Source organism: Balearica regulorum, chromosome 7, assembly GCF_011004875.1.
Source record: "Balearica regulorum gibbericeps isolate bBalReg1 chromosome 7, bBalReg1.pri, whole genome shotgun sequence".
NCBI lineage: Eukaryota > Metazoa > Chordata > Aves > Gruiformes > Gruidae > Balearica > Balearica regulorum.
This window is the reverse complement of record NC_046190.1, coordinates 15,573,917-15,829,629: the sequence shown is the minus strand read 5'-3', so window position 1 is coordinate 15,829,629 and position 255,713 is coordinate 15,573,917. Positions and strand designations below refer to the sequence as shown.

Below are 255,713 nucleotides of genomic sequence, written 5' to 3'. Positions count from 1 at the left end.
GGACAACCACAGGAGGGTCGAGTCTGCAGCAGGAGCAGAAGCAGAAAGGTTGAGTGCCTTGAAGAGAAACAGAGGACAACGCCAGCTCCCTTTAGCGACCTCTCAGGAAACAGTCCCTGTGTAGTCGCCAGCCGTGGGCTGCTGCAGCACGTGGCAGAGCCACTCGTGCCGGCCGCGACCAGCAGGACTTACCTGTCGGTGTGCACAGAGGAGAGCCAGGGCATGGCCCTGCCTGGGGAGCTCCAGGTCTGAACTCCCAAACAGGGCTGTCTGCAGCGCCGCGGGGTGCTCCGGCTGGCACGGGGTGACACACAGTGCTGCCAGCCGTCAAGCCTGGGGCCATCCACACGTGCAATGACTCCAAGAAGAGCCAAAGGCAGGCACAACCCGCCTGTGTTAGAGCTCAGGGGATGCATCTGTGCTGTCCTGCTACCATGATAGCTACGCTCACCTCTGCGGCTGCAGCTATGCTCCAAGTGCTTCTCCTTGCCACTGTCCCCTGATCCTCTCCAGACAGCTCCCGCCAGCACCCACGCTTCCAGAGAGCTGGCTGTGCACCGCTTCCCGCTTTCCTGCCTCCTCTTTGCAATGGTGCCTTTGCTGCCGGCTGGGCGGCTGGAAAACACCTTTCTGTAACTCTCACCCCCTCCACAACAGACCTTAAATCAATAACCCCAGAACACAGGGGCAAGTTATTGCTAACGGAAACCATTAAACCGTAACACAGGGGGATAAAGCCAGTCCCTAACACTTGAAAGATTTATAGGACACAACAGCAGGGTGTTAATTCTTTGGCAACACAAACGCTTTCACACCCCCTGCCTTTCCTCACCCGCAGGGGCGAGGAGAGGGGACCATGTGCAGCCCAGCCGCAGGAACACAAGGGACACGGCCATGTTGGTGCTGCAGCCAGCAGCACCTACATTTGGGGTGACACCGCAGTTGGATGGCTGCCTGAATGTGCACACCTGAAGTCCATGGGGTAGCACATCCCCGGGAGGTGTTCCCTGGGACATCCCCCATTCCCAGCTCCCGCCTGCCTCCACAGCTGCAGCAGCGGTTCAAGGAAAGGCTGTAAAGAAACTTTGAGACCAGCTAAAGCAGTTGGAGAAGGCAACCCAGCTTTTGGGCTCACGAGCCTTTCTTCAACCTGAAGGTGTTTTTGCAGGTGAACAGGCGCTCTCCTTGCAATGCTCTTACTTGAATCTACACGCTCTCAGCGTCGCCGTGGCAGCTCACAGAGCAGGGAGCTGCCTGTCAGCACCGCGATTGACCCAGCCGCCCTGGGCAGGAGAGGGGCTGAACAAGTGCTGCAGCAAAAGGGGTTTGCACAGAGTCCCAGAAAGGGCTGCTTGCATCCTCCTCCCACGTCCCTGCACGGGCTTTCGTCTCCTCCAGCCTTGTCCTGCCAAGCCGATGTCTCTGGGAAGAGCTGCATTACTGATTAACAGCCCCCTGCCTGCCTCCCCCTGCTATCCCACTCACACCTTTGCCTGCAGCTTCCTCCTTGGACCCTCCCTTGTGCAAAGTCCAGGGCCAGGCAGGAGAGGACAGGGTGGGAGCTCACCCCCACACACTTGGGCAACTGTGGGGGCCTCCCTGAGCCGAGCTGTGGAGCGGCACGAGTCATCCCACATGCAGGCAGGACCAGAGGCATCCCTCTCCATCCAGGGCAGCAGAGAGGTAACAAGTGAGCTCCAGCCACTGTGCTAATCCCTGCCCGATGAAGTTGCTGCACACCCCAAGCACAGCCCCGAAGGGCCTCAGAGGACTGAGCATGATCCAAGTGGGAGCGTCAGCTTGACTGAAGCCCCTGCCCTGCATCACACCCACTGGACACCCCACCCGAGGTTTATTGCTGCTGTTCCACTCCCCGCTCTCCTACTAGAGGAGTGGGCACCGCCTCCATCAGGCAAGGGAGCTGGGCGACTTTGACCAGCCCTCTCCCACCTCAGGCACTGCAAGGAGCCCTGGGGGGTCCATCCCCTGCCCGTCCCTTCTGTCTGCGCTCCCCCGGCTCTGCAGAGCCCAGTCAGGTGGCTGCAGGATCCCCCACCCCTGGGTGTGCCGGGAGGGGGCCCAGCTGGGCACCACTGCACCCTGCCCAAGTGTGTTCCAGGAGCAGGTTGCAGGACCCCGGCACTGCCAGCTCCGGGAGAGGTGCAGGGAAGATGCTCAGGAGCAGGCAGCTGAACCAAGCACCCTCCCTTAGGGGCTGCCTGGGATCACCCTTCTCTGAGTTGGAGCATGCCGCCGGGGCCTGGACAGGCATCCTGCACCCTCCCCGTCGCTGCCCTTCCTCTGCCAAGCACCATCTCACTGTGCTCTGCCCACTGCGGATGTCTGTAACCTCTCTGCAGCCACACCAACATTTCTCCCTCGGGGGACACCCAGAGATGAGATGTCAGAGATCCCTCTCCTCCTGGCGAGCTGGAGCAAAACCAACCAGCAGGCTCAAAGGGGACAGGCAGACACCGTGGTTGCACACGCTGCCCTCAGAGCGGGCAGACCCCTGCCTGTGCTCCTGCCAAGGGCTTGAGCCCCCTGTACCCCAGCCCGCAGCGGCGGCCGCGGAGGATCTTGTACTGCCCCTCCGTGGCCACCACGGGAGGTGCAGGTGGCCCCGAAACCCAGCCTGGTGCCTCTGGGCTGGGATGCGGGGTCCCCACTCCAGCAGAGCCCAAGAAATGGTCAGAGGGGTCACCCTGTGCCAGGCCACTTGGGGGCTGCCACAGACCCCCCAGAGCAGCTCAGTGACCCCAGTCCTGCCCCACTTCCCCCAGACACCCACTCCTGCACCCAGTCCCCAACCTGCAGAGCCCCCAGAGCAGCCTCATCCCCCAGGGCCCTGAGGGGGCACAGCCTGCACGAAGGAGGAGACAAGGCAGCGCTGCTGTTTGGGCATCCACATTTATTACATGGCTGGGGCAAGCCTGGGGCTGCCACTAGCCTGCGCCCCTCTGGTTGAAGGCAAATGACCCGTCCTCCTTAAATATTGGTTATAAAACAGATTTCTTTTTTTCCTTTTTCTTTTCTTTTTTAAAAAACCCCATCTCTCTTTCTCCATACTTTTTTTGTCTTTTGTATTTGAGTATAAAAGCGGGGGCGGGCACTCCGCCTCGCCTGCCGCTACCTCCGCAGGCTGCGCTGTGCCTGCCGCAGCAGCGTATCGAAGTCCAGGGAGTCAAACTTGCTCTTGACAGGGGCTGGGTCGAAATCTTCCCGGTTTGAGTCTAGAAGACACGGAGAGAGGCTGCCTTGAGCCATGGGGACACTGGCATAGTTCTGGCCATCCCTGCAGCAACTCCTTCCCATCTCACTTCACGTGGCAACCTCCAGATCCAGAGCTAGGCTGAAGGAGGACCGGGCCTGGCCTCCATCATAGCGCTGGAGGGACAAGGAGCCCCCATCCAACCTCCCCTCGGTGCAGGACTATCCCTGGACATGGCCCTGCCCTGCCAAGCCTGACTGACCCCAAGGATGGGGACCCCCGTACTTCTGGGAAGGAGAGAGGACCCAGGGTCCCCCCCACCCCGCAACCTGGGGGCTGCCACGACTCACCCAAGTCGGCATAGTTCCTCCTGCAGAACTGCCGGCGGCCGCCGAAGCACAGGTCGAAGGGCTGCTCATCCGGGCGCCGCAGCTTGTGCCCACTCTCGATAGCGGCAAAGGCCTCCTCGGCATAGCGGTAGGTGACAAAGCCATAGTTGTCCCTGGAGCCGGAGAAGGAGAAGGAAGGAGATCAGCAGCGACACAGTATGTTTGTCTCCCCTCGGTCTGCACCATCCCCTTGAGGAATGGGAAAAGAGGAGCCATCCCTGGGCAGGGGCTGCCCCACGTCCCCGCAGCTCTTACCCCTCGGAGCGGAAGTGCAGGGTGCACTCTTCAATGTCCCCGAACACAGAGAAGCGGTGCCGCAGCTCCGATCGCGTCATCCTGCTGGGGATCTTGCCAATGAACACAACTCGCCGCTCCTCCTGTGGGCAGGGATGTGCCATCCGTGAGATGTGACGGAGGGGACTCAGCGCCTCTGAGCCCTCCTAGTGAGTGGGACCTCTCGCACGGAGCACCCTCCCTGCATCGCCACCCATCAGACCGTGCCCTGGCCAGAGCCTCCCAACAGTGCTGACTGCAAAGCTGTGACCTCACAGCTTTCTGAAGTGATGGAGTGGCTGGGGAGCCCCAAATCCCCAGCTGCAGCTTCCCAGCCCCCCAGCACTCACTATTGCACGTTCCTTCTGGAGGATCCTCTGCCTTTGGTAGTGGTCCTGCGCATCGTAACTGTATCTAGCAAGGCAGAAACCGGACACATGAGCTACAGGGTCATGGGGGTGCCAGAAGAGAGTGATCCTGGACACAAGGGAGATACTGAAGGAGTGGGTCCACTCCTGCCCAGGTCACAGGAGGCCAGGAGATGGGTGCAGGGGAGCTCACCCCTGCAGGGTGGCCACGCTCACCTTCTCCGCCTGTTACTCCTCCTGCGAGGCGAGGGGGAGCGGGAGCGGGACCGGGACTGGCTGCAGGACGTGGACCTGGATGAGTAGGACGACGTTGATGATGAGGATGAGGATCTGTCCCGGGACCTGCCACATGACCCACAGCTGGAGCGGGAGGAGGAGCTGTGGGAACATCTTGAGCGGTACCTGGGGGATGGAGAGACACAGCTCAGTGCTGAGCCCTCCCCTGCCCAGCACCACGAGGCTCCAGAGAAGAAGAAAACCTCCATCTTCCCCAAGGCACCCAGCACCTCACTCAGACAGGACCCATCCGCAGGGTGAGCTGGGCTATGGAAACCTCTCCCTGAGTTTGCCAGGAGCAGTAACGACACTACAGAGATGTTGCTCCACTAGGCTCCAAACACCGCAGTGAAAAAGGAGCAGGATCACACCAGGCACAGCCTCTGAAGAGCAAGAAATAGTCATGGGGGCACACGGCTGCGGCTGGGCAAGGACTCAGGAGGGGCCAGGGCTGCCGTGCCGAGCCCCACATAGCGCACAGGATGACGCTGGAGCCATCACATCGACGTTGCACTCAACAGCCGTACGAATGGAGACACATGTGCCTCCGGCCACATCGAGGGAGGCGGCATGCACTGGGACAGGGCTGGGCTGTGTGCCCACAGCCTCCTGCCTGCAAGAGCTTCTCTGGCAGGGCCAGGCAAAAATTAAGAGCAGCAGGACTGAAACTGCCCTGGAATCAAGCTGTGCTGCCTCCAGCCAGCAACAGGCTCTCTCTCTAAACATGCTGCCCACGGGTAGTCCCTGCCATAGGCAAACCCAGGCCCCAAGCTGCCTGGAACTGCCACATATTCTCCTGGAGGACAGCAGGTCAGGATGGCACAGTCCGTGCGGACGTTTCCCAGCACAGGGCCAGCTGCATTTGCTGGAAAGCCAAGCCAGACAGGTCAGGTCCCTGAGGTGCACATCCCTGGGACATGGCACTATATACGTCCCTTTCCTGCTACAGCCTCCACGCCTATTGGCCATTGATGGAGAGGCCGTGGTTGGACAAGCCCTTCATGCCTGGTGACCCGGGATGTCTCCAAAACTGGCCGAACACCCAGGGACGAGCAGATGAGGGACTCCACAAGGACTCCAAAAGAAATGCTTCCCACAAAGACCAAGCCACCTCACTTTCCTACACAGCCACCTCCATAAGGAACACAGGGAACCCCTGAGGCAGCCAAGCCAGATGGGTTTTTCCTCTGCTTGCCTCCAGCAGCTCCCTGCTGCCACTGTGGCTCCTCTCATGCCTACACCTAGGGCTGTACCAGCCCCACCTGCATTAATACTCCATAAAAAGCATCCAAAAGCCAAGGTGCAGCCAAGGACCATACCATGGTGCTCCAGAAGTAAGAAAGCCTGGCTCAGCAGTGGCTTTGCAGGCACAGATATGGGGTTCTGACAGACACCCACTGCCCTGGCAGGTGTTCCAGCAGGTCCTCCTGTTTCCCAGCCAGGGACTCCTTCAGGGGGACCATGAGGAGAAGAAAATCAAACACAGACATCAAGTAGGTCTGTAAAGAGGTGTCCAGGCACCTTCACAAAAGACTGGCCACCAGGCAATTGCCCAGAGCAAGCAAGACAGATGCTCCACTGCTTACCTTCGCCACCGCTTGGGTGGTGGGGAGAATGACCGTGACCGGGATCGGGAGGATGAGGATGAAGATGAGGACTCGGTAGCTCCATCCGAACTGGAGCTGAAAGAGCGGCTGGTACGGCTCCGGCCAGCCCTCCAGCTGCTGGCAGAGGGGCTGGGAGAGTCCTGGGGTCTCCGGTAGCAGCGCAGGGACTTCTTGGCAGCAGCATGGCTGGGCTGGGCACTGGGAGTCCGCATCTCCTGGTCCCGGCACGGGGACGCAGCTGGAGACAGGAGCACCGAAGTGGGGGGGCTGCTGCACCTGGCGGTGGCCTTGTTAGGGATGCTAGTCCGATAATCCAGGGGGGCTAGACAGGCCGTCCCCAGGGGCTCCTGGCTGGGCCCCACGGTGGTGGTGGGGGGGGCTGGTGGGGTGGGCTTGGGCTGGTCCAGCGTCCGTTTGGTTAAGGAGGAGATGGGTTTGATAGTGATGTCCCGGTGGTGTTTGACATTCCAGCGGGAGCCACCCTCGGTGGGGGGCTGCGTGCTGGGGCTGCCGTTGGTCTCTGGCCGCGCCGCACCCAGGATGCAGTAGTCGTGGTCTCCCGAGCAGACGTGGCTGGGGGCTGAGCTGGCAGGGGCCAGCACTGGGCTCTTCCCCTGGAGCTTGCTTGGGGGCAGCGGCTTGGCTTTCATCAGCTTGGCCGTCTTCTGGGGCCCCTCCTGGGGTGCGGACCCAGACGACTTGGCCTTGGCCAGCAGCGAGACAGCGGGCAATGGCTTCCAGAGCTGGTGGGGGGGCGTCGCGGGGGGGGTGAGGCCTGCGAGAGCACCAGACAGCTTTCAAGAGTAGCCCCTTGCTGCAACCTGCCCAGCTGGGGCTCCCTCCCAGCCCACCTCCCCTCAAGCCCTGAGGTCTCCCCCAGCCCCATGACAGTCCCTGCCCGGACACGGTGGGCTCCCTCACCTCACCCCGGGCATTACCTGCCACGTTGGCCAGCTCAGAGGCCTGCAGGTTGTCCGGGGGCTTCCTGTCCTGCTGGGTCTCAGGCCTGAGAAGGGGAAAAGGAGCTTTGTCAAACACAGTGGCCAAAGGCCAGCCCCACTCCCCACACTTGGGGCATCTGCCTGAGCTGCCCCCCTGCCCAGACAGGGGGAACAGAGGATCCAAGAGAGCTGTATGGACGGACCTTACACAGCCCGGTCATGCCCATCACTGTTTCCCCCAATTTTTCCCCCTCGGTGCCAGCTCTGGTTCCCAGCCCAGCAAGGGGCTCAGCTTCTCCCAGGCCAGAGATGCAGACGCTGGCACAGTTTGGACCCTGCCAGAACCAAGAGCTGCCCCATGCCCCTGCTGAAGGCAGGGCTCAGCCCTCTGCCAGGCTGGGACACTGCCTGCGGTGGTCTCGGTACTCACCTGGAGCTCCCCGCTGGCCGCCTGTCCTCGGGGGGCTGCACGGGAGCCTCCTCCTTCTTGGCTGAAAAGAGAGCAGGTGGGTGAGGGTGGTGAGAGGCTGGGGCAGGGGGGCAGGGGACGGACCCTGCATACAGGGAGGGGACAGAGCACCCCAAGTGCAGCCAGGGAGAGGTTTCACAGTGCCCCAACCCAGGTCCTTGCAGAGAACTGCTACAAGTCCCTTTTCCTTCCCAGGTTCTTCACCACCCCCTTGGCTGCCCCAGGGATCCCCAGCCGCTTTCACAGGCCAGAAAAGAGATGGGGGCAGAGACGCCCCCAGGACAAGGCACCCAGGCAGGGTGACTCCAGCCCACAGGCAGCAGTGTCCCAGCCCTCCCACTCCCACCCTGCTGAGAGAGCGCGGGCAGCCCAGGGAGGCCAGCGTGGCATGGAGGGAGCCCCGCAGGGGATGGCACAGCACGACGCAACTGCACCTTCAGACTTCTCAAACTGCTCCAGCAGGCTGGACAGGTCGGTGGCTTCGATCCCTGGGCCAGGAAGAGAACACAGCCAGTCAGGTCAGCCAAAACCCTCCTGGCACCACGGGGATGCACCTCAGCTCTGTCCTCCCCCTGCATCAGCCTCCGTGGGTGACAGGGCGAGCACTGGCAAGGAGAAGCAGTGGCAGAGCCTGCAGCAGCTCCGCATCTCCTGCAGCGAGGACGAGAGCACCTGGCTCTGCAGCCCCAGGAGGGACCGGTTTGGGCACAGCCAGCCCAGACCATCCACTGGAGGCAATGTCCTGGCAGAGCACTGGGAAGAGACTGCGAGCCCACGGGCACAGTTTTGCCACCCTTGCCCCTAGAAGTGCCAGGAATTGGTCCCACTACCCGCAGCTGCCGACAGCACCGCAGCCTCACCCAGTGCCCCGTAGCCCTCCTGCTCACCAATCTCGCTGATGAACGCTTGTACGATATCCTTGCTGCTGTCGCTGGGATGCGCCAGGCTGAGAAGTGGCTGGTGCCTCCATGGCCGTGTGGCAGGTGCCTTGGTGGGCAGGCTGCACCCTTGACCCACTTTTGGTGGTGGTGGTGGTGCTGCAACCTGGGAGACGGATTTGTGGCCGGGTGGCTCCTGCCCAACAGCCACCTTGGGCTCCAGCGGGGCTTTCTGCAGTGCCCCCTTGCCTGTCCCTGCAGACTCCTCGATGGGGTGGATGCCAGGGGACTCCTCAGCAGGGCCAGCAGCAGGGGACACCTCCGCAGGGCAGCTGATGGCAGCTGGGGAAGCCTTTGGGAGCTGGGTGGGGGCTGCAGTCAGGGGCTCCTCCGGAAGCTGGGTGGGGGCAGCTTGGGGCGCTGCCATGTGCTGGGCTGGTGCTGCAGGAGGGACCTTGCCAGGCTGGGCAGCAGCAGGCGATGGGGCTGCCTGGGGCTGGGCAGGTGCCAGGGCCGGAGGGGCCTTAGGGAGAGAGCTCTCCCCCGCCAGCCGTGCCTGCCTCCTGGGGTCCGATACCCTGCTGGTCGCCAGCCTGGCTGGGGCATCTGCAGCCCCCATCTCGCTGGCCGGATTGGCGAGCGGCAGGGTGGGGAAGGCCGGCGGCTCCGGGCAGCCGAGTGCCGGGGCAGCAGCAGGCTGCCCGTGCAGGATGGCCGCGCTGGGGTGGCCACCGGCCGGGAAGGCAGCAGTGCCCTGCAGCGCCGCTCTGGGGTCCCCGTACGCCAGGGGAGGCACCGGAGGCGGCACAGGGATTCCTGGCCAGTAGGATGGTGGTGCCCACCCTACCGGGGCATAGGGGCCCCCGGGGCCAAAGGGAGCCGGGGGCGGCACAGCTGGCGGGGGCCAGGCCATGGCTGGAGGTGGGAGGCCAGGCACCATGTGAAAAGTACTGGGGGAGCCAGCGCTGGGCGGCGGGGGCAAACCATGGCAGCCCACGGGCTGTGGGCCGAAGCAGGGCCAGGAAGGCACTGGTGGGTAAAGGGCGTAAGCACCGGCAGAGGTTGGCGGCATCCCAGCAGGGGCTGCCCCAGCAGCTGGGGGCATGTTTGGCGCAACAAAAGGCATCGGTGTTGTTGGGGGTGGTGGAGCCGTGGCAGGTGCCGGAGCCGTGGCGGGTGCCGGAGTTGAAGCCGGAGCAGCAGGAGCTTTGCTGGTAGAAGAGACAGCAGCAGGGCTGGCGGGTTTCTCGGGGCTCTTCTGAGTGCCGGCCGCTTCGGTGGCATTGCACACGGATGACACCAGGCAGGGGATCTCAGCCAGTTCTGTCGGAGGCTCGGGGACGCTGGGCCACTTGCTGGCCGCTTGTTTCTCTCCGTCTTTCTTGCCGCCCGGGCTGGGCTGGCGGTGCAGCATGCGGATGCGGTATTCCCGCAGGCTCAGGGCCTTGGGCTTGGCTTCCCTGGGGAGGCCCTCGCTTGGCTCTGCTGCCAGCAGGCTCTGGGGAGGCTCCAGCCCCACACCTTGCTCTGGGAGCGAAGAGGCAGCCTCTGAGACTCCACTGCCCTCTCTGGCAGCCAGCTGTGCATCCCCCTCACCCTCAGCCAGGTCCACCAGGTCGGGATGCACCGCTGCTGGCCACTCCTCCGCATTTGGTGTGGTCTTCTCCGGAGGCACCACGATCTCAGCCTTCTCTGGGACCATGCTCACCATTTCTGGCACAGACTCCTTCTGTGGCTCCTGCTGCGCTTTCGCAGGCAGGGAGGCCCCTGCCGTGCTCCGGGGCCTGCCCCGGGGCCGCGGCGCCCGCTCCGCACGCAGCTCCATCTGCCCCTCCTTCCGGGCTTGCTCCAGCTGCCGGGCCAGGAAGTCCGAGACCTGGACAGAGGGACGTGCTGCTCGCCGCCGGCTGGCAGGCGGCTGGCCCAGGGGCTGCCCAGAGCCAGCAGAGCGGAGGCGGTGGGCCACGCAGTCCCTGCCCGGCCTGGCCTGCTCATTTTGGTCCTCCTCTGCTTTCTTTTTCCGACTCTTCCTTGCTCTCTCCCGGCCGCGTCCCTTCTCGGAACCCTCACGTTTGCCACGCGCTGGGGTCTCTGTGCTGCACTGGGAGCTGCTGTCAGGGCTCCAGGCTCTGGGCACTGCTGTCTCTGGTGGGGAAGTGCTCTCTGGGGTAGTGCAGGAGGGCTCCTTCCCGGGTGGTTTCTCCTCCTCCTCCTCTAGTCTGTTTTCCTGGGCTGGAGCTCCTGGCATCTTCTCTCGATCCTCTGGGATTGACTCCCCAGTACCCTCCTCTGCTCCCAGGAGCTGGGGCTCCAGGTCAGGGAAGCTGGGGGCCAATGGCTCCAGGACGACAGGGATCTCCACGCTCTCCCCCTCGCCAGGCACAATTTCCAGCAAGACGGGACCATTCAGGAGCTCCTTGGCCATGGGCTCGGTCTCGGGGTCCAGGCACACAGTGAAGGTGGGCAGGCAGTATGGGTGCATGGACTTCACCAGCTCACTCAGGGACACATCGCCTGTGTTGATGATGCAGGGGTCTTCACGCTCCTCCAGCGCCACCCCAGCCCCGCTCACGCAAAAATCCCCAGCCTCCATGCTGCTGTCTAGCTCCGGACTCAAGGCGGCCTCCTCCTCCTCTTCCTCCCCATCACTACGCTGGGGCAGGGGCTGCTCTCGGGCCCGGTGCCGGCCCAGCTTCCTCTCCACCCTCGGGGTGCTGCATACTTGCTTCTTTGGCAGCGCCGGGTCCTCGAGGCTGTGAGCAGCACGGTCCCAAGCCAGGTCTGTGTCGGTCTGGGAAAGGGAACCAGAGCAAGCGTCAGCTCCTGGGCTTTTACTGGAGCCCCCCTCAGGCACAGCCAACTGTGGGTCTGCTGCAACTCCGCAGCAAAGCCCCTGGCAGATGAAAAGCTGGAACACGTTTGACCCTCCCAGTAAGACACAACGGAGCTGGAAACCTGCCACCCCTATGGGGACATCTGCAGCACCCCCAGTCCCACAGCACCCACCAGCCCCACAGCACCCACCAGCCCCTGATCCCACTGCTGCCAGTGCCCTGCACAAGCATCGCTTCTGGGAGAGGACGCCCGTGCCAAGCGGGCAGGCAGGGGCTGGGGGGGGGGCAGGAGGGACACAGTTACCCCAGCACCACCCTGATGATGCTCCTTCAGCTTCCCTGGCTCAGCTGCTCACCTTCCCAACCACAGAGATGCTGCTGCTGCTGCTGAGAGGCCTGAGAGCCTTGGGCTGCTCCAGGGCAGGGCTCTCACACTCCAGTGGCGGACGGGATAAGCTGAGAAACTTCTGAAACTGGAGAGAAGACGGACAGAGGGTGAGGTAGTGTCCTGGTTTTTGGCTGGGATAGAGTTAATTTTCACAAAGAGTTGGGAGGGGACACAGCCAGGACAGCTGACCCAAACTAGCCAAAGGGATATTCCATACCATATGATGTCATGCTCAGTATATAAGAGGGGGAGCTGGCTGGGGAGGGGGAATCTCTTCTGGGGGACGGGCTGGGCACCGCGTTCTGGGCAGTGAACAAATTGCACTGTCTATCACTCTCTTTGTATATTCTTTTATTAGTAGCATTCTTATTTCCCTCTTCCTCTGCTGTCGTATTAAACTGTCCTTACCCACCCCACGAGTCTTACCTTTTTCTTCAAATTCTCGTCCCCGTCTCACTGGGGATGGAGGGAAGGAGTGAGCAAGCAGCCACGTGGTACTTAGTTGCCAGCGGGGGCTAAACTGCAACAGGCAGCAGCAAGTTTCTGCTGCTGGAGGGGACAGGCCACCCTGCTGTTGGTTACAGGGACCATCCCAGGGCACTGGGGACCAGGGTTCTACCACCTCAGGGCACCCCCATGCCAGGACCTGGCAGACCCCTGCCTGAGCATCTTCCTGCCTGTTTTAGGGTCAGGCTGCCTCCACCCCTCAACTCACCGAGGGATTCTCCCGCTCCCGAGGCGAGGTCAGCAGCTCCGCGTCCATGATGGTGTCAAAGGGAGACAGGGTCTCATCGTCCGTGCTGTCCAGGATCTCGGTGATGGCAGTCAGCAGGGACAGCTCATTCTGCGCATCCAGGCAGGCCTTGCTCTGCTGCAAAGGCAGGGGTGGTCTCAGAGGGCAGCGGGGCACGGCCATGGGCTCCAGCCATGGGGGATGCTGCTGCCACCCCCATCCACGCCACAGCCAGAGCCAGCCTGGCCACCACTTCCCACGCCCGCCTGTGAGCTCCCACCTCGCTCAGAGAGAAGTCCTCGATGATGGAGATCACAGAAGAGTCAAGATAGTTCTGCATCGTCCCCAGGATTTCTTCAGCCTCCAAGATGGTTTCTGCATCCAGCGACGTTAAGTTCAGGTCATCCTCCTCAAGGGAAAAGCACTGTGGAGGAGCACAGGGAGCCAGGTAAACCTTCCTGCCTTGCTTTTCAGGACAGGTTCTGGCCAGTCCACCCCACTGCACAAAGCCCCGTGCCACTTTCAGCCTGAGACCCTTCCGATTACCAGGGATGCCTCCACAACAAAAAATCCGGTCCAATTTGTTCCACAGCTGCGCGACTGGGAAAGATGAATTGATAAACCCCCAGCAAGTCCCAGGCTCTGCCTGACACTGCGCACCACTCGTGCTGGATGGGGAGCAGCAGGCTCCCCCCACCCCACGGACTGTCACGCGCTCCTCTGACTCCAGCTGTCGGCGCTTTGGATAAGCCCAAAAACGTTACGAAATTCATAACAAAAGCGCAGGAGTCAGCAACAGGGATGCAGCCGGCTGCCACTGCTGGGGCCCGACACCTCTGCTGCAGGCTACAAGAGGACACGGGCTACGCTGACGATCCGGGATCAATCCAGCTTTGTCGCTGTTCTTCCTTCTAATTCCCAGCCTCACATCCTTTGCAGACCCCCAAGTGGCTCCAGGGATGTTTGGGTACCACCCGATAACTTCAGAAAGGTCTTCGCACCACACTCCGCAGTGCCATGCAGCCCAGCGCTGCAAGGTGGCCAAGAAAAGCAAGACACTGGGCAAGGACAGGGGCTGCAGCCCCCGGCCGAGCAGAGCCACTGGACACACAGCCTCTGCCAGGAGCGGAGCGGCAGCGCAGGCGTGTCACCGGCACGAGACAGGACTTGAATTCCTGTTTGCAGATGGGCTTAGGCAGAGATAATGCAAGCAGGGAAGATAAGGGCACCAAGGACAAGCCCTGGGAGAGCACATCTCCCTCCCAAAGCTGGCAGGGAGCAGGCAGCAAGCCGTCCTCCCCCCACAGCAGCACAGGGAGAATTTGGCTGAACCCTGGGGGATGCGCATCTGATGTGGCTCACCTGCATTTCTCACAGGTATCGCAACTTGCACAAGCCTGAGCCCAGGCAGGACAAAATGCTCCGTCCCTGTACAAGACCTGCCTGAACTTTGAAATCCTCTTCCACTAAGAGGGAAGCTGCACCGGAGGGAGAGCAGGCATTTCACTAAATAGGTGATTCCTAAAATATGGCAGCACCAAAGCCACGTGCCCAAACCCCACGTACCTGGGCCTCTTCAGACACTTGTGCCTGTCAGACAGAGCACGCACCTCTGGCCGCAGCACAGCCAGGAGTGAGCCCTGTGCAACCCTGCAGCAGGGGCATTCCAGGACCAGGCTGGAAATGAAAGCCAGGACCCCCACAGCACCACCCCACAGCCACCGGCCCAAACCTCCCCAGCCTGTTACTGCATGCCGACACAGCAGCACCGAAGAGCAGGAGCCTGCAGTGCTCTGGGGCTCGGCAGGCGGTACGGTAGCCCGGGACCCTCTCCCAGGGCTCTCTGTCTGGAAACAGAGTCCATCGGTGACACCGGGGCACTGCGCCACCCCACCGTGGGCTACAGAGCAGTTTTACCACTCAGCATCTCCAGTCCCCTCCCTTGGCCGGCACCAGCTGCCGGTCAGAGCCCAGCACAGAGCCCTGCTGGCAGCTGCCTACGGCGCAGCCTGGCCACGATTCCCAGCCAATCCTCCTGGAGATACCGGGAGGAGCGGGGAAGCGCATCCAGGCTCACACGCCCAGCACCGCCAAGCGCCGCACCGCCAAGCGCCGGCGCACAGCCCTGAGTCAGCAGTGAGCACGGGAGCATCAGCGGCCGAGGGACGCGGCAGTCGGCTCACCCCTGCCTGCTGACGGCATGCCCCCGGGGCTGCATCGCCCTGCCAGTCTTGGCACAGGGCTGGCTCTCCCCGAAGGCAGCGCCTAATAAGAGGTTTCCAGCCGTGACCAGCGCTGGACATTTGGAGGGAGGGAAGGAAAATCCTCCCACTCAAACAGCCTCTTCCCGCAGCTCCTGCCCGCAGCCTGGGAGGGAGGGTGGGCGGGCGATCTCTCAAGCCCTCCTCGACTCCTTTGACTCAGGGCCTTGCAACAAGGAGTCCCACAGCTGTGAGTCACCGCGAATGAGGCTGCGTTCCCCCAGGACTCCCTTTGATCCACCTGGGGCTGGGCACTTCCTTCAGCCCTCGCCTTTGTCGTCGGGGCGGGGGTACAAACCAGCCCAGCCTGCTCCTGTGTCCCTGCCCGCTCTCCTCCCTGCCGGAGACCCCTATCCCCCCGCTCAGGGGGACACCCTCCATGCCCTCCCGGCTCCCTGTGTTTGCTTTACGCTCTGTGGCGCAGCAGGGATAAGACCGCGGGTCACAGGGATGTTCAAGGACAGGCTTGGGCTCGGCCACACCGTGCCCGAGCATCTGGCGCAGCCGGGAAGAAGGGAGGATGCCGGCAGCCCCAGAGAGAGCTCCAGGCACGCAGGGAGCCGGGGTTTGAGCCAAGAGCTCAAGACGGAGCCGGCCTGAGCGCGGCCACCAGCTACTGCGGCACCCAGCCGGAGCAGGGGACACCGTGCTCACTGCTGCGGTACCCAGGAGGCACAACCGAGGCCCCTGTGGGCAGCTGCCCGTCTGAGCCGTGCTGGCAACGCGCGACACGTGCACCCGGCGTGCTGTGCCGGGGCTACGCCCCAAGCAGAGGGAGGCCATCCTCCCCGCGGCGCTCCGGCTGGGCTCCAGCCCTGGGCAGGCTGCCAGGGCGGCTCTCACCTGGCCGGAGCTGCCGGTAAGGGCACGGGGCTGCTGCCCGCCGGGACGCGTGGTGAGCCCGGCATGATCTGAAGATTTCTCAGCTGGTTTTGGGAAGCGTCAGGCAGGAACGCACCTCTCTTCCCTACACGCAGACGGGTCTGCCCGTGTCAGGGAGAGGCAGGATGGGCTCAGCGTCCCCCTGCCCGGGCTCAGGGTCTCCCCCGGGGCAGCCCCCTGGCCAGGCAGAAGCACCCTGAAAGGGGCAGAAGCGTGGGGCTCCCCGAAATCTCAGCGACTGCACGGCGCAGGTGCCCCCAGGTCCTGTCCAGGGGTGCTGCACCCCCCCGCTCCCCGTCCAGACAGCGGCGCACCCGCACCCAGCACCCAGCCCAGCCCCGGCGGGGTCCTACCGGGGCCGGTGACACCGGCGGTGGCAGGGACGCTGCACAGGGACGGCTGCACCGCGCCCCAGACCTGCCCCGGAGCGGGAGACGCTTCCCCCGGGATAAGCCCCCGGTGCAGCTCGGGGAAGCTCCCCCACTCCGGCGCGGGCCGGAGCACCCCACGTCCTCCGCCCGGAGCTCCTGCCACCGAAACCGGCGGGTGTCCGTGTCCGAAACTGTGCGTGTGTGTCCCCCCCCCCGCGGCCGCAGGTGGCGGAGTGCGCCGCCGGGATGGAAGGACCGCACGGGGGGGGGGGGGGACCCGGCCGGCCCCTCCTGGTCCCCACTCCCCAGGGACTGGCTGTCACCCCCCACGGGGGACACCGACACCCTCGCCCCGCTGGGTCCCGGGGCCGTGCCGCGACCCCCCCCCCCCCCCCCGCCCCGGGGGCTCCCCGAGCCGGTGCCGCCGCAGCCGCCACCCCACCCAGGCGGGAGAGCACCGGGCGCCCCACTTCGCCTACGGAAGGGGCGCCCCGGGCTCAGGCAGGGCCCCCCGCCCGCCGCTGGCGCGGCAGGCCCGCTCCCGGCACACGTGGTGCCGCCGCCGCGGGAGCCGCCCCGGCCTCCACGTGTCACGGCGCGGCCCACCGCGCCTCGCCGCCGCCTACCTGCAGGGGACTGCCGGCGCGGAGGGGCGGCTCGCGCGGGGCTCCGCCACCCGCCAGCCCTCGCGGAGCGGCCGCAGCGCCGCCGATCCCGGCCCCGACCGCGGCGGGCACCGCTCCGCCCCGCAGCGCCGCCATCTTGGCGCCTCGGCTCCCAGCGCGGCCACTGCCAGGCGCAGCACGTGACCGCCGCCCGCCCCGCACTACAGCTCCCGGCGGCCACCGCGCCGCCCCGCCCCGCGCGGGGCACGCCGGGAGCGCACCCCTTCGCCGCCGGCGGCGCGACAAGCGGCGGGTACCGGCCGGTGGGGGCGCCCGGCCGCGGAGTGGCGGGCGGCCATCTCGAGGACGGGCAGCCCTCGAGCTTCGCCGCCATCTTTGCGGCGGGCGAGGGCGAGGAGGGTCGGCCCCGCCCTGCGGCGCGCCGTGGGCGGGGCGGCGCTGGCGTCACTGGCGGGAAGCGCCCAATCGGGGCGGGGCGGCCGCGCGTTTTCCCGCGGCGCCGGCGGGTTCCGCCCCGCCGCCGGCTCTGCCGTACACGTGGGCGCGGCGGCCTCCGGTGTCCCGGCAGGGGTCGTGGAGGCCCCGCGTGTGCCCTGGGCTCCCGGGTAGGCGGGGTCAGAGCCGCTGCGGGAGCAGCGCCCGGCCGGGGCTCGCTGTCCCCCGGCTGCGAGCCTGCCCTGCGGCGGGGGGGGGGGCCTTTTCGGCAGCGCGAATGGTGTTTCATCGAGTCAAAGGGACGGGGGGAAACCAAACCCGGCTCGTTTGAAACAGCCGCGGTCCAGCGCGGCTCCCCCGGGAGGGGCAGGGGACGCTGGTGTGCGTGGCTCCGGTCTGGTACCCCCTGCTCAGTGAGCCCAGAGTCCCTTTGGGTACTGTCACCTCCTGTGGCTCTTCCCTCGCCGCCCTGACAGCAGGATGGTGGTGTGGGGTGCAGAGATGTGCTCACAGCAGCGCAAGCGCAGCATGGACATGTGGGTAGGAGCTCTGCACTGCAGGATTCACTCAGGGGAGAAGAATTGTCCTGGCCTCTCCGTCTGTCCCTGCGGGCACAGACCTGATTCCCTCGGGGATGCGTGGGATAGAGCTGCTTTATCCAGCCTTGTGTGCCTGGTCCCTGAGCTGCGGCATGTCTGACATGTGGAGCCTCATCCTGCTGCTCTCCTTCCTTCCACCCCTGCCACTAGGGACTTTCTTCTGTGCTTGCTGGTCTCACGTCACCTCCTGCCTCGCAGAGGCTGCTCCTCCCTAGCAACAAACAGGCTTTCGGCTAGAGGAGCTGCTCCTCTCCTCCAACAAGCCCATGGCACCTTCCAAAGCCTCTCACTGATGCTCTTGTCTGGCCAAAATGCCAGCCGAGCACAGCCAGGCAGTTGAGTCCTCTTCCAGGGCCGGGGACCCACGCAGGAGCATGGGAGAGCACCCGCTGAGTTGTGCACATGTGGGTGTTGGTAAGGGGGGATGCGAGCACACGCCTTGGGTGCCGTGTGTAGGAGGTTGTGTTGGCTGTAACAGGCTCCTCGGGCCAGCACTCACCCCCGGCACTGCAGAGGAAGCAGGGAAGCCTGGGGAAGTGCTCCAGGCTCCATCTATGACCCAGGAGTGGTTGCTCCTCCCTCAGGAGGACACTTTGTTCCTCCTGAGCTCAACGTGTCTAAAGCAAGGAACAAGTCACTTTGGAAAAGCCCGTGTCTTTCCACCAGCCCGAGGAAAAGCTGGCTGTGATCTGGCGCCCAGGGACCCACCGACAGGGATGTGGAACGATGTTGACTCCGGAGCCCCACAGCTTTCCTCCTGCTCTGAACCCTCGGCTCCCTCCACGTCCTCTCCTTGGAGCACATCCGGGGCGTGCAGTGACCTGCCTAATCACTCCGTCCCTGCAGCGTTGTGAGGCCAACGCTCCACAGAGCAAGCCTAGCCTGATGTGAGCCCTGCACTGGGGCCATATCCCCTGCATGTGGGGTCCCTGGGGCGTGATCAGAGCAAAAGCCACGTGCAGGTGTGCAGGTACCTCCCTCCCACAGTACAACCCACAGCAGGGGTGCTCTCCCAGCTCTGGGGCAGCACCAGGCTCTCCTGCTGATTTACACAGAAAAAAACAACAGGCAGAAAGGAAAATGTGCATACTGCATCCCAGCTCCTCTCCCTCCAGGTGCAGTGATGGTGTCCCCGGCCCCTCCCGGGGGGGGCGGGGGGGGAAGCTGTGAACAGCCCATCACGATGCTGCCCGGTGACACTCAGGCTGTGCAGCACCCAGAGCAGACAGCTGGCTCGGGGCTAAGGGGAACAGACTGCACAGGAGAGCTCAAACCCATGTGATGCTTACAGGACACTCAGCAAAGAGGAATGTGAATCCCACCCAGGCAGGGCAGGAGCAGATGGGCTGGCATCAGCCCTTCAGTGGGGAGAGGGGGCCCAGGCTCCCCTGGGGTGGTTTGCTCTGCCCAGGCTGCTCCTCCCACCACGGGGCTTGGGTTGCATCTTCGCACGGCAGCAGAGGGACATCACCTGTGTTTTTGGGGAGCTGTTCCCTGCCAGCAGTGGGCATGCAGGGTCCTGCAGAGCTGTGCGTCCGTGGGGCCGGAGGAGGATCCCTTGCAGGGCTCCTCTTGCAGAGGTGATGTTTGTAGGGCAGATGTCCTCAGGGAGGCCTTGGAGGGATAGCCATATCCCTGGGTGGCGCAAGGTGCAGCACAGATCCGAGCAGTTCCCCTGCCTCCTCCCTGGCAGCACCTGCCATCTCTGCAGAAGGTGCAGCAAGCACCAGCCATGACCTCCCCGACCATGCAATGTGCTGCTGCAAACCCTCTTCCTTCCTGCCCCCCAGCTCTGTGGCTGCCTGGCCCCTTCCCTCCCGCTCGCCCTCCTCCTCCGGTGCCCCAGGCTGGGGGACTGGCAAGGTCCCAAACTGCAGCAGCCTCACGCAGCGCCATGCTGCACAGCCACGGCACCCTGCTCTCCTTCCCCCGGGTGGCAATCGCCATTAGCTGCCCTGGGATCTGGGCTCAGACGGGCGGGTTCACCCGCTCCCCTGGCCACGGGTGCCTACGCACTCGTCCCTCCGTCTTCTCCCGGGTTCTGCCTCCGCCTCGGGGGAAGGGCAGCCTGGGCCGGGAGGCTGCTGGCCTCCTGCCGGGAGCTGCAGCCCGGGGCCTCGGCAGGGCCCTGGGGAGAGGCGCCGAGCTCCCCGGTGCCGGAGGGAGCCGGGAGAAGAGGCTCAGCTCCGCACCACCTCCGCGGGGAGGAGAAGCCCCCAGGAGCTGCACAGCTCCCGGCCTGAGAGCCCTCAGCCGCGGGTGTTTTGGGGGCAGCGCTCCCCCCCGTGGGGTCCCGTCCTCCAGCGGCTGCAGTCAAGGCCCGGGCGCCTCCTCGGGGCTGAGGGGCCCTTGGCCCGTCCCCCCCCGGGCCCTGGGGGCGCCCAGCACGGCCCTCGGCCCGGGAAGGGAGAGGACGAGACCCCCGAGCCGGGGGCGGGCGGCAGCGCCTGACATGGCGGCGCCCACCCACCCTCGGGCTGACGCGGGGGGGGGGGATGTGAGAGAGCGCGCGCGTGCGCGGCGACGGGCGGGGGGCGCGCACGCACGCACGCAGCACGCACGCGCCCGCGGGGGGGGGGCGTCCCGCGCACGCGCAGAGGCGCGCCCGCCCGCCCGCCGCCGCCGCCGCCGGCGCAGCCGCCCCCGCTCCCGCTCCGCCGCCGCGGCCCCCGCCCCGCCCGCCCCCGCCGCCGCCGCCGGTCCGCGGCGCGCCTGCCCGCCCCTGGCCGTGGCCGTGCCCGCGGCCGCGCGGGGCTGCCCGCCGCCCGCCGCGCCGGATCCCGCGGCGCGCCGCCCATGCGAGACCCCCGCGGCCCGGGCAGCGCGCAGCGACCCCCGGCCGGGCCAGGCATGTGAAGATGTCAGTGGGCTGTGCATGCCCTGGTGAGTGCCGCGGCGGCGGGGGGCCGGGGGCGTGGGGGCTGCCTGTGGGGCTGGGGGTCCCCGCGGCATTGGGGCTGGCGGTGGGGCTGGGACCGGTTATGGGGGTGCGGGCCCCGGTGGTATCGATGCTGGGGGCTGGAGATGGGGTTGGCGTCCCCACGGCGTTGGCGTCTGGTTATGGGGTTGGGGTCCCCACTGTGTTGATGCTGGTGTCTGGCTGTGGGGCTGGGTCCCCACGGCATTGGTGCTGGGGGCTGGCTGTGGTGCTGGGACCCCATTGGTGTGGCTGCTGGGTCTAGCTATGGTGCCAGGGTCCCCGTGGCATGGCTGCTGGGAGCCGGCTGTGGGGCTGGGGTCCTCATGGCATTGGTGCTGGGGTCTAACTATGGGGCTGGGTCCCCGGGGTATGGCTTCCGGGAGCTGGCTATGGAGCTGGGGTCTCCTCAACATGGGTGTAGCAGTTTGGCTGTGGGGCTGGGGTTTCCATGGCATTGGTGCTGGGGTCCAGCTATGGAGCGAGGGTCAGCAAAGTGTGGGATTTGGGATCCTGGCACCGTGGCATGGTCGTTGGGTCCAGCCATGGAGATGGGGTCCCCATGGTATGGCTGCTCTGGTCCATCTGGCGTCCCCAGGGCATGACGCTGGTGTCTAGGTATGGGGCTGGGACCCCACAACATGTGTGCTGGGGTCTGGCTGTGGAGCTGGGGTCCTCATGGAGTGGAGCTGAGGTCTGCTCCTGGGACTGGATCTCATGGCATGGGTGCTGGTGCCAGCCCCGGGGCTGGGACCTCACGGGCAGGGTTCCGCAGGGGCACTGGGCAGGCACGTGGGTGGCACTGCGAGGGGGTTGGCCCCAAAGCAGCCCCCGTGGCCGGGGCAGTAGCTTTGTGGGGTGACCCTGCTCCCCATGTGGGTGTGGGGCACGGGGTCCCTGGAGGGGCTTGGCTGTACAGCTGGTGGGTGCAAGTATTGGGTGCCCTTCCCCCGGCCACTGCGGGGGAGCTACTTGGGGGCTCTTTCTCCATCCCAGCCCCTGCAGGCTGGCAGGGCTGCCGGGGTACCCCAGGGGGTGTGACAAGTTGGCAAGGTCTCAGTGTCTGGCAGGGTGCTTCCGCAGGGATGCTCGCTGGGATGCCCTGGGTCTGGGGCAGGTTTGGGGCAGCTGGCCTGGCCGCGTCACCGGCTGCTGGGTGCGGGACGTCTCTGTGCCGGGAGCAAGGCAGGGCAGAGGTCCCGGAGGGCTGCTGGAGCCTGTTCTGGCACCGGGTGGCGGAAGGGGGGAGCCCTGCTCAGGGGTGCCTGGGGGCCCTGGGGACGGGGTTCTGCCATTTCCCTGGGCAGCTGGCGCTTGGGGTCCCTGTGGGGGCACAGCGAGGATGCTCCTCAGCCCAGCTCCCGCGACAGCTTTCCGGTGCCCTGGTGGTCATGAGGGAGTCTTCCACCGGGCTGGGACCCCCACGCCGGGGGGGGGTGGCGGGACAGCAGCGGGATGCTGTGACAGCACACGGGTCCCTGTGCATCCCCTGGGGCTGGCCCTGCCGAAGGGTTTGCAGTTGGATCCCCGGGGCGGGGAAGGGGGGGGTGCCCCTGCGTGGTGGCCCCCCGCCCCTGTGCTGCCTGCGCCTCTCCGCCGTGTTTCCATGAAGGCAGGCGGCCCCTTCCCCCATCCTCCTCCTCCATCTCCCACTGGAAGCTGCCAGAGCGCTGCTTCCTCAAGCAGAAAGTCACGTGAACCTCCCTGCGAGCCAGGCCAAGCAGCCACAGCACCCGCCCCGGCAGGCACCCCGCACCCGGGGGCTCAACCCCCGCCTCCCCGACACACCCCCGCCTGGCCTTGGTGGGGGTCCCACCTTGGTGGGGGTGAAGGCAGAGCGGCAGCTAACGGCGGGGCCCCGGCACGTCGCCCCTGGGAGCTGGCCCCGTGCCACCGGGAATGTCATCGCCATGTTGGTGGGCGCGAAGCAGGGGTCCTCCCTCGGTGTGGCGGTGGGGGGCCGTGGGGTTGCCCCGCGGCCAGGAGCATCCCTGCGGATGGCTTCATGTGGTGTCGTGTCATGTGTGCGTGTCCCCCCTCCCCCTGCCGCTGCCTGTTCCCCCACGGCAAGGAGGACACGCGGGTGTGTGCAATGTGCGTGCACACACGCGTGTGCCCCCCGCCTCTCCCCCTGCTCCCCCTCTGGGGCTGGGTGGCACATCCAGAGCCTGCGCTCCCTCCCCCCTCCCCTCCCCGGACTGTTTATCGGAATATAGAAAAAACAAGCTCTGCTGCTGGCCTCCCGCCAGCCAGAAACATTTAATGAGCCGCTCTGCCCAGGCTGCTCTTCAGGGCTGCATTAACTTGGAGGAGTTTCCCGCCTGGGAGCTGCTGCCAGGGGGGTCTCAGCCACCCCCCTTAGAAACTGTGCCCTTCTGGGGGGGGTGACGTGCTCCCCACCATCCCCGAGGGAGCATCCTGCCCCGCTGCAGCTTCTCTTGCACACACACACCCCACCCCCCCCGGGGATGTTTCCCTGCTCCTTGCCCCACTCTGCAAGAGTTTTGGGGCATGGGGGTGCTGCTCAGCTGGGAACCTGCTTGAGCCCAAGGATGGTGGAGAGCTGCTGGGGTCGGTGGGGGGCTGGAGGGGCTTCAGCCCCCAGCCCAGAAATGGAGGTGTGAGAAGGGAGAGCATGCCAGGCTCAGAGTGGACCTGGCGGAGGCTGGGGCAGCAGCCGCCTGGTGCCGGTGCTGCCGTCTCCGGGGCCGCTTGGAGCAGGTCTGGCAGCCTGGCCGCTCAGCTCAGCCCGTCGCACCGGGCAGGTCTTGGCATCCAGACCCCAGCGGGGTCCTGACCCTCAGAGGCACCGCTCTCCCAGCGTGCTCTGCACTTTCTTTTTAAATTATTTTTATTATTATCATTATTTTTCCCCCTGTAGTGACGATGTCGGTGCAAAGAGGAGGAGGAGGGGAGCAGAGCTGTGCTCCCTCCCCGTGGGGCTGGCTCAGGCTCCGGCTTCACGGCGGGGAAGCGATGTTCCCGAGGTCAGCAGCTTCCCTGGGTCGCCTTGCGGGGACCCTGCCTCTGCACCCCTCTGGCAGGAGGGAGGACTCCCTGACCCATGCACTTCGGGTCCCAGGATGGACATGCCCGGCTGGGGGACAGTCCGTTGCCGTTTCCTTCCCTTCTGCCGAGCTGGTGCCATGCGTCCCCCGCCGTCACGAGGCCGAGCTGTGCCACGTGCCTCCTGCGACAGATGCGCTGGGAGAGGGACGGCAGGGAGCGGGGAGCCAGCTGAGCACTGCGGTGGGGGGGGGGTGTTGGGCAGCCGACACGCGTGGGCTCCGGCTCCAAAACACCCCCCAGGGCCACCTGGCACCTTGGCAGGGGGTCCTAAGGCCTCCTCTTGCATGGCCATGTGCTCTCACCCAGGCTCTTCTCTTGTTGCTGGCGATGTCCCCCTGTGTGCAGCGAAGTGCCCGCTTGCTAGATGCCATGTGCGCCACGTCGCCTGCCCGTGCCTGGCACGCACTGTTGAAGGCAGGATGGGGGTCATGGCTACCCGGTCCTTGGCAAGGTGGTTCCTCAGGATTTTGGGTGCTGACGTGAGGCTGGACACATGGCAGCACTCCTTGGGGCCGGTGCGAGCTCACCCCGCTGCCAGCTCGGCTTCACCTGGGGAAACGTGAATGGGTTAGTGCCGTACTAGCGGGCTCGGTGCTGAGTGTCTGTGCTGGGCTATGAGTTTACTCCAGAAATGGTGGTGTCTGCTCGACACAAAGCTGCTGTGAATGCTCCTCCCTTGGGGCGTGGGTGAGTGCCGGCCAGTGGGATGGGACCCCGCAACCCAGGAGCACTTGTGGCCAGCAATGCACTAGCCATGTGGCTACGTGCCCCCAGGCAGGACAGGAGCTGCGGTGGCACAGGTGTCTCCTGCCTGCCCCATGGGTGTTCAGCTTGCTCGATTCATGCCACCCTCTCCTCCCCCCTCCGCTGTGGGATTCCCCAGCCACATCCGTGTTGCTTGTACACACGAGGCGCGGGGCTGCGTGGCGTGCAGGGAGCGCGCTGGGAGCACGCGTGCCCATGCACGATGGCTGCCAGTCCATCCTGGGGCGTGCTGCACCGTCGGCACAGCCTGCTAGAGCCCCAGCTGCCTGCGGGGTGATGCGGGGCCACCGTTGTGTGGGAGTGGGTGCACCCTTTGTTTCCCTCGTGCCCGCTGGGGTGGCAGGGCTGGGTGCCCCCTCCCCAGGGTGGTGGTGGGTGCAGGCAGGATGGGGCTGGGTGACCGTTATCGGCCTGCCTGCAGGCTGAGGCTGTGGTTTCCTGCCGGTGCTGGCGGGGAGGGTGCTGGGGAGCCGGCAGGGCTGCCAGGGGGCTGCTGGGCCCCACTTGGAGCGGGAGTGATGTCAGCTGTCTGCCTGGGACCCCCAGGCCCTGCCCTGGGGGCTCTGCTGGGTAGGGATGGAGTGGCCACAGCAGGGCTGACACTGGCGGGTTTTTGGGAGGTTCACTGCAGCGTGCTCAGGGATGTGCAGAAACACGGGCTGTGCACTGACGTGGAGTGTCACCCTTGGACAGGGGTGCTGGCGGGCACCAGGAGAGGCGGGACCCCCCCCCGAACTGTCAGACCAGCCCCCCGTTGCCACTCGCCCCCTTCCCTCCCAGGCAGGTCACTGATCCGGGGCGAACGTTAGACCGGGGTGTAATCTCCTCTGCTGCAGGTGCCTGCCCAGCCCAACCCCACCCTGCCCATGGGGCAGCCGATAACGCCCTGCCTGCACCCCTCTACAGCCACTTTCTCGGGGGACCCTGTGGGGTGCAGCTCTCACTCTCAGGGTCTCGCTCTGCCCCTTGCTTTGCGGGACCCACAGGCAGGTCTCAGAGGTCTTCCTGCACCAGGGTGGCAGTGCCTGCGCCCCAGGACGGCCCCTCGGTGTGGGGACAGCAGGCAGGAGCCAGGGGAATTGGGGGGCCCCCCTACTTTCTGCAGGAGCGGCAGCCCCAGCCCCCCCTCCTACGCGTCGAGGGGCTGGGGCTGGGAGTGCAGCCAGGTTTCTGCAGCGCGACCCAGGTGGAGCTGCTGCCTGAGCTAGGCAGGGATGCCGGCCATGCTGGGGACAGAGCTGCGCAAGGGCTGGCAGGGTCTCAACGCCCCCCCGGGGTGTCAACCCCCCATGATTTGAGCAGCTCCCCACAGTGGGGACAGCTCCCGTGCCCCCCTGCTCTGCAGCAGCCGGTGGCGCCAACTTCTGCTCTGCCACATTCATCCTCCTCCAGCCATGGTCGAGGGGCTCCCCTCAAGGGCAGGGGCTGCCCGCTGCAGGCAGCTGCCCACCCTCCCTCCCCTGCAGGGCGGTGGTGCGAGCTCTTGCCCGCCCCGGCTCCTGCCTCCCCGCCGGCGGGAGCAGATGGCAGCAGGCTGCGTCGCAGGCACGCAGCTCCGCCGGGCACAGGGCAGGCCCGGGCGCCCCAACCTGCCTGCACCAACCGGCCCGGGGTGAGCCTGGGGCAGCTGTGGGCAGGGGCAGGCAGGAGCAAGGCAGCGGGAGCTCTCTCCCCGCCCGGGACAGTAGCGCTGGTGCGGTGGTGTGGAGCTGCTAGAGGAGTCTGGTGTGGGGCAGCGGTGCCTGGAGTCAGGAGTGGGGGTGCTGCCTGGGCATGGGGGGTACCAGGCTGCCAAAAATCCTTGCGGAGGGGCATTTCCTCACTGAGGCCGGGGAGACGCCATCATGCTCCTCCCAGCTCAGCGGCCCCTGCCAAATCCTCTGTGCAGGCACAGCGTGCCGAGGTGCCCTGCCTGCTGCCAGCGTGTGCACGACAGGAGGCTTGGACCGGCAGCGAGGTCCCCCCCGAACCCCCGGCTGCCCTGAGCGGGGTGGACGGGGCTGGATGTCCGCTCCCGGCAGGCATTGGACCCGGAGCTGTGGGAGCTGCCGTCCCCGTCCCGCGGTGGCCGTGTCCCTGCTTGGCCTAGCTGGAGGGGAGGAGGTGGCCGCTAACAGGAGGGACACACATGTTAGCAACGAAAACACAGCAGCAAGAGGAAGCAGAAGCGATGCATTATTGATGGAGCTATTTGATGCTGCTATATTCGGAGAGTCGCTCCGGAGTGCTCGGCAGCACTGCATGGGGGGTGGCGGGGGGGGGGTGGGCTTTGCCGGTGGAGACTTACCTGCTTCGAGTCAACTGCGTGTGGCCATGGCCCCAGGAGATGTTCCCTGCCTTCAAACACCTGAGGGCATGGTGACATGTGGGTACCAGGGGGGTACCAGCCCTGTGCTTATCCCTGGGAGGTGGGGGTTTGGTGGGTGGCAGCTCCCAACCATGCAGATCTCTGTGGGGATGCTGGGGGTCCTGCTGTGGCTGGGGAGGCAGAGGGAGGGGGCTGGAGGGGAAGCAGCGGGCCTGGGACTAGGGTGCTCTCCCAGCTGGGGTGAGAGTCCCTGGAGCTGTGGGGCTGGGTGTCGAGGGTTCTGCTTTTGTTTTGCTTTTAAGCAGCAGTGCCTGCACCTTTGAGGGAGTGAAAGTCTTTTGGGGGGACAGCGGGCAGATGCAGGGTGCTGGGTCTGTGCAGCCATGCTACGTTACCCCCTCCCCACTGTGGGATCCCAGGCCCAGCTGGGCTGCGGGGACCAGCCCCGGGCCAGGAAAGGGGCTGTAAAATGAACCATTCTTGTAACATGAGAGAATCCACCTGGAGCCTCTGGAGGAGCCTTCCTTAAAACCCTGCGGCTCTGGCAGACGGGCCCCGGGGCTGCTGCCAGAGGGGCCGGGGGCTTGCTGCTGCGGGTCGCCGTGCTGGGACTGAGCTCTTGCAGGACGCGCATCGCGATGTCTCAAGGACAGCATGGGAACACTGCGGGGCAGTTCTCTGGTGCTGGTGCCATGGGGAAACCCCTTGCCAGCAGGACCTGCCAAAGCCTGCCTGCAGACTGTGCCTTCCCCTCGGAGCTTGTGGCCAGCCGGGCAGTGCTGCGGCCAGCCCACCATGCTGGAGCAAAGCCTGATTTGAGGGTGGACACCTCACATGGATCCAGTGTGCTTTGAGGTCCTGCACCCCCTGTAGCCTTTCTTCACCCCCTCGTGTTTTGGAAGGGATGGGCACAGATGCGTGCGCTTGGTTGCTGCTCGTCCAGTGCTTGCGTACTCGGATCTTCTCCTCTGTCCCCTGTGGGATGCTCAAGATGTGACCCCGTAACTTCCCACCCTGCCCCAGCAGCCAGCTTTCCCCCCAGCCCCTGGGCTTTCCTCCTGCCTCAGGGTGTCTGGAAGCAGTTTTGATTTTGAAGGGTTAATTCCAGGAGCCCCCAGGAGCTGCTGCCTGCCCGGCATGACTCACCGTTGAGTTTCCAGCCTCCCCCAAGCCTCTCTCCAGGGGAGAGATGGAGCCGTGCCTTCTCCAGCCAAAAAAGGGGGCCCCTCCTGCCCCAGACACCCCCTTGGTCTGGGTGTATGTTGCTTTAGGGGAGAGAGAAGCCACAGGGAAGCAAAGCATATTTCTGTTTGAAAGGTGGGAGAGTTTGGGGGTGGTGGTGGCTGTTGTCTTGCTGAAAGGGGGGCTCTGGAGTGCATGCCATGCTGCACCTCTGCAGGCTGCATCTGCTGCATCTGTGTGCATCTGCGAGACCCTGGTCTTGCCACGATCTGGACAAGTTCAGGAGGTTTGAAAGTGCCAGATCAGTCCATCCCCCTGTACAGGCTGTGCCATTTGCAGAGCTAGCAGATTTTTATTATTATTATTTTTTATGTAAGCGTGCGTCCGCATCCCTGCTCTACGCCTGCGCCTGCCGGGGCCCGGGCCGGGAGTCAGTGCGAGCGTGCCCTGCCTCTGCTGCCCTGCTCGCCTGGGATCCCTCACACGCTCTCTGCGGGCGCACCGAGCCCTGGCCACGGGGATCAGAGAGACTCTGGCATCCCCTGGCTGCCGTGGTCCCCACTGGGCTCTTCCCATCTGCCTGTCCAGGATGCATCCCTGTGCTCACTCCTGCTCCCGAGCTGCTGCCAGTTCCCTGGCCAAGACTTGCACCGGGTGTCGGGGCAGGGCCGGGCTTTGGGGAGCCCAGGCAGGCGTGGGGCCCTTGCTAGGGGGAGAGTGGAGGCTGGGATCCAGGGGATACAGTGCCCCATCACAAAAACCCGGGGAGCTGGAATCACCCTCCGCTCCCCCCGCACTGCGGGCGCGAGCATGTCGTGAGGAAGGGGCTCCCCCCACCACCGTCGCCACCACACACGCTTCCCAGCTGCATCCCAGCCCTTCTGCTCTCCATCCAGCATCTATTTAATTATTAACTCGGCTATAACCATAAACAGCTGGGGCTGCTGCAGCCACGTGGACCGGTCCAGCACTGTCGTCAGAGCCGAGCAGGGACACGTGAGCAGTCCCGGAGGGCTGCTGAGCCACAGGATAAATTGCTTGGGGGCATGTCTGCCATGGATGTGCCGGGCCATGGAGCCCAGGGACTGATGGGGGCTCCTCTCTGATCCCCCTGGCCGTGGCACCGGCGCTCGGAGTTGCTGGTACAGGGGCAAAGCTTCCCTTTTTGCAGTGTTTTGCAGTATTTTGCAGTAACGGCAGAGTGTTGAGTGCTGGTGGCTGGCTGTGCCTCACGCATCTGTGAGCCCTGGAGCAGGAATGAGGTGAGGGCAGGCTGTATTTAATTGCCTGTCTTGACCAGGAGGGCTGTGCCATCCTGTAGCTGTCACCGGCATTCTGGCCGGCGTGGTTTATTGGCCTAACGATGGTGGGTGGCAGCCTGCCGCAGCCTCATCTCACCTAGTGCCACGCAGATGCGGGCTCGCGGGAGGGGTGGCAGCGGTTGGGCAGCGTCTTGGGGCACTCGCAGCATCCCCCATGCCCAGTTCCCACGGCACCGACAGCGTGGGTACCTCCAGCTGCGTGTGCCTTTCACAAAGTGGGGTTTCACTGAGGTTTTTGGGTTTACAGTGAATTTTTCTCTCTGTTTATCTGGGTTTTACAAAGAGTTTTGCTCTGTTTATCCACGTGACTCTGTAAAGTGGTGTGCACTGCAGGTTACGCTGTAAGGGGAAGGGGAAATTAGGCACGGTGACGTGATGGGAACCAGCGTGAAGATGGAAACTCACTCAGCCGAGGGGTGTGGGGAACAGGAGCGGGGGGATGCTGTTGCAGAGCTGCTCCTGCCTGTCCCTCTTCGGCGCTGGTCCCAGCCGGCAGCATGCTGGGTCGGGGAGCAGAGGACCGCCCCCAGTCCTCAGGTGCAGGGTTTTGGGGTGGGGGTGCACGGGCATGGAGGGGAGGACACCCCCGAAACTTCGTGGCTGAGGTTTTGTGCCCACCATGTGTGCGCCGTTGGGGGGATGAGCGTGCTCAGCGGGACCCGACCAGTTGTGCCTGTGTTACCCTGCGGCTGCTGTTTCAGGGAGGGGATGAGGTGTGGGCCCGGCCGTGCGAGCGAGGGGGCATGGGAAGGTGTGCGTGCCCCAGGCGTGGGCTCACACCCGGCTGGGGGTGTGCTGGGAGGCATTTGGGGAGACGTGCAAGCGCATGCCGGCCCATCAGCGTGCACGCCAGCCCACGTGTGCAGGGTGAGATGCACCAACGTGTGCATGTGTGCGCCTGCGACAGCCCTGTGTGCTGAGCCTGGATCTCTTACCCAGAGCTGGGGGCTGTTGGGGCTCTGGGGTCCCGGCTCATGTCCCCCTGCCCAGCGGGGTTGGAGCATAGGTCTGTGCCAGCCTGATTTGCCAGGGCAGGGAGCGGGAGCTTGCAGGGGGCAGGTGTGGGGGCAAGGGGGGAATGGAAAAAAATGGGGGTTTTTTGTAATGGAAATTTTCATAATAGAAATTCTTTATGAAAATGGCAATTTTTGTAGAAACTCCTAATTGGAAAAGGTTGGAGTTTTGTCAAGGAAAGGATGCCTTTTGGGTCTGCTGGCAGTTGCAAACCAGCACATTTTATTTTTAATACCCCCTCCAAAATGAAACGGTTGGTTTTTGGTTTTCTTTTTTTTTTCTTCCTCTCCAGAAACTGGGGGAAAAGGAAACAAGTTTCAGAAAGAAAAATCCTGAAAAACTTCAAAGAAACCCTAAACCAAACTAGGGAAAAAAGTATATTTTTATTGAAACTTTCTCAGGGGGAGCAAACCCTTCCCTGGCTGGTGCCGAGCTCCTCAGCGGGACCCGGCTCCTGCATCCCGCATCCCGGGAGCGCTGGTACGCGGGGTGTGTGTGGGGGCGGCTCTCCGGGGACACCCCCCCCCGCTTTTGGCCGTCACCCCCGATCCGTGAGCACCCACCTTCCCCCCCTCCCGCCCCCCCCCTCCCCATTCCCGGCAGCGAGGGGTCGGGGCGTTGTTGGGCGGGAGAGGGAGGGTGTCGGTGCGTGTGGGGGGAGCGGTCGCCGCCGCCGCCGCCGCAGCCATTGTGGTCCCGGCCGCGGCGCAGACAAAGGAAGCGCCCCCGCCCCGCCCCGCGCCCCGCCCGCCCCGCCCCGCCCCCGCGGCGGCCCAGCGCCCGCCCGCCCGCCGCCCGCGCCGCCGCCGGACCCCCGCCCGCCGCCGCCGCCGTGAGTCACCCCGCCCCTCCGCGCCCCCCCCCCCCCCCCCCCGCGGAAGTTTCCCGGTCCCGGCCTATGTCTCTCCCCCCCCCCCCGCCCCGGTGGTGGCCCCGCTCGGGCGGTGAAGGGGAGGGCCGGGGTCCCGCCCGCGCCGCCCCCGCGCCTGCGAAGTTGTGCGCGGCCGCACCGCGCCGCCGCTCCCCGCACGGCCCCCCGTACAGCCCGGGATCTCCCCTGCCTGCCTGCCCCCTCAGCTTCCCCCTACCCGCCCGCCCGCCCCTTCTTCCCCCGCTCCAGCTCCATCCCTGTCCCCGGCTCCCCTCTCCCTCCCCAGCTCCCCTCTCCATCCCTACCCGGCTCCTCCGTCCCTCTCCGCTTCCCCAGCTCCCCTGTGCATCCCTGGCCCCCGGGCTTGTTGCCTTCCACCCTTGCCCGTCCATCCCCAGCTCCCCTGCCTGTCCCTCCCGCCCTGCCTGTCCTCCCAGCTCCCCTCTCCATCCCCCGGGTCTCAGCTTTTGGAGAGGCACCCCCAGCCTCGCGGGGTGCTGCCAGCAGCCCCCGTGCCCTGCCGTGCCCTGCTCCATCCCAGCCCGCAGCTCCCTTTGTTCTTCCCCCAGCTCCTTCCCCTGCCCGAGCCCCCTGACAGCTGCCCCGCGCCCTCCCGGTCCCCCCGTGTGTGCTGTCACGGGGCCGTGGGGCCGGTGCCCAGCTCCGGGGGCTGCACACTTGCCTCCCCTCCCTGCTTGCTGCAACTTCATCCTTGCCTGTGGCTCAGAGGGTCCCGCCAGCCTCCCACGGGTGCCTCCAAGGGAATAAAAGGTCCAAGGGGTGCAAACACAGGGGGCCACGCACCTTCTCGCAGGAGCTGCCCTGCCGGGGGGTCCAGGCTTGGAGGGGTGTGGGCAGAGGGGGCTTATCCTCCCCAGCAGACAAAGCACCGGCTCGGCCCGGGGCAGCTGGAGCAGGGGACTGGGCTGGGGGTGGGCGCAGCATCCTCGGGGCCAGGGAGAAAACAGCGCTGCAGCTCCAGCGCAGGAGTCGGCATGCGTGCCGGGGCTGCGGAGGGGTGTCTTATCCGGGGGGGGGGATGTGTGTGTGTGTTTTCCCCTGAACCCATCCCCCAGGAGAGCGTGCTGTGCTGAGCTGCCCTGGATCTTGGGTGACTGGCTGGGCTCTGACCTCCAGCAGTCCCTGCCAGCCCGCCCAGGATGGGTGATAAGATAAGCACCCCAGGCAGCGCTGCTGGGAGCCGGTCCCCATGCTGCGGGGGCTTCCTCGGTTAGGCAGCTCCCCATCCCCCTGTTGCAGCCTCGGCTTCTGCCAAGGCTGGTGCCGCAGCAGGAGCCTGAACAAGAGGTGGTGGCAGGTCCCTGGGTGAGGTGCAAGCAAAGGGCTCGGAGGCTGTGGGGTGACGTGGGGAATCGCCTTTTGGGGCACAGAGCGGTGTGCCCTCCTTGCATCGCAACCCCCCAGCTGCTTCCTTCTCACCAGGAGGGTCTGAGCCCGCTTGTGGGTGCCCGGCGGGTCAGGCAGGTGTGGGAGCAAGCACCCCTTCCTGGGGTCTCCCCACTTTGTTCTCCCCATGCTTTTGATAGCAGTTTGTCTTGGCAGTTTTGCAGCAACTCCTCCAGCACTGGTCAGGTATCGGCTCTTACCACTTCTGTTGTAAGTACGGGCAAATTTGGATCTCCTTATTCCTTCTTTAAAGTTGTTTAAAGTCCTGAAGCTTCTTTAAAGCTTCAGGTTTTGGAGTGTTCTCGTTGTGGGAGAATTGTGCTTTTCACTGAAGGAGAACCAAACATGATCTCTGCCCTCCTGATTTTGTAGAAATCCCAGGTCTGTGATCCGAGCACATCTTAAAGACTGTGTGCCAAGCAGAACAACGTGCAAGCTGCGTGGCTTCAAAAAGGGAAAGAGAAGTTGTGATCCGAGGGGGGACAGGCTGACGCCGGGGGGTTTGGTGATACAGGGGTTTTGCTGTCATTCAATGGGGACTTTTTCTCTTGCCCATAGCAGGTCAGAGCCCATGTAAAATAGGAAGAGGCCAGTCAAAGGCCATAGAAGTTCACTTGTGAGCAAAAGTGCCCCAGGCTGGGGACCTGGAGCTTCTTTCAGATTCATTTTGGAGAGTGGTGAGAGCCAGCAGCCCCAAGCCTCCCCAGCCCCTTGAGATGTGGGAGGAGAGGGCAAGGTGGACCAGCCCAGCCCCAGGCCCCTTCCCTGTCCTGTGGCTGGCAGGGTGGCAGCAGCACTTGTCCCCGAGTGGTCTCTCCCAGCGTGCCGGCCTTCCGCGCGCTTGCAGCTCTGCACTGGTGTGAACTTCAGGTCCGCCTAAAAAATACAAAGCCCAGGCAGCTTCTTCTGGCCCTCTCCTTCAGAAATCTCCCATCCTCCAAGCTACCCGGGGACAGGATGCTCCCGCTGTTGTTTGCACCGCGTGCGTGTGTGTTAGCGGGTTGCAACGCTTGCCACAGTGAGGTTTGCTGTCCCACCAGTTGCTGTTGTTTTGGGCGGACTGGTATTGCGACCGGGAATGCCTGGCCACGAGGGTTTCCCTGGGGCTGTGCTGTGATGGTGGAGACGGTTTCTGCAGCACTTTGCTGCTGGGTCTGGCAGCTTGGGCTGAGTTGCTCGTGCCTCGGGAGCACCAGGCAGGTGTGCTCGGCCGGGCCCTGTCTCTTTGCTCCCTGGGGTTTTGGCCCCATCCTGCGCTGGTTGTCCAAAGCCCTGATGCCAGCGACAGCATGTGCTGCCAGCACAGTGGCACAGTGTGCATCCAGCAACTGGAAGCGCTTGCTCTGTCGCCAGCGCTGCCAGCAGCCCGCCCTGTCCTTCACTCCGCTGCTCCTGCGTTGCCTCTTAAATCCAGTCCTAAAGAGAGAGAAGTTCAGCCTGAGCCAGGGGGGCAGAGGCTTGCCCTGACAGCTCGAAGAAGCGATGGAGGTACTTTGCAAGCTGCAGCGAGCAGGTTCCCACCATGCTTGCACCGTCCCTCCCCTCCATGGGCATCCCGCTGGAGGTGACGGCAAGCGGTCTGGCCCTTGGGGCAAGTGCTGCACCCCAGCGCCGAGGTTTGCCCCCCAGGCACACGCCGCTCCGGTGTGGCCAGCTGGAAGACGCCAGCTCCCACCGCATCCTCACAGCGGGAGTTATCCAGCTTCCCCCCCCCCATCCCCGGAGCAGGCGGCTGGCCAGCTGCCAGGGCTGCGGGGCTCCACCTAGGATGCAACATGGAGCAAGGCGGCTGTCGGCGGCGGGGCCGCCGTCTCCGGAGACTACGCGTCCCAGCGTGCAGCACTCGGCGCTGTTGGCAGCAGCGGGGAGTGAGGTGGAGCATTGCATCCCGGGATCGCGAATCTCCATGCGCCACGTGGGGGCTGACAGCCTCCTGCGCTCCGAGGCAGCGGCTCATGGGGGTCCTGCAGGTTTGGGGGGATCAACCCAGGGATCCCCCTCTGCAGCTGGAGGGACAGACCTCAGCCTCTCGCTGCAGTTTCCCTGCCCTGTGGCTCTCAGGTCCAGCCCTCCCAGGCAGATCCCGACCCTGCAGAGGGCTGCCCCGAGCAGCAGCCCCACAACGCTGGGCAGAGCCGTGTGGTTTTGCTCCAGCACAAGCATGGCAGGCAAGGAGCCGGGAGCAGGAGCGGAGATGCTGGCTCCAGCCGCTGCAGGGCCATTGCCATGGTTGGCTATGGCTGTGAATTTTTCCTTGCTGCTGCAGAGCCTAAAAAACCCGTGAAGATGAAAATCCTAGTTTGTCGGGAGGCTTTTTTTTCACAGGATGCTGACAAGGTGTTTTTTTTCCAGCCCCGTGGTTCCCAGACCGTGTTGTTTGTTTGTTTGTTTGCCGATGCTGCCCCAGTGCATGCTGCAGGAGGGACAGGAGCCCGGCCGTCGCCGGAGCCCCGCAGGGTGGCCGGACCCAAGGTGGAGGGATCTGGGTGAGAGGGAAAGCGGCCGAAAATATGAAAGGTGTGTTCCTGGGGCTGAGACCGGCAGCATTTGATTACGGATCGTCTTTGAGACGGCGAGCTGAAAGGAGTAATTAGGGACAGTGGGATATTTCCCCGAGAGTCGCAGGAAATGACTGCCTCGTGGTAAGTTGATAGTAGTGGAGCTGAAACTGGGTTATCTGTGGGATTGCATCTGGGGCTTGCAGCCTTGGATGTGATTCAATTTTCAGGCTGTTTTGCAATTGGCAGGGCGTGCTCTTCTCCCGTTTTCCCTCCTGGAGAAATCCCCGTCCACGTGTGTGAATCATCTGAGGGCCTGAACGGGAAAGGGGAGACGCCTGCCATCCCTAGCGTTACCGCAGGGTAGCGGGGTCCCCCCGGATCCCCGCTGAGTACCCAGCTCCACAGGGTGCCTTCTTGGAGACCCTGGGCTCCAGCAGAGCCAAGGCTGAGGGACCGCTCTGAGCCTCAACCCCAAATCCACATCCTGGCCTGGGCAGTCCTCACCCCGTGCTTTTCGGATAGCGCCGCCTTGCAGCTTGCATCTAGTTTGTCACTTTGTAATAATTAGCTGCAGCTAATTATGACTTCTCTGGCCATCCCCCTGAGTTTGCAAGCCAGTCGATAGAGGAGCACCTGCTGGTTCGGGGTGCTTTGTGTGCTGCAGTGGGGGGCCTTTGCACTAATGTCGCAGGATGCGACCTGGAGCTGGGGCACGCGTCCCTCCCCACCGCCTTGTGCGCAGGGGGCACCGTGCTGGCCGGGTTTGGTCTCTGGATGCTGCTGGGTCCATGGCATCATCCCACAGTCTCCTCCAGGAGTGATGTCTCCAGGACAGCCTGGCCTTCTGGGAGCTTCAGCTGGGTCAGGTCTGCATTTCCAAAGCAAATAGGAATGTTGCAAATTGAGGTTGTCACGTGTATGTCTCAGGCCATGCCTTAGTGCGTGGTTCCTGGGCTGCTATCAGTTTAATAACAACATTGGGGTTTGCGAGGGGCCTCGCTCCATCCCGTCCGCTCCAAAGAAGAGGTGAAGGCAGGTTTGTGGGGACTGCTCTGCATGCTTCTGTGTGTCCCAGTTGCTCTGGATACTTCTCTGTGTTTATCCTCCAGCCCTGCTGGCTTCCCCAACACCAGGCACCATCACCGGGCAAAGCCACGTGAATTATTCGAGACGCTGCCCTGCACCGGTTCGGGATAGCCCTCTCCTGGGTAGCACCCTCCCGGCAGCCCTGCCAGCCGGGCTGGGCTGGGAAGATGGATTTCCTGCCGCTATCACGGGCTTCCACACCCCAGCGAGGCAGCCCTGCGAAACAATGCCGCTATTTACACTTTAAAGCCTCGTTAGGCAGCCAGGAAGCAGCAGGCATGGTGCATGCCGGGAAGCAGCGACAGCCTTTAGCGAAGGCTAGCCCCTCTTCTTCGCCGCCGGGCTGCTGGGAGGAGCAGGATGCTCCCTGGCTGAGCTGTAACCCTGCGGCCTCTTAAAAGCCCTGTTTCTTCATTTATTTTTATCTTTTTTTTTTTTTTTTTTAGCCTCTGGAGTCCCTGTCTCATTGTTGAGCTTTGCTGCTTGCACAGAAAGTGTTCTGGCTGCCTGGCTGGGGATGGCTCCTCTCTGGGACAGGGAGCACCGATTCCTGCTGGAGGCTGCAGGTGTAGGAGCGAGACATCGGCACTGCTCCGCCTTTGTCCTCAGCAGCTCTGTGCTCTCTGCTGGTGAGATGGAGTGAGGGGAGTGCAGGCAGGGGCTTTTCTCCCTGCCAGACACCAGGGAAGGCTCTGCATGTCCCCTGCCCGGGCAGGCAGCTCCCTGGCTTACAGTGCTGTGCCATCTTCTGGCCGTGCAGGTTCTGCAAGGTGCCCACTGTGCTCTTGGAAACCTGATGTTCCCCAGCTCTAGGGACTTGGTTTGGGTTTTAAACATTCCCACTCCAGCGAACCCTCTGGGCAGTGTATCAGAACAGCTTTCCCCACGGGGGCTGGCAGCTTGCAGGCAGGGACAGCAGAGGAGAAGCAGGCGGAGGGTTGGGCAGCGCCAGGCTGTACGTGAGTCACTGGCAGAGCACCCACCTTCCCTTCCCTGGGTGCCCACCTGCCTGGAGCTGCTTCCTTGCCTGAGCTGTCATGGCAGCTCTGTGCAGTGCCAGCCAGCTCCAACCTGGCCTCGGCAGAGGATGCTGAGCCGGGACATCCCTCCACGGGGTTCCCTTCTCCTGTGCCTCCCTGCCAAGGAGGAGCTGTGGGGCTGGCCATGGGCACTGCACCGTTTGCCAGGACCTGCCTGGGCCGGTGGCTCACCAGTTGCAGTGTCAGCCCAATTTTTTCCCTTGCTGACCATGCATGTGTTTTTGCAGTGCTGAGCGAGCGCCCGGGAACAGCCACGGGAACCCTCTCCCCTTAGCTCGGGGTCTGCAGGGGCATCGCATGCCCAGCTGCCAAGCGGCATCTCTGCTTGCACCGAGTCCGCCCAGATCCTGCCCGGATCCTCCGTGCTCAGAGCAGGAGGCAGAGCAGAGTTGTGGGGAAGACACTGGCTGGGGCCAAGCGCTGGGCTTGGCTCGGGAAGGGCTGCATCCTGTGGATCTGCGTCTCTGCGCCCGGTGGGACAGGGCTTGTAGGGAGCTGGGGCTGCACGAAGGGGAGAGGCAGCAATGGAGGGATCTCCCAGACCGGGCGGCGTGACCCCGGTGTGGGCAAAAGTGGGTGGTAATGCTGCTGCTGTAAAATAATTGCGTTATTTTGTGTAGTGTGAGCATCTACAGTGAATGTAGAATTCGGACAGCCTGTATCAAATCCTAAGGCTATTGTTAACGCTATTTAAAACCACTGAATCCAGTAACATATTTTACGCTGCATTAAAAATAATACTTGGTCAGGAAGCTGGTGCTGCTGAGGCCGCATAACCGGCTCCTCTCCACTCCTCGGGATCCTGAGACAGGCCAGTGAGTGAAGCCCCAAAAGCAGGTTGTGTCCATGTTAATCTGCTTGGGAAGGCTCAGGATGGAAATGGATGCTTGGGTTGGAGTGGCGGGCCAGCTCGTCTGCTGTCCCACCTCCAGGAGCAGGGTGCTGGGGAAGAGGATGAGAAGTGAAGTGGATGTAGAGTGATCTGTCCCCTGGTCACACCACCCCAGGAGACCTTCCTGCACCCCGAGAAGCAAGCTGGAGACCAAGGACAGCAAGAAACCTTGGGGGCTTTTTCCTGCTGTTTCTCGTTGGTGAGTGAAAACAAAGCATTGGCGGATGAGACCTGCTGGATCTGATTTTTTTCTCCCCCTCGAGGACATGGTGACCAGAAACAAGCAGTTCAGCTCCCCATCTCCATCCGTGGCTTCCTCTGCCTAATGAATCAGTTTGTTTTCAACAGAAGATGCGCTTTTGGGAAGTTTCCTATGCATCAAGCACACTTCGGCGTCATGTCATTTAACAGCAGCACGGAGGAAATGGAAATGCTGTGTTTCTAGTGCAATTTCAGTTGAATTACAGTTTCCATTAGGCACCAGTTGACAGGGATTAAAGCAGAAAGCAAAAATTCCCTCGCACCGGCACCAACATCCCTAGCAAAAAAATTTTTATCTATGAAAACATTAGTTAAGAGCAAGGGGCCAGCGTAGTTAGTAGTCGTGTGAGAAATTGTGCCGTGCCCCACTTATCCTCACTGCAGGCGGGCAGGAGCGAGGAGCAGGAGCGATGAGTCCCTGGCAGAGTGGCCAGGCTGGGCTCCAGCCCTGCGGGACGGATGCGTCCTGGTGGGTGCTGGGGAGAGGCTGGGTTTGGCTGCCACGGGGAAACACGGTGAGAAGGTACCAGGGCCCCCAAGAAGACAAAAATCAAGGACTGAAACACAGGTTTCCCCGGGTGTATGTTGGATTTAACGCCTCTATTTTTGACCAGCCCTCACTTGCTCAGCTGGGCATGCAAGCTCTGCGACTGTGGGCTCAGGGTCCCGACCGGCTCGGCAGGAGTGATGGCAATGTCCCGGTCATTTGGTCTTGGCTGACAGGTCACAACAAGCTGGACATCTTGGGTCCCAGTGCTGGTGGCATTGCTTTCCTTAACCCTGATGCTTTTTGCTCCCTTCCTGCATCCGTCACAGCCAGGTGGCTGCTCCAATCCTGTCCCTGCACCTTTCCCTGCAGCCTGGCTGTTCGGCGGTGCCCAGACAGGCAGCACCGTGCCTGGCACTCCCAGACGCTTCCCTCCACCGCTGGGCTTGCTTTCTGCAGCACTGGGTGGCAATACCGGCTGCTCGTGGGCGTCGGGAAGTGCCCAGCCCAGGGCTGTGTGCGGGCAGGCGGCCGACGGGGATCCCGCCTCGGCCCTGGCTGCAGCCGGCAGCCCAGCACGGCCGGATTCGGGGCCCCCACCTGCGGTGCGACGGGGGAAGACGTGCCTGCACGCGGTGGGGCCGGCTGAGCCAGTGGAGCCGGAGCTGCCTGGCAGCCCGCCCGCTGCTGCGCCCCATCCAGGTCAGCCCGTCTGCCCGCCGGGGGGGAGCCGCATGTCTCAGCAGCGCCCGGGCGCAGCGTGCCGGGTCCTGCCAGCCGCGGGGCGTGCCGGGGCTCCCGCGGGGCTCAGGGAGGGGCACTGGCAGCCGCCGCTCCCAGGAACCTGTCCCGGCGGTGGAAGGGGGCCGGCGAGCGTGGGAGCCCCTGGCTGCCCCTCAGGAGCCCTGATGGGGCTGGCCGTTCTGGTGTGGCTGGATCTGATGGGCATCCCTGTCTCCTATCTGTGGGCCCAGAGGGATCCTCAGGTTCATTTCAGGGATAGATGCTGGCTTGCACACGTTGCACGCCCCGTTGCACACCTCATTGCACCCCATGGACCTCCGTGGGTTCCTCATCCTTTGCCCTGGTGCTGCAGAGGGCAGCAAGGCTTTGGGGTGGTTTGATCAGGGCTGGTGCGTGGGATCTCTGCGTCCGCCTGGAGCCGGGTGGCCGCTGGCCTGCCCGAGCAGCAGATGGTGACTGCCTGGGGACCTGCCATCCATCCCTCTGGGCGATTATTCACCCGTCACCATGGCGATAGAAAGGTCAGCAAAAAGATCCCATGTGATTCTCGGTGGGGTCGGTGGGATTAGGAGCAGCATGGGAGGGAGGGCTGGGGGGAGGATAGGGCCCAGCCAGCCCCCCCCGCCCCCGGCTCACCAGCTGGACTGTCCCCCTCAGGCACTGTCCCCTGAGCCCCAGCCAGCTGAGAACTAGCAAACTCTGGGCACCAGTGGGACCCCCGTTGGAGGGAGCTGGGCCCCTCCAGCTGCCAAATGTGAGAGCTCAGCCCTGACCCTGTGGGTCCCATCCTGCACAGGGGATGCCTGGAGCCATGTGTGGGGTGAAGGGGCTGGGCTGGGATCAGGGGGGAGCAGAGGAGGGATGGAGCTGTGCTGATGGCGGCTTGGCTGGTCCTGCGTCCTTCCTCCTCCTCATAGTAGGGTCTCTCTATGTGTGAGGTGTCCCCAGCTGACCCATGTCCCCCCTCTCTCTCTCTCTCCAGGCTGTTCCTCTAAGTCATTCAAGCTGTACTCGCCAAAGGAGCCCCCGAACGGCAACGCCTTCCCCCCCTTCCACCCGGGCACCATGCTGGATCGAGATGTGGGGTGAGCTGGGGCCTGGGGAGGGGTCTGCGAGGTTGGGAGTTCTCTGCAGTCCGCACCCAAGGGTCTCTCTGTTGGGCTCCCCAGCAGCATATGGAGACTGCGGCACACGGAGTTGAGTTAGCACAAGGGGAGAAGGAGGATCGGAGCAGAGGCAGGTGGAGAAAGGGTGACATTTGGGATGAAGGAAGTCCCCTAGCTCTGCGGGGCCAAGCCCCTGGGATGACCCAGGACAGAGACCGCTCCCAGCTCCTGCCAAAACAGCCCCTTCTCCAACCTCTGTCCTGCCTGGCACCAGCTCCAGCTGCAGAGGAGCCAGGCACATCCCTGGAGAGCTGCTGTGGCGGGCAGGGAAGGAGATGCCCACCAGCACTGACCTGCCTGCATCTCTTTCCCCCCACCAGACCTACTCCCATGTACCCACCGACATACCTGGAGCCTGGAATTGGGTAAGCGCAGGGGGCTGGTGGGGACCTTGCTGGGAGGGGAGCTCGTGCCCGCGGTGGGGATGCCTTGGCAGGGCTGGCATACTGCTGGCTGGGGTTTGGGGGGGGGAGTTATTTGGATTCTGCCCAGCCTTGGAGGGGCTGTGCATCCCCCACAGCAGGCTCGGGACCCTCCCCACCCCATGGGTGCCTCCCCCTCTGACTGCTTGCTCTGCTCCCTGGGCAGGAGGCACACGCCGTACGGGAACCAGACCGACTACAGGATATTTGAGCTCAACAAGCGGCTGCAGAACTGGACAGAGGTGGGGAGCTGGGGGAGCGAGGGGTGGCCAGGGGTGGGGGGACACTCCCAGGTGTGCCTGTTGGGGATGGGGTCCTCTGCACTGCCTGCCCTCGCGGGCTGCCTTGGCTCTAGGCAGCGGGGTCCTGTCCTGCTGTGCAGGTCCCCAAGCATCTTGTCCCTCGCTTGGCCGTGGGACGGGGTTCATCATCCCCATCTCTGAGAATGCACCCCTCTGCAGGCTGAGCACATGGCTGCTGTGCCTGGCCACCAGCGTCTGTCTGTCTGTCTGTCTGTCTGTCTGTCTGTCTCCGCTCCCCGTAACCTGGCATCTCTCTGCTGTCCCCAGGAATGTGACAATCTGTGGTGGGATGCCTTCACCACAGAGTTCTTCGAGGATGACGCCATGTTAACAATCACTTTCTGCTTGGAGGATGGACCAAAGAGATACAGTGAGTAGCAGTTTGAGCCCTCCTTGCCCAGGGCATTCCACTCCAGTGGGAGATGCGGGGGGGATGTGGGCAGGGTGTCAGGACTGGGGGGACCCTCTCCATGTGCAGCCCCAAGGCGTGTCTGTGCGAACCAGGTTCACTGACGTTATTTTCCTCCTTCTCCCGCTCCAGCGATCGGCCGGACTCTGATTCCCCGTTACTTCCGCAGCATCTTTGAAGGGGGAGCTACAGAGCTCTACTACGTGCTCAAGCACCCCAAGGAGTCCTTCCACAACAACTTTGTCTCGCTGGACTGTGACCAGTGCACCATGGTCACCCAGCACGGCAAGCCCATGTTCACCCAGGTACTGTCTGCACCCGTGGCTTCTCCTGCCCCTCGTGCCTTGGTCCGGTGTGCCCTTGCAGCGCCTACAGTCCCACGGCGGGAGGGATGCTGATTTCCATGGCTTGTTGAGTACCACACTGTAATTCCATATGCCCCAGCTAGCCCTGCAGCATCCCCTTTTGCAGAGATCCCCTGGCCGTTGTGGGTTTGGCTTGTGCAAAGTCTCATAGCAGTCAGGGACAGGTCACCGGGAGGGTGTCCCAGGGTGCAGCAGTGGGTTCCCAGGGGATCTGGGAAGTGGGGGCAGCCTGTGCCTGACCCTGTGCCCTGCCCAGGTGTGCGTGGAGGGGCGGCTCTATCTGGAGTTCATGTTCGACGACATGATGAGGATAAAGACGTGGCATTTCAGCATCCGCCAGCATCGAGAGCTCATCCCCCGCAGCATCCTTGCCATGCATGTGAGTACCGCTCCAGTAGCTCCCCCGGGGCATGAGTGACACAGGGCTGCTGAGCTCCTCTCCCTGCTGTGCAGGTTGGGGGGGACCTCAACCCTGTCCCCCCATCGCAGGCTAGGGTACAGGAGGTCCATCCCCAGCCTGGATGCAGCTGAGCCATCTGTCCCTCTCGCTTCTAGGCACAGGACCCCCAGATGCTGGACCAGTTATCCAAGAACATCACCCGCTGTGGGCTCTCAAACTCCACACTCAACTACCTCCGAGTAAGCTTGTGGGAAGAGCAGGGGACACAGCTTGGCCATGTCTTGTGCTCTCAGCTGCACAACGCCTGGCTGCCCTGGGGTGCGGGGAGGCAGCGGGGCCGGCTCTGCAAGAGGGATCCTGCAGACGGGCTGCAGAGAGCTGTGGGGCAGTGGGTCCGCTGGAGCCCGCAGGCTCCCAGTGCGACTCGGGTCGGTGCAGCGCAGACGGCTGCACGGCAGAGGGGCTTTTGCTGGGGCCTGGAGCGTCACAGTCTAACCTTGCGTCTGTCTTCTCCCTGCAGCTCTGTGTAATCCTAGAACCAATGCAGGAGCTCATGTCACGACACAAGACCTATAGCCTCAGTCCCCGGGACTGCCTCAAGACTTGCCTCTTCCAGAAGTGGCAGCGGATGGTCGCTCCACCTGGTGAGTCTCACGCTGCCTGCTGTGCTGCCCACGGGTCTCCGAGGCTGCCCGCTCAGGCCCTGCCCTTGGCGCAGGCTTCTCCCAGCCCCAAAGCCTGTCCCTGGCCTCGGCTTGTGAGGCTGGGGTCGGCGAGTCAGGCAGCTGGCTTCCTTCTCTGCTGGCCTGCTGTCCTGCTGTCCCGTCCCACTCAGGGGGTGAGGGTGAGGTTAACTTTTTAATTCTCTGCGTGGTAATCAGAAATAATGACAATTACTTTAGAGGTTCAAACCAATCATAAATTTACTTAAAACTCAGTGGAACTACAAAAGAGAGAGGCTTGGCAAAGGTCATAACAATGCTCAGAATTTAGCAGAACTATGAAAGGTAAGGGTTTAGCAAAACATGTGACGATATTACCCTAATGTGCCGAAAATTAACTTAGAGACAAAGAGAGTGATAGAGAGGAAAAGAAAGAGAGAAAGAAAAGAGAGAGAGAGAGAGAAAAGGTATCACCACCCTTGGATCCAGCGATGTTCTCTGCTCGTAGTTGTAGTCTTCAGGTGATGGGTGCGCACTGAAAACTTATGTTTTCCCTTTTTATAATCCGATGTGCCCGCCCCATAGGCGGGGGCCTGTCATCACTGAGCAGGCGCAGTATGTGCTCAGGAATGTTCAGAAATGTTCTAGAAATGAGTCGGTGGGTTGTGGGGGTCCTGGGGGTCTCACTGCCGCCCTCCCTTCAGGGCTGACCAAGTGAGCGGTGATCTGTCACAGGCACATGGCGCACAGGGCACAGATGGTCTTTGTTTACGTGTTTTAGGAATAGAGGAGTGGTCTCACAAGACGTTATCCTGCCTCCGCAGGCTCCGTTCTTGTTCAACACTCCCTGGTCATCATCAGCCCATCCCTGTCCATGTCAAGACGGGTGTTTGCGACATTCACTTGTTATCAGGGCCTTACACCTGCCTTCCTGCCGGGGCAGAGCAGGGCTGCAGGCCACCAGCGCTCCCTGCCTGGGGGCTGCCGGCTGCTTGTGAGAGAGCAAAGCAGGGACGGAAATCTTCCCTGCACCCTCTCTGGTCCCCTGTGCTGGGGACACAGTAGAGCTGTGGAGGGGAGGAGGGTGGCGATGCTGCTGCGGGGGGGGATGTGGTCCTTGCGCAGAAGGGGCTGGGGGGCACTGGCTCCTTCTCGTCAGGACTGACCACGTCTCCCTCCTCTGCCAGCGGAGCCAGCGCGGCAGCAGCCCAGCAAGCGCCGGAAAAGGAAGATGTCGGGTGGCAGCACCATGAGCTCTGGCGGGGGAAACACCAACAACAGCAACAGCAAGAAGAAGAGCCCGGCCAGCACCTTTGCCCTGTCCAGTCAGGTACCTGTAAGCATCCCGTTTCCATTCTCTCTTCCTCCCCTGGGGTGGAGGGGAGGGCTCCCTACCCCGGCCCCTGGGAGTGGCTAGGGGGACACCCCTGGGGACTGCCTGTCCGAGCCCCCCGGCTCTCTCCGGGTGATGGAGAGAAGAAGGGGTTGTCCCAGCTGCCTTCCCTGAGCTGCTTTGCTTCCCTGCAAGGGGATGAGGATGTGCTGCCCCACGGGGTGCCCGAGCCTTGGGTCCTGTGATGGAGATGAGGAAGTGGCCCCACAGCTGGGGAAAGGGGCTGCAGTGTTGTGGCGGGGTCTGGTGGCCCGGGCTCCCCCCACCTCGATTATGTTTCGGGACCGTCTCCCCTTTCAGGATGTGATGGTGGTAGGCGAGCCCACGCTGATGGGGGGGGAGTTTGGGGACGAGGATGAGCGGCTCATCACCCGGCTGGAGAACACGCAGTTTGACGCCGCCAACGGCATTGACGACGAGGACAGCTTCAACAACTCGCCGGCGCTGGGGGCCAACAGCCCCTGGAACAGCAAACCGCCCTCCAGCCAGGAGAGCAAGTCAGAGAACCCCACGTCGCAGGCGTCGCAGTAACGGCCCCCCCGCCACCCCGTGGACTCAGTCCCAACCGATCTACCTGTACATTTACAACAGAGAGTGACTGGGAAGCGGCGAGGTACCGAGGGCGGATCGGCACCACGCGGCCAACGGGGTGCACGGCCTAGGGTGCGTGCCAGGCGGGCAGCCCCCAGCCCTCTCCCCGGCACCGCCTCCCGTAGCTTCGTTATTCCCTCTTCTCCCTCTTCATCCCTGCATCTTCCCTGGAGAGCTTCTCATCCCCGCCCCGATGTTCCCAGCCCCGTCTGCTGAGCAGGGGGAATTAGGAGGAAGGAGTCGGCAGCGGCTGGTGCGACCGGGAAGCCGTCAGCGTGCAGATGCCCTGCGTTGGGGTCTGGCACAGGCCAGAGACCCTCCTTCTCCTCCTCCTCCTCCTCCCCGGGTCCTACAGCCGGGGTTTGCTGGGCAGCCATCTGCAGAGGGGTTGCACATCCCCAGCCCAACCTGGGGCTGGGTGGGGGGGCCGGTGATGGAAAGCCTTCCCCGTGCCGCCGGCTCTGCCACAGAGCCTCCTCCAGCCGGGTACGGATCCTGCTGCGCTGGGATGGTGTGGAGGGTAGGGCCCCGTCGCATTCCTCTGCTCTCCTGCACCCTCCGCTTCCCCTCGCTCCCCAGGGGCGAGAGAGCAGCAGGGCCACGGGGGGACTCTGTATATAGGAAGTGCGGGGGGGGGGGGGGGGGCTGGGGGGGGTACGGAGGACCCATGGTTCTGCCAGAGCAGCTGGTGCCCTCGCTCCCTGCCCACAGCCCCTGCGTTTCTCCCCACTCCGCGTGAAGTCCGCCTGGGGCCCCTTTGCAACCCCCGGCTCCTGGTACCTCCTACTTTTGTCTTTTTTTAAGAAAAAAAATAATATTATTAAAATTGTAAGTTTAAAAAAAAAAGAAAAAAAAATGGGACAAGATCCGCCCCCCCCCCCCCCAGCCCCTTCGCCGGTTCCCCCCTCCCCACCCTGAGCCCTCTCACCCTGTCCTGACTTTTGTACAGGCTTCTTCTCTTGGGAGTCTCGTTTTATATCCAGTTCGGAGAGCTTCAAACCAAGGAGAGACTTTGCAGACTTCCTTTCTAATCCCTCCAGGGGCCGGGGGGGGCAGCCCCCCGCCTCCCTCCTCAATGTAAATCTTGTGTGCTGTTGTCCCTGCTCCCCCCCCCTCGGGTTCGTGTACCTCGTGCTTGTACATTTCCGCGCTGTAGACAGTGTGTACGATACTGTTCTTTCAATGTGTTATCACTAGAGCAGGTGCCTCCATTGATGTTAGGGGAAATGATGAGAAAAATAATAATTTTTTGGGTTTTTTTGGTTTAAAAAAAAAAAAAAAGGAAAAAAAAAATAATCCCTTCCAAGGCTTCTTCTAAGGAGAAGATGGGAGGTGCTGGGGGATGGTGTTTGTGCTCACCGGCTCACCCCAGCAGCCTCGGAGGGAGGGTTTGGGGGGAGCTGGGGCTCGGGGCTGCCTGTGGGCACCCCCTGGCATGGCCCCGAGATGGGGTTACTGCGGGAGTGGCTGGGGTGGGAGGGGGCTGCCCTGTTGGGGGTTGTGGGGTGTGCAAGAGTGCGTGTGCGAGAGGTTTGTGTGTCTGTCTGTGTGTGTGTAAAGGAGCCCAGGGCAGGCAGAGCAGCCCTGCAGTTTGGGGGAGAGGGGGGTACACCCCACTCTCTCCACCAGACACCCCCCCCCCAGCTCCCTGCCGGGGATTCCACAGCGCATGTCCCGCTGCCCCGTGGGGCTGGGGACTGGCGGGTGTCGCAGAGGGGCCGCCCCCTGCACGGGGTCTCTGGCTGCAACAGGGCGGTTGCCTGCACCCTGCGTCTCACCCGCTTGTGGCTGAGGCTGTGGGGGTGGCTGAGCTGGGGACACACCACATCCCCCCACGTGTCCCCCCTCCTGCTGTCGCTGGGGTCGGGCAGGGAGGCGGGAGCCCCTTGGGTCAGCCCTGGCCTGATCTCAAGCCCAAAATCCCCAGAGAGATGCCTGGGTCAGCTCCTGGGCCCCTCCCCAGGCAGCCCGGAGGCGGAGAGCTCAGCCCCCTGGACCCCCAGCCGCAGGCACGGGGGTCCCCATGGCTCCTTGGCGTGTGGGGGGGGTAGGCTCCCAGGGCGGGAGCACGGTGTGGCGGGGAGGGGGGCTCTGCTTTGCAATTAAGGTACGATTCTCGCCGCCATGCTGCTGGGCTCCCGTGGAGGGTGCGGAGCCCCTCGCTGCCCCCCCCCCTCCCCAGACCCACTGTAATGCCTTTTTGTTTCTTTTTTTTTCTTTTTTTTTTTTTCCCTTCCTCCCCTCCATAGTTTGTGCCATTTATGAGTCATGTATGGTACCAATAAAATGACTTTTCGGTTTGAGGCTGTCCTGAGCGCTTACTTCTGAGCATGGGACCCGGCCAATGTGGGCAAGTCAGCAGGGGGTCCCCTCGTACCCCCACTGCCCTGGCAGGGGGTGTGGGCACAAGGGCTCGCTGTGCTCCCAGGGATGATGCTGGCTCGCCTCGGGCTGCTGGTTCCCAGCCAGGCCCCGGCCGGCTCCCTGCCACGCTATGGAAAGCAGAAACCCCAGCAAGGACGGGGCACAGGGCTGCTGGGAAACGGCCCTGTCCCTGAGCCAGAGCAAACAAGCGGGGCCTGCGCGGACACCAAGGTGATGGGCATGACCCCTGCGGAGCCGTGGGGGCGGCACGGTCCTGCTGTGGGAACAGGGAAGCAGCAACTGAGCAGCTTGGAAGTGTCCTGGGGTGGGGGGAAGAGGTGACTCCCCCAGCTGGGGAGGCACAGCACCAGCTTCCATGGGGGCTAACCTGATCTAGAAGCTGGGGGACCCTGTGCCAGCACTGGTGGAAAGATGCTGGTCCCCATTTCCACCAGACCAGGGCAGATAGCTGACCCCAGAGATGGCATTTTGCCGTCCCCACTGGATGGGGGGTTTGGATGCAGCTGGGTCCAGCACCCAGCCATGGGGACACAGTGAGCTTAAACTGGGGGTGCCTCATCCAGTGCAACCCCCCCCAGCCAAATGTGCAGGGCAAAGAGCCTGCGGCTGTGGGTAATGCTGGGGCAAAGGCAGATCTGGCAGTAATGGGGGAGGAAAAAGGGATGTGGGGGAATCCAGGCTCTGAAAATAGGGCTGATGCAGCTGTGGGTGGGGGCAGGATGGACCCATGTCTTCAGAGCAGGGGCAGGGCTCGGGTTGACATCTGCATCGAGGGATGCCACCTTGCCATCCTTCCCTGGACAGGGCTGGGGTCCGGGAGGCTGCAGGATACCTGTGCCATGGTGGGAGCCCATGGCTGGTGGGATGCACGGTGGCATGGTGGGAGCACGGTGGTCCCAGTGAGCCTGTGGTGTGGTGGCACCCCAGGCTGACAAGTCAACACCCTCGCTCCCAACGTGCACCGAGCTCTAGCAGCCTCAGCGGGATGCCCTGGGCTGAAGGGGGCTTCCTGCAGAAGCAGATCTGATGCAGCCATGCATCATCTGATGATCCATCTGTGAAGGATCCCACAGATGCCTGACCGGATCCTGCCCACACGTGGCTGTGGGAGCTGGGCACACGCTGATTTGGGGGAGTGCAGCACCCCAGGCAGCCAGTCTCCTCCCATGCAGGGTCCCCGATGCCCAGCTCCACGCATGCCCCCTGCCCCTGGGAGCTGGCAGAGTGCCCCGAGGCAAAACTTTGGGATTGAGGTCTGAGCTGGAAAGCCCAAGGATGCCCGTGAAACCCCAAACCTCTCTTCCACATCAGCCCCAGCACTGTGAGAAACTTGCTAGTTCCCACTTTTTATTTTTTTACCTTTTTTGGGGGGATGCATCTGTGTCCTCTGCTGCCCTGCGCCAGTGCCAGTGCAGAGCTGGAGGGTCCCACGCGGTACCCTGGCACCCAGCACAGGCCAGGCCAGGAGGAAACCCCAAGGCAGGGCTGCCTTCCTCCCCGTGCCACCTTTGCCCAAGGTCACGGAGAGCAGCGATGCCTGCTTGTGCCGGTGAAAGGTAAGCAGTAACCTGGGAGGTGGCAGCCAGCAAGCCATCAGCACGGGGGGGGGGGGGGGGGGGGACAGGGAGCCCGGCTGTGCAAAGGGTGTATGGGTACGGCTCACCTGGACTCCCTCGTGGTGTCAAAAGCACGTGGTGCCCCACGCAGGGACACGGGGCTGGGGCCAAGGAACACGCTGGGGGCTCCGGCTGCCCCGGGGAGGGAGGTGTAGGGCATGGCTGAGGGCTGGCATGGGGGCAAGGTGGGCAGCGTGGGGGGCTCTGAGCACGGGGGCTGTGGCAGGGTGGGCTGCTGGAGGGGCCAGCACTGGGTCTCTGTGGGGCTGGGAGGGAGCATCACCTGGGCATGGGGCAGAGGGGCCGGGCTCTGCGGGCAGCCGGCTCTCCCAGGTGGGACAGGGCAGGATGTCAGGGTGGGATGGGGCAGGAGCCGGGGTCCCCCCGGGGCGGGGGGCTCCCTCCCGGCAAAGGCGGGGGCCGGGGCGGCCGCAGGCCCCAGGCAGACCCCGGGGGGGGACGGGGCGGAAGAGGCGGCTCCGTCCGGCCCTGCCCACCCCTCCCGGGGCCGCCCGCGCCGCGGTCTCGGTGCGGAGCTGTGCCGTGGAGCTCCCGCCGCCGCCCGCCGGGACGCGACCCCCGGGGCACCCGCCCCGCGCCCACGGGGTGCGTCCGCGGCACAACCGGGAGAGACTCCTGCCCGCCCCTGCCCCCGGCTGCGGGTCCCGGAGCTCCGGCGGGACCCCGGCGGCGGGGCCGGGGTTAAGGACCACGGGGCGGTGGCAGGGGTAGAGCCACGCGTGGGAGACCTCCTTGGCGGGCGGGGGGGGGAGATGGAGAAGGGCAGCCGCTGGCAGACCTCTAGCCTTGGGGGAAAAACCCCTTCTGGGGGCCCCTGAGGCTGTCCCTCGCTCGGGGGGATCACGGTGTGTGTGGGAAATGCTGGCTGTGCTGCAATGCCCCATTTGGGAAGGTTTTTTAAATGAGAAACCTGGTTCTGCGGCCAGTCCAGTGCACCCCATCCTGAAGGGATGCAGCTGGTGCTGGGGTGGAGCAGGCGGGATGGCTGCCCTGGAGACCACCATGGGTCACCCAGCTCCTGGGTCGGCACAGGAGGAAAGCAGAAGGGGCATGGGAGCTCCGCGGAGGGCAAGGACCGGGGCTTCTCCCTGGTGCCCACACCGGGATGGGTTGGGGGTGACCCTGACTTGGGTATGGAGAGGCGGCCCGGGGTGGCCGGGTGCCAGGAGGTGGCTGGGGCAGGGTGGGGCAACTGCGGCATCCTGGCAAGCAGCTTTTCAGCAATCACAACTGAAACTTAAACAAACTGTAAAGCCCGGGCGCTGTCGCTGTGCGGCCAGGCCCTGCGGCAGACGTGGGCGCAGAGGTGCCAGAGGACAGGGTAAGTGCTTCGTCTCCGCTTCATTCCCCACAGCCCCTCTGGTCCCTCGTGGGCGCCTCCTGCCTGGCCCCTCACCCCACTGCTCCCGGGACTCCCCATCCCTCCTCGGTGCTCTCCTGCAGCTCTTTCCTTCCGGGCAGAAGCTGACAGGTGCCTGATTTTTCTTCCCCACATTTCCTGCTCAGAGGCAGGACAGGCTGGGTGGCCCTGCGCCCCAACAACACTGACAGCCCCTCTCTGTGCCCAGGCGCCCGCTGGACCTGCCACAATGGAGCTGGGGAACATCTCGCAGCCTGTGTACGGCCCCGGCCCCGAGGCGCCGGGGAGCAGCATGCCGGGCCTGGTGGGGATGGCGCATGGCTTCCTGCGGCTGGTGCAGCCCAACGCCCTGCCCATAGGTGGGTGCATGGTAGTGGGGGGCTGGTGATGGGTTCAGGGCTGCTCGGAGCTGCAGGGTCCCAGTTGAGTCTGAGTCCTCTGCACTGGTGACTGTGCATCCAGCATTTAAATGCAGGGGTACTGGGTTAGGAGGGGTATGCGGTAGGGGAAATGGAGTGGGGTCCCTGAGGACTGCCAGCTGTGTCCTGCCCATGTCCTATCACAACTGTGGGGTAGTTTCAGGCGGGCCCCTGGACAGGCTTTGGTGGCAGAGCCACCTTTCAGAGTCCTGCCCCATCCTCCCTCCAGGCATCTTCATCCCAGGTCCCAACAAAAGGTGCAGAGCGGCAAACCCCATGCTACCTGCGAGTTTGCAGGGTCCTTGCCTGGCTTGCAGCTCTCTGTGCTTGCAGGTGACAATGTGTGTTTGGGGCGGCACCCCCTGCGCACTGCCCTGCTTGCCAGCGCTCGCCCTCCCTCCTTCACCTCCAAGGGGATGTGTTGCTGGCACAGCTCTGTCCCAAAGCAGCTACAGGTTGGCACGGGCGATGCCAGCACCCTGCGGCTGTTTGATGCCCCAGGGCAAGTGCTGCCCACCTGGGGACGGGTTTTACCACTCTGCCTGCCGGCACTTGTGCTTCCTCCTTTGCTGGGCTTAGTCCCTGAGCCAGCAACTTGCAGGCAAATGCGTGGCTGGCAAAAAACGCAATGGCTTTGTGGCCTTGTTCGTGTCGCATAGATACCGGGGTACAATCACATAGCACCGTGTGCCGGCATGGCTTGTAATGAGGCCATGGGGCACGGGGTGAGCCCTGGGGATGAAAGAGGCAGTGGGGGAACTTTGCCCCAGCACCCATCCCACACTGGCAGTGCTGGCCAGGCATCTGCCTGGGGCTGGGGTGCACGAGGGCAGCCCAAGGTGGTTGTCGAAGCATCCTCCCCCAAGCTTGCCCCCGGTGCCTGCTGGGGCGAGGACCCCATTGCTTGGTGGACCCCTGAGAGCCTGGGGGCTGGCAGCGCTTTTCCTGGGTGCAAAAGGGCTGTGTGACATGATGGCCGGGGAGGGACAGCTGGAAGGGAGAATCATGCCATGCGCTCACAGCCGCTCTGAGCCACAGTGCTGGAGGTGGTGCCCGGTGCTGGGACCCCCTCTCTGGGGTGAGCAGGGTGTGGGGCACTCCCGGAGAGCCCCCCAGGGCCCAGCACCTACTCACTGCCTTCCCTCCTTGTCCCGCAGAACTGATCACAGAGTTTCAGCAGCCCCAGAGCCAGGACACAGTCAGGGAGCAAGTTCAGGAGGTGAGTGGGCAGCCGGGGCAGGGAGCCGGCAGTCCCAGACCACCATGGGCTGAGGGCTGCTGGCGGGTGCTGCTCTCAGGCTGAGCCCCAGGTGCTGGGCAGCAGCAAGGGGAGATGTGCAAGCCCCTGGGGGGTCCCGTGGGGGTCTGGACAGGACCCTCAGAGCTGGAGAGCCTTCAGGGGCACCAGTGTTACGCTGCCTCTCATTCTTCTTCTCGCAGCTGCTGCTCTACGAACTGGGTTTCCTGGTCTGCGTGGCCAGTGGGCTGCTCTTCATCATCCTCGTGCCTCTGGTGGGATTCTGCTTCTGCTGCTGCCGCTGCTGTGGGAACTGTGGGGGCCGCATGTACCAGAAGCAGCGTCGGTGCATGGGCTGCAAGCGCCGGGCGCTCTGGACCTCTGTCCTGCTGGTCTCTGGTCTCCTCCTGTGAGTGCGCTGGCCGGGAGGCTCCAGGCAGAACCTGAGGGCGGGTGGAAATGCCGGCGCTTGGTGGCCATGCCAGGGAGCTGCCATTGTTCACAGGAGTAGATCCCGGCTTGGCTGGACAAAAGAGAGGAAGCAGCGGCGGTAGGGAGCTGGCCCGGGGGGGGCTGTGCATTGGCACTGCGCAGACCCTTCCCGATGGCTTTGCTGCGGGGAAATGTGGGTGCGCCAGGCACTGGGCTCCCCCGTGCCTCAGTTTCCTGCGTCTGTCACTCCTCTCTGTTCCCTTGGCTGTGTGCAGGGCACTCGCTGGGATGCTCTGGAAGCAGGGCTCAGCGGTGCACTCCTGACCCTGCAGCCTGTGGTCAGTGCGGGTGGATTTGGAGGATCCTGAGTGGGAGCATCAGGCCTGAGCTCCCCGCGTGCTCACCCTGCCACCCTTCCCTTGCAGGGCTGGTGACATCTGCGCCTTCGTCAGCAACACTCGTTTCTCCCAGGCTGTGTGTGGCACCTTCCCCAACGTCAATGACACCCTGGACAACCTCCGCACCTACCTGGCTTCCATCCCCCAGGCACGCCTGGTCCCCTTGTCCTGGCTGGGGTGCCCGGTGGGGGGCAAAGAGCCCCCCTGGGGAAGTGTGACAGTGGAGCTGGAGGTGGGGAAGGGTCCCCACCTGCATTGACACCCCATCTCTGTCCCTCTAGCAAATCAATTTTATCATCGACAGCAGCGACGTCCCGCTGGGCCACGCCAACCGCAGTGTCCAGGGTGAGGGTGTGCGGCAGAGGGGGGGCTGAGGCATCCCGGGGGTGCCTGGGGAGTGGAGGTGGCTCAGGGGTGCTGCAGATGGTTGCTGACCCTCGGAGCCGCTGAGCTGGTTCTCGTGGAGATGTCTAAAGGCAGTAGGTTTGGGGGCTCCTCCAGGCTCCCGCTCCGCTCCAGCTGCTGCTTTTGCCCATTCAGGCCCCTCTCGGGAGGGTGATGCAGGTGGTGGCAGGGTGGAGGTCACCCCTCTGTCCACCTTGCCTGGAGGGTGGGTGTGGGATGGGGTCCCATGAGGGCAACTGTTTTCGGCAGCTCTCCTGCAAGCCCCAGGCTGCTCAGGGCAGCCAGGTCCCGCTGTCGGGGGTCCTGTCATTGACACCGTCTCTCCCATCTCCACAGAAATTGGGCCCAACCTGGGTGGCATGATCGTCTCGGGCATCAGGAGCAGCACGGATGGGGCTCTGGGATCCCTCCAGAGCCTCTTGCAAGGTAGTGGCCCCATCCCTGGGGGGCCAGCAGGACCTTGGAGGGGATTCAGGGGGATGCTGGGGCAGGTGCATGCCTGGGGGGCTTCAGCAGGTTTGGGTAAGCCCCCCTGGGAAGGGGAGTCCATCTGGCCACTGCAACTCCAGCCTGGGGCAAATGCTGGGACTTTGGAGTGGGGTGGAGTGCCCCTGCATTGCATTTTTGGATGGGTCCCCAAGACTCGGCTGGGTGAGGACAAGCCCACGCTGCGCTGGCAGGATGAGGTCACGAGCCCCGCTGTCTCCCCAGGGATGGAGACGCTGGCGGACGCCTTCAGCAACATCACCGGCACTCACTCGCATCTCAAGGAGCTGCAGAGCAACTACAGCCAGCGGCTGGCCAGCCTGCGGGACAGCATCAACCAGACCCTGCAGCGCTGCGACCACCCCTGCGGCAGCGTGTCCCTGGACGGCCTCGCCTTCAGCACCAACTTCAGCATGGTGAGGAGGGGCAGGGTACGGGGCAAGGGGCCCCCCGCAGCCCCCTCCCCAGCCTCCCGCAGCCCCCTCACCCCAGGCTCTTCCCCGCAGATCCCCAGTGTGGAGCAGCAGCTGGAGGCGCTGGGTGATGTGTTTGGCTCCAACATAGCAGACAATTTAGAGAAGGTAAGGGGTTCCCCCCTGCACCCAGGCAGAGGGTTGGGTGCTCCTGGCACTGCTGGGGCTGTGCTAGAGGGGGTGGCTTGGGAAGAGCCCCTCTGGGAGCTGATTGCCGTCACAAGGAGGGAAGGGCTGGCCGGAGGTCTGCCTTGGCCGGAGCCTGCCCACTGTGCCTGCCAGCCCTGGGCGCTGGCATGGTCAGGGCTGGGTGCTGGGGGAGCCTGGCTGTCCTGTGCCACCGGGATCTGGGGATGGAGGGGATGTGCCACTCAGCCCTGGGCTGCGGGCTGGAACGTGAGCTGTACTGTGTCCCCCCCGACACAGGTTAACAGCACGCTGGACACGACTCCTGCCAAGGTGCAAGAGCAGTCCCAGGACGTGGTGACAGGTAAGCAGGGCTTTGTGCCCCGTGTGCCAAATTGCCCTTTTCCCTGGGCTCCATGCTCCGTTCTCATCCCATCCCTGCCTGAGGACCTCCCCTGCTGCCACCCCACTGCCTGCAGCCCTGGCTGTCCCCAGGTGCCCATGTGCTATTAAGCTGATGCCATCTGTGACCAAAGTCATCCCCTTCCCATCCTCTCCCAGTCCCTGCTGCCCCAGGCTCACCTGCCCCAGACGAGCAGGACCCAGGCAGCAGTTCTCAGCACCAACCTGTCCCTATCCCCTGCAGAGACCCAGGACCAGCTGGGCCTTGTCAGACAGCAGATCAGGAGCTTGCAGGAGCAGTTGCCGCTCACGGATGTGGAGGAGAATGTCGGGTCCTTTGTGGGCAACGCCACGTCGGTGCTGGAGGAGTACAGGGAGCCGATCATCGCCTTGGATGGGCTCAGGCAGGCGAGGGGCTGCTCCATCTCCTGGCTCCCTTGTCTGGAGAGGCTCAGGCTCTCGATCCTCTGGTTGCCAGAGCTGGGGGCTTGCTCAACGGTGGGACTGTGGGTGCAGGGTAGCCAGAGCTGCACCTTGCAGCCACCCATGCCCCTTCTCTGCCACATTGCCTGGGGGCTTTTTCCTCCCCAGGCCGGCAGCTGATGGGATGCCAGGCACTGCTCGGGGTGCCAGGTCCTGCTGTTTGACTCCTGTCCCTCCTCTTGCCCCAGGTGGAGCGTGTGTGTCCTCCTGTGCTGCATGGTGCTGCTCGTGGTCCTCTGCAACATCACTGGGCTGCTGCTGGGGCCCCTGGGGCTGAAGGAAAACGTGCTGCCCACGCAGCGCAGCAGCCTCTCCAATGCCGGCGGGAACTTCTTCATGGCGTGAGGCTCCCTCAGCTGCTGAGAACGCCAGTGGGAGCGGTGGGATGGGCGGGCAGGGCTGGCCTGGGGATGCTCTAGCTCCTAAATCATCAAATTATTGTGGCTTAATGGCCTCCGCCATGGCAACTTGCTGTGCAAGTGGTGAACATGAGGGTAAAACACGGTGCTGGTGAAAGGTGTTTGAACGGAGCCTGTTTGCCCCTTGCCAGTGGGGCCCTGGCAGTGTGCGTGTAGTCCACGCGCAGGTGGGTGGTGGCTTGCAAAGCTGGGGGAGATATGCTGGGATCCGAGCCCCAGGGTACAGCACAGCTGTGCTCCGGGGGCCAAAGGCAGAGTGGAGATGTGCTTGTGGGAATGGTGGTGCTTCCTGGCATTGCTGGGGGTGCGATGGGTGAGCAGGGTCTGGGATCTGCGAGCTGGAGGCAATGCTAGCACCAACACTGGACATGGGGCCTCAAGTGCTTATGGCATCTCTGTCCCGCCAGAGGGGTTGGCTTCAGCTTCATCTTCTCCTGGCTGCTGATGCTGCTGGTGCTGATCACCTTTGTGCTGGGGGGGAACATCTACATGCTCATGTGTGAGTCCTGGCGCAGCCAGCAGCTCTTCCAGGTGAGCTCCTTGTGGGGAGACACCCCTGCCCAGAGCCACTGCCACCTTTCTGAGGGCTGCTGGTGGAGCAGAGGCAGCACTGGCTGGTTTGGGATGCTCTTCCCAGGTGTCCCGCCCCACACCATGTGTAGTTTCTCCATCTCTTCCCTTGCCCTCAGCTCCTGGACACCCCCGGCCTGATCCCTGGCTTCAACCTGTCGGAGCTGCTGGGCCAGGAGGGTGGCACAGCAAATTTCTCAGAGATGTACAGGTGGGTCCCAGCCTTGGCACTGTGGGGAGGTGCCCTTGGATGCTCCCTGGGATGGGGGCAGCTTGGCCTACATGCCCGGCTGTAGGCAGGCTCCGATGCCAGCGACAGAGCAAGGTGCGACTTGCCCATGCGGGTGAGGACATGCTTTTGGGAGGGGGTGGTCCTCGTCCACCCCTTTTCAGCCCTGCACCCCCCTCCTGCAGGCAGTGCCAGCAAGATGCTGCCCTGTGGCAGACGCTGCACCTGGACCAGAGCGTGTCCCTGGACGAGCTCTTGAACATCAGCCAGGTGAGTGCAGGGGTGCCAGGGTCCTGGGGGACAGCTGGGGGCGCAGGGCTGGCGCTGGGGGGGGACAGCGAGGGGCTGACATTGTGCACTATCATGGCTCCCCTTGTCCTGGCAGTACACAGGAGAGATCTCCACGGCCTTCGAGAAGATGAGCATCACTCTGAGCCCCATCTTGCTGCTCAACCAGAGCCAGAAAGACTTGCTGAATGCCAGCCGGGCTTGGCAGCCCCCCGACTTCACCCCCACCCTGGAGCAGGTGGGCTGGGGTCAGCCTGGTGTTGGGATGAGGGGTCCGTTGCCCCCTCCCCTTTGCTGCTGTGGGAGTCCCACTGCAGGCTCCCAGGGTGTCCCCTGCCATCCGTGTCACCCCTTGGGGCAGCTGGGCACCTCTTCCACCCAGGAGGCACTGGCTCCACTCTGCCCCACAGGCATGGGGTATGGCCCCCAGCACGAGCCCCATTCCCATCCTCATGGCTCTGTCTCTGCCTTTTCCAGCTGGATCGGAACGTGACCCAGGGAAGCCTCCTGGATCTGGCTGCAGAGCTGGAGCAGCTGGCAGGCAAAGCGGTGAGAGATCATGGCACCCGGGGCCACGGCCACCCTGTCCCCAAAGCCACAGGCTGTGGGGGCTCCTCCGCAGACCTGCCTGGGTGCTGAGGGGAGGCGAGGCCCTTCACCCTCGTCCAGCTCTTTTCTCCAGCCTGGTCCCCCATCAGATGGCTGTGGTGGGGCAGAGACCCCATGCCGGTGGCCACTGCTGACCGCATCTCCTCCAGGGCGCCAGCGTGACAGAGGACCTGAAGGCTGATGCTCGCAACCTGAGGGACCTGGACAAGGAGATGCAGATGAGCTTCTCTGGGCCGCTGGTGAGCAATGCTGGGGTGGGGAAGGTGCTGGAGGGTGCTGGCTTGGGCTTCCCCAGAGCTTGGAGACTGCTGGTGGGGTCTTGGCTGAGCCATGGGGTCTGTGTCTCTGACTCCTCTCTCTCCATCCCCAGCAAAGCCTGAAGAAGAACATCCACTTGGTGCAGAGCAGGGCTGCCCAGCTGGAGGTAAGCTGCACAAGGGGACCTCCTGAGTGCACCCCAGTGTGGGGCACCTTGCAAAGTGCCCTTGAGGTCCTGCAGTGGAGATGGTGGGGGCTAACGTGCAGTCTGGGGGGCTGGTGGCTGTGTGGGACTCCCCAGACATGCACTGTAGGGGCTGCTCATGGGGCAGAGGGAGGGGGCCCACGCCACGGTCACTGCCAAGTGCAGAGTCCCTCCACCCAAGGTACTTGGGCTGTACCGGCGTGTGACTGCTGGGGACACCACAGCTCAGAGATGCTGCACCCCAGGGATTGCTGCCATGCCGGGTGGGGGACATGTGGGGACCCCACTTACCCCATCACACTGCCGAGAGCACCTTTCACCTCAGGCACAGACAAAAGCTGCGGTGGAAAAAGCCAGCGAAACCCAGGAGTTCCTGGACAAGGAGATGGCAAACATCATCAAGAACGTGAGCTTGCCTTGCCCTGCTGCCTGGCCACCCAGGGGGGATATGACTGGACCCCCACACCAAGACCTCCCTCTGCACAGGGATGCCAAGCAATGTCTGGCTGCTTGTCCTTCCCCAGGGGTCCCCTGCACCCCTGGGTGCCCCCTCCCCTTATGGCACACCAGGCAAGGGGCCAGGGCAGGGCTTGCAGCCCCATTGCTGCTGGGTCGAGGTGGTCTGACAGCTCTGATCCTGATATGGAGGGGACATGGGGCATGGAGGGTGCTGGGGGTGCAGTATCTCCACTCTTTGCTTGCCCCCTCCCAGGAGACGTGGGCCTTCCTGGAGGAGCTGTTGGACTTCTTTGAGACCTACATCTCCTGGGCTAAGAGCAGGGTGAGTTGAGCCTTCCTCGGTGGGGTGGAGGAAAGGGAAGGACAGACTGCAGGGTATTGGGGACACTGACATGTCCTGTTCCCACCGTGTCCCCAGCTGACGGGAGATGTGGCACGTTGCAAGCCCATAGCTCAGACCCTGGATAACGTGGAGGTCATCACCTGCGACTACATCCTGGACTCTCTGGTGAGTGGGGCAGCAGTGTGTGGGGTGACGCATGTGTGTGGGGTGTCAGTGAGGTCCCCTTGTCCCCCTCATGTACAGAATGAGGGGTACCCATCTCTGTCCTGAGCAAGCAGGGCTCAGCATCTCTCCGGCGGATTGCTGTGGCTGAGAGCAAAGGCCAGGCTGTGAGAGGGGGTGGGTGGGTGGTCTTTGGGGGGGGCTGGGAGTGGAAGAGGCCCTCCCAGTTGCTGTCCGAGGCCTGATGGCTCTCCCCCTGCACCCAGAACACCTTCTGGTTCAGCCTGGGCTGGTGTACCATCTTCCTGCTGCCCAGCATCATCCTGGCAGTCAGACTCGCCAAGTTTTACCGGCGCATGAACATTGCTGATGTCTACAGGTGAGGAGCTGCCCACCCCCTGCATCCATGCTGAGTCTGGGGTCCCACCCGCACACTGCAAACTGTCCCTTCACGTGTCCCTTGGCAGCGCATGGGGCTGATCCTAAAGTAATGTGGGCTGGCGGAGGCAGGGTGGTGGCTTGGGACCTTCACCCTCCCAGAATGGATATGCTTTGGAGAAGAGCCTGGCTCTGTCTGCTCTGCAACCCTGCTTTGGGCAGTTGAAGGTGCATGCGACCACCTTGGAGGAAGGAGCCCGGCTTGCACAGCATGGGCTGCACCCGTAGCACGGCTTGGGGGTCCACCACTGGACTTGCTCTGGCTTTGCACCATTTTTTGTGCTGGGGCCCCAAAATAGGAGCACAGCTGGATGCCATGCAGATTGCACCCGTGCTGCATGGTCGGCACCGTTGCCACGAGGGTGCAGTGCTGGCTCACACGCCCACGGCTGCTGGCACCCTGGGGCTGCCCCCCAGCCCTCTGGGGCCCTTTCCCCATCCCTCCTGGGCCCTCTGACCTGCAGCCCCACCGCCAGCACAGCTGCCGACCCCTGAGGACAGTGAGCAGTTTCCACTTGGATTTCCAACTGCTGAGGGCTCCAGCTTGGCCCTGCAGTGCAGCCGGTTTCTGGGGGTTCCCCAGACCTGGCCCCCCACCTGCCACCCCTCCGCAGCAACCTGGGGAGCCAGGGTTTGCAGCACTCCCATGCCCAGTGTGGCCCTAGCCAGCCTTCCTCCCTGCCTGTCCCCCGCCTCCTCGCTCCGCGCCCTGGCTCTCCCAGGACCCGTGCTGAGGTTGTACGTGGTGTGTGCAGGATGTGGTGCTGAGCCAGGCTGTGCCTTGCCTGCAGCATGCCCAGGGCTCCCACTGGTGGCCCCGGTGCCTTTCGCTTCCCCCTGCTGCTGAGCTGGCTGGAGACATGGGCTCAGCTGCCAAGGAATCTTGGGGGAACTGAAATCGTGGCGGGGGGAGCTGTGTCCCACTGAGCTGGCGAGTGTGGGGCCCCGCTCTGCCTGCCCGGGGAAGCAGCAGTGATGCTCTGGGGGCAGGAAAGTTCAGGGGGGCTGCAGGAGCCCATGCTCTGTGTCCAGGTGGGGCAGCTGGGATGGAGGGGACCACAGCACCACACAGCCCACCATGTCCTCCTTGTGTGCCCTGGGGGAGACCTTGTCCCACAGGGAGGTGCTGGGCTGTCCCAGGAGGCATCTTTTTGCCCCACTGACACTGACCCCTCTTCTTTCTCCCTTCCAGGAATGAAGCCTTGGAGATGTAAGTAGCAGTGCCAGCTCCCTGTGTGGGGTGGGGGGCAACTTGTGTGGCATGAGGGGGGACAGGGCACAGAGGGAGAGGGGCGAGGAGGGGAACAGGGCAAGTGCAGGCCAAGGAGTTGTGCTGGTACCAGGGGGACGGGGGAGGTGGGACCTCTGCAGCATAGACTGTTCTGGGGTCCTGCCATCATCTTCCCACACTCCTAAATCTGGAGGTGCTGCTGCTCACAGCCTCCCCCAAATGGGTGGGGTGAGGGGTCTCTGTACCCTCTTTCCTGTGGGGCTGGGCGATGGGGGGGGGGGTGACATTTGGCCATCCCTGTGCATCCTGGGCTGTCCCATGCTCCCCTTTCTGGCTGGGGGTGACACAGGTGACTTTTGCTTTTGCAGGCCACCCGCATTCAACTTGTACAAAATCCCCCGTCCATCCACGAGACATTAGCCCCTGTTGCCCATGGCACAGGCATGGAGCAGATGGACACGGCTGTCCCGTCTGCTGCACCTTCTCCTTGGGTGCTGGGGAGCAGCTTGGGATCCCCAGCTGAAACCCCCTCCCCGTTCCCAATAATGATGATGATGCCCAATAATGATGATGTGGGAGGGGGAGCTGCCCCTTGCACTGGCCCAGGTGGGACTTCACCCCCACCCCGCCAGACCCTGTGGGCTTGGGGCAGCTCGCACTGTCCATGCCACTGCAGCCTGTGCTGCTGGCCAACGGGAACCTGCTCACCCAGGCCCCTTGCTTGAAAAATATGACTAATTTATTTTTGCAGGGAGCCTGACTTTTTCCAAGGCTGTGATTTTCTTGGTGTCAAATAATAAATGGGATGTTTGTGTGTGCTGCAGGCATGCGGCTGTGCTCTTCACGTCTGGCTGTGATGGAAAGGCACAAGGGTAGGGGCAGGGAGGGTTCCCCACTGCTGGCACAAGCTGGGGCTGTGCCTGGGACCTCTTGCCGGGATCCCCAAGCGTGCTCTGCCCACAGCCAGCTCTCGGAGTCCTGACCCAGCCCATGGGTTGATGCAGGACCACTGCTCTGTGTCACCAAGGCTGGGTGACGTTCCCCTCACCGGGCAGCCCTTTGCACGTGCGGCTGGGTGGGTGCCAGGTCCCCCCTGGGAAAAGCCATGCAAAAGCCTCCTGTCCATGCCTCCCCCTCCCAGTGCACGGGCACTTCCCTGTGCCCTCTGGCGACCCTGCCATGTGTGGGTTTCCAGTTAGTTTATGGGGTGCCTGCAGCTCACACCTCCCTCCCTCCTTCCACTGGGTATGGTGGCATGGGGACGTTCAGTGTCCACCCCTGCATGTCCCACACTGCTGTGTGGCATGGATGGGCACAGCGAGAGCTGCGTGCACAGGTAAGCCAAGGGCTACTTGGTCTGCACCTGTGGTGGGCTGAGCGTGGACGTTACTTTGTGCTGCTCCTTGGCGCAAGCACAGGGACCATCCCGAAAGCCGAGTCAGGCACGGGGGACGTACGAGAGCAGCTTGACTCATTTCCTTCGTTGCACAGTCCAAGTCTGTCTGGAGCGAGCGGCAGGGTTGAGCCGGCCAGCTCGCCCTCTGCTACATGCATCTGCTTTATCACTTTTTCCATTTGCCTTCAGATCTTCTAATCACTATTTTTTCCTTCAGGCGTTATCTGAAGCTGCACCAGCCTTACCTCCTGCTATCTCCCCCTAGCACCCGTCCTGACCACAAAGAGAGCCCCGTGCTTGCCTATCACCCTGCTGAATCTGTCCTGTGTGGTGGCTCAGCCCCTGCTCCCCCCTGGGATGCCCATCCTTTCTGGTCCTCGGGGCAGGACTTTCCAGCACCAATGGAGAGCATTTAGCTCAGTTTTGGCTCCGCTTGCTCCACTTTTGCTCTCCACCACCCTAAACCCTCAACCTCCCGAGCTGTGACTGTTTTGTGCTTGTCTAGGGGCCCCGTGGAGGTTTTCATCCCCGAGCCCCAGACCGTCCTCACCGCACAGCGTTCCCCGCTTCCTCTTCCCTTGCTGTGCCGCAGGGACTGCTGCTGGCTTCAGTTTCCGCTGGCTGGCTTTGCAGGCACTGCTCCCTCACTGCTCAGCCTCCAGCTGCGGCCTTTCTTCTCTGCAGAGCTAGTGCTGTAAGACGGGGAGCTTGACCCTCCTTGTTTGCTGCATCGCTGTGGCCACCTGCATCCAAACCCAACCCTGGCAATGAAAATCTCCCCCCCCCCCCCATTACTGCACAGCCTTGCAAAGGCATGGGGCTTGCTCTCAGCAGCTCCCCATTCAGTGCTGCCCCAGGGCAGCATCCCCGTCCCTGGGATCCATCCTCCTCCTCCTGAGCAGCTTTGGGAGGTGGGCGGGAGTGGTGTCAGACAGGGCCAGCAGCTGCTCGGGGAAGAGGTGAGGACGGCTCATTGCAAAATGCCCACAGCGGCTGCCGCCGGCTCTCCTTCGTGTCAGGCTGCCTCCTCTCACATGAAGGGCAGCTGCCAGAATCCACTTCCCTGGCGGGGGAGGGAAACTCGCAGTGCCCCACGGCCGCAGCACAAGGACCCACCATAAGGAAGGTCTCATCAATAGCAGCCAGCCTCTAGAGAACCGTTGCAGCAGTTCCTCTTCCCCTTTGCCATACTTTCTTCCACCACAGGGACTTTCTGCAGCCTAGCCCTTGTCTGGGGGAGGCCTTGCCGCATCTTTAAAGTGGTTTCACAAACCAGGATCCCTCCAACAACAGCTCTGCCACTGTGTGCCCAGGGCAGCAGGCTCCTGCTGGGGCCAGCCTGGTGCTCCCTGTTGCTGGTTTTCCAGCCAGGAACAAAGGGATGAGTTACAGCTCTCGAGGAAAAAAATGCTCCTTTCCTCAACCCTATCTTACGTCCAGCCAGTGAGAAGCCCCAATGGCCTTTGGGGGTTGCCTGTGGCACCAAGCAGCTGCAGGGAGGTCGGCAAAGCCCAGGTAGGCCTCCTTGCTCCCAGCAACATGTGGGGCTTGCCTCTGCCAAACCATACACTGCCTGGGATGGCCCTTCTGGGATGGTCACTTGCCTGCCAGGGCAGAGTCCTGCCTCCATGGCTTCCTAGCAGTAAAGGGAAGGGGTTGTCCCAGCACAGCCAGATCTCTGAGCCCAGCACGTACCAGTGGTGAGCCACGCTGGGCAGTACCACGGTGAGTTGAGCTTGGCTGCTTTTCACCAGAAGCAAAATGAAACTGCCCTCTTCCTGAGGGTGTGCATCCTCACAACATCCACCACCCCAGCACTGCTTTAGGAACCTTTATTTTTTAGAAGGAGTCTGTCTTCCACATTTAACCCCACTCTCAGGAGGACAAATGCAGGTGAGTCTCTTTCATCCCATCCCAGCAAGGCTCTGCCAGACCAGCAAAGGCAAGAGACAGCTCCTTCACACCACAGCCCCACGCACAGGGGCAAAGCCACAGCCGGGGTCTCTCTCCCAGAGGAGGGGGCCAGGCAGCGAGCACTGGAGAGACTCTGGAACCTGGATCTTCCCGCACGACTGCTCTCAAGTTACACTGACTTTGCAAACAGAGGCACAATATGAGCCAGACAACCCTGACAAAGCCCCTTTGTGTGCAAAGGGCAAAGGTAGAGGAGATGGGAACAGAGGGCCTGGGCCTCCTGCAGCATAATCTAAGCTTCCACAAAGGAAAGAGAGAGGCAGGGCCAGCCCCAAGCTTGCACAGGCTGCTGCCAGCTTCTCAGCTCAGAAAGAGTTTGGGTACTGCCTGGGATAAAGAGATAAGGGAATTAGGCTGCTCTCTTCAGCTAAGTAGCTGCAATCAGTCACAGCTACAGGACTGATCCCAGAGGAATTGCAGCGAGACAGTGCGCCGAGTGCTGCTGCTGCCAGTGTGTGCTGGGACCCCTGGTACCACAGAGCTGTGCCACGCTGGCATTTAGCATCTGACTGAGCCCAAAGCTGCAGCACTCAGAGACACCACTGCAAGAAACATGCCCAGTTTCTCACAGGCAGAGCGTGGAGCAACCACCCAACCCACTGAGCAGAGAATGGGAGGGAAAGACTGTGCGTGTCCCTGCCCACCGCTCCACCACCACTCTTAAAGGATCAGGGAAGTAAAAGTGAAGTTATAAAGGAGCCACACAAACTGAAAACAAAGTGCTTTGGGCAGGGAGCAGTTCTGTAGTCCTGTAGTGCAGCCAGCGCTTTCATCTGCAAACACACCCGGCATTTGCTCCTCCACTGGAGCACACGCAGTTGCACTTCATAGAAATAGCCAGAAAGCCTGCCCTGGCTTCAGGTGAGATCCCCCAACCCCAACCACCCAACGGACTCTTTGAGATGCTGCTGCAGGGAGGCTTCAGAAAGGAGCAGGCTTCTGTACTGCCAGACAGGGCAGGATTTCCAAGGCTTCCCCCCTTCACACAGTGTCACCCTGTACCAGCACTGAGGGGGAGGAAGTCCTTGCCGTGGGTGGCTGAGGGGCATCATCAGCCGCTGCTTTTGAGGGGATCTTGTGCTCTCGGGGTGGGGTGGGAGGGGGGAAGGTGGGGCTCTGCAAGGCATCCGAGTACATCTCATCCTGCACGCAGGGACGCTGCACAACCCTTTGCAGCAGCGGCTTGAGCAAGCCTACAGTCAGCTGGTTCCCCTTGCTGGAGAAGGGCACCGGGTCCTCCTGGGAGTGAGGGAGGTGCTGCAGGACCACGGCAAGGATGTCTGAGGCGGTGAGGTCAGCAGGGCATAGTGGCCACAGCATGTCCAGATAAGGGTCCAGCTCCCGGTGCTGGGCAAACTCTGCCAGCAGCGTGGTGAATATTTCCTTGTTAAGCAAGGGGCTGAGCTTGGAAAACTTCTCTGCCACCTCCACCACCCGCTGCCACTGCTTCAGGCGGATGAGAAGGTGCAGAGCTTGCAGCACGGCCTTAGGCCTCTTGCTGCAGAGCAGCAGTTCAAGCTCCATCTCATCATCGGCCTCGCTGCGCTTGTTCTTCCTGGCCACTACTCCCAGCGCTCTCTTGTACAGCGGCACCCGGCCCTCTGGGCCCTCCTTGCTGCTGTACGCCCAAGAGATGCTAACGTACTGCTGAGTCAGTTCCACAAAACTGGGCAGCCACTTGGGTTTGAACCTCAGGAAGGAGGCACAGATGAGCTCAAAGAGTGGGACCACCCCATTCTGACCCACCTCCTCCTGCTGCGGCCCTCCCAGGACCTTCTTCCACACCTCTGGGGTGGCCCTGGCTACCAAGAGGCCATCCCCATTCTGCTGCAGCTGCAGGCAGCTCCTTGTGGCCTTCCAGGCAGCCTTGGGGAAAGAGGCAAAGATGGAGTTCAGGTAGGCCAAGTTGTCCTTGTCCATGTCAGAGTGCAGAACGCGGCTAACCTCCTGCTCCACCAGTTCCTCACAGTAGCTTTCTACCTCACTCTGTGGGGCACACACCACGCAGGTCTTGAGGAGCTCCAGGCTCATGTAACTCTGCAGCTCCAGGCTCAATGTGCTCAACAGCTTGGCATAAGTGTCTTGGAGGCCTCGGGCTGGCTTCTGCTTCTGGTGAAGGCTGTGCTGCAAGATGGCAGTGAGGGCCACAGGAGCCTGAAACACACCACCTTTCTTCAACTTCTCCACCGTCAGCTTGGAACTGCTGAGGCTCCTCCTCTGGTAGTATCTGCAGGCCTCCTCAAACACCATCTCCACCAAGCACGGCTCAGGCCTGCTGCTGTCCTCAGGTTTGGAGAAACTAAAGCTGTAGATGCCAGTTTGAGTGAGGAGCTGGATGCTGTCCTCCTCTCCCAGGGAGTCCAGAACATGCACCTCTTTCACGCTCAGGATCTTCTTTTCTATGAGCCTTCCGCTGCTCTGGTCGATGAGGTACAGGACCCCAGCCAGCATGCAGGCCAGGATGCTGCCAAAGGTCTTCAGCTGGACATGACTTCCTTGGGCCAGGGGCCCCCCCTCCAGGTCAAAGATATGCCTCTGTGTCCCATCTGGCTCCACCATGTTCACAGCACCCGTTGTGCTCACCAGCAGCAAACCCCCACTGTTGGACACGGCAGAAGTATGAATATCCAGAGGTGCCAAACCTGAAAGAAGACCCACAGAGCCAAGCAGGAGCTTCCTGAAGTCTGACTCGCTGCTGGAGCGCAGCACCTTGCTGTGGATGAAGCCTGCAGAGGGGGCTGTGATGGTGAGCTTTGCCTTCTCGGGATGCCAGATGAGAAGGAATTTGGAAGTGGTGGCAAAACTTGCAGCGGCAGGCACCAGGAAGATGTGCTGGGGGGAGGCCAGGACCTGGTACTCAGGGCTGTTGTGCAGGACTATCCTTACAGCGCCCAGCCACACGCCTTGATCTCCCATCTCCAGAGCCCGAGTGCAGACACAGAACCTGAAGGCACACTTGCTCATGTCCGAGTGGGCATCCAGGGGAGGCCTCTCCTCACACCACACCAGGTTGGCTCCCTGGCTGCACACAGAGACGATTCGCGCCCGGGCACCCTGGCAGAGCTCCAGCGTCTGCAGCAGCTGCCAGCCCATGGCCACCACAAAGTGCCAGACCTCGGTCCGGCCATGCTCCCACACAAGGGCCAGTGCCCAGGAGCCCAGTGTCACAGGGCTCTGCAGGAAGAGCAGTCCCACAAGAGCTGGCTGGGGCGGCTGCCAGTTCCTCTCCAGGTCGGCTCCACCGATGCCATGACGCTGGAAGGCCACCACCTGGGGTAGGGGGGGCGGCCGGCTCTTCTGCAGGACCAAAAGGTGCTGCCCATCAGGGCTGGACTGGATGTGGCTGGGCTCTTCTCCCTGGCACAGCAGCTCCTGCAGCCAGTGGCCTCGGCTGAAGTCACTGAAGTCGGAGACCTGCCGCAGCATCCCGGCTCGCTTCATCTTGGGGCGCCCACCCTGGTCACCGAGAGCATGTACCAGCACGAGCAGGGGCACGGAGCTCCTGCTGCCACGGCGTGTCCCCCCCCCCCAGCACCCCCCGTTCCCCCGGGTCTCTGGAGACCCTCCGACCCCCAGGGACCCCCCCGAGCACCCTCCTCCCCCGGCGAGCACCAACCCCCCCGAGGTACCTGCCGCACGCCCAGCTCCCCGGACACCCACCTCTGCCCGAGGGGACCCCCCCGCTGCCCCGACTACCCCAGGCACCCGGGGGACCCCCCTCCCGCCGGGACCCCGCGGGGCCTACCTGCCGCGGCGGCTGCCTGCCGGGGCGCCCCTCCGCCGGGGCCGGACCGGTGGCGGCTCAGCTGGGCTCGGCACGAAGCGGCACTGCGCAATCACGAGGCGGCGGGCTTCCGGGCGGAGCCGCGCCGCGCCGGTCCGGGCCGCCCCTCTCCTACTTCCGTCACCGGTGCGGGGAGGGTGGCGGGGCTGCGACCCGGGGGTGGCCTGCGACGCTTCGCAGGCGGAGGGGCCATTTTTTACCGGGGGTTGGGTGTGTCAGTTTCCTCAGGGAGAAGCGAGCTCCGTTCGGCCCTAGGAGGAGTCTCCTCGCTGCTGCCCTTGTCCGCCCCGCCTGCGGCTGCCGCCGGGATCCGGGGCCGCCCGGTGAACCGGTGGGCGGTGAAGCCCGGCCGCTGACAGCGCCCCCTGCCCACCCCGAGTACCGGCGGCGCTAGGACCGCGCGGCGCGGGACCCCTAGAAGCGCATGCGCGGCGCGGCCGGCGGCGCCTGCGCATTGGGAAGGGGAACGGCTCGCCCGCAGGTAAGTTCTGGGGATCGAGGGGGGGGACGCGGCCCCTCCATCCCGCGGGGCCAGGCCACGCCCCCCGCCGCCCCTCCTGAGCGGCCACCCCGGTCCGGGCCTGGGGTGGGCGGCACCGGCCGCTGCGGGCTCTGCCGCCCCGGGGGAATCTCCGCGGGGCGGGGCCGCTGTCCGCCGCGAGGGGCCTCCCCGGGCACCGTTTCCCGGCGAGCGGCGGGGCTCGCAGCTTCGCCTGCCGCTGGCCACGCCGGGGTGCCCCGCAGGTGCCGTTCTCAGGGGCGCTGGGGAGCCTTGCCCCGGCGTTCGGGCAGCCAGTGCTGGCGGCACCATGCCGGGGGCTCGGGGCGGGGGGCGGGCGAAGCCTGCCTTGCCACAGCCCCTCTCGCGGGCCGGTGACCCCGGGCTGTGTGAGGGCCCCTCGCTGCCCACCCCGCCCTGCGTGAGGCCTGGCCGCCACCTGGAAACTTTGGGCGTGGGGAGTAGTTTTACACAAGTGTGTTGCTTAAGAAGTTGCGGGTCCTTTCCCCGCCTGCCTGCAGTGCTGCTGTTACCAGTAATACTGTGTTACCACCGCGCTGGTGCGCTGGGCGCTGCCTTGGCTGAGGAGGCCTCGCAGCCCTCTGGAGTTGCCCAACGCTTTGGCTCTGCTGGTGCGGCTGCTGGTGGGCCGCAGGGTCAGCTGGCTGCTGAAACGGTTTGGGTTCAAGATACCTTCCTAGAAAGAGAATGAGCAGGGCATATCCTTTTGTCATTGATCATTCTAATTATCTGGTTTACCTCACGGTCCTACAAGCGCTTGTATCAGCAGAGCAAAGGGGAGCAATAAACAATGGCAAAGGAGTGGGAACTCGATATGTTTATTATGCTGAAGGCAGAGGCAGCTTGCTACATAAGCAAGCTTGTGGCTTCAGTCAAAACCCTGTTGCGTATGTCACTGTAAGAAAGTTTGCTCTTAAGCAGAGACTGTGATCTGAATATATGATGAGAGCCAATTTGGGCTGAGCAGGTGGGTGGAATATGCAAAGCAATAAGATAATTTGGATCATTGCGATATGTGGTGATTGCAGTTCACCAGCTGTTTGAGCTCTGGTAGGAAGTGTGACAGGAATTTCAGGAGGGGAAAAGGACATCGCTTTCCTTTTTCCAATAATAACAGCGTAATCCTCTGTCTGTGTCACTGAGGGGACTTTTTGCTGTGTGGAAAGAGATTGCAGGCAGGGTATATACAACATAAAAATGTTAAACAGTTATTGTCTAGCATGCACAAAAGAAACGGGCTTTAATGAGCTGCTAGGCTAAGCATTCATCTGCTCACCACCCCTGCTAACACACTGGGCAGCCATGCAGACATCCCTCAGGAGGGGAAGGGTCAGCCTCTGCGGCTCAGAAGTTGCTGAGTTGCTATATTCTGGCTCCTTGTTTTTTGGTGGTGGGTTTTTGGGTTTTTTTTAGGATCTTATACCTTTTTATGTTTGTGTTTTTCTTCCTGAGTGTTTGTGCTGCTAATGGTCCATGTCTCAAAAATGCTACTTCTCTGCAGCTCTACCTTTCTTATCTTGGTGTGGCTCTACTCTGCAGTTTCTCAGAACATAGCAGCTTCCTCAGAAGTCAGAGCCAAGGTCATGCAGCTGTGCTGTATTCAGCATGGGCCTTGAATCCACACCAACAGCTGAAGCCATGGGAAAAGGGCAGGGGCAGGTTACAGGGAGAGTGTTTTTCTTCAGAAGGGAGACATCTGAAAAGGTCTCAAAGTGACATGAGCTTTTAGGTGGGAGTGTAGAGGCAGTGTGGAATATTTCATGGTAAACTAGGTGGGATGGATTCCGAAGAGCTTGAAAAGTGAAACTCCAACTCGACTTTCTGACATGAAAGAGCTGGGCATTGTAGCCAGGAATATGGAAAGGAAGTGTGATGAAATGAAAAAATGAATTTGGAAAAATGGTGCGAACAGATGGAGGTGGAAGCATGTGACGCTTGTCTAGATGGACTTGACAGGAAGAAGCTTAACTAGTTGATGGTGTGAAGTTGATGGATTGGGTGTTATTTTAACTGGACAGATAGAAATGAAAGCAGTTATGGATGAAGTGTTAAAAATGTAGCTTAGATGTTACACTTTTATATCATTGCTGAAGCAGGTGTAGTGGGAGGTAGTCTGTGGCCATATCTGCATTAGGAAGCTGCTTTTCCTGTTTTTCAAGGGGGGAAAAATAGGTCAGTAGTGGTATAACTTTAGATTGTACCATGTAGAAGCACACACACCGCTACTGCTCTGAGTGGGATGGAAGGACTTGATAGAAAAATGCATATACTGGGACTCTGCTGGAGATTAAGTTGTGTGGTACTGCAGAAAAAGAAGTAGGATCTATGGGGGGTTTTGTCATCAGCACACCCTCAGAATATATTTCTCTTTATATACTGCTTGAAGGCACCTGGAAACTTTGCCAGATGGATCCAAGGCTTGTGTGCTGTGTTACTGCTTCCCTTCGTGGTGGGGTTGGGCATCTTACAGTTGTAAAGGAAGGTACAGTCTGAGCAATTTTCATTCCAATAGACAATATACAAACAAGGTTGTAAAGAATGGATGAAATATAAAAGAAGTGTGGATGTACTAGCACAAACCACAACTGAGAATAAACTGCAAAAGGGCTTGTAGCAGGAATTTGGTCATAAAGCCTTGACAAAGTCTAGCCCAATGCATTCCTTCTCTCTCTGCTTTCACTAGTGGACTGCCAGGCCGCTGCTGGGTGGTCCTGGGGCTTTTAATACTGGAGCTTGAACTGGGTCGAGGCACTGTCTGTGCACTGGGGTTTATAAACTCTTGTGCTGAGTGCAGATTGTCTGTTGCTTCCAGTGATGGACGAGTGCTGGAACCTTGTGTTTTAACTGCCTGTTGCTCAGGTCCAGTGTTGACTCTGTAGATTCATCATGTGGATTAAGTGCAAGCTTTTCCTGGAACTTCACTGAAGGGTTTATTGACTACTTATAATGCGTTGCTTTAGAAGCTGTAGGTTAACTTTTAGGCAGAGGTTTATCTCCCTCTCTTGCATGATTGAGATAATTTTTGAACAACTTTCCTTTAGGCTTGAGTGAGATACCAGCAAAATATCTTGAAAGGCAAAGCATGATCACACTGGGTCCCAAGTGCGGGCAGGTGTTGTTGGGGGCAACTACTAGCCTTGAAATATTTAAACTTTCAGGTTTGTTAGCCTAGGCAATTAAATGTAAAATACAGCGCTTGATGGGCTGCATGCAAGATTACAGAAGTTACAAGTTTTGGATGCTGATGTCATTATAGTGTAGATGTGCATTAGTGTCATGTTCTCTACAGTCATGTTTTTGCTGTTATAAGGTGGAATAACAGTAAGTCTGTACAGGAGCTGAGTGACAATGTGGAGCAACCACAGTTTTTAATGTGCACAAGTCTGAGTGCACTTTAATGTGCACAACCTCAGCCTCAAAATGTCAGGTTAATTTTTCCTGTGGATATTCTAACAAAAAGCTGACAGAGATGTGTTCATCAGAATGTCACATGTTTGGTTGGAATCTCTGCTATGAGTTCTGGAATGAAATGGAAAGGAGGTGGATGGTTGGGTGTGCTCATCCCTTTCTTCCTGACTGGATCAGCTGATCCCAGGGTTGATGATAGATAAAGCAAGAGTCTGCTTGAACTTCAGTATGCCATGGCTTTTATCTTGCTGCCTTTGAGCTGCCAAGACTCATGCTCTGTCAAGGTTTCTTTTAGTTCCAGATGAAGCATCTTAGATCTTCTGCTGCACAGCAAAGTACTTGCTGTTCTAAAAATCCATATGCGTGTGCTTCTCTTGGCCCTGAGGGGTAGTTCTCCTGTGCAGTCACTGACTACAGCAGGATTCACTTAGCAGCATGTGTTAATGGGACTGACCTATTGACAGAATAAATTATCCATTTGAACCTATGACATGGAAAATGCCCTGATGCTTTTAAAATGTGATGCGCTTAAAGGATAATTGTTAACTATATTCAATGTCGTTGTTTTCATAAGCTGTCACAGCGTCCTGATAATTTGACACCTCTACAACTTATTTATAAATGTTTTGTGCATTTAACTGTTGTTTTCTGTAGCTGCCTAGAAGGTCCCCATTAGCAAAATACAGTTTCCTGTTTCTGTCTTTATGACATCTAGAAAATGTAATTGGATAAAGTGAAAAGGAAAAGCCATTTGTACAGCCTGATCATCGTAGGTCATGACATAAGCACAGCCTAAAAAAGCGCTGGCATGAAAGGCGACTTTTGCTTTTTTCCCCTTGCTCCTCCGTATGCTCATTTATAGAATAGCAAATTATAAACAAGAACATTATTTAATCCTTGCCTCTAGCAGTCTTCTTTGTATGTGCTCTGTGCAGCTTTGGTTGAGAGAATATGAATCCCAGGTCCCATTTTGACAGAGACTAGAATTTTCACATGATCATGCGATCCCTCTGCTCACCCAGCATCAAGCCTTTGTGTCTTGTGGTAGTTAGATTTTTCTGTCTTTCTGGAAATGTAGGAAAAGTGTTAAAATGCAGCTCTCAAAGTTCAGGGACTAAGCAGAGCGTATTGATCCCTTCCCATTCACGTACGCATTTGATGTGAGAATGCTGACCTAGAAGCACTGAGAGTTAGTTTATTAGTTTTGACATTGGGATTCATTAGCTGTAATTCAATTAGAAGCATGCTGATGGATGTGTTTGTATGCTGGGTCTGGTGGCTGCTTTAGGTTCAGAAACTTAAAATTCTAGCTGGGAAATTGTTTTGTGCAATCTTGGGTGAGATTTGTATTGCTAGGCTAAAAGTGACATCGTTCTTGATTTGGTTTTTAATAGATTTCTCTCTGTTTCCAATTATGTATCTAATTAGAATAATGTCTTATTTCCCATGACAGTTTAAAAATAATGCAGAGTGTGTAAAAGAGAAGTTATCAAGATGATTGAGTAATGTTTTCTTTTTCATTTGTTAGACTGAAACCTTTTTTCATCGTAATTGGATATGTAGACCTTCTAGGCTACAGGACTAATTTGGTGTTTACAGTAGTTGCTAAGCTTTCTTCTGTCAATGTGTCATGGGGCTATTTCCATTCTCACCCCAGCACATGCGCCAGCCCTTATCCAGCCAGCTATGCATATTCCCTTTCTAGTGGGAAGACAACAACATCTCTCTGCCTTTCTATATAGATCTCAGCTTTTCAGGTGTGAGATCTGCAGCTCTTTGTCCTTCCCTCTGCTTTTCCAACCAGGCAAAGCTCCTTCCCTTCACACCTGGGGTAGGGTCTTTTGCAGAAGCATTCTTTCTCCAGGCACAAAGATGTTTTCCTGAGATGTATGGCTCAAAGGCTGGATGTCTGAATAACCAGCTCTGGGAGCCTGAGAGTCCTAGTTGAGAACATAGTTGTAGTTTAAGACAATCAGAAGCTGTCTGCAGTGTGTGTAGAAGAGATCTAGAACTGGCATTCAATAGTTGCTGGCATTTGCTCTTTGAGGGAAGGACAGATCTAAACGTGCTGTGGTTGTGGAAAGGGTTCAGGCAGTCTGGGATGGCGGCTAAATACAAAGCTGTCTCCACAGCTGCCAGCTCGGAAAGCTCTGGGGTCTTAGATGCTGACTGCAGTGAACTTACCTCTCCATGCATAATTTAGCATGGCTGAGTGCAGCTACCACAAGAGCCTGCCCATGTTTTTCTGGAGCATGACTTAAGTCAAGCCTCTGCCTGAGGTATGCTGTTGCCATGTATGTAATTACCTTTGGAGGTATGGGAGAAAGGTCGGGAGCTCAGGGATATGAGAAGGGATGGCATTCCCTTTCTGCTAAGCACCTCTGACAAAGCTGCAGTGATGAAGGTTAGAACAGTGCTAAAGCTGTGAGGCTCACCAGAAAAATCTGTGATTGCAGATAAATACGTATTTGCAAGGTCAGAGTGGTGATGTGCTTTGTAGTATCAGACATAAGGTTGAGAGTACGTGGCAAGTCCTACGTTCTGACTCTCAGCCCCTGGAATGGGTTGACTGTCACAGAAGGTTACAGTTATGGCTGTTACTTTTTGTAACAGCTCATTTTATAATAATGATACTTCCTTTTATTTTTCTTAATAGGATAACCAGTAAGTATGAGACACCAATTAATTATAGTAAATCCTGTTTGTGTTTCTAGAAAACCTGTTGCTGTCAAATGGATCAGGAAATTCATCTGGTTTAAAAAAAAAAAAACGTGCAAAACTTCTCCCTTGTGTTCTTCTGTCCTCCTCCCAAAACTGAACCACATGTGATGCTTTTGAGGCTGGGGTTCTTCTCTGGCTTGATTTGCAGAGCAGCTGGTGCAGCTGACGGATACCAAGGTGCATCTGAGCCAGGGTGGCAGGAGTGCTTTAGGGAGGCTTCGCAGCCAAATGTTTCTTAGTGTTGGATGCCGCCTCAGAGTGCAGAAGCAGAATCTGAAGTGCTTTGATAGGCAGTAAATTAAACAGATAAGAGAAGATTTTTTCAAACAGTTTCAAGACCTTTTTGTCACAAGGTGTCCTTGAGGCTTGACCAGCGTCGAAACAGACTGGGTATCCATTTGATAACAAATATCACAGTTCATGCAATGAGATTAAAAAAATGCATACTTTTCTAGATGTAAACTGCATTGGTCTGGATCAGTTTCTAGCAGAATTAAGAAAATTTATCCGTAAGGAGCTTATTCTGTATCTGCCTGTGTCTGGACTTTTGCGTCTTTCTTTGAAATGGGATATAGGACTAGGTGGGACCTTTGATCTATTTCCTATCTGATATGGTTATTAAAGTCCCTACTTTCAGCTTGTGAGACAATGTTAGTATTTCAGTGCAGTCAAAAAGTCTTTCATGGTTGAGGCAGGCCTTGAAGAAAAGTTCAAGTTCCCTTATGCTTTTCTATCTGTTCTTACCTTCAGGGTATACAGCATGGCCCAAACAGAGAAGAAAGGTGGGCTGCTCCGGAAATCCTCAGCCTCCAAGAAGCCATTGAAGGAGAAAGTTGTTTTGATGTATGATGAGATTTTCACGGTAAGGACTTGAGCATCTCTTCTTTCTAAAGTGTTGTGTTAAATTTTCTTGGTTTAGTTTGTGCTGAGGGCTCTGCATGGTGCATTCTTTTCCCAAGGTGAGGACTGCACAGTGTAGGCACACACTTCAGGCTCTCCTGCTGTGATGCAGAGCTCTATTCTGCTCTCTTCCTTAATGTCACCTTGTCCTGTTTCTACCAGTTTGTGATGTATGGGAAGTCACAACTTTTCAAGTATTTCTCAAAAAATAATCCAGAAAATAAACAGAGGCATCTCAATTGAGAGCTGCTTCAGTTTGTCCTTCTGTTTCTGGGAATCTGTGTAGACAGAATTCTATACTGTGAGACCGCTTGGTCCTCCAGTGGGATTATGCTGACTCTGAGCTACTCATGATAAAGATTTTCTGTAAATTCTGCTTGAATGATTTCTTTTTGTTGGCTCTCATGGCTGTTCCTTTTCCTTTCAGACAGAGGACCCCAGTAAATGCAACCCTAGGTTTTGGGAGGAGCTGTTTCTCATGAAGGTAACAGGAATTGAATGTCCTCTAACTTGCTGCTGCTGTTCTGCCTATGAAGCGGCAGACTGTCCGTGCAAGGACTTGTGTTTCTAAGGTGTCGGTGGTTGTGTAACATGCATGAACTGCTTCTTAATGTGACAGGTCAACTTGGAATATCTAGAAGGCAAGCTGGAGGCTCTGGATGGGGAAGAGTTGATGAAGATAAAAGATAACATCAACTGCTTGTTTCAGCACTGCATCCAGGCACTGGGTGAGGAGCACCCAATCAGAGTGGTCAATGCATTACAGGTACCGCACCAAGACATAGGGAATGCTGTCTTTGCTTCTGATGAGACAATGTATTTGCTGCTGGTATCAAATGTCTTGTGCTCATTTCTTTGCTTCTGAGGAGAAGTGATGTCTACAGAGCAGTTGCTACTTATTGTCTGTGGAGGTTACAAATATTCCTAGTCTCTTTAGTCTGTGAAGAACAATAGCTTGTTTCAGAATTCAAGAGGATCTGGTGATGCAGGGTGAAGCAGATGGCAATGAGCGGGGATAAAAGGGGCTTGTTCACACTGCAGGCTGTCAGTTTGGGGGCTCAAGAGTACTCTGTGTAGCTTTGTATTCTACTTTCTCCTGTTCTCCTTCATTTCAGCTTCCTTTTTGAATTTCCATATGGATAGAAAATGAAATAAAGCTCTGGAGAAGTTAGTGTGAAATTTATACAGGGGACTGTCCCTGCTGGACTCTTCCTAATTGGAAGCTGTGAAGAGTTGTCACCCAGAATTAATAGCTGTTTTCCTGCAGGTTGCTCCTTGCCAAAGCTATGCCATCCTGTGTCTTGTGGGGGAGACGCCCCTCCTCTGTCTTGATGTTTGATGTTATTAGTTCACAGGCTGATTCTTACAGTTCGGTGAATGCATTTGTCTCAACTCCTCTCAGCTGTAATAATACAGGATACAAATTTCAGGTTTGGGGAAGTCACCTGTAGGAGACATTGGACAGGCAGTAAGCTGGGAAAAGTCGTTTTAAAACAGAATATTTACATCTCTGACATACAATTTGGCATTTTATTATCATCATTATTATTATTATGAAGAATTAGTTTGAAAGGATGGTATTAAGTTTTTTCCTTTGTCAAAAAAAAAAAAAGTTTATTGTCAGACATAGCATAGCAGTGTGGTAACCAAATAGAAATGTGTGCTCTCTATAGCAAAAGCATCTGCTGTATGCACAGGTATAATGTGATAAACTGTTGTATGGATGTTGTACATTTTGGCATGCTTGAAATAAGAAATTAATCTGAAAAACTCTAAGGCATATCTATCCATATCTTGGACACTGCTTCTGCCTTGCATTTTCCTCATCAATATTTTTGGCCTTAAAGCCACACTTAGCTATTTTCCAAAGGTCGTAGTCCTGTCTGGTACAAACTGGGTCTGGACAGAACAAGCAGTAAGATTACCTTTCCTCAGAGTGCTGTGAAATGAAGGGGTGAACAAACAGGAAAAATACGGACGAATCTATTCTTTAATTTTTTTGAGTTTTCAGCATCCAAGATCCTCCTTAGAAACAACAGAGGTGGAGGAAAGGTCAGATAAAATGTATGGCTTCCAGGCAGGGGGTACTCATTTAAGTATCTGTGCTTTGCCAGTGCTAGGAGTGGGTCTTAGGGCGGGTTTTGCTATTGAGTTGTAGGTGTTGCCTTACATCTTACCCTCTGATGTTTTCCTTTGCAGACTTTGTGTGCATTGATTCGAGGAGTCCATCAGAAGAACAAATCCACTTCTGGTTTTGACATCATCAACATGCTTGTGGGTTTTGATAAGGCAGAGTTATGCATGAAGGTGAGGCCCTGGCAATGTAGAGAAACAGTTTGTGCCGCAGGCATGTTGCAGGGGCAGAGATTTGTAAACAATGTGTCTACCAGAGGGCAGCTTTTGGGGGAAATATTCCAGCCCCTTTAAAGTTCTTTAATTCTTTCTTCATTCTGAAGTTCTTCACCTGTTAGTGGCACAAAAACACTTGGGGTCCCCATGTTTATTGGTAATATAACAGAGCACTTTTCTTTCTTTTCCTTTAGTTCCATGCTGTGTTGTCACAGTGGTTAAGAAATCTTAAAGTCAGAAAAGGCTGTCACAGGCCCTTAGTACTTAGTATTGAGCCTCACACCTTGTGCTTAATTTTTAGCTGATGTCATATCCTGTGTTCTCACATTTCCATCAGCACATGTACCATTTTAAACTTATTTGATGCTCTTCACTGTAAAGATGTTGAGTTTTGAGAAATGACAAAATAATCAGTGGTAAAGCTGAATTCCTGTTGTATCTTTCATCTCTACAAATAGTAGTAATTTTACATCTCTCTACAAATAGTAGTACATTTGGGGAAAATATGAAGTAGTAACTTGCCTATCAGAACTATATTTTTCCTTTAAGAATAACTGTATTATCTGTAATTTGGAAAGCAATTTATGAATATCTGTCAAACAGCTATATAGTATATATTTTTAATCATAACTAATATATGTACTATTAAATTGGAGGTGTGCTGCTTACAAAAAATCTCACGGTGCCTATAAGTAAAATGGAATATTGAGAAAAGAAAGCACTCATATTACTGTCTTGCAACAAAAAAGGAAGATTGTATTTGTAGAGCTCAGAATTACTTTGTGAAGAAAACTTATTGTTATATGTATATAAGGTATCTAGAGAAAGCTCTTGGAAAATGATCATGATGATATGCCTGTAGTCATTAAAATGTAGTTAACACAAAACAATGTTGAGAACCAATAGTGCAAATATGGCCTGTGTAACAGTAGTAATGGCTCAATTATTGATTCTGGAATAACACAGCTTTATATTGGTACTTTTGTGTTTGAATCTCCCAAAAAGCTTTTTATAACAAACATTTAAAATAATTTAAAATATTGTTTTTAAATAATGTGATTGTTCTTCTTCAGAATCTGATGGAGAGCTTGGACTCGCTCCTCTGTGCAGAAGGTTCTGAAAGCCTCAAAAGCTTGTGTCTGAAGCTACTTCTCTGCTTGGTGACGGTAAATAAATACCAGCTGTATAATAACTTAAAGGCTTATATGAGCCACATCTTGAGGGATGGAACTGTCTCAAAAACTTGAGTAGAATGCTGCAGCATGAAGCTTAAGAAGGGGAAAGAAATGGTGAAAATGAGAACCAGGGTCAGTCCAGAATATGCATCATTGCTCTAACCACAATGTCAATACAGGCTAGCAGACCTTTTTCACCTCATAAGATAGGTGCCAAGTGGGGCAAAAGGGGAGAGACACAGGAGGAAGTGTCAATTGGATTCACTGTTTGTTGAGGTTTTTTTTTTTTTTAGAGAAAACAATATTTAAGAAGTCTCAGATAAATGGAAAGAGAGCAGAGGAGAGGGGTTGAGGAAAGACAGGAAGTGTGGAGTAGACAAGAGAGGTGAGGGTATCGAGAATGAGGAAGTTGAAACAAGTGGCCACTCAGTATCTCTTGGAAATGGTCATCTGTGAACTATTTTGGCTGCGATAAGAGATAGAGTGTGAGAGAGGTCTTCACTGCCCTGTTCTGGGATCCTGTGATGGGAAAGTGCTCAGTGGAGCACATGCACCCTGGTTTTTTGTCCTCTGCCTCCTGTGTAGCAGCCTGCTTTGGCTGCTGATGGCTGTTGTCATGCAGCTATGTAGAGTATCAATCTATAGAGGAAAGGGGGAGCTCGTAGTACGTGGATCGTGCTTCTTGCTGGAGGGAGGGGTGGAAGGCAGGACAGATTTCTTGTACTTCATGTTTAGCTCTACTGCTAGTCACATCTTGACTTGCTGACTAAGTGTGAGATTCTGGATAAATGTGTCCATCTGGTAGTAGAACTCTTCTGTTCCCAGCGCGTGCCGAAGGCAGCTACAGAATCATGGGAGGCTTTGGGTGACAGTTTAAAATTTATGTTTGTCCTCAGGTGACAGATAACATTAGCCAGAACACCATCCTGGAGTATGTGATGATTAACAGCATATTTGAAGCTATTTTACAGGTAAGGGTTCTTCCTTCTACTGCAGGGGCTCTTCTTCCATAGTGAGAGCTTTCAGTGATATATTTGCTTTTCAGCTTTTTTCAGTGCAGCATTGCTGACTGGCACTGTGTGTTGCTTCCATTCATAGCTCAGTCATAGGTTGGTTTTTTTTGTTTTTTTTTAATTCTGTTTCCTCCTTACTCTAGGCTGCTGTTTTTAGTCACTACTGAGTATTTAAAGTATTTTCACTTGAGACATTTGTGCATAGATAGAAGCTGAACAGATTTCTGGGCTAATTTCACAGAGAATTCCTGTATCAGAGGAACTTTTTTCAGAAGGCAGTCTGGATATATTGAGGTTTTTTCTGCTCTTTGATAAATCATACTTTTTAGAAGTGGAACTGGGCTTGGAGAAATGCAAAACGCTTGCATGGATAATGTTGGTGATGCACTGAGATACTGTCCAGTGCTGTTGAGAAATGTATTTGCCCTTTATGCTCAGAAAGCCTATGTGCATGCTCTCTGTAATAAATAAGCTCTGTGTGCAGAACTTCTTGGAAGCACCAACACTCCCTCAACCTTAAATATTCTCTTTGAGTTAGGACATAATTTGCTCTTATGCATACATTTCATGACCATGCTCTGTCTGCAGGCCTGAACAGAACAGTGTGATTATTTATTCCAGATCCTGTCCAGCCCACTTAGTCGCAGGGAACATGGCTATGATGCTGTTGTCCTTCTTGCCTTGCTGGTCAACTACAGAAAGTATGAGGTAGGTATTCTTCTGGATAACAGGAATATCACTTCTCTCTACTTTATTAATTTACACTGGCCACTGGATTATTAAGGCAGCCTACAGTACAGTTTTTAGCAGTACAGACTATAACATTTATCAGGGTGTTGGCACAGAGCTACAAAAGTTTTGCAAGGCAGTCATATTATGCTAACTGTAGCCGTCTCTGACATATGTGTATAATCAAATGTGTATGATATTCATACAGCTCGTTTTGTGCAAGCATGAAAGAAACTACCTAGGGGATTTGCATTTCCCTCATGAAAGTATTCTAAGGAAGGTCCTTTTGGAAGAATTACGGTTGTGCCAAACTTGCATATTTGCCTCTGTGTGTGTGTATGTGCAGTTATACGTGATCTCCAAAGTAAAACGAACTGTCAGTCGTCTTGGGCTTCAGACTGAATTTGTGATTCAGAACCTGACTAGCACCTGAAAGAGCACAGTTCTCAGAAGAGATGGTGAAGCTGTGACCAAAGAATGAACTGAAACATCACAGCTACTATTTCTGAGAGAACTCTGTCTGTCTCTCTTTGACTGATTCCTCTCTGAGAAACTTTATTCATCTTCCTTTTTCTAAACTGGTTGTGCTACTTTGTGGTGTATTCCCATTTTTTCTGTTATTTATCACCTTGAAAAAGAAGCATTTCAAGTGTCAAAAAAACACCTAATATTGGCTTTTTTTTGCATGGGGCAGGATGCTTTAATGATCAATCTTATCTTTTCCCATAATTAGGAATATCTTAATATACTTAGATTGGCAAAAAATGGGAAAGTGCTGGAATACCCCCTCTTCAACAGAATTACTGGGAGGGAGCAGGCTCCAAAACCTGCCTGGTTTTATAGTAGATCTTGTTTTGACTTATGAATTGACGTAGAGAATAGGCAAAGACAGGAGCTATGCTTAGTGTCAAAGTAATCCCTGTTAATTTCTCATTCCTGTGAAAGTTGTCAGAATCCTGAATTACAGATTCTGTTCAGCAGTCTGTGCCCTGGTAGCATGAAACAGGAGCATGGAGTTTGGTTTCAGTATATGGCTGTGAGGGAAAACTGTTGGGAATTATATGGGTAGGGTTACTTAGGAGGGCAGACTGGAAAGACCAGAGGTGTCATTGCAACATTCAGGTCAAAGGGTGGACAGCTGTGTAGTCCCATCCCTGAGCTATGGAATATTATTCAACATATATTCATCAATGCCTTGGATGGGGGACAGAGTGTACCCTCAGCAAGTTTGCTGATGATACAAAACTGGGAGGAGTGACTGACACACTAGAAGGCTGCGCTGCCGTTCAGACAGTTGGACAGACTGGAGAGTTGGGAGGGAGAAACCAAATGAAATTCAACAAGGGCGAGTCTTGCACCTAGGGAGGAATAACCCCAAGCACCAGTACAGGTTAGGGGCTGACCTGCTGGGAAGTAGCTCTCCAGGGAAGGATCTGGGAGTCCTGGTGGACAACAAGCTCTCCATGAGCCAGCAATGTGCCCTCGTGGCCAAGAAGGCCAGTGGTATCCTGGGGGGCATTAAGTAGACCATGGTCAGTGGGTCGAGGGAGGTTATCTTCCCCCTCTACTCTGCCCTGGTGAGACCACATCTGGAGTCCTGTGTCCAGTCCACAGACTGGAACACAGGAAGTTCCATCTGAATGTGGGGAAAAGCTTCTTCACTCTGAGGGTGACCGAGCACCGGAACAGGCTGCCCAGAGAGGTTGTGGAGTCTCCTTCTCTGGAGATATTCAAAACCCACCTGGATGCGATCCTGTGCAACCTGCTCTAGGTGATCCTACTTTAGCAGGGGGGTTGGACTAGGTGATCTCCAGAGGTCCCTTCCAACCCCTACCATTCTGTGTTTCTGTGATCCCTGTGTACTATAGTTCAGGTCCCTAGCAAGGTAGAGTGCTGTGAGTACATGAGACTTGTCCTCTGCTCTTTGCAGTAGCTTTCTGTAGAGTATTGAGTTGGGGTTGAGTGCTTTGGAAAACACTGTCCTAGATGTCTTCAAACTGGGCACCCAAAAGAAATTGTGCTAATGTTGAAAAAGTACAATCCGACCTGAGGCTGACATGTAGCAAGAGGAATTTCAGCTTGAGAAGTTCACCTGGCAAGGTTGAAAGCAACTTGAAGAAAGGTTTTATATGACGGCTGCCTGACTCTGCCCTTTGTAAGCAGTGCTACAAGCAAAGCCTGTAGTAATATAGTCGTAATCTTTGTCCTTAAGTAGAATAGCTGCTTTCATTTCCTGTTCTTTGGCCCTTAGAGACAGTTTGGTTGTTGCCTGATTGTCAGTGTATTGTAGCATATTTCCATGCCTCAAATCCTTTGGAGTTCTCTGTTTAGTTAACTGCTGCAGTTGATACGTTCTCTTTTGTTCGGAACTTCATTGGTTGCTAAATTGTGTTTCCAACTGCTTAAGAAAATCTAATTAGGCTGAAAATTCGTTAGCTGACCATGAGTTTGTGTCTGTCTTTAATGTGAATACCAGTGTGTTTTGCATCAGGATGTTCTTTCTATTTTTGGGATGTGAATTTTGTAGTGTCTCCTCAAATTCCCTGGGGAATATCTGTCCATGTTTTCATTACCAGTGTAGCTGAGATCTTGGCTTGCTTGTTAACTTCTGTTCTAGGAGTAAAAATTATTTACATGTCTTTACATGGAGCCTTTAAAGGGATGTCCCTGATGTGAAACCTAACAATTTTAAAAAGTTGATCCAAGTATATACTTATTCAAGTCTTCAGCTATAGTTCATGTTTGTTTTTTTTTAATCCTAGTCCTGATTTCAGAGAACATATTTTTACCTTCATACTAAGGTAAACATATACTAAAGAGAAACATAAAAGACTAAATAATTAACTGTATCAGGAAATTGGTGAAACTAAATGTACACAAAAGGCTGCCAAACAGAGAAGATGCTGCGAGGAGGAATATTTGATCACTTTCTTAGTGTTTTAAGGGATGGCTGCTAGAATAGCAAGTTAAAACAAAATCAGGTAATGACTTTTAAATAGTCAGATTCCTTGATAACACCTAGGTGGAAGTTTCTTTGCCTTATGGTCAACCTGCTAGAGTCGCGTATCGTGTCTCTTGCTAGGCAGAACTGAAAAAAATTAGTCAAAATGTGGGTTTTCCCCTTTGTGTGTTTGTCTGGCAGCATATAATGTGTCTGACAGCCCTTTGTGTCCAGTTACGTGCACTTGCCTCTCCTTGATATAGTCAGCTACAGATGCTGAAGAGATAGCAACACTGAAGAGTCAGAAAATTATTACTATTTTTTTTAAAAAAAGTCTCACACAACTCAATTTTAAATGAATCTCTGTAACAAAAAGAGTAATTATCCAAGCTCCAATTCCCTGCAAGATGGCTTGCCTGCAGAGGAGATGGCCTCATCAGGGCCGGCAGCAAAGCTGCTTGAATCATCGCTAATGAGTGTTCAGGGAAAAGTCTTGCAAGGGATAATCGAGTGGACTCTGGCCTTCGTTTGTGTTACAGATACGAAGATAAGTTAAGCACCTAACTAGGGATTATGCATGGTTAGCGCTTTTTTTCCCTGCTTTTTTTCCTACAAAAAAAATTGTTTCCCGTATTGTTATTCCCATGTTATATGGTGGAGGTACATTTGGGGCCATGGAGGAGATCTCACTGCCTCGGCCAGACCTGTGTGCTTCTTCATATAGTACTCACTTTGTATGGCATGTCTCACCTGCGGTAACTTTAAAAATTGCCTGGTAATGATCTCCCTGCAGCTTCCACCTTCATTTCTAAGAGATCATTGGCATCCAATGGTGGGTAGTTCATGGAGGACATCTTGAGTATTCCCAGGTACCAGGAATTTGTGTCTATACCTCATCACTGACGAAAAGACCTTAATGCTGTAGTGTTCGTTATGCAATGGCAGCGATAGGGAAAGACCTGTGTTCTCTGAAGAGCTGAGAATCATAGTTTTGAGTTCTTTCTGGAGGCAGGTGGAGGCAGAAGCTATTTCTAAGTTTGTATAACTGCTTCATTGATGTACTTTGAAATTTTCAAAATGCTTATCAACCAATTTTCAAGGCTGTTGCATGTTTCTGCATGTTGTGGAGTGGCAAGCATAACTCAGACTTTTAAAACTTTTGCTGTGATTCCCAGTGAGAGGGGAACTGAACTCTGAAACAGCAGGATTAGAATAGGGAGGCAGGCAGGGAGTATGGGGTCAGCTTAGAGGTGCTTGTACAACTTGCAGGTTGCTGACATTCATCGTAGATGTGCAGACTAATGCTCATAGACAATAACTGGAGCTGTTGGCCCTCTAGGAGGGGCAGGAGCAAACTGCACGCCCTGTGGGCAGCACAAGAAATATTCTCATCGCACTGGTACAGACTTGCACACTGAAAGGTGCTAGAAACTGCCTTGTTGCATATAGAGTAAATACAATGTGTGGATTACACTGGTTAATCATCTGCCTGCTGATTGAGGAGTTGGAGAAGCCTAGAGGAGGCATGGAATGTGTCAGGGGAATAGAATACTTCAGACAGGAATTATTAAACAGACTTCTGCAGATATGGAAATGACAACTGAAAAGATAGAGGCCAGAGATCTGTAGCAGGCTAGGCCAGCTTCGTGACCCAATCAGCCATGTACTGATGCCATCTTGCTGGCAGGAGACATGGAGCATGCATCTTGGAAAGTCAAGGACAACGGGAGCGTGAAGAGTTGTTCATAGGCTGGAGATCACAATGAACCCCCTCACCCTCCCTTTGTGTGATGGGACGGAGTGTATGACCTGGTCTCAGGGCAGCCTGGTAGCGTTGGTCAGTGTAGTATCGCACAGTTTGCTTATTCCCGACATTTGGGAATTGGGATAACCCTGCAGCCTCTAATCCAGCATAGCCCTGCTGCCTATTGCCTGGAAAAGCCTTGTCACTTTAATTGGTCGTGAGTCACAGGCTGGCTTCTCTTCTGTGCATGAGCTGTGGTGTGAGGGATTCTCCTTGTTGTATAAGGAGAGCAAGAGAATGACTGAAATTAGCAAAACTAAGATGTATTTACAAAAATGGATTTTAATCTATATTTAATTACAAATTTGTGAAGCTTGTTTCTGCTTTACTGACACTGACTAAATTTAATTTCTGAAGGGGAGCATGGTTGTACAGAGAGGACCATATATTGTTACTCAGTAGGAGCCTGTACTCCAGCCTTAAGGAAATGTCTTTGCATGCTTTGTGCACAGATGGGTTCTGTGTGAGTCTTCTGTCTTTCTGAGACAGCAGAGGGCTGCGTGCTGCTGGAGCCAGACTGACAGACTGGCTGAGCTTTGGTCTGTTCTGATCAGTTTCTTTTGTGAACCAAAAAGAAAGCCTGAGCCTCCCAAAGCACCAAATAATTGTGAGAGTGGTGTTGTCTGATTACCCTTATTTTTAACTTCCTGTCAAGCTGTGGGCAAATCAGTTGGCTGTGTAACTTGTAGGGCTGCAGCTGATGCATACGTTGTGTTTTATTCTTCCCGTCCACTTTGGACATACTACATAGGTAGAGCCTTTTCTGCTCTGTCCTGGTGCCAAATCAACTTTGTTAGTTTTGGGCTGATGCATATAAACCAGGAAAAACAAATGTACTAATCTAAAGCTAATCTAAAATGCTTCCTAAATTATTAGGCCTTATCTTTATAGATGGAGCCTGTGTGATTTGTTCAAGGAATTTATATTCTGCAGAGACTTCTAGCTCTCAGTGGTGTAACCTGTTAAGAGTGTTGAGCTCTAACCCAGCAGCAATGAGTCTATAACATTGTCATGCCTTCCTGGGTCCTCCTTCCTTGAAGCAATCTTTGCAAGGTGTTGCAGAGGGGAGATACCAGAACGCTAATGTTCAGTCCCAGCTTCGCTGCTTGTTCCTGCTGCATAACAGTGTGTGTGTCAGAGATAACAGGCTTGCAGGACAGCTGCTCCACTTTTGAGACTGACAGATGAGCTAGCAGAGGAGTAGAAACTCCGTCTCTTCTCAGGAAAATCAGGAGACTGCCTGTCTGAGTCAGTAAAGAGAAGGTGTCCCAAGCATAGCAATCTTGGTGCGTGCTATGACTGCTGTTTCTTTGTGTGTATTCTGCTTTGTGGGACAGGAGAGTCTTCCCAGGTGGTTGTGTACACTTGGAAAGATAATAGTATTTTTTTCCTGAAGGCTGAACTTAAAACCAGTTTTCCTTCTTTCTCCCCCCACCCTGAGCAGTCGGTGAATCCCTACATTGTGAAGCTCTCCATTGTAGATGACGAGGCCACACTCAATGTGAGTATTTGACTTGATTCCTCTGCGCTGCTGGGGATGCTCTTTCACGTGTGGGGTTAGTGTAATGAATCCAATCATGGTGGCTGGTAGAAAGAAGGTCTAAGAACAGTGCTACTGTAAAGAACCACTTTATATAGAGTGGGTTTCTGCCCTAATGCACTCTTGCAATAGGTTGGGCAGCTCATGATTTGGACAGTTTGATCACCAGTTAAATGGTGGGGGGTGGTTAGGAACATGCTAAAGTCGATCCATTATACATTTATGAATGAACTATACACTATTTGCTGTCACATGCTAAAGAGGCACAAGATAGCTTATGCCAAAGAAGATCTCATTTACAGTGCTGTATCATCTGATTTTACCAGTCCACAAGTCAATTCTTGTAGCTCAGTGGAAGCTTGTACCTGCCAACAGTCCTGCAACATATTTTGGGTTGTAGCCACCGCCTAAGTTTTGTATCCAGGCCTGGATGGAAAGTGGCAGCATGCCATGAGCTATGTGAGGTCTGGACTTCAAAGCTCTTCTTTAGGCATGAAGTAAAAAGCAAGTTCCATGCTAACTGAAGGATGAGAATGATTATTCTGAGTTAATTAAATTAGCTTGACAGAAAGGATGATCAGTAGCCATGGAATGGTGGAGGCTGTTTGCAAGAAGTGAAAAGATTACCAGTGTTTATGGCCTTTGTTTTGAACTTTTGAACATCTGTCTTCTGACACCAGCTTCCTTCTGAAGTTCTTACTGCTTTATTGAGGCTTCTTGAGTGAGTAAACTCTGTCTGGAGGTCCAAGGAGAGTAAATGTTCTCTGTTGAACATAGTAATTAGATATTCAACTTTAAATTTTTGCATCTTGATTTTTGGATGATATTTTTGTTGTATCATAGCATGTCTTAATAGTTCAAACAGCTTCAGGGGAAATTCTTCATAGCAGAAGAAGAATTCATAGCATAGCTATCTTGGGGGGCGGGGCAGCACTGCTGTGTGTGTTCATTGTGTGATTTCCTGCATTGAGATTTGTAACATAAAGATTTATTTTTTTAATGCTTTTTTCAGGGAATGGGACTTGTAATTGCCCAGGCTTTATCAGAATATAACAGGTAAAACCTAATTGTCTCTTGTTTTTCAGTGCATAATAGTTGCTGTACTTTTCCATAAACTTTTTTTTTTGTGTTAAAGCACGCACTTATCACCTAAGAGCCCTGAGAGGGGCAGGGAATAGTCTTATGCTTTGAGGTACTTGAGCTCAGTTGTTGCTATCCTTGCAAGTCTGAATGCATCTATACCAGCTGTGCTGATGTGCTTCAGGAGAGATCTTGCTGTAGGGGAAGATACCTATTGTATGTTTTTACTATCATGGGTTTTACCTCTGTATGAACCTTGTGTAAAATCTTAGTCCCAAGCGAAAAGATAAATTATTTACTGAGTACTTCTCTGTTTGAAAATTGATTTAAATGAAACACAATCTAAACTAAACAACTGTATCCAGGACTATCCACATGCCAGACCAGAGGTGATTAGGGGATGTGTGCTCTTGCAAATTGTGGAAAGCATTAACTGCTTCTGAAGAAAGGCTGGAAAGTCAGCAGTAGGGGTAGCATGTTCTCAGTCTCTGCTTCATAAGCAACATCATAAAATGTGTAAGTTTTCCTAAGAAGAAAGTGCTTCAGAAAAATTTGGAAACTTAACAGCAATTTCACTTCAGCAACCCAAGACTTTTTTTTTTTGTGCAGTAGGATTCTCAAAGTATCCAGAAAAATGTTTTAATTTCTTTGAAGGTCTGATATTACAGATATGCAGATGACTTGCAGGATCAGCAAATCATGTAAATGTATTTAACAGAGTAAATTATCAGAGAAAAGCAGAAAAACCTCACACACGCAACTTCTTTCATTCTAACAAAAGCTGTTTCAGACTATGGCCTGTTTTGCTTAGCTGTTTCTTTCCCCCTTCCCCCGAAAAATGGAATTGTTTTCTTTGCATGTTGCATTATATGTGACCAGATTCCTGTCTGAAAGACAGGATGAATGACCATGAGAGCTTTGCTAGTCCATTTTAATCCCAAACGAAGCAACTTGGCTTAAATCTGAGGTACCCAAACTATTTGACTTCACTTACTCCAGTTCCAGTCCCTTCACTTACTCCAGAAATGTGGGATCAGGCCACGAACCATAATGTTCCTCATGGTTTCTGCTGCCTGTGGGGTGATTGACTCTGGTTTAGTCTGTAGCAGATGATGATTGAAATGAAACTGTTCTGTGGTTACTGACTGTGTATGTTCGTGTGGTTAGGTACTGCTTTGCCAGTGCAGGACAAAATGTCCTAAGTCACTTGGTCCCTTTCCTTCAGCTTTAGCTCAGACTGGATGTGTCCTCTATAACAGCACAGGCATTGTTCAATCTCATGTCTTTCAGCAACCCCACTTCAACCCTACACAATTGACAAATATTTTCATACCCTTTGCATCTCTTTTTGTGAGTTCTTGAAAGGGGCTTGTGAATGTTGAAGCTTTCTCCATCCTGTATCTTTATCAGATAAGACTGTCTCATAGGAACTTAGATAAAATAATCCTAGTTCCATTTCTAACCCTGAAGCTTCATCCTTATTCCTTTTTGTTCAGGCAATACAAAGATAAGGAAGAGGAGCACCAGAGTGGTTTTTTCTCAGCCCTAACTAATATGGTAAGCAAGGAAGCAGCGTTTTTCTATTCCTAAAATAGATGCCTTCATGGAAGTTCAGCAGAAGGGTGTTTCCAAAAACTGTGAGTTTGGGATGTGGGTTCTGGAGGAGGAGATGCATTGATCCAATCCAAACCAAATACAACTGAAATGGCTGTATTCTGAGGAGTGTAGTGGTGTCTGGGAAAGCTCTTTCAAAGGATGAGAAGCCTATTCTGGCATTGATAATTGAAATTGTTTTCCTTCATTTTCTTCATTCTAGTTGACTTTATTTTAGAAATCACAATTACTTGTTGGACACTTTTAAACAGCTACTTATTTTTAAAAGGAAGTTGCTGCTCTGCTGATGTAGCCTAAAACAGAAAAGCTGAATATTTTTGTGGCAAAGTCTAGTCTGTCACTAACTTTAGAGATCTGTTTCTTTACGGTCTTGTTTCTCAAGCCTGGGTGCGCTGTAGCTATAAGTAAGCTTGGATTCTGCAATGGACAGTGTCTGTGGTTTGGAGGGCAAAGGCAATTGTGAATCTCTTTCTTGTAAAGAATATCTACTGTTGCCCTTGTTCAGTTTGACTTTACTTTAGTGTGAGGTTTAATTGTACTCTGAGATCTAATTGACAGGAAAATTTCCTGTAAGTAAGGATAGTTCAGTGTTGACAGCTGTCTATCAGGAGCGACATGGGCAAAACTGCTTCTGCTTTGGGGCAAGCAGATAGGAAATGATCTCACCTCTCCTGTGGAGACAGGTTGAAAGAGTTGGGGTTGTTCAGCCTGGAGAAGAGATGGCTCGGGGAGACCTTATAGCACCTTGCGAGGCCTACAGGAAAGCTGGAGAGGGACTGTTTACAAGGGCATGGAGTGACAGGACAAGGGGCAATGGCCTTAAGCTGAAGGAGGGTAGATTTCGATTAGATGTTTTGGATGGAGCTTTGAGCAACCTGATCTAGTGGAGGGTGTCCCTGCTCATGGCAGGGGGAGTGGAACTAGATGATCCTTAAGGTCCCTTCCAACCCAAACCATTCTGTGATTCTATCTCTGTTGACCTCTTACAGAATTGCAGACTAATCCAGGTTGGGATTCAAGATACAGTCCTTTTTTTCCTCTTTAGTGATTTGACAGGTGAAGCATTGGTCAGTGACAGTAGTGCAAAATAAAATGTGTTTGTAGATCATAATCCTGTTTTCCATTTGTATTTTACTAGTATTAGAAAGTTGCATGTGTGCCTGTGATGAGAACACCTCTCCCATGGCACTTCTGATTTAGTTAAATCCATGTCTTCTCTCTTCTTGTCTAATACCTTTCACTAATTCCTCCTATGCAATACTCTTTCTTTCCATAGGTGGGCAGCATGTTCATAGCAGATGCTGATGAGAAGATCTCAGTCCAGTAAGTGCACAGATGATAGTTACACAATGAGTGGCAACTCACCACACTGGTCAACATGCTCTGCTCCATCATGGAGCTGTTCTAACATAGCAAAGCAAACTAGAGAGACTACTTCTCTTGTAACTAAAATGGTACCACTCCCATGCAAAGGATGGATTCTCACTTAAGTGAGAGGGTGCAGCAGGAGGAGCCACAGCTGAATTGCTTGTAATGAAGTGTATAAAAAGAACCCCAAACCTGTGGTTTTTATGAGGCAGTTTTAACATATAATGGGCACGTTGGAGGTGGAAGACTGGAAGCGATGGTTCGCGCACTCTTTTTCCCAACAAAATGTTTTCTAAATCAAGGGGGCAAGTGATAAATATGAGGATTTGTGATGTCTGTAGGAATCTCTGCCCTTAAAAGGAAGAACTTTAAAGGGAAAACACTGTTTGAGCAACAAGGGAGACCTTCAGCAAGAAGAGAACAAAGTCTCTAGTTGAGCTCTAAAAATAGCTATCTTTGTGGATTGCTAAGTGCTACTAATAACTGGAAGAACAACTGGATTGCAGAGGCAGAGTTTTTATATAGTTGAAAAAAATTTTCTTCTTTTGGATGGGCCATGCTTCTGAAAAACTTTGCTCTTGGGATTCTCATCTGGTGTTAGCCCTTAACTAACTGTGCTTTTGTCTGTATCTTTTCCACAGAACGAACGAAGCAATCCTTCTGGCCCTCTATGAAGCTGTTCACTTAAACCGGAATTTCATCACAGTTCTGGCACAAGTGAGTTTCAGTGTGATGTTTGCCCGTTTCTTTGTAGTGGATGTCTTTGAAATTGAAGAGTCAGAAATGGAATTGGTGAAAAGATAAGTTTTCTTTTTTCTTTTTTTTTCTTTTTTCCCCTGCATACCTGTCATAGGTGTAGATGAGCATGAAAGATCAGAAGCGGGCCAGGGCCTGGGTTTATTATACGTTGTTTATTATACTTTTAGGAAGTGCTTCCTGCCTTGTCAGAAAATGAGTAGAGTTTTGAGGGCACAGCTCATGTTGGAATTGAGCCATTTCCTCCCCTTAGTGGGAAGGGCTACATGGAGTGCCTTCTGTGCCCTGTTGACACTGCCTTGGGGGCGATGGAGTGAGTGAACTGGTAGTGATAAGATTGCTGCAGCTATCAGAGCAATTCATGCTCTTGTTAAGTTAGGGTTGAGGGAAGGAGGCTGATCCGGCTCCAAAGTTGGATGAATTGTCCGGTCTGGGTGTGCACAGACTGCATGTTGTTGTCTGGGTATACTTTGCTTTGGGACTAATCAATTTGTGGTGACTGTTGTTTCAAATACTATTTTGTGTTCAGACTTCCTTGTAGAGCCCAAAGAGCCCAACCCGTTTTGCTTGGGAGACTGTCGCCAGAGCATAGCAGTCCTCCTTGTGCTGTTTATGGTGGAGAAACAGCTATGGCAGCCTTCTGAGAAGCAGTGGGCTGCTTCATATGTGTGATCACAAACCTCTGGATGCTTTTCTAAACGCTCTGTGAGTTTGCAAAGGTGGTTATTGCTGGGAGACAGATAACGAGTCTGTCTGATCCAGTGATCGTGCTGTGTCTGGCTGGAAGGAGAGCCTGATGTGTTTAGGAAAACCTTCAGGTTTAGTCTTTTAATTTTGGTTTGTAAGTACCACTGGTGATCTGTGAGAAAAATGACATTAACAAAACAGTTAACACCTTTCCCCAGTTATTTCGGGTCCTCGGAGTGCAGCCATACATCACAGGCTAGATGGTTGGCATGACGGAGGAGACCTTTTGGGACTCCTGACAGTAGTGGTGATGGAAGAGGTCTGATAGGCAGATCTACTGCCTCTGAAGAAAGCTTCTGTTCCATGGGTGGTTAATTTGCTGAGGTTCCCTGCCTATTTTTTCCCAGGTTATTCATTCTTACCACTTGTGAGAGATTTCTGCTCTTTCAGGTCTGTGTAGTACCAACTCAGACCTTTCTGTGGTCAAGATATACCTGAGGGAAGAGACACCTCTGGCAGGGAAAAGAGTGGGGCAGTAAAAGCTCTTGAATTAAAAATAAAAGGATAAACTAATTATTTATGAAAATGATAGCTGAAGCAGCCACTGATCAGTGGGTTTAATTGAAGTCGAGTCCTGATGTTCTTGGGTGGATTGTCCGTAATCCTTCATTTAAAAGAGGGCAAGGTAGGTCATATTGTCTTTTGAAAAAAAAAAAAACCCTCATAAAAGCTGGTGAATGCTCTTGTCTAAGTTGGTGTCCATTGCTGGGGACTGCTGCTTTGTGGTCACATAGGAAGAGCAGGGATACAGTTGTGTTGATGCCTCAAGTGTTAAAGTTTTGGTATACTTAGCAGCTTGTTGGTCCTCAGTTTTTTCTGCTAGGTGGCACTATTATCTCTCAACTGACAGTTGGTGTTTGGGGAAAAGAAAGGTAAACACCATAGCAAAAGCTATGGAAGCAAACCTAGTTTATGTAAGATTTTCAATGAAAAATTTTATTTTAAAGTTTAAATCAGTGCTTCCCATAAAATACATGCATTTATAGTTGCTCATAAAATGATATATTCTAAGACAACGTGGAGAATACCCACTTGTGAAAAATTCTACGGAACTAACATCAAATCAGCAGTTCTGTATCCCTTTCATTTACTTCGAAATTGTGATGATATATTAAGGTGGATGATACATTTATGTAAAACTTGCCCTATGAAATGGACGCTTTGCTTGGCAGCCGGACTTAAAATAGCATGGCAAATTGCCTGCAGTCTCACCAGTGAGGATAGATCCGGAAGCTTACAGAGTAAAGTCAAAGCAGTAATTAGACAGGCAACTATTAGAAAAGATGAAATAGGGAGAGTAACCGACTGATGGAAGCTAAGAGGATCGATAATGATAGTGTTATTTATGTTATGCACTCTTTTTCTGCAGTGCCTGGGCTTTATAGTGAGACAGGGAAGTAATAAAATGCCATCATCTATGAATATGAGCAGGTGGAGGGCAGGAGTGAGGAGACTTTGCTTTTAGAAAGAGAAATAAAACGATATTGGAGGAAGACTTCAAATGCACACCCTTAGGTTGTTTAGGGGGAAATTGGAAGATATAATCAGTGTAGGCTTTCTGCATACCTTTTCCCATTCTGTGCTGGGGAAGGGCATGGTATCTGTCTGCTGGGTATAACCATGACTTTCTGATGTATTTTTATGTTTTGTAAAGAAATTGATGTGCGGTTTCATTGTTAGACGTCCAAGGTCAGGAAGCATAGCCTCGCTTTTTGGAGGAGAGGTTGAAATTTCTTGAGACTTCATTAGTCATGTCTATTGTGTGAGAGCGTGGAACAGTACAAGTAGCGATCTGTATGATGAGTGCCTAGGGAAGTTACTGACCTGTGTATGTCTGGACATTCGTGTTTTCTGTTAGAGCCATCCTGAAATGGGGCTGATGACAACACCGACAAGCCCAATTCCGACGACACCTGTCACTCCACTTGGAACCACCCCGCCTTCTTCAGATGGTAAGAAATGTAATGATCTCTTGGGGAAAAACAATTAAAAAAATGTAAAATAACTAGCAAAGCATTTTCTCAAGATGGCAAGTAATGAGGTCTGTCTGTAGTGAACGTAACCTGGTGGTCTCTTCCTGGAGCGACTTGCCTTACTAAACATGAGCAAGACTCTTTGACTTGAATTTATCTCTGTTTTGTCTTGTATATTGCTCAATGAAATTATGCTGATATTCCTTCTGAAAACAGTACTGTCCCAGTATCTGCATGAAGATACACCCAGCCTGTTAGTTATTCTGTGTAGGCTTTTATTATGAATATTTCTAATGTCAGGTTCTTTGCCTGGGATTATTGCTCATTGGAACAAATTTACAGAGAATCACAGAGAATCCTGCTTGTTAATGCACTTGTCCCCATCTTTGAATTAATTGGGGTTTGAATCCAACCTGGGTGTGGAGGTATTCCTCCCTCTTGTTGCCTTTTCTCTGATAGCCTTTGTAAATGACTGCTAGCCCTGAGATCTTTCTTCTAAATGAGACGTTACGTGTCCACGTAAATACACTTTGAAATAATTTCAAATAAAACCCTTTTCATTGAAGGTATGGATAGATGTAGTGTAGTTTAAGAGAAGAAATGAAATTGCTGTTGTCATTTACTTTAATGGCATCCTCTAGATCTGAAGAAAGTGTTTAATGAAGGAACAGAGTCAGTTTGAATAGAGCACAATTTGGAAACATTTCTGGGGAAAAGCAGCCTGGGTTACTCAGTTATATCAGCTATTCAGGTCATTTGATACCCTAGTTAAGGATGATCCTCCTTGTGGATGAATTCTGTCTGGTTACCATGGATATCAAAAGCTTCAGTTAAAAAGCCCCCTATGTCTCAAGTCTCCCTCTGCACGTAACATAAAATGTAGAGGGATGGGCATTTTGTGGGCTTCTGTTCGACATGTTCGTTGCAAATGTATCCACCCACACACCGTATTATACAACTGACAGAATTTATGCTTACCTACATCTACAGCTTGCTTGCACTCCCGTGTTTTAATGTACCAAAAAAACCAAAACAAAAGCTCCATCCTGCTTTCAGCAGAGGCAGTGATCTTGTGAAGCTTGAGGCTTCTTGCTGCTTGTAAGGTTACTAAGTTTAAGGAGAGGAACTGATCTAAATGTGCAGCAATTACATTGGGAAGCATTCTTTATTTCTATTTTCTGTCATCTTACTGATCCCTACTCTCGTTGATAATTTTTTTTTTTTGAGGACCTCAGCCTGATTTAGTTTGGTGCTTTAGTATTGCTGTTATTTTAAAGATATGTCAGAATTTTCCTCATTTTCTAAGGTCTTGCAACTCAGCTGTAAAATTTGCCTGTGGCTGACAGTTCACAAGAGACTTTTTGGCTTTGGAATGAAAAGATTGCTTTCTTCTTTTACGTGCATTTAAAAAAATGCATAGTTGGGCTATTTTCAAGTCTATAGCAACAGGTAGAAATCCATCTATGGGTTTCAGATTTTTTTTTTTTTTTTCCATGGGTTCATATTCTGGTATGAAATTTCTCTGGCTGTTAGCCTATTGTGTGAATTAAGACTTTTTAAAGTTTCAAAATGTGTGTTAAAAAAAAATCAAGGTCTGTAGTGTGAACCAGGATAAGCAGTGATGTATTCTTCAGAGTGATTTCTTCTTTTTTTTAAAAAAGGAGACTTTTGCTAGAAACTGTTGATCCATAATATGTAAATCAAGTGTGCCTGTCACCATAGTTATCTAAATGTCAGTTTGCTTACTGTTGTTAAATATTCATTCACTGCGTTCATTGTAACAGCTCCAGAAGGACCCACTTGGGATATAAATACATTTTTCAGACTTTTAGCTAAATCTTTGAGCTATTCATAATATTGGGGGTGAAAAAGCTTCCAGTCTTATCGCATAGACTTTGCCAACAGACTGGGCACGTTAGTAACATGTCAGGAGCCCCAGAGCTTCAAGATTGAGTGGACTAAACCAGCTTGTGCTTGGGGATGTGCAGCCTTTAGAAGCTAAAAGCTCCATTATTGTTTCTTTGATGTGATTTGAACAGTGAGGTTACATTGATCTATTTGGCCTGTTGTTTCCAAGGGCTACAATTTTGTATTCAAGGTGATTGTATAATCCTGAGCTCCATGAGAACCTCTGCTGTGCTCTGGGCCTCTCAGTGTTCGGTTTAAAGAATCCTGCCTTTTACTGTTGGTTTAACTCTTCCATCCTTCTGTGCTTCGGCTTGCCCCAGTTCTGGGGCAAATAAGCCTCACTTGCCTTGTTACAGGGTTATGACATATAAGGCTTGAATTATGGAAGATGTTGTTTGTTAAAGCAGACTTGTCTCTGAACCAAAGTACAGTTGTGTACAGGATCATATCACTTCCCCTCAGAGCCTCAAACCTAGGCATCCGAAACCCAGATGTGATTCCTCACTTCTTTCAAGGTCCAGTCTCATCATAAATACCTTTTTCTTTCCTCAAGAGTAAGAAAAGCCTTGAGCATTCCTGAGGATAGATGGAAAAGACACCACACAGTTCTTAAAATGTGTGTCCTAATGGTCTGCAGATCTGTTTCCAGTGCAAAGGGACCCCTCTCTTAGCCTATCTTTATGGCTTGAGAAGAGAGAGCGCCTTGCGGCAATTGCAGTTGTAGCCACCTGTGACCTCCTATGTGTGAAAACTTGTGAGTTTGAGCTCCCAGGCAGCCAGAACAGTAGTGTCACTGTCATGTCAGGACAGGCATGTATTGCTTGACTCCTTGAATCTAGTGCCTTGTGTTTGTGGGCACATCATAGAATCCCTTGAACTTATCAAACTCTGTCTTAATTTGTTAAATTTATTTCCCAGTACTTCCTGTTGGGATGCAGTTTCAGCATCTTGTTCCTTGGTTAGAAATCTTCAACTTTCCAACCTGCATTTCTTGTCAGTTTATACCTGTTTATCATCATGTTAACCTCACTTTGGAATACAGGTAGCTCTTTTTCATGTTGGGTTACTTGCCTGTGTATTTTGCTGTCTCATAAGAAAGGCACTCTGTTCTTCTGGTCAGTGTACTAGCCTGTCTCTAAACTTATTCAAGTATGAGTTCATCCTCTCTGAACATGGGATCAGTGTAATTATGCACAGTGTTCGAAACAAGGTCTTGCCAGCACCTTGTGTAGGGCATTACTGTGTTCTTACCTCTGCTGGAAGTGCATTTCTGGATATGTTGTAGGACCACACTTCAATGCTTTGTCTTGGTTGCTTGTCATCTCGTGATCTGATAGTGTACCATGGTATCACAGTGTTTCTTTTACAGCTGATGAGCTCTCGGCTTACCATGGAAATAAATCCCTGAATTCCTGACCTTATGACTTGCACTGTTGAATTTCATCTTGTATTTATTATCTGGTCCTTGTTTTCATCCCGTTCTTTGTGTGCAGTCTGATATTCCTCTGTATTTACATATCCCAAATTTCTGCCATTAGCAGATTCATTAGAAAACAACTGTTTCTTGTGCCTAGCTCACTCACAAAAAAGAGAACTATTCCCTAAACTGACACCTAAGGAATTCAAGTACTAACTTCTTCCCAGACTAATAATTTCTCTAATTGCCAGATCTTTGATATACTTTAAATTTCTGTATTGGTTCTCACGTATCTGCTTCGCTCTTAATTTTTCATACAGAACCATATTAAATGCTTTACTGAAGTTCTCCTAGATTAGCTCTACCAGTTTTGGGTTTTTTTGGTTGTGGGTTTTTGTTTTTTGTTTTTTTGTCTGAGCTAATTTATCTTAAATGATGTCAAACTTATCTGGCAGGATCTGCTGCATTTATCCTACTTATCCTTCCCCGCTTCAGTATTTCTTGTAAAGCGTTTCTGAGTGGGGAGGCTGAGAATGGCCCTTGCGGACAGCTCGGCCTCAGTCATCAGTAAAAATGTGGCTCAGGCACATGATAGATGTTTGACAGCTCATAAACTCGGTGCTTCAGATGGTACATGGGGAGTGAGCAGGAGCACATTGTGCAATTAGCTGAGTAATTGAGATAGCTTCTTGTAAAGTCTAAGGCAGATGATGTCCAGTGTTAAGGTGTCAAAAGCACAGCTGCTGGTAAGGAGGATTGTATCCTAGAGAAATGCCAGTGAGCTGCTGTTCTGCTGCAGGTATGGAAAGTACATTTCTGCTCCCTGCTGTGTTGTGATTTCTCTAGCACAAGCTACGATTGCTTCTGCTTCTTGATTTTTATAAAGCTGCTCTTTTTACGTCTCTTTTCTACCATTTTGGTCATGCAATAATTGTTACAGTACTGTCTTGTGTGTTGCTTCTGCAAGAGGCTGTTGTTGGAACTGAAATTCCAAAATTGCTGAAACTGAGAAGGGTCTTTGCTGGGCACGTTTCTTCCCAAAATGAGAATGGTGTGAATGTTAGTTGTGGTGGTTGTAAGAATTAATTGGATATTGCTGAGAGTATCTTGAGCTCCCTAGGCTGGGAATGTTGATGAGTGCTAAAACAGCAGGCTGATCTCCCTCAGGGGCTGTGGGGCAGGACAGAGGAGGACATCGCTTTGCAGGGTACCACAACCTATACTTAGAGCAGGAGAAAAGGTCTCTGGGGGAGTGGTACCGGTCTTCAAAACAAAATCTTTGCTGGGTGGTCATGAAGGGAGAGGAGGTCAGGCAACCCTGTAAATAAGCTGATCCTATCCTAGATCTGTGCATCTGTGACTTGCTTCTCTGTATAGTTATCTCTTGTATTTGTGGAGGGTAAACGTATCTTATCTGCTTTGTTCCAGTTATAAGCTCTGCAGAGCTGCCTTTGGATGCTGATGTGCAAACTAGCAACCTGCTGATAACCTTCTTGAAGTACAGCTCGATTGTGATGCAGGACACAAAAGGTAAATTCTGTTGATGCAGCTGTGGATGCAGCAAGCAGAGCTTCTTGAAGTCAGGAGTACATAAGAACGTGTCTAGTGACTCCAGAAATAGAAGTTAATTGGCATCCCTTTAGAGGACTAAAGATTCCACCTTTTGAGAAAATGAAATTGTTTCTTATTGCAAGATAGGAGTTATGAGACTAGGAGAGACCTAATGCTTGCAGGAGAGAAGTCAAATATGGAAAGAATGTAATAATAATAATAATAGTACCTAATAACCAAGCCTGTCCTTATGCAGGAGGTGTCGGCATGTCTGATTCTCCGATGCTGTCTGTGAGAGAGGGGAAGTCATGTACCAGCAAACTGTATTTTTAAGAAGATTTAGAAGCTGACACAGGAGGCAAAGCTCAGCATTAGGAGGAAATATTTCCTTAGTCCTTTGGTACTTGCTGGTTAAACAGGCAGCTCTTTAATTATAAAGAGGACAGCAGTGACTTACAGTAATATGCTTGACAATATATACTTCCATATTGAGCTTTTTGTTTCTCCTGGTAGTTTTGTGGGGGTTAACTTCAGTTTGCTGGAGTTGAAGCCTTCCTTCATCTCCTGCTCAAGGTTCCCAAGGGTGCTGTTTTGCCCATGGGCAGGACCATAGCGTGACACAACAAATGATCATTGTATCGTATTTCAGCCCATTACCAACTTTTGCTGTTAAATTAGATATGACAGCTGAACAAAAATAGGGAGACAGCTGCAGAGCTACGACACATCGATTATTGAACTTGAATGCTTGGCACTGTATAGCAGAGCAGGCAGGAGAGTTACCTTGTAGCTGCTAGCTTGCAGTGAAATTGTACCTGGTTGTCTTGTTCTTGTTCAGTATGCAGGCTAGTTGTGGAAAAAGTGGATAATTGAAATTAGGGCCAAAAGGGACTTCACAAGAATATCTAGCACAGCCCTCAAAACCAAGGCAGAATCAGGTTTACCTTTATCTTTTCTCAGAAATGTTGTGAACAGGTTGGATAAAGACACTCTGATAATGGAGTATCATTTTTAGACTATCCATTCCAGTTTTTAACTACCCTTATAGTGAGAAAGCTTCATGTGCATCCTAAATTCTTTGCTGTGATTTAAATTAATTACTAGTTATCTTCTCCAAGATAGATACTGAGAACGACTATTTCTTTCTTCTTCGTGACAGCCCTTATGTATTTGAAGTCTGCTTTCATGTTTCCTCTTGCTTTTGTCTTTAAGCTAAACCACCTCAATCTCTGCTCAGTCATTTCTTATAGATTGGACACATGAGGAGGGCTTACCAGCTCTCTCATCATTCTCATTTGTTTTTCTCAGGGTCTCTCTTGCTGATGCAAGTCTCTGATGGAACAATTTTATGTTTTTCAATTTAACTTCTGCACTTATTAGTCACTGTAATATGGAAAGTCTGTGTAGGGCCTCAGGAACTGCCAAACTGGATTAGTTTCAGATGGAGTGAAATCTGATAGGGGGGATTCCTTACTAAACCAGCCAGCAAGAGATATGTTTATCCTGGTATGAGACAGGACTTGATGTTTCTTTATTTACTTTGGTTCTAGCTTGTATAACATTTGAAATTTGTGTGGCTTATAGACTTAATCTCCTTGCTGCCATGGAAGTATGTGGCAGTGAACTCCACTGACTGTTTAAAAAAAAAGTGTTTATTAATTCTAGTGGGTATATTTTTGTCCTTATATTTTGATAATAGATGAGGCCCTGCCTAACTTTTTTTCTTTCTGTGTAAGACCAAGCATGTGACACCAATATAGCAACAAGAAAAGAAGAATTAATAACTCTAACTTACTCCATGTCTTTAGACAGGAGACACTTAGAAGGGTGACTGGTTTGTTCACATCCAGTACTAGACAGTTGTTTTGGTCCTGTCCCAGAGAGCATAATTTAATAGATTGTGTTTGCTAGATCCTCCTCTTGTTTTCTCTCTTGTGTCAGTCAGAGGCAGCTGCCTTGGGAGAAACAAAAACTCTGCATCATTTTTTTCCTATCTGTAAAACAGGGTTCATACTGTTGTTATACCTCCTCATAAGAAGTGGTCTGCTTTGTTCCTTTAATGAAGGATGCTGTGAAAATACCAAGTGTCCGTACGAGTAACTGACTGCATAGCTGCCCCATAACTGCTGAAAATAGCATGGCGTTCACAGCACATTGGCTGAAGGCAGAGTACTTGGTGTGAGACAGGATCCTTTCCAGCACAATCCCTAGAGAGAGAGGTGGTAGCAGCACCTACAAAAATATACAGGGAGGCCTTACAACAGGAAAATAACAAGGCTCCAGTGTATCACAGTTCTTTGAGGTGATTTCTACTGCTTTGCTGGAGTAGAAAACTTTTCACTTAAACATTTTAGCTGAGGTAAGGAGACATAGGAGAGACTATTAACTCTCCCATTCCGAAATTCCTCTTCATCTTAGATGAAATCAGCACACCTCAGGGCACGTCTTGTTAGTAAATATCTGTCCCTCAGCAGCATAGGAAAGAAAACAAAGGAAGCAAACTAGACGGAACAGCTAGCTAACCCCATTCTATCTATGTTTATAGATTACCATATGCACACTAACTAGCGAAGTGTTTGAAAAAGAGGCAAGAAGTTTGGCTGATGCTGTCCTCAGATTTATATGAAAGTGGTCTGACTGTTTCAGATTTCCCTTTCTTCCAAGTTTAAGTCTAAGGCAGATGCCTGGTATGACATGTTTAGTAGTCTTACGCTTTAGCGAAGCTATTGGAGGTCTCATGAATGTGCAGTTTTCAGCTTCCTCAGAATTTAGTTATAGGTGTGTTGTGGTTGGTTTTTGTTTGTTTGTTTTTTGTGGTTTGGGAGTGTGTGCTGTGAATGGTTTGGTTTTTATAACAAAGATTTTTAAATGAGCTTGACTGGACAATGCCTTGAATGACCTGATCTTAGCTGGCCCTGCTTTGAGCAAGGATTGAACCAGAGGTTTCTTCCATCCTAAATCACTCTATGACTGTATCTTGGTTGTTGGGTTTTGTTTTTGTTTTTTTTTTTCCCCAAGGTTAAAATTGAGAGAAAAGAGTTTTAAATAATCCAAATAAAATTCACATTTTTCTGCCTTAGTACCTCTCTATTTGTGAGTCTCTCAGTCCTCCAATTGTCATTCAGGGAAAAGCTGCTTGAAGTTGTAAGATGAATAACAAGTTGCGGAACATGATCAGGATGGAATTCCTTTGGCTTAAAACGCTAAGTCTTTGCAGACTTCCTTCTTTCATGATTTTGCACCAAGTAAACTAGGTCACGTCTCTCGGTATTGGGGTTAAAACTCAGGACTTTCAGCATAATGTCAGGAGTCATTCTGCTACACTATGCTGTGCCTCTACCAAAGCTTTGCTGCTTGTTTCATAACCTACAGCGAAGGTGATCTTTTTCTTTCCACCTTGTCTGAGAGAGGGAAAAGTGTGTCTCTGCTGTGACAGAAAGACAGGGACTAACCCCAGTATTTAGAATATCTGTGGAAATAAAACCGAATGAGGCAGAAGCCCCACTAATAGTTACAGTGCGGTTGGAGGCTCAAATCAGAAACATTGCTGTTGGTGCAGAGTGGTGAAAAATTGGTGAGCTTTAGTGGTCAGGCTGGAGGATGAGTGCTTAATGATAGTAATTAGACTATTAGCTGTTCAGGGAGGAAGTAGGAGTGTGAAGAATCTCCAAGGCTGGGCTTTTCCCTTGCTGCAACATCTATCTCACTCTTCAGCATTGCTAGGCTTGTGTGGCTCATGCAGGACTTGTTTTTTCTTGCAGATGAGCACCGGCTGCACAGTGGCAAGCTGTGTCTGATTATCCTGACGTGCATAGCAGAGGTAGGTTTCTTGTGTGACACTGTTCAGTAGGTGGTGTGTTACAGGGCTCTATCTGCATGCACATCCCCTGCCAACTGTTGACCAGGAGCTGAAGATGCACAGTGGTACTGAGTAGTGAGGACCTCAGGCACTTAATGTTCTGTTAATAAACCCGATGCAGTACTGTTAAAATTGACTTGAAACTTGAAAATTGGATCATCTTATTTGGGATAGCCAACTTCCAGGGATGAAGAGAGGAAAGAGTGAACCTAAGCCTTTTCTCTCTTAGCTGTTGAGTGACCTTGTGGTGTGGCTTTTAGGTGAGTAATGTGCTAATGGCTTTCAGCTCTGTGCTGTTCATGCTAAACATGGGCAGTGCCATATCCTTCCTGCCTAAGAAGAGTCTGAAAGAAAGCCGCATGGTTGTAGGTCCCTACAAGCAAGACAGGTAGCAAATCTGGTAGTAGGGTGAGAAGGCAGCTCACAGAGCTGTGTCAGCAGTCCTGGCTGAATGCGGCCCTCTCTCCTGGGAAGTATGTACTAATGGCTTGACTGATGTCCTGAATGGTGATTGAGTTTGTGTGGCATTTGCGTTTTTCTTGCTTGCAAGTAAAGACCTTTCAGTCTTAACAAAGAATAAAAAAGGAACGATGTTGATAGCCAATGCAAGGATTCTGAAGTAATGTTTCTTCAGGGTGCAGTCTGAAAGCTAATCATCTGCATTTCAGATATTTGTGATTAAATGGTTTTGGCACTTGAGTTCTTCAGGTGGATGCATAGATAATACAAGATAAGAAATTCTGTTTCTATATAGCAAGGGCATGTTTTGGTTCTGGTATTTATTACTGAACCTGGCTGTGCATTATCTGGAGGAATCACTTGGATTTAAAGCTGGTCTTGGAATGAGCTTTCCTTGAGGGGTGGACAGCTGATAAAGCTACCTGCTAATAGTGCAGTAACTTCTGGCATGATGGGTCCATCAAAATGCCAATATAAAACTTCTGTCCACACAGTCACAGGAACTTGCATGCTGGAGAACCACTTCATGCGTTATACATAACTTGTTAAAATCTTGACACTGTGGTGTGTGCGGTCCAGAGTTTGGATGAGCAAAGGAGGAGAATGGAAAACAAATTGATAACAAAACAAGCAGTAGTGCAGACTTTAGTTAAAGTGGAATTGGGATCAGAAGGGGTTTACTTTTGTGTGACTGGAGACATGGGTGGGGACAAGAGGAGGTGACAGGTGGCTTTCTAACCTTATAGCTCTATGTTGGGAGTTTTACACTGAAGCACAGGTGATTTGAGAGTTAAGTGGAAGGTGTTGGGCACTTGAATGGCTATTCATATGTCCTTCCTTGCTTTTTTTCCATAGGATCAGTATGCTAACGCTTTTCTCCATGATGACAACATGAATTTTCGAGTAAACCTACACAGGATGGTGAGTCTTTTCCTCCAGATGGTCTGTTTTCTCTTTGGGATGAGAACACACAGGATTTGAGTCCCTGTATGTTGAAAACTGTGTCACAGACATCTAACCTAGATTGCCAAGGCATGTGGAAATACTGAGAGAAGTGCAGTTGTGAAATGATTTTGAAATCACTTTCAGAATGTCTCACTCTTTCAAAGAACAAAGAACTGGTTGCCCTATTGGTGAATTCAGAGGCCTGTGTAGCTGGGGAGGAGCTGTGTATTATGATGTCTCTGAGGAAATCAGTGGCAGAGAGAATGTTCTGCCTTAATCTTCAGCAAGCATTAGCCCTTATGTGATCTATTAACAGCCAGCTGCAGTTAGACTGAGTGCTCTGATTTGGCTTATGCTTCATCCTGGGTGGGGTGACTCACCTTCAGGGAGCTTTTTCCTATAGGTGTCTGTGGAGGAAATGTCCTTACCTGGCTCATGAAGCTCTAGTTACAAGTTACTTGAATGGTTATCTTACCTTGATGCGTTCTGTCTTTGTGGTACTGGCAAGTTCCACCTCATCTGACAGTGCAGCAGCACTTGAAAGCGTCACTAGTGCAGGGCAGAAACAAGCATCTGACTTTATAGTGAGCACACTGCAGGGATGCTAGTCATTCCTGCTTAACAACAAACTTGCCATTCAATTAGCCTTTCTGATCTGTTACAATAAAGACCAAAGCCATTTAATACTGCACACGCTGTTAAGAATACAGATCAGACTTCTGTATGAAAATCAATATGTTAACTAAGGGGGAGGAATTTTTTCTTTTTTCTTTTCTTCTTTTTTTTCTTCGCCCTGTGATATAACAGTGCCCTCCGGTTACTCAGCTAGAGAAACAAAAACCCGGTAGTCAGCATGCTGAAAGCGGGCACAATTTTGCTCCATCCACAGCCTTTAGGATTAATATAGGTGAGATAGCAGTTGGAGAAAAAGGCAAAGGGAAGCCTGTGCTGATGGTACGATTTGCATGAAAAATATGGTAATGCACAGAATGTCACTTCAGGCTTCTACTGACTTCTTTTCATCTTTGTGTTTGAAGCCAATGAGACATAGGAAGAAAGCAGCAGACAAGAACCTGCCCTGTCGCCCGCTGGTGTGTGCGGTGCTTGGTGAGTATTGTTAGAGTGTGTGTGTGTGCTTGTGGTTCCCCAAGCTTCTTTTGTTCTGCTATAGAAATACGAGATTTGTGGTTTAAGGGGAGGGGTGGGTGGACTTGAAAGGAGGGTGGCTATGTACTAAAGATATTTCCAGCAAGGGACCATCCATCTCTACCTGGCTGTCTCACAGAGAAATTAAATCCAAGATTGCTGCTCTGTAGCAAGAAATCCTATGTACATTTACAGTAAGTTTTGCAAAAGCCTGTTGGCCCCTTTTACCCGAATAAGTAACAACAGGGAGGGCAGTGGAGTAATAAATTCAGAGTTTTAGGCGAGTGTAGTAAGAGGGGGTCACAGGTACTTTCTAGATGATATGACAAGGGCAAACCTACAAAAAGAACAGGTGTCTCTTGAGGGGAAGGTGTTTGCTGGACATTTAGCCTTTTCTGACAAAAAACCCAACAGGAGTGTCAGTAGCTAGGGTTGGTTTTGCCTGTGGATATGGAGGCACAGTTGAAAGCTTTTCACGCAGCTTATGATTAAATTCTGACACTTGTTACTGTGGAGGCCAAAAGCATAAATGGGTGCAGAAATGGATGGAGCCTGGATCCCTGAGTGACTCTTAAGCCTGATGATATGGAAGCAATCTCAGTCTCCAGCATTTTCAAACAGGTGATTGTTGAAGCCAAGACACAACAGCTGTGTGAAGAATCTTTCTAGACCTATCAGATTTTATGCACTCTTTCCCTAGACTGTTTTTTAGTCCCCATTGAGTCATATTGCTGGGCTATTAGTGCCCTAGGAGGTTACATCTCACAATTGTTACCACTGGCATGGGTTAAGCATTTTGTGCTGAAGTTGTGTTACGCAGAGGACATACGTTCAGTTAGTATTCATTAGCTGAGCCATAGTAACTTATCTCTTTCAATTGTATTTCTATACTATTCACCTCTTATCCTCACACTGGGAGCCCCTTAATGTTAAAGACATTCTCCTTTTTTTATTTTATTTTATTATATTTTTTTCTGAATGAGTTAAGCAGAAGCTTAGCCTGTGTTGAGATCAAACTAGGTTTGATTGCTTCAGAATTTATTTTAGGGAAAAATAGGTGTTCTCTACAATATCTTCCCTTAAAGTAAACATCTAGGTTGTGCATCATTTCTGGTAAGAATGATTTTCTAAAATGTGCTTCTCAATGGAATTTTCCATTAGTGACAAGGCTTGAAACATAAGAGCAATTCTAAGCATCAGAATTCATGGTGAATTCTTTATTTGACTAATAGTGGGAGAAAGCATATGGGGAAGCAGTGCCTGAAAGCAAATTACATTATGTACCCTCAGTTTCCAGCATTTTTTTTTTTTAATTTTTTAATTCCAGAGGACGTCTAATTCTCTTTAAAACAAACAAAAGTGAACTTTCTGTCATTTAAGCAGGACTATTGTCTGGTAGAGGTAGGTAGGTTTGGGGTAGTTTGACTTGTTCATTATTGTCTACTAGAAGTTAACTGTAGCTAGCTCAATACTTACTTTATCATTTTCTTTTCTGCCAGATTTGATGGTGGAATTCATTGTAACACACATGATGAAAGAATTTCCTATGGATCTCTATGTGTAAGTGTCTGTGGGATGACTTGTGACTTCATTTGAAGTTTGAATTTGGGTGGAGTTCTAGTCACAGAGCAATCTTCTGGCTGAAATAACACTTTGTGGCTGGTGGGGAGCAGGATGGCTTTTCATGAACTCTTCCAGCAACAACTTCTATGTCTAAAACGCACTGTGTGCCAGAAAATTGAAAGTGAAATGAATTTCCACCTTTCAGACCAATTTCCTAATCTACTTGATCAAATACAAAGAGCTTTTCAATCTGAAAGAAGTTGCAGAATACACAGTCATTGCAAGAATCCCTGCTTCCAGAAGCTGAATCTTGGACTAGAAACTGAAACGTCAGTTTTGAAAAACCAAGGATGACTGACGCAAGGCCTGGAAGGCAACGTGGAGAGTGGGAGAGAGGTTTAAGCCTGAAATAGCCTGCTAGGCAGTAAGGGGTAAAATTTAGCAATGCAGAAAAAGAGAGGACAGGGCTACACACGAGCACTCCATGTGTCCCAGGAGGCCCCTGGAATGCTTTGTTCTGCTTTAGCCTGGAGGGCAGAAATAGTATTTAGGTAGAGCATTGGCTTTGCTCTGACTGTTTGTACAGTAGTGAATTTCCCCAGGGTTCGAACAGCACAATATTCTGTAGAAGAGATAAAGATACATAGGCTGTTTTCCCTTAAGGTAACTTTTCAGCACGTTCTGATTTTACCTAAATAACCCTGCAACTACAGTGCCTTTGCAAGGGTTGTACAGTTCAATTATGAGTTTGTGAGAAATGTTTTTGTAATGACAATTACAGAATTAGTTGTAATTGGGTGTGGTACACTGGAATTTCACAAGAAAGGTGTGAAATGCTTGGGCTGAAAAATAAGGTCACATCTAGAAACCCGATGAGAGTAAAAATAATGAGCAGTAGCAGCCATCGGTGGACATCTGTATCCATTCATTTTGGCATGTTTGTGCAGTCCTTTCACTACACTCCTGTCTGAAACCATCCCACAGCAGACACAGTTATTGCAGACAAAGTGGGTGTTCTGAATGCACAAATAGTGTCATACTTCTCTGCAATACATTTAAAAGGTGACAACATGAAGCTGCTCAAGGGAGGGCATATTAATATTTAAAAGAGAAATCCAGGTTGCTTTGACCAAGGATGGGTTTTGTCCATTATGTCTACTATGAATCCTCAGCACACAGCTAAAAACCAGACACGCCACCAGAATGGATAACTTCATAACTAAAGCAGTGTAGTTTGGGAGTCTATAGGCCGGTGGCTGGTGCTCTGGCTCCTCAGGCAGGGGTACTAGGACTGTTATGCCCCTCCTCATCCCTTTTCTTCCATGCTTTGATTTCACCCAGAAAGCTGAATGTTACTGTATACGACCACAGAGTTTCAATGCTGAAATATGTCTGCAAAGTATTTTGCATTAACAGCTGTTGTAATTGTAAATGTTTTAGCGGTTGCCAGATTCTCTCTGGTCAGTGTCTTAAATAGTTCTTTTGTAGAGGCCAATTTTAATCTTACAGCCAAGCAAATACGTCAGTGGAAAGGTGCTGGGCATTGTCTGGTACCAGTAACATCAGAAATAGCGGGTCTCTCCCCAGAGCAATGGCTGTTCCTGATCTGAAGACAGCTGTCTGTATCCTAGCAGGTTTGCTTCCTTTTCTTGGTTGAGTTTGTGAGAATCCAATTTGAAATACAGCGCTTAATGTGATGCTCAGCTATTATAAATGGGTTTACCTTTATTACTCTAAAGTTAGTTTCAGTCCTTACTCCATTGTAGTATTTTTGGGATCATTTAAGGGTCTGAAAAGAATAATGTAAACCTTGTGCATGTTATTTCTTAAGGCTTTTTAAAGCCTTATTTTGAACTGTTCACCCCATTTTGAGTAATGTCCATGCAGATTTTTAAAATTTTATTTCTCTGTGTTTCTGATGTGTAGTGTCTTTTCAGAGAGATGTTGATGTTAATGAGATAATGTGGTTTTGAGAAATAAGAATTTGGGGAAAAAAGAATTTTTCCTTTTTTGAAGTTATTTTTCTATTTTTTCTAAATGTCAATAACTAAAAAGAGCTTGGCCTAACAAATTCAGATTTGTATATATTTTCTGTCTTGCCCTTAATGATAGCTAGTGCTAGAGAATTTACTCATTACATTGTGTATTTAGTTCCAAAGTTATTTGTGGAGAATTTTTGTGCATCTAAGAGTTTGTATGAACACTAGATGCTATAGAGACCTACAGGATTTGGAGACTTCACAAGGATACTAGCTGTATGTTGGGCGATTTCAGAGATTGTAGGTGTATTCTTGATCATTCCAAAGCTCGTACTTAAATTATTTAAGGAGACTGGAAAATTTGACAGAAATCTTTCTTTTTATGTAATTTAACTGCATGTCTCAAACTAAAAATCCTGCAGTTTGTTTGACTCTGGCCCAAATGATGAGGCTAAAGGGAATCACAAAGAAACTGAAAAGCTCCATTTTGTCCAGACTTTACAAAACCTGAGTGTGGTATCTCATACATATGGAGCCTGCAAGTTAAGTAACTCCTTTTGTAGAGCTTATGAGGTCCTCAGGTAAGGGCAGCAAAGAGTGGAAAATATTAAATATAAACAGCAAACTTGCATCTGTAGTCGGTCCAATCACTTGCATACAAGTCCCTTTCTCTCATCTGGTCTGGTTCTTTCTTGTGGGTGTTGCTTCCCTTTAGGAGCCCAAAACCACGGGCCCCATCCTCCTCTGATGGGAGGATTTGAGTTTGTCTATTTCCCTGCTGCTCATTCCAGAGACATTTCCAGGTTCGATGTAGAATTGCTGGGAAATGCAATGTAATTAATTCTTTGTCCTCTCTTTTCCAGACGGTGCATTCAGATTGTGCACAAACTGCTGTGCTACCAGAAGAAATGCAGAGTGAGGCTTCATTACACCTGGAGGGAGCTCTGGTCAGGTACTTTGCATCTGCAGAGACGGTCAAATATGAAAAGCCCAATGTGGGTGGCTGTTTGGTGGCTGTGACCGCTTGTTCCATTGCTACAGGGTTAAACAGCAAGCAGCAATTCTGTTAAAGCATCTTTATTTTGCTTCTTAGTTGCTATTTGCAAATTACCTCTTTTTGAAAGCCAGGTCATTATCATAATGGTAGCTAATTTACTTTCTTGTCTGGCCATGATCACCATGGTATCCAAATGTCTTTGTTTTTCTGTTTCATTACCTGAGTCCCTCTTTACCTGATTGGAGAAATGGAGTAATGTTTTATGCAGTAGTGTTTCTCTCTCAGATATTTGTGAGTAGAAAGAAGGTAGGCTCTTGGGTAAAGGGAGGTGGACCTTACTTTTCCTTTTTACTGTAAGAGATGGATACACGTAGAATAGTGTGTGCAGCTCCTTCTGAAGAGAGCAACCTAGAAATGTCAGTGGGAGGGAGGAGAGGCTTTTAACTCTGACCTTTGCGTTGACGGTAGATAGTCTGGTTCATGCCACTGCTATCCTGAGATAGGTAAGTATGATGGGATTTGACTCACAATCTAGTGGACGTAGCTTTGTAGGACTTTTATGATGCAAACATTGTGTGGGAGGGTTGAGGAAGGGAGTAGCAGAATGGATGATGAGACCTAACAGGCTTCTTTCGTGGATATGGTGTGTGCTTCTGTTCTTATCTTGCAAGCAGTGCAGTAGCTCAGCAGGGAAAGTACGGTTAATCCCCTAGCTGTTGTGGCTTAAAGAAGAGGTTTATGAAAATTCAAGGGAACGTGGCCCTAATTGTGTATTCCCAGAGCTGTGCTTGAGGATCAGCAACTTGGCTGGTGTAATGTAACTCCCATCAGTAATTTGAGAGAGGATGACTTTTGAAAAAGGTGGTGATGAGAGGTTTGTGAAGCTGTTCTCAATTAACACTGAGTACTTCCCTTCAGTAGCTTTGCACAGCTGAGTGTAGGTACAGAGAAACGAACCAACAATCTGAGTCACTTTCAGTTACTAAATTTTTGCCTTGTGTGACATGTGGCCCATTCAGACTTTCTAAATTATTCCTGTAGAAGGTGAAGTGGGTGCCCCTAATTAAGGGATTAGCGATTTCTTTTTGCTTGTTTTCTTCAGAACAGAGCCCCTAGAGGCATGGCTTCAGTGTAGTGCCAGTTCAGGAGAAGAGTATGTACAATGTGGCTGTCTATTGTGAATAGAAATTGCATCTGGCAGTGTGTGTGATATCTTCTCAGCAGTTACCGGTGAACCAGATCCATTCCGATTTGACCAGGCTGAGCTGGGTCTTTCCTATACACTGGTGGTATGGAAGTCTCAAATGCAATGCCTTTTGCTTGAAGATACTGTTCCACAGTTCAGAGAACACACTCTTAGGCATCTTTCAATCCTTAACTGTCACTATTTTAGGGGGAAAAAACCCAAAAATCCTTGTTACGCACTGAGATTCAGTATCTTGGGATTCTTGTTAGCTGTCTCTAATTAGCTGGTGTTTGTACAGTGTTTCGGAAACGTAAAGTGCCTCAGAAGAATTAAGTACTGCACATGCTTTGAAAGCAAAGCAGTAAAGTAAAAAGCACTCAGATTGGTCAGGTTTCTGTGAAGGACCTGGAATGTCTGCACATCTGATGTAGCTGAAGAGCTCTGGGCTTACTATAGATTTCTGCGTCTTTAGGGGGATCCTCTCACGCGGGAGTAAATTACAGTAAGAATGCTTTGAATTTTTTTCTTGTAGGACGTTGAGGGGAACAGAGAGATTCCTCAGAAGCTGCCAGGTGATTCATACAGGCTGGAAGGCACTGGGTTGAATGGTATGTGCACCTGTAAAAGAGCACATCCTGGCTGCTCTGGGTGTGTACTTCTAGAGTGCTGTATGTGGCACACTAAATGCTAATTGCCAGCCCTATCTTGATATATATTTCATAATTAACTCTTATCTCTATCAAGGCTGGTCTTTGATTACCCAGAATGCTGCTGTCTTTGATGTGAAAGAATGGCTATTTTTCTGGTCTTGACCTGTCTGACAGATGATTCCAAACCAGAGCACGGGGATTTCTGAATTCATTTCTGTCCTTTATGTGAGCATATTCCCCTTCAGGCTTTTAGTTTGGATTGAAGAATTAGTTATCACTGCTAGATGAACAGCTAAAAGGGAGCAGCTATTCACTCTAAGGCCTGAGATCTCAGGTTGCCCCATCAGGTGTGCTTTACAGAAGGTCTTCAAGCCCACACTTGTCTTCTTGAATGACAAGGTGTATGATGACTGAAGCAATGCCCCTGTTGTGCAGCGTAGATAATAGCAATGGGAAACTCCCCAACAGAGCTTAGTGGAACAAAGAAGCTGGAGGGAATTGGTGTAAGGAAGTATTGAAAGAAAGGGAGAGAATTCTACCTGGCATGTAAAAGGAGGAGAGTTGTTTCAAGCAGAAAATTGAGTGGGAGAAGACAAAGGGAATACTGTGGGGTAGGTAGCCAGTATAGGGTGCAGAGGAACTGAGATAACGGTTGTAGGTGGAAGCAGTAGCAATGTATGGAGCCTTCTGTTCACTTCCCGATTCTAATGTTAGCTAGTCTCTGATTAAGGAAAGCTACTTGTGTGTCATCTAATGGATAGATGCTTTTCCTTTGTGGGTGCTTTGTCTTCAGTATGGAAGGCCAGCAGCACTTTGAGAAATTTTCTGCATTTCCTTTTTTTGATTTTAAGTTGCAGTGATTGCAGAGAAAAGCAGTGGAGCCAGGTGTTTGGCATCTCTCAGGACATATATCAGGTTGTTTGTGCAGTCTGTAATACTTTATAGTTTTTTTGGATACGCCACTATATGGCATATTGCTTACACATGATCTTACTTCTGTTGGACTTCTTTTTTTCAACATCTTGAGGGAGAGCAATATTGTTACTGAGTCTTTGGTTGTGATCCAGCCTTGGCTTCCCTATTAGATGAATTCTTTCATGTTAAGTCAAGGGACCAGGAGTATGGCACTCAATACAGTATAAATGTCTAGCTGTGCTGACCAGACGACCAAGAATGTTTAGCTGACAGAGAATGATGCAGGGGTTTGCATGCTGGAAGCAGGACTAACAGAAAGATCTGTAGGTGACAAAAGTAGTGTATATAAGCTGGCTTTAGCTCAAAGTAGTGTGAAAATAAGTATCAGATCACTAGTGGAGCTAGATTCTGGAATATCCTAAAAAGAGTGCTGGAGAGCAAAAAGCAATTGTAATTTGATTAGCCTATGAAAATGATTACCAAGCACAATTACTGATGTGTGGACCAGACATTCAGATCCAGAGATGCTTGTTGATCTGGGTTCCTCTTTAATAGACGTTTTCAGCAGATCATTGGCTTCAGTTCAATCGTCTGTGGTTAGTATGTGGCTCTTCCCTTTGAGTGCTGAAGAAAATCTTCAGGTTTTTCTTCTGTAACAGTGTGCCATTACTGGTGATTAGCCTGGAAATTTGGTCAAGGTCAGAAACCGTAAGTGGATATGATTGAGTTGTCTGTGAGAGAACAGGTCATTTTGGCCAACTGGAAATCTCCTCGACTGTTATGCCAGGTACCTTATACTCTTTAAACACTGATTTATTGAATGTCAAGTGTAAGGTACTTTATAAAGCTGATAAGGAAACTTTACTCAGTAACAACCAGTTCTCTGCCCTCAGAAATAGCCTGTTATGCCCAATGTTTTTCTTAAGTTCTACTCCTTGTCACATGAAAATGAGGTTGATTTTGCTGGTCATAAAGGTGGGGTTTGGGTTTTGGGTTTTAATTGTTGAACTCTAACTAGTTTATACAGCACTTGAGTAATGGAAGGTGCTATATATGTTGTTGTTGTCAAGCATATATAAGCTATGCCAAAAGAGTTTTCATGAGTCATTTAAGCTTTTTATATAAAAAGACCTCATTTCTTCAACTCCTCCCACCTCAGAATTAGTAATGCTTGAGCAATTCGCTCTGAGCTTAGGGGGTGCAGGTAACTTCTTTGCAGTTGCTATGGTTTGCTTTAAGCAAAAGCCATGTTTAAAGAAACAGAGAAGCAATTCTAATATAGCCTTATAATAGCAAGAGTAGATCATAAAAAAATCTTAAATATAATAATGAATAATGGTGAAATAGCTATTTATTAGGGTAATTGAATGCAAAGTAGGATTAAAAATGAGCTTTGCCATTAGTAAGCATTGAAGATCAGTTTCCACGTTATTGTAACATAAGGGCTACAGTTTCTTGTAGCTTAGTTAATTTGATAGATGCTGAATGCACTGTTGAAATGAAGGTGCTTCAAATGTGTAGCACTATAAAGAAGTTAATTTTTCTCTGTTTTTATTTTAGGATTATCAAAGCAGACTTTTGCAATGCTACTGGACAAAGTACACTTTTTTCCTTTTTGTAGACTCCTTAGATCTTTTTGTTAAGTTCTGTATTTATAACATGAGGATAATATGGCTTTCAAAATCTTTCTGGGTAAATACTAAAGAGGTGAAAGGTGGAACATTTTAAAATAAAGAAGCAATATTTTGGGGGGAGAAACCCCCCCCCCCACTTCCAGTATGTGTAACACACTTGCCCTTATAGAGTGCCTGTTTAAGGTGGTATTGTTTAGTCACTTGTACTTTGCTTTGTTATTTCTGTGGCTGAAATATTGATTACTGATAGTATTTGTTACCTACATCATTTCTGGTTCTCCTACTGTTGATCAGGTCTGCTTCTGCCCTCTGATTTCTGTTGTTGAACAGACTGGAAATCAGGTGATGTTGCGTCTTCCCTTCATCTCTAATCCCTCTATCACTGTCACATTCTGCAGCAGCTACCTGACAATGGAAGCTTGTCTTCTTGCAGCTGTTGTGGAGGTACGATTCTTATACTGGTGTACCAGACAGTCTGGTTCACTGGTAAAATGCCTGATGCCATGAGAGTTTGAAAGACTGCAGAGCTGCTTGGCCAGTTAGCAAATGACTTTAAGATTTTTAGGGAAAAGAATTGGAGACCTAAAATTTGACCTTCTTACAAACTCAAAGAATGTCTTATGTGGCTTTAAAAAATGCTACTTAGGTTCAAGATTCAACAGCACTGTCTTCTGCATGCTTCTGAAGTCTTAAGAGTTCTGAGGAGGCAGCCATGGTCTAGCTGATGGTATAGATAAGGCTGCTCTGGTAATTTCTGTGCAATGAAGATTTCTATAATATGGTAACAAAGAAAGTAATGTCTTTAAGCTTGGAAGGATGTTGCAAGCATAAGAGAGCGGTCTCTTCAGCACAGCATCTTCAGAGGTAACTAATAAAGGTCATGTGTAGGGATAGGTGAGAAGGAACAGGACCTTGTGTGTTAAGTGTAAAATGCTTTCATAAAACAAAATCTAGGGTGAGTACAAAGAAGGTCTGTTTGTTAAAGGGTTCTACTTGAACTTACTGTTTTGGGAAGAAAAAGAAGTCATTGTGTGAGACTTGACCTTTCAAATACCTTCCAGCAGAAATGCTTTTTGACTCCACTGTGCTGCTTGTAAACTCTAAAGAGAACTATAGAACAAATGCTAGAGACCTTTGTAGGTCAAGATACTTTACCTAATGAAGGTTTTACGTGGCGCTTATCCTGTCATTTCTCCATGCCTTTTGCTAGTGGGAGGCTGGCCCAACTTTTCAATGTGCGCATCAGGATCTCTGTGTGACTGAGAGCTCCTATCCATGAGCCATGTGTCATGCTGGAGATTTGGGATCTCATGAGTTGTTTGAGTACAAGGTGATGCTGACTTTTTTTAAAGAAAGTGCTGCCTCACTGAGGAATGAGGCTGGAAGTGGGAAGGATGGGTTCCCTTTGCAGTTCCTAGTGGTAGTTCAGTGGGAGGACCAGGAACTGAGGGAGGAAGACACAAGAACAGTGTCCAGGCTGGTTAAAGGTGAGCTGCTGAGCAGCTGTAACGGGAATCGGAGTTCTGAGTTGATGGTGTGGGTTGGTCTTTGGACTGGAGAGGATCTTGACATGGGAGGATAGAGAGTCTAAGATGAATTGGAGGTAATAGTGTGTTAGGAGGAATAGGAGGCCCTGAGTGTAGAAGGGACTAGGTAGGATGAGGTCTGGGATTAGGGAAGCTGGGAGGTGTGACCGGATAGAAACTTTGGGTTAGAAATCATTGCATGATCTAGAAAGGGAGTTATTCAGCAGTTTTAACTCTCAGGGATGTAACTAAATATCCTTTTCCTATTCTTTTATTTAAATGCATTCCTGGGACCATTTCTTGTGGGAAACTGAGGAATGAGAGCTAGCGTCTAGCTTAGGTGTGTGTCCTGGGTATTTGTTTTCCCCAGTGCTTCTTAATGTATTGTATTCTTGAAAGAGGAACAGATGTTTTCTTCCTAGAATTATGTCTTGACCATGAGCCATGCTCATGACTTCTTTCTGTGCTAAGAAGGACATGGACAGGACTTCACAGGTCTCATATTAGCACCCCAAGGGCAGAAATGCTTAGCTATAGGATTGCAAAAAACAGTGAGGTCCTCTATTGGAATACTAAACTGGGTCATTAAGTTGGAGTTTTGGAATTAGTGTTTATTTTTAAGTGGCTCAGTAAATCAGTATTAAAATTGTGATTAACTTGCATTTTATGCAATGACCTTGTCTATGGCAACTTACCTTGCCTCTACTTGTAGATAGGTGACCGGTGAGCTTTATCTTTGTTCCTTATCTTTGAAATTGAAAGAAAATAGATAATACTGGCCAGCTGTTTAGTAGGAAGCACAACAGGTTGACAGGCACTTGTTGACTCTAGTGAAATTTCTGAGGAGGTGGAATAGTTCTGAAAATCTGTGGAAAGAATATAGTTTCTCACATGAACTAAAGGCTGTCACTGTAACGTGCCATGGAATAGGTAGAGGGAATTGGCAGCCCTTGGAGTTGCCCATTTTCTTTTCTCGTAGGAATGCTGGTGCTTGGCTGGACGCGTGCTGTGTTGGCACAAGCTCGGTACAGGAGTGCAACTGTTAGTCCTGTTAGCTATTTCAGTGAATTTATGAAAGGATTGAAATTGAAAGATAGTTTTATAAAATAAATTTTGTTTGTAGTTGTGATGTATGCTGTGGGTTGATATTCATTGGTTTATTTAATTTGTACTTGTGGTAGCACTCCATATTACCCCAAAGAAAACCTCATTCCCAACTTGAAAGCTCACTTACAGGCAGAAGACATGTGAAGTTCAAAAGGAGGACGGCAAACATCTGCTTGTAGTCTTCTGCTGCCACTCTCAACTAGTGGTCCAATTTCATGTTAACCTTTCCACGTTGCCTCCTTCAACCAAAGCTGAAACAGTTTTGTGGTAAGAGCACACGGCCATTTGGTGAAATGTACTGGTATAAATCCCCTAAAGAAGGTAGTGTAAGAAATGCAAAAACTCAGTGGCCTTCTTGTAAAGGGTGAGGTTCTAAATTCCCTGCATGTGGCCGTTTTAGGAAGCATCTGCTTTTACTTAAATCCTTCTTAGTCTTGTATTGGTTAATTCCAGTTACCTTCACTTTATTTTAACATATTTTCATACTGATGATAAAGCATTTGGCCCCAGTTGCCGATGGAGAGGAAAAGGATAATATGGGATTTGTGGCTGTTCTTGATCACCTGCTAAGATCAGGATGGGAATTCTTCATCAACAGAGCCTTGTTCAGATGAGCACAAAGGGAATTTAGTCATTTAAGTGGACAAAAGTCTAGTAACCTTTTGGTCACCCTGCCTCAGCTTGGCAGGTCTCCTCCAGATATATTGCTCTGTCCTGCAAATTACTTTTTAAATAAAGCTAGTTAACACTGGAGAATTTGATTGTGAATCCCTAACAGGTTGCAGGTCATGGTGGCCTAGTGGAGATAGTGTGATTATTTCTCCTGGGACAGTCCCATTGGTGGCAGAAGTGTTACAGCCAGAGCTGATAACAGCCATTTCTTTGTCTGCATGGAGGGGTTGCAGCATTCAGAATGCAGTGATTTATCCCTGTCCCATTTTTGTTTTCGGTAAGTAGCACACCTGGATCCCTTATTTTGCTGTGTTTCCATGTTCTCACACCATGTTTCTGCCCTTTCTCCAGATGCTCCTCCTTTTCTGTTTTAAAATCCCATGCAAAAATGTGCAGCCTTAACTCCCAAGACTACTATTTAATTAACAGTGTGAACCTGCACTGTCAGACAGAATAGAATTGAGCTCAATACTTCCCTTTCCTCTAAAGCAGAATGAAGGTTGTGGGTGTGCGCTTTTTTATTTTTTATTTTTAAGAAAAAAACTTATTGTTCATCTGAGCTTTAGCTGAAGTTGAAAAATTTGATTTCTTTCTTACCGCTTGCTGGATTGCTATCAAGCAGCATTGCTCTGGCATCAGCAATCAGCATTTCCGTTAAGCTTGCAATTTTCACACCATTGGCAGCGGTTAGGTGGGAACAGTGAGTACCAGGGATGGGGACTATATTAAGAAAGTAAAGGGTTGGAAGTGAAGTGGCCTGCTCGTCTGATCCTGGGAGCAACGGTTATGCCAGCGTGTGCTCCAGCCCTCTGGCAAGCTGTTTTTACTCATTAAGAATACAGGCTGCCTACATGCTTATACCCTGGGAGTCATGGGGAGAAGAGGGAACAGCTGTAGAGTGCCAAGATGCTGGTGATGGGGAGCCTGCCAATAGTCGGTTGCTGTCTGCCACGGAGATTTGGTGGCCGGCAGCAGGAATTCGGTGGCGCCTGTGGCAGCGGTTAGAGGAGCTGTCTAGCCAGGTGAATTGTTACAACTATGAGCGGGGTGCTCCCTCCTTATCAGAGCAGAGGGAAGGAGCTGAAGCATGTTGGATAGTGATGTTGACAGAGCTTTTATTGCTTCCCTTGCTCCCCTGAGAGGGCACTGCAGCAATGGTGCAACAGTCTTGTTTTCTAGCGCTTTGGCTGATTGACGGGAAGCTGCAAGCGCTGTCCCTGAGTAATTGGTTCGCTTGTCCAAGGATGCTGGGATAGTTTGTGCCTCGGGGGGTTCTGGTGCATTAGTTTGTAATAGCAATGTAGCTATTTCTCAGACACGCTTCCTATTCCTACTGCTCTATCTGGAAACTACCTCTGTTGGTTCTTTTCTGTCAAACTCTATCTGTAGATACTCATCTCCTGCTGAGTTTGTTTTGATCACTGTTCTGCTGAGTGTCTGCCCATGCTGAACGGGGCCATATCTGCACCCTCTTAACACTCAGGTCATCTCAGTGTATTGTATTTGAGCCTTTTGCTTCTCTACTTCTGAATTTTTCTTCAGATATAGCATTTATTACAGGTGATTGTTCTGGGGTCCCTCCTCATAGCAGCACAGTGGGATATATGGTTATCCTAGCTTAGTCCTTGTGACTTCCAGTCTGGAATAGGAGAGTGGACCAGTCCGTGATTATGGTGTTGTCATGTTGAGTCTGTTATTTCCACGCTCTGTGCTGTAGTTTCCAGCTGATGTAAGGGCATCATGCTGAATTCTGGAATCTGGAAGACTATTATGAGAAAGTGTTGTTTGACCTATTACTTTTCAACAGGCATTTGATGTTGATCAGTTAGAATACTGAGCATAGGTGGGCCTTTGGTCTGACCAGGTACAGCCAGGGCTGTTCTCATTGCTCTATTTATGCTTCCAGTGCTATTTCAGACAGAATGGTGCTGTTCTGTCTTTTATGTTGGAGGAACTGAAGCACAGAAAGAGGAATTGAAAGCACACAAAGTGCTGCTTCCTAAGGAATTTAATCCAATTTCTTCTTAGTTCCAGTCTAGTGCGCTAATCCTTACCAGATCTGGCTCACCATGTACTACTATGAGTAGTATGGACCTTGCCTTGAGAGTATGTGTATGTGAACAGGCTGGCTGTAAGAGGTCCAGGACGGTTACTGTGCTGCTGAAGCACTCAGAGGAAGAGGATTTCTCTACAGCAAGGAAGTATTGCCCAGATGTCATTATCAGCTGCCCTGTAGTGACATGTGGGTGGGCATCATCTGAAGGGGGCTGTGGGTTGAAACACAGAGAGCAGGACACTGAATATGCTCTTGGTACAACGGTAACTTCCAGAGGGAATGGGAAAATCACTGTTCTTCCCAGTGTGCCCTGAGTTTTGGAGGGCAGAAAATTGGAGGATTTTAATAGACTACAGGATCCTGTTAATTGATGTTACACTGCAGCTTCTGAGGAGCCCTCACATCTCTTTTTCTCCCTTGCCCCTTTATTGAGGGCCATTATATGCACCATTAGAAGATTTTCGACCTGTGAGCGCAGCAGATGCGGTGACAGAGGCCTCCATACCGTGCTCAGCCCATCTAAGCTCTCATTGATGTGTGTCTCAGGGCTGTTCTCTTCCGCGCTGTTGTGCAATAACACATCAGAGGCTTCTGATGCTCTTGGCAGAGTCTGTGCTACATTCTGATTTGCCCAAGGGATGGTACTACTTCCTTTTTTTTTTTTCCCCTTTTCTCTACTTAACCTGCCTCCACGCTCCTCTTGCATTACATGTGATCTAAACACTGAACACTGAGGTGCTAAATAGAACAAAAACTTTATGTGAATCCCAAATGTGCTGGGGCTGAATATACTTCTGTTTGAAACGAGGCTACAGGGAGAGAAGGTAAGTCTGCCTTGGGAGGAGGAATAGGGGAAGGAGGGAGTGAAGGGCATCTGTCCATCACAGGAATTACCTCCTTCCTGGTAGAAAAGGAGATGCTGGCTGCCCACAGTCATCTTACAGAGGACTGGCTTGAAGAAGGGCAGCAAATAACTGAGTAGGAGTGCTCTTGCTCCTCGGCAGACAGACTCGCCACAAGAGCTGATAAGGGAAAGTGTCCGACTGCAAAAGCAGCTGTGTGGCAGAAGAGCTAAGAGCCTCTTTCACTCCAGTCGTTTCAGTTTAAAAAGCAGGGAGGGTATCTGTAAAAGCTGGTGATGTCACTTTTCAGACTTTGGCTATAATAATCCGTGGGAGAGAAAATTACCTAAGAACCAATCTGGATGCTTTACACCACTTACACATACAGCCAATCATATGGCTTCATGTCCAATTTAAGGGTCCACTCAACATGCTTTTCTACTTGCTTTTGAGGCTTTAAATGCAGGTGTTCAAGGCCGTGTTGTCTTCTTGCTGATTTAAGAAGCATAGCCAGTGTGCTCAGGTCACAAAATGGGGAGCTGGCATGCAAATACTGATGGCTGCTAGTTTAGTTTAGTTACAGCCTCCTGCTTTCGTTGCTAAAGAAGTTCTAGTGGCACTATTGAATTGTGAAATTATGGATGCTTTGAGACTTACCGTAGGAGGTGTATTGTGTCCTGGTAAGGGATGTCAAAGACCGGTATCTTTAGAAAAAAAGGCTCTGGGGGCTATTACAAAAATGATGCTGTTTTCCAGTTAATGTTGAAATAGATCTCATGCCCAAACCATCCATCACCGTTAAATCCTGGAGCACAAATTGGGATAATGTGGCTGAGCCCAGGCAAAGGCCACAGTTCTGTCTGCCTGCACGGCTGAGAGATTGAACTGCTCCTCCATTGGGAACAAACATGGATAATTTCCTGGCTAGTGTGAGAGGGCAGCCTGCAGATGGGCTGTGAGAGGGGAAGAGTTGATTGCAGCAGGGAAAAAGTGACACATCTGGTTTGGCTTCAGGTTGCTCAGGAGTAGCAGCAGCAGTTGGAGCTCAAGGGCAGAGGGGCGTTCAGCCAGTTGGACCTTTGCTTTAAGGGTTTATTTCATGTGTGTAATTGTCACTGAAGGGCACTGGGCATATGAAGCTGGGTCTAAAAGTTGTTAATCCTGAAAACTCCAGGGCATAGCTGTCCTCATTTTCAGTGTGGGGTCTGCCTTACAAGCAATCTACGGAAACACAAGTAGCCATAGATTTAAGGGCTTGTTTTCCGCAGTGTTCCTGTTCCTTAGAGCCACTTGAGCAGAGGCTGGTGCAGAATGTGCTAGTGTGGAAAAAGATCGGTTGCTCTTTGAGCATCGATGTAGTGTATATCTTAATTAGGAGCTCTGCAACTTCTTTATGAATGTGTGATTTCCAAACAGTTGGATAAATTTGTTCATGCAGTGCACACAGGGACTGTAAACCTGGTGGATTAGCTCTTCTGACCAGCTCTGAGCCGAGCACTGAGTTTCTTCTTCATTTGACGCACGTCCCTCTCCTTTCTAGTTCGTAGGGAAGGAACAGAATAGATCAGCTGTGAGTGGGCTATGATGCAGTGCAATTCAGGTATAAAGATTGATTTCAAGCAGCGGTAATCTCTTGTCTTCTTTCTAACTGGAACAGGAAAATTAAACATGAGCAAATTCATCACAATGGCTGGAACAAACGTAGGAGCTGTTGTTGGGGTAGAACAGAGCAACAGTTCTCCTTCAAGTGTTGTCACCAATACAGAGCAGCACAAGTGCTTCAGGGAGGTATCTGAGAAGTACTGCAGTGGGCGATTGTGGAGTACTTGCCTCTGTCAGTCGGTGAGTGCTCATGCTCTAGATAATGATGGTTGCTCTCACTCTCCAAAAGATAGTGTCTCCCCACCACGGACAGCTTTCACTGTGTTTAGATGTTCAGTGGCATCTCCTCATGCTGTGCAACCACCCTTGGCCAAAGGCCTTTCAGCAAGATTCTGGTGGGAGAGTGAGAGGCAACAGGATGAATAAGGGGCTTCGCACCACTTGTGATAGAAAATCCAAAGCTCTGCTACTCTGCTTTCAGAAGCTCCCCCTGCTAGTAGTTGAACAGCAGCGCCTGCTCTCAAGATGTGACTATGTGGACTTGTGTGGCCAGAAAGAGGTAAAATCACACTTAGATCTATTAAATGGAGAGAAGGCCAGTAGGCTGCTGTGACAGAAATGCAGGGCAGCTGTCTTCAGTCCAAAGCACTGGCTGCGGGAGATGCTACTTTTTTTGCTGTGGAGGCTCGGTTACCTTGGAAACCTGTTTTTAGCTGGATATCTGCTCTGGTGGAGAGCCCATCTGTACCTGCTACTTCTTTGTTTTGAAAGGGCTGTTTCACAGAAAAATATCTGACAGGAGTATTTCCAGAGCTGGATTATTGTGGAAACCAGACTCTGTTTTTGGTCCCAGGTGTTTGAGTCTGATGATGGTGTGGGGACTTCTGTGGCTGGATTGAAAAGGTATCAGTATATCTGTTTTGTGAGGTGTGCTGCTGTCATGGAAGGGAGAGGTGCTGCTGCTGATTGTTAAATCCTGGAGTAGCTCTGAAAGATAAATCACTTGCATGTCTGGAGTTTGCAGAGAACTTTGTTCTCATTTGCAGTTCAGCATCAAGCCACCAGCTGGTAGATTAAACTGAAGTAGCTTCTGTCTGTGATGAATAAATGCCCTCACTAGGACTGTAGGCTTCCCATTTTGGGGGGGTATATATATAAAGCTTTGATCCTCCTCATGAACTTTTACTATCAGAAGATAGTGGTTGCAGGACTGTATTCAGAATCTGACAATTTTATTTAATTCGAGATATTACCAGTCTCTTTGCATCTGTCTTTTTACTGTAGGTTTTTTGGTTTTACCTTTACTGAATACTCTGTAATCCTGAAGAGGGGAAGGGTATCTAAATTTTGCCCTTACCTCGTTCGGGTTCCCTCTGTTTTATCTACTGTTTTGTAGCCTGTACCTTTGGGCTGAGATGAATGGTCTGTTATGTATTTGCAATGGGGTTCTCCCAAACTAGAGTTGGTTTTCTTGCAGGTTACTGGGTACTGTGTAACAGGGAATAACAGATAAATAAATTCTAGGTGAACCTGTAACAAATCACAGCAATGCCTGGCATTGCTCTGCTAGATGCAGTTATCAATTAGTAGGTAATTAAGAACTTTTTTAAAAAGTCTGTATGGCATTCCAGCTTGACTTTGCAGGCCATCTAATTCAGATGTTTTAAGTCTTGAAATCTGCTAACTTCAGAGCAGAGAATATATTAAGAATCCGTTCTAGACAGGCATCAGCTTTCAGCTCTGAGCAGCTATAATGCAGAAGAAGAAAATAGCTTTCTTTTTTTAAATTTTCAAGAACTAGAAACAACAAGATAAAGAACTTTTCATTTTATTCAAGTGTATGGAATACAATTGTTTATTGTAAAGTCTGTTTGATTAAAGCTCTTTTAGCCAACCTTTTTGTTAATTCCCACTATTGCAAACTGATTTTGGGTGGTTACAGCAGAAGCTTTTGTTGTTTTCTTAAGAGAAGTGTGAACCAGATCTGTAGTTTTTACGGCACAGCCCTAGATAACTGACACAATAAAGTACTATATCCTTCCTTGTATCATTGCAGCAGATTTGACATAGAGCTACAGAAAAAAACTATGCCATGTTTTTTTGTTATTTTTTGTTACTTTTTTTTAACTGCATGTATCAACAAGGGTGACAGTTTGGGGCTGACTACACAGACATCATGTTGGTGATGTGTGAAGCAGAAATGAGACTGTGGGATTCTCCAAGCCCAAGGCTCACTTCAGGATCTGGCAGATAGGAAAATCTCCTGTGAACTAACTAAGCTAACAAGAGACTTACCTTGAGCCTGAGCAGATTTGATTGGGAAGTCAGTGAAGGAGAGTAAATGTGGGACAGTAAAATAGCTGTCACTTACCTGTCCAGCACAGTATTTTAGCCTAAAAAACCCCCAAACAGCTAACCCACATGCAAATTGATATATTCCTGAGAGGTGAGCAGGTGGCATTTAGGTTAGTTTCTACTAGATAATGAAAATGCATCTATATTTAAGTGACTTAATGGCTTTGCTTTTAATTTTATTTAAAAAATACATATTGTTTTCTCCTAGCTTTGATCAACTTGTTGAAGTTCCTCATGTCTAATGAGACTGTGTTGCTGGCCAAGCACAACATCTTCACCCTTGCTCTTATGGTGAGTACAGACAAAGCAAATCCTCATATTTTAAACAACTTAATTAATCTTGAATGAATCTTAGGAAAGAATCCAGGCTTTCTGGCCTGGTAAGGAGATATCAGAACAAGGCCACAAAGCTGAGGAGTATCATTGTGGTTGGTTTTGCTGGATGTTTGGAAAGGGTAGTGGTTGGACTCCCTTGTAGGGTCTGTTCATTCAAATAAACAAGTCTATGTGAGGAAAGGCTTCGTTTAATTTTCCAGATTTGGCAATGCTTTTTCTTGTTCACTGGCGCTTTGTATACAAAATAATAGAAAACTGTTTTCCTGGCACCAGATACATCACATTTAAGCTTCTTGTCTGTCTCTCCTGTACTCTAAGGAAAATAATAGATAAAGCAACGAAATGATGTAATACTGTGTAATGCAAGTGAGAGCTATTTCTTTGAAGGTTTTGGTCACAGTTTATATTGTTTCTGTTGCAGGGTAGATTTTGTGTAAATATTCCTGTTGTAACTTCTTTTCACTTCCTTGTATAGGTTGTGAATCTGTTCAACATGTTCATCACTTACGGAGACACCTTTCTCCCCACCCCCAGCAGCTATGATGAGCTGTATTATGAAATCATTCGGATGCATCAGAATTTTGACAACCTTTATTCTATGGGTGAGTACCTCCTGACTGGTCAGGGCTGCTATTGACTGGAAGTGGGGGTGGTGATGGAGGGATGTTTGTGTCAGGTGTTTTCTGTCCATCTGCTGCTGATGTGCGTTTTGTTTTGTGTACTAGGACATGTTTGGTAAATTGAGAGAGGAATAAACTTGTTAAAGGGATATGTTTTTTTTTTCCTAGTCAGAAAAATACAGGAACAGACCCATTGCCCTTCTAGCAGTCAGTTACTGTGGTTGGAAATACAAATTTGTTGGCACAGCTGGGTGCGTGGTATTTCATACATCTTCGTGTAGTTTGCATCAAGCACATTTGATAGTTACAAGTCAGAAGGTAGGTACATGCTGCAGAATGAGCCAACACAGAGAAATGCTCAATGCAAACAAGAATTTGGAAAAGAATTTGAGAAACTTGTAACAAGAAGCTTGCTGTGCTAGACAAATCACACCTACTACGCTCATTGCCAAAACAAACCAAGAAAACAGCCCTCACAATCCTGCTTGCAATGACAAGCGAATCCCTGGACTGAAGATTGTGCCTACTGGCAAAACAGGGAGAAGCTGCCATCCTTCAAAGAGAGAGAGGCATGCTGGAATGCCACCAAGTGACACCCAGCAGGGAAAAGAGGAACAAAGGAGAGCAAGGAATGCATGGAGGCATAATCAGACAGGGTATACACAGGAGCCTGCAGCCAAAGGTAGCTGCAGCAGCGCTGGTGGAGTTGCCTGCATGCTTGAAGCTGTGAAGAAAAGAATATAACTGTGTTCTTTGTTTGCTTTGGTCTAGAAGGACCTTTCTTCCCTTCACCCCCTGCTCCCTTCTCAGTGTGATCACCCAATGAACATCAGGAGTTAATATAAGCATCTAAAGGGGGTCAAAGGGCAGTGGGAGAGAGACGGTTGACCACGGCACTCTTCTGACATGAGAGAGAACCATCCTCACCTAAAGTAGCCAAATACTCCCTGCAATTGCAAGCAAAAATGAACTGCCCTTTTGTACAAACTTCCTAGTTTTCATACAGTATATAAGGGATCACTTGGTCATTTTTGTGCCCTCTGAGCACATAAGATTTTTTGCTAACCCATTTCCTACTCCCAAGAATTGCAGCTAGGAAGATGAGGTGCTTTTACCAGCGAGTAATTTTTCAAACCCGTCCCCTGTGGGAGCTGAAGGAAAGTGGAATGGAAGAATAACACACTCAAATACTTACTCAGTTGGGCTGCAATAGGCACATCTGACCTGTTGAAACAATTCATTTGTCACATGAATGTTTTCCATCCTGCTATGCAGAGCAAACCCCTTTGAATTAATGTTGTAGATGCTTGAATGGAAACCCTCTCTGAATACATTACTTCAGATATTCAAGTACAGTACTGACTGTTTAACTAAATCATGTTACTCAGAGCAGGCTTTTTTTTTTTTTTTTTTCTACAGATGACATGTAATGGTAGTGCTAGGAAGTGAGAAGGTACCACTGCCTCAAGTTGATGAAAGCCACAGTTTAGTCTGGTGTCCTGACAGCTTCCCTTGGCTTGTCAATCCATCTCCCTGAGACTACAGTCCCCCTTCTGTCCCCTAGCCACAGGACATTTGTTAGCACAGATGGGAAAGCTACTTTATCTTTTAGATACAGAGTTAATGTGGTTGAAACTTTCTGTGTTGGGAGTGGAGGTGGAATCTAGTTGCCTTGGGTTTTATTTATTTTTTTTGTCCTGAATCTGAACTTTATCCAGATCTTCAGGACTGAAAGTTTCTCTCGTGCAATAATAGGCATGAGTATGCTGCCACTGTGCTTATGGATTCACTTGTAGCATCCGTGTTTCTAGATGATCCTAAATGACGTGCTGTTCCTCCACTTCTAAGGCGAAGGTGAACCTTTCCTGTGGAATGTAACCCCCAGAAAACCCTGTTATATGCAAATGAATAGAAAATTCCCTTATTTTCAAGCAATATGGAAAAATAATTTTTAAATGTGCTACAGGATCTGTTATTGTTTTGGTACTTACCAAGAGGTGTGTGGGTAACTGCCACTATAGGAACACTACAGATTCTGACCCAAATACTTTGGGTGCGTTGGCAGAAAAGAATTGGATTCCCTGGAAATTCTTCCTATTGCAGAATGTTTTCAGATCTGCTCCCAAGTCTGTCTGAGACCATCTGTGCAACAGAACAACACCCTTGTTCCTACAGGGAGCATTTTTCCCTAGGCTGATGTGGAATCCCTCTCTGCAATTCCAGATGAACAGGGAGTTAAAGAATCCATCACTACTGGGTTGGGTTTAAATCACAGCATGTAGTCCAGCTCAGATGGAACCTTGCATAAATAGGAGCTGGAGGAGAACAGCAGAATAAAAGGTATCATAGGGCTGGGATGCTGTCCTGTTCCTGGGGGAAATGAATTTTAATATGTGGTGATGAAAGCAGTTAGGAGGACCTAGGCTTTTCTATCCCCTCTGCTTTCTGTCTCCCAGTCATTATCTTGTTCTGCTCACCTCTTCCGTGTTCCTTACGTTTCTTAGATGAGCTTTGAAGGGAACTTCTGCCCTGGGTCCCAGATTGTCTCAAAGATGACCTTTGTTTTGATATGGTTCCAGGACTACCATCTCACCAAAACAGATTTTTTTTTTTTTTTTGACATTTTGGATTAGAAAATTGCCAGTTCTGTGCCAGCACTGTTAACGGTCTTTTTCTTTCAGTTCTAAGGCTTTCTACCAATGCTGGTCAATGGAAAGAGCCTGCAAGCAAGGTGACCCACGCATTAGTCAATATTAGGTAAGGAGTAGCAGTTAAGAAGCACTTTAAAGATTCTTGTGTCCTGTGTGACTGCATTCTTATTGTGACACTTTCACATTTGTTGTATTGAATTTGGTTTTGAGTTTGTTCTCTTTGTTGGGCTAAATTGCTGCTCTAAACAGGGCCCACTGGGATAAAGAGAGGATCGCCAGGGTGTGATTGTCCTCTTTCTAATAATTCTCTCAGCTCTTCTGTAGACTGAGTGCTTTCAAAGCATGGCACAAGCTGTAATGAATTAATCCTCACAGCGTTCTTGGGAGAAGTTATACAGTAGGGAGCAATGCTATGCTGGCAGAGCAATTGTGGACCTAATGGATTTCTGTTGCGTGATTCTATTGCGATTCTGTGAAGCAGTCTATAAGCCAGCTGTAATAAGCAGGTTCGAGGCCTCTTTTAACACTGCAAGATTTTCGTGTGTGTTTAAAACTGATTATTTAAAGACATTCTAGTATTCTCTTAAAACTCTTCTTCCAATTCAAGGGCAGAAGTTATGTTCTACTTGTAAGACTAAGGAATATCTGGGGTGCTTTTGTGCTGTATTGGTTCATGACAGCAATAATTTCTTTTCCTGGCTTCTGAGGCAGTTAGTACTGGGCAAGAGGCTCATGGATCTTATTGATTCGAAAGTGGAAGAATGGTGAGAGAAAGAATTTACTGTTTATCTCTGGCTTGTAAACAAACCATAAAAGATGAATATACTGAAAAAATACCTGTCCCTCAGCTCTCTGGTCACCCCAGCACTAGGTGTCTGTGTGACACTGAGTAGCTCAGTACTGCTACATTGCTAGTACTTGTCGTTTTCCTCACTACAAAAGAAATTGTGTAGGACAAACTCTCTGAGGGCATCTTTCAAGTCAATATACATCTTACATGTCTATAAACCACCTTAAAGGTTCCCTTAGTAAGTCTCTAAGCTTAGTAACATCACTTATGGTTCCAGAAGATTTATTGTGCTACTATCCTTATTTTTATTTTTTGTAAACAGACACAAATGAACGCTTGTGGGCAGATAATGCACTTGGAGTGAAGCAGCAGAACAGATAACTGTTGGCAAATTAATGTCATTTAATGTGACACAAAGTGTCTGCCCTGGGAATTCTCTGTCTACCCAGGGAGAGAAGTCTAAACTGGGAAAAGATAAAACAGGCAAGTGGTCGCAGAGGGTTTGTGCTCACCTCTGGTTTGTGCAACCAAGATTTTGCACTGGCTCATTTCCTGTTGGCTTAACAGCTGCTTTTGTAAAGATCAGCATGCAACTGAAACAAGAGACAACCGAAAAATGGGCACCTTGAAACCCCTTCCTGGACAGCCTGTATCAGACATGTTCAGTCCATGGTGCTGTCTGGAACCAGTGAAACCTCGGACACCTTTCTCTTTTTCTAGACTTTGGTCTTTTACTGCCTTTAGAAGTTTACATGAATGACTTTCATTCCTTTTTCACTCAGTGAAATTAGACAAGGCCTAAATTAGAGATGATTCAAGGCCTATAGAGGGATTAGACTTCAGAGAAGATAGTCTGTTTGACGCATCTCATTTCCTCTTAAAAAAAAAAAAAGTGAGGGAGTGGGTTGACTTGTTTTCTTCTCATGGTAAAAATATTACATTTGAAAGGTTCCTTAACTGTATAGATTTCAGAGCAGCCATTTGTTGGGTGCTGGAAAAATCCAAAGGTACTGTGCTTTCGTGAAGCTGATTGAAACATCACACTGTCAAAGTAGTGACTAGGACTAGATGCCTTTTTTTAAAACAACATGCTTTAGAAAGTTTCAAAAGACTTGTCTCAATACAGGGAAAATGGATGAGGTGAAGGCCTTGTGATAATGTGATACTCCTTTTTGGCCTAAAGACTGAATTTAGGTGTTTGAAAGTTGCAGATCATGCAGTAGAAGGATGAGAGGATAATTCTTTGAGGTATGCCTCGAGTCTTCTAAGGTCTGAAGCTTTCTGCAGTTTATTGGGAAAGACCATTCTGTCCTGGCTGGTTGGCTGTCCTACTTCTGCAGCAAAGTCTGTAGGAAGACCCTTAATACTAGAGTCACATACTTCCTTCTGGTGTAGGACCAGGAGTGCAAACTGGAGCCTTGTGCACACATGCTTGTGGCTCTGTGTTGCACAGAGTCAGGGAGATGTTGCAAGCCCAAATCACCCAAGGGAAACAGGAAGAGAGGATGCTTGAGGAGAATAAACCCTTTAGGGCTGTCAGGTTGATGGCTTTATTAGAGAAACACAGTATGTTAATGAATGATGATATTTTCATAAGATGTAATTATCTTATGCATTGATAAGGACATGCTGGTTTGAACCTGGCTTAGCGCCCCATTGTCTGGATTGCCTGTTTGCTTATGCCCCTTTGGTTTTTCCTCAGAGTGGTATTAGTGTACGGTTTCTTATTTGGATGCCTTTGCCATGAAGGCAATGAGTTTAGAGAAATCCACCTTGCACTGGATTTCTCCCTCAGCTTGTTCCATTGTTCTGGAGATCTTTTATGAGCAATGATTACCTGTTTTTTGCTATAACTATGCAGTGCAACGTCACGCTTTGATTTATATCTTCATTTCATTACAACAATAAACTAAAAATTATTATTTCCTTATCCTAAGGCTTTTGGTGGGAAAGGTTACAAATGTGAAATCATCTATGTGCGTGCATGCAAGTGGTGGGCTTTAACAAGTGTCTTAAATCCTAGGGTACAATCTTAAGTGTATTTCTGCCAGGAGAGGAGTAGCGAGTTGTTTATACCTTTTCAAGGCTGCAATGTGTTTGTGTTACAGGAGTGACTGTTGGGGAGACACATAAACCAGGCCTGCTTGTGCCCCACAGTGCTGGATTGGCGAGGTCATCTGATTAATTGCTTTAACGCAGAGTCAGGATGAGTAATACCTAGGGAATCTTTGACGTACTCTTGTTTAAACTCAGCTGCAGAGAGATCCCACTTTGTGTATCCTATTATGGTATCAACTGTACTTTTTCGTTGGACCCTGTTCTCCACTGGGCAGTCTGACTAGGTTTTGTTGTTGCTGATTTACTGATTTTTCTAGTCCTTACTCCAGTGAAAAGAGCAGTCACGAATGTTCTTTTTGAGTACTGAGAGATGGGGAGGCTCTTCCTGCCTTCTCTCCATACCTCTCCTTTTTACAGGCGATTCATAATTTCTGTCCAACCTAAAGAAAACGAACATTTGAAGATGACAGAATAATAATAGCCTTATCTGGCTGAAATCTTACATACCGTACTGGAATGAATGATCCCTATTGCTGTGCTATCCCATAATAGTGATTATAACTTCTATCTGTGGATTTGTCTCTGTGGTTTACATAAATAATTGAGACATGATGGACTGTAAGATATAGCTGCAGTGCTGATGGGGTTGAAATAAGAAGCTGCAGCAGTTTGTGGCTTTGAAAACTCACTTTCTCACCTATGAGAAAATAAGCACATTTTGAGACAAGTAATTTTTTATAAGCTAATGAGCCTCTTTAAGATAACATTGTGCAGGTTTGCATTTAATGAGAATTTTATTAACGCAGGGTTCAAAGGGGCATCTTCTGATTGCTTACTCAGTGAGGAAGATGGCAGCTGAATCCCTGTATTCTTTTAATAGGCTTTCTCCTGATCAGGATTTTTGCAAGGTGAATAAATAGATTAACTCAGTGATTAATAGTCTGAATTTCCCCATTGTCTGAAATTCAGTCCCATCATAATGTTTCAGTAAGAAAAATAAAGTTACTTTAAAAACTTTTAACAAGCAGACGGTAAGTTTGTAGTATGGAAGTAGGTGGTAGGATTTTATTTTTTTAAAGTGTGTTTTATGTGCTGTTGTAGCATATGCTGCAGGTCCTCGCTTGGGTGCTTTCATTCACTCCTCCATCTTGCAGCTACTTTTGTTCCACATGAGCCACCCTGTGTGATATTCCTTCTTCGTACAGGAGATACTGCTTCTCCCAAGGCTGCTTTTGGGGTTGTAAAGGAGAGATTGGGGATTTGGGAGGAGTGCTTAAGGCATCGCGTGGATGTGTATAAAATGGTTATGCTTGCTGCCACTCTGGGCAGGAGCACTCTGAAGGAACTTTTATGATTTTACTCAGGTGAAAGAAGGCCAAATTGGGCTGTGCTTGTCTGTTGTAGGATACCTGGCATCCCTGCTCTGAAGCTATAGCTCATGTTAAATTACCAGCACTCCATAGAGCTGCACTTTCTGAAAACCTTGACAGAGGAGGTGGTTCTGTCCAGATATTTGTTAGAAAGTGGGCGGCTGCAAGCAGTCCACATAGTGCCTTCAGCATTGTTCTGCTTTGCAGCAAGGAATTTAGCATCTGTTCATGGGGAGAGAAGAGCTAAATGCTGCTGACCTAGTCATGTTGTAATGGATGGCTGTAGCATTTATGCAGGATACATAAAAGGGGACCTGCTGATAGATAAGTGCTTCTGTGTAGAGTGGAGGCCTATGGATTACAGTCAGCTGAGACTGGGTGTGTATATATATAAATATATTATTTTTTTTACACACACTTCCCTCCTTCCCCCCCCCTCTCTGTACAGACTTAATGGGCGCACACACACACACACGTATCTTGCCAATATGAGTAAGAGAATGAAAAAGGGAGGGCAAGCTTAAGGCCTGTTTATGAAAATAAATGGTCAAGAAAATCTATGTGCATATATATAAAATATGAATATCTGTATCTATATGATATGTATATGCACATATGCAGGTGTGCGTAGCCATATATGGATATCTGTGTATATGTACATACACATATTCACCCACATGCATATACTTGCAAACACATATATATTTATATATAAACCACACAAACATCTTGCCTTTGACAACAGCCTGATCTAAAGCCATTATTTCCAAGCTGAAAAAACCTAGCCCCTCGCTTGTTTCCAACTTCTCCTTGGGGCCAGGTTGCACTGGGTGCGTATGTAACCCCCGGGACTGACGGCCGGCACAGAACTGCTCGGCTTGGGCCGGCCAGTGCTGAGCAGCAGCAGTTGCTCAGGCATGCAGGTTAGCCCGGCGTGATCTGGAGTTCATTCCCTATCGATTCTTAAACCTGCTCATGAGGGCTACCGCTGGTGGAATAACAACTCCATTGAGTTGTTCACTGAGGTATGTTTAACGGTAATGACCTCTGACACCATGTCACTGTTAATCAGTCTGAGCTCAGATCACAGGCTACTACAAGACAGTCAACAACTTTTTTATTTAAAAAGCTACAAAACTCAAAGAGAAACTCATAAATGTATTTTATTGGTACTTTAAAATCCTAACAATTTTGCCAAGATTAAGGATCGAATTGCTACTAAAATGCTGTAAGAAAACTTTCAAGCTTTATGCACATAAACTATCTGAAGAATTAGTTCATCACATTTTTCAGGTGGTAGCCTGAAAAAAATATGATGTTGAGAAACTGAAAGTAAGTGGATTCTAGATGAGGATTCTGGCTTGGGTCTAGGTCTTTTCTAGTGGCCTGTAATCACTTCAATCATTGAAGGAGCAAAGTTAGAAGACCATTCTTGTCATTTGATGTGTTTCTTGTGTGCTTTTCTCGTTACGTAGAGACCCTGGCACAGCAGAACAGTTCCTGAAATGCCACAGTGGGTATAGCAGAGCTTGGTTACTCAGAGTTTATCTGCTACCACTGCTCGTTTTCTCAGTTGACTGTACACTATTCTGATATGGAAAGTTTATTTGCTAGGAGCAACGGATTTTGACATGAACAGATTCTGGCATTAGCTGGCACCTGAACAGAGGAAGCAGGTGGATTGAAAGGGAAAGAACTAACTTCAGGCCATTGTGACCAGCAATATTTTAACAGAAGAATAAAAAAAGAAAGAAGCATTCCTATCTTGGGGTGCATTGTTTCATCTTTTCATGGCACTCTACCCGTGCTTCCAGTATTTTTATTAACATTCAGGGGTTTTCTTGACTCCTGTAACTTCAGCATTTCATTTGTTTTGCATTATCTGATTTTTTTCTTGAGACAGTGGTGTTAGTTTTCAGTTATTGCTCTTTGTTTACTAGCTGATTCATCTTTGGTGTGCTTCTCTTACAGAGCTGTAGCCAATTTCATTCTGCTATAATTTTCCTTCATTCTTTCTCATTCATGCAGCGGCTTAATTAAATGTTGTCTCTGCCACTGGCCCAAATCCAGAGAGCAAATCTGTTAGTTGAGTGGCGTTGTATGGACCAGTTCCACTGACACAGCAGCGTGGTTCAGCAAGTCAGGTGCACCCCAGGTCGCCTTCCTTCTTTCTGCCAGTAACTTCCATTTCAGTCACTGCTGCCTGGGAAGGGACTCTGACATTGTCAACCTTGTTTTATCTTTAATGAACTCTTTTTTTTGGGGGGGACCATTAATTTCATTGCCTCTTTTTTTTTTTTTTTTGTGGTGACCAAAGGTTTCTAGAGCTGATGCTGATTTTGAGCAAAACTGTTTGTATGGCAAAGAAATGCTTCTATCTGAGGTGCCGTAGCCATGGCTTGCTTTCTTCAATGCACTTGAAAGCCATGCTGCAGGGATCATTTTCTCTCTAAAATTTCATCCTCCTAGTAAGCAATGCTTTTTGGATTGGGATGGGGATACACTTGAAGTGATTTATTCCCAGGATGGCAGCTTCACTTAACTGACTTTCTTAGCTTCTTTCCAATGTCTGCAATTGTATCAGCTGCTTTCATCTCCTGTCCTCATGTCACAAAGTCAACAGGTTGGACTTTCAAGAGGGAACTTGCAAAAGGGTTCACTTCTGTATTTCAGCTGCTCTGTAAGGATTGCAGTAGAGGTGAGACATTGCTTTAAGGGAGGATTGTTGGCTGGGCAGAAAGGAAACTTCTGCAGCACAGCCACTGTTTGACAGTCTCTTCCTAAGTTCAGCAAATATCTTAGTTCATGTGATTCTCATAAGGTGAACATCTCACTGTGGAGTTTACCCACTTGTGAACCTTTGTGTTCCTGGCCATTTTGTTGGAAACACTTCTTCCTTGAGATCTGAACGTTTTGGGAAGTTAGCCTGAATCTGTAGGCTACTTAGCAAAGTTTGCTGAGAAATGTTACCTCCATTACTGAGGTACTGCAACCCAGATTTCATCGACTCTGTATCAAATGCAACTGCCCTGTGAACAGGGAACTTTCTGTCTGCGGATCTCATTTACTGGATTCATGGTGTAGATCGTGGTCTTACAAGATGGAGTTACTAAAACTGCTAGCAATTTTTTCTTGAAAGCTGTGTATTCAGCTTTGGATATACAATGTTTGGCACATAGTTTTAGCTTTTGCGCTAGGTGAATTTGGGATCTGGAGCTTTGGGAGAACAGTCAGTAGAGGAGAAAAGTGAAAGAGACTTCTCAGTGTGATTGTAGTCTCCTGTTTGATTTACGTGAGTGACTTTGCACGGCCTGATCAAAACAAGTATGGCACCAGGCAAGAAATTCTTTCTAGTTTGGCTTGCCAATTACCTTTCTCTGTAGAAACATAAATGTACTGGAGAATGTATGTTAGCATTGGGAGTGGTTTTGGTGTATTTCAGAAGTGGATATAATATTTATTAGTCAGAAGTTATTTTTCTGACTCATATGCAGTTATTTTGGGCTTGAATCCCCTTGCTGGGCACAAGCAAGTTATGTATGAGCTCAGTAATACATTAAAGCATGTGCTGCAAAGCTACCATGCAGTCTTGTAAACATCTAGGGGCTTTTGTTGCAGCTCAAAATCCAAAAAGGTCTGCTGGTTTCTCACTTTGAATGGTTGTATTGTTTCATCCTAATTATTTCTCTGGTACTGTGGCTGGCTGGAGTTCAATTGCTAATTGATAGATTTCAACCTTACAGTTGACACCTTTGTTGGTAGCTCTAATGCAGCCAGGAAGCAAGACATGAATAGCCCCTGCAACCAGGTTCTCTTGGCCCCAAAAACTGGCCCTACTGGAACATGATTGAGGCACAGTTTGAACCAGCTGGTTATAGCTTGTCGAAACTTTGCCCATGCTGTTCTTATTCTTTGGGTAAATATAAGGGACTCTGATCTCCACTGGTCTCAAATCTAGCTTTCAAGATTTGCTTTAAAGGAGAGAGAACATTAAGCAGCTTTCTTCATAACCCAAACAATGTAAAAGCATTGTGAGCTTAGAGAACACCTTCATCCCTTGAAAAATGATCTAGTATACTGCTATTTTGCTCTTTCTGTTTAAAAGAAATCTGTTGCTCACAGCAGCAGCCAGAATTATTATTCCCTCTGAAAGTCTGGGCTGTGGGATGTGTATTTACCAAAAAAAAAAAAAAAAAAAAAAAAAAAGCTTTTCAAAATCCAGTAATATGTATTTCTTCTTATCTTGTACTAGTGGGGGGCCCAAAATTTGGGTGTGCTCTAGAAATGTAAATGCCCTATTCTTTTAATTCTTCCTTTAGGACTAAATTGACAAAGTACCTGCTCATTAAGTACATCTGCTCATTAAGGTAATGAAGTACCTACCTTATCTTAAACTGAAAGCGAGGATAATACATTGTTAGCGTGACTGCAGAGCTGCAGTCTGAAGATTGTACCAGAATCTGGAGCTCAGTTCCCAGGGAAGAGAGAGGAGGGCATCTTGTTTGTAAGACTTTGTTCATTGAAAGAAACATGCGTCCTAGCTGTCGAAAGTTAAGATGGTTGGGTTTTAGGAGCTTTTCCCAGTGAAAGCAGAGAAGATTGTCTCACCCTAGCAGCGCAGGGGCTAGCTTCTCAACTGTCAGTAAATACTAGTTGGTGTAGCCAAGACTAAGGTGAGAGTAAAATGCTGCCTGGAGACAAAAAAGGGAGCTCAAATGAGTTGCGATGACTTTTATTTTTTTTTCTTCCAAAATGTGAAAATATTTTGGGCTCTAATATCTGTGTTTCCAGTTACAGACCATAAGATACATTAGAAGTTCAGGTGGTCTGAATTAAATTGGCTGCTTGGGAATCCCAGAATGCAACCTTTTGTTATTACCTTTTTTGGTTTTAAAATTTTTTTCTAACTCTCATAGCTAGAAGAATAATTCAGGAAATGATGGTGTAATGCTTCTGAGGTAGCAGTTTCTCGCTTGGCTTTGAGGTCAGATTTCTGTTGCCTATCTCAAGGGATGCTAACCATAAAGGTTCAGCAGTCAGAAACGCCCACGTGCTTGGCTGTTTCTCAGCTATCAAAGCCAACCAGATTAAGGTAACAGTGATGTCATGAAGAATTCATCGGAGACAGGTATCAGATTCTGATATCTCATGCTGAGAAGGGTTTAGCTGAGGGATGTTACTCTGGCAAAACTGCCCCAGTGCATGCTTCCTCAGCCTGTGCTCTTACGATTGCCTGAAGCAGCTATAAGCTGACAGTGTTGCTGAGCAGGAGGATTCACCTGCTGTTCATTGCTCCCATCTTTTCTGCAGGGAAGCAGCCTGCATTGTGCAGCTGTGTGTAGAGGAGGAGGCTGGGGACCTGACCCAGGAAAAAACTGTCTAGGCAGGAAAAAAAAAAGAACAAAACAGTATTTTAGCCTGGGTCAGTTCTCAAGCTTGGTTCATTGCACACCAGTGTGGGTGATTGTCAGCCTTGTCAGAAGGTTTGCATACACGCAGCGCAGCGTTAGGGACAACAGGGCAGTCTCTTAGCAGCATTGACCTGGTACACCAGTTTTAGGCTAATATGTGCAAAGTGGTTTTTAAGTTTATGTCTGCTGTCATCAGTTCACTGATGTGGCTCTTTGCAGGGCTCTAAGCACGTTCTCTTTTTTGTGGTGGTATACTGCAGGGTGGTTCTTGCAAACTGTTCTTGCCATAAAGAGAAATATCAACACAACAGTTGCCTAAAGTTTCAGTTTGGTTACTGGGCTTGAGACAATACTGCCATGAGCCCAAAAAGTGAGAACTTTGGTGCTACTTGGAAGGGAGTTTTGAATAGGAGATCGCTGACATGTTGAAGGCATCTTGCTGCAGTGGACTCCTGTTTGATAGGATATGAAAACATGGGTTTAAATGTGTGTTATTTTGAGGATGGTCGAAAGTAGAATGACCTTAAAAGCTCCCTGGCAATCCTTTTGCCTGACTTTGGTAGAAGACTTCGAAAACCCAAAAGCTTTTTCATGTTGCTGCTTTAGTGATTAATTAGGTCATCACTTTATGTGTTAATTACAGTGACATTTTTCTTCTCATTAGTTGGATTATGGAAAGTTTTTGAGTCTGTGTGGGATGGGAAGTAATGCAACCTTTGTGGCCAAGAGAAAGATGATTTCAAACATTAAAACACTGAATTTCAATGATGGCTTTGGGTACTGTGGGAAAAAAGCTTCTATCTGCTGTAGAAAATGTAGCTGGTAAGCGCTTTGAGGGCAGGATAAATGCCTTTTATTCTAAACAAACTCGTGATGTTGCCCACACTTTGGATGAGGAATTTTAAACTGGATCCTTCTTCCACAAGGTTGTGTGTTAATTAATGTAAAGCTCTTGCTGCTGACAGAGGGGTGTGAATATGATATACTTTATATAATGTCCTTCATGGGGTGCCTGAAAAGGCTTAACAGGGAGCCTCTTAAGCCAGGGCAGTGTACATGAACAAAGCCCAATTGCTTTTACTTATACTTTTTTATAATTATTTAATGTCCTCCTTATAATTTTTCAACACTGCTTTGGAATCTGAGCTTGACATTAACTTTTTATGGACATTTGAAATGAGCTTGTCTGAGGCAGACATTACCTTCTAAACTCAGAAAGCAATACATCTGCCATATGTTGTTCTTGACTCCTTTGTTCGTTAGCATTTGAAAGCTGTGGTTGCTTTGAGGCTAGCCCACGTGTGGTACCTTGAGCCTTGTTGAAGGAGCAGACTGTGCAATTCTCACTGGGTAGCACCTATTTTTCTTCCTTGTTTGGTGACTTCCACTCTCAGCATAAACTTCTGTCAGAAATGAAGAAGCCACAAAGCAAGACTGCGCGAAGATCTTAGGTTTGACTGGGAAATAAAATAAGTCAGGTTCATAGAATCACAGAATGGGTTGGATTGGAAGGGACCTTAAAGACCATCTAGTTCCAACCCCCCTGTCATGGCCAGGGACACCCTCCACTAGACCATGTTGCCCAAAGCCCCATCCAACGTGGCCTTGAACACTTCCAGGGATGGGGCATCCACAGCTTCTCTGGGCAACCTGTTCCAGTGTCTCGCCACCCTCACAGGGAAGAATTTCTTCCTAATATCTAATCTAAATCTCCCCTTCTTCAGCTTAGAGCCATTGCCCCCTGTCCTATCACTCCATGCCCTTGTAAACAGATTGCAGTAAGGAGGGTTCTTCCCAAATTCTTCTCAACGTGAGTGATCCCATACTGGAACAGATTGTTCAGGGAGGCTGTGCAGTCTCCATCCGTGGAGTTCTTCAAATCTGTCCTGGACAAAGGTGTGAGCAAACTGCCCTAATTGACCCTATGCTCAGTAGAAGGTTGGACCATATAACTTCCAAAAGTCCTTTCTGACCGAACCCATTTGATTTTAGAGAGCAGTCTCTCCACTGCATGGTCAAATGGTAAAAGAAGCAAGAAAACTTGTTTTGTCGGAGTGCACTGTGCTGTATGTTAACTCTGGGTCCAACTGGTAAAGATGCTGAGTAGAGCACTTATTTAAATCGGTGGGAGCTTGTGGTGCTTGGCATCTATTTTCTTTCTCTGAAAGATCAGTAAAGGGTAAAAACTTAGAGGACTCACAGTACGTGTTGCTGCAGATGCCCGGTATTGTCTGCTGTCTGTGAACTTATCAGTAAATTGGATCCTGCTGATGAGATCCAACTATGCAACTCAGTCATTTGTGAGAAGAAACTATTCTCAGTATGATTAATGCTGTGGTTGATGATGGGGATGGAAAGCACGTCTTTGAATAATGCCTATAATGGCATATTCCCCCGTGTGTATGTTTAAAGGAAGAGTCTATGGTTATATGAAATTGAGAGCATTTAAGAAGCAGTTAATGACAAGTGAAAATGATAGCTAGGGTAGATTAATTGTTAAATGAATTGTGCCTGCACTTGTGTCATTTTAATGTGGTGTTGGTCTAATTGTAAGGATGAAGTTATATAGCAGGAAGGCATCAGAAAACAATACTGTGCACTTCAGGTCAGAAGAGTTTAAAGGCTGAGCCATCAGGAGTTTTTCTCAAGTGTAGCCATCTTTTTGCTGTGGAGTTTTTTTGGTTTTTGGTTTTTCTTTTCCCTCTGGAGTACCAAAATCTGTATTTTGATTAATTTTGCTTTTGTAAGTTTTTCCCCATGCTTTTTTTTTTTTTTTTTTGACAACGCAGTAAAGCAGTATTTACTCATAATCAGTTTTATATGAGTTTTGTTTTAACTGTTTTTGGAATGAGATGATACCAACAGAACTTGGTCTGGAACACAGCTCATGGATTCTTTCTTTTTTTTTTTTTTTCATTGCACTTTATCTCCAGGACTATTTATTTAATTTTGATTTGGCATGGGGCTACTTTACATTCATGCCTTCAATCTGAGTGGAGCATAAGGGAAATTATCAGGATGGAAGAGGACTGAAAGCAGCCAAGCGTAGGTCTGATCCTGTCATTACTCTGAAGAAATCTGTCTTTTGAATTGCTTCCGAGTGACAGTGGGGCAGGAAGGCATTGGCAGAAGCTATATTTCTCTACCAAGCTTTTTTGACACGTAGCCCATAGCCTCATTTGAGTTGTCTCAATTTTGTGTGTTTTCTAGATGAAGTGAAATGTTGCCATGTATCTTTTGGTAAAGTTTAGTGGTCCCTGTTCAGACTCAGATGCACTGAATGGTTCTTGGAGCCCTTTTTTTCTGTCTGATAACACTTTTTTACTTTTTAAAGCATTTGCTGTGTTTGGAGGGGAATCAGTTTGGGCCCAAGGACACCTAAAGCATGTGAGCTTTGATTGCTTTCAGCCTGCTAATCCTCATGATCCAAACTCTGCACTCAGCAGAACAACAGTAATGCCCTCCACACAGTAAGATAGGAAAATACTCAACAGAAAGCTTTTCCTAGGAAGAGAGGAGGCCTTCAAATGTTTCTTCTGGAAAGGTGAACTTGGATGGGGACAGGTGCAGACACAAACAACAGGAATCATCGTTTCCTTCCAAAGGGCGCTTGGTGTGTGCTTTGCCCAACGCAGCAAAGTGAAAACTAGTGGTTACTAATGTAGCGGGGAACACAAGCGAGGTGGGACAGCTTCTGAAGCTAAAGGGAAACTTGTAACGTGAACAAATGGGCAGGAGTGTCATGAATAAATAAAAGTTGGAAGTGAAAGGGTTTCTAATGTTAAAAGCACTGGGACAGTTTTGTGATCCACTACAAAAACACCGTCTAAATGGATCTAGTTCCATTTAAAACTAGTCAGGGAAGGATTGTCTTGTAGCTGAGAATATGAGAGGATGGAGAGAGCCAGAGTCCCAGACTTGCACCAGGAGAAGCACAGGTAAGAGCTACTTCCTGAGGTTCTCACCAAGGGTTGGTTTTTTATTATTTTATTCTAATTTTTTTTTTAATTCCCCCTGTCCCCATCAGTAATGTTATCAGCTCCAGGGCATTATGGAGATTGGTCAGATCAGGTTGGTCAGCGGATTAGGACATAATTCAAATAGTCTGGTAAATACCATTGTAGTGTTTTCTGAAGTATAAGGCTTGTAAAAACTTGTAGCTGCTTTCTGTAAGTTATTTGCCTCCTGCGTCAATGATTCAGAACCTATTAGTGTTAATAGGCTAGCTGGTTCAAAAAGACTGATGCCACTCCCTCCTGTCAGTCAGGGATCACTTCTCCGCTAAAGGAAGACAGTAAATGTCTTCTGTAAAATTCAGGGGCTGGCTAACAAATTGCAGTTTAGAATACATTACAGATGATGAATGTGATCTCCTTAAAGGGAAATCTATTCATTTGACTTAGTGCTCTTACGATTAATTGCTTGCCAGATTAAATTGCTCCATAAAACGCATGCTACTTTATTCGATCTCTTCACGATGAGATTAGCTGGGCCATGCTGGTTCTTTGTATGTTAATTACAATGGTATTTTCTTCTTCAATTTAATTACTAAATTGTTTAGCACAGCATGCTTTCTCCTAGCCTCAGGAAAGATGACTGTATTTTTCTTTTGACCATCGTTTTATAATCTTACTGCCCTTTTCCCAGACCAGAAATATTCTGGGTTTCCTTTACAGGAAAGTATCATGCTGTAGAGGATCCATTGTGAGACTTTTCTATGTTTTCTGTGGTGTGCTGCTGAAACACAGGAATGGTACTAACCTTGCACAGATTCACCATGCAACAGTCTGGGGTGAGGAATGAGGAATGCCTGAACTGAAGCTGTGGAGGCAAACTTCTAGAGTTGCTACCCAAACAGGAATTTATCTGGGTACTGAAGCTCAGCTTTCTGATTCTGTTCAAAAGTGTAAGTTCACCAAGTGGGCAGGATGTTTGCTTTTTGTCTCACCTGAAAAAGCAACACTCCAGCAGTTCAGTATTCTCTGTGCTGCTGAAGTTTCAGGGCAAACTTGGAAGTTTGTGGATCTTCCTTGTTCTCAGAGGTGCTCTTGGAGGCCTTCTCTGTACTCTCTGAACCATACCCAAGACTTTTTTCTCCCCCCCCCCGAAAACCTACAAAATGGAAATACAAGAAGTTGAACAGCCACAGAATTGTGGTAACAGCCTAAAATTATTGAAGGAGGCCAATGGTAAATAATTTAAGGAAAATTTAAGAAAAAGCTACTTTAAGCTCTTATTATAAAACTTGCACCAGCCGTTAGGATATCAGTTCATTCTTCCTTCATCAGAGTCTGGGACCTGACTACATGTGCAGCTACCCGCCACATGCATGCACAAAACCCCCATCCTTTTGCAATACTAGGCCTGGGATTTGCACATATCCTCATGTTCCCACAGCAACATTACAGAGGCTCTATTGTAAAGTTGTTGGTTTTCTTTATTTTCTTTCTTTTTTTTTTTTTTTACTGTTTATGCTGCTATACTGCTCTAGATTAAATATTCAAAATGTACCAACTAAACTGTTAGTCATAGTGTTTAAAATCATTAAAGTCTCTGGGTCTAAAGTGGAGCTTCTCTCTTACCCAGCTATAATATCTATTTTTTTATTTGTTTCTCAACTTAACCCCTCTGCCTCAATAAATACTGTATTATCTTCTATTGGAATTGATTCCCAAAGGCAAGGCAAGCTTTTATATCAATTAACCTGGTGTTTCATTTGCTGTGTATCCAGAGCTTAGAAAATTCAAAAAGGTATAGCAGAACTAGGAAAGTTTCAGAAAGGGACAGCAAGAATTACTGAAGGTATGGAACCAGATGTGTTATGAAGAACACTTATATAAGTGACAAGTCTTCAGGCTGGAAGAGAGATGGCAGGGAACATACAAGAGTTTGTAAAAAATATTAAATGTCATAGAGAAGATGAAGAGGAGCTACAAGAAGAGGGTGCATCAGAAGATCAGATAAGTTCAAACCAAAGCGATGCTATTTCGTTCAAAACTTAGTTAAGCTGTGGAATACCTAAAAGGTTATGTGAATTTAAAGGAATGATTATACAGATTAATGGAAGAAAATGCCATTGTGGGTTACTGATCATACAGATACCACATCTGCCTCACATACTATCTTGAACTGTGTGTGGCTGGAAGTAAGAGTTATTTCTGGGACAGCATCATTTTATTCTTGTCTGCTTTTATATCGTTACCTGAGCTCCCATTTCTAGACACTTTTGAAGTCGGGACACTGAGCTGGCCTTTGCTACCTGACTCAGTATGGCAATTTTTAATGTTTACGTAAATTTTATCTGTCAGTAGCTTCTCAGGAATCAGCTCTTTGCTTCAAAGCCCTTACCAAGGGTAAGGCAATGTGCCAGTGTGCCCATCCCACTCCTTTCAGGATAGAGGGATTACATTTTACTTACAATCAGCCATCTAGGTTAAACATTTGGTTTGTTATATCTGTCACTACTACATCAAGTGAAGAAGGCTCAAATCCCATGTTTGGTGTCCGTAGGGGTTCATAGTTATGTGAAGGAGTCTCTTAGCTACATTTTGACCCAGACTAGCTTTGCATACAGAAGAGAGGGCAACCAAGCCTTTCTGTGCCTTTCTGCTGCAGCTTGTGTGTACACAGGAAATATTGTTCTTGGTAATTTAGAAGAGGGATGTCTAAGGAAGAAGACTGTGCTTTCCTATGAGCTGGTTTCCTGTTTAGCCGCATTTTGCTCTTTTCTGAGAGTGGCAGAGAAGTGTGTAATTTTCCAGAGCACTGATGAAGAGAAGAGTAGACTGATTAACCATGGAAAATTTTTCTTCCCTCATGATTTTACTTTAGAATTTCAGTCATTATTTTCACTGTTCCTCTTTTTTTCTCCAGAAAGAACTCATGGAGAGCTGTCAGGATCATGAACTCATAAATCTCATGAAAGTAGAACCTGTGCCAGCCAAGCAAGGCATGATTTTAATTAAGACTAACAGATTTTTTTGTCTTTTTTTCTTCCTTGCTAGACCTGATTCAAATAGAATGGTTGAGAAGAAAGTTCTTCATAAGTTCAGTAGGCTATTGTTCATCAGCTAAAGGAGGCTGAGTTGGTGAGACCTTTTGAGACTTCATTGATTTAACAAAATAAAAAATTAAAGGCCCTAGATTCTTTAATTTGGTTAAAGGGACAAATCCTTTTACTGAGCCTTTGTAGAACAAGGAATTGAACAGGGATGTAATCCATTTTTTCTGTTGCAGGTTACTGTTCTAAAGGAAGTTCATGTTGGATAATTTATCGTTCATTCCTTTTTCCTTCTGGCTACTGCAGATCCCTGTGCACTGCTCTATAAATAGATGTTCAAAAGGTTCTTTTGCTGAAATCTCTGAAGACAAACTTTGATATCACTAAACCAAAAAAACCCCACCTATCATCAATTCTCAGTGCACAAGTGAGATGGGTTAGGAAAACAAATGGATTGGGGTGGGAGACCTCCACTGTAAGTGCATCAAATAATGATCTGTTGCTTGTGAAGAGCATTTATCTATGAAGAGCAGCCAAGGTGAATTAAAGGAGCATTATCTGGAAACAGGCAGATGTGAAGCCATGTATTTTACTGTCATCTGCCGTCCCATGTTGGCTCAGCTGTGGGCTGTAGCTGTATGTAGGTGCGGAGGGTCTTGCCCACACTGAGGACCTAAGGCTTTGTGTCTCCTGCCCAGTGCTTGTCCTGCAGGCCAGTTCTGCCCCTCTAGCTGTGCTGCCTGCAACAAGCACCAACGCAGCAGAGGCTGAGAAGTGACTCCTTTGGAGTACACTGCTGACCCGACTCAGTGCCAAACTGAATTTGCCTCCCATCCGTTTCTTTCCCAGTCCATGGTGCCTCTGACAGGGAAAGCCATCTGTGTTACAGCCTTTTTATCTTAGCTCGGGGAGGGAAATGAAACAGAGCCATGGTATTGCTTGTGGCCTGACGTTGTGAAGGATTTTAAGTGACCTATTGCATGCAAACCCTGACTATTTAGCCTCTAAACAAGGCACGCACAGTACTCATTAAAGGTTGAGTGCTGAGGGTGCCTTTAATTGTTGAATTTCTAAGCAAACTTTTCCTTCTGTGTCACCAGTTATTCAGTTAAAAGGGTTTGCTCGGTGTGGAATGATGCTGCTGTGGAACCCTACTAAGGCCCCATCTGCTAAGAGCTTGTATTGATTTGTGTCTTAGTTTATAAAAGCCTTCAATTCTCCTTCTGTAAATGCCATAAATAATGCAGATGTACTAGATGAAATGTGCTGTAGGAACATCCCAGAAATCATTTTGGTCTGGGTTGAACTGAGCTAATCTAATCATGGCTAGGCATTTCTCAAGAGCTGCAAAACAAAAAGTATATTGTCTTATTCTAGATTAATATATTAGTCAATACCCAGGAGTAGGAGGATAGGTATTTGAAAGTTGTAATCAACTTTAGAAAACAAGAGCTTTTAATGTTAAAATATTATAGAACTTCATCTGAAACTGGTTGTAAATCATAGATGTATATACACAGTGGAAGTACAGTAAAATCCAGTCCTGCACCTGTGATTTATCTGCATAATCCTCACATTTGTATGCCTCTTTGTCAGAGGGACTGCAGTGCTTCAGAGGCTATATGTATATATACTAAATAAATCATTTTGCCCACTCATAGCAAACAGCCATTTTGTGCTAGCAACATTGCAGAATGCAATGGGGACATTGATGAATAATTTGTCCTTTTGAGATTCCGTGGGCTTTAGGGCACCAAAATGTATTTCAGGTTGGACTAGGTCCAGATCTGTATGAGAACTTCTTGGCAGTCTTGTAGAAAGTCTATGAGAGCTTTAGAGGTGACCTGTTTTTAGAAATTTAATTGGATTTTTGCTCTATTTTGTCAGTTATGTGTAAAGAAAGCAAAAAGGTAGAGGGATGTGGTATTTGTTAGATTGTTGCTTGGTTTTTGTCCTTGTTCTGTTAGAAATATCTAGCATATCAAGGCTATGGAAAGAGGATTTTTTTTTTTTGAGTGGTCTGTGGTCATGGCAGCTTGAGTTCTTCTTTGTATTGGAGAAATCAACTGATGGACAGTGGTTCCTGCAGAGGAGAGAGAATGTATTTGTATGCTCATAAATTCATTCTAATCAATGTTTCCCTGGCAGTTACTTGATGTTAGTTACCACAGTTGCAAGATGAAGAATGTGTTTACATGCTGTTAGCATTGTTAATTGAGAGGAAACATGGATACAGCCTATTTTCAGAGCTGAGACTTGTCTTCCTGTCACTTTTCTGCACTTGACAGCCCCAAAACTGCTGATGTGATCAAATAGCACATTGCAGACTACAGCTATAAGACAATTTCAGAACTCACTAGTTCTGCTTCAAATTGTTGAGGGTCAAGCACTTTGTCTTCGCTAAAGCGGACAAACCATATGAACCAGGTTAACAATCAGCAGACAGTTTTTAGGAATTTGGGGTCATATGTCAGCATTCATTCCAAAGGAACTCCAGGTGCCTGGAGGAACCTGGAGAGCTCTTGAACGTCAGCATGGGGGGACACTTCAGAAGTCATTGAGACTGCTGCTGGTTGGACTTGGCTTTAAATTTTCCGTGTTGGTTCTCCAAATACTGTTTGCTGATGTGCATGCATTATAGCTCATCTGCACAACCAGAAAACTTGTGACAGTAGAGACAAGAGGTATTTAAGAATGTTTGTATGTTGATTTTATAGCAGAGATTATAGAACTCCTATGGACACGTGAAACTCGTGGTGTTTCTTTTGGAGCTAATAGCATGCATCAGTAACAATGCTGCAGATTCCAAGAATAAATGACGTGACAAAGCACTTGTCATGGAGGATCCCCAGAAGGGATGTCGAGGGTGCACTTCCTTAGGTGATGAGTATAAAAATAGTGCAACATGGTAAGCTTTTTGGTGATCAGAAAGGACATAAGAATTTCTGATAAATTTTGCAAGTTACTGGAAGACTGGCAGAAGGTTAAATCATGAAGTAGATGAGGCAGTGTGATCTGAATTGCTTTTTAACCTGTCAGGCAGTGCAGTTCATGATAAAGCAAGTGGCGGTCTGCAAAAGAGGGCTGTATTTTGAAAAGCAGTGACTCAAGAAGCTTTGACTGGCAGCTTTTATTCTAGATGTTTCATGAAATGTCCGGCTAAAAGGGTTTATTTGACCCTTGAAATATTAGCAGGAGCGGGAAAGTGATTTTATGATCATATATATTTTGCAATTTTGTCTGGTGTCTGTTGGAAAAAGTGTATTGAAAAACTGGAGAAAGGACAGAGAAGCCTCACTTATGAGAGGCTAGTAAAAATGCTTTCAAGATTTCAGTATCTTGAGCTCTAAAAACCTGAGGTATGCTCTTTAGAGTGTTCAAGCATCTTTGAGAAGACAAAATGCTAAAACAGAAAAGGAACGTAAGACTAGACACTGAAACCAAATTGAAACTGCAAATTAGGTACCCATTTTTTAATAGGTAATTAACCATTGTTGTAAACGACAGAAGGGATCGATTTTGTTCCCTTCTTCATATCTGAACAGGATACCTATGTGAAAGATGCTCTAGTTAGCTACTGGCATGAGACTACATAGTGCCAGGATAATGTTGAAAAATGTGACAGCCTGTGGTACACAGAAGTTCAGATAAGCTGATCTACTGACCTGTAGTTTCATGAATCAGTTAAAGACTGGATCAAAGATCTCATTTTGCGTTTAAAACTTAACAAATTCACTCTGGATTCCTGTGCCTCAGGCTTGTATTTTTGCATTGAGACAATTCTCTTCCAGTACATCAGCTTTAGACCTACTGAAATTTATCCCTGCAGCAATTAAATAGAAGGGCTGTCCTGAGACTTATTTTGAGGAGTTGTTGCTCTTAAGACCACAGGACAGAGGCGAGATTCAAGAGGATGTCAGTGGGTTGCAAGGTTTTTGTTTTTCTGCAGTTTGCAGTCACCGTGATGGCTATGCTCAGTGAGTACAGGCCAGGGCAGAGGAGGTGTGCTGCAAGGAAGTGTGGAGAAATCACTCACTAGCTTCACCCCTTGGTAAAAATGTCACGTTTATATTTCCAGCCATACATGTTTCAGTTTTTATATGGAAGCAGGGATTTTGCCCATTGTGTTTCCAAATGGCAAGAGTTTTATACTAAGTTGTAATAGCAAAAGAAAGATAGAGTGCTTCAGAGAGTCTATTTTTAAGTCTATTTCATACTTAAAAAATAAGTTTTTACTGAATGAGTTTTGCTCAGCCTTCCATGTTTAGTCATGGAATTAATCAACGGGAGCAGTAGATCCCTGCTGGGAACTGGCCTCAAACCCAGAGAAGGGTTAAATAAGCTGTTTGTTTCAGCAAAGACTCTCTTTTTTCAAAAGTGCATACATACAGAGTAAGTAAGTCTTAGTGTAGTGTTGGTGTTCTTACACACTGTGATCTTGAGGATGTTTTGAGTCTTTAGGTCAGCATGTCAAGACATACTTTGACGCAAGAGGTCCTGCTTATCAGCTGCAGGGTCTGCAGCCCGGCACTCTTAAGAGGCCTCAGTCTCCATGCATGCGAGCACCCTGCAATTTGAACACGACTGGCATTTCCTGTAGCAACGGTTTATATATAAAGGTAGGGCAGGAACTGAATCTTAATTATGCCCACCACCAGGAGAAAGGAAACTTGTGCCGAGCTCTGTCCCAGTCCAGCCGGCTGTGGTGAATCAGAACTCCTGCTAGAGCTGGAAGAGAACATGACCTTTAGCAGCTACCTGTCTGACTGCAGTTTCCCTGAAATGGCTAAAACCACTTAAAAGTGATGGTATGATTGATATGTTAAAAACCATTTAAGGAAACAGGAGAGGCAGTCAATACTTGATGTAGCTCTATTACTGGGTCATGAAGAGCTGGCTTCAGGGAGGATCGAAAAAAGCACAGCCCAGCCTGTTTGGAGCTTTCATTGGCTGCTCCAACATGTAACTGCAGAGAATCTATAGGGGCTACAGGTCGGTCTTTGCCTCTTAATTCTGCCTGTTGAATAATGGCAGAGGTGTTTTGGGGCAGTAAGTCATTAAGGTTTGTTGACACTCAGGTTTGCCATTGCTATTCAAGAGGTTAAGCACTCTGTTTACTCCTGCTCTCCTGTGCCAGTTGCCTTTGAGGGAGAGGTTCAGTTGTTTCTCTTGGCTCTCCCTGTTCATCACTATGCAGAACAAAGCCTTAGAAGTTGCCTGAATATTAATTTTTCAGGCTTTCTGAGAACTGTGGGAAGTAAAGGTCAGGGGAAGTATACTGGCTCCCATTAAGACAGAATGGCGAATGTGCTGAGCAATGAACAGGTGTACCAGCCTAGGAAGGATAATACACCCCAAACTCTGTCCTGCTGTCAGCACCTGTAACCGCCTGCCAGGGGCCACGTTTATCTGGCAGTGACTTTTTTGTACAGAACAGTTAGTTGTACTTCTTCTCCGAATACAGAGATGCAGCATCTGAAGGCTTAGAGATCCGTAGATCTTGAGCTGAGCTTCCTGCTCCGTGGCAAGCGGAGCCCTGCTGTAGAGGGGAGGTGAACCATTAGTCCTCAGCACTTAGTGATCTGCTGCATATATACATGCGCCATGCAACGAAATACTCTGTGCTGGTGCCGGTGGGTTTATTTCAGAGATAGCTTGGAAATATCTTGGATTTAACCATTTTCCAGTGGAAGGGTGAAATCAAAACACTTCACAATACTTGTCAATTCTTACTTTGAAATATCCTCACCTCAACTTTTTTTAATTGTTGGATGCTTTCAGTATGAAAATTTGATTTGTCACAATTTTTCACCCCAATCTTGTATGTCAGAGTTGGACTGGAATCTTAAATTTTGTCCAAAGTTTTTCATCAAATTAAGGATAAACATGAAATTCTAATGGAGAGATTAAAGTTCATACAATTTCATTTAAAATCAAAGGCAGATTTCTAAATTTTGATATCCTTTACAAGAGTGAGATCTTCACTTGGTTCTAATTTTGATCATCTTTCTTTTTGAGTATCACAATGTGGCTTGTCTGAAGCCAAATATAGATCTGCCCTTTAGATAGCATTCAGGTTTCTTTCTTGTTCCCTTTATGCTTTTCGTGGTTTTGGTTTGTTGTTTGGTTTGGGTTTTTTTCGGAGAGAGATTTATGCAGTTTTCTCTTTTTTTTTTTTTTTTTTTTTTTTTTTTTTATAATAAGCACATTGCCAAGCCTTGGCTCTCTCAAACTGGTGAGTGTAGTTGCTCATTAGCATCAAATGCCACAGCCCATATCACTTTTGCTGTGTTGCTCAGCTAGCACGTGTTGACTTCTTAAAGCAGCAATTAATCCCTTTGATACTGAATGGGTTCTGTAATCATCTGACCTGTTATTTAAAATAATAATCAAAGTTCTCTAATGACTTATATGGTTTAATTCCTTTAGGAGTCTTGCAACAGACAAGGAAGTTTTGCAATGCAAGCTAACTTACACAGCACTGGTGGCAACGAATGCTTTTTAAATATAGTCAGGAAAATGATGACTTAAGCAAGTGCAGTGTGGGTGAAGGGAAAACAGGGTTTGGTAGGTGAACAGTAAGCAGCCTGATTGCTTTATGTTGCACTAACAGGTTTTCTGCTGCAATTTTGACTAGTATTTTTGGAGCAAGATCTTTACAGCGTTTTACTTGGCAATAAATGATGTATCAGTTTGGTTAGAGTGGTGTTTGATCTGGGTTAAATTGTCAGAAACTGCTAAGAGTGTGCCTGTCAATAGCAAGTAATTATGCATATGCGCAGAATGAATGCTAGCCAAGGTAATAAAAGCCACACAATTTTCTTTGTCTTCAAATGTGAGGGAATCTGTAGTATCCCTCACAGAAATGTACAGTAATTTAGTGGCAGTTTAAAACAATTGAAGTGTTGCCTTTGGCCTTTGAATGGAAGAACTAAAAGGAACTGAGGAAAAATGAAATATCTTAATACAAGGAAGTAGTCAGCACTGCATTTTTGCCAGTGCAAGTGTAATAGTAAAATGAGAATTCAAGATTTCAACAGCCTTTTAATACTTATAATGTTTTGGTGTTCACTAGAGCAATTCTGATTCACACAGAGTTTATAGGAAATAATGTAACCAAGTTTAGTGACATCCTTTTTGGTATTAGTTATTTTGCAAATACAAAGAGCACATTTGGCTCTTTACATCAGGTTTGCTTGGGTTTTTTTCCTGCATTTTCATTTGATTATGGGTAACATTTTTTAATGTGGCCCCAGTTTTGGTTGCTGAACTCGGGAAGTTGTGTGGTCTTCCCCATCTGCTGAGTGTCTACAAACCTTGTCAGTGACAACTGAATACATGGATGCTTTTTGTTTAAAAAAGAAAAGGAAGGGAGGTGATAAAACACAGTCTAGGTTGCACAACTCAGAGTTTGACCCAAGGTCTGGAAGATTTAATTGGGGGTGCTGGTTTAGGAATTGTGCAACTTGAGCTTCGCAAAGAAACCAGCTTGAACTGTCCAAAGTTATTGTCCTGTTAGAACTGAAGTACCTCTCCAGTGTGTAGCTGTGTATTAGCTATTGGAAGGAAAAAGCAGAGGCAAACCTTTAGCTCTCTTTTCATAGAGAAGAGTCCAGGACTCCTTTCTGCTTGCAAATCCTCTGCCACCTGTTTTATATCACATGTAACTGATTAAAAAAAATTGGCGCTTTTTTTTTTGCATTATTTTTTTGTAAGAGCCTTGAAAAACACTTTAAAACTTTTAAAGCATAAAAAACATATCAGTAACAGAACACTGTAGGAGGTGGGCTTTTTCTTTGACTTGCTTGGTAGGAAAACATCAGTAACTAACTGAAATGTTTGGTGCTTCACTATTTCTTAGATTGGACAACCATTCTTCACTTTTGAAATAGAAAATGCACTTCACTGGCCTTGCCTTCAGTAACACCCATACAAAGAACAGAATAGAAAAAAAAAAAGTAGGTATAAATTACAAACCCAAAGCTTTGAGTGAGAGGTGAGCACAGGTCTATGTGTCAGGTATGATGGTGGATGAGAGAGGAGTGTGGGTGTTTGAAAAGAAAATAATTTTCTTTTCCGCTGTGTGACGTGGGAAAGTCTGTCCCCAAAGATTTGTCCTTCGATGGCCAGTTCAGCTGAATGGATTTTGTCAACATCTGACTGAAATTTGGTGCAGGATAAGGGTGCGCAAAATAAAAGTAAAAACAAAAAAAACCCAACACCATTGAAATGATTTCTGAAAACCCTTGGTGTAGGCAGGTGATTTAAAAAGTTGCCACTTGTCAGTTGGGCTGTGATGTGTTGACCCCCAGTTCTCCATTTGTCCTCACTGTCATCCCATGAACTATGAGTGTACATGCACAGGCTAGCTTAAAGTATGACATTTTGCTCTGCAGTCACAATGGATTTAATACGCCCCTGTTGTCAGTAACTCAGCTGATAACTTGTTCAACTCCAGTAATTCACTTGCTTCTGATCATCCCCCCCTTAGATATTGAGAGCAGCAATCTTGATAGAGAGTAGATATTTTGTGAAATCTGCAGATACTGGAATGGAGGGAGCTTGGCTTTCAGGGAGGCAGGTCTGGTTAAGGGAATTAAGTAGGAAAGAAGATGGGTACACATGAAATATGTACGGCAAAGGAGTTAGATATCTATGATGAGATGAAGCTCTCCACTGGTCCGTAAACCAAGCACCCTGTCTCAGGAAAACAGAATCTTAACTAACTACAGATCCTCCAGCCTTTCAGACATGAAATAAATATCATAACGAGTACCATTCAATCAGATGTAATGCTGTCTGGGTCTACAGTTTCCTTGGCATTGCAAACCAACTTCACCTTGTCCCAAATGATGTGTGATGACATCTTACTGAGGACACAGTATTCCCTTGGGGTAGTTGCGGGGTGTTATCGGCGTCCATGCTTTAGTCTTGCTCCTGGATTTTGGAAGGCAAGGGATTGCTTTAGTTGCTTCCATCAGGCATTTCTCAGCAAACATGATTCTTATTTGCACCTGTCTGATGAAGTTTGCAGCACCTTGTATTTTCAGAGGTCTGGACTGCAAATAATGGGTTTCATTTGGCATGGTAGCTGGTGGTGTCTGAAAGGTTAAGGTTGTGAACTCTGTTCAGATTTACATGGCTGTGCAGGTACAGACATAACTGACACTTGGTGTAATTAAGTTAATTAAATATCATTGTGGGACTCGACTTCATTTCCTTTGCATACTAGGTTTGACTGTAGTTGATTCTTGCTTAGGCAATCTTTGTTCCCCCCTCTCTCTTAGTGTCATTTAATACCCAGCTACTTCACGACTAGATTCTATTGTTCTAACCCTTTCTCCCTCAATCCAGAGAAATCCCGATGCTTCAGTGCCTTCCTTTCCCTCCGGGACTTTTGTCACAGACACAGGTTTTGCTGTGAGTCGGTAGAATAAGGTTGTGTTATGTGACCTAAAGAGAAAGGTTTCTGTCGTGCTGCCACAGCCTGCAACCATGGGTTGATGGTAAGCGTTCACTAAGTTAATTAGACTAGCAGCCATACTCATTGCCTTTCTCGGAGAGCTTTAAATGGTCTCAGTGGGATGGATTATAAACTTTTTAAATTTCACTCTTTGCTCGATATGTTTGGAAGCTGGTGTGTGCAGTCCGTATGGCTTTCTGCACTAAATGCAGCATCCAAAAGCAGACTTTCTGCTTTCCTTAAACATCCTATGATAAAATACTAAGTAAGATACTAATGGGTATAAAAGTAATATAAAATATTTCAGGTTTTGATCCTGTTTGAGGTTCTGCAATGTCTTGTGTCTCAGGAGGCTTGGATGGCAGTCTATAATGTGAATTACGAAGCAATGGATAGATGCTGACCCATTTATAGTGCTTCCAGAGAATAAATATTTGCCAAAAGTTCTTTACTTCAGGTTCTAACCAGAGAGGGTGGCTCTGCAAACCTGTCTGGTAAACCACTGTCAAATACTTATTTTCTTTTTTTTTTTCCCTCTTCTTTTTTTCCCCCTCTCCTTGTTGTGTGGTTTGTTGTTGTTTTTTTTCCCCTCACCTTCTAGGTTAGTTGTTTCTTCATACCTTGTTGCTTGTTTTGGAGAACAGGTTGCCTTGTACATGAGGGAGTTAAAAGTAATTGTAGCTGAAGGGCTGTATTTGGTGTTGAGGCAGTGTTTTATGACACATTTCATTGCTCTAAAACACCTGGCTACCAGAGAGTATCACGCTGTTTGCATCAAAGGGTGCTTAGATACTAAAAGAACCACAGCCTGTTTGGTCCATGGACTGTATTTTCTGCTTGTTTGGCACATTTGAAGAACTTTTTCTGGACAAATGAATATATATGAGGTAAGAGGACTGGGGAACATGTGCTGCAGAAAAGGTTGTTTAGACTCTGAAAAAGACACTTCCATATTAATGTTGTTCATTATGGGTGTGTGCAGATACTGAGGCAGGACCGTGGCCCCAGGGCAGTAGGCACCTTCTAAAAGCATATATTTAAGGAACCTTCTTAGGAGGGCTTCTCGTTTTAGAAGTTGGTTGAAACTTCAAAATTGGTAACACAGCTATGGAAGCAGAGACGTTATACTTAAAATCCCACGTTGCTGGCGTATCGTGGTTAGCTCTCACATGTTGAACATGCTAGAATGAGTTGGAGTTTTTAATGCCCAGCTGCCCAAGCCCAGCAGGCAGGTTTTATATCTGTGACAATTCTGTATTCTGTCAAATAGCACCAATTCTGTTTGTAGTTAGAGGTGAGCAGATATTAGTTAACTGCTGCTCTTTGGAACTGAGGTGTAACGGAGGGTTGGCTTTTTAATGCTTTTACTTTGGTAAAAGTAAACTCTCACCATACTCTCACCACCAGTAGCCAGGTGTTTCAGAGCAATGAAATGTGCCATAAAAAGTGTCATTTGATGTCTTGAAAAATTTATTCCTTATCAAGTCGTAGCTTTGTTGTAGACCAGTCAATGGCAGATCGGCAGAAGAGCGGGAACACAGATCGGGCTGGTGCCCTGTGCTTCAATAGGTATTTTCACTCCCAATGTCTAGGCAGTATTTTCTACTTTGTCATTCATATCGGTTAAACTAGCAGTGTCATTGGTTATGTATACTTAAGAAATTTGATGCATACTCACTGAGAAAAGGGAACAGAAATGCATCTAGACTAGTTTCCAGTGAGGTACTGGCTGCAAGAAAATCTGCAAGTGGCTAAATTCCCTGAGTTGTAGTCTCCAGTGAGGTTGTGCAACTGTCCCAAAAGTTAACTGGTCACCCATGAGGACTTCCTTAGTTAAGAAGTCAAATAGAAGCTGTTTATGTTGGAGGTATTTGGTTTTCTTGGCTTAAATGTACAGACATGAACTGTAAGAAGAGAAAATCAGCATATCCTGCAAGCCCTGATGATATCAGGTCAGTATCCAGCAAACAGCGAAGTGGAAAGATGCACTGCGGAGCTGCATGGTGTGTCAGAAAGTGCATCCTCTGCTTCTGCCCTTGCAGAATGGGGCTTGGTAAAATAACGCCAAGAATTGCCAGAAGCTCAGTTGGTGCATGTGCACTCTTTTGTCCCCTCCTTATTAAATAAATTGACCATGTATCTCTCTCTGCTGTGGAGTTTGTCATCACAATCAATAGGTTTCACTATGGCAGAATTGAACATGTATAGCAGGCTTATGTCTTCTGTAAAATTACAGCAGTGCTGACTCGGATGTTTTCGGTGAGCTGTGAAGCGAGTGCTTTTGACTAAAATATCCTTTTGTCTTGGATTCTCCCCTGCAGTTTATTATTGTGTCTGGAAGATGCCTCCCCCTGTGAGTTGTGGACTTTCAGCTTAATGTCAGTAATCATGAAAGTGTAGGAGCAGAAGAAATTTAACAGACTAGAGCTAAACCACAGTAGAAGGAAGAATTTAGTACACCATTCCAGGGGGTTTGCTTGCTTTTTAATTGATGCACACAGCTTAGGTATGGCAGGTATGTGTACTTTATAGCAATGCCTTGTGGACATGTGTTAAAATAATCTAAACCTTCTCACCTCCTGCCAGGTGGGGCCGTACATAGAGAGTAACTCAATCTAATTGTTGCAGGCACTGAACAGATGGGGTTTTACTGTCTTGAGTATTGGGAGCATGGAAGAGAGCAATGCCAGCAGGATCTTTGCCCCAAACAGCAGCTTGCTGAGACACAGCTTGCTGCAGGAACACTGGCTTGTGGGTGGGAGTTTTGCACAGGTCTCCAGCAACCGTGATTGTGATGGCATGAATGGAGAATAGGTGGTTTGTGTTCATTTTGATCTCTGTATTATGTGTAATTTACTTGCTGGCTTGTGCTTGAGCAGTTTCCTTATTAAAACACTCTGAACTCTTTTCACTTTATTGGTTTAAAACACTGTGGAGATGATTGTTCTTATTCCTGTTTTATAAAGGGACAAGCTAAGGCATGGGAGGGGGAACTGCTATAGCAAATCAGAAATTGGTCAGTTAGTGATTCCTGTTCCTGAACAATAACCAGTGTATCTCAGGTCTCCCTTTTGTACTAAAGCAGCTTTATAAAGTGGAGTGTGATAGAAGACAAGTATGCCCTTTCCTGCTTCTGCCTGTTCCTAGCCTTCATCATGGTACTACAAGCTTAGTGCATGCTGGAGTATTTGTCCATCTCAGATACTCGGTTTTTGTTGCAGAGGGAGAGTAAACTGGCTGCCTTTGCTGTGCATTCGGCTTTACTTGATGAAGAGATACACGTGCTCACTGCTGCCCAGAGCACTGCGCTAGCGTGGGCATTCCATTGAGAAGATGAATGTGTATAGTGGGTATAAAGTCACCCTTGATTTCCTGTGAAGGGGTAAATCCCCGCCAAGTGTTGCTGCTTCTCTGTTCCACTGTAACAAGATGTAGGAAGAATGAGCTTGTGGTGGTGCTTCTATTGTACAAGAAATGTTTGGGTATCCGCAAGAATGTTTTATGCCAGGCACTGCATACTGGACCTGTAAAGTAGGTGCAAAGACCAGGTTCATGCAGCGAATGATGGCTCAGCATTCCTATCTCTATAATAAGCTTTGCAACCTTTCTGTTCTTCCCTTAGCCTACTTTCAGCACCTCCAGAGTGCCTAATTTCAGTGCTCAGGACAAGAGGACAGTGTTGTCTTATGGGACTCTGGAAACGTAGCTGCTGTCAAGCAGGAGTGGGTATTAGACAGCTCATCTGCAATAACTTGGTGGGGAGAGTTTGGAGGTCAGAGAAAACGTGCTGAAGAAGTGCTGCTTGCCTGAGCATGGTGATTTTGCTTTCCCTGCACATTGGACCCAGACCAGATTGTTGTGAGGTTAAGGCAGGCAGGGTGGTGTTCCTTGCCACGGTGGGTGCACATGGGCTCGAAGATGCTAGGAATTAAGGGACCGGTTGCTTAGGGTTGCTGGTGGGTTTCGCTTCTCACATAGTTGCAAATTAAATTGAGGAATCAATTAAATCTTTTCTTTCCATGCATGTCATTTTGGTTTTCACAGGAGCCCTTTGCTGTCAGCAGACTCTGCATCTTAAGAAGTTGTTTTACTCTGAGCTTCTCTGAAGGGCAGCACTGGCTGTTTCTGTTTATCAAGGAGTAATTCTAGGCAGTTTTTGAAGACTTTATCGAAACAAATTTTTAAATGTTACTTACTGGTTGGGGAGCTACTGCAGCCATGGCAGAAGCAAGCCCTGTTGCACTGAAGACAGCGAGGGGGGGGAATGCAGCTCACCTGGAGGTATATCTTCTCTCACCTTAGCTCAAGGTGAGAGCTGCAGTAGGGTGTCCCCGTCTTGGGGGAAAAAAAAACCTAGCAGGGCCCACATGAAGATTCTCCCACTTCCAGCCCATGTGTTTTTGAGGGAGAAAGGGCTAGTAACAGTCACTTCAGAACTGGCTGGTTGTGGCAACCTCAAGAACAGCCAAAGTAGAAACTTTCCACCAGTCATAGCTCTCCAGTTTGCAGAAGACGGACTGCTCTGGGATCAGTTGGTGTTGCTCTGATCATTTCTGTCCTGCAGTCTTTTCACCTCTGTTTTTCTTGATCCTATCTGCCCTTCTGTCTCCTTTCTCCTGTCTCTGTACTTCTTCCTTCAGTATTCTTTTTCTGTGTTTTTTTATAGTTGGTTTATCTCTGATGACTTCATGACACTCAGTAACAGCACTGTTATTTTCTGTTGCCAACACACTTCTGAGCTTTCCCTGTTCTCTTGCATTGGAGATCATTAGCTCTCTGGGACAGAGGCTTTCCACCACTCTGTATTTGTACAATACCTGTTACAGTGGGACCTGCTTTTACTGTCTAATAACATGCTTAATACAACCTGTATAAATAAATCATTCATTGGCACTTAGGTTCCTAAATTTGGGTGGACCGTTTTATATTTTTCCTACAATCATTCCCTTCTTCCCAAAGAAAGAAAGAAATGCAATAAATATGCAATAAATGCATAAATACATAAATGCAAGCGTCCTAGGTTGTTTATTCTGAGGAAAATACAGATTCATTCATCTGTGTCTCCACATGGCTTCTGGCATCGTGGAGTCTAGGTAGCTTGCTCTCTGAAGAGTTGCATGAAGAAGTGATGGGAGATGTGTGTTTTTCTGAGAGCACTGGCATAGCTGGTGTGTAAATGACTCTCACTGGGAGATCAAGGACTAAAGAATACAGAGATTGCTTGTGGTCTGCCTTAGAGCACTAAGCATTAACCTCAAGACAAGCCACTGGGAGGCAGTTTTTTAATTCCTGAACCACTGATTCACCTTCTGCCTGTTGAGCATCCTTCCCTCATCCAGTGACAGTCTCCTCTCTTGCCAGTTGACTGCTGGACTGTGGATCTGTCAGAGGAGGCAGTGGTGCTAAAATGACATCTCCCCAGACATCTTTCAGCCCCTGGAGAGCTGAAATTTGTATGACAAATGGCAGCCAGCCCCACTGAGGGACTTGGCGGTGTGGCAACATGTAAGTGTACACACTATCAAAGGCTACTTGGGGAACTGCAGTGTTTTGTCTTTCAGTTGACACTTTACCATTTCCTTGCTTTACAAATGTGTTGAAGATGCTAGTGCTTCATGAATATCAAACACAAGGTTTTTCTTTTCGGAATTGTGGTTTTTTGGTGGGTTTTTTTTTCACATGATCGATATGAAGATCTCAGTAGAGCACAGCACATCACAAATTTTTTTTCCAAGCGCTTTAACTGCTCCCTTCCCCCTCCCCAAAAGTACTGGCCAATATCCCAATAATCAAGACAATCACAGTGTAAAAATAAAGCGTTGCCAAGGCTCAGCTGTTACATGCTGGTGTGTGAACTTATGATGGCAAAGCTGCTGTTCTGTTGTCCATAAGGGGGAGACTGTGCTTGAAAGCTCCGGTCCCCTGTTGTATCCAGGAACAAATGCCTGTGGAGTGGCAGCTTTGTAAAGTGAAATTCCAGCTGTTACTTAGTAGCTCAGGAGGCCAGTTGCCTAAAAGTATGCCCCAGGGACAAGATGGATTTTGAGAGATGGAAGAATGGCAGAGTGGCTTATGCAGAAAGGTGCTGCTGTTGCACAGGAGCTTGGGTTGGGTAGCGATGGAATTTCTTGTAGCAGATGTGTGAGGAGGAGCTGTACCACATGCAGAGCCTGGCCTTGGTAGCATATGCTGGGCAGTAAAAACCTGGCTGCAGAGTGTCAGGACTGAATCCAAGCTCTTCATGCTGCTCTTTCCCAGGCTGCCTGCAGGTTCAGGAAAACAGCACTGCAGAAAATGAGGTTGGGAAGGAATTCTTCATAGTGAAAGAGCTCTCTTAAATGGCTGAGCTTCTTTCTGTAGTTGCTGAGGAGTTGTCTATTTGCCTTTAGGGAAATGAGGAAGGAGACTTGAATTCTTTCTCTTCTTAATGTCTGTTGATTCTTACTGCCGTGGCAGCTGGTTGCTGGCTTTGCTTTCCCTGGGTGAATCCCAGCTGTGATTGCAGGTGCCGCTCCACTAGCTCAGATCCGAGCAGGGACTTGTGAGCAGGCGGCCCATGTTGAAGTGCTTCACAGCAGTGGATACAAATGAATGCTAAATCTGTTCCCTGGTAAATGTTGGAACCATGTGAGTGCACTGAACCCCTCTGAGCTGCCAAACCTTCTGTCAAGCCAGAAGTTAAGTTGTTGTAAGTCTATGTTCCCTTTTCTTTCAATAGCTTGTAGTGTGTCCTGTAGGAGTGTAAATATGACTCCAGCCAGGCATGAAACATCCAACTTGAAAACCACGGTGTTCGAGAGGCTGGGTAATGGAGAGCGTGATTGCGACTCACGAGGAGCTGCTTCTCTGGTCGGGTTGAAATGGGTAGAGTCTGGGCATGTCTACCTGCCTGCTTGCCCTCCTCCGGAGGGAGGAAGGTTATGGGAAGCCTGGCTGGCAGGGGCCCTGCTGAATTCCCTTTACTGATGTAACTATCAAGGCTGGCAAGACTGCAGAAGTCCTCCTGTGCTACGTAGGTACGGATGCTGTAGGAGCAGCCACTGGGGTGACTGCCCCTGCACGTGGACTGTGTCTGGTGTGTCGATGAGGTGTGTGGCAAGGATTGTTGCAGTGAATCTGCAGATTGTTCGGGAGGTTGTTTTTTGTTGGGTTTTTTTTTTTTAAACTCTTCTCCCATTCCCCACCCCCTCCACACTCTTACTCTTTAGCTGTGTATTTAAAGAAGTAAGGTTGCTTCCAGGTGGGTTTTCTTTCCCCCAGCTCTGATTGGCACCACTGAATATCACTTATTCCTGGGCTCAGGCACCAGCTCTTAGCTGTGATGAGGTCTGGAGAAAGTAGCAGAATGCTCTTCTGCAGAGGGAGGTGTGGGGAGGAGGGAACCTGTTAGTGCAGCGGAGGGAGCTGGAGTGAATTTTCATGCTGATGAATATGAGAGTGAAAGCCCTGACTGCTGCTGCAGTGTGACTTGGCCAAGCAAGTGTTCTCTGGGCACTGTCAGCACACATCTGTGCTGAGCACTGACATGGGCTGTTCCCATCATGAGTGTTTACCTCAGCAGTGGGTCTCATGAGTAAGATCCCAACTAGACCAGTTGCAAACCCTAGCCTGGGGAGACTTTACTGTCTTGCCATTTGTCTTCTCAGCTGCACCTGACCAGAGGAGAGGCTGAGGAAATATTCCAGCTGCAGTTTGATTTAATTTTTTTTTCCCTAAGTATTATTTTACTTTCAATTTTAGGTTTCTCATACTTGCCTCTAGATCCACCTAGAAGGGAAGGGGAATATGTTGGTGCAGGCAGTGAGAGAAATGAGGCAGAAAAGTAGGATTGATCAGTGTTTCTGCTGCCATGTTTGGGACACTGGCATAAGTTATCTCTAATGATCTAAATTGGGGCTGAGGACTCAAGTCATTATGGGAAGAAGTCCCAGTAATGGCTGCAGTGATGGATGACTACAAGTAAGAGCCAACTACAACATTTTAAGCATAGTGGAGATCCAAAGCAATAAACCATCAGCTTCAACGCATCAGGCAACAAAGTTCTACAGAGCAAAATGTCAGGCAATAACGATTTTGGAAGGGATGAGGAGATGCGATTCCTCAGCAGGATGAGGCAGTGATGGCCAGATTCGCTGTCTCTCTACTGGAACACTGAGTGATTTGCAGCCTGTTCCCAGCAAGGCAGCGAGCGCAGCCCTGTATCTGCTGGGACAAATGCACCCACGCGTAGGGCAGTGCCTGTGCTTGCAATTTCCAGTGAGCCTGTGACAGGATCTGCATTGGCCTCTCAGCAGGGAGTGTGCCTTTGGCAGAGCAAGCAATACCATGCGGTGAGGGAGGAACCACTTCTTGCAGAACTGTGGCTCCATGTGCACTGACTCAGGTTGGCAGGGAATTTCTGCCGCGTCCCTAAGCTGTTCCTGAGACCTCTGAAGATTTCCCTCCTTTGTTTCAGAGCCATCATCAATCACTTCAACCCGAAGATAGAGTCTTACGCTGCAGTGAATCACATATCGCAGCTCTCCGAGGATCAGGTAAGCCAAGCGTGCGATGACCTTTTTACATGTTGACTTCTGGAATGTAGGTGTTTGGTAGTACCTTGTGCTCAGAGGGACTGACGATGTTGCAGCAATATGAGGGGTGGAGGCAGGACTTTTGTGTTCCTTGTTCAGTTGTGGATGAGGGGAAGAGAAACAAGGCTGGCTTTAGACAACTTTACCATCGCATGCAGACCTCTTGGTCCAGCAAATACGGAAGGATGGGTACGAATGATGAAAATACGCAGCATTGTCAGCAGGTGTGGTTGGGGATTGTGAGGATGCTGGTATTTAGAATGGGGCAGGAAGTTTTTGGCAGTGAATTTAATTACTGGAGAACTGTTGGGCATAGCTTTATTTTCTGTGGTGTTGGGGAATTAGAACTCAGACAACAGTTTGTAGAAATTTTCTAGGGTAATTGAATTCGGTTGGTTTAGATTTTGAAAAGAGAAGGTTTTTAATAAAGAGGGTGATAGGGTTAGGTTTGCTCTCTTTGTGTCCTGCTTGTATTGCATAAGTGCATAAATGTGTTTTTTTTGAAAATGGACTACTGTGTGTGGTCTCAGGAAGGGAAGAGATGGCCTGTTTCCCAAAATAAAATATTGGGATTATGTGTTAATCACTCTTGGAAAGGTAAATGACTCTGCAGGAGCCTGTGGTGGACAAAATACAGAGCTGCCATGCGAGCTGGGGGGATCATCCCAGATACAGCTGCTCTGGACCTTCCGGAGAAGAAATTCTGTATGCAGTCTAGGACACATCTCATTTGAGTCACCTTGGAGTGCTCCTTCCATTGGATGGGATCCCATGCTTGTGCCTGTTTAAAGGGTCCTGACTGTATCTTGCTTTGCAATTCATTTCTCTTTCTGTCCATGATATTTTTGCTCATTACTTGATGATACCCTTCCATGCTTCTCACTAACCTTTTTCATTTATTATCCTGCTTAGTCTGTAATATGTAACACCCCAAAGTCTCAGATTGAGTGCTGTACTGGTGCAGTGGGGAAAAAAATGTGAACTCTACTGCTTTTTATTCTTGTCTTGATATAGCTGGCTAGAAGAACACTGGTTTTAATTTACTCAATTTTTCTGTATTGTTCTGCCTCTGAGAGTCACTGTACCCACAGCTATGCTTTGCAATAGTTCACGTTATCAATGCTCATTCATTGATGATACACGGATTGCATCAACCCAGGCCTCTAAAAAAGAAAAGCCTTTGATAGCCCAATTTAAAACTGGGGGCTGGGATAGAGGGGAATTTTGCATAGTGCTTATGGTATTCTGAGAAAGGAACCAAGCTTTTCACTGTCAGCTCTGTGTAGTATTCATCCCCCCAGCAGTTCAGGGAGGTCAGGTTAAATCCTTTCTTCCTTGTGTGTTATTCTTTAAATAAAATCTCTAGCAGCAGGCAGATAATAAAATCAGTACTGATGCATGGAGCATTTTGAGGAAGATGATTAGGAAGTTGAAAGACAGATTTCTCTTGTTTTTTCTTTTCTGCCCCCATGCTTTCCCTCAACATAGGGAGAACATCAAACAAAGCAAAGCAATAATAGGCCCTAGTGAACTGCAGAGAAATAACGGAGATGTTGCTGTGGGGAGGGACTGTGTGGTCGCAGTGAGGATGTTTAGTCAGTGCTCTGCAATTTACTGCACGAGGAGGAGAGAGATGGAGACTTCTTGCCTCCCCTTTCAATTAGTCAGTGAGCTCAGGTCTGTGTGGTTTCCCCTCCATCAGTAGCTGTCCCATGTGTAAGCCCATGAGACGTAATGGTAGATGGTCAACATCAAGGCCAGGGCCTGGCTTTTGTGAGGTAACAGAATTTGTTTTTTTCATTCTGTGTTAGCTGTTCAGCATGGGCTGGGGGGTCAGACTTGCCTTTTGGCTGCTGCAGTGTCTCTTTTTTTTTTTTTTTCTCCTTCCAGCTATACCTTTTCTTTTTACGTGTGTGTTCACTTAATTCCCCTTCTCTCTTCTCTCCATAAATATTTTCTACAGAAAGTCCATCTCCCTTTCTAGCCCTGTTTTTTGAAGTATACCACATTGAAATATTCAATGCTGACATTTAACTTGCGTATCCACACACAGATACTATGTTTGGGACTGGTCATTCTGTCTTTTGAGTTATTTCAATAGTTTCAGGAGACGTAGTTCTTTACTGGAAACATTTAATTTTACAATTTTTAGATCAAACTTTTCTTTTAATGAAGCTTTCTTTCACAGATACTTGCCTTTGGCCAGATTCTCATATGGCTGCTCATATTCCTCTGTGGTATCTCAGAATCTCGTATTAATCAGGCAGGCATGGCTTTGACATAGCTCTATGTGAAGGGGAATTTCCAGCTGCACTGAGTGGCTTCAATTCACTTGAACCTACGCAGCTTGCAGACTCTACTTCAGCCTGTGTCAAACTTGCTATGCTGCTCCCTGACTGTTCTGGCACCCTGTTCATGTCTTAGATTTTTTTTTTTTTTTTTTTTATTTTTAATATCCTTAAAAGTAGCTAAGTAATCAGCTGAAAGAGATTTTGCTCTTTTTCTTTTTTCTAATCCTATTGAAGGCTTTATTACCTTATTAATCACTAATGTCCATTTATTACCATTCTCAGTCTGTCATTTCACTGCTTTCTCCTTTTTTATTTATTAGCATTAATGTTAACATTATTACATGCTGAGGGGATTTGTAGGCCCTTGAAAATGATGGACATGGGATTGTTTTAAGGATAGACTGTTAATAGCACTGTACATCTTCAGCCCTAAGGATCTCCAGGAACCATAGTTTGAATATACAGATCTGTGCTCTAGGCAGGTATATTCGCAAGACTTAATGGTACTGTTTTGCTGACTGTTGTGGGGTTTATCCAGTATTCAGATCAGAAATACTGGGAAGAGACCTTTTTCTTTCCATATTCTCTTGAGGAAAGAGTGGGAGATTCCCAAGGGCAGGCAAATGCCAGGGATTTGACGATGAGCCACCTCAGTCTGTCAGCACCACGTGATGCTTGCCAGTGCCATCCTGCAAAGAGTGTACTTGCCAAAGCAAACTCATAATCCTTCCTAGTCGTTAGCTATTTTGACCTTGCTGTAGTTCCTTATCATGAAACAGGAAATATCTTGGCCAGTTATTGGCATCTTCCCTCACTTGCTAATTTGTTAAACCTGACTTCAGTGTGAATTTGTGGTTTTGTGGTTTTCTCCCGCTCAACATGTTTGGTTCCTGCCTGCATGTCCTTCAAGGAATTGAAAGATGCTGCACAGTCAAAAAGATAGGGTTGGCCGTTGACTGCCAATGTAGTTTTAGCTCTTCCATGCAAGTGATTATTCCCATGTCTTCAAAGATGTTTGGGTTCCTTCTGAAGTCAAAGGGCAAAATAGCCTTCCGTGAAATGAATTCATGGACTTATCTTTGCTTTCCAGATGACCGGACTGCGTTGTACTTAACACGCTGGAGGCAGTAGACTTTCTCTGTGCTGTATCTGATTTGAGAAGCTCACAACATGTTTTCTAGCAGAAGCAGTTGCAGAGAACAGGGTCAAGGCAGTGAGAAAACAGCAACACAAGAGTTGTTCCAGAAGGGCAAACACAGACGAAGAGAGAGACTGAAAACACAGGGCATGAGTGATCTGGATGGGATCTCATCTGCCTTTTCTGGGTGTGAAAGAGCAGCTGTTTGTAGGAACGCAGCTCTCTGCCTGATGGTGATGTAGCATAATTATTCTAGAGAGGCTAAAGAGAGAGGAACCCAGTACTTTTGGTGAAATCTCCTCTGAGCAGGAACGTCTTGCGCTGCCTCACATCCCAAGCAAGTCTTGTGCCAGTGTTGTGGTTTAACCCGGCTGGCAGCTAAAACAACCACACAGCCTGTTGCTCACACATCCCCCAGCGGGATGGGGGAGAGAATCAAAAAGGAAAAAGAAAAAAAGTAAAACGTGTAGGTTGAGATAAAGACAGTTTAATAGGACAGAAAAGGAAGATAATGATGATGATAAAAGAATATACAAAACAAGTGATGAACAGCAAAATTTCTCATCACCCAAAGCCAATGCTCAGCTAGTTACGCGCATGCACGCACACACACACCCTGTTATGTATGGAGCATGACCGCATATGGTATGGAATATCCCTGTGGCCATTTGGAGTCAGCTGCCCTGGCTGTGTCCCCTCCCAGCTTCTTGGGTGCTCCCTGCCTTCTCATTGGCAGGGCAGTATGAGAAGCTGAAAAGTCCTTGACTGCTTGGCAACAACTAAAAACATCAGTGTGTTATCAACATTATTGTCATCCTAAATCCAAAATGCAGCATTATACCTGCTGCTAGGGAGAAAATTAACTCTATCCCTGCTGAAACCAGGACAGCCAGTTAGCAAAATTGCTCACTAAGGTCTCATTTTCTCTTTGGCACTTGTTCTCTCTGTGATTTCCTCTCTAAGGGTCTTAAAATTGAGATGGCAGACACGTAGGGCTAATGATGCTTGCTAGTCAGGAACATCGATGTGCTTTTTCTAATAGAAGCTTCTCTTTCTTCCCAGCCACAGCAGGAACACTAGGGACCTCTGGTTTGGAGGTAGCGTAAAGTTCAGTGTGAAGGACTGTTGTGAACACCTGTACTGTGTGTATTAGTCTGGTAACTGGAGATGGAGAGTGCTGGGAGCCAGAACAGATTGCAATGGAAAAATAGGACAACTGTATCACTTTTGAAATTGTGACAAATGAGTGTAATACTTGGGTTGTTCCACATTGTAATACCTTTATAACTCAGGTAACTGTGATCCAGTTTGGTCAGGCAATCTCAAAAAGCCATTTTGCTTTCCTTGAGGTCATATTCCACATGTTGAGTGCTCCTCTCCACCCCCCACAATCCACGTGGCCTTTTGTTACCTGATGGGGCTTCCAGGGACTAATCCAAAGTGCAGCTCAGGGATCCTCCACCACTGACTTGCACAGAAAATCGCAAAAGGATGCAGTTGGTTTTAGATGCCCTAAAGTTTTCTAACTCTGAGCCACTGATGTCATGGTTTATTCAGCTTGTTCTGGTTTCCATAACTAGCAGCAAAACCACTGGCAGATACACACCACCTTGTTCTTTGGCACTGCTGGCAGTGGCGTTAGGAGTTAAAAGCTTGCTGGCATGTGCGCGTTTGATATTTTTAAAATGCCGAGTACCATCAGTGCTAGGTACTACTACAATAAATCCCCTAATCTCTTACATTAATATAACGTGTTGTGAGGGCTCCAGAAATACTTTTAAATGGTTTTGGCATAATGCTACTTCACTTCAGAAATGCAGTGAGCTTTAGGGCAGAAAGTATTAAGTTTGCTAGTGCTATGTTGCACACAGTAGTAGGAATGTGAAACTCCAGCTAAGGGGTCACCAGGGCAAAGCCCTAATTTGAAGTCATCACACCTTTGCAAATGAGGCAGGGATATTGGGTTTCATGGTCTCATTACAGACACCTACTTATGATTAATGGCTTGAAACAGATTTTATTGTTTAAATAGAAAAAGCTGAGCTGCACTAGGTGAAATTGGAATCCAGATTTAAAAGGGTCTATATAAAAAGTCTTCTGGAGTTGGAAAATGGCCAGTTTGCCTAGCTGATGTGGGGTTTTCTGCTTTAGATATCTTTCTCTTGTTTTGTTTTGGTTTTTTTTTTGTTTACTAGAAAAATATCCCTGCAATTTACTAATGCCTCAGACTGCTTTATGCAATGTTCCAGACTGAATGGGTCTGAAGAGGCTTCAAGGACTGATCAGCTTTGCTGCAAGGAGATTTGAAGCTGGAGGTGAGCTTTGGAGCAGTGACTTTGTGCTGTGTAGTGCCTTTTATTAACATGCAGCTTGCAATAAACAGTGCGTCATTGGAGAGGGGGATGGACAACACGTGGTAGGCTGTTAGAGGGACAAAAGAAGGGCTTTGTTTTTAAAAACACCTACTGCTTGAGAGATGTAACCCTATTCCTAATTCAGTCCCAGAAATCCCAATAAGAAATGGGAGAAACCCTTTGATTCCCTTCTTCCAGGCTCGACACAAAGATGCCCCGGCATCCTGCTGTTATGGGTAGCAGCAGTGAGCTGCTCAGTGCCTCTCGGAGGCAGCGTGACCCTGCATTGCCTTGACTGCTCTCGGAGCAGAGGAGTCTTTCCACCCCTTGTCTTGCTTCCTACCACTTCTGTCAGCTGTCCTCTTGGGCAAATTAGGAACTGCCTCAAACTACAAACCGGTAACAAAATAAGTCCATTAAACTTCAAAGCAAGGCTCGCCTTCAATTCTCACAGCTGTTTTCATATCCTGGCCTGGCTGTCACTAGTACCGCAGGGACTGATAAGGGCCTGAAAACTGCTGTAGTGTAGGTGAGCACTGAATGTTGGGGACCTGTTTTGGAAGAGCTGCCTTCCAGAGCTGCTACTCGCTGCTGGCTGCAGCAGGGTAAAGTCTCCTGGAGGTAGGTAAGTTTTTGTGCTGGGGCTACAGAGGCAGCACTCGTGGATGTGAGTTACGAGCCCAGCCTGAATCACAACTGGGACCGTGCTGAGCAAGAGCCATAGATTTAACTGTGTAATAAGCTCCCAGCCCACACTGTGGAGACAGGCTGATGTTGCTGTAGTTCTAGTGCTTGTCCTGCACTCCTGGTGAATGTGTTTCATAAAACGCTTCCCAGATGCCTGGTAGATTTGTTTTATACGTGATACTTATCCACAGCCCCTTTTCTAGGGTTAGTTAGCTAGAGGAAGGGGCTGCAGGCTGGGGTCTGAACTCCTTCCTAGCTTTCACTGTGCTGCCTCGAGCAAACCTTGAGCCCTGTGTCCTCCTGACTGAGAGGGCAGCCAGTGTGGAGCCCTTGGGGAGCCAGGCAGCGTTTGAAGTGCTGTGCGATCTGCTGGGGAAGGCTGCTGTGGAAGCGGAAGGCGATGTAACGGATTGCCGTCACTGCTAAGCGCCTGTATAGGGCAGGGAAAGCTCCGCAGAGGATTGCAACAGAACGATCAAAACAGTCTGCATTTATAAAGATTAAATTACAACTTTGCACATCTATGATTAAAGGAGGAGCTGTCAACGGCTGGCTTGTGTGAGCGCACAATTCAATTTGCATTTTGTAAAACTTCAGATTGAGAAGGTTTTTTAATCCCTTGTGAAACAGGAACAATAGACGCTGGCTGTTGCCAGGTGCATAATGCATATAGATACCGTGCAAACTTCTTTCATTGTCCTCTGTAAACCTGGATTTATAGCACTACACTTTGTTGCTGTAGTCCTGAGCACCACCCTAAGCTTCCTTACGCTCAGTCATCTCTCTGCTTGGGAGTCCTAAAAGCAGGCAGGCTATAGCCTGCGGTGCCTGTTACAGACAGTGAGGTAGCTGCGAGTAACCCTTCCTGGAGTCAAATTCTTCTCTTGCAAAAGGGGACAGGCTTTGCAGTGGCTGCCCGCCATGCTCATTGTGGGGCTTCTTTAGGATAAAACTCCTGCCTTTAGAGACTGCTACTCTTCCTTCTCTCTGGTAGTATCCTGCTGTAACAGATGATGTTTTTCTGCCTTCCTCCTCTGGATCCTCTAGCTGGAGCTGCAGCTGTTTCCCAAAAGTGACAAATTGGGTCATTGCTCTGATTTCAAAGTGGGAAGCAAATTGAGCTTTGCAGTCTCCACGCCTCCCAGAGCAGGAGGGTATATGCTACTGAGCCAAAAGGTGCCGCACCTGAACAGAGCTCCACTCAGCTGGAAGATTTGGTTTTTTTGGCTCTCTAACACTTGGTATTTGGATGTTAAGACAGTAAGTTCAAATTTCTTGTCCGCAGTAGGGAGCTCAAAGGCAAACCTTTTAATAGAGGAGAAGGCGGCATCCCTGATGCATGTCACTCTTCCAGTCTTCATGGGTGATTTGAGGCAGGCAGTGGGGTTGCTCAGGGAGCTAAGATGTGTCATTCAAAGACAGCAAGCAGGGGGGATGGATGTGATGTCCAGAGAGATGGAATTGGGGAAGGTGGTTCTGCATCAGCCAAGTGCCAGGGGCTATAAATCGATTCCACTGCCTTAGAGGGCGCTTGGATTCCCCCATGGCTCAGTTAGGGCACAAATAAGCTCCTGGGGAGCAAAGTATTGCTGCCAGCACGTGCTGCATGAGTGTAGGCCTGTGGAAGGATATTAATTCATAGCCCTGGGTTTGCTTTCACCCAAGCACCTGTTTGTAGGAGTTCCTCTCTCACTTTTTCCAAACCGTGGATTTATGTTCTCCATCATTAACTGCTTCACAGCAAGAACTGCCAACAGGAAAAGTATATTCCAGCCTCTCAGACAATAAGCTGATAAATTGGCCTGGACTATTGTCTGAAAGTACCTAGTGTTTCTGAAATAAGCTGATGTGATCCAGCAACCATCACTTACATCAATGTTAAGTGCTGTGTCACAGTTGCATCAAACTAAACTAGAAGCTTTTCTCTTCCATGAAAACACAGGTTAGTTAGGATGACCTCTGGCAGTAGAGAATAAGCATGGAAAAATCTTCCGATACATCCTTAACATTTGGGGAACAGGCATTGTTTCCAGTAGCCCCTGCCATATGCCTTAGCCTCCTAGTTGGAAACTTTGCCACTAAGTCTTACTGTGTGCAGAACCCCACTAATGAAATACTGCGCTTACAGCTTATTTGTGCACAAAACCCATCTTGGTTTCCCAAGTGAATTCTTCTCAGCAGTTGTAATTCAGCAGACTGGATTTGTTTTTGAAAGAATAGGATCGTGGTGATACTGTGAGAATTTGTTTCTCTGGGCACGGCTATCAACTCCCCTCTGGTTGTATTTCTTCAGCAACATCTGTGAAGCAAATAATTTTTTCTTCCCGCAAGTAAGACACTGGTCTTTTCACTTAGGCATTGCATTGTCCTTTGCATCCTTCTCCTAATTCTGTAAAAATTAATGTTCCGAACCCAAAACGAATCAATCCATATGTGAATATAGAGGTCACACAGAGCCCACCCTGAGATGTCTCTCATTCTGCCAGCAGTTCTTCCAAATGTTTGAAGGCAGAGTGCACCCAGCTGGCTAGTGACTGAGTCTCCCTTTCCAGTCCTTTTCTGCACTAGAAATACATATACTCCTCCCCAAACCTAGATATTAGTCTTTGCTCAGCTGTGTCATGTTGGTGGTTTGCTGGAGTCAGGCATCTGTCCAACTTGCATGAAATGTTAGCTGTTACTGTCACCCTAAGGTTTATCAGTGATTTTATGTAACAGGATGTAACACGGAGCGTGGATCTAGATGGAGCTTCACGTGACAGTATCTGCAGGGTTTTGGTTTTTTTTTTGTCCCTTTCATTTCTTAAAAAAGGTAGCTGTGAGCTACAGTATAGACATTTTAAGGCTGTGTTTTGTTTGCAAGAAGCGCTCTTTTTATTGAACATCTTGAAACACTAGGGCAGGAGAAATCTTCCAGCTGATAGAAACAGAAACGTGCACTTGTGAGGGAGCCAAGGTAGTCATCCTGGAACTTAAACTTCCTGACTGACTGTTGGTTTTTGCATCCAGGCTGCTTTGCTGGGAATTTTCTACCCTGTCGTTAGCGCTCCTGAAAACCAAGGACTTGATGGAAGCATCTCACTACAGACTCTTAGTTCTCACCTCAGCTATAAAGATGTGCTTTTCTATTTTAAGTGATGGACCTATTTAATTACAGTACCACCTACAATTCGCTTTGTAGGCACAGAAAGGAAACTTAGGTTTGTTGCTGGGCTAAACTCCCCTTCTCAGAAGAATAAAAAGAAAGCTACTGTAATGCCTCATTTCAGCCTTCTTTGCAGACACCTGAGCATGGCATGCTTTTTGCTGGGGAGAATATTAACATGATCTGCGCTTAATTTCTCCAGCTGATGACAGTTTCCCACATCATCCAGTTCTTGCTGAGCTTTCCACCCTCAGTAGTGCCCAGAGGGATAATATTCCAGGACTGCTTGAGTCCTAAAGTGCATCTGTCATTTTTTTAATATGTTAATGTTTCAGAACTAGGACTTAGTGATGCTAGGGCTGGGCAGTTAATGTCGTAGTAAATGTCTTGGCATAAAGAAGTCAGTCGCTGTACTGGGACCGCTGACCACTCCTGTCCCAGTCGTTCATCAGTCAGTTGGTTAGTTGAACCAGAAACCTGTGGTCCTGTCTCAGGTCCGTTGTTAGCTGGAGACATAGCCTGGTCCCTCATCTTCACCCAGAAACCCTTCACTTGAGCAAAGCATAGTTTGAAGATGGAGGCAGCTGTCTGGGAGACCTGGATTGAAGCTGCCATGCTTTTTGTACATGAGATCATAACTTGGTGTGACCTCAGCTTACATATGTCAGGGAGAGCTTTTTCTGTGGTGAGTTTGGAAAAGCTGAGGTTAAAATGCTTAAAGAAAAATGGGCAGTTGGTTTGATCCTGATCTTTGTTTAAAGACCAAAAGATGCAAAAATTTCAGAAGTCAAATCTGGGGAGTGAGAGGATTTTATTTGATAGCATTCCCCTTTAAAAAAAATGGAAGAAAAATCACGTGCCTGTACTCTCACAAAAAAAGGCCTTATTTTCCAGCTCTCAACAAGGTTGTGGTTTAAAAGGTGAATGCAGACTCTGGAGCGTTAACCCTATCTCCAGTAATCTTAGAATCATAGAAAGGTTTGGGTTGGAAGGGACCTCAAAGATCATTTAGTTCTAACCCCCCCCTGCCGTGGGTAGGGACACCCTCCACTAGACCATCTTACATAGTGGTACCCAGGTGCTCACAGGTGGCTGCAGATTCTTCTGCTCTGCCTCTTGATACCAAGTCAGGAAGATGTTTAGGAACAGATGCTGCAGAAGTATCTACAAAATACTTAAGATCACACCTCTCCTCTGTCACTTGCTCTAGGAAAAGGCGATCAGATCATTCTGATGCTAAGTGCCGCTTCCTGGCAGAGGTTTTAATGCCTGGTAGGGTAATGACAAGTGGCATTTCAGATTGCAGGCTTCTCTTACTCTCTATAGCTCCTCCTGTGTGTTCCCTTCTCTCTGGGTATTAAATTGTTGATCTGGAACAGTATTTGAATTGAGTTATTCCCTGCCCTTGTTTCTTCTGGAGGGGGCTGTGTGCCGTCACGCTGCTGACAGTGCACACATTTGAAAGGATTCCTTTACGTGTGCCTCTTCTGGCATTTTACGATCCTGTCTCTTTCAACATGTGATAGCAGAATATAAAGTAGGTCACTTTATTTCCTTTCTGCTTTTCTCAGCTCTGCAGCTCTTGTGATCTTTGAATTCTTTCTGAATATCAGTTTCGGAGACTCGTGACTGGGAGAGTTCAGCAGGCTCCTAAAGCTTCAGTAGTCATCTTGGGATTGGGCCTTAACAGGGCACTGGGGACATCTTTCTTCGTAGCCTTTGTGTGCCTTGGGTACCCTGTTAATTAGTGCCCTTGACGTGTTTTAGAGAGATGAGAAGGAAGAACGATGGCAGCTTTCCTAATGCACAACCATCACTAGCTGCTATGATGCATCCTGTGGCTGCTGCCAGCCCTGCCCTCCTGTTCTCTCCAAGTTGATTGTAGCTGGCAGTTGTCATCTAGAAGCAGTAAACCAAGTGAACAGCCCTACTTATAACCATTTATAAAAATGCATCAAACGAAAGCTGTAGGCACAGTGACAAGTCAGTCCTTAAACAGGCATATGGAAGGAATTTAGTCTTTCCTGAGTCAGGCCAGTTCAGGCTACTGTAGATTTACAACAAACCCCCAAACTTTAAAGTACCTGAATTTTTTCAACGTGCAAACTTGCTTTTGGGTTTTATTCATACAGCCCAAGATGGTAGAAGCATTGGGGTTAAATTATAGCACCGTTTCACTGAAACTTCCCTGTGTGAATGGTTCTCAGAACTGTAAGATCAGAGTAATGCAGAGGTGTGACCCCCTTCAACTTTTGTCACTTGGTTTCTTAGCAGGATAAGTGCAGTACCAAATTATTCTGTGTGAACCCAGGGTGAGAATGGACCCTTGTGGTTTATCCCACCTTGAAGGTGTGTTACTGTGTGGTCAAATGCACGCAAACTCCAGATTTTAGAGAGCTTCTCTGAAATGTGAGACCGAGTCGGAGATGCAGAGAGACCTGGTCCAAAGGTTCCACCCAAACTGCCTTCTAGTGGTGTTGAATTCCTGAGGGGACTGCTCAACTGCTATGCCTGGTTAGTTAGGAAAAGTCAAGTAGAACTTAAACTTGTGTGTATTAGTATAAGGTGCAGTTTCTTAAGAAATTTGCTAAGCAAGCACGAAATCTTCTTTAAATATAGTCTAAAATTTAGATGTGAGAGTAATATCAAGAGGACAATGCAGCACCGTTTTGGTAAAAGCAGAGTTTAAGATTCCCATTAAAACAAAAATAGTTGTGCAAATATAACTGCCAGCTGATGCAGTACAAATCAGTGGTTTTAAATCTGGAGAAAAAGCAGCTGAGTTATTAATCCCTGAACCGAAGCCCTTAAGTCCTTTTAGTAAGTGACTTCTGCTTGTCACCTAATCCCTTTGAATCATGGAAAACATAGACTCAGAGTTGTTCTCTGCTGTGTAGTAAGAGGAAATTTAACCAGTGAGCTAAATAAATAAATTGATTAATTGGCAAGAGTAAGGAGCTGTGTATGCACTGTATCTAATTGCTTTTTTATATTGTCTTCCTCTAGCTTTTTGGAAGACACAGGTTTGTGGGTTGCACATGCAAAAATATGCTAAAAAAAACCAACCCACCTCACCAAGGCTTTGAACCTTGGGCTTCAAAGATCATTGTGTGGATCATCTTATATTGCTTTGGACAGTCTCTAATGGGGACATTGCTCAGCCAAGCTGAATTTATTCAGTAGAAATTCAAGCTGAAATTGAACACACCTCAGAATCACGGAGTAAATCAAATCTCATTTCCTTGCTTGCAGAGAACGTGGGCTGTGTGGGCTTTCTTCCTCCTCCTCCTTCTCCTTCTCAGTAATTTTTATTCTACCAGGTCAGAGCTACCTTTTTCTTATGAGAAATACCAAGCAAGTGGCGTCCCTGAGCCTTATTCAAAAACCCATCAGAGCTAATAGCTTTGAAAACGTTTGATGTCCAAGAGGCACTTGGGAGCTCTAAATCCTCACACAGGGATTTTTAGGCTGTAGAGCAATGGTGTCCTCCAAGCACTGCAGAAATTACTGTGGACATGATATTTCCATTACAGATCCTGCAGGTACTTATCTGGGAATACAGCACAAGAGAAATTTAGACAGAAAGCAGAAGCCATGGTGTTCAACTCCTTATCCCCAAGAGAGTGGCATCGTCTTTGCCTAAGTCTGCAGTAGTGCTGTGTGTACAAATACATCCTGTTTCTATAGCCAGCAGGTTCAGTTTAGAGCTGCGACAGCAAAGGGTGTGCATGCTTTTAGATTCAGAGGACATGCACGGTGGACAAGTAGTTCTCCAGCTTGCAGCTCTGCGTGCTGATTAGCTCAACTTGGGATTCAACAACCAAAGGTGCTTTGGAAAAGAAGTGTAAGTTTTGTTCCCCTCATCCTTTGGAGAGAATGGGTCCAGTGCCAGCACAAGTCACCTTTTCCTCAAATGTCAGTGGTGGGCATACAGCCAACGCAATAATCTTATCTGGCCCATTAACAATACACCTCCACTCTGTGTCATGTCCTTCCTGCCCATCCAGCATCTGAACCTCTGTGGAGATAACACCATCGATCTCATAGAGGTAAGATGCCTCTTTTCCGTCTCTTCTCAGCCATGGTGTTTTGGGGCTGCTGGGAGCATCTGAATTGTAAGAAAACTGGTGCTGAAGAGGTGGTAAGCCGGATGCTTTAAGGATATAAATGGAACAAATGTTGCAGGGATAAACACTAAGTTCCCAGGTACAGAAACCCTTTTTGTCCTCCAAATATCTTTGGATTGCAAGATGCCACTTTACCGTGGCAGGAATCCTTCTTGAGAGACATAGCTGTTATCTTGAGCCCTGATTGCTTCTATTGAGCATAAGGAGAAATGACTAGAAATAACTGAGTGCCAGCAACTTTTGGTGCCTCTGTGTTTATTTCAAAGAATGCACGCAGACTTCTTTCCCTGAGAAGGGCAGTGGTAAGTGGCAGGCAGTTTGATTTCTCAGAAATCTCTGACCTGTGTGTGGTCCATGCCCAAGTCTCTGTTCCCTCTCGGATTCACCTTGCTGACTGCTGGCCAGCTATCTTGCACATCTCTATTTCAGTCAAGAAGTATCTCAGCCCACAAAGTTTAGCATCTCATCAGGCCTGCACTTGCTATCGATTATCTTGGATAGTAGCCTCTGTATTTCCAGCTGTCCCACTAGCCATTTAAATGTTCCTTTTGATTTAACTTAGCAGTCAACTTTAAGCAGCTCTGTTTTTACAGGCAAAAGACGTTTTCTGTGCTGGTCGCGAATGCTTCCGAGCATAAATGGTCTCACTCTTTCAGCTCTGGTCATTGCCCAGATGGAGTTCAAAAGGAACAACACATTCCAACAGCACAAAAGGGGATAATTTAACAAATTAAAATGTTAACAAGCTTTACTCCTTCAGCATGTCGCATCAGAAATTATTTGGTTCTCTCATTTCTGCCCTCATCACAGACTTTGTCCTTTCTTTTTCCTCCGGCTGTGTAATACAGGTTAAAGCAAGATCCAAAAGTGTGTCTGGGGTTTGTGAGGAGTCACTTGGTTGGGACAGATTTTATTGTCTTGGTAGGAATGTAATCACAGTCGTAATTCTTACAAACTTAACTTGCACAGCTGCATTCTCAATATCTAGGGGACAGTCATCTCTGCTCCTTTTTACCTTCTCAGTCACTCCTGATATCAATACTGTGCCTGGTCATCAGCGCCCTCAGTGCATGTGTCCAGAATGAAAAGACTTCCCAGTTTCACGTTAGAATGCCTTATTTCTGAAATAAGTGCCTTTGAAGGGGGAGCTCCAGACTTTGTATTGGTGTTTAGGTGGCTTGCACTTAGCTTGACTTAAACTGCTTTGGGAACTGCAGCCTTAGAACAGACATTTTGCAACTGAACTTCCATTTTCACTACAGGTTTTTCTGTTTATAAGGATCATCCAGCAACTTACAGCTGTCTGTTCCAACTCCAGATTTGCAGCAGCCTCAATAGCTAAAACTTTTGTATGGGTTGAGTCATGGAAACTTCCAAGCACTGCCCACCTTTCCTTATTAGCTAGCTACCTTGGCATACTGCTACTACAGTTTTTCTAGCTATTTGTAGCTACAGCTATTTGTAGCTAACCAATCGACTATAGATCTGTTTCTTTGGGGCTGTATCTTTAGAAGGAATTTTTAGAGACTGAATTTATAAGTCTCTTAAAGTCTTTAAGCTGTAGTAAAGTCTTCTAGATATTGCCATGCAGGAGAGGACTCTTGGAATCACTGTGATAAGCCTGGAAATGTTGGCTCAAGACTCAACAGTGGTCAGAAAGGCAAATAGAGAATTAGAAATTATTAGAGAACAAAAATAATGCAGGAGCACTGTGTTGTCACTGTGTAAGTGACAACTGTGTAAGTTGACACTGTGTAAGTAAAACAACTCATGTTTTAAATCTTGTGTATCAATTACAATGCCCTTATTTTAGAAAATATATCGTAGAACTGCAAAATAGTACAGATAAACAGTAATTTGCTCATCTGATTTCTTGGCTACACAGACCTCTTGCTTGTATTCAAAAGTTCTGGTTTTCCCCACATTAGAATGGACTTAAATTCATTTTCTACATGTGGTCGGTTAGACAGGTGAGCTCTGGATTTCTTCTTTCATGGCCTTTTCATGCATCTCCTCAGGCCACTGAATTATTGCTTTTTATCACTTCCATTGTGCAATTAATAGCTAGCCTTCTATTGTCACTATTTAATTGCTCAAATATAAGTAGGAGCTGTGGAACTGATCTTTCGAAGCTCTGCGCCTCCAAATGCATACCTTCCTCCCCCAGTCCTAACTGGGTGTTTCTCTGGCATATTCTATATTGTTTTGACTTGCTTTAAATATACACCATCCACTTGGTTTGTGGCCAGTTTTTCAGTGTATTGATGTTTAACTTTGCTGCTTCCTTTAATTAGATTTATTCATGTTGTGCAAACCAAGTTTAACAAGATTTCTGATCATTTAAAAAAAATTCATGAGCTAGGTGGTTAGCATCTACTTTTTCTCAGCAAGTATCAGACCCAGGGCTGTACTGGTAGCATTTGTAGAGGCCATTTGCTCGCTAGTTGCTGTAAAAGAAGAAGAAAAAAAGAAAAATCAAATGCGTGGCGAGCACCATAGCTTTTTGGAGCATCTGTGTTCTCCTTTCATTTGTCTTGATCTTCAAGTCAGGGTTCTGGTGAAGGTTTTTTTCTAAGTCAGTGTCAGTAGTCATTATATCCTGTACAAGTCTGTGGTGGCTGTGTGAGAAGCGCAAGCTCTCTTGGATCCTTTATTGATTCCCATGAACCTGACCAGGTGACAGAGTTCCAGAAACCTCCTGTGACTGCAGATGTTTGATCAGACCATAACCAGAATAAGCCTCCCCGTTGTTTTTCCTTGGGCACAATTAGATTTTGGTTTCTTTGAACTGGAACAGTCCACTTGCTTCTGTCGGGGTTTAATTGAACAGAAAGGTTTTTGTTGCATACCTTGTCTTAATCTGTTCTCTAGACAGCCTTATTCCTGAGCCAACTGTCTTCTGGGAAAATTTGAACTTCTTTACTAGAAGCAAGTTTCCTCTGGTGTACAGAGGTATTCTGTTGTCACTTCGTTGAGGCAATCTGAACTGAAAGTTGTGTATTTGAGTTTCAGCATTTGCCAGGATGCTTTCTGGCTGCTGGACCTAGAAAGATTCTATTTCTGACCTTTTTTTAAAGTCTTCAGCTACTGTTTTTTAGGTGCTTGTAGCTGTCTTTGATTTCCATAACAGCTTTGTATCTCCTGGCTTCTCAGTTTGACTGGAGCAGCAGCTCACAACTTAAACTCTTTTATTTTCTTTTGGGCACCAAGGTTACTGGTCTTACTTTGGTCAGTTAACTGATGCTGGAGAGCTGCTGCTGATTGGTTTTTTTCCTCAGTGTTCAGGGGGACAAGGTCTTTGGGAAATAGAGGATTGCACCCAAGGTTGTACACAAATCACAGCATTCATTTGCTGAATGCTGGTTACCCACTTAGGCTGAACGGGTGACATGCACAGTGAGCATAAGGATGCTCTCTTCCTCTTGTCTGATGTTTTGGTGACAGCAGTTGATTTACTGCTGTGCTAGAATGCAGCTGGTAGATAAAAAGCTTCTCCTGGAACAGCCCATCACATTTCAGCACTTAAGTTAATTGTAAGCACAATGGGGAAATAAAAAAATTAACGGTCCGGTCCATAGCTATCTGCAGTGCATTTCAAGCTTTGGCAGAATTGCAAGTGCTCTTACGTACCTAGCAGTGAGAAATGTTTTCATAAATGCCACCAGCTGGAGATAAGGGTTCACAACTCCAAAATGGGCTGTAACTCCAAAATAGCAAATCTATCTATCTCAGGGTTTTATGCTCCTGCCATCATCCTGGCTGCTGCCTGCCTTCCTCACAAAATTTCTAACAACAGGCGAGCTTAGTGGACCTCATTCAGTTTCTGGTGGATCTCCCCATCCAGATCTGGAGGGTGCTTATTTTATTAATTGATAATTTTAAAGATAATTTGTTTCAGGATCTTTGACTTCTTTTTCCCTGCCAGCGTCGTGCAGCACATGGATGTTCGTTCTCTTGGCAGAAACCCACTGAACCCATTTTCCTCTCTTGAATGACACAGAATTGCCTCCTGTATTTGCTCTCAAAAGGCTGTCCCTGCAGTTTGGGAAAGAGCACCCAGGGTCCCACCAAGAGTGCCAGGTTCTTCCTGCCAAGTGGGATATGCAGATTAGTATAAACCCGCTCACCATCCATGAAACTGAGAAAAGCGGATTGGTCTTGAGGAAAAGCAGCGTGAGGCTCAGTGCACTTTTGGTCCTTGTCCTCCAAACCCAAATGGGTTGAGCAAAGCACATTTGACACATGTGGGGGTTCTCATGTGTCTGTGGACATGGCTTCTTGAAATTCCTCTGTAGTAAAAGGATTCATGGCACAGGCTTTCTGGTGAAGTGAGCAGGCTTTCGGCTACCCAACTCCTTGAGCTCAGAGGATGTCATACACCTAGCACAGGACTCCCTAGCCCTAGTGATGGCTACACAGGGATGTCAAGGGTTATCAACCGCATGAATATCTCCTATTTGTCTATATCTTTTACAAATTAAGTCCCCCACAAGCTGTGCGCAGAGCTGGTGTTTGTGGCCATACATCTCTGTTGTTACTTGCCTTTGTCCTGCTTTGCGCTTTTCTGCTTAAAGTAACTGTTGAGTCTTGCGAAGGCTGTCCCATCAGAGCTTGGGATGGGGACGTATTGTGCATTTACAGCTGCTCTGGGTGGAGTTCGGTAACAGGTTTGGCTTTGGGATGTTTCTGAAAGCTGTGTGATTTCCAGATTGGTTGGATCGGTGAGTCTTTTCCCACCATTAGAGTTGAACACCTTGGGCTTCTAATGGAATGTGGGTTTAAAACATTTCTGGAGCAGATAACTCTCATCCCAAAAGGGGATGTCATTTCTGCTAGCAGAGTTCAGAGAACGACAGTCATTTTCTGAGTGAGCTTATAAATTATCTGTCGTTAGAAAAGGCACCTGTGGGCAGAGGAGAAAGACTGTAACCGAACCCTCCCACTCCATGGATAGAAACTGTCGACTTTGTAGGCTTATTCCTTTAAAGATCACAGATCTCTGTGAGATCATTGAACAAACATCTAAGCTACTGTGTATCACCTGAGCATGACAGAATGGCTCTGGGCTGAGGTGAGGAAAAGGGGGTGCAAAATGTCCCTCCTTGATGTTGCTAAGTAAAATAATAATAATATTTTATGTACAATCAAAACCTTTTCCGTTGTGTAGAGAAGTGGCAAGGCCTGGATTTCAATACCTCTCAAGTGCAAATGTATAAAAGCCATCCTTGGGAAGGAATTGGGATGTGGAGAGTTAACCTTTCCTCGTGTTTGGCTGGGCGCAGAGCGGTGCAGTGAGCACAGGAGGACTGCCAGGACTGACTGGCAGGGACGAAGGACAAACGGATGGGCAAAGACACTGCGCTCTCAGGCTCCTAACACAGCGTGTCCTGGCTAATGCTTGGTGAGCTGAGCAGAGGAAGATTGGCAAACACAAGCTAAAAGGTGTCTGAGTAACCTGGTGGGAGTTTGTGCAAGGCGTCCCTGCACTCACCTTCGCAGTGGAAAGCAGGGTGAGGCACCTTCTCTCCCTGTCTCCTGGCTCGCTCATCTTTGCTGTGTGCTGCTCAGCCTTGTCCATCTGTCCACCTCCAGGCACTGAACAAGAGGCTCCCGTGAGTCCCATCAGCATTTCTTTCTCCGCAGTCAGGACTGGAGCATGTACTCATGGCCCAGTGCCTTCCTGGGGCTCGTGGGCAGCCGCACCCACCTCTGTGGACCTTTCCTGTGACCTGAGATGGACCTCTTGCATCTTACTGCCCAGCCTTGCTGGTGCATCCTGTACTGGTGCACTCTGATGCCTTGGAGAAAGGGTTTGCCCTTGATTGTTGGCACTTAATCTTTTGAGCTAGCTGAGCATTTTACTATGGAAAAAATCCTCCTTCCAGAAATTTTTCCTGGCCTCAGGGCAGACAGGATGCTTCTTCCTACTCTGAGAGTGACAGTTGTGTGAGCTGGTGGGGGCTGTGTTACAGCCTTAGTCTGAGCAGCCTCACGTCTCAGCCCGCAGCAGGAGAGGGCCATAGGTCCTTCACTTGCATGTAGTACAAACAGGAGCTGCTTAATACAGCAGATTTGGAACACTGGAGCAGGAATGACAACACACTATGTATCTTGCACGTATGTGGCATGACTACACTTACGTCTCAAGCCCAGATCTTTCTTTCCCGTAGCATGTACCAGACCTACTCTGCATCCTCTGGATGCGTAGAAGTGTGCTGTACACACAGCATATCTTGGGAATCTGAGTTGTTAGACTGTCATAGCAACATCCTCCTCCTCTTTCTTCCTCTTAGCATTCGTGAGCATGGAATTAATACTCATGGCTTGATCAGCTTGGGGGTGAGGGATGGTGATGAAGCAGCAGCACAGCATTTAGCTCCAGGACAGCTGCAAAGGTGAGGTAGTGTTGGGTCAGACGAAAGCTCTGTGCTGCTGCTTGTCCCAGGGCAGGTGCTTTTCTTGAAGCCGCTGTGAATGGGAGCTGCTTCCAGCACACGTGTAGCACTGGCAGTCTTAGTGGATCCTCTCTCTGAACTTGACTCCTGCAGACAGTGAAAGAGGGAAGGGAGAAGGAGATGAGTGGAGCTGGGGTCTGGGCAGAGTCTGTTGGGAAATGTGGCCGCCCTGTGTGGTGTTTTTATTTAACTTCTAATTATTTAGTTATGTGCTTTGTCTTTGGCACTTCTGGGGATTAATTCTAGCAAAGACTCCAGCCAGCATCAGCAACTTTTAAGTTGCTCTGTGAGAAGTGTGATGCCATTTGGAAAAAAAAAAATTCATTCTCCATATTAATTAGAAGATTCTACTGTAAAATTTATGTCAATTATCTGGCACTTTATTATGGAGAGGCAATAGCCTCTTTGTAGTCCAGGTGGCAGCAGCCTTTTCATTACAATGAGAAATGTTGGTGTTCAGTTGAATTCACTAGGAAAAACACTCAGGGACTATGAATTGCTTGTGGAGATTAGTAGGGGGAGAAAAAGGGGAAGATTTGTATTAAACCTGATGTAAACAAGACAATTTGAAGACTCCAGTGTAAAATGTACATCAGGCTTCTACTAGAATAGGGAAACTCTAAGTCTCTTCCTACAGGCTCCATCCTCTGAGCTGAGGGGACAGGCTGCTGGGTTTGCTTGTGGTATCTTGGGCTTTGCCTAGGTTTCAGAGGTGGGAATGCTGTAATTCCCTCCATGGAACATCGGCAGTGACAGGCACTCCACCACCTCTGCAGGGAGGACAGAAGATAGGTTTGTCTGTCCCTGGCTGCCCTTGGCCCCCGTGCCATGTCCGTGCAGTAGTGCTGGTGAGGGGTTGGCATTACATGCTCCATAGACTGGCTGCTCCATCCTCCAGCACGGGACAGCTAGGACAGAAGTGCCCGGCTTTCCTGTCCTGTGAGGGCTTGCTAGGCCTGATCTGGAGAACCTCTCCCGTCCCAGCGTTGTGAGCTGCATGGAGTTATGGTGGGGGGCAAATGCATTCTAACATGGGGGTTGTTGGGGTTTTTTTGCCTTTGGTTGATGTGAGATCATTCAGTCAGTTCTTTTCCAACTGCTTCTGTGTCGTGGTAGCTAATGACTGTCTTACGGGCATGCAGAGGCTTTAGCGAGGTACTGGTGATGCTGACTGATTGCACCCTTGTCCTTTCCTGCACTGATTAAAAAGACAATGTAGAGACCTTGCTTGCTTTTTGCTTCTGTTTTTCCTTTATTTTTCTGTCATTATCTGTGCATGCTTCCCAGAACCTACCCACCACCAGGTCCTTTGCTGGGTGGTGAGAATTGGTGGCGTTCTCTAATTGTATGTTGTAGTAAGGCAGAGTCTGCAGTTGCAGATGATGAAAGATTTTGCAGGTTAAAAAGTTACTAAGCACTGAAGTGTACCAGGTACATGAGCCCTAGTTCTGCATGTTGCCTGTTATATTTCATTGCTGGTGCAGCTCCCTCTCTGGCTTTGTGTTCTCCTGGGCAGGGTGGGGATCAGAGACTGCTGCATGTAATCCCCTTGTTTCCCTAGGACAGGCTTTTCCAGAAGGTCTGGTCTCTCCTGGGGGAGTGCAGCGGGTCAGCTCTTGTTGAGGATCAGAGGGAACAACTCTAGTGCAGTAAGGAAAGACCCTGTGTGTCGAGAGTGGTAAAGCAAAGAACAGGCTGTTTTGAGTGCAGAAAATTTCGGGGCAAGGGCAATTGGTTCTGGGGGAATCAGTTCCAGAGCTTGTGTCCATGAGAGTCCACTGACCCTTCGGAGGCTGTCCATCCGGTTTGCAAGGGAGCAGTAAGCTGATGGTTGCAGCTCAGTAAGGAGCCAAAAACTGTGAAATAATCTTGTCCTCTGGGTGCAGCGGCATGGCATGGGTAGGATGTTGCAGAGAGCTGAGCCCCACATCAATGCCTCTGTTGTAAGCCAGCCCCCCTGCTATGTTACCTGGAGGAGGTGCCTCTACTCACAGGTTGTCAGTGTTATGGGGAAGGAGAGTTACGGGGCATGGGCAGTTGTAGCTGCAGGAGGAAGCTGAAATCTGAGTGCCACAGAAAGCACCTGCCGTTCAGAGCAGCTCCTGAAAGGTTGGTTTGGGGACATGTACACAGGGGCCTGAATCACCAACATTTCTGTGAAACTTCTGGAAACCAGTCAGCAAGCAAGCGGTGGAGCAGGGGGTTAATTTGATGGCAAATTATCTTTAAATTACAGTGGTGCAGCTCCACTGACATCTGGTTTGTTGCAGTGGAGTAAATGAGTTAATGTAGCCTGTAGGGCTGATGATACAGGTAACTGCAGGAAAGGAATTCGGCAGCCTTCACTTTTCTTCTATTGACCGTGTCTGAGTTGCTCGCTTCTGCCATATTGCTTTTTTAAGACTGTGATCTCCCTAAGGTAACCTACAAAAAGAGGTCTAGGTTGTGACTCCATTTAGTTTTTTTCCACTGTAAAGATCCAGTAAAGGTATGTTTTAAAAAAAATAGTTTGCCCTGCATGTTTATCCTTGCAGTCTGAGGAGTGTCACATCTTATCTTCCCTGTAGCTTGTTGAGAAGCTCCCTGGAAATCATCTACAGTCCATTTTCTTCTATCCTTGCCTGACACTAGAAGTGGTGTTCTTCCAGCTGGTCATGAGATTTTAAAAAACTGAATGACTATTTAAAATCCATGTGGGAGAGTCCAGCTGAAAGTCCCTTCCTTTTTAAGTTATTCACACTTCACCATCTTGGAACTGATGTTTTCTAGACTCCCATAAAGACTTCTAGAAAGACCAGATCAGACAAGACCTTGAAGGAGAAATGCTTTAATCTCAAAATTAAATTCCTCTAGTTCTTTTGTATCTGGCAGAAAGGTGCAGATAAAGATCTCGTGTGTTTAACACAAAAGGGCGTTCTTCCTGCAGTAGTTTTCCTGAGCAAAAGTCAAAGCAGTGTGTAAGAAGGGCGAAGGATGCTAGCATGCAATCTACTGTTACACAGAGGATGTGAGTTTTTTTGTCATCTGTGTGGAAAGCTGATGCCTTTCAAACCTTCATGTTAGATGCTCTTAATACCTTCTGCTGCTCTTTAACCTCTCCTCTGTCTAGCAGCTGCATCTTAAAGAGCAGATGAAATTGTTTCAAGGATGGCAGGTCCTAATCTCAGTAACAGTTCCTATCCATTATAGGGTATGAAGTGAAATGATCTGTGAGTGGGTTTATCTCAGATCCCACGTAACATTTTTTTCTCAGCCGCAGCAAGAAAAGGAAATTATCAGGCAATGAGGAGAAGCTGTTTATTTTTAACTTACCCTTTTTAAGTTCTATTTCATAATTAAAGGAGATAACGAGTGGAAGCCAATGAAAACACATAGCTAAAGGGATAAGCTGAGCTCAAGTTCACTGCAGAGATTACAATAAGTAGTGGGTAACACAGTAGAGATTTGGGTGCCTCTTGTTCCTTCCCTGTCCTCCTCCTAGAGTATCAAACTGAGTTCTTAGCTGCCTTTCAAAGGTTGACACAGGAGGCTGATTTAAAGGATACTGCTTACAGAGCTTGCTGCTGCCCTCAGAGTTTACTCTTCCTTGCGGTGGTTTGAGGATGCCCCAGTTGAGTATCTGAAGAGATCTCTACTCAGAGCTAGTAAGGAGGAATCCTGCTTCTTCATGGAGAAGCGTATACATCCATTGTCTGTGCACACCCGTATGGCACTACATGTGGTAGTGCTTATGGGGGCACAAGGGAGTGAAGAGGAGCCCAAGGGAAGGCTCCTGGGGAGCAGGGTAGCCCTGGGTAAAATGCCTCCACTTTGAGTTACTACTGACGAAGCATGTTCTACTCCTCACTTTTCAAATAGAGTTTCCCTCCTGCAGCTTATTTATCTTGGTCAGCTTGGCTTCCTCAGACTGACAGGAGGATAGCCCTCTGATTCATGCAAGTTGCTAGATCCTTTATTGCTCAGAAGACAGTGCATTATACTATTACTCTCCATCCCTAGTGGATAGTTGCATCCCAGACTAAATTATTCCTGTACCCAGACGGCTTTCTCTCGTTGCTGCTCTTGTCTCTGTGATACTTCTCACAGCTTCTGTGCACAGGAACAAGAGGGCCAGGCTGAATTTGGAGATGGCTGTCATTGCAGCGGATTCTTTCTCTCTGCCAGTGGAGCTGACAAGCAGCATTAGAAAATGAGTCCTGGAGAGGAGGCTGTGTGCTCTTGTGGCAGCAGAACGCTGACAGGCTGTTCTTAGATAACCTTGCAAAATACTGATTGCTACCCCAAGCTTGGCTCTGCAATGCTGGAGGACAGCTGAGCTGCAAAGAGACTCTGCTGTGTTACCATCTCACCTGGGAACCGCTTCTAGGACCCTTTTTTACCCTCAGTCCTCATTTGGATGATGCCCTGTGGCTTCTGCCACCTCAGGCCTTAGCCTGCTTCTAAGTGTTTGCATGAGTGTCTCTGTGTACTGCTGCCACATGCGAAGTTTGGGGGGAAACAAGACAGAGAAGTTTTTGAAAGGAGCCCTAAGCAAGTCTAGGATTCCTCAAGTAAAGAATAGAAGGACACGATTCAGTCCTGTAAAGGGCAGGAGCTACCAGTTGCCTCAAAGGGCAACTGAGGGTTGTCCTACACCCTCTGCAATGCTTTTCGTAGGATCTCTCCTGAATTGTGAATGCCTTGGGGTAGACTCTTCTTCCTTTTGCACCTTATACTATGTAGTCCTCCTGGTTGAGGCTTTTCAGGAGCAGAGGCTACTGTAATGCAAACCTCAGATATTGATTTTCTTTCTGTGCTTCTGTTTAGCGCTCGGATCAAGTGGTAACAGCCTAAGAAAGAAGTTCATGTGTTTTAAGAGAATTGTTCCAAGCGTGTGTTTTGCCAAGGAGTGCTTAGCTATATGATTCCTGGTAGGAAGATTATCATTACTTACCATCTCACAAATGCTTTGAGGAATATGTTTGTCCATGCAATGCTTTGAAGCTAAAAAGCATTGTGAGAGTCCCTCTTGGTGTTCCCTAGTTAGGAAAATGAATAGTTCAATAGGACAGAGATGTGTAACTATGAATTTACAAGTATAGCCCAGTGCTGGGAGCAGACTAAGGCAGTAATATAAGCTGGAGTGCTTTGTTTGCAGGGAAGGCAGATAATAAAGTGTCTCCTGGGCAGGAAGACCTGGATTTCTGTCTCCTCTGTTTCCAAACCCTGAGTCTGTACCAAAGTTGGTCTTCTCTTAGTGGTGTCAGAACTTTGTTCCCATCAGGAGAGAAGTACAGTGCTCTGTATAGAAGCTGACCTGAGCAGCTGTAGAAGCTGGCGGGTTAGCAGATTGTGAATGATGATTAGCAAGCCAGGAGGGAGGTGTGCTAGCAAAACTAGCATTGGGAGGACCACGAGGTTGGGCAAACCTGTGTTTGCATAGTGCCTACTGTGTTACATTTGGGTGTACATGTGGTAATTAGCTGCTTAATTTACTGAGATCGTGTCTACTTCTCCTGGTGACATAATAGTATTTGGAAAACTGCTGCTGTCACAGACTCATCCACTCTTCCCATGAATGAAGAAATTCTGTAAATTGAGGGCTGTTCCTTACTGGCATTAGGAAGACTTTAGTGCCCACCTCCGTGGTGTTAGTCATGAGCCAAATATTGGCTGTTAAAGCCATGTATGTTGCAAAAACAGGTGCCAGAGCTGTGATCTACCTCAGCCTTGCTCCTCCTATGCTGAAGCATCTGTGGATGCTGACTCCTCTGCTGTATTTGGCTGTCTCTGGCAGGTTTTGGAAGTGGTACGTTCCAACTACGACACGCTGACCCTGAAACTGCAGGATGGACTGGACCAGTACGAGCGCTACTCAGAGCAGCATAAAGAGGCTGCCTTCTTCAAAGAGCTGGTAAGCTGCCTTGATTCTGCAGAATCAACAACCCTTTCCCAAAGCTTTTTCTTACAGCATTTGGGGTATAGCTGAGCAGCCCTGTTACTCCATTGGGCTCCCTCCAAAGATGGGGCAGGAATAGTATCTGAACAGACACTGCATGACTCGACTGATGTGAACGCTCCCTGGAGCTCCCTGCCCTGCAGTACATGGCTGGGGAGGAACCACCAGACTGCTCAGGCCAGCAACTGGTCAGTTGGTCTCTGTCCCCTCTGCCATGGGGATCCACTGTGCTTTGTGGTGGTAAATGTGCCTGGTGGAGAAGCTGACTGCTCCCACCTTGGATTTATCACGCAGAGCAACTAAGCCTTTTTGCTGTCGTTAAGGGGACCACAAAGTATGGGACTGAGCAGAATATGTGATGCTGGTGAAACATGTGCCTGCTCATTGCTTTCCTCCATCACTCACAAAATAGGGTTCCCAAGTAAAGAAAGCAAAGGCATTCTCTAGAAATGTCTCCTTCTGCCAGAGGAGAAGACTAATGGTAGGAAGCCCCACAAAAATAATATACCAAAGACAAAACTGAGTCCAAATAATTTGGTTTGGTAGTTACATTCTTCAGGAAGCCAGCTTGCTCACCCTGCTCCAGAGAACCCTGATGCAACGTTTTCTTGTCCGAAGGCTGTGTCACCAGGGAGGCAATGTTTTTGTAGTGGCTGGCATCTGAGGGGAGCCTGGTTTTCCTAGCTTTTGAATCATTACGGCTTCAGCAGAGGGAGAGATCTCCAACTCTGGCAGCTTTCTCCACCAGTTTGAGAGCTGATTCTCTCTCCCAGCTCTGTCCTTGCTGATTGATGAGTAATTGATGCCTGCCCACTCCATCACGAGTCTGCATGGGTTTGGGAATGTTATGCCTCCCTCTGTCTACTCTGCTCCAGAGCAAGCATGCCTGAATTAGTTTTGCTTCCTTCTACGGAATGCTTTGTAATGGGTTTGTTTTGTTGGTTTGGTTTGTTGGGGTTTTTTTATCATTGCAGCGCTGCCATTGGGTAGGATATGGGAAAAACACTTGCAGTCAGTTTCATGCCATTATTCTGTGCTCTTTTGTGCCTGTTTTTGTCTCTCTGGCCTGCTTGATACTATATCTGGAATATGTGCAAAGAAATTTGGCCGTAGCCTTCCTGTGACATGGGCTTCTCCAGTTACTGTACCCTGGAAATAAGACACATTCATGTTTCTGTTGTCATCTGTTCTGTCCCAAGGGCTCCTTCCCTCCTCAGCCAGCATCTCCTTCCCCAGCCTCTTGGCCACGTGACTGCTCTGCTTCCTGCATGCCCCGCTTTCTACTTGGCCTGGCAGAAGCTCAGGCTGATCATGCCAATTGATTAAAATGACATTCTCAGTCCTAAGATCATCACAGCTACAAAACACTTCAGCTAAAATTATTTTCTTCCTAGCTCTTTTTTTTTTTTTCTCAAAATCTCAATTTTGTATCATTTAAGAATCTGTTTAGCATAACCAGCCCCTCCTCAACTCCCTTCTGAAAATTGCCCGTTCAGGTACCCCTGGGACCATCTCCTCAAGAGCATATGAAAGCCTGAATAATTACTGTCTAAATGTGCTGATTTGACCCAGTTGTGAGTCTGTTTAATCCACATTTCTCTAGATGCCCTGAGAATTGGGACCCTATTAAATGTTCTTTACTCACAGCTACAGAAAATCCCCTGCATTCCATTAAGCTGTTCCCTCAACACAGTGGGAAATCAACCTGATATGTTATGATTTGTCTTCAGCAAACCCAGCTGGCCTCCGGTCCTCCATGGTCTTTATTCCTCTAGGTGCACAGTAACTGATGGCTTTATTAGTTGTTCAAACAACTCATCAAAAAAGCTCTAGTCTACCCTGTTGCCCCATATCCTCTTCAAAGCAGGTACTTGGCTTCATTTTTGCGAGGCTTCTGAGTCTTTACTTTGGCTTCTATTAAAGGTCTGATGTTGTTTAATATCCCCGCTACCCAATGCATTGCGTTTAACTGCTGAGGGTTGCAGGATTTCATGGAGGGGGCAGAGTGAAGTTGCTGCAATTTTCTTCGTGGGCTCTGCCAAAGGAGCAGGGCTGGTGGTGAACTACAGGCTTCCAGTATGGTTTCCAAGCTCATGCTGGTCCCATCAGGTCTTCCTGAACAGGATCTGTTTGCAAATAATTCTGCCCAGATTCTGCCTGGTTTTCTTATCTCTATCAGTGTGATTGCATTAAAGCAAATCCTTCTTGGTGGGGAATGACATGCAGGAGCCATTTTTCTTCTCGGCTGCCTTTTCATCTCTCTGTGCTCCCATTAAGTGGGTGAGCAGAGACTTCCCCAAGCCATTCTCTTGGCTCCTTTATGCTTAGAAATCTTGTTCTCACTCCTTTGACATGCTTTGCTAATGCACTGCTTCACTTCTCTGGCTTTGCCTCAGTGCTGCTCTTTCTTGCTAATCCCAAAGAAAAATCCGCTTTCTTCTCCCATTCACTTTTCAAAGAAGCTTTCAAAGGCCTTCGATACTGCAGCCACATTGTGGTGGAAGGTGATGTGCAGAGTGTTTTATCAATTGGGTTTTCTGGCCTGTTGTGATGCCTTTGAGGAGCTAAAGGAAGGAAGTTAGGAAGTTTTCTAACACATTTTTTCTTTTCCTTTGAACCCTCAGGGATGTCATTTGAGGTCTGTGCTGCTTTGATAGAATGAATCGTTTGGATGTGAGCTTTTGGGCCCTCGCATTGCAGCTGGAGGAATGTGTGGAAAGAGATTCAGCATCTTTCCAAAACAGTTGGATAGGTTTCAGCAGAGTCTCAAAATAGTCTGATTAGGGATTGATTTCTGCAGGGGAAATTACACTAATTTGACTTTTAATTAGATGTAGTAGGCACTGTAAACTTTCCTCCCATTGTACAGATTTCTTAAGAGCTGCTTGTTGATTGGAAACAGGTTTAATTGGTGGAACTTGCTGTGAAATAGGAGTGTCTGTACAGTATTGCACATGTCCAGCTATAATGACACAAAACTAGAACTGAATAATGTTTTCCTCACATGGTTAATGCCACCGCTTCATCCATTCTTTCCTTTGCTCATTGTTCTCCAGGTGATGTCAGCATTTCATGCATTTCCCGTTTCTTCAAAGTCTGTGGGTTAAATGTGATCCAAGCTGCTAATAGGGAGAAAACAATTTTAAAAGCTCTTCTGGTCGTAGCATGCTCCAGCATGCTTCATACAGAAGCAAGAGAGGACATATGCTCTGCTTTTACTTCCCTGCAGAATGAATGTTAAAGCTCTGAGCTTACTTTCTAAGGCTGTTTTTGGTCCCTTGTATAAGCCACTCTTGAGAGTTCTGGTAGCTTCCAGGCTGGCAGCCAGGCCTGGGCTGCCCACTGCACCACAAGCTGGGAGGACTCCTGGGGTGTAGCCTCGGGGATGGAGTAGCTCAGCCAGACTGCAGGGAGCTTCTGAAGTTTATCCTTGTTACAGGCTGACAGCTCCCTGTGTCGCTCTCTGGTCTTCCAACTCCAAAAGTGAGATGAACTCTGGCTCCCTGTGCTGGCCCTGGTGCTGGAGATAACTTGGTTTAACTCTTATTTGAGCCGTTCTTACCTTTTAAGCTGGTTGGCTCAGAGCTGCATGCTTTCTCGCAGCAGAAGAAATGCTGGGCAGAGATTTGTAGAAACGTTGGAGTCATCTTGTGTGGTGTTATCATGCCCACTCCTCTCCCCACCTTGGGTTAAAGGAGACCTAAGTCCATCTAGACTGCTCTTGACCAAAGTTTGTGTCTAAGCTTCTCTTGAAACCTGAAGCTGTCTTTACGTGAAAACAGCTCCATACTGGCCCCAGGTGACCTACTCCACTGCTTCATAACCCATAGGTTTAAAAGTATTTCCTCTTTTCCAGTGTAAATCTTCTTTGTCTTAAATTAAGCTGAGTATTTCTTGCCCCATCCCTAGGGAGACAGAGAAATATTACTCACTGTTCTCTTTCTGACCTCATTTTACATACTGGAGAGTGTTTGCTCTATTCCTCCTAAACCTTTTCTTTGCAAACTAAACAGGCTTAATTTCTTGTGCTCTACCCCACAGCTACAATTTCTGCTAAGCCCTGTGTTCTCATCGTGTGTCACTCCAGCCTCCCTTTCTGGGCTTGTAGAGACTGCTGCCGCATCCTTCTTGGACACCTTCATGTGTATACAAGTTGGGTGTCTTCTACTACAGGTGCTTGGGCCCTGGCAACAGTTCAGGGAGGCTGGAGCTCATTCCTGCTTGTTCTTTCTGTTGTTGGGACCTATAGAAATACTTCTAGTCAGTATAAGGATGCTGGCTTACACTACATGTAGCATCTGCCCCTTTTCTACAGGCAATCGTGTTCCCCAGGGCAGAGGACTCTCTGCCTCTGTTTAGCCATGTTGTTCCCCTCCTGTCAGAACTGACTGGATCGCTGAGGTGGGGAGCGCTTGGTAGGACTGGGACCAAATCCTGTCAGTGGGGCTCCTGTCTCCTGGCAGGGAGACAGCGCAGTGCAAACCAGCGTTCTGGAGACCACTTGCAGCAGCGTTTAACGTAGACTATAACCTGTGGTTATCTTACAAGACATGATCGCAAACTATTTCAGTATGGAGTAAGTCAAAAGACACTCAGAGAAGAGAGGTGAGGGAGTGCTCCAAGGTAGTGAAGACACATGGGGTCTCTGCCAAGCATCCTGATGAAGGAGAGTTTGTGGTTTCTGCAGACACCATAAAACCTAAATATTCTGTCTTTAGGGGGAGACATCTTTGCTAGCTTTCTTAGCTTGTTAGGGTCCGCGCAGAGGGTCTCTCTGGGGTTCACTTTACAGCTTGCCCTGTTAACCTTCCATGTTTTGATTTGTTTCCTGCTCTTACGTATTCTACCTTTCTGGGAGCTTTCTGCCCTTCCTCTCTTTTTTTTCTCACCAGGGCAGCAAGTGGGACCCTCAGCAGCATAAACACTGTTAACTTGCTCTTCCAGCCCTCAGTGTTGGATTCCTCATTCTACGTCTATATAATTCATCCCCCAGTGCTTTTAAAAAGCACAAAACACTAACCAGGTCAGCGACAACCTTATTATCACAGGCTCTGAGTCTCTGGGAACTGTAATCCCCTTGTTTGGATGAGCTTGTGTCAGTTTTGCTTTCTATCACTGCTGCACAGTCGCTGACACAGATGATGTTTGACTTTGTTTTCTCGTTGCCGAGTGCAGCTGAGGCTGAGCCCAGTCTGGGGCCTCTGTGTTCGGCCAACGAGTCTGCAGGCATGAAGGGGGAAGGGAAGCTGCTGTGCAACAGGGCTGTCCAGCTCTTCCTCGCAGATTCTGCAGGTAACCAGAAGTCCAGGCATCATTAAGGGATAAAGGTGTCTCTTCTGCAGAGACAGCTAGTGAGCCAACTTCAGGTGTAAGGCGCTCAGCACAGAATACACGCAGCTGGCTCTGAACCCATGGTTTTCTGCCAGCTTGGGTGATAATTTGTGTTTACAGCACAGTAACATGGCCTCTGTCCTCTCCTTGACTCCATTTCTTTGGCTCTGCAGGTTCTGGAGGAGGACAGAGGCCATGACACTCTGTTCATCGAGCAGAATGCTGGCTGGCGCTCTAGTGGGCACTGGTAGAAAATGCTCTTCCAGCTGCAACCTGGAAGTGCTCACTTTCCCCATCACTCTGCCCCAGAACAGGAAACACATCATAGCTCATGCATCCGAACAGAGTATCCTCTCCCATCCCTGTCTTGTTCGGAATTTACTCTCCGTGCTGGGATGTCACTATAGACAGGAAGCAGCTACCCCTCAGGGATTTCTTGCTAAGCCGGAGTCTCAGTGAGAGCCGGCTGCAGCAAGTTCTCTGGGGCTATAACAGCATGCAAAATGGTTTCATGCCGGACTTGGAGGTCAGCAGTGTCAAAGCTACCATGCTCATGGGGAGTCAGGAAGGCTAAAACATCTTGTTTGTCTCTATCAGGTTCGGTCCATCAGCATCAATGTGAGGAAGAACCTTGCTTTCAACACGCTGAGCCAGGAACTGCTGCTGAAGGAATTCTCCACGATCTCTTGAAGCAGGGATGCAGCCACTGCGCAGGGCTGACCAGACGGGCCTGTCTGAGCAGGGACACTACAGATCTGCAGCCGGTCGCCCCTTGCCTTCCGCCTGCAGAAGGGACTGCATTTCTTCTAGGGGAGAGCCTTGCTGCTGTGTGTTTGATCCCGAAGGCATGTGTTTCAACAGGACTGGGGCAATCGGCATGTTGAGGAGGAGGAGGAGGATGAAGCAATTTTGTAAGGTGCCATGGGGGTGGGCAGCCGTTCCTGTGACATAGCAATGGGAGATTCCCTCCGCAGCCTCAGGGAAGATGCACTGGGAACCTTTGTAGCAGAGCTGGGGAGAGCTCACAACCAAAATAATAAAACCAGTCCAGCTGTGTGAGACAGTTCTGGGTTGACATCGCTCGCCTGCTCTACGGGTGAGGGCTGTTCTTTTCTGTCAGCCTGGATTAACCCACCTGCCCACAATGTAGGTCAAATCCACTGCCATCCCATTGGGAATGACTTTGGGGTATAAACCCGTTTCCCCAAGGTGCAGACCCTGCTCGCTGCTGGCTCCTGATGTCAGAAGGTGTCACTTGAACCAAGCCATCAGGTTGCTGGAGAAGGAGAAATCTTGCCTCCAAGGCTGTTGACTTACAGGGTCCAGTCTGAGCCAGTCTGCAAGAATATGGGTCATCAAAGAGAGCACTTTTAACTGGAGACCAGCTCTTCTCGGGGTCACTGTTGCTTCCAGTAGCCCAGCACATCTCTGCTGTTTCTAAGGTTGAGGGACATTTTTAGATATTCCATGGGGCAGAGGACAGGCTGACTCCCTCCCCCCCCATTCCCCTTATTGCCCATCAGAGACTGCACTGCGACAATCCTACTCTTCCTCACAAGAACATCTGCCTTGCACATGTTTGCAAGTGCCTGGTGATCTTCATGAGCTGAGAAGTCCCCAGTTTTCCCCTTGTGTGTAGCACGCAGTTAAAATGCAGCTGGAGAAGTAATTACTTCACTTTCTAGCTTGCCCTCCTGTCTTCACCAAGCGACTTGCAGCAACAGTCTGCTGAGAACTTCCTAAGGAAGAGCTCTGGGATGATGCTCTGGGGCACAGGCAGACCTTTCTGCTCCAGAACCAGTGTTTCAAAGGTGCCCAGGTCCAGCAGAGCCTGTTCCGAGTGCTGTGTCGGGCTGCCAACTCAGGAATATGCAGCATAAACACCTGCTCCCTGCTCGTGCATTTTCAGCTCCCAGCAGTGATGTTAGGATCTGTCCTGACTTGGTGAACTGAAGCAGAGAAGTTATTTACATCCCAGATCCACTTTTTTTTTTCCCTAGAAAACAGGTTTTTTTGAAAAATAAAGTGCCTAGTCCCGCTCTTAGCCTCATAGGTTAGTGTGAATGATGTGAATGTCATGCTCATTTACTACCATTTTTAGGCAAGGCTTATTCATGCTAACGTGTGTTAATTGCATTAGTGTTTCATTTTTACCTGCCATGAGCACGGGAAACTGACAGCTGTGTCCTTGGCCACCCACTGGTCACAGCACCCGATGAAGACTGTATATTTCCCTTGGGAGCACCAGCTTCTCCCAACAGAGAATTGTCAGCACGGAATTGTCTGACTTTTATCAGCTAAGCCAGACACTTACTTGCTTTTCTGCCATGAAAGTGTGTGGAAATGTATACATGTCAGAAGGATGGTGCTTGGGAGAAGGAGGAGGCTCCATAAAATCACTCTGCTTGAGAGCAGGCCGGCACATGTAGGAGAAGGCAGCTTCTCCCGTGGCAAATGAGTAAAAAGGCATCGAAGGGCACTGTGGTCTGTATGCATGGGGAGCTCTTGCCACACCGTCTTGCCTCTAAGGGGAGGAGTTTCTTCTAAAGGGGGCTTGAGTTGCTTCCTTGAGGTGCAGCCCCAGCATTGCTGCAGCAGGAGCATTGAGTCACCCAGCTGTCTGTGTGCCTCCTTTTCTCTGATCCCGCTTTGGCCGAGACCAGACAGATAGGCGAGAGAGTTGGGGGTGAGTCTGCCTCTGCCTCGGCAACCTCTGGGATTTTCAGCTTTTCCCTCTGCGCTCAGCTGTCAAAGGTCTCATCTCCCCCATGGTGCTCCCGTGCCGGGATGAACTGAGAAGCCCAGGCTGTGACTGGAAGCAGCTCCTGAGGTCAGCCCTCATCCAAGGCTGAGCTGGGCAAGACTGTGACACACATCCTCTTGTCACGCTGTCACCGAACCAAGCACTGCAAATGGATGTACATACAAACCTAGAGCTCAATAAATAGCAGAGCCCTGCCTGTCCAGAGTGTGCGGTGTTTGTCCTTTGCAGAGGGGAGAGTGGGGTAGTTACGGGGGTGGCCCTGTCGCTCTTTGGTGGCATGCCGGCTGTGGCAGGGCAGGCGCTTGCCCTTGGGCTCTTCCTGCCTGTGCAGAGGGAGGTCGTGGTGCTGCTCAGCCGTGCCTCCTCCTTGGTCCAGGCTGCAGGTACCAGCCGGTAGTGAGCAGCCCTCTGCCTCTTACGTGCCCCTGGGGCTGCCAGTGAGGAAAACACGAGCAAGGATGAGAGCTTGTGGATGTGAGCAAGGGATGCAGAGATCTGCCTGTGCACGGTACGATGCTCTCTCTTGCTGCTGGTGTCAGCAAACTCCTGCTCACAGATTCTGCTGCAGATTTGCCTGTTTTGTTAAACACTGTACTACTACTTGTGTTTTGAGGCCAGCTTCAACTGAGCAGAAAGTCATTTAACTCTAACGTTCAGCCTCGGGACACGGCTGATGGCCCCAAACTTTCCCATATCTGATCTGAGCAGTTGAGTGTATTTTATCTAATTCATAACACAGTCTATTATTGGAAGAGCTGATTTTGAGGCATGGGGAGAAATCAGATTGCTGCCTTTAAATTAGGCAGCCGCTGCAGGGAGACAAATAATTTACAAAATAATGACCAAATTCTGGAGGAGAAAAATTGAGTTTGAGCTAAATTTTGGAGGGAGTTATTAAAAATTGATTTGTAAGTGCCACTGTGATTTTTGGTATCATCTCTTCTTCCCTAGCTCTTACAGGTCCCATTTTTCATGGGAGAGAGGCAGCTCCTCAAGAGCTGAGTCTCCCCTGCCTGGGCTGTTGGTTGTCGGAGGAGGCACCGTGCACCGATGGGAGGCTGGTGGGGGGAGTCAGCTGCGTGCGATCCTTTGGCTGCTTCTTGGGGGTGCCAGGAGCAGGTAGTACCAGACCCTCAAGTCTCACGTACAGCAGCCAGAGAGCAAGGTGCACCTTTGCCCACCTGCTCTGTTTGGTTTGCAAGCCTCTTCGTCCTCTTCCTTGTCATGGCCGTTACCTGCTGTGATCCCACCCGTGTGGCACGGGGGTCATATCTCTGTAGGATTGAGCTGCCCTCCACATCAGCGTGTCCTGATGCCCGTTGGGGCTCTTTTCTCTCCCTGCCTGAAGAATTGCGTGTTCTTCCCGTTCTGGGCTCCTGCCAGGCTCTTGCATGGTGGATGTTGGAAGGAGAAGCCTGTTGTCCTGGGCAGAGCTAGCTCCTAGACAGCACTTGCACAGGGCATCAGCCCCAGTGGGCTCTGTCTGCCTCCCCACGCTTCTCTCCCGCGGTGGAGCTGGTATCGTTCCCAGCACAGCGAGCAGAGAGAGATGCCGTTACCCTGCCGAGTCACGGCTGCTGTCGTGTGTGTCGGGGCTGGTGTGCGGCCAGCGGTCTGCGGTAAGATTTACAGCTGGCTCTTGGCACTCACAAGCAGCTCTCCACCTCTGTGTCAGCACCGATGCCTCATGGCTATTTATTATTGTCTCTTTTCTGGGCTCTCTTTTCTTTTTTGGTACTTGTTGGGATGAGCAAGGGACACATCCTGTCTGTGCTGAGCAGGGTCGTGCTGGACAGAGGCTTCTCCCCATGGAGGTGATGGAGATTTTTTGGCAGGTGAGCTGTTGTGATAACAGGAAAGGGGTAAAGCCCAGCTTTGGGAGCTGCAGCCATCCAAAGGGGCAGGATAAGATGGGGTTTTCCCCCAGAACTTGCAGTGGAAACTAATTAATGCCTTTGCTGACATTTTCACAGAGAGGGAGGGCAGACAGAAAAGTGATGAATGAAAGCCTGGGCCAGGAGGCTGGAGAAGGGCTGTTGGACCTGGCCTTCCTTGGGGGTTGCTGGGCGTCCTTTGTGCTGGTCAGAGCCCTGGTTCTCCCCACCACAGCATGGTGTGGGTGAGCTCAGGGGGTCACTGGACAAAGCACAGAGGTGACTCCAAATAAATGGGACAGGCAGCACCCGTGGGGGAGCATCCCTGGATGCTTGCCTTGCTCCTGTTGTCCACATCTTGGAGGGCCAGGACAAGTGTAGGGTCCCGGTCTCTGCGGGAGCAGCTGCTGCAGCTCCGTGCTGCACTCCCCTCTCCCAGCTCGGCATCTACTGGAGTGTAGGCCAGGCCATGCTCCGTGGCCTCTGCTCTCCCGTGCTTTCCCTCCAGGGCTAATTGAATCATGTGGCTGGAAATTGAATCCAATTGAATAGATTAAATGAGCCAGGCTTGCCGCTCACTGCAGCGCAGCTCAGAGCCTTGCCAGGCTGCTGCCAGAGGCTGGGAGTTCCCGGGAGTCCCATGGGGGCACGAAGGGGCTGGGGAGGCTGCAGGGAGACAGAAACCTGCTGGGCTGGACTGATTGTCCAGTTCTGCTTTGATAGATGAACCTTCAACCATTTCTCCATGCTGAGCAGCCTGGCTGGGTCCCAGGGCCCATGGGTCACTGCTACAGGCATGCATAGGTTGGGTTTTGCTCGTTTCCTCTCTGAAGCAATTAATGACTAATTAGCTGGAGCTCCCCTGCTCCAGGGTTCAACCAGGGCCCTCCCGGCAGCATACAGGGGTGAGGATGCTCTAATGACCCGAGGCTGTGGCAGCCGTGGCTGTGCCCTGCTCAGCAGCTCCGAGCTGGTTGCTCTCCCAGCCTACAGCAAGCGATGCTCCAGCAGCACCGATCTGCAGCACGCTGACCCCCGCACCCTGGTTTTGGCCCCTCTGCTGTGGCCATTGCCAGAACAACGAGATGGGATGGGCAACAGAGCAGCGTGCCGAGACTGCGATGGCAGCGTGGACATCCCCTCCCGCGGAGGTGAGCTTCAGCACGGGGCCCTCTGCCCTGGCAAAGCAGGAGGACACGTGTCTGCAGCATGGACTCGCTCACAACAGAGATGCACACCTGTTTTCATAGCAGATCTGAGCTGCTGAAAGGGCCCCTGGTGTGCATCCAGCGTGGTGTGAGTGAAGCCTGGAAATAGTATCTGCTTCCTCTTTAAATAAAAGCTGAGCCCACGGGCACTGAGCACACAAACACAAGATGCTCTATAATGCTGGGAGAGCTCAAGAGACTTGGGGCACCTCCTGAGTCTGCAAATGCTTTAGTCCAGTCTCCACTCTCTAAAACAAGTGGGTTTTTTTCACCCAGATTTTGCATCTGTTATGCAGAAGCGGCTGAGAAACATTCAGGGTGGGCACAGAGCCCCCCGCAGCCCACCCAGCTGAGGGGCCGTGCTGGGGAGTCCCCCTTTGCTGGAGGCGTGGGCAGAGGCAGGTGACCGGCTTTCGAGGATGCGGAGTGTGATGCAAAGTCCTTTCTCCCTCCAGATTTTTCCCACCTGCTGGTTTGCATTTGACAAAGGAGGTTCCCTTTCTCCTGCAGTAATCCTGCTTGCAAGGCTCGCCCGGCAGCTTGCAGGCATCTGTTCCTCCTCTAGCTTTGCAAGATTTTCAGCAGCTGAAATTCTCCCCTAGAGCTGAATCTCACAGTGGCTCCCACCTACCCGTGTGGCTGCGGGGTGGGTTAGCAGAGATGGGAGTTGTTCTCTCCTCTGTGTGTCCTGGATGATGCCCTGCCGGGACATCACCTCCCTAGGACCTGCCGGTCTGCTGTAGCTGCTCCCCCGGTCCCCTAGGCCTGCAGAGACCGAGGGTCTCATCTGTCTCGTGCCATCCAGATCCATTTCCTCTGCACATGTAGTGAAAACTGCACTTTATTCCTGAGTGGGGCCACTTGCCCTGCCTGGAGCCCTCCCAGCCACTTGCATGGCCACGAGCATCCCTCCTTTGGGCTGGGGCGCTGCACGGGCCCTGAGAGAGGAATAGTCCCCGGTGCTGAGCTGCTCATCTCCATCTAAGTCTGTTGTTTGCTGGCATTTTTGAAAGGGGTGAAGCTGCCTTCAGGAGGTCCCATTTCTGCCCTCCATTCCTTGAAGCAGCCCCTGGGTGCTGCGTCCCATGTCAGCCCAGGAGCTGCCCAGGAGCCCTCTCTGCTGGGGGAGCAGACCTGTCCCTCACCGCAAAGTGTAAATCTGAGCCCAGAGGCACCAGGCAACCGCAGCCAAAATAAGATTAATGGCATCTGCTGAGAGCACATCCCGAGGACTACTATTGATGACCATGGTTTTAAAATACTGTTAACAGTGGATAAAGCACCATGATTTAGAGCACTCAGCAATTACATCTCTGTTTGAAATTTCCTAAAGATAGGATCAGACTCCCAAGTCCTGCTCTCTGCTTTTCCAATAGAATTAATAAGAATGGAGATATGCAATTAGACAACGTGCAGGCTGGTAGAGCAGATCGATGCCTTGTGGTTACCTAATGAAGTGTTAAATTGCGTCCTTCCCTCTCCCCGTCCCCCTATAACAGCCACAGCAGGCTGTTTGCAGAGGACTTGCAGGGCTCATGCCTGGGGGAGAGCTTCATGGTGGTGGGGTGCAGACCCCAGCGCTCCCACCTCCTTTCCAGGCTCTTCTTGCTTCTGTGGGTGGGAGCAGTTTGGGATCATCCCGGGCTTTGTGTCGAGCCTGGGGTTTTCAGCAGAGCTCCGTGGGGACACATGTATCATCAGCAGCTGAGAGCAGGCTCCTGCCCCCCAGAGCCAGCGGGGTCCCAGCAGGGAGCTGGAGGGATGGATGAGCCCCATATTGCAGGGTGGGTGTCCTGGAGAGGACCAGGCATGGTTGTGGGTGGGCTCAGCTCAGTCCAGCCTGGGTCTGGACGTGGCTGGTGGCAGCCTGGCAACACTGGAGCATCCCCAAACTTGCTTCCTTCCCCAGTTACTCCTGACAAGGCTGTGTTGGCCAACACTGACCTGGGGACAAAGCAGCCCCCCAGCAGCGTGGCCCTGTGCACACCTCCCGTCCCCTGTCCCCTCTCGCACCAGCTCAGAGCCATTCCCGGCTGCAGCTCTGCTGCCCGAGGAGCAGCGTTAATCCCGTGCAAATGTCTTTTATCGAAGTACTGCCGTCGCTGACAGGGTGATGGATGGGCCACTTAGGGAACGTGCCTCACGCCCGGCCTGATGTGAAGGGGTGATTTCCATCACAGTGAGGATGGATGGGTGGTGCTGGGGACACCCTGCCTCTGAGAAACACAAAGCCTGGGATGCAGCACCCCTCGCACCCCCAGCTCAGGTCTGTCCTTGCCTCTTCCCCCCCTGACCTGTTCCCCATCCCTGTCCCGCCCCGCTGCTGGCTGTGCCAAGTCCTGGGGCTGGTTTCCCCCATGGCACTCTGCTGCTCTCCCAGAGATGAGCTGGGGGAACCTGGGTGCTTCCACAGGACCTCTGTGCATCCCAGCAGGCTGGATCCAGCCACTTGCCTGTCCTCTGCACTGTCCTGGCCCTGGGCATTGGGGTATGGGCTTGTTGGTGAGCTGTGCCCCTCTTGTTGTGGAGCCTGTGCCGCTTCTGGTCCAGCTGGGGCACGGCCCTCCCAGTTACCCCATGTAACTGGGATCTGGGCTCACAGTAACCGCTGGAGCTCTTTCCATCCTCTGGAAACAGTTAATCCAAAGCTGTCTGCAGCAGCACGGACCACCAGCCCTGCCTGCAGACAGCTCATGCCTACCCCGAACCTGCTGATTGCTTTCATGGCAGACGTGGATGTGGCCAGCGGCAGCGGAGCTGCACAAGGCACAAGAACGTTGATTAAAGCCTCAAACACCACTTAGGTGATTTTCCCTAACCAGTTCCAGCCTTTCTGCATCTGCCGCACGTCCCAGTGAGGTGTGCCACAAGGGATGCTCTCTGCACTCCTGCGTGACTTTGCCGCCGTGCCCGTCCCTGACCAGATGTGTTTACCAAGGCATCTCTGCACCTGGTGCACCAGCAGCAGGGGTCTGGGCAGGTGGGCAGGGACTAGTCTCATCCCTGCAGCAGAAAGGCAGCAGCAGCCAGCAGTGGGCTGCTCCCAGCCCGGCATCCTGCAGACCCCCAGCTCCCAATGCCCAGAGGAACATTTAAGGGGGGATGTTACATTTTTCCCGAGCAGAGAAAGACTCAAAGGCTGTGAATCCTGGCAGGATGCCCAGCCCTCGTGTCTGCTAAGGAAAGGAGCCGTGACCAGCAAGCAGGAGAGCTCTGTACCCTGTTTTCTACACTGTGGGGAGGGTAGGCTGTGTCAGCCTGGCCCTGGGACTACCCCATCCTACCCCGTGGTACCCACCAAACTGCTCAACTTTCCCTCCACTCCTCAGCCTGGCAAAACATCCCTCGCTTGCCTGCAGGAACAGGAGCACTTAGCTGGGATAAAAATAGCCATGTTTGCGTCCCGATGGACCAGGGATGGCAGAAGGTGAAAACTTCCCCTGTGCAGCTCTGCTGGGCCCATCACATCTGCAGAGGGATGGACCCGCAGGATGCTGGGGATGGGGGGGTGAGCCTGGGCAGGGCTCACGCAGCCTTCCCGACTGAGGCTACTTCCCTGGGACACTGCTGGTCCTCAGGGGCTGCCAAGAAGATGTGCCCAAAGATGTGATGGAGAGGAGGGAGGGCGGGGAGAGCAAGGAGCAGCAGGATGGACAAGCCCAGCAGCACAGGGGGTCCCCAGGCTGGCTAGACTCCAGCTCCACTTGTCAGGCTAAGCGGAGGGGGCATCACCAGGGCTGTCCCGGGAGTTTCTCTCCAGCCGGTCAGTGCATACGGGCTCTGCAGCAGCGGCCAGGCCACAGGGAGGGTTGGGAGAATGTGTTTAGTTCTCCGAGCATTTCTCCACTGCGTTTTCCTCGCTAAATGGCTCTTATTTTTAGATCCAGGCAGTTGCTAAGCATCGCTGCCTTGCTAAGGCAGCTTCTTTCATGACTTGACACCAAAGCACGCTGACAACACGCTGCTGCGTGAGCGTGGCCCTCCCTCCTCGCTGCTCTGGATTCCCTTCCTGCCCTGTGTCTGGGGTGGGCTGGGAGGGCTGGGCTGGGTGCAGGGATTGGGATGGGATGCTTTGCCTCCTCCCTTACCCCCTGCTCGCCTCTGTCTCTCTGCATAGATCAGAGGATGAAGGGACGAGAGGTGGGAAACACTGGGAGCTAGGCAGCCCCCAAGATGTGCCCAGGACCCCTGTCACAGCACAAACAGGCAGTGCATGGGCAGTGGCATGACAAAAGTGGCTTTGCCCATGGCTGGGAGTCTCCAGCACAGTCCGCATCCCCCGGGATGGCATTGTGCACAGATGGCAGCGAATAACCGGGGGCAGCAGTGGGACCTCCAGCCCCCAGCGCCAGATGTACCGGTGGGGCTGTGAGCTCCTCTCTTGGCAGCACCGTGCCCCTGGAAGCTCCCCCAAGGTGTGCTGTTGCTTCACCCTTTACCCTGGGGCTGCAGGAGAGGGGGGAAAAATCCTGCTAAAGGCTCCAACCTTGCATGGGAACCCCCTGCTTGGGGTGGGGGGCGGCAGGGGGGGACTTGTTCCTGTGCTTGGCTGCAAGCAGGCGGACCTGGGCCACCCTCCCCACACCTCTGCTACATCTCTTGACCGGGGCACGTCCTCTCCGCCTCTGACCAATTTCCCATCCAGCTTCTCCCCGAGGCGGGGACGCAGCAGCCGCCCTGGACTGGGCAGGGCTGGGGTCCCCCTTCTTCTGTAGCTCCTGGGGGTCCCGAGGTGCAGCCCGGCGTGAGTACCGACACGCAGGGCTTGGGGGGCCCTTGCTCCCCCGAAGTGGGGTGTGGGGGTCTGCGCCCCTCCTGCCTCGTGCCTTCTCTATCCCCGTCTCCTCCTCCGTCCCTAAGCGGTTCCTGACGACCCCCGGGGCTCTCCCAAACCGCCGGAGACCCCCCCCTCAGCGCAGCCCGGAGCAGCTCCCTCCCTGCCTCTTCCCCGGAGCTCCCCCGGCCGCCGGGGATAGCCCCTCTCCCCCCCGCCCTCGGCCGTGCCTCAGTTTCCCCGCGGCGACGCGGCGCAGGGCGGCGGGGCCGGGCCGGGCCGGCGGCTCCCGGGAGGAGGCGGGGAAGGACGGGAGGGAGGGGGCGGCCGTGCCCAGCCCCGGCGGTGGCGGCGGGGAACGGGGAGGCTGCGCGCTCCTGCCTGCCGTACCGAGCCGTACCGAGCCGAGCTCCCCGGCACCGCCGGCCCCTTCCTGCTGCCGCGGTGAGTGCCGCGGGCGGCGGGGCAGGGGGAGGCGGCGGGCGCGGGCCCCCCCTGCCCGGCGGCGGAGCCCGTGCGCCCCGTCGCCGTTTCCCCCGCCGCTCGGCGGGGCGGGAAGATGCGGAGCAAGAGCAGGAAGGAGAGCCTGTCCGACTCCCGCGACCTGGACGGCTCCTACGACCAGCTCACGGGTGAGTGCCGCCCGCCGGGGAAGGTGCAGCAGCCGCTCGGGACCACGGCGCGGGGGTGGCCCCGGGCACCCCGACCCGGCCCCGGGCACCCCGGGCACCCCGGCCCTCCCGCTTCCAGACCCGGCTGAGCCCTAGCCCCCTGCCCGCCCCGCTTCGCCGCACGCCTTGCCCGGGGAGGGGGGGCCGGCCGTGACCCCGGCGCTGGAGCAGGGGGACAGTCCCGGGCCCGGGGGATGCTCCGAGGGGGGCGGTTAGGGTCAGTCCCAGCTGGGCGGAGGTGGCCCCGAGGCAGGGAAAAGGCCCCCGGCGGAAAGTGGGATGCTTGAATCGCTTTTGGTCATCCCCAAGCTCACCCTCCCTCACCGCTGCTCCCGAACCCCTCAGGGCACCAGGGTTTGGCGCTGGGGTCTCTCCACCATGCCTTGGACCCCTGGGGTGGCATGGCAGCACCCTGGCAGCAGGTTCTCCTGAGAACAGGGAGGTTCAACCCAGTCAGAAAACCCCAGCAGCACCACAGACCCTGGTGTCTTCTCCACCTGTCAGCCGGTGTCCCCCTGGGATGGGCTGGCTGTGGGACAGGGAGGTCAAATATGACCCAGCTGTGACCCTAGTGCATCCATCTCCATCCTTTGCCCCAGCAAAAATTGCCTGGCTTCGCACATCCCACCACAACCTCTGTCCATCCATCGCACCTCATCCCCCACTGTCCGGTAGCGAAGCAGCTGGGCTGGGGCTGGTGACACCCCTCCTTCCCCACGTGCTCTCCACAGATCAGGCCAAATCCCATCCCCTTTCAGGGCTTTCGTCGCAGCAGCTCTGAAATGGGGCAGCAGTTCCCGCTTGCCTCCTGGGACCCGTGACAGAGCCAAACCTGTCCGTAGCCGGTGGTGTTGGGTGCCCTCGTGCCGCAGGCACTGGGGTGTGTGCACAGGCGGCTCCCCTGAGTCCCGGTGATGCTTTTCCTGCCACGGTCTGGAGTGTATTTCAGGCTTTGCTCTGGAGTTTTGAGGAGGTGGTGGTAGCAGGGCAGGACCCCCGCTCTGCTTTCCTGAGCAGCCCTATGCACGGGAAACGCTGCTTGCTGCCTGCCCAAACGTGCTGCAGGGAAGATATTTTTGAGCTGTGTAGGAACTTGGAGCCCACACACAACTTTTGGTTTCTCCGGTAACTTTAAAATGTCCATATGGATTTAAATCAAACCTAGGTTAAAAATAAATTCCAGTCTCTCCAAGGCTGAGACCTTTTATGCCTGGGCTTACCTCCGAGCCAGCCATGCAGCAGGAACCTGGGCAGAGGGGAGCCGTGCTGCTGCGCCAGCCCCTGCCCACGGGGATGGGGCTGCTGGGAAGTGTCTGGGGAATAAGGCTGGAAATATCTGCCCCATTTCACAGTCTGGGAAACAGAGGCCCTGGGAGGGCATGTCACTCGTTTGCCATCGCTGTCAGGTCACTGACCTGCCAGGGCAAAGCTGGTGGTAACACCAGCTTCCCCGGGGATGGAGTTGGTCCTGGCGGCACCGATTCCCCTGCGTTGGCTGAACGTGCTGAAGCCATCCCTCCCTGTGGAGGTAAAGATGTTTTTCTCCCAGAAAGAGTGTGGAAGTGATGCAGGCAGGAGGAGAGGGGATGCAGACTTAGATATGGGGAGGCTTTAATAGCTCAAGCACCTGCCTGCTGACCTGACCCAGGTGCTCCCAGTTCCCCAGGGATGCGGTGACAAGCCGGGTCTCCCGTGGGGCTGTAGCAAAGCCCTGGGGTGGAGCTGGCAGTGCGACCATGGGCTTAGTCTCTCCCTGCAGATGGGAAGGTCCCTGCCAGCACCTGCTCTTTGGTAGCTCAGCCCTGCGTGGGGACAAGCATGGGCAGTTTGGGGTGTTCCTGCAGCCTTGGGTACCCCCATGCATCAGGGTCCATCAGGATCTGGGGGACATCTGCCATGCAAGAGCTGTTAGCCGAGAGATGATTTGATGTCAGGCGATGTGACAGCCCCATGGCAGCTCCAGCAATTGCTGGTGTGTACAGGGACAGCAGTCAGTCCTGCTGCCTCCCCATCATTCCCCAAAACCAGGGGTGGGGGTGATGAGACCTCCATCTATGCATGCCCTGAGAAGGGTTAGCAATACACCCTTCCAAAAAAGAGAGAGACTAAGGGGAAGCAGGACCCCCAGCCATGTGCAGGGTAGAAACCCCCCACACCTTCTCTGGCAGCACATTGATTTTTAAATTTAAAGAGCTGCTGAAAATGGGGCTGCGGTAACAGCCCCCCCGCCCCATGGCATCTCCAGCGATGCCCGGCCGCCCCGGTCCCCAGCCAGAGCAGCCGTGGGCTGTGCGGGCGCGCGGCACGTGGATGTGTGTGTGAGAGGCGAGAGCGCCCGAGTGAGTGAAAGCTGCCTGCGTGTGAGCTGCGGGGAGAGCAGGCACCGGCTCCGTGTGCCAGGGGAACGCGAGCTGGCTGCGCTGGGGCGAGCCGGGACGGACTCTGCCCGTGCCTGGCCCTGGTGCGGCGGCATGGGGTGAGGGCAGGCACCGTCTGTGCCCGGCTGCTGAGCCTGGGGCTGGGCGCCCGCCTGGGTGTTATAGAGAGAAATGTTTAGGTTACGCCACTAGGAAATTAAACCAGTCCATTTCTGGGATATTTAGATGACGCTAGCGAGAAATAAAAGCCATCCATAAATTACATTATTTCTCCAGCCCTCTAATGACAGGAGTGATTAGTGTGCAAGCAGAGCCCGGAGCCAGTGCCTCGGGACTGCTCTGGACATGGCCCTCCGTGCGGGAGAAATGGGAGCCCGGTGCCACTTTGCCCTGAGGAGCGCAGGTACTGCTTCCCCAGCCCCGAATCCTGGCAGCACGAGTGGTGAGGGGGCTCGGAGGTGGCTTTCCCTCCTGCCCACCGCTCTGCAGGGGTGTGTGTGGGCAGTGGGGCTGCCCCAGCCCCAGACGGGGAACAGGGGTGGGTGGTCCAGGGTCCCATCTCACCTCATGGGACAAATCCATCCCAGCCGTGCTGTGTCCTGTGAGTGGGACGGGACGTGTCAGCACGGGGTCAATACCTGGGGTCTTTGGGGTGGGCCAAACCCCCTAGCTGAGTTTTGGAAGAGTGATTCACCTCCGGGGCTGTTGGTTCCCCAAAAGGGGTTTGGAGGCTCACTTTTCACACCTGCTTTTTCCACCCCTGCTTTCTCCTTCCCATTGTCTGTTGTGGGGTCTTGAGCAACCACTTTGCTCCACCCCAAAGGCAGCTGCAACATTTGCAGAGGGTGAGCAATTGCTACAGAGATCATCTGCAGAACTTTGGGATCCTCCTGCCTCCCGAGGCACAGCTGATGGATAGGGACTCCCTAACTCTTAGCACTTTTAGCAGCCCACCCAGTGAGATGAAAACCGTAGGTATCAGTGTGGAGGCAGCAGAGCATCGGGCTGAGCTCTCCTCCCTACCTGGAGGGATGATGTTTCAGAGGCATCTCTCCCGGTGTCAGTAGGAAATGAGAGACGGGGCTGAGCTGTCCCCCACAGACACACCAAAAGGAGGACAGGTCAGTGGGGCTGGCAGGAGGACAGTGGAAGCTGGGCTCCGGTCCCTGCCGCGGGCTAAAGTTGAAGAGTTGTGCCCCCGTGATGTGTCTGCTGCAGGCGGGTACCAGGCGATGGGCAGATCTAGGGCTGCGCCAGGGGCTTGTTCTGCTGCCAGCAAACCCAGCGGCTCTGTTGCGGCTGCTCACAGCCCGTGATCAGCCAGGCAGGAGGAAAATCTCCACGAGCTTGCCATAGCGTAGGATTTCCACCTGCAAGGGGGATAATTTATTTCCCAGGGTGTGGAGGGGGTGTCAGTGCTAGCCTGTCCCAAATAACAGTGTGTGTAGGGGGAAGCACTGGGATCTGCAGCCGGAGGATGGAGTGATGGGGCCGAGGGGGTGGGAGCGAGGGCAGGAGGCAGCCAGGGGCCAGCTGGGCGCCCGGCTGCAAGCGTGCCTGGCAGGTTGTGTGCTGTGCCTGTGGCTGCCTGCTGGGGTGGGTCCCAGGGAGGGAGACTGAGATGGGGACTGTGCCCAAGACCATGGCAGCACCTTGCCCATGCCCAAAACAAAGCTCCTTCTCTTGCCCAGTTACTTCCTCGAGCAGCACAGGAACACCCCTGAGTGCACAGCCCTGCCCACGCGGGACTGGCAGGGCCAGCTGCCTGCATCCCTGTGGCCGGCAGCACCCGTGGGTCACCCCCTCCTCCTAGAAGCAGCCCCCAGGAGGGGTGACACACACCAATGTCCTTCCCTGGGGGGTCTGGCCTGTGGGAACTGAGCGTGCTACGCGTCCCCCTGCTCCTCCGCTAACCTGCCTCCCCTGCGCTGCTGCTGCTGCCCCACGCATCCCCCCCCCTCTGCTTGCCACTTCTGCTCCTGCGGCCCAGCGGTGAGGCTGGGCTGGAAGCCAGGCTGAACCTCGAGCCAGGTCCCCAAGCTCCCCAGGAGGCGCCCAGTCAGGGTGGGGTACAGTGGGGAAAGGGCTCCCACTTGTGCACTGGGGTGTGGGTTCCCGTGGGGTCCCCTCTGTACCAAAGCGCCCTGCCCTCAACGGATGCTGCATCTTCCCGGGGTGATGGGAGTGTTGCCTGACTCTGCCTCGTCTCTGCCTGCTGTCTCCCTCTCTCTGGCATCTGTGCCCCTCTCCCTCATCCCTCTTTGCTGTCCTGGCTTGTCTGCAGCCCTTTGATGCCGACGAATCCCCTCTCATGGGGCGTTGTGGCCTCTCGTGACCAGAGGCTGAGATCCCGGGGGTCCCTGCCAGAGTGGATGCTGCTCTGAGCCCACGCCAGGGCAGAGCCACATGTGGGGCAGGGGATGGAGGGGTGATGCTGCTGGGTACCACTGCCTGCGGGCAGGTTGGATTTTGCAGGTGGAGAGGCTGCAACTGAGTTTTTGGCAGCTGCTGCTGCATCCCCGCAGGCAGAGGGAGGTCGAAGCCTGTGGGGAATTGGTGGCACAGGATTAATTGACAGGAAGTTTGTGGGTTTGGTCGGGGCGGTTAAACGGCTGATTTCTGCAGATGCTAATGCATAATTCATGGGCTGTCGCAACTTCGGCCAAGGTGTACAGCTCCTGCTGCACAGGGCTGGTGATGCATGGGCAGGGAGGGGGTTGCTCTTTCACCATTTCTGCGTCCAGGTGCAGAGAAGAGTGTTTTCCTGCAGCTGGCAGTGTTGCAGCCAGAGAAGGTGTCTGGACTCGGTGGTGCTGCTTTCCTGCTCTGTGCTGTGCTGGGACCAGTTGCTCCCAGAGCTTTGGGAGCTAGGACAGGATGAGGTTTGGGAGGGTGAGCAGAGCTGGTCCCTGGAGCAGGGTCTGGTTTCCCCCATGCTATACTGGGTCCATACGTCCCAGCTGGAGCTGAGCCCCATGCCCTTGACTTGCAGCTGGGGCATTGGGGGGGGTCACGCCAGCCCCGAAGGACAGGAGAGACCCCATTAGTGGAGCTGCCCTCCCTCTCCCTCGCTGGCTCTGCTCATTAGTGGTGTTTTCATTAGGAGAAGTGGTTTGGTTTTGTTTAAGCCAAATTGCTGTGCTTGGGAGATGATAAATCCATCTGCTGGCAAATCGCTCTCCTGCCGCCGGGATGGATCCCAACCCTGGGCTTTAATCGTGCTGCAGATGAATGAGCCTCTAGTGAAATGAATCTCCCTGTCATGCCCCGCCGGGGGGGCTGAGCCGGGCCGTGCTGCCTTCCTGATGCCACGGTGAAGGACTCTGGCTTGAGGTGGGGGGTCAAAATCCTCTGCTAAGGGGCTGCAGAGCCCTGGGGGTGGTTATTGCTGAGCAAGTGAACTGCTGGGGCTGGTGCAAGCAGCTTCCCTGGGAGCAAAGGGGGAGAGGAGCACCTTTCCATGGGGCTGGGGCTACGGGTGGGTGCAGGGGTCCTGTTCAACCCACTGTCTGTGCTAGGGTGCTCTGCCGGCAGCCGGGGCTGGGTCGGTGTCATGCCACGGGGGTGAGTGGCAGGACAGTGCATGGGACAGGGCTGGGGATGGGATGCAGGGGATGGAGTGGCTCCATCGCTCTCAGCGATACCCTACCAAGTGGTTTGCAAAGGGTCTGTGGCAGCAGGGCTGTGCTGGGTGGGAGGCTCTTAGTGAGGTCCTCCCGGCCCCAAGCTGCTGTGGCTCTGGCTGCTTTCTGGCTTTTCAGTAAATTTGTCTTCTGCTTCAAATGAAAATGGGTGGTGCAGCCCCCCCGGGGAGCAGTGTGAGTAATTATCTTGTTTGGAAACGGAGCCCGGCGGGAGGGGAGCTGGGGGCAGGATGGCTGCTGCGTTCAACGGGAGCTGACAGGGAAGGGGGGCATGAGGGGGCTGTCACCTGAGCTGCCTCTGAATTTGGGTCTTCTTGAATGTTTCCTCTCTGGTCCAGACAGGGCGAGTCACCTACAGACACCCGTGGGCAGGGGTGCCCTATGTATGCACGTGTGTGCCCACACTCTCGCGGCATCGCGCCTCTCCTGCCTGTGCCCGACGGCAGCCCCCAGGGCTCAGCTCCGTCTGACTCCAGGTGACTCTGGCCCCATTTTGGCAGGAGCCACCCTGCTTTTGAACCTGTCAGGTTGGGGGTCCCTCCTGTTCAGGCAGCTGGCACCCCTTCCAACCCTGGGACAGCGTTAGCATCGCTGCTGGGGGCTCTGGGGTGTGGCAAGGGGGTCGGTGTCCCATCCATGCCGCTCCTGCTCACCCTGTCTAAGGACATCGGGGACCTGGGGACATCAAGGTCCTGGGGATATACAAGCAGGTGCCCCAGCTGTAAGCACGGCTGCTTAGAGCCGGGCTGTACCTGGGATAAGCTGGTGGCTTCATCCTGGATGGGAGGGAATGGTGTGGGGTCTCGCTGACCCATGGAGAGGTCTGCTGTGGGCCATGCTGCAGAAGCAGAGGTGCTCATGGGTGGGCAGGGGATGGTTGGACACCTGAGGGCTGGTGCCAGGCTGGCAGTGGATATGGATGGCTTCGCCTGTGGCCCCTCTCCCAGGAGCAGGTCAGGGACAATGATGGAGTGATTAACTCTGCAGGTGGGCTCATGGCATGAATCCGCTGCCCCAGCTCTGCCGTGCAGAGATGGAGAGACTGACTCCATCAGGATGGGATGCCCCTGGGCTGTCCTGCCGTCCCCATGAGCCACTGCCTGTCACAGCAATGACGATCCTGCTGGGAAGGGGCTCGACATCCTGAAGCAGAGGGAGATTTCTTGGTGAGATGCTACCATAAGAGACTGGCAGGACCCCGTCACTGAGCCTCTGTGGGGCAGAAAGTGGTACCCTGCTCCCCGCTCCAGGCACTGACTCCAGCAGCAGGGCTGGGATGCACCGGCTCCCTTACCTGCCTTCTTCCCATCACCAAACCCACACATTTGGACACCAAAAAAGTGCTTTTTAGGGATGGAGCATTGGTGATGGTCTGGCCAGGATCTGAGTCACAGGGAAGAGGGTTTCCAGGGTTTTTCCCTTGGCTTAGCTGGGAAAGGTCCAGCCCTGCGGGATGCAGGGAGGCATCAGCAAACTTGTGCACACGTGGGTCACCCTCAGACACAGCAGGAGCTGGGGAAGAGCCCTCCAGCTGCTCTCACCCAGTTACTGCAGCCCATCCAGCCACAGTGGGTGAAATGAGAGCTGGCCTGCTCACTAACGAGATTAATCAGGCGAGCCACTGCTCCTGGCCAGTTTGGTTAATCGCTTCTTCCTAGATTTAATTTTTAAAAATTGCATTGCTTACAGAAAGTCCCTGAATGGGTTTAAAGGGAATAATCTACCTGGCAAGGGTCTGCCTGGGGCTACTTGGCAGTGGGTTGTTGAAGTCCCCGGCGTGTCTCCACGTGTCTCTGGTGTCCCCAGGAGGTGTCTGGCTGGGCTGGCCAGCCCTTGACAGCTCTTGATTTACTCTGGGAGAAAATAAGGATGGATTTTTAATGGTATGATTTAGTGAAGCCTCCTGGAGGTGAGGGAGAAGGGAGAGGGTCAGACACTGGGCTCTGTGCTGCGGCCCTTGTGATGGGTCCCTTTTGCCCCCTGGTCCTGCCTCGAGGGCCATAGCAGGCAGCTGCCCACCCTGCCCACCCTGCTGTGCTCCTAGGGGCACAATGGAGTTGGGGAGGGTCCGGTGGTAGGGCACAGCAACCCCAGCTCTGGTTGCACCTGCATGGGGTCTTGGCTCCCTGTCTAACTGCCTGGAGTGTAGGGGTACAGCCACTGGTGCCAGGTTTTGGGGTCACAGCACAGGTTGGCAAATGGGTGCAGGGTTCAGGCAGCAAGGGATGTTGTAATATGCTGTGGTTACAACTGATCCCGGCATCCCTTGGGGACACCTGAGCCCTCTTCTGGGTGGTGGGATCTGCCCTTAAGTACCTCTTTCTTTCCCCCAACTCTCCTTCCAGAAGTCGCATCTTCGGAGTCCAGCCCCTGCTCTGTGCCACTCCTGCTGACCCGAACAAATTTCCCCTGGTGCCCGCCCTCCCCGCTCGCCTCCCCTCCGCCGTGCAAAGTGAGTCACTCCCAGGCACCGGGAATCATTCATGTCATTTCCCCCTTTGCCGCAAAGTCATTAATGCGAGTGGAATAATTTGTTGCGTAATGGAGAGGATCAGCGGGAGCGCTGCTCTGGCGAGTGACGCCTGGCCCTGGCTCCCCGCCACCCCAGCCACCACTGTCCTGGGAGAGGGCGGCTCGGTGGGATCGCCGGCTGGGAGGATCCCAGGTCTTGCTGCGGTTGTGGTCCCACAAACACAGTGTGCAGACAGCAGTGGTGTTGGCTTACTGAGGCGTTTTCTCCAAAACTATCAAGTCCTGTCTGGATCCCAGCTGGGTGGGATGGAGGTGTTTGTCGTGACCTCGGTGTCAGCTCACCCTCGCACAGCTCCTCCAAAAGGGGCTTGTCCCAACTGCTCCACGGTGACGGGGGCAAGAAGTGTCCCCTGCATTGGTCAGGGTGTGTGTTGTGGCACCCTGCATCCCTGCCACGTCCCTGCCTCGTACCACCACGTGCTGCTCCAGCAGTGGGTGCTGGGAGCCCCTGCTTGAGTGATGCTCGCTGTGGTTGTGGCAGATCTGGTCTCTCCTGTGCGCAGCAAGAGAGGAGAAGGGCAGGGCAGAGCACTTCAGTTGTGAAAAGGCATTGTGGAGGCTGCCCCCCTGCCCAGGGTTAATTTCCTTCTATCCCATGCTCGGCCAGGCATTAATTTAAAGATGCTGCAATGGGAGAGGGGGAGCCTAAGAGGATTGGGCTGAGAGCAGGAGGATTTAGCGAAGGGAAGGGATGTGGCTGGGGCTGGGGGCTGTGCAGCGGCAGCAGCATCCGACGGCGTAGGATGGGTAGGAGGGAGGAGGTGGCCGTGCAGACCCCTCGGAACTGAGCCACACCGATGTGTCCCAGCCGCAACTGTGGTGGTACCCAGAGGCTCCCACCAACCCCTGGAAGGGGAGACCACCACTGCCAGGTGGGCTGCTTGCTTGCAGTGTGGCAGTGCCCCATGTCCTACCCCTGCCTCTTGCTGTGCATGGGAAACAGGGCAGAAGTTTCAAACCCAAGTCTGGAGGAACCCAGCAGATGGGCATCGTGCCTGGCTCCACGGGGGGGGTGATGTGACAGGCAGAGCCCCTCCAGGGTGCCACGTCCCAGCGGGGACTTCATCCCCTTGCCCCAGCTGGCAGCACGTCCCCTTGGTGCAGAGGGCTGCCCCAAAGCGGTGTGGAGAGAGAGGAGATGGTGTTTAATATTTCAAAGCAACTCACTGAAAGCCTGCTGCTCCCTGGGGCTGGTCCAGACCCAGTATCCCTGGGAAAGGGCCGGGATCAGCCCCCCCCCCCCCCCGCCCTGGTGTGAGCTGCAGGGGGAAGCTCTTTTGGGACCCCATCCATCCGGGCAAAGGAGCCTTTTCCCCCTCTGTCACCCTCAGACCCGAGGGTCCCATCTCCACCCTGGGCCACAGCTCCAGGGCAGGGACGTGGGTCCCAAGGGGCCGCGGTGGCTGCCCAGCCCCACAGCACCCTGCGCCTCCCTCGGCGCTGTTTGTTTTCTCAGCCCGCCCTGCTGTAATTACAACCTGCTGTCACTCTCCGAATAATATGTCTTTCCTTTTATCACTGCTTAATTAAATAACTGTGGGGAAGTGAGGGGCTGGTAACCCCTTGTTTGCCGGCACAAACAACCCGGTGGTGCCGGCGAGGTCTCTCGGGGCTGGCAGAGGAGCTGGATCGGGAGGGCTGTGCCCTGGCTCGGGGGGGCACAGTTGGACGCAGGGTACCTGTGTGTCCCTGAGAGGGATGAAGCGCTGATTTTGTTGTTCATGGGCACAGCATCTCTGGCACAGACGTTTCCAGGCCATCCCTGAGGAGGTGTCCGGACACAACCCCTGTCACCCTGTCTGTAATTCTCCCCCTGGCTCAGAGCCGTGCCCGCGACCAGGCTGGGAGGAGTGTGCGGGCAGAGTTCCTGCTGCCAGGCCAGCCGCCTCTGCCCACAATTAGTTGGTGCTAATGAGCGTCCCTGGCAGCTGCTGCTGGGTCAGTGAGCTCTGGCTGAGTATCTGCCAGGCGCTCCCCATGTGGGGCTGGATGTGTGGGTCCTGCTCCCTTCTCAGCAGAGCATCCTTGGTTGTGCCGTTGGTCCTCAGTGTGGATGTGGCCCACTCTGCTCTCTCTCCATCCCTTCCCTCATCCCTCCGCTGTCTCTCTGCCTTTGCACCTCCCCCAGCTACGAGCCTCTGTGCAGGCCCTGGCACAAGGGACCCAGGATGCCCGTCTGGGCACTGGCAGTGGTGCACCTCCGGGTGCCGCCCCTGTGTCTTGCTCCCCTGGGTGCCCCTTTCTCCCCATCCCAGCCACCCCACAAGGTGCTGGAGCACCAGGAACGGTATCTGTTATGGCATCCTCAGGAGCAGGATGCGGCCCTGTTTAAAAACGCATGCGTAGGGGCAGTGGGAGCGCTCCCCTGGGCACTGCCTGTCCTGCTGTGATGGATTGGGGAAAGGTCTGATCTGACGGGATTTCCATCTACCCAAGAAAAAGCGCTGCACCAAGCTGTGGCAGGGCAGCCCAGCCCGAGCGGGGGTTGATGAACGTCCCCAAGCTGTTGCCAAGCCCCGAGGATTGTGTTTGCCTGCAGTGAGGAACCAGGTCTCTTTGCAGATGCGATCCCCTCCCTTGCAGTGCCGAGTCCCCGTGCACTGAGCACCCGCCGCTGGTTGTGCAAGTGGCATCGCAAGCTACAATTAGCTTTGGTCTCGTGGAGCGTGGGGGCAGCTCTTTACATTGGTGTTGAGATGTAGGTAGACTGGAAAATGTTCTCCATTTGGGGACTGGCCTTCCAGACCTGTGGACAGCCCTGGGTGTCGGGAGCCTGGTTTGGAAATGATTGGTCTGGGGACGGAGAGATTTTGGGGTCACTCTGATGCTTTGTGGCAGGATGCTGTGGGGAGAGGAGCTCCCTGCCCACGTAGGGGTTGCGTGCAGGCAGGGGAGAGTGGGGCGACCTGCAGGCTCGGGGTGCCTCTCCTCCTGGTGTGCTGCCCGTCTTCACTGCCTGTCCTCCTGCCTGCCCTGGGTTTGCAGTTCAGGAGTGGCTTTGCACAGATCAAAGCCTGGGGCCATCTCTCATCTTGGCTTACCTGGGTCCCGCCTGCCCCCAGCCCGGAGTACGGGGGGATTTGGAGGTAATCCTTGCAGCCGGGATGCTGCTGGCTAATTATAGAGGAGCCTCTCGCTTCATGGGAACCACGGCGAATTGTCCCTCGAGCCCAGGCAGCGATGGTACAAATCTGCTGCTAATTAGACTTGAAAGTCCTCCCGTGAGCTCAGGCGCAGGATGGATATTTGATTATTAACATATTTATTTCTGAGCCTCGCAGCAGGTCTTGCACTGGGAGGCTGTACTCTCCCCCTGAGTAATTGCCAGGCACATTTATTCCTATCAAGGGTGCTCGGGGGCGCTGGGGAGAGGTGGGTGTTCAGCTCTGCGTGCTCATTTTTGGGGGTGTCTCACCAAGGTGTGTGGAAAAGATACCTTGCTGATGCTGGGGAGATCCCAGGTGGGACTACGGTCTCCAGGCTCTGCTCTGTACCTCCCACCAGCCCCTCTGCCAGGTGGGATGCTCCTGACCCTCGTGCCCAGGTGGGAATCCAGGGATGTCTTTTCCCACCTGCTCCTGAGCCCATTGGCTCCAGGCGCTGGGTAGGCAGCAGGAGGGGTGAGGACAACCCAGTGGCCCGGAGCTGGTGCTGAGCACCGCAGCCCAACGCAAAGCTGCCTGCCACGGCACCCCCAGGGAGAGCATCCCTCCCTCTGGCAGAGGCAGACAAACTGCGATGGAAACACTGCCTCTGAAACAACCAAAAATAGCTTTCCTGTCCCCAAAATGTCAGTTTAAAAAGGCAGTCTCTGTGGCCCCCCTGGGGCTGGCAGTGGGCTGAACGGGTGCCCTGGAGATGCTGGGTGGGTGGCCCTGCTGCCCCGTGGTGCAGGGAGTGCTGGGCGGGGGGCCGCAGGGCTGAGCCATCGCTTGAGGTACAAGTGGGGAGAGGGTCAGTGCAGGCGTGGAGGGCCATCACCTTGGCCGTGGGGCTGCGCAGCGTCTTGGGTTGAGGCTGGAGAAAGGCGCAGGTGGGCTGTTGGAGTGGCAGTGCTGAGCTTGTGTGTCTCCCCTGCCCTAAGCCCCCCAGCCAGGTCGTCACCCATCCAGGGGTTTCAGGCCAGTGCCAGGGGCTGTGGGTGTGGGGACAGGTGAGGAGCCGTGGGTCAGGACCTCTGCCGCACCTGCAGCGCTGCTTTGCTCTCCCTCCCTGCCCTGTCGCTGCATCTCCCTGCGCAGGGATGGTCTGAGCTGGGGAGCGGGGGGCGGGTGCCTTGTTGCAGCACTGGAGTTATTAATAGCAGTAAACACTCTCAGTGCCTTCAAGCCAAGTCCATTTTGGGGGAGATTCCTGCCATTTGAAGTACGTTTCCCCTCCCTGGGATCCCTCAGGTGCCTTATCTCCCTCTCCCAGCTGTGCAGCCGGCGCATGCCGGAGCCCCTGGATAAACCATGGTGCTAACAGCCTTTCCTGTGCCGCTCAGCCCGGCAGCTTCTGGCTGGGTGATCGAGGGTGCCCTGCTGCTTGGCCCACAGGCAGCCCCACGCTGCCTGCACACGTGGGAGCTGAGATCGCATCCCAGCCCGTCTCCGCTGCGTTTCTTTCTGTCACAGTGCCGAGCTGGAGCTGTCGGCGGCCGAGCGAGCACTGATTGCAAGGAAATTAGCCTAGTGCCGTCTCCCATTTATTGGAACCAAACCTGTGCATGATTGCATGGGGCTCGTTAATTTGTCACCGTCACCGTGGCTTGGTGTGGGGTGGTGAGCGTGACGAGGCTGGAGAGGGACCCGCTGGGGGGCCGAGACAGGCAGCAGCCTGCCGTGATGCCAAGGGCTGTGCCCTTCCTCGGAGCAGATTTGGGAGCAGGGCTGGCATCGCTTGTGGCCAGGCTGAGATTTTTCCCAACCACACAGTTCAGGGGACCCTGGTGAGGCTTGGAGTGAGAGCTGGGACAGGCCTGGGGACACAGAGCTGTGTGCTGGGGATGGAATCCCCTGCTGCTCCCCGTGGGGTGCCATGGGCATGGAGCCGGGTGGGCATCCAAGGAGCAAAAAGACGTCGCCTCAGGATAAGGAGATGCTCTGGCTGTATTGTGCCCTGGTGTGAGCTCTGCATCCCCAGATGGCAATGTCCCCACTTGGGAAGGCTCTGCTTTTTAGAGGTCCCCGTGGCCGTGCTGCCCTACTGCCTGATATATCCTGGGTGCCCCCAGCACTGCTGTGCTTTGCAGACCCAACAAGCTCAGAAACAGCCCCAGATGCTCCAGGCAGGCTGTGGTCTCCTTGCTTACTGCTGCGGTCTCAGCATGTCAGTCCTATAACCAGGGCTGGGCTCAGCTCCTAGCTCTTTTCTCTTCCCCATGCCTTGGTTTCCCTGCAGATGTTGGTGCTGGTCTTTGCTCTCCCTTTGCAGGGCATGGCAAGTCTTGGGGTGCTCCCCAGGAACCTGGGGGGGGGGTGATGGAGCCCATCCCCCCTGCCTGGTCCCCTCCTCCCCGCTGCTGCTACCCTGTGTGTGGGGCAATGAATTATTCATGCCCCGGCGGGCCAGGGTTTCTGCATCCATCTTCGTGATGCCAATGGGGCTGACGTGCTGCCGAGCGCAGAGAGCTTTTCTGTGTAAATCCCTGAAATATTTAGCAGAACTGACTTAAAAAACGCAGCTTGGGAGGAGCTAGTGCCTCGGCGTAACCTGGAGGCCTGGGGGCCATTGTGGGGGATGGTGGGGGTGAAGAACACACCGGGGTGGTCCCTGGGGGGCTCTGGCCCCGCTCTTTGCCCCACACCTACCACCCAAGTTGCTGGTGGAGCTTGTGTCTGTCTGTCTGTCCAATCACCCGTCCGTTGGGTCTTTATGCTTGTCTCTGCTGTGAGACCATGGGGGTGCCCCATCCTTTCCCTGCATTGCAGGGGTGCTTTGGAGCTAAATGCTGGCTGGGGCATGTCCCGGTCCCCGTCCCCTGTTGCCCCACCACTTGCTGTGTGCCAGCTGCTGGCAGGTCAGTGCTGGGGGACTAGTGCACAGCGTTGGGCCAGGCTCCTTCCCTGGCAGCGCCTTCCCGAGCAGACGGATCATGCCACATGCATTTTTTAACAAGATCCATCGAATGGGAATGAGCCGAGCTGTCGCAGCAGGTTTGTGATCAAAGCCAGACATGCCCTGGCAGCCCGGGAGGAGGGTGGCCCTGCATGCCACCCCTCTCCATCACACAGACGATTTATGGGGCATTTATTCTGGCAGAGCAGGTTGGGGATCTGGCAGTGTTGCAGGTTGCAGGTGTGTTGCCCCTGTATCCCTGAGAGTACTGGTATGGCAAAATGTCCTTTCCAGCACAGCGTGGCAATTCCTGAAGCAAGCATCTAAGGATGGGGACAGCTACAGAGCAAAGCTCGTGCTCCTGTTGGGCTTCTTGCATGGCCCTACACACCAAAATTGCACCTTCTGCTGGGATTCAGAGTGAGCTGGGTTCACTGGCAGCCAGAATGAGGTAGGAAAGGGTTTGTGCTTGTCCTGGGATGTGTTTTGGGCCAGGTTCGCAAGGGAACAAGAGAAGCTAAGGGATGCAGGGAGCTGTACTGGCTCTGGGTGGGGAGCCAGCTAGCCGTGCCACGGCAGGGCTGCCCTGCGAGGCAGCCTGGGCTGCCAGCAGGTCTCCCTTGGCCTTTGCAAGCTCGCCCTTTCATGGATGCTCTCTGCACCTTGGCGAGGCAGGAGCTGTGTGCTGCCCCATGTTCTGTACACTGCAGGGCCAAGCCCCGGGGTGCATGGCTGAAGGCAGCGTGGGGTCATGGTTAGAGCAGACCGCTCCTCCCAGGCTGGCTGCCCCGCTCCAAGCCTTCCTCCCACCTCCTTGCTCGGTTTGCTCCTGTCTCCGCTGCTTCCCCGGCCCGGGAGGCAGGCGGGGTGGGTTGGTGGGCACCTGCGGTGGGCCTGTACAGCATGGTTGTGGTGTGTGTTTCCCTCTGCAAGCACCAGCAGAGCCCCCGGGCTGTGCTTGGCAGTGACAACACATCCCATGTCAGAGCTGCTGCAAATCCTGCCTGCTAATAGCTATGCAAATTACCTCATTAGCTGCCTTATTTACTTTCTCTGGCATCAGGTTTTCAGCACTTCCCCGAGTCCCGGAGGCTGCAGGTCCCCAGGGCTGGGAGGAGGCAGGAGCGGCAGTGGGACCCCACGCAGGGCTGGCTGTGTTGATCCTGTTTCTGGATGACAGCGGTGTTTGGCTCCCATGGAGATGCCCACCCTGACGTGATATGTCTGGGATCAGGGGCTCGCACAGCTCCCACAGACCCTGCTCTGGGATGTCCTCCTCTTCGTCCTCTGGCGTGCCCTGGCTCTGGGGTGAGTGTTGCTGAGCCCTCCCTCCAGCCAGGAGCTGCTCCGTGTCCCCCAAGCAGCCGTGGGTCTGGCATTGCTGGGATGTGTGTGGCCCTGCTGGGATTTAGGGACAGAGAGAATAGGGCATCTGCCCCAGTCTCTGTGGACACAAGTGCTGGCTTGAGGTTCGGCACAGGTCTGCAAGGTGCTCTGTATCCTTCCCACCCTGACTGCCCTTCCTTATCAATGGAAACATGCCTCCTTCCCACCCTGATTGCCCTTCCTCCTTGAGGGAGATGTTGTTTGCAGGGGTCTGCCCTCTTCCAGCCCCAGGATGACTCTGGAGAGCCCCCTGATGCCCTGGTTGGGGTGGCCCTGGGCTGGAGCCCTGCTCTGGTCCTGTCCCTGGGGTGTGTGGCTTGGGCTGAAACACTTTGAAGCCTGGGCACCATCCAGGACTGGTACAGTCAGGAATGGGCCTCAAGCACCAGCCCAGTGTGGTGCCCCTCGGGGATGTCCATATTCCAGGGTGTCCCTGCCCATGCTGGGTGTGCATGCAAGCATGTGGCTGCCTTCAAGCATGGCTATCTCCTGGATGCATTCATTTTCCAGGGATGTTCATGTGCCCACAACACCAGTGACAGTGGGACGAGCTTTGCATGGGCACCAGGGGACCCACATACAACTGCTGGCCCTCAGACCTTGATCCAGGCCTCCCCTGGGCTTGTCTGTGCCACGTGGAGTCTCCTGCAAATGTTGTGTCTGGTGTGTCCCCCCCCCTTCTGTTTATCTTTTATTTTTCCCCTTCTCTTTGCGGCTGTGTTAATGAATATTTCATGGCCAGGAACCAGCGTGAATTCCCCTGGCTGCTCCCTGCCCCCAGCACTCCTGCGGCAGGTACTAGCCCAGATGTCGGTGGCTTAGGAGAGATGTGTCTGCCAAGAAGCCATCTCAGGAGGAGAGGACTTGGGCAGGGAAGGAAGCGATGGCTCTGGTGCAGACAGCCGTGTCGTGTCCCCCTCCCTGGCGGTCCCTTCAGCCTGCAAGGGACTGCCAGCGGACTATAGTGGCGCGTGTCTGCTTCACGGTTCCCGTGCATCCTCGCACACGCGCGCGTGGCCTTGCCCGGGTGGCCATGCTTGCCTGCATGCTCTGACACAACTGCACGTGTCCCCTCCTGTCCCCCGTGTGCCATCAGCCGCCGCAGCCGTCTGAATGAACCATGTCCCCGGCTCACCTCCCCGTGGCCCTGCTGCTGCTGCTACTGCTGCGCTGTACGGAGGCTCCTCTTAGCGTCAGGCAGCAGCAACGGCACCGCAGCACCGCACAGACCGTGGGTCAGACCGTGGCACCGCACGGGCCATGACACCACGGAGGCGTCGCGTGGGCTGTGCTGTCCATCCTGGACTCCTGTGCATCCAGGCTGGAGGTGTCCTGGCACAGCCCACAGGCAGGCAGCAGGGACTGGGGTCAGGGAAGCGGGGGACAATGTTGGTCTCCAGTCTCCTTCAATTTGCCTTTTACACCCTACAGCAGGGAGCTGGGCTGGTCCCCAGTGCAGGCTCGGCACTGGGAGGTGTGGGGCAGCTGCTCCCCTGGCCAGAGACAGAGCATGTAGGGGGAGCAGAGCTGGAGACAGAGCCTGGAACTGTGGTCTTCCTCCTTCCCATCGCCGCAGCTCCAGCAATGCCGTGTCCCCTTTGGGGGGCCCAGCAGATGCTCTGGGGACACAGGCTGGCTCAAAATATCCCTTTGGGAGATGATGTCCTTTGCCTTGCGAGGCACTGTGGGGGTTGGAGTTCCCCTGGGGCTGGGCCAGGGGCTGGGGGACCACTGGCCTCCTCGTGGGGGGAGCAGGTTTGGGAGAACCACAGGCAGGGCAGGAGGCTGACGGGGTGCACCGTGCAGTGGCACCCATGGTGGCTGCGACCCAGGTGACATCTTCAGCAAGAAAGGTTGTGTAAGGATGGGCTCAACAGCCCTGCTTTGTGACTTGCTTTTGATTTCTGCTGGATTCCTGCTTGTCTTGCCAGGGAGGAGGTGGGTCAGTGACCAAGTGGCTTTGCTGCCCTTCTGCAAGGGCAAGACGCACGGTCCCTGGTGCCAGCTGGGGAACCGTGTGCTCGGAGGGAGCCCTGGGATGGGAGCAAGCTGGCTCATGTCTCTCTGCAATGCACCGTCCTTGCAAAATACCTGCTGCGGGTTGCTGGGTGCAGGGGGAGAGGACAGTCCCCTGGCTCAGCCCCTGTGGTCCCCAAGAGCTTCTGCCTCCATGTCAGTGCATGAGGGCCTTTCTGGAGGGCCAAGGGCCAGCCTAGAGGGGTGATGCTCCTTTGGGAATCACTCTCCAGTTCAGGACTGGTTGTAGCACCCAGGGATGCTGATGGGCAGCCAAGCCTGGAGGTGGGGTGAGTAACATCGGTGCCGGGCTCTTCTCTCCCACAGTGTCCCTGCAGGCTGGCATGAGGTGGTCTACACATGCTGATGGACTGGGAACATGAGGTCCCCTGTCCTTCATGGCCACCACGACCAGGGTGCACAGGATGGTATTTGCATTTCCCAGCTGCCCAGGATACACTGGGATGGAGCAACCTTTCCAGGCCAGGTGGGATCTGGCTCCCGAGGAGCTGAGTGGTGGTTTTGGGATGGATCTGCAAACTTTGTTTGCTGTCACGTCCTGTGGGCTCTGGCACCCTCCTGTGGCTGTTCTGCCACCTCTCCTGTATCCCACGGGCTTTTGGGATAGTGCGGCCACCTTGGGCTGAGTTGTGCTGGTTGGTCCCCGTGGTGATGCTGTGGAGCTGCCCCTCTCTCCCAGCATGGGGGGGGCCTCTGCATTTGCTGGATTTGGCCTTGGTCTTTGGTCATAAGCCACAGCTCGTGGGATCCGATTGTTGCAAGAAACTGTCCCCTTGTGTTTGTATTGTGGGTTTGAGCCAGGATTGGGGCTCCTGGATATTGTAGATAAGGACGAGAGTCCTAAACCCCTGACCTGTCCCTGGAAGGTGGCAGGAGGGGACTGGGCACTGCTGGCAGCCCAAATTTCTGAGCTTTCGGCTGGGGGTGGGTGGTCCGCAAGGGGTAGGTTCAGTCTGGCTGTTGTAATCACCGACTGTCCCTACATCTGTGACTCTGTGTCCACTGAGCTGCCCGCTCTGCCTTGGCTAGCCTGGGCTGTCCCCTTTCCCCTGTGGGGTTGATGTTCCTTGCAGCCCTTCCCTGGCCCGGGGCTTTGTGGATGTATTATCGTAGGGTTGCAAGCCCCTGCTGTGCTGGGTGTTGTGCCTTGCTGTAGGGTGTTCCCAAACCTGGCTCAGCCCTGCAGCGACCAGTGCAGCATCCCCTGGTGCCGGTCCCCCCCCACCCTGGAGCACTGTCCGCCGTGGTGTGGGGGCTCTCTGTTGGGGGCAGCCCCCCTTTGCAGAGGCATAGCCAGTATAACAGACAGAGAGGGCTTGGTTTGGAGGGGATGGCCCTTCTTTTGGGGAGCAGGGGGTGAGCTTGCCGCATACCAACCCTTGGGAGTCTCCTGCCCCTTCCCTTGGGGGTCCTCGTTGAGGCATTGGTAGGGGCTGAGCAGTCTGACTGTTCTTGGCTGGATCACGCCTGCATCCCCTTTCCCATCCCTAAGGGAGCAGAAGCTATAATTTCCATCAGGTCCCTTTTTGTTCACTTCCTCCCCCATTAATAAGAGATGAAGCTTATGAGATAATAGAGCCTGGCTGGATGCAGAACTGAGAGATCCTGCTGGTGTGGGGTGTGGATGCAATGTGGAGAGAGAACTGCAGCTGAGAAAACTGGGGAAGGGATGTCGTCTTGAGTCTGTACAGAGCATCTCATGCTGCCTCTGGGAGCAGGGAAATCCCACTGCCGCCACACGCCAGACTGTCTTCTGGCTCTGACATACTGTGCAAGCTAGCAACTCGCTGCCAGGCTGAGTTTGGAGCGAGCATCTCTCAGACTGGGTGGTCTGGGAGTCTGACTTCTCTTTCTCCCATCCTTGCACCGATCCTTGTCTCCCCCTCTGTGTGGAGCCAGCGGGAGCAGGAGCGGATGCCTGGAGATGCAGGACGCTCGCAGTGCCGGAGGGCTGATGCCCAGGGATACAGGATGCTCGCAGTGCCGGAGGGCTGATGCCCAGGGATACAGGACGCTCGCAGTGCCGGAGGGCTGCCCAGGGATACAGGACGCTCGCAGTGCCGGAGCACTGATGCCCAGGGATACAGGACGCTCGCAGTGCCGGAGCACTGATGCCCAGGGATACAGGATGCTTGCAGTGCCGGAGGGCTGATGCTCAGGGGTGCAGGATGCTTGCAGTGCTGGAGGCTGATGCAGGACACTCACCGCACCGGCTGGTTGAAGCAGATGATTGATGTCCGGGGATGCAGGATGCTCACAGTGCTTGATAGTGGGAGTGGAGGGCTGATGCCCAAGGATGCAGGATGCTCTTGGTGCCGGCTCCCCTCCGGAAGGAGCATCCTTCCCTGCTCTTGGAGAGAGGCGGCCCTGGGATGCAGCAGTGCCTCATTGGTCAGCAGGACCTGTGGAGTCTGCGGGTTGCCATACCAACCTGCCTCTGGTTCCCGGCCAGCCGGGGCGTGAAGTGCCGGGTCGAGCTGGTAGCAAGGGGCGGACCAGGAGCCAGGGGCAACCCGGGGCTCTGCCAGCCAGGGAAGCGTCCATTCGCCTCTCCCGGAGAGCTGGCTGGCACCGTTGGGGTCCGTGGCCCCAAGCATCCCTCCGCTGCTACTCCCCACCTCTCCCTGCAACTTTGCTGCACGGAGGGGGCTGGCAGGCTGGCACAGCCTTGGGAGGGGGGGAGCTCGCCCGGGCACCCTACTCCCTCTCTGAACTTGTGGTCAGCTTTTGTGAGCCTAAGCCCTGGGAGGGGCATTGCTGCCGGCCCCCAGCCCCTCTGGATCCCAGCCAGCCTGCACAGGAGCATCCCAGCACAAAACTTCCCGGCTGGCTGCCTGCCGCTGGGGAGCGGGGCCTGGCGGCTGCCGCGCTGCTGGGCGCTGCCTGTGCCCTCTCTGCCAGGCTGGACCTGCTGCTGATGCCTGCAGGCTCACTCCGGGCAAGGAAGGCTCTGTCCTCCCCTGGGCATCGCCTGCTGCTTGGAGGAGCTGGGGGGCTGTTTGCCGGCTGGGAGGGGGTGCGACTGGGTCCCTCCCCAGCGCTGTGAGCTGAAGCCATGAGCCACTGCCAGCAGCGCTGCAAGAGGCAGCTGGGCCGGGTGATCCGCTTCTTCTACCAGTTTGTCACCGGGACCCTCTCCCAAGGTAGGTGCTGCCCTGGGGGGCACGGGGGGCTCTGTTCTGCGGGAGTGAGTCTCTGTCTGGTGGGCTCTGTGGGGTTATTTGGGGAGAGGGGGAAATGCTTTTTGGGTGCTGAGTGGTGCTGAGCGATTCAGCCCCAGGCAGAGGAGTTGCACTGGGCTCCATGTGGGGCAAAGCTGAAGATGCTTACAGGAGGCAATGAGAGCCCCTGCAGGTCCCCGGTGGACCTGGGGTGATGGGAATGTTATTTGGGGAGGGGACTGGTGCGGAGTGGAGCATGAAAAAACTGCTGTGCAAATAAGTCGCAGCTGGTTTGACCCTTCCCTGCTGTGCCAGGCACCCGCCTCCGCCGGGGCCAGGGCTGCGCCCTCCATCCACCCGGCCGGAGAAGCCCTGGGTGTGCCCGTGGGCTGGGGCAGGGACACACCCTGGTGCCTGCATCCACCCGTGCTCGTATCCTGGGATGCTGCCTGGTCCTGGGGACAGAGCTGCGTGCCGTGTGCTCTCAGTTTGCTATCATAACCATGGCAGTACCCGCGTCCCCCTGCCAGCCTTTGCACAGCCCAGCCAGCTGCGTGTGAGCCCAGAGCCACCTCCTGACCCCAATGGACACATCTCGGGGAGGCTGTCATGTGTCGGTGTGCGCTGGGACCCTGGGTGCCCGGCTCCTTCCCCCGTCCCCGTGCCCCTGTGCCAGGGGCAGGTTGCCTTCCCCATGGCCTGGCCCCGCCAGGGACCCCCAGGCTGCCCTTCTGGGCTGGGGAGGGACGTGCCATGCCGGGAGCACGGCGAAGGCCTTGTTGGGCCAGCATGGCAGCTGGGACTTGCACCGCCTTCACCAGGAGCCAGCCTGCCTGGAAAAAACGTCCCAGGCTCTGTCCCCTTCTTGCCCAGGGGAGCCCCTGGGTCTCCCCAGCCTGCACCTGTCCCTGGGGCCAGGGGATGGCAGGGGCACCCTGGGGATGCTCTCAGCACAGCACTGGGGGCTGGGACATGGGAGCAGTATCCGCCTATGAGCCATGCCCAGCTGCCATGCCATCTTCCTGCCCATGGGGATCCGAGCCCTGTGATGGAGGGTCACCTGGCCCTGGAAAACCCTCCCTCTGGGCATTTCCCATCACTTTGCAGCCCTGTGGGCCCTTCAGGGCTCCACGCCAGCCCAGAACATGGCAAGAGGAGAAGAGATGCCAGGGTAAGCGTGGGCCTGGCCGAGCGGCGTGCCAGGCTCCAGAGGCTGGGTGTGCCCGCAGGCAGCGCCGGGTCCATCCCCGCTAGTTGGCTCCATCAGGTACCGGCCAACTAGCCCAGACCAGAGGGGGCAGAGGATGAGTCAGCTGAGTCTGGCCCCGGGTGTGAGGCGCAGAGCTGCAGGTGATGCAGTGATGGGAAGGGGACCTCGGGGTGCTCCCATTCCCACCACCTGCACGTATGTCCTGCAGGTCCTTGTGCTGGTGTCCTGGGCTTTGCAGCTGGGCACTGTGGGGCTGGGTCTATAGCCAGTGTCCCCGTGGGACTGGGTCTCTGGGCTGGCCATGTGTGGTGCGGAGCGGCCCCAAGAGCTCAGCCCCGTGCTGTCCCTGCAGTCCCACTGGGTGTGCACAGGGCTGGGATGGATGCAGAGGGCACGGCTCGTATTGTGGCACCAGCTACCACTGCTCACACTCTTCTCAGTGTCTTCCCAAGCACTGGGACAAGCCAAATGGGGTGAAACCCAGACCCAGGCAGCTCCGTGCCCAACTAAGGCTGGGGTTGGGAGTGGGATGTAGGGCTTGAACAGCCTTCTTCCCTCTACAGCATCCCCTCCTCCCCAGCCGCTGCTCCAGTCCATGTGGCACATGGGTCACCAGGATGCTGTCCCCCATCCAGCCACTATCCTCCTCCATCAGCTCCTTTTCGGTGGGCAATGAGCCCCTATGCCCTCCCTGCATAGATGAAGGAGGTCCCATAGAGCTCACCGCAGAGGGCACTGGGTGCCCGGCTAGGCGGGCCTTGGGGTGGGGTGCCCTCCAGGCTGGGTGCCCTGGGGAGCTAGCCAAGGACGGGTCGCCGATGGGGGGAAAGAGAAATGACTCAATCAATTAACCAGATTAAAACTGTGACTTCACCTCCCAAAAATAGCGTTTCGCCAATATTTTAATGTGCTTATTAATAATCTGCTCGCGCTCTGATTAGCAGGGAGGTAATAAGGGATCAGCTGTAACCTAAATTTAACTCTCCCTAATGGATGATGGCCCCGAGAACCAAAAAAAAAAAGGAGAGGCTCCTATCCATCAGGCTGCTCCCCCGGCAGGTCGGCAGCGCTCAAGGGACCTGGGCATCTGCTGCCCAGCTGTGCCCAGGGACTGTCGCCTCTGCTGTGGCCCAGCTGGTCCCATGGCACATTTTGGGGGGGTAGTGCCCTAGCACCCTGCAGCACCAGGCTAGGAGCACCCTAGAGGTAACCACATGGGTGGCTCCCGAGCAGAGCCTGGCTGTGGTCAAGGTGCGTGGTCTCCTCCTGAAGAGACAGGTCCCTTGGTGATGGGTGACTGTCCTGCTCCCTCCCCATCTGCTCCCGTCCTGCAGTGGAGGACAGTCCCCATGCCCAGCTGCTGGCAGTGGCTGGGAGGACACGGACAGGGACCAGCCACCTGGCTACCCGACAGATCTGGGTGCTGCCCCGTGCGTGGCCGCAGCGTGCGGTGTGCACGGAGCTGCTTTCTGGGCAAGAAACCCTGCTCCTGGGCACTTCTATTTATACACAGCATATGGCTGGCGGGGTGGTTAATTTTAGCTGGGTGGCAGGGTTGTGCTGCTGGCAGCACCGGAGAGCCGGGGCAGGGGCGGCTGGGCTGGGGACACTTCATGGCTGTTATTGGCACAGCCCAAAGTGGGATGGGTGGCGTGGATTCGGTGGGCTGCCCGTTGTGGCACAGCTGTGCCTGGGACAGCGTTACAGGGCCTGCCGCCCGCCCCAGTGCTGAGCCGTGGGTGCATGCCGGGGTCACTTTGCACCCTGTCCTGTGTCCCCTGCGGATGTTCAGAGCAGCCAGTCTTGGGGGAGAGAGGAGGATGGACCTGGACGCCTGGGTTCTGTGCCCTGAAGGGGGCACAGCTGGGGTAATGGGGTAATGCTGTGCTCCTCACCCCACACCTGGGTGGCCATGTCCCCTGGCTGTAGCTGCAGGGGTGGGGATGGGACATCTTGTACGCAAAGAGGTGTGTGGCAGGGGGCAATACTTGGGACCAGCGCCTTCCCCCAGCCATGTGTCCCATGGGGCAGCCAGTGGGGCTGAGCACAGTCCGGGGAGTGGAGGTGTCTCAGGCATGGGCACAGCTAATCCCGTGGGGTTTGGGGTCTGTGAGTGAGCGCGGCCAAATGCACAGTGGCATTGCCCAAGTGCACTCGGCATCACAGAGCAGGAACCGGGCTGGTTGCTTGTGACTGAGCTGAGGAAAGCAGATGCTGATCCCAGGCATCCCTGGGGACGTGCTGGGCTGGGGCACAGGGGATGAGATGCCGGTGCCTCTCTGCCAGACCCAGCTCTCTGGGCTGGCAGGGCTGCAGAGACACCTTCCTTCCAAGGCCCAGTGTCTGGAGCAAGGATGGACACAGGCATCTCAGCAGAGATCCTGGCGTTTGCCGATCCTGGGCTGCAGCATCGTTCCCTGGGGAGCCCCATTTCCAGGACTCCCAGCTCCTCCTGTGGGGTAGCAGCAAGAGGCTGAGCCCTGAGGGTCCCGGGGTCATCAGTGAACTCAGAGCAGCCGTTTGACTGTGGCAATACCTTGCTGGCCTCATGGCACAGAGACACAGCCACGTGTGTAGTGAGCCCCCTCTGTTCTCTGCCCCCTGCTTCCTTCTCCTGGCTGATGGTGCCACTTTCCACCCCCACTTCCCCCCCGGGCCAGGAGGGTTATTTTTAACTGTTTGCCATGTGCTGCCTGAGTACAATTAAGGTAATTGGTTTGGGAGCCTGGCTCTCACACACCGCTCCCAATTACCTGCCTGCCTGCCTGCACGGCCCCCCCGCCTCCCTGCCCGGGGTGGCCGGCTTCTCCGGCGGGGGGACTGCTGGGACAGGGCTGCCCCAGATAGTGTGGCGGGGCTGGGTGGGGGGCGCAAGGGGGCACAGGGGATGGAGCCATGGAGAGGACATCCCTGCACAACGACAGCCTGCTCTATGCCTCCCTGATTGCCATCCTCCTCCTCATCTCCTATTGGTTCACCACCCGCTGCTTCAAAATCATCAGTGGCATCGAAGGTACGGGGTTGGGGACATGGGGGGGACAGGGTGACACTGGCCCGTCCTGTCCCCTTCCACAAGCCAGGTGGCGAGGTGAGCCGGGCACTTGGTGTGGGAGAGGGGGATCAGGGACGCCCCTCTCTGCGTCTCTGGGGCACCTTGATCTCCTCCTCAGTCACTTTGTTTGTTCCTCCTTGGCCCTGGTCTTGCTCCGCTGTGTGCCGAGCCACGGCACTGCCCAGGGCTGCTCTGGGGGCATCCGGTTCCGCTGTGCTCCCAGTGTCTGGGTACTGCCGCCCCTCACTGCGGGATGGGGACGCAGATGGGCTCCCCAGTGCCCCCCGCTCTGTGGGGGGTGCCTGGTGCCAATGCTGGGGCCTCATGCATTTTGGGGCTCTTGGTCCCTTGGGGCATGACCTACATCTTTGTTCCTCAGCTGGTGTGTTGGGGAGCTCTGGGATGTGGCAGGGGTCCCGGTTTCCCCAGTGAAGGGTCTCTCCAAGCCCCACTGCAGTGGCATGTGTGTGCCGGGGGCTTTCCAGGGTGAGACCCCCAAAGCAAGGAGCAAGGCAGGAGGGGTGGCACCAGTGCCACGTGTCTGGGGATGTGCGGGGCCTCTCCTGCCCGGGGCATGCGTTTCTCCATCCATCCATGTGACCTCTCCCGGCACAGCTCAGCCAGGGCCTCATGACTCTTCCCACGGCATGGCCAAACACTGGCTGGCTGCAGGGGTGAGGAGCCGCCCCTGGGAGCAATGCCTCTTTAGCAGGATGGGGGACAAAGCCCTGTCCCACTTCTGGTGGGGTGTGTGTGTTTTGGATGGCTTTTCAAGCATCCCTTGCAGGCGTCTGCGGGTCTGGCTCCATGGGCAAAGCCCCACGCGTGGTCCCCATGCATCTCTTCCATCCTGGGGGGCAGCTCCAGATGGAGCAGCATCCCTGGGGACCTGGGTGAGCCGAGGGGGTGGTCCCCTGACACCCCCAGCCCGTTTGGAGCTGCCCTCAGTGGGAGAGGATGTGCTCTGAGCAAGCAACCCTGGTGAGTTTGGGGGTGCTGGAAGCTGGGCTCCGGCACAGTGTGCGGCACTGGGATGTGGGATTGGCACCGGGTCCCTGTGCCAGTCGTGGTGGGATCCTGCATTGTGCTGGCAGCGAACAGGGAGGGCTTTTATTAATGGCTCCAGCATGAAATGAATAATCCTGACACGGCAGCCGGTGGGTGATTTATCATTGCTCTGCCGGGGAGGCTGGCTGGCACGGGAAGGGCACGAGGGCAGGTGGGGAAGCTGTCGCTCGGTGGCTGACCTGCCACTGCACCCTTCGGCCCCAGCATCCCACAGTGCTGGCCGAGACGCACGAGGGGCCGATGACAGTCCGCTCACGTGGGCTGAGCAGGTTCGCTTTGCAGAGGAGCTGCCTCAAACTCTCTTTGCTGGAACAAGTCCTGGCTCAGGCTGGAAGGGCTCCTCTACTGCTGTGTCTGGCCAGAATTAGGTTGCATAAATAGCCCCATGGCGTGCGGGACAGGCATCGGCCCTGGGAGCAGCTGGAGGCTTGAGGAGAGGACGGGGTGCAAGTGGGGACCAGCAAGAAAAATGGCTTTAAAAATGCAGTTGGTGTTGGTGGAAAACTTCCTCCGAGAATGCAACAGGTCTGTGCCACCCCGTCCCCGAGGGGACTGACTCGGGGGCAAAGCCGGGAGCCAGCCAGGTGAAACCCAGGCTCAGTGCCTGGAAACTCACCTCTTTCCAGGAAAAGGAAATGTCAGGTCTGAAAACTTCCAGCCTGAGGGATGTTTCCCTGGGGAGGACTTTCATCTCTCTCCCCAAGCCGCCTCTGATGCATTGCTGGCATCTTCTGCTGGCGTCAGAGCCTTGGGAGCACACCCCAGGCAGGCAGGAGATGCCAAGCCTGGTGGCACGGAGCCGCTAGATAGCTCAGCCATGCTGTGACCTGGGGCTGAGCCGCCAGCCCTCTCTGTCCCCTGCCAGGGGACAAACCTGCAACCTCCCGGGCTGGGAATGGGGGCCTGGGTGAAGGTCCTGGGCCTGGGGGGAGGTTGGTGTGGGGCAGCCCTGCTGGGGCATTAGCCAGGACCTCTGCCATCCCCTTTCCCCCACAGGTGTCCCAGGATGATGTTTCTTCTCCTGGTGACATATTTCCCCCCCGCCTCCGGCACAAAGACAACAGGGAGAAAAAGGCTGTCTTGCCCCAGTCCTGTCTGCAGGGCCCTTTGTAGGGGCAGGAGGAACCTAGAGCTGGGCAGGGGGTCTGCACCATAGCCTGGCCATGGCCACCCCAGTGTACCTGGGGCAGCCAGCCTTGCTCATGGGGGGGGACAGGGCAGGGTGGGGGGCAGCCCTGCTCCCTGCCTGCCACACCGGTGCTGGAGTTGGGGCTGGTCTTGCTTCATGCCCTATGTGGGACTCATCCACCCAGGGATGGGCAGTGTCAGTAGCATCCCTGGGGGAAGCCGTGCACCCCAAGGGGTGCTGAGTCCTGGTGATGGGGCTGGGACTGGCAGGTGCCTGGCTCCCTGGTGGTCCCTGTGGCCTGTGATTGAGCAGCCAGGCAAGGGCTGGGATGCTGTTAAAAAAAGCGTAGGAGCTAAATATAGCCCCGTCGGCTGTGTGTGGATGTGTGCTTGAGGCACGCGGACGCCTGGGTTCACCCTCTGCCTCCAGCTGCTGTGTGACCTTGGCTGGGTCCCTTGGTCCCGCTGGGTCCCCAGCCCCTGTGTCCCCTCCTCTCCTGCCTGTTGCTGTGCTGCCTGCGGGTCTGGCAGCGGTCTCAGGCATCCTGCTCCCAACCTGTTCCCCCAGCCTGCTCCCCGTCTCCCCTTGGCTCTCCCAGTGAGACAGCCAGACCCATCCGCCTGCTCAGAAATGGGGCAGCTGGACCTGTTGCCCCAGACCCTCCCCAGGAGAGGATTGTGGGGACCTTGGGCTGCTCAGTCACGGTGGTCCCCATGGGGCAGGCACACGTGTGGGGCACAGAGGACAAGTCTGAGTCATCCCCATCCTGGATGTTTAGTCAGTGCCCAGCGTCCTGTCCCCTCCCCGTGTGTGTGTGCCCCCTTGGGAACTGAGTGCCTTTTAATATCTGTGGCCCGTTTCCTTAGCAACTGCATTAAGCAAATCGATGAAGGTGGTGTCATTGGAATGGGAGGGCATGCCTCCTTCCCCCCCGGCCCCCCCATCCCCGCCACCCCCCCACGCCTCCCTCGCTTGGCCTCTCTCCGCTCTTACTCGCAGGCACGGCCCTGCTCTGCCTGAGCTCTCGGCCGTTGGCTGCTCGAGCCGCCTGCCACAGCCCCATGCTGACCCCTTGCTCGCCCACAGCTGATGGCGGGCACCCCTGAGTGCTGACAGCCGATCCCCCCTCGGGGACAGCGGCGGGGGGCCCTGGGGATGCGTGTTCCGGCAGCCACGGCACTGGGGTGAGGGGGCTCCAGGACTGTGGTGGGGAGGGGGTGGGGGGGGTGAGGGGCCATGAGACACCCCCACCATGAACCTGGAAGGCCTTGAGATGATCGCGGTGCTGGTGGTCTTGGTCCTCTTCGTCAAGGTGCTGGAGCAATTTGGCCTCTTCGAGCCCGTGTCCTTGGAAGGTAACAGGCGCGGGTGGTGCTGGCTCCTCTGGGAACATGGGGGGCAGCCGGTGGGTGTCCAGAGCTGCCCCCAAGGATGCTCTGAGGGTGCGGCATCCATGGGAGAGTCCTGGGACTCGGTGTCCATCTGCTGCTCGTAGTGCCGAGCAGGGGGGTCCTGGTGCAAGGAGCAGGGTGTCCTGTCTGCTCCGTGCAAGGTCCCAGTGGCTGGGGACATGGGGAGGGGACAGGGCTGGCAGGGTGTCTGCTGCACAGTGGTGACTTTAGTGTGTGCTGGGGTGCCATAGACTGGGACTGTGTGTGAGCATGCAAGCGAGCACTGGGGTGTTTTCCAGCACCTCTACAGGAGCAAGGTGTCCCCAGGGTCCGTGGTCACCTCACCCTGAACAGCACAAACATGAGCTGTCAGACTCAGCACCAGCCTGCAGAGCAGCCAGGCCTGGGCAGGATGGGTCCCTGCTGCACTCCCTGATCCTGGCTTTTCCCAGAGCCCCCTAAAAGGGGCCTTTTAGGGTGGGGGGACACAGGGGGTGCTGCCTGGCTGGGGAGGGGCGATGCAAGATGCTGAGTGGTGTGTGTGAGGCACACTCAGTGGAACCCAGATCTGCTCGAGGGACTCTGTGCCTGGTGGGAGGGAGGTCAGGACCACTTGGCTGGGTGCTCCTTGGACTCCCAGGGGTGATGGTTGTGTGAAAGGTCTGCCCAGCCCTGCCCAGACCCTGCTGGTGCCTGCAGACACCCATCCGAGGGACGCTGCAGCATGCCCGGCCCCAGGCGTTGGGGCATGCACAGGGTGAGGAGGTGACAGGCAGTTTGCCTGGTCCATTGGTGCTCCAGGATGTTCCGCTGTGGATCTGCAGCGCTGGCTTTTGCACAGGCTGGGTGCAGTGGCAAATGCCGGTTCCCCTCCATGAACTGTGCCAGTGCACCCCTGGGCTGCACCCCTAGGCTGCACCTGTGGGTCAGCTGTGCCTGGGGGTGGGGAAAGAGGGGACAGACAGAGCGGTCTCTCCCTCTGGCCCTGCAAACCTGTTTGCAGGACAGGAAAGCATGGTGGGTGGAAGCTTTCATTGCTGCTTAACTGCTTGCTTTGTCCCTGTGCTCCAGCGGCAGTGCTTCCAGGTGGATCATGCCAGGAGGGAAACTGAGGCAGGGGCTGAGCTAAGTGCCAGGCATCCTGCCTGTGAGCCCCAGGGTGTGTGTGTGGGGGGGGGCACACTGACTGTGCTCAGATTGGAGCCCCCCTCCCCAGTTCTGCTGGTGATTTAGGGGTGCCTCCCCCAGATTCTGCTTTCCCTGCTTCCCTGTGCTTTTGCTTCCCTGTGCTTTTGCTTCCGTGTGCTTTTGCTTCCCTGTGCAGCTGTCTGAAGCTTTGGACCAAACTCAGTGGCATTGATTGCGGCTGCTCTACTGCACACTGGCTCCCAGCCACAGCAGAGAGGGGAAAGGCAGAGAGCCCCCCAGCCCCTGCAGCACCCCTGCTGAGGGGCGCAGGACAAGGCAAGGGCCACCCCTTGGCCTGTGTGGCTGATACTTGCCTGGGCCATTTCCTCTTGTCCTATCGCTTGTTACTTGGGAGAAGAGACCAACACCCACCTGGGTACACCCTCCTTTCAGGCAGTAGTAGAGAGCGATAAGGTCTCCCCTCAGCCTCCTTTTCTCCTGCCTAAACAACCCCAGTTCCCTCAGCCGCTCCTCATCAGACTTGTGCTCCAGACCCTTCACCAGCTTTGTTGCTCTTCCCTGGACACACTCCAGCACCTCAGTGTCCTTCTTGCAGTGAGGGGCCCAAAACTGAACACAGCACTCGAGGTGCAGCCTCACCAGAGCTGAGTACAGGGGGACCATCACTTCCCTTGTCCTGCTGGCCACACCATTTCTGATACAAGCCAGGATGCTGTTGGCCTTCTTGACCACCTGGGCGCACTGCTGGCTCATATTCAGCCAGCTGTCGACCAGCACCCCCAGGTCTTTTTCCAACAGGCAGCTTTCCAGCCACTCTTCCCCAAGCCTGTAGTGCTGCATGGGGTTGTTGTGACCCAAGTGCAGGACCCGGCACTGAGCCTTGTTGAACCCCCAACAGTTGGCCTCTGTCCATTGATCCAGCCTGTCCAGACCCCTCCGTAGAACCTTCCTACCCTCAAGCAGATCAACACTCCTGCACAACTTGGTGGTGTCTGCAGACTTACTGAGGGTGCACTCAATCCCCTCGTCCAGATCATTGATAAAGATGTTAAACAGAACTGGCCCCAGTACTGAGCCCTGGGGAACACCAACTGGATTTAACTCCATTCACCACAACTCTTTGAGCTCGGCCATCCAGCCAGTCTTTAACCCAGCAAAGCGTATGCCCGTCCAAGCCCTGAGCAACCAGTTTCTCCAGAAGAATGCTGTGGGAAATAGTGTCAAAGGCTTTGCTAAAGTCCAGGTAGACAACATCCACAGTCTCTCCCTCATCCACTAAACAGGTCACCTTGTCATAGAAGGAGATCAGGTTAGTCAAGCAGGACCTGCCTTTCATAAACCCACGATCATCTGGTTGTCCATGTGATGGCATTCAAGATGATCTGCTCAATAACCTTCCCTGGCACCAAGGTCAGACTGACAAGACTGTAGTTCCCCAGATCCTTCTTCCAGCCCTTCTTGTAGATGGGCATCATACTGACTAACTTCCAGTCAACTGGGACCTCCCCAGTTAGCCAGGACTGCTGATAAATGATGGAAAGTGGCTTGGTGAGCACTTCTGCCAGCTTCCTCGGTACCCTTGGGTGGATCCTACGTAGTCCCATAGACTTGTGTCTGTGGGTCACCCTCCCTTGGCGTGGAAGGCAGCAGGTAGGAGACCTTGCTCTCTGGGAAAGGTCCCAGGCAGTGTCTGGGGCTGGGAAATGCTCAGTCCCCTCCGGGGGTTGTTTACGAGCTGTGCCCGGGCCAGCAGTGACAGCCCAGGGACTGCAAAGAGCCTGAAACCGTACACTAATGGCTCAGGTCTGCTAATGGACACGGGGCCCCGCCACCCACTCCGGAGCCATCAATACCGCCTGCCACGCTTCCCCTGCCCCAGCTGCTGCCCTGCACTCTCCCTGCCCCATCCCTGCCTGCCGCTGTCTCTCTGCCCAGGCTGTGCTGGTGGTGTCCCGAGGATGGGTTGTGCCAGGAGGTGTCGTGCTTCCATGGTGATGGGCTGGGGACGGAGCATCTCCAGAGAAGACTGGAAAAATGCCCTAGCCTCGGGAAGGGTTTGGTGGGACCATCTTGCAGCAAGACCCCGTCTGCCCCTGGAGGGACCGCGTAGGGGAGAGGGACAACATGGGGGATCTCCAGGCTTTGTGGGTTCCCAAACTCAGCTGGATGAGGCCCCAAGCAACCAATCCTCCATTTGGAGCTGGCCCTCCTCTGAGCAAGGGCTTGGATGGGAGCGCTGGTTGCCTGCACCCCCTCGCCCTGTCCCTTTGGCGCTGTCCTGCGCAGCCAGAGCTGCTGTCTGGTAGCAGCGGTGGAGCATCTCCCATGGGTGCTCTGTGCTACAGGGGCGATCAATGCTGGAGCCAGCATTGTTTACCAGCAGGTTAATCACTGGTGGGCCATGTCACCCCACTGCTGCCCTATTCCACTGTGCCTATTCACAGACCTGAACATCTCCCAGTGGAGCCACACACGTGCTGCCTAGCTGCCCGGGGGGGCTTCCAGCCCCCTGCCAAGAGCCTGCTTCAGCCAAGCGCTCGGGAGGGGGTAGGTGAAGAGAAACGCTATTGATTTTGGCTGCTGAAGTGCAGCATCAATAATTCAGCATGGAGCAATTGGTCCCAGCTGGGAGGAGGGATGGGGGGGAGGTAAAAGGCAGGAGAGCCACCCCTGTAGCCCAGCCTCAGATGAATATTAGATGAAGCTGCAGATTGCTATCGGTAGGCTAACTGATGCCTGTCCAGGGCTGGTAGGGCTGTCCCTGCCTCAGCTGGGTCAGGGGCTGTGCATGGGGCAGGCAGGATTGGGGGTGTCTTGGAGAGCCCCTGACACAGGGTCTGCTGGCCCCTGCCTTCCCAGGGGGATTGCTGCTATTGCCCCAGAGGTGAGGATGCAGAGGGGGAAGCAGGGCTGGGGAGGGTGCCAAACCCCTCCAGTGTCTGAGGGGCAAATGGGAAGGAGCAGCAGCCTGCCTGGGTGCCACCAGCACACCAAAGGATGCCAGGCAGGAGGGGGTGGCAGCAGGCAGCGTGGCCACCTGACCTGGCTCAGGGCAAAGGTCCCCCCAGGGAGGGGAGAAAATGAGCACTCCTGCAGCGGTGGTGAGAGCAAAGCCCCTTGCCAAGCCCTGCTTTCCTCCTGCTTTCCAGGAACCCCTTTGGCAGGAGTGCAGTGTCTTGGCTGCAGGAGGGACCAGCCCTTTGGGGCACAGTGCCAGTGGTCCCTGGGGTCAGGGCACAATCCAGCCTGGTGGGTTTGACAGACCTGAGAGGTCAAGGTGAACTGGCTGTGGGTGGGGTAGGTCTTGTCCTGTAGCCTGGGACAGCTGTGGGTGCTCCAGGTTGCAGTTTGGGGTTCCCTGGGCTGGGGTGCACCAGAGATTTCCCCATGTGCAGTGGGTTTAACCCTTGCCTTTCCTTTTCCAAGGGCTGGTAGGTTTTTTAGTTGGCTGTAGGGCTGGGCAGGGTCTGGCGGCTGAATCAGGAGAGAGCTGCTTGCTCATGGTGAGGGCTTGCAAAGCGGGAGGGGTAGGGGCAGAGATGTATGGTAGCCATGGCCAGGCTCTGAGTTTGGATCCTGGCACAGCCTTATGCCCTGAGGCATGCTGTAGCTGGGCTGCATCCTGCCAGCACTGGGGTCTTGGAGAAGAAGGTCTCCTGAGGATTCTACCGTCCCCTCTGTGGAGCATCTTCCACATGCTCTGCACCCAGGGACATCAGCCCTGGTCATCACTGTGGACACAGGACGGGCTGCTCTGTCTCGCCCTGCCTGGAGAGGGTGAAGCTGGTCAAGAAGGGGACTTGGCCCTGGGTCTCCTTGGCTGTGACCCCCCCACGTCTGGGGCCAGGGCAGCTCTCCCAGCACCGAGCTTCCCGAAGACCGCAGCACCTGCAGCACACACCCCGCCGACTGTGCCACTGTGTGGTGTCACGTCCCACTCAGCCCAGCCAGACGTAATTAGCTTGTTGAATCTCTTCTCCCTCCGGCCTCGCGTTAATCACTTTTCACATTGCTTCCCTCCCAATTCCCTCTGGCCTGGCTTGTTCTTTCTGTTGCTGATGTGCCTGGAGAGGGGAGGAGCAAGGGGCATGGCTGGACATGGAGCAGGGACCCCACTCTGCTGCATCCTGCCCCAGAGATGGGCTCTGAGCCAGCGGATGGAGGGGCAGGGAGATGACTCAGCCACGGGGAGGTGAGAAAATCACAGGTTGGAGAAAAAGCAATAAAGTTAGGGAGCAAGGGAGCCTGTTGGGGCAGCCCTTTTTTGCAGCCCTGCTCTGCTAGTAGAGGATGAAACCTCGGAGTCCAATGTGAGAGGGTGGCTTGCAGCCAGCCTGGGGCTCTCTAGCGCAGGGTTGTGCTGGGCTGTAGGGTGCTGTGAGAGATCAACGGGGTCTCCTTCACCTCTCCCCTGCGAGGGGCAAGATTAGACCCCAGGACTGTGTGCAGGAGGGAATAGAGGTGCCCTGGCCAGGGCTCTGCGGGGTTGTGGTCCCTGGAGCGCAAGCGGCAGGAGGTTCCACGGACCAGTCGTGTTTGGCTGCAGCATCCCCTCCAAGGGATGCAGAGAAACATTTCATTCCCCATGGGCACCTGCCCTGGGGCTTGCTGAGCCGCTGGAGCAGGGGGTGGCCAAATCAGAAGCAGCTTTTAGGTGAGAGATGTGTAGAAAACCAGCTCAAAGAGACTTTCTGCTGCCAGGCTGGGGTGTCTGCCCTGCTGCCCATAAGGCAGGGCTTTGGGTGGGCTGTGGGGAGCCTCCACGGTGGCTGGCCACCCCACCCTACTGTGCTGCCCTCCCTTCAGGCAGCACCCTGGGGTGGAGTGGGACACGTTTCCCTCCAGCAGCAAGTGAGGTACCCAGGGCTGGCAGCCCCCAGCTGCGGCTCCTCTACGTGCCATCGATCTTACACGTGGCTGTGCCTTACTTGCTGGTGTGGAGAGGTGCAGATGTTCCCCCAGGAGGTGAAAAGGCAAGAGGTGAGGGTGGCAAGTATCTGTGGAGGTGATTGGCGGACAAGGCTGAGCTCCGAGGCAGGGAGCTCCTCGTGCCATGCTGTGGGGACACACAAGGTGGGAGCACTGCTGGGGGCAGGTTTGGTGGTTCGGCATGGGGCAGAGGGGCTGGTCGCTGGGCTGGTCCCTGAGCTGGGTGGCAGCAGTGTCCTGGGGGGCAGTGAGCAATGAGCTGGAGGGTCCCCACACGTGATTTGGGTCCAGAGTCGGTGCCACCACACGCTGCTGTTGGGGTGGGAGTCGGGGTCAGCCGAGCCTCCTCCACGCAGCCAGTGGTCCCAGCTCCGCACTCCTCCATGGTTTCCAGGGCTGTGGCGTGCCCATGCCACGCTGTGTAGGTGCAGGGCTGTCCTGGGGTGAGAGCTGACCCCTAAGTCCCTTGGGCAGTTGCATGGGCTCCCTCCTCCCCTACAGCTGGGTGCCCTGAGGGACCCCAGAGGGTGACGGGGCGGGAAGAGGGAGGGCCAAGGCAGGTCTCTCCTCCCCTGCCCTCCCCTCTCCTCCCTTGCTGGATCTGTTGCTGCCAGACCAGCTGTCTGCTGGGGCTGTGTGTCTGGGGGATGTCGGTTGCTGGGGCACCCTGGGACCCACAGGGGCTGCAAACGGTGGGCATCATCCTGCTGCTCTGCTCCAGCCTCAAGCTACTGCACGCCCTGGGCATCATCGACCTGTCCAGGGGAGGTGGGACGGGGACAGGGATGGGGGTGGGGTTGCAATGGGATGGAGATGTTGCGGTGGAGGTGCTCCTCACCTCCTGTCCCAGGGGCTGCAGGGTGCTTTGGGGAGGCTTGGAAGGATTAGTCTGTTTTGGGGCATTTAGGGGGCTATTAGGGTGTGGGAGGGTGTATAGGGTGTGTGGCACCTAGGGAGCTGGGGAAGTGAGGATGTCTGGGGGTTGGGGTCTGGGAGTGTTTGGGAGTGTTGGGGTGTTTGGGCAGGCACTGGGGTGCAGGGGTATCAGGGATGTTGGGGTGGGAATATCTGTGGACATTGGGATGTGGGGCATTGGGGTGCAGGATGCTAGAAAGTTAGGGTGTCTGGGAGCATTAGAGTGGGGGATATCTGGGTCTGGATGCATTGGGGTGCAGTGATGTGTGGGGTGCGGGGGGACTGGGATTATCGGGGGTGTTGGAGTCTGGGGGTATTGGGATGCAGAAGGCTGGGCTTTGGCAGATGGTGGGGAAAAGGGCTACAGGTGACTGGGGCTGGGGGGGACAGAATTGGCAGCTATGGGGGCAGCATAGCTAAAAGAGGCTGGAGCCCCTGGCCCCTTTGCCCTCCCTGTGGGACTGTGCCAGGGTTGGGGAGGTAAGGGGATGCTGTGGGTGCTGAGCTCCCTGGATCGGCAGGTGGCTGCTGAGGACAAGGCTGGATGTGGCCAGACAAAAGGACCCAAAACATGTCAGTGAGGGGTGTGAGACCTGTTGGATGTGCCTGACGAGGGCGGGAGTGCAGAGTGCTGCACAGTGCTGCTGCCTTGTCTCCTTTGGCTGCCTTCCTCGACTGTGCCACGGGCAGTCCAGGCTCAGACAAGGGCTGCCAACAGACTTTGTATGAGTGCGATTTGGAATTTGTTTGCCACCATCCCCTCTGCCTCGTGGCTGATGCTGGGGATGCTGCAGGATGAAGGGGCTGCAGATCACATCCCCTCAGGCAGCCAGATCTCGGTATGGGAGCTGTGATGGGTGGATGCACGGATAGGAGTGATCAGAGGAGCAATCAGTGACTGAGCAGAGGGAGGGGAGGAGGGTGCACTGCCCAGGAGGTGCTTTCACTCCCCTTGTGATGGAGGATGTCCCTGAGCTGGCTGGGCTGTGGCTGAGGCATGTCCAGGCTTCATCCCTGTGCCTTACTGGGGAGGGTATGGATGGCATCTGGGTAATGGGTGTGCAGAGCACCAGCTGTCTTACAGGACATGCTGCCTGCAGCCAAGAGGAGCTGCTGCTCTGCTGTGGCATTTTTTGGGTGGCTTCTCTGCCCCCTTGGATGTGCCGGTTCCTGCTGCCAGAGATGTCCCTGCCATGGAGGTGATGATGGGGACAGGGCAGGATGTGTCCCTGCATGTGGGTTTTACAGCAGAGAATGCAGACAGCTGTCCCAGTCCCATAGCCTTACCTGCTCTGTTTGGGGAGCCCCTGAGCTCCATTGTCCCTTGTCCTCTCCCATTCCCTGCTCACATTTTGTATGTGGTGTGGCCTGAGAAATTATTATTCTGCCAACATCTCCTTTAGGCACAGACAGGCAGTCTGGGAGCACTGTCCCAGGCTGGGGTTGGGAATGGGGACAGCGGTGCTGTGAGCCCTGGTCCGCTCTGCGGCCCCTTCTGGCCCATGCCCCCCGTCTCCCTTCTGGCTCTGCTCAGCACAATGGTTGTGCAGCCGCTCTCCTCTCTCTGGCACTGGGGAACATCCTGGCCCTGAGTCTCTGCTGTCCCGTGAACTGTGGGTCTCACTCGGCAGCTTTGCTGCTCCCAGCTCCTTCAGCCCTGCTGGCTCTGGGTGTCCGGGCTGAGGCTGCCCCTGTCCCACCCCCAGGATGGGGACTCTCCATCTGTCCCCCCACCTCAGGAGATGCCAGCTCTGATTTCATTCCCCTAATGGATGACCGTCTGGCCCCAGCGGCTGCTGCAGGCACCTTGGCCCCAGTTACACTCGGCTCTGTCACCGCTGACTGATGAGGGTCATTTGCAGAGCTGCTGCTGGCAGGACCCATGCTGACTCCCCCGGGGTGGCTGGGGGAGCTCGCTATGTCTTCCTCCTGCTGGTCTTCATTGCAGACCCTGGAGACCTGCGGTCCCCCTGACCAGGAGGTGACACTGCCCGAGGCTGGGTGCTGCGGAGGGGGAGCAGAGCCTCTGGGGGGCTGGTGGACTGTGCTCAGAGCTGAGCCCTGTGCTGCAATGATCGTGAGCCACGGGTGGTGGGGGCGGCTGGGCTCACCATCACTGCCTGGAGGGACCCAGAGCCATGGCCTGGCAGAGGGAACTTGGGGACGTGCCTCTGGCCTCCCAGGAAAAGGTGATGCTCTGGAAGGGGATGGAGGCTCTTCTACTGAAAAGAGCATGTTCTGGGAACAGCTGACCCCTTCCCCATGCTCCCCTGGGCCTGCCCTGCCCCTTTTTTTGGCTCGTCCCCCTACCCTGGCTGGGGTTTGCCCTCCTGCTTCCCAGCCAGGCTGTCTGAAAAGGCAGAGGGTCCCCTCTCCCAGCTGCCTTCTGCCAGCCCTTTCTAGGGCAGGGAGCTGGGGCAGACTGTCCCTGGGGTACCAGCAAATCCTGACCTTCCGACTGACCTGGTGTTGCCCCATGGAACCAAGCAGGGGCTATGGGAGCTACATGACCCATCCCGTGGCTGCTGGTGCTCTGCTCCCATCCTGGAATGGTGCTGTGCCCAGGCACTGACCTTGGGGACACTGGGGGGATCTCACCACTGTGGGATGCACATCTTCCACCCATTGTGATGATGCATTTATTGATGGATTACTAAGAGTGAGGGGGGAGTTTTGGCACTGCCTGTTGGTTTGTTATTGTAGGGTCTTTTCTAGCAGGAGGGTGCTGTGGAAGGGTTGGGTTGGTGTCCGCAGCCAGCTGTCAGTGGGAAGGCACTGGTGGCTGTGGCTCTGTGGGGAGGGCAGGGACATGGTTATGCACTGGGCTGACCCCAGTTCCTGATTTTTCTCTGGGAAGACCCGGGAGTAGCCCAGGCTTGGGTCCTCCCTGGAAAGGGGGGTGTCAGCCCAGCAGCACGTAACCCCCTGAGGTGGTGACACTGGCTGGGTCCAGCCCCCAAGGACACATCAGCTGAGGGTGGCTCAATACAAAGTGGTCCATGGCCAGGGTCATCCACCTGCTGTGGCCCCCTTCAGAGACAGTGTCCAGCAACCTCTGGGATTCATTTCAACAGCATGTGGGGATGGGAAATCCCTTCCCTTTTTGGTGCTGCCCAAGGATGGAGGCTTGGTTTGTGCGTGCCTGTGTTCCGAAGTTGCTGGGCTGTGCAGTGACGGGTGGGAAGTGCCAAGCCACTTAACCCGGCAGACGTCCCACTGCAGATAAAACACTGCCAGCCCTCTCTGCTGGCCCATGTTGTGGCAGCCACTTGATGGCTCCTGCAGAGGGGTGGAGGGCAGAGCGACATCTGGAAAAGGAGCTTTTGCTGGCAGGGACATGATTTTGTGCTGCGGACATCCTGTGTGCCCAGCGGGGCAGCACGTGGCCGGGCTCCACTCCCCGTCTTTGGGCAGAGCTGTTTCCCAGCAAGGGGGAGCCCAGGGAGCCCCCGGACTTGCTCGCAGTTTGGATGCTGGGGACAGAAAACGGACAGTGTGTCCTCCCGAGCAGAGCCCTCAGGTGCACCAAAACCAGGACAGCAAAACCCCAGCCCTGGCCACCCCTCTCCTGTTGTTAAGCTGCATGTGCTGAACGTTCTCCCTCCCCTGCCCCGGGGCCCCTGGAATCGGGCCCTCTTCGGTTTTTTTTCCTTAAGAAAACACCCATGTTCTTTATTTTTTTTTCTTTTTCCTTCTTTATAACAAACTAAAGTGTATCTTGCACCCGAGCTGACCTACTGCACGTGCCTATACCTGCTGCCCCTGTGAGTCCAACCACAGTTTACTCTCTGTTGCATCTCTCTCGCTGTGTGGTTTCCCTCCCACCCTGCTCCCTCCCTCGGCCCATCACCCTGGTGTTGGGTGTTACTGTGCCCACCCCATCCCTTCCCTCTGGGTGAAGGGGCTGCTCCTGCCTCCCAGGTCTGTTCCCACAGCTCAGCTCTGCCGGAGGAACCTGGCCCCACAGCATCCTTGGAAGGCTGAAAGGTGCAATTTCCCTTTCCCTCTGCAAATCAAAGCCCTGGAAAATTAGCTGGGCCAAGATCAGGTTTTATGCACAACTGATGCCTGGTTCTAGGAAGGAAAAAGGCTCTTTCCTCACCTGCCTGCAAACCCCGGGGGAGACAGGAGCCAGGCTGTGCTGTCCTGCCAGCGCCGACATCCTGCCCTCACCCTTGCCTCTGTCACCCTGTGACAAATGCCAGGGGGTGCATTTCTGTATCCCTACGTGTTTGGACATCACTGGCACCCTGCTGTGGATGACACTTCCTTGGGGACAAGTTTGCCCTCTCTGAGTGGCTTTGTGTGATGTCCTGCTGGGACAACGACCTCCTTGACCTGTTCTCCATTGCCCCAAAGTGATGGAGCTGCCTGCCCCAGCCTGCTGTCTTGGTGTGAGCGCAAAGGGTCCCAGGTCCTGCCTGTGGGCACTCAGGTACCAACCTGCCTAGCAGGGGCTGCTGGATGCAGACCCAAGTCCCTATCCTGGAGCTGGGTACCACACAGCACCATTTCCCCAGCACCTGGGGCTCAGCTCAGCCCCACAGGGCTGAGAAAGCTGCCAGAGAAGCCCCATTTGCTAGCCCCCTAGAGAAACAACCCCAAAACCAGGGATTGGGACGTGTAGGCGTCATGACCTGCTGCTTGCAGACGTCCAGGGCGCTTGGAGCAAACGTGGTGTCAGCAGAGCCCCAAAGGGACTTTGCACCTTTCGTCCCATTGGTGCCCCACGCTGCTGCCTGCCTCCCTTTGGGGGCTGGAGCCCAGCATGGCCTTCATCCCCTCCTCTTCCTCCCCTCCTTGCCTGTGGCATTAGTCCTGCGCTGAATTTGCTGGCTTGAGGCACCGTGGGGTCCTGCGGGAAGGGAGGGAATGGGTCTGCGGCCATGGGGCAGTGCCAGCTGGGAGAGATGGGGCTGAGCAAAGCCATTGGGGTCCAGATGGGGGAATAGGGACTGGCGGGGGGGTCTGTGCAGTGAGGGGCCCTGCTATTAATGCAGGGCCACTTGGAAGGTATAGCCATGGGTCAGGCTGATATGGGGAGCCCCTCACCCTGCCCCATAGCCTGGCCGAGGCAAAGCCCTGAGCTCTGTCCCTGCCTGGCTGTCTCAAGGCAGGGCCCCGGGCTCGGATCCCAGTGCTGCGCTGGGGTGGGGGTGCATGCCGCAGTCTGGGCTGCATGGCTGGGTTCAGCGCATGCTTCGCGTTCAGCCGTCGGGTGCCAGCAGGATCAAACCCGGCCCCGAGCTCTGGGGAGGATGCAATGCCCCGGCTCAGCTGCAGGCTGTTTCTTGGGCTCCATCCTGCCCTGCCTCCCTGTGCAGCCCCTCGGGGAGGGTCAGGTCCCCAGGGAGCAGGTATTTGGCCGTAGGGCTAAATGGCAGAGTCCAGTCCTGCCATCTCCTGGGTCTCTGGGCTGCTGGGTGTCTCCAGTGCACCCTGGCATTCTCTGATGGGGGGGTGCAGAGGTGCTGGGTGTGGGTAGCCCAGCAGGGTTGCTCCTTTGCCATCCCCATTCTTCCCAAGAAGGAAAACTCCAGCGCTGGGTTTGTCCTGGGATGAAGCAGAAAGGCCGAGCAGAGCCTGGGCTGGGCTTTGCCTTCCTGCTCCTCCTGCGCCGCGCTGCATGTGCTGCCTCCAGCCGCGCTCACCCCGTGCCGGGTGCCCAACCCTGCTGCCCGCCGGGTCCGGGGGCCGCTGCTCTGTTAACTCTTCTTCTGCTTGGTGACTCCTTCTTTCTTCCAGGCAACCCGCCGGGCCAAACTAAAAAAGCGCTGAAGCAGCGATTCCTCAAACTGCTGCCCTGCTGCCGGCCCAAATCCATCCCCTCGCTCAGCGAAAGCAAGTGCTTCTTCTTGCCTTTGTGTGTGTGTGTCCCCGGCGGTGCTGCTGCCTGCCCTGGCCCTGCTCATGGGGAGGGGACGCTTCCCACCGCTCCCCTGACCTGGGTTTGGGGCTGTCAGGATCAGTCCTGTCCCGGAGGGGTCCGATCCAATGGGCTCTGCACCCACCTCTGTCCTCGCCTGCTTCCAGGCTGGTTTTCCCCCTCTCCAGCTCCCCGGAGCGGCTCTTGCAGGATACACAGCGGCGAGACCCGCTTTGGAGCTGGCTTGGGGCAGCAGGACCCTCCGGATGCTGGTTTAAGGGCTGGGGGGTTGTTGCTCGAAGCTTGGTGTCAGTTTGGAGACGGAGGTGTGATGGGGGGGCAAAAGGGGCTGAGCAGGGAGTGAGCGCAGAGCTGCCCAGAGCCCCCTACTCACCCTGCACCAGGTGTGCTTGGCCCCTTGGCAAGTCCAAGCCCCTGGCCGGGGTGTCCCCCTGCCCTGCGGTGCGAGCTGATCCCCCCTGGGAGAAGAGGTGAGTATGGAGGGGCAAGGGCTGATCCCCCCCACGGAGTGGGGGTACCTACTGTGGGGCCACAGCCCCCCTCAGCTGCAGTGGGGTCTGGGGGTGCTGGCTGCTGTGGGCAGGGGTCATGCAGCTTGCCAGATGGTGGGGAGAAGCCAGCGATGAATGGGGGGTGCAGCGGGCAGGACAGAATCTAGACAAGGCCAGGGGGGCATTTGGGGCTGGGGGTTCTGGGGGGCATCTCTCCTGCTGGACACAAGCCTCGGTGCGGCACAGACCTGCAAGATGCCCAGGATCTCAGCTCCGTGGGGCAGATGCCTTTGCCAGGGGTAGGACAAGGGCAGGCAGGGGGGCTCTCAGCACTTGAGGGGGGGGGGATCACACCCCCTTTCTGCCCAGCCTGGGCTGTACTGGATGCTGGGGGGGGAGGTGGGGGGTGTTGCCCGATGTCAGCCACTGGTCTGCCCCCAGGGTGTCTCTGAGTGTCCCCTGCTGGCACACACCCAACTCCGGCTGAGCAGGGCACCCCAAAAATGTGTCACTCTCAGCAGGTGTGAGAGGATGGGGTGTGCTGCGCAAGGTGCCTCTCCTGCCCCCCCAGCACGGCAGGGCAGGGCAGGGCAGGCAGGATGGTGCTGGCCTCAGCCGCCCTCTCTTCCCCTGGGTTCCTTGCAGACAGCGTTGAGGATGAGTTTGAGCTCTCCACTGTCTGCCACCGCCCCGAGGGGCTGGAGCAGCTCCAGGAGCAGACCAAGTTCACCCGCAAAGAGCTGCAGGTCCTGTACCGAGGCTTCAAGAACGTGAGTATCCCTCAACCAGCTTTGCTAGCCCCCCCTCCACTGCCACGGCCACCTCAGATGGTCCTTCACAACCAGCAGTGCCCAGGGTTTGCAAAGGCTTTCGGGATCTTGGGGTTGAAATATCAGGTCACAGGTGCTACCGCTTTCAACTCTGCCTTAGATTTTCTCCAGCAGGTTGCAGGGAGCTGAACCTTTCAGGGACTATAGGAACCAAATTATCAAACTGGTTCTTGGGTGATACAGAGTCCAGCTGCAAAGGCAGCAAATCCTTGTTTGTGCCTCAGGCTCTGCGGAGGAACTCAGGTTCACCTGGGGTTTGTGGCACTGGAAGGGGCTGGTCTCCCTCCCACAGCCTCCATCCTCACCAGGCACCAGCTCTGGTACCTGAACATCCTGTTTGTGCAAGCTCCTTCAGCCGATGTCGCTGCCTGTGACTGACTGGCACCAAGACAGAGCTGTCCCTGTCTGTGTGTCTCTGAACGGCTTCCGATGGCAGGAGCAGGGGATGCACCTTCCTCCGAGTGTGATCCCACCTCCAGGGAGCTTGGTGGGGAGACCTGATCCTGTGCTCCGCCCCCCTGGGTGCAGCCCACAAAATCAGGGAGATGCTCCAAGCAGCCTCACCAGCCACCCCTGCCAAGCAGCGCAGGGCTGGTGGGGCAAGGTGAGGGAGCTGCAGGGTTTTAGGGGGGTGCTCAGCCTCTCTCCGTGATGTGGAGGTGACATTGTGGCTTGCTCTGGCAGGAGTGCCCGAGTGGCATCGTCAATGAAGAAAACTTCAAGCAGATCTACTCACAGTTCTTCCCACAGGGAGGTGAGTGCCTGTCCCTATTCCCATGCCCTGCTCAGGTGCATCTGCAGGTGGGGGGGCCGCACAGCACCCCCTCACACCGTCCACCTCCCTCCAGACTCCAGCACATATGCCACCTTCCTCTTCAACGCCTTTGACACCGACCATGATGGCTCCGTCAGCTTCGAGGTGAGTTGTGGCTGAGGAGGTGATGGTGGTGGGGCTGGCAGGGCACGTCCCTTCGGGTACCATGGGCAGGGCCGAGCAGTGTTGCTGTTGCAGATGGATGGAGAGCTTTGCAGGGGCTGGTGGAGTTTATTAAATTCAGAGAGGCAGTGGAAAAACACTGAAAAGCAACAAAAAAAGGGGTTTTCTGTAGCTTCTGGCTAGTGTCTTGTAGGTACCCAGACTGGCTGGGTCTTGTCCAGGCTTTGGTTGAATGGCAGGTCCTGGTGCATGTTGTCCTCTTGGGTCTTGTGACCCAAGAGATTATTATGGGACAAGTTTGGGGACAAGCAATCAGTTTTCCCAGACTTTTTGATACTCAAAGTTTCCCTTGTCAGCCCAGCCCCGGGCACATCTGCTTTGGGGCTGAGTTCCCCCTCTGTGGGAGGGACAAGCAGGGCTGTGCCCTCTGTGTCCGTGAGACCCTCCATGGCCATAACTCCCATCTGCCTGCCTTGCCCCTCCTTGCAGGACTTTGTGTCTGGGCTGTCCATCATCCTACGGGGCACCATTGACGACCGCCTGAACTGGGCCTTCAACCTCTACGACCTAAACAAAGACGGCTGCATCACCAAAGAGGTGGGATGGGAGGTCCAGGCTGGCCCCTGGGGCCAGCAGAGGTCTGCACCCATCAGGGATGAGGGCAGGACTTGGGGGCATTGGCTGAGCCAGTGGTGGGGGTCATTATTTACTGAGCTCAGCTTTACAAACAGGTCCCTCCAGGCCCCCCGGCACTGGTGTGTCTCTGGGGTGGATGAGGGAATGTGCTGCTTTGGGGCTCCATCACACACGCACGGCCCCACATCATGCACAGAGCCAGCAGGAACACATCTGAGCACCCCATGGGTCCTTTGGGAGCATCATGAAAAGGGTGCAGGTTGGGGACCAGGCGGAGGTAGAGCCCTGTGTTGACCCTGCAACCCCTTTCCCTCCAGGAAATGCTGGACATCATGAAGTCCATCTATGACATGATGGGCAAATACACCTATCCGGCCATGCGGGAGGAAGCGCCCCGGGAGCACGTGGAGAACTTCTTCCAGGTGAGCCAAGCACGTCTGGGGGGAGCTAAGCTTCAGCATGAAGCCAGTGGCTGCCCAAAACCCAGCACAGTGCAGGAGAAAACACCCCATACTGGGGATGAAGCAGGCCTGTGCTGGAGCCAGGGAGAGAAAAGACCATCCTGGTCCTGCTGGGTGCTTGGGGATGGCTGGGTTAAGGGTGCGCTGTGTCCTGCCCCTGTGGGACCCAGGCAGGGGGTGCTGGGCTCTCCCTGGGGCTGGGGCTGTCCCCGCCACGTGCCCCGTGCTGTGTTTGTCTGCAGAAAATGGACCGAAACAAGGATGGCGTGGTGACAATCGAGGAGTTCCTGGAGTCCTGCCAGAAGGTAAAGCCACCAGCAGGTCTGGGCCACCTCCTTGTTCCTTGGGGAGCTCTGTCCCCCCCATCGCCCTCCTGGCAGAGAGGGGGGAAGGCAGAGGTCCCAGGGGCCTGGGGCTCTGCTTTAGGAACTGTATCTGTGCTGGCATCCCGTGCAGATGAGGAGAGCCGTGCATCCCAGTAGGGCTTGGAAACTGCCTGCAATCCCTGGGGCTCTTGTCCCATGGGTCAGAGCTGTCATGAGGGTAAAGCCAGATTTGGGGGGAGTTGCCCAGATTGCTGTTCCATGCCCAACCCACCTGCTTCCCACCTCCTCCCCACAGGACGAGAACATCATGCGGTCCATGCAGCTCTTCGACAACGTGATTTAGCTCCCGGACCTGCCTCCAGCCGAGCTCTCCTGCACCGGGCCCAGAACCCGCTTCTCTCTCGACTTTTCCTTCGAGCCTCCCCTCCGCCGGCTGCACAGACACCCCCGTGGGAAGGGGCCTCCCTTCCCAGAGACGTGGTCGGCACCAGGATCTTCCCTTCCCCCTGGGCCGGCTCTGCTTTCCTTGGGGGATCCCAAGCAGGTGCTCCCAGATGTTGGAGTGTGGGCACAGCTGGCATGGGGTGAGCGTTTGGCCCGGATGAACCTCCCTGCACCCGTTCCCAGCGGGGAAGCTGCAGCCTTGGGCTGCGATAGAGGCTTCCCCTGTGCACAGCACCCCGTGCAGCCACAGCTCCCCCACCCCTGGACCCTCCTCAGCCCCAGGAGCCCCCAGCACGGGCTCCAGCCCAAAACCTCCAGCGACGCCGTCTAGAAACCAATAAAGTCTTGCAACAGGTGCCAGCACCTCGGCTTCCTCCCTGGCTGTGCCCTGCCATGGGGAGTGTGTCCGGCATGTCGGCCGTGAGCCACCGGCCACCCTCCTTGCCCAGCCCCTGGGCCGGTGGGGGGGCAGAGGGGCCGTGCCTGGAGAAGGCAGCTGCATGGGCACTCGGGGTTCATCGCTGCATGAGCTGTGGGGAGCAACCCCTGATCCCAGGGGGGTCTGTTTAGACCTAGGAGGCTTATCCTGCCATGGGGAGACGGGGGGGACTAAAGGGACCCTAAGGTGCCTTCTCGTGGCACTGGTCACCCAGGATGGAGGATGCTGGGCTGGCAGAGCTGCAACCTCAGCCCCTGTCCCTCGAGTTCGGGGTGCTGGCACACAGGGGACCTCAGGGACCCACTTTGAGGCTCCAATGAGAGACACCCTTCCCACCCCTCCCCAGGGACATGGCAGCCAGGGTATGGGGACACGTGGAGGAGGGAGGTGTGGCTGGGCCCCGGCAGCATCATTTGCTGCTGCCCTTCCCCTGCTCCCATGCCCTGGCCTGTCCCAGCCCACCTGCTGCCCGGGGGGCCGGGGAGTGAGCAATGGGGCAGAGAGGTGTCCCCACAGGCATAGCCCTGGGTCACCCTGGGGCAGGGCAGGCTCAGCCCCTTCTCCTGGCACGGCCATGTGAGAACCTGCCTGGGGACCCCGGGGATGGAGCCAGCACCCTGGGCCTCCCCACGTCTTTGTCACCACCAGCTCCTCGGAGCTAAGCGTATGCAGGCAGGCCTGTCCTGCCCACGGACCCCTCTGAGCTGTAGCTGGGACAGTGATGCCCATGGGTAACGACCCCGTGCCAGCCCCAGAAACCCCTCTGTGCAATCCCGCAGGCACTGGGAATGTGCCCAGCCCCAGCAGCTCCCGGCTCTGCTGCTCCAGGCTCCGCACCCTTAGCAGCCAAGGGCGATCAGGGCTGGCCTGAGCTGCGGTGTCTGGGATCAATGGGGAAGGGGTGACCAAAGCCAGTTCCCATGCTGAACCCCTGGTGTTGGAGCCGTTAGAACCACCACCACCTCCCCGCAAAAGCCCTGAGCCAAAACTACGGGGCTGCTCCCCAGGGGGACCATCCCTGGCCCGGCCCTTGCAGACATGATATGTTTTTTAGGTTCACTCAACACATTGTTCATCTCACAGTCCTGTTCCCGGGTTTGCCGTGGGACTGAGCTCCCACGTGCAGTCTCCCATGGGTGGGAGGACAGGTATCCCAACCCTTACCTCTCATCTCCTTCTCCCCATCCTCCCTCCTCCCCAGCTCTCTGGAGTACCCACTGTCCCCCACCACAGGGAGCAGATGCCGCCTCCTCCCTCACGCTGCAGGTCGCATGGCGTGACCCCCCCACCCCGGGGCATGGTGACCCACAACCCGCTTGGCATCTCCAGTCTGTATATTTTGTATTATAACAATAATATGGGTTAAATAAATAAAAAAAAAAGACAATAAAATCTAACCACAATCGCTATGCACACCACTGTTACATCTTTGCTTTTGTCAGCCATCTGGGGGGGGCAGGGGGAATACGGTCTGAGGGTCTCTGCAGAGGGTTGGCAGCCCTTCTGGGGTGCTGCAGCTGTAGGACGCTCTGCACGGGTGCTCTGGGAGGTTGCATGGGAGACAGGGTATGTGCTGGGCTGGCCGGGGTCCCAAACAGCCTGGCCTTGCCATCAATGGCCCCGTAAATACAGTCTTTCCCCTGCTAAGAGTCTGCAGGTGTTAGGCTAACAGGGCTTACACCAAGCGTGTCAGGTCTCAGGAGCAGGGCTGTCAGGTGTGTTACCAGCTTGTCAGGAGAGCTGCTGGCTGAACCCACACTTGGGACTGGGTGGCCCTTATTAGGATGAGGTATTTAAGGCTGAGCCAACAGGAAGGTGTTCAGCTACTGCCTTGAAAAGGTAGGTCTGGACTGGACAAGGGGGTTTTGTTAGGGGTATGAATTGTATAGGCAACTATTGATCCTTGGGAAAATGCAGCTTTGAGAACTGGGAAAAATGGCTTGAAACAAAACAAGGGGGGGGGGGCGGAGGGGGCAAAGAAACCAGCAGAACAGGATAATGGACAGTGACACCCTCCAGCATTATGCAGTCTGTGCTCTGGGAACTGAAAGCTCAATGTGAAGATCTGCCTGAAGGCCCAAATATCTTAAAAGGATGGGCTCTGGCTATGGGGGGAATTGCTGTTGTGGGACTGGGAAAGCTGCAAGTCTGCTCTTTCTAAAGTCTCTGACTCCTGGGGGACTCTTTTGACCTGCTGGTTATCACCCAAGTCCTTGCAGAGCAGTATGAACGGGCCTGAGTGCATTTTCCCCTCTAACCCACCTTTCCCAGTATATCCCATCCCCTGTGAGCTCTGCCTGGCCAGCTATTTTGGGTGATGCCATCCGTGGGCTTGACGTGCCCTCTTGTGGCACAAGGATGCTGTGAGCCACTGATGGGGTCCCTTGGGTCCCTCTCCCCAGGGTGATGGGCAGGAAAGAGACTGGGGTGATAAGTGGGGGGAAAAGGGTGCTGTAAGGCTCACTCAGCCTTCAAATGCTACTGTAGCCTTTTCACACCAAAGAGGAATAGGTTTGTGCAGGGATCATGGCTGGTAGTTATGGGAGGGTGGGGGAAGCTGGTCCCCTGGAAGCCAAAAAAAAAAAAAAAAAAAATCTCTGCTCAGCTCCCCCTTGGATAAGGAGCAGGGAGGACTGGACTAGTCCCTCCAGGTGTCATCAGTTTGTTATGAGAAGTTGCTGTGTGGGGCAGGGCTTGGGACCAGGTGTCCCTTGTTGGGATGTGGCATTTAAGGGTGAGTAACAGTGAAGGTGCTGGCTCTATGCTGGGAATGGAGGTAAGAGCTGATGGGTCATTGGAAAAGGGCAGCCTTGTGTTGTTTCAAGCCATCTTTTTCCCAGCTTTCAGAGGAAAAAAGAATAGTGGTTATGTGGGAAAATAGCTGAGCAACTAGATGAGGCAGCTGATGCAGTCTGGGGCAGTGATTCACTCCAGCACCCTGGTTACTGACTAGGAACACAAACATCTTTGTAAAAAGATGAGATCCCAGCACCGGGGGAACTGCTACCGCAGGATTATTTCAGCGCAAAGCTGTGAGGGTGGTGTCTGCTTCAGGGTCCCTTCTGACCTAGCAGCCAACTGCTCAGCTCTGCATATTGTAGCATGAGAGTACTGTGTGTTTTCCATCCAAATTCTGTGCATTTCTGCTCTCTAACCCTTCTGTAAAGTCTTGTTGTGTATTAACACAATTTAGCTAGTTACTATTTAGGGTAGCAGTACAATTGCTATTTTTGTTCTTTGAAAGCTTTGGATTGGACATGATGGTAACTAGAGATGCTCCTTGGCCAGGGTCTTTGCTGCAGCTTCCTGAGCATGGGTATAAATGGAGCCAGAAATACAGCTGTCTTGGGTTTCTCATCATGCCAAAATATCATCAGTGGAAATAAGCTCAAAGAGCAAGAAACAGACTTCAAAAATGCAAGGGAGGGGTCTGGGAAAGCTGAGTGAGCTGGTGGTGTGGGTTAGCCCCAGTTAGCAACTA

The 255,713-nt window shown here is 52.3% G+C and overlaps 6 protein-coding genes across 11 annotated transcripts; 4 read left to right on the top strand and 2 right to left on the bottom strand.

Moving 5' to 3' along the window:
- Nucleotides 1–2,982: 2,982 nt before the first annotated feature.
- PPRC1 (PPARG related coactivator 1) lies at nucleotides 2,983–16,689 on the bottom strand. Of its 2 annotated transcripts, none has more exons than XM_075758115.1 (14): nucleotides 16,508–16,689; nucleotides 12,648–12,791; nucleotides 12,350–12,505; nucleotides 11,603–11,719; nucleotides 8,422–11,203; nucleotides 7,969–8,022; nucleotides 7,496–7,556; nucleotides 7,063–7,130; nucleotides 6,104–6,899; nucleotides 4,458–4,643; nucleotides 4,224–4,287; nucleotides 3,856–3,977; nucleotides 3,562–3,713; nucleotides 2,983–3,233 (listed from the first exon to the last, which is right to left on the bottom strand). In XM_075758115.1, the coding sequence occupies exons 1-14, from the start codon at nucleotides 16,640–16,642 to the stop codon at nucleotides 3,130–3,132; spliced, it is 4,941 nt and encodes a 1,646-aa protein (XP_075614230.1). In that variant the 5' UTR covers nucleotides 16,643–16,689; the 3' UTR covers nucleotides 2,983–3,129. The 2 variants fall into 2 exon arrangements, with proteins under 2 accessions (XP_075614230.1, XP_075614231.1); XM_075758116.1 differs by having other exon boundaries at nucleotides 12,350–12,502.
- A 3,484-nt stretch (nucleotides 16,690–20,173) lies between these two features.
- LDB1 (LIM domain binding 1) lies at nucleotides 20,174–46,410 on the top strand. 2 transcript variants are annotated; one of them, XM_075758114.1, is made up of 11 exons: nucleotides 20,174–20,424; nucleotides 40,390–40,492; nucleotides 40,894–40,938; nucleotides 41,162–41,237; nucleotides 41,565–41,667; nucleotides 41,839–42,011; nucleotides 42,328–42,450; nucleotides 42,627–42,710; nucleotides 42,992–43,115; nucleotides 44,321–44,463; nucleotides 44,827–45,205. In XM_075758114.1, the coding sequence occupies exons 1-11, from the start codon at nucleotides 20,400–20,402 to the stop codon at nucleotides 45,055–45,057; spliced, it is 1,230 nt and encodes a 409-aa protein (XP_075614229.1). In that variant the 5' UTR covers nucleotides 20,174–20,399; the 3' UTR covers nucleotides 45,058–45,205. The 2 variants fall into 2 exon arrangements, with proteins under 2 accessions (XP_075614229.1, XP_075614228.1); XM_075758113.1 differs by having other exon boundaries at nucleotides 20,177–20,424; nucleotides 44,321–44,469; nucleotides 44,827–46,410.
- A 3,240-nt stretch (nucleotides 46,411–49,650) lies between these two features.
- Nucleotides 49,651–61,100, top strand: LOC104642597 (prominin-1-A). The gene is made up of 25 exons (XM_075758112.1): nucleotides 49,651–49,724; nucleotides 50,708–50,858; nucleotides 52,076–52,137; nucleotides 52,359–52,564; nucleotides 53,013–53,133; nucleotides 53,267–53,330; nucleotides 53,727–53,816; nucleotides 54,102–54,292; nucleotides 54,383–54,457; nucleotides 54,776–54,839; nucleotides 55,122–55,281; nucleotides 55,549–55,701; nucleotides 56,187–56,310; nucleotides 56,469–56,560; nucleotides 56,764–56,848; nucleotides 56,964–57,104; nucleotides 57,344–57,415; nucleotides 57,625–57,714; nucleotides 57,846–57,899; nucleotides 58,264–58,344; nucleotides 58,651–58,719; nucleotides 58,816–58,905; nucleotides 59,169–59,281; nucleotides 60,533–60,550; nucleotides 60,940–61,100. The coding sequence occupies exons 2-25, from the start codon at nucleotides 50,729–50,731 to the stop codon at nucleotides 60,989–60,991; spliced, it is 2,397 nt and encodes a 798-aa protein (XP_075614227.1). The 5' UTR covers nucleotides 49,651–49,724; nucleotides 50,708–50,728; the 3' UTR covers nucleotides 60,992–61,100.
- Nucleotides 61,101–63,782: 2,682 nt separating this feature from the next.
- On the bottom strand, nucleotides 63,783–68,004 carry HPS6 (HPS6 biogenesis of lysosomal organelles complex 2 subunit 3). The gene is made up of 2 exons (XM_075758108.1): nucleotides 67,687–68,004; nucleotides 63,783–67,397 (listed from the first exon to the last, which is right to left on the bottom strand). Exon 2 carries the CDS (start codon nucleotides 67,380–67,382, stop codon nucleotides 64,923–64,925), a length of 2,460 nt encoding a protein of 819 aa, XP_075614223.1. The 5' UTR covers nucleotides 67,383–67,397; nucleotides 67,687–68,004; the 3' UTR covers nucleotides 63,783–64,922.
- On the top strand, nucleotides 67,998–197,438 carry ARMH3 (armadillo like helical domain containing 3). 2 transcript variants are annotated; one of them, XM_075758109.1, is made up of 26 exons: nucleotides 67,998–68,206; nucleotides 75,125–75,236; nucleotides 75,702–75,758; nucleotides 75,894–76,040; nucleotides 77,474–77,581; nucleotides 78,697–78,789; nucleotides 79,695–79,769; nucleotides 80,433–80,519; nucleotides 86,730–86,786; nucleotides 87,838–87,881; nucleotides 89,402–89,462; nucleotides 90,796–90,842; nucleotides 91,529–91,604; nucleotides 94,249–94,342; nucleotides 99,117–99,218; nucleotides 103,001–103,059; nucleotides 104,413–104,478; nucleotides 105,540–105,609; nucleotides 107,148–107,208; nucleotides 110,054–110,142; nucleotides 124,941–125,023; nucleotides 125,544–125,670; nucleotides 128,370–128,445; nucleotides 162,887–162,965; nucleotides 188,978–189,094; nucleotides 195,068–197,438. In XM_075758109.1, the coding sequence occupies exons 2-26, from the start codon at nucleotides 75,135–75,137 to the stop codon at nucleotides 195,158–195,160; spliced, it is 2,070 nt and encodes a 689-aa protein (XP_075614224.1). In that variant the 5' UTR covers nucleotides 67,998–68,206; nucleotides 75,125–75,134; the 3' UTR covers nucleotides 195,161–197,438. The 2 variants fall into 2 exon arrangements, with proteins under 2 accessions (XP_075614224.1, XP_075614225.1); XM_075758110.1 differs by lacking the exon at nucleotides 67,998–68,206 and adding an exon at nucleotides 68,270–68,469.
- A 7,973-nt stretch (nucleotides 197,439–205,411) lies between these two features.
- On the top strand, nucleotides 205,412–253,637 carry KCNIP2 (potassium voltage-gated channel interacting protein 2). 3 transcript variants are annotated; one of them, XM_075758105.1, is made up of 9 exons: nucleotides 205,412–205,722; nucleotides 247,527–247,622; nucleotides 248,805–248,929; nucleotides 249,674–249,743; nucleotides 249,838–249,908; nucleotides 250,416–250,523; nucleotides 250,880–250,984; nucleotides 251,266–251,328; nucleotides 251,645–253,637. In XM_075758105.1, exons 1-9 carry the CDS (start codon nucleotides 205,650–205,652, stop codon nucleotides 251,690–251,692), a joined length of 759 nt encoding a protein of 252 aa, XP_075614220.1. In that variant the 5' UTR covers nucleotides 205,412–205,649; the 3' UTR covers nucleotides 251,693–253,637. The 3 variants fall into 3 exon arrangements, with proteins under 3 accessions (XP_075614220.1, XP_075614221.1, XP_075614222.1); XM_075758107.1 differs by lacking the exon at nucleotides 205,412–205,722 and adding an exon at nucleotides 241,054–241,634; XM_075758106.1 differs by lacking the exon at nucleotides 247,527–247,622.
- The last annotated feature ends 2,076 nt before the right edge of the window (nucleotides 253,638–255,713 follow it).

Bases quoted from the DNA above. Each gene is read 5' to 3' on its own strand.
- KCNIP2 (XM_075758107.1), top strand. From the start codon at position 241,514: ATGTCGGTTGCTGGGGCACCCTGGGACCCACAGGGGCTGCAAACGGTG. The intron at 247,623-248,804 runs GCAAGTGCTTCT...GGTTCCTTGCAG, and splicing joins CATCCCCTCGCTCAGCGAAA to ACAGCGTTGAGGATGAGTTT. The intron at 249,909-250,415 runs GTGAGTTGTGGC...CCCTCCTTGCAG, and splicing joins ATGGCTCCGTCAGCTTCGAG to GACTTTGTGTCTGGGCTGTC.
- HPS6 (XM_075758108.1), bottom strand. From the start codon at position 67,382: ATGAAGCGAGCCGGGATGCTGCGGCAGGTCTCCGACTTCAGTGACTTC.
- PPRC1 (XM_075758115.1), bottom strand. From the start codon at position 16,642: ATGGCGGCGCTGCGGGGCGGAGCGGTGCCCGCCGCGGTCGGGGCCGGG. The intron at 7,131-7,495 runs GTGAGTACCGAG...TCCCCTTCTCAG, and splicing joins CGGCCAGCGGGGAGCTCCAG to GCCTGAGACCCAGCAGGACA. The intron at 3,978-4,223 runs GTGAGTGCTGGG...CCCTGCCCACAG, and splicing joins TCCAGAAGGAACGTGCAATA to GAGGAGCGGCGAGTTGTGTT.
- LDB1 (XM_075758113.1), top strand. From the start codon at position 20,400: ATGTCAGTGGGCTGTGCATGCCCTG. The intron at 40,939-41,161 runs GTAAGCGCAGGG...CTCCCTGGGCAG, and splicing joins TACCTGGAGCCTGGAATTGG to GAGGCACACGCCGTACGGGA. The intron at 41,668-41,838 runs GTGAGTAGCAGT...CTCCCGCTCCAG, and splicing joins GGATGGACCAAAGAGATACA to CGATCGGCCGGACTCTGATT.
- LOC104642597 (XM_075758112.1), top strand. From the start codon at position 50,729: ATGGAGCTGGGGAACATCTCGCAGCCTGTGTACGGCCCCGGCCCCGAG. The intron at 50,859-52,075 runs GTGGGTGCATGG...CTTGTCCCGCAG, and splicing joins GCCCAACGCCCTGCCCATAG to AACTGATCACAGAGTTTCAG. The intron at 56,849-56,963 runs GTGAGTGCAGGG...TTGTCCTGGCAG, and splicing joins AGCTCTTGAACATCAGCCAG to TACACAGGAGAGATCTCCAC.
- ARMH3 (XM_075758109.1), top strand. From the start codon at position 75,135: ATGGCCCAAACAGAGAAGAAAGGTGGGCTGCTCCGGAAATCCTCAGCC. The intron at 87,882-89,401 runs GTAAAACCTAAT...CTTTTTGTTCAG, and splicing joins GCTTTATCAGAATATAACAG to GCAATACAAAGATAAGGAAG. The intron at 105,610-107,147 runs GTGAGTATTGTT...CTTTTCTGCCAG, and splicing joins GCTGGTGTGTGCGGTGCTTG to ATTTGATGGTGGAATTCATT.